Here is a 280,588-nt window from a genome sequence, read left to right as displayed (position 1 = left end):
GGCACCCTTTTGCTATAGCACAACCAAAGCAGGACCACCCGCCCACCCCAGAAGTTGCAGGATTTCAGCAGGAAGCGATGGGGCATGCACCAGCTGGAAATGAAGCAGCATGTCCACCTCTGAACTTTCGCAGGCCCAAACAACACTGAAAGCGGAATCACGTATAGCTGCCCTGATACCATCTTGAGCACAGATCATCATGCTTTTGTGAAAAAAGGAACATTTGGAGGGGTTATCATGCCTTGTGTTCTGGGAGCTGCTCTGCTAAATGCCTCTTGCCGCTCCGTGTTTTGCAAGTGTGTCCCATTCCAAATCCTATCCAGTTTCTGCCTCCCACCTTTAAACGGTTACCTTCTGAGCTTCCTTTCTTAGGTGTTACACTTTACATGTTAGCCTATTGCATTCCATACCTTGTCAGCTCACCAAGGTGCTCCAATTTCTTATCCTACCATTTGGCATTCTGTCTGCTGCATGTTCACCTACCTAGGAACCACTGTGTTGTTGTTTTTTCAAGTAAATTTTTATTATTTTCTTTACATATTCTTTTTCCAACAATCCATATTATTACCATACATTCCCTTTGACTCTGCAGAGTCTTGACTCCCCTCCCTCCCTGCAATTGGTATATTTAACCCCTTTTTATCGTGCACACCTAGGAACCACTGTTGTGTATGAAAATGACGAAGTGTTTGTACTCTTAATCCAGCCTACCATAGCTGTTTGGATATAAACCACAACATGGGAAAGTATGCCCAAATATGTCCTGCCCAGGCTGGGTCCAGTCTATCTCTCTATTAAAATTTCATCACTGCCACTCATGCAAATGCAAAATGATTTAAGTGCTTCACTTCAGAGACTGTCATCGTTCAGCAGTTATGAAACAGCACTGCCACCCAACACATACAGCCCTCCAAAGAGCTGCAGAAGTCCTGATAAACCTAGGAAATCACAGAAAAGGGACTGTTTATTGCACACATGGAATATGAAACCATTAAAAGCACATTGGCTACTGTTGCATGGTTCCCTTTGGTCCCAAATAAATATGCAGGAGGTGGCAAAGACCTATAATTTCAGATGTTTCTTCAATCTATTCTGGTAGGACACAGGACAAGTGGTATGGCTTTGACCAAAGCAGCCAATCTTTCTGTCATCAGAAGAAGTAAACATTGATCAGCCCGGACACTGAGGTCCAGCACGTAGGGCCTTCTGGTGGTTCCCTCACTGCGAGAAGCCAAGTTACAGGGAACCAGGCAGAGGGCCTTCTCGGTAGTGGCACCCACCCTGTGGAACACCCTCCCATCAGATATCAAAGAGAAAAACAACTACCAGACTTTTAGAAGATACCTGAAGGCAGCCCTGTTTAGGGAAGCTTTTAATGTTTAACAGACGATTGTATTTTAATATTTTGTTGGAAGCCGCCCAGAGTGGCTGGGAAACTCAGCCAGGTGGGTGGAGTATAAATAATACATTATTATTATTATTATTGTTGTTGCTGTTGTTGTTGTAAATTGAAAGCTTTGGATGATCCTACAACAAGAAGGAAGACCAAACAACTGGGAAAGGGCACTGTGCCAGGGTGCTGCTGTGCAGTGGCTTTCTACCGCACTCGACTGCAGAAGAGAGTTCTTTCCAAACTCAACTGCTCAGCCCCCCCCCCCCCAATCTGCCATGAAATCCTTCCAAAGAACACACTCAGGTTTCTGCCAGGACTTTGGGGTCTCACCTCTACTCAGTGTGAAGTGCAAGACTGTGCTCCAACATAACATGGCAGAGAACAATCAGCAGCAGTGGGCAGGCCATTTTTCAGGGGAAATTGCCTGCCATTAATGGTCTTCACTGGCTTTCAAAGAACCCCAAGATCCCATGAAGCACAGCTTGAAAACCACTGGTATTGTGGAGAGGAAGTAGAATGAGGATTGGGGAGGTTCCAATCCCCACTCACCCACGAAGCGCTCTGAATGACTTCAGGTCAGCTGCTACCTCCCAGCTGAACCTACCTCCTAGGAATGTTTTGGAGGAAACAGCTATTACCAGCGCAATACATTCAGTAAACATGTATATGGCTCTGTGAGCAATTAAATTCAAAACAGCAAGAGGTGAGGCTGATATATACCTCCAACCGCACTAAATTATCATGCTGTGTTCAAGCAAACTCTCACCACCATTAGTACTGGCGGCATAACATTCAGGAAGGACCAAGAGGCACTTAGGCCTATCCAAACAGAGGGAGGAGCAACAGGGCAGCCAATGAAACAGGACCACTATTGCTTCCAACAAGCTAGCAACGTGGAAGAGGCATCCTTGTATGACCAATCCAAGAAAGGATGGGGAAGAACCTTAGGAGAAGGGGGAATAACAGATACAACCACCCTGCTACCCAATCATGAGTGTCAAGAAGGACGGAAGACCTCATAACATCCCAAACCCAGCATGTGACACCGCTGGAATGTAGTGGACAACGAAACCCAACACTGCTGCAGATAAGAACCTAAGAAGAGCCTGCTGGATCAGGCCAACGCCCATCTAGTCCTGCATCTTGTTCTCACAGTGACCAACCTGATGATGGGAAGCCTGCAAGCAGGATTAGAGCACAAGAGCCCTCTCCCTCCCGTGGGACGAACCAATATTTGCCCGTCTTGGCTTGCAAAGGAACCACCTGGCTTGCCTCCTTGGCTCCCTTTGCACACAGACAACACCACGGCCAGACCCTCCCGGCCGCCCCTTGCCTGTGTTCCTCAATCTGCTCCTCGCGCTCCCGGTAGCGCTTCTCTCGCTCCTCCTGCTCCTGCCTCTCCTGCTCCATGCGCTCTTGCTCAAAACGCAGCCGCTCGTCCAGGGCCTTCTTCCGCTCCTCCTCCTTGCGCAGCTCCTCCTCTTTCTGCAAGGGACAGAAAAGAGGGACAGGATTAGGTGCTGCACCTCACTCAGAAGGGCTGGAACAGGGATGAAGGTAAGGAAAGACGTACGTGTGTGTGTGTGTGTGTGTGTGTGAGGGAGAGAGAGAGAGAGAGAGAGAGAGAGAGAGAGAGAGAGAGATATGATAGATTGGATAGATGATAGATAGATAGATAGATAGATAGATAGATAGATAGATAGATAGATGGATAGATAGACAGATAGACGGATAGATGATAGATTAGATAGATAGATAGATAGATAGATAGATAGATAGATAGATAGATAGAGTCATAGTCATAGCTAATCACAGACTTGACCTGCCCAGGGACAGGGCTTCCTTGGTAAAACCTCTCTACCTTGGCCTGCTCCCAGAACTGCTCCCGGTTGAGTCGCTTCATCTCCACAGCAGCATCAGTCTTCTGGTAGGTGGTGCCCTGGAACAAAGAAATCAAATCAGGAGAGAGAGATGTGTATGTGTGTGAATGAGAACACACAGATAACAAGACAGCTTGCCAGGTTCTCACTGCCCTGGTGTGTTTCATAATGCTTTACAACAGCATGGGGGTAACTGACCAGAATATTCTTCAAGGCAGTTTATAATGTATGATGGAGGATTTGCAGTGCACCCATCGTAGCCAGTGAGGTTAATCTGAGGTGCGATTATTGCTAACTGAAACATCCACTCCACTGTAACCATCTTTCTTACCCTGCGTCAACAGCCTTCCCCAACCTGGTGCCTGCAGATGGTGTTGGACTACAGCTCCCATCTTCCCCTAGTCCCAGGCCATGCTGGCAGGGGCTGATGGGAGCTGGAGTCCAAATCTGGGGAAGGCTGCCCTAAGTAGAAACTGCTTTCAGCAGACCAGCCACACCCAAGCCCAGAAGAGGCTGGCGTTGCTTCTCCCCAGCAAGGGGAAAGGGGGGCATGGCAAAGAAGGAGCATTACCACCGGCTGCGCATTCTCATCCTCGCGCAGGCGGAGACGGTGCAGCACGGGGCTGGCAATGCGGGCGAGGCCGTTGGAGAGCCGCTGCCCAATGGCTCCTGGGTCGATGTCTTCTACACTGCTAGCGTTGACAATGACATCCACACCCTGTTGAGAAATTCAAACCACACTGAAAAATGAGGGTCCAGCCACCAAGCTGGAGAAGATGGACTAGGACCAGGAAATGGCAGGGAACGAGATTTCAGCTCAGCACCAGAGGACACTTCCTATTTATTGGGAAGAGAGCTGCTAGACAGTAGACAAAGACTGTGTTGGGAGGCGGTGGGCTCTCCTCCAATGGAGCTATTTAAGCGGAGTCTGGATGAGCATATTTGTCAGGGATACTGTAGCTTCAAAGGCAGGGAACCCCTTTCAGATAGAGCCTGCATTCCCTCTTGGGTAGTTTTCTGGGGGGCTGCTTGCCAGTGATGGGCAGGGTCAGAGGCAAAAGCAAGCAGGGCAAAGGATGTGTGACGTTTACCTTTGTAGAGCAGGCTCTACTCCAGCCACACAAAAGCCAGGGGATTACACCCACCTGTGCACCCGCTACCTGCCTACCTAAACTGGGCAAGCAGGAGGCATGATCATGGCTCAAGGACATATACCAGGCAGGCAAAAGCACTTTAGAAAGCCACAAACCAGGCTGATGAGAGGCAAGGACTAAGAAGAGTCCCAAGGGATGGGTGGAGAGGCCTGTAGGGCCACATCTGGCCCCTGACCTCAGGTTTACCACCCCACTTGAAGCTGCATTCTGCATTGAGCAGGAAGTCAGATGAGGATTTAAGGCAGCTGCCTTGGAGGACAACAGCGGAGACCCAGCAGCTGGCACAGGTCTCCTGCCAGCAGCTCACGATCAAAACTCCTTGCCAATCCCAGATGTGGATCATGTGCCCTTACAGATGTTATTGGGCTACGCTCTCTGTCCACATCTGGAGGGCCACAGGTCTTTCCACCCCTGCATTGCAGGAGAACCATGCTCCCTCTTCCACAAAGTCCAAATCCCTTTTCCACAAGATGGGAAAGGACTGTTGCATAGGCACTCCCACCTGCGCACCCTTCCCCAAACAGTTTGCCACTGACCTGGAAGAATTCCGCGACCTTGGCCACATGGCTGGCGCAGGCACACTTGCGGGCATCAGCAACATCCTCTCCCACCTGCCAGGCATAAAGGTGCACAGGGATGGGGAAGGTTAGTGTTGGGAGATGCCACTCTTGTGAGACAGCAGCAGACAGCATCTTATTCTACATGCACATAGAGACACAGGCTACTTGGGAGAGCATCTGGAGAGCTCAGAAGGAGGAGGACAAGGGTGGCACCAGCACGCAAGAAAGCAGGACATTTCTCTGGATTTCTGAATGGAAAGCAAGAGCAGCAAGGATTTTCTCTGCAGAAAGGTCTTCCTTAATAATTGTGGATGAGATGTAGACCAGACATATCACTGTGCCAACAAGGCAGGGAAGCAACACTGCCCCACATACCTAAATCTGCAGCTTCTTCTAAGTCCTGGAGCATCAATGCTTGGCAGGAGTTTTTTTGCTGTCTATTTGTTAAGGACTGGGAAATGACACAGAGAGTACATCTTATATTCCTTCACAGTAGATCTCACCCTTGTGAAGGGGATCTTGCTAGGGCTAGTAGCGATATTCAGTGGTTTCCAAATGGCTGGGTATTTGTTGTTAATTTCTGCCCCTGGGCAGCACTTCGTAGTGTGTTTCTTCTTTTAGGTCACTCTTCCCCAACCTGGTTCTCTCTAGATGCTTTTGGACTACAAGTCCCATCAGCCTTAGTCACCATGGCCAATACACAGGGATGCTGGAAATTGTAGTTCTGCCCAGACACTGAGGTCCAGCTCTGAGGGCCTTCTGGAGGTTCCGTTACTGTGAGAAGTGAGGTTACAGGGAAGCAGGCAGAGGGCCTTCTCGGTAGTGGCACCCTCTCTGTGGAACGCCCTCCCATCAGATGTCATGGAAATAAACAACTATCTGACTTTTAGAAGACATCTGAAGTTTTTAATGTCTGATATTTTATCGTGTTTTTAATATTCTGTCGGGAGCCGTCCAGAGTGGCTGGGGAAACCTAGCCAGATGGGTGGGGTATTAATAATAATAATAATAATAATAATAATAATAATAATAATATGCAAAATGTCTGGCGGCATCAGGCCAAAGGCAGCTGGTTCAGACTGTTAAACTCATATTTCTACAAAGACATTTTTTAAAAGGCCTAGTGAAAGGAACTTTCCACAAAAGCAGTATTTAAAGATTGTCACAAGCTGGAATATGTCAGGTAGGATAGGAAGCAAGTCTGGACAGAAAGTGGGAAGGAGAAGGAGTGGTGTGTGAGAGTGGTCAACCCTTTTAGATTCATTAAGGAAAATGGAATTTGTTCCACTAGAGGGCAGTGCAGACAAATCAATGGAAACCCAGCAGTCAGCAAGGGTTCTGCTAGAAAGATCAACCTCCACATTACAGGCCTCCTCAGAGCTAGCCAGCTTTATCTGCCCCTGTATTCACAGCCCAAACAGCACTCGTGCCAGCCTTCACAAATGATGGGCTGGTGCTTTTTCCTACACAGAGATTATCTTTAGGTAAACAAAGACTGTGCACGATTAGGCCCTACAGTTGAGAGACCAGGGACCTACCATCAGCCTTCACCATTCAGGGTTTCTCAAACCTGGGTCTCCAGCTGTTGTTAGACTGCAACTCCCATCATCCCTGACCACTGGTCCTGCTAGCTAGGCATGATGGGAGTTGTAGCCCAACAACAGCTGGAGACCCAGGTTTGAGAAACACTTGGCTGTTTCTGAATTCTCCACCCTAGTTTGTACAGGGCTGCCAGCTCCAGATGCTGAGAGGATTCCTCTGCATAAAGAAGGCTGAATTTCTCCTTGTCTGGCTTTTCTCACCATAGTGGGAGGAAAAGCTGTAACTGGTGGAACTTTCCCTTCCCATGCAGTACCAAGGTCCTCTTTTTGTGTGGCCCAGTCAACTTTAATATTGCTCCCCTTCAGAACAGAGAAAGCTGCCTCCCAGAGTCTTCTTGGACTTACCCAGTTAATGAGGACATATTTAGGGAGGGTGGCCTGAGGGTCTTTGACACTGCAGAATCCGTACATCACTTTCTGGTTCTCAAAATGGCTGGAGAGTTCTTGTAGGCCGCCAGCTGAAGAAGCAAAGAGACAGATTTTATGGGACACAGACCACACTGCTCTTTCCCTTAGGGACATGATAGGGCACTGCCTTTCACAGAGCCAGGGCATTGGGTCATCTATCTCAGTACGGTCTGCGCAGATTGGAGAAGGCTCTCTGGGGTTTCAAGCAGGGACTCTTGGTATCTGGAGATGCCAGGGACTGGACCAAAAACCTCTGCATGCAGAGCAGATGATACAGCACTGAACTTCGGCCCTTCAGGTGGGTAGACAGAGGAACACATGATAAAAGGGAATAATCTCTCAACTTACTGGGTGTGCCCTTGCCACAACTCATGGCCATTTATCTCCCCACCCCTTCAACTCTAGTCTTCAACTCTAACCCTGTTGAAAAATATGGGATTTTTAGTTGTCGTCTATTCATGTATGTGACGACAGCAGCGAGGATACTACTGGCCCAGAGATGGAAGGAAGACAAAGTTCCAACCAGAGAAGAATGGCTGATGAAGATGATGGACTATGCCAAAATGGCAAAACTGACTGGGAAAATCAGAAACCAGCAAGAGAAGAATTTTAAGAAGGAATGGGAAAAAATTACAATGTACTTAAGAGAACACTGTAAACAACTTTGGTGGGATTTGAGTAATGCTTGTAATGTACAAAAAACTATGGAAAAATGAATTACTACTTTTTTAACAAATTAAAGAAAATAAGATAAGCAGAAGGGGGGAAAAGATTGATAATGGTAACCATGGAAGGGTGGAGGGAAGTCAAGGGATTCAGAGAATCCTAATTGAAGAGGTGAATGATGTGTTTGAATTTAAATTTGTTATGTAAAACTTAATAAAAATATATTTTAAAAAGAAAAAAAAGGGGGATTTTTGTTTTTGGAGAGGGAAGTTTGGTGAAGCACTGAGAACTGCCAGGACTGGATCAGCTAAGCAACATAAGGTTGCCCAGCAAGGAGGCAAGGGCAGGGACAGGAATACTCACTTCCCGAAGCAGCCAGTTTCAGGTTATCGGAGTCATCTTCGTAAGTGTACAAAGCCCTGCAAGTCAGAGAATCACACAAACAGGTTAGGAGAAACATGTACAGATAAGGGCAGGGCTGCACAAATCCTTCACTATCCAACTCCTGCACCGAGGAAATGCAGATATAGTGCTAGGTAAAATTGGAGGCTAGGGCTTGGATTAAGCAGATTTGCCCATGTTGGCTTACTTTACTGAACTGGTTCTGCTCCTGTAGCCCTCGAGTAGCAGGGAGAGGAACAGAACCATAAAGCCCAACCATGTAGTCACTGCGGTTGTGGGGCTTCAGAGATCTTGGTGGGATAGATACACACTCTTCTTAGCCCCCAAGGTCTACAAACTTGATTTTAAAAATAAAATGTAGGTTTCCTGGTATGGTCTATGGACCAACACAATAAATACTATTTTAATAAAATGAAAGTTGACCCTCAGGATGATGAATTCTGTATTTATGTGGTGTTTGCACACGATGCAGGGATGCGGGTGGCACTGTGGGTTAAACCACAGAGCCTAGGACTTGCTGATCAGAAGGTCGGTGGTTCAAATCCCCGCGACGGGGTGAGCTCCCCTTGCTTAGTCCCTGCTCCTGCCAACCTAGCAGTTTGAAAGCATGTCAAAGTGCAAGTAGATAAATAGATACCACTCCAGCAGGAAGGTAAACAGTGTTTCCGTGTGCTGCTCTGGTTCGCCAGAAGCGGCTTAGTCATGCTGGCCAATAAAGCGAGGTGAGTGCCGCAACCCCAGAGTCGGTCACGACTGGACCTAATGGTCAGGGGTCCCTTTACCCTTTACCATTACTGCACATGATGCACAATAAACACAGTCCTGAGTAAAGGACAACAATGTCTTGTCCAGAGAATGCCTCTCATTCCAGAGAAAGTCTAGATCTTGCATTACAACATAATATATTTCAACCCCTCTGAAAGCCGTGCCCCAGGAAACAGAAAGAAAGCAACAGATATTTCCAAACTTGCTTCCTTCCAAATCACATTTGGAGTCATGGGGAAGTAATGATGGGGTCACCCACACAAATCCAAGATGATGTTCACTGTCATAGGGTGATACATCTACCAGTGTCTTGGTTAGTGAGGGAAGATCCACAGCGTGTGCCGAAGTCCTATTCTATCACCCCTGAAACTTTGCTCCCCCTTCCACTTGTCCACCAAAGAGGCACATTCCACAAATTTGAGAATTATTTATAGAAAGCACCATGTATATTGGGCAGCAGGCACCCTCAGAGGACCGGGCCTCCTGGAGCATGCCTGGAGCAGATAAATTGAAAATGCCCTTGAGCAACAGCAAACTGCCTGTCTCATGTGCGATTCCCAGATGGGCTATATTTGGTTTGTGTGCATGCACAGACATAGAGTCATTTGAATTAAACTATTTTCAGTAGATTTCCTAAGAAAAGCTCTGCTGAATCAGACCTTTTGTCTGTTCTGAACTTTCTGCCACTAAAGAGCTAAAGAGCCCAAGACCCAAATGTTGTAATCTTTCCTTATTTGGGAGTTTCTCCGTCCTCCTGGTCACTTAGGTTGCCTGTTTCTACACAATCATCCCAGACTAGCAAGAGGCATTCTCAGGCTTCAAGGACTGATTCCAGCCAAGCAAAAGTACTTGGGTGGGAAGGAGGGCCAGTGAAGGCGTAGGGAGAGCTACGAGGGCCACATACAGAAGCCTAGAAGAGCTGCATTTAGCCATGGGGCCTAAAGTTCCTCACCCAAACAGATGCAACCCAGGACTGGCCTGTGCATGCAGGATCCGGCTGGGCTCTCAGTTCCTCCTGTCAACTTGTGTAGGTAAAGCAAGCAGGCTGCCATATTTGATATCACCAAGGCAGGCAAGTTCCCTACACTGGTGGGCTCAGTCTCCACAGACAAGCGGCCCCTAGTGGGTTACTGCAGCATGTGCTGCAATGTCCAGTCCCCTGCAACATGATGTAGACTGCAGGGGTCAGCAAACTGTTTCAGCAAGGGGCCGGCCCACTGTCCCTCAGACCTTGTGGGGGGCCAGACTATATTTTGAAATTTAAAAAATGAACAAATTCCTATGCCCCACAACTAACCTAGAGATGAATTTTAAATAAAAGCACACATTCTACTCATGTAAAAACATGCTGATTCCTGGACTATCCGCAGGCTGGATTTAGAAGGTGATTGGGCCGGATCCGGCCCCCAGGCCTTAGTTTGCCTACCCATGATGTAGAGCAAGCATTTCTAGAACACGGCTGCTCCTCCAGCCTGCCTAGAACAAAGCCCCCATCCCATCCTGCCTGCCCTTTTTGTTTTACATTCTGTCTGGCAATGCTGTGATAAGGAGAGGCACTCCCCAAGGTTTCAGCTGGTACATCTGCCCCAACTTCACTTCTAGAAGAGGAACAGCAGGGAAGAGCGATGAAAAGAGGGTGTTCAACATCGCCTACATTACGGGGGACAGTCTTCTGTTTGAGGGGATCCTCTGCTAGAAAGGTCATTAGGTCTAGGCCTGGTTGAAAGACAAAAGAACCCCAAAATGGCATGTGGGTGGGTGTGGTGCCCATGGGATGGGATGGGGCAGGGCACGCCAGAATCCCAGAGCCCGAGCCATGTTCTGCGCCTGTGTCCAGCAGGCCCGTGTTGCTTTTTCGGGCAGCGCGGACCCTGCAGGTGCCTGAGCCACTGTGTCACTCCCAAGAGAGCTGTGTAGCTCGGGCGCGCTGCAGGCTCCATGGTAAGTGCTACTCCCCGCGGTGTGGTGCCCAGTGTGCCCCACCCCCTGCACTATGCCTCTGGACAGGCACAATCACCGCAAACACAGAAGTGGCACAAAGGGGGCAAAAATAGCCCTAGAGAAGCACAAAAATGGCACAAAACAGTGCTTAGGAACCCCACAAGCCTTTGCATCAAGGCCTGTGGGGAGCTTGAGCAAGGTTTGGAGGGAGCGATTGTGGCGTTCATTTGCAGGCTTTTTCAATTGTGTTCTCATTACACAATTGCACTTAAATGCGTGGTGCCTCAGAACGTCACCCCTGCGTAAATGGGGAGTCGCCTGTATTGTATTTCTATTCAAATTATACTAAATTATTTCTAAATTTGCTTCCCTACAAAACTATTAGAACACGGTTTTTAAAAATGCAAATCAGCGCCTGCCTTTGTCCTCTCTTTCGTTGATGTGCAAGAAAGATGCTTCACTGGTATCAGTTCCAGGTGCTTTGTGCTCAAGTGAGAGAGATCCCCTCCACCCATATCCCCTTGTCTCCTTAATGCTGCATGTGCCCGCAGGCCACATGCAAAAGGCTGAGGGAGGAGCTTCTGCTAAATGGGGAGAAATGAATGCGCTGCAGCAGCAGAGGCCTCACCCCTCCAGGATGGTATAATTGTTGCCCACCTGGGGAGTAAGACCCACTCACGCTTCTGGCAGTGAACTGCCTGCTGCCCAATAAGAATGTGAGGGGTGGAGTGGGGTGGGGTGTTAAGAGGCGGAGAGGGAGAAATAGTGAAATTAAAGCAGCAGTAGCAGCATATCAATGAGCCATCAGGGCTTGTGTGAAGGGGCCTCCATGGAAACCGTCTCCAAGATACCACCCTCTCTTCCATCTCTGGCGGGGTATAGCCATTCCCTCCATCCTTTGCCAATCAGCCAGCAGAAATCAGAACCAAAGGCTTTCACACCCTAGCCGAGAGCACATGGGGGTTGTGTTCTCTTCGCAACCTCATTTCGAGACCTCATGCGAAGGGGGAAGGAAGGAGCACGGAGAATTGGTCCAGGTTGTGTGGGCGAAGAGACCGAAAGGGGGGGAGACTCCCTCAGCTTATCAAAGCAACCAGCATCTCTGTGTCACCATGGCAACCACGCTGCCATCCAGCTGGGACACAGTTCATATGAGGAGGAAGGAGGTGATTTACAGGGGAGGCTGGGTGGTGGGGGTGGGAGGGAGGGGGGAGGTATTCGCTGGCAGCTGGCCCCAAATGCTGCTCCTCCCGTGTGCACCCACCGCCACCCTCTCATGGCAAATTGGGAGGTGCCTTCCCTGCCCGGCCTTTCCACAGCTTACAGTGGGAGTTTGCTGAGTTGTGTCTCTTCCTGGGCATCATGTGCTCCATTTGCTGACCTGCCAAATTCTTTGGCTGTTTGCATTCCAGTAAAGGCCGGGGCGCCATATGACCTCGGTTCCTTGGGCCAGAATCCTGCTAGAGTCAGAAGGGGAACTCCGCCGGCAGGAGGAAGGATGCTGGTTGCCGGGAACTGCAGGTGGGCAGAGGGTTCTTGCACGCAAGTCCCGCTCGCAGGCACGCAAGGACAGGGTGCTGGACTAGATGGGCCTGTTGGCCTCATCCAGCAGGCCTGACACATGTTCTCAACTCCCAACATGAACTGGTTGCCTTTACTCCCTGGCCCCAAACCTTCCACAGCCGCATCTCATCACAATATTGGCTTTAGCAGAAGTTGCTTACACCATCGGTTTATCTCTTTGTTTCTCTGTGATAAGTCTAGTCCTTTGATATCGGAGGAGGGAGCAAGGCTGCCATCAGCACCTGGCATCCTGCCAGGGTCTAGCAGCCTGGTAAGGCCTCTTCCTGATTACTGCTTATGAACCCTTGCCTTAAAGATTATCAGGCTCAGCACCAAGCACCTGAATACAGTCACCTTTTTAGTTTTCCACAACACCCTCAACCTATTAGGAGGTGTGAGGAGGGGAGGGGAACTTCAGGCCTGTGGGCCAAATGCAGCCCTCTAGGCCTCTCCTTCTGGTCCTTCTGCACCCCCAGTGTGTTTTTTGCCTGGCAGAGATGTGTCCTTGTGTGCTGGTAACACCTCCTGCTTGCCTGGACGGAGAATAAAGTCGGATGTGTTTACTTTTGTAGTTTCCACACAATAAACTGCCTACTGCTGGCATGTAGGCCTTGGAGGGGTCCACAGAAAAGAATGCAGCTCTTGGGCTGCCTGTCGCAACCAGGCAAGGCCCCCACCTCTAACCCACTGACAGAAGAGACACCCCACCAGATGACACTTTGTTCACAGAGTATGACTGCCTTCGACTGAGGGGAGTGAACAGTTGCCAAGGGAGGCTGGAGCTCTGCCCCGAACCTCCCCATCTCATGTCCACACGCATTGTCTGTGGACAAACGTCAGCTCCCATAGTCACCTTTGACTGGACTTATCCATCCAAGGGTCCTTTACTTTTTACTGTGACCAAACTGGAAAAAACATGACATCTGTTGTTTGACTGTACCTTCAGCCAAATTGATGGGGGGGGGGGGAAAGAATACTATTCTTAAACTCATACTACATGTATATTAAGGGGGTGTTGGAAAAGAAACCTACAGAAAAAGAAACCCAATTCTTAAGCTTTTTCTACACATCTATGGAGCTGGATGAAAGAGGACACCCATGGATTTCAAAAAACTGGGAGGGAATATTTGCCTATGGGTCTTTTTAGCCTTCCAAAGCCATCAGCATTTCATAGCATTATAAGCAGATTTTTATTACTGGCTATTGCTGCCTTTCGAACAGCAAATGGTTAGACAGTTCATCTGTGTGCTGAAAGCACCCACGTCAGCTAAAAGTAAGCTGCCTGTTGGTTCTTAGAATAGCATATTTTTACCCAAACAACCTGAAGGGACACTCAAATGTTTGCATGAGATTAAATGAGAATGATGTTATAAACAGTATTGCAATTGATTTGCCAAAGGATTTTTTTTTAAGAGGCAAGAGAAGAGACTTGGGGACTGTCGTGCCAATGCTATGCTGTTCAATACAGCTATGATGCTTTGATATAAAGGTCATCTCTTGAAACAAAGGACGTCTGGTAACTATGGCTTATGCAGACATGGAGTCACATGAAGCATACACTGAATTTATTTATCTATCTGTCTCATTCCGACAGGAGGGGGCCATGGCTTTCTGATATAGAGCAGTGTTCTTCAACCTTGGCTGCCTATTTGTTGTTGGACTCCAACTCCCATCCTCCCCAGATAGCTGAGCCAATGGCCAGGGACGATGGGAGTTGTAGTCCAACAACATCTGGGCACCCAAGGTTGAAGGACACTCCTGTAGAGTACATGCTTTTCACACAGATGATCCCAGGTTGAACTCCTGTCTTCTCCAGGAGTTAGATAGCAGGTGATGGAAGAAGTAATCTGCCTGGAGAAGACCCTAGAGAGCCATTGCTAGTCAAAGTAAACACATACTGAGCTGGAAGGACAAGCAGAGAGACCTTATATAGAGGGAGCTTCTTATGCCTGCCCTTCCTCTAAGGCAGGGGTTTTCAACAAGTGTGCCTTGAATGATTGTCAGGGATGCCACAGGAAACATTGGCCTCTGTCCTTCTTTCCTTCTATCCCTCCTCTGATGCCCTCTCACGTCTCTGCCTCCCAAAGGCTTGCAAAGCTGTTCATTACAGCAGCCCTGGCTACAAGCTCAGCAGGCGAATGGTGCCTCTGGGGCTGGCCAGGGGGTGCTGGTTGCAAGGAGCTGAGGTGGCCTTGGAGTTAAGCAAGCAAGCAGATGAGGGAGCCCAGCCAGCCCTTGCTGCTGGAAATGGACAGACTAGTGGCAGGCAGGGTGGGCAGGCACTGGCCTTTCTTGTGCTTGCTGTGTGCAACGCCTGCCTGGGAGCTGAGTGCCCAGTGCTGAAGGGGAGCCTTTCCGCCAGGCAGGCCCAGCAGCGCCCACTGCTGCCTCCCAAGGTACGGTGCTGGTCTCACATTCACCTTTGGCCAGTCTCCGTTGGGCCAGTAAGGCTGGGGCCATCCTCTTCCTAAGCCCCTGTGCGGCAGTGTGAGGAGGGACCTCTCTTTGGGGCAGCAGCTCAGAGACCAGGGGCGGCAGCAGCGGCAGCTGCTCAAAGGACTCCCAAGGAGAGGGGAGGAGTCTGAGGGAACACTCCACAAGGGAGGGTGCTCAAAAAAGAGCAAGAGACCACCAGCTCTGCAGGGGTGACATCACTGGGCTCCTGAGCCCCACAGGGGTGCTGCAGAAAGAAGGTAGTTGGTCAAGGGAGCCGTGGACTCAAAAAGGTTGAAAAGCTCTGCTCTAAGGCAGAGCTGGATAACCTTTTTGGCTCTATGGGGCTGCCCACCTGTCAATTGTATGTCATTGGGTTATTTGGTGCTTTGGAGCATCCAAGTCAGGATTTCACCTTGGAAGCAGCAACATGTAGCTAATTCTCTACCCCTCTTTTTGTTTTAGCAGGGATTTAAAGGCAAACCCCTTCACTTAGCCATGCAGGGGCAACCGCTCAACCACTGCAGAATTAAACCCTATCCTTCTGCTTATCAGTTAGTGTCAATGAGTGGTATCTGCTGATTGACTTGGCATCAAAATGGAACCCTTGGTGTGTCAGGAATGGTCAGAAATTCCACAACTCTGCTCTAAGGAGCTCATGCAGCCTATATGTGAGCTATCTGGTGTTATCCTCATTAATGAATTTGTGGAGACACTGCAGACCAGGTAAGGATGATTGGCTACAGGCCATCCAATGAGCTGCTTGGCTGGATATGGATCTGAACCCAGGTCTCCTTTATCCAAGCCCAGCACTCAACCCCCTATGCTACCACACTGGTTTTCACTTTATATATATATATTTTTAAAATAATATTTATTCAACAATCAAAAGCTTCAAAAATTTAAACATAGAATACAACACTTTATACCCTCATATAACAAGAATTTCAGAAACAGAAGAGACTATACAAGCCTTGCCAACCCTGGCATCCTCCAGATGTTCTGGACTACAACTCCCATCAGTCACTGTGGCTTGAGCTGATGTGAATTATAGTCTAAAACATCTGGAGGGCGCCAGGATTGGCAAGGCTGAACTACACTGTTCTGTTATTTATCACCATATTATCCTAAGCAAGTTGAGGTTGGCTACTGTTGTTTTTTTTTAAAAAAAAAAATTATTGCTTTTCAACCTTCCAAAAAAGAGAAAAGAAAAGAAAAAAGAAAAGAAAAGAAGAAGCAAAAGAAAAAAACAATACAGTACAATATATAAACAATACACAACACATTAACACATTAAACAAAACAAAAACAGTTCAAAAAACACACATCATACCATCTCAATATCCTCTCTTTCATTCCCTTGTTTCATCGACCTCCTCTCACCTCCCTTTTTGTATTCCATTTCTATTAATTATTTCAGCAAATCCTTTCCATCTTTCTCTATTTTCTGTCATATGATTATCTTAACATATTTTAACCTTATTTTCCATTAATACTATAATACTTATTTATGCTTAATTCCTTAAAACATTTCTACTAAAGCCATATAATTCCCTTCCAACATTTTTCTAACACTAATTAATTTTACATTATTTCCATATATAGATTTTAAACTTTTTCCAATATTCTTCCACCGTCTCTTCTCCCTGGTCTCAGATTCTGCCAGTCATTTCCGTCAATTCCATATAGTCCATCAACCTGGTGATCTTCTGTCCGAGGCTCTTAACTCTTTTCCAAGTCCCTTCTGCAGGTCTTCTTCATATTTATACATGCACTTTACTTTGTCTTCTCCTGATCTTGTTCTTACAGTGGTGCCTCGCAAGACGAAATTAATCTGTTCCGCGAGTCTCTTCATCTTGCGGTTTTTTCGCCTTGCAAAGCACGGCTATTAGCGGCTTAGCGGCTATTAGCGGCTATTAACGGCTTAGCGGCTTTAAGAAAATGGAAACAAACTCGCAAGAACTTGCAAGATGTTTCGTCTTGCGAAGCAAGCCCATAGGGAAATTCGTCTTGCGGAACGACTCAAAAAACAGAAAACTCTTTCGTCTTGCGCGTTTTTCGTCTTGCGAGGCATTCGTCTTGCGAGGTACCACTGTATTTTCCTTCCTTTGATGCTGAAAAGTAAATCTCGGGGAAATTCCCACCTAGCGATGTTTTTATTCCTTCTTGACAAGTCAGCCAAATCTCCATAGTTAAAACTAAAATTCAAAAGATATTTCCAATCGTATTTCAAAGTTCCTCCAAGCCCCACAACTCCAGTCTCCTCCTGACCCAAGTCCAAGTCCCAAAGGTCAATAAATCCCTGCATGAAGGGATCTATCCAACTTTCCTTCTCCAGTCCAAGCGGGGCTCCAATCCTCAAAGTCTGACTTTCTCTAAATTCAGTCATAAAAGGCATCAACTTATAGTCATCATGTGAGGCTGGGGCTCTCTCCCTCTCCACTTGTGCTACTTTAGGTTCCACAACAACAACTTTCTCCCCTACCTTCTCCTCAATTTGCCATGTCAAAGTAGATCCCTGTATCGATTCCTGAATAGTTTCTGTATTAATATTCACTTTTTGTCCCAAATTAGTCACTTTTTGTTCCAAGTTATCAATTTTTATAATCATCACATCCGTCTTCTTATGGAGCTGTTCCAGTGAGTCATTAATCTTACATAATGCAACCACTAAGGCTTCTTCTGTCAACATTCTTAATGGTCCAAGGTCAATCCCAGATTCTCACAGTCTTATCTTGCAGCTGGAAATTTCCCCAGCTCAGCTCATGTAACAATTTTAAATGCTTCCTCTAGGGGGAAACAATTTCTATTTGTATCAATCCTTTTAAGCACAGTTCAAGCAATAAAGTTACCTTTACTCCTTTTTAAACGCAAAGGAGCCGATGGAAACAATGTATTTCTCTTCTTTAACTTACTGTCAACAAACGATCTATTCACAGTCAATGAGCATATCCAAAACTTCAGTATTACTAGCAGCCCGTTTCCAGGTTCAGAGCGGTGGTAATTTGACTTTCTTCATTCTCTCCTGCAGGCTTACGCGGTCTAAAATTTCCCCCCTCTTCTCCTGCTTCCAAGGGGGGTTTGATGATTTTAGCCGATGGAAGGTTAATCCTTTATGAAAAGCTTTCCAAGACTTTAGCTTGCAGCCTCTTTGCTTTCAGTCTATTTACAAAAGGGGAAGGCGGACTTCCTGTTTCAAACCTCCCCTGTTCCGGTGCCAAATTAAGACGTTTAAAAATCCAATTTTCCATTCTACTCACGGGTAGTTGTTTTAAGATCAAATTGTCCACAGGAAAAAGTCAGCGCTCTCCGGCAACAGCAATGCGGCTTCACTCCGTGAAAGAAGCAGTCAATTCGAAGCACCGCGCCACTCACCCCACGTCGCTCCGGATCCCCGAAACCGGGTTTCCCTGCGAGTAGGGGAGGCGCAAAAGGTGCCAGCCGAATCCCACATTCACAGGCTTCTCCCGCCTGTGATTTTTTTGTGGGTCCCCGCCTTCGCTGTGGCGGCCAGACCCTAATTTCCACGGAGCAGATTCCTCCCGGTCAGAGGAAATCCGCCATTGTTGGAGGCACCAACCCGGAAGTTCCTGGGGTTGGCTAGTGTTTATCCACCTCAGGGGTTAAATAGGATAACCTTCCATATACCACACTGACAATGGAGGCTGATGCCCATTGAGATGGGTAGGGCAAAGGACAGGTGGTCAACAGTAGATGGAACCAGAGCTTTGGGTCTGGTTGAGACCAGACTGAGATTAGTGGGGCAAAGCCCTATTCACTCTTATGGACCAGCCTCTACTGTACACGAAGTTTCTTGGAAGAAAAGTGGGACACAAAAACTTGATAAATTATACAACTGTCAGCATTTTTTTTTAAAAAAACAAACAACCCCTTTCTGTTTTCTAAACAGAAAGTGCCCTAATTTTGCATGTCTCTTTGACTAGATCCTGTGCCAGAATGTCAATAGTCTGCCTTCTGGAAACTTTACCAGCTTCCTGTGTAGTACAAAGTGTGGAGCATCTGCAATGGGGACATGGAGAGCAGAGACCCAATATGATTTGCCTGCCCAGTGCATTCCTTTAAATCAGAGGTGGGGAACCTTCTTCTGATGAAGGTTCATTGGGTGACATGAAAAGTCAAACAGGGGCCACAGCCAATGGTGGGCAGAGCCATCATCAAGAGCGGGTGGGGTCTGCAGGAAGGCATAGCACCCTTTTTGTACCACCCTATTTCCACTCTACCTTTCCCAAAGCAGAAGCAATGCCAGGGTTTTTATGCCATGGGGGGCGGACAGATGGACGGTGTGCTGGAGAACAGAAGAGGGGCTTCAGGAGGCAGAAGGGCTGGAGGATGCTGAAGGCTGCCTGAAATCAGGGCAAGGACCACACGCCATCCCCAGGAGTCTGGTTCCCTAACCCAGCTTTAAATGGTTTTGTCAGTTTCTCTCCTGCTTGTGATTACCGTTGCAAGTAAGTTCAGACCTGTCGGGGGAAAACCAGGAAATGCACCAGGAGCTATATAGCACTCTGGTTTGCCCTTCAACATTCCTGCATCTATATACCCAAGGCAAACCCTGCTATGCAGAAGGGTGATCAGCTTCTGCCATGGTGGTGATGGCCGATGCAAGCAGGAACTGATGAATGGTTCATTAGCAGGACATTTTAAGATGTTAGACCCAAAACAAAGGCGGCATATGTGTGCACACAGCACTTGGCTCTGCTTCATCTAGCAAAACCACCCCATCACTGGGACACTGGGTTTTGTAAACTCTGGGTACGAGAGCATAATGTGCATTCTGCACATATGCAGAATTTGCCAGCAAGCTGCTTTTTAAGAATAACAAAAGACTCTAGCTCTCATGATTGCAGACACGCGTTTGGAATGACGTCGGCAGAGTCTGATATTCATACTCAGGCTGCACTTCTGCTGATTAGTGGTGTGTGCAGGATATCAAAATGGCGCCACCTACCTCCTTGCGCTCTGCCCACCCGCTCCAAGCCCCCTGTTTCCCCTTCTCTCAGATCCCTTCCCACTTCTGTTTTCTGCCACCCGAGCTCTTGCCAGAGGACTCTAAATCCTTTTCAGAACTTGCTCGTTGCAGAAGGGGAGCTATGCAAAATAGAAGAATGTAAATAGTTTGATTTGCATAATTTATTTTCCAAGCAATATAATTTATACCTCTTTGGTATCAAGCGCACATAGCACCATCCACCGCAAGACGCTGCGAAGCAATTTAGGGCAAAACTACCCACTGCAAGGCAAACACCGTGGTCTCTGCCCTTTAACATTCATTTTCAGGAGGTAAGGGCATTTTCAGGGAAGAATTGGTAGGGGCTGACTACCCCTTCCAGCCAACATCACTGCTCCATTGCAAACTGGTGTTTCAGTGCCAACTCGACGCGAGCCAGTTCTGCCCCTGCCCCCAACAGTCCCCCCCCCGCTTTTCCCTCCACATCAGAGGCTAGAAAATCAGCTGGAAGAAAAACAACCCACCCTGAACCCCATGGTATATATAGGGAGAAATTAGCATCTTCAGTTAGCGTTCGGCACCCCCACCCCCCAGCTGTTTCTCCCTTACAAATACAGTGGTTAAGTACTTAATTCATTCCGGAGGTCCGTTCTTAACCTCAAACTGTTCTTAACCTGAAGCACCACTTTAGCTAATGGGGCCTCCTGCTGCCGCCGGAGCACGATTTCTGTTCTCATCCTGAAGCAAAGTTCTTAACCCGAGGTACTATTTCTGGGTTAGCGGAGTCTGTAACCTGAAGCGTATGTAACCCGAGGTACCACTGTAGCTCCCTCTGTATTACCTTTGCAAATGCACATCTGAGAAGCAGGTTTTTGTTGAAGTAATGTGTGGTGTCCGTAAGCTCCACCTTTGACCAGATTCACAGGGAAATCTCCAGGCGCAACCTATGTAGAGAGGGGGCTATAGAAGACCTACCCCCAAACTGTAGCAACTGAACCATGGGGTGGCACCCTGTGGCTGCCTAGATGTTCCTGGACTCCAACTCTCATCAACCATGACCATTGGTGATTCTGACTGAGGCTGATGGGAGTTGGAGTCCTGGAACATTTGGAAGGCCCTCATGTTCCCCATCCATGATCCAAAGCCTTCAGACTTGGTGGGTCCTTCCCCCCACCCAGGAACAAGCATGTGCTAGTGCTGCTGGAAAAGGCGCAACACCCCATTGCTCTTCTCCCCACCTTCAGTGAATGCACTAGAAGAGCTGCAGCAGCACCAACTGGAATGAGAATGTGCTGGCTAAGCATTTCTGTGTTAGGTGGGCACACTGCACCCAGCCCGAGCCAGGATAGAAGGGAGACAAGCTATGGACAATCCCTTCTCAGCCCCTCATGTATGAAGACAAGAAAATCTAATGAGTTAACCACTGGCAAGAGAACCTAACACACTTATGGCCCTCCTCTGCAAAGCTCATGCCTCCCTGGAAGAACTCTGGGGAGAGAGCTGTGGATGGCACAGCAGGGGCAGGGACTGGCATGGAAAAGGAGCAACAAAGCTGCCCAAGGTGGGAATAGCAGAGGACTGAAGAAGAGGTGTCAACATATAAAGCAGCTTCATAGTGGGATGCTAAGCTTCTGGCTCACACCAAACCCAATTTATCCTGCAGGGGTCGTACAGCCACCATCCCCATAGTGGGAAGGCATGGTGCCATGCAGCACCCTTCCCATGGCTGGCTAGGCAAGGCAACAGCCACACTGCAGGGAGCCGGACACAGATAATGGCACAAATGAGATTGACTCTAATCCAAAAAGCCAAATCCGCTAATTGGCAGCTCAGGACCAGGCTCTTTCCGGGAATGTAGCTGCAGCTGCTTTCGGAGAAGACCTTGTGATCAGGCACACCTCTGGGCCCAGCAAGCGGCAAAGGCAGGATGTGAACTCGAGTCCCCTTGGTGGGCACATGTCTTACTGGCCCAGGCCACGCAGGCGCTGAGGCAGCGCCAGCAAACATGCCAGGATACACAAAGCCAGCTCCAGAAGGTGGCAAGATGGGAAATATGCCAGGGACTGGAGGCCAACAAGGGCTGAGGAAGCTAGGAAAAGGCAACGAGGATGTCCTTGATTTCCTGTATAATAGCTGTCCTGTATAGTTATATCTCACTGGTTAATGAACTATAAGGGTATTCTAATGCTCAGGAACCTCTAGCATCCTAATGGGGGTCCTGCGGATATTCAGCCAGGGTTAATAGCAAGTGAGAAAGTGGCTGAGGGGTTCTTACCTGGATTTATATGGCTTAGGAGCTGGGGACCACATCAATCTGTGCTCAGGGTTTATCGGCATGAATTATTCTGTCCCAGGAAAATTCATTAGCTCGCATGCACATTGCTGATTCCTCTTGGAATCTGGACACACTCCCTGTGAAAGCAGGTTCCTTGGGGAAATTACGTGACTGCGGTTCCAGGGCTCACGGAAGGTCCAGCACTGCGAAAGACAGTCCATGGCAATCTGGGGGGGCAACTCACCTTCCTCACAGCCCATTGAGAAGAGAAAAAAACACCTTCAACCTCAGCCTGGGCCATATTATTTCATGTTGGCTTCCAGCTTACAAATGAGATATATATAGCCTGCAAATTATACTATATATTACACACACAAACATGGAATCAAAAGCCAGAGATTAGTTGGGCGGAATGTCCTCGCAGCCGTGAAGTCGCTGCCGTTTTGAAGGTAACAATGAGGCTGAACCAACATAGGCAGCTAAACACCGACAAAGAGCACGTCGACGCATGTGGCACTGCAGAACGAAGAAACAACGGACGGGGGCTGGCAGGGCAGCTCGGGGTGGGAGCGCATCAGAAAGCAAGAGGATTTAGGGGCTTTCCAGACAATGTGGTTTTCAGAAGGGTAACGAGTTCTGCTTACTAATTTACTGGGCTCCTGCCAGATGATGTCGCCCCAGCGAGAGTATCTCTTACTGAAGGTAGGGAAGAATTGTGGTTCCCCAGAACTCAACCCACTCAGCTCAACTGCTACGAATCTGAGATTCTTTTCCCAGGGAAGCACACCGACTGCACTGGAAAGTACTGTGTGTTTTGGAGTAGCGGGGGAAGTGATTAGTTACCGCCCATGACATGATCTATTACACTCCTCATTATATGCTGGACTCCACATTGTGTACTTGTGTCATCCTCCAAAACACAAACGAGAAAACCCAACCCTGTTATCCAGGCAGTAACCCAGTTTGGAAAGGTGGATTAAATGAGTTATTTCCTTATCCAGGAAATCTCAGTGCCAACAAAGACATCTAGGGGCAGAAGGGCTGGCCTAACAACCCACACACTTTACCTTGGCTGAAATGTGTATTGGAGGAGAAGCAGGAGGAAGACTAGCACACAGTGAGGCAAACAGTTTAGAAACTAAAATTTGATAGAACCATCAAAACTTCAGAAGAATGGACAAAGCAGAAGGGTTGTGCTGGAACAAAGAGAAGGCATTAGCTTTTTAGGACAGAGCCTAGTGTTTGAACTGGGCTTACTTTCTAAAAATGGCATTACTCAGTTCTGCTTTCTAGAAATGGTCTCACCAAGCTGGTATCTGGCCTAGTGTTCTGTCTAGCAACAGTAAACAGTAAACATTCGTTTTTGAAACTTTGGGGGAGGGGGGACTGACATGGGCTTATCAATTTTGGAGGGCCTTACTACCTAGCAGTTCGAAAGCACGTCAAAGTGCAAGTAGATAAATAGGTACCGCTCTGGCGGGAAGGTAAACGGCGTTTCCATGCACTGCTCTGGTTCGCCAGAAACAGCTTAGTCATGCTGGCCACATGACCCGGAAGCTGTAGGCTGGCTCCCTCGGCCAGTAAAGCGAGATGAGCACCGCAGCCCCAGAGTCGGTCACGACTGAACCTAATGGTCAGGGATCCCTTTACCTTTACTACTTACAGAACTGGTGTCCCTTGTTTGCCCCTCTAAGTAAGGGGGTTTTCTTGACACAGGACGCAGGGAAGCAGAAACCAGCTCACAGGAGTTTGAGGACAAGCTGCCAAAGGACCATGAGACATCCTCAGAGCCCAAGCAAGAACACTTGGTATTCTATTTTTTAAAAACAAATTACTTGTTTTATAATTTACTTTTTTATTTTTTTCACTTCTACAGATGCAAAACGCCCTGTGCCAATGCGGCAGGGAGTGCTTGCTATACTTTTACAGTCTGGGAGGAAGGAAACAGGAAACCTGCATCCCTTCTCTCCTCTCCATTGCAGACATTGCCCACCATTTCCAGCTGAATGGTTTTGTCTTTTTATCTAACCCCCACCCCTTCTCACTTTAAGATATGACTACTGCACGCTGCCTCTGCTTAGGGCTGAAATGCATGTGCACCCTTATGTGTGGTGTTTTTTTTTAAAAAAAGCAAATAAAAATAGAAAGAGCCACAAATAGACTTTCTGGAATCTAACGAAGTGTCTATATCCTCGGCAGCGGGGTTTGTCATGCTATAGCAGCAGCAGCAGCATCAAGGATGGCCACAATGCTTCCACTAAGGAGATGGGGGCAGGGGAAGCAGTTAAAAAACAAAACAGTGAGAAAAATGGCCTAAATCAGAAAAGCAAGTGGAGGGGAGGGGAAGAAGGAAGGATGCTTTGATCTCTACATCACGGCATCCAACAAAAAGTGAGTGGAAGTTTAGCTAATGTGTTTTTACGCATCTCTTCCTTTAGCAAGGAGCTTGGGGAATGTGCCCCTTCCTTCCCACTTTGGGCTGATGGCTAGAAGCCGGCCCAAGGTCACCTCGAAACAGTGTTAGAAACTCAGATAGATAAGCTAAGCACCAAATTGCACCTTAAATCTAGGCTATGGTTGCTGCAATGGAATGTCTGTTCGCAAGGGGGCTGGACTAGATGACCCTTGGGATCCCTTCCAACACTACGATTCTATGATCTCGACTACATCTGCTTGACAGTAGCTTCTGCTCTTACAAGAATCTGCTCGTCCTGCTATGCAAGAAGGAGAAACACAAACAGTGGAAATGGAATTGACTATGGACTAAGGCAGAGGATTTTAAACTGGCGCCCAGAAATCTCCACGTACTGCAGTTGCAACTGGACCCGCACCAGTAGCTTGGCGAATTTCGAACGCGGCCTGGAAAGTATCGCAGTCAAGCGAAGATCTGGGTCTCCCAGGTCTCAGTGCAACACTCTAACCTTCCCACCACACTGCAAAATGTTGTGCTCCTGCCTGAGCTGTCCAGCTATGGCCTCTGGTGGGGAAGGGGGGCTGCTTTGCATTGGGCAGAGAAACCGCATAACACAGTTGGTACCTTTGGAATGAATGGAGCGGATAACTGGTTAGCTATCTGCGTGAATCCAGAGCGGCTCTGTGTCCCCTTTTCCCAGGTGACCTTGTGGAGCAGCCAAGCCTAGCACTAAAAGCAGAGTCACCCACACTCACCTCCGTTCGAACAATGGGTAGCTAATTTTAGTAGTCTTTAGCCACTGCTAGTTTGCCCCCCCCACCCACCCCGCAGCATGCCCCAAGCTAGCAGCTGGAGTCAAACATTTCCAAGGGCACCTGCAGGCATCTGAACTTGAGCGGACAGGAAGAGATAGAGCCTTTCACAAATGACAGGGATGTCTGGCAGCCCTATCATGCGAATGGGGCAGAAAAGCTCTGAATTCCCTGTCTCCAAACCGAGCAATTAGGCTGCTAGCAGGGGCTGCATACAACTTCTCCCCGGAATATAATTGCTCCCCACGGGTGGGAATGGAAGGAGATCAGCAGCAGCTGTTTTCCTTTCACTAAACAGAGCCCCACTGAGGCCCTCCCAGCGGCACAACCCACCATTGCCACCAGCAAGCGGCAGGTGAGCCCAGGCTTCCCTTCCCGCTATTTATTATTGTGTTTATACCCCACCTTTGCAAGGAGCCTAAGGTGATGTACATGGCTCTCCCTTATCATCCTTCACAACAACCCTCTGAGGTAGGTTAGGGCTTAAGAGTTGGTGGTTGGCCCTCCTATAAAGCCCCCCAGTGAGCATCGTGGCCAAGTGGGCGATTCGAACCCTTGTCTCCCAGGTCCTAGCCCGACACTCTAACCACTACACCACCTTGGCTGCCTTTTTTCTTGCACTCCCAGCCCAGCTCTGTAGTTTGTAGTGCCAGGATCTTGTCCAATGATCCATGTGTTGATCCTCCCTCCTCCTGCAGAGCTGGTGGGTTGCAGCATGCTTCTTAGTACGAGTGAAGCTGCAAGGCCTAACCCTCTGCTCTGGATCATCCCACCATGGGCTAGTCAAAGGGAGAGGAGTGTGGGGCAATGAGGGGCACCTCTCAGTGAAATGAGAGGTGGCAGCAGCAGAGAAGAACTTCCACCCAAGACCACCTGGATGCTTACTGACTCCAGAGTTTCCTAATGCCTGCAATGTGAAAGGGGGCATGAAATTCTCCTAAAAGGAGATAAATTACACCCACCCACCCACACCCACTTAAGAGGGGGAGCTCACCTATTCCACGGCAGTCATCAATTTTACTTTTCTGTCTCCGAGTAAAAATAAACCACGCGTGCACACAATACTCAAAACATGACCAGCTTGTGTTTAAAGAGACATCCTCGCTACACCTTCTCCCACCAGGCCACAATTCCAAAAGGAAGCCTTCTGTACTTATGGCTTCTGGCTTATCCCAAGTGCCTGCAGTTAAGGGAGGGCTGAATGCATCAGGCAACAAAAATGTTTTCACCACCAACCAAGTATTAGGGCCACTGCAAGCATCTGCTGCGTAGCCCACCAAAAGCACCAGGTTTCTGCAGACAGAGCAGGAACAAGACACCAATCCCTGCTGCCTGCCCCCCACCCCCCAGCCCTAGAGTGGAAAGGGAGAGGAGCAGACCCCCACCCCCAGCGCCACCCCCCTTGTGCAGCCCCTGGCCCATGCACATGTGTTTCTAATGCACCGCGAGCCCCAGGGAACCCGTGTGCAGAAAAACGGCACCAAATTCCTTTCTGATCGAGTAATGGGCCCCAGCAGCCTCCGCATGGGGGAGGGGCAGCTTGGACCACCAGACCCTCCGCAAAGGGGAGGGGGAGGGGGAGGGGGAGGGAGGAAAGCAGCACATGAAACCTCCTCCTTTTGTGGAAGGGGCAAGGCCGGAAAACAAAGCTTGGCCTGAGGATGGGGAGCGCATTTAGGGATTCTCAGAGAAAGCAAAGACTAACTGTCATCAGGCGGATCGCAGCTCTGGGTCTGTCCCACCCCCACCCCCCAAGCGCGCAACCTGCTCTGGATTCCCCAGTATTAGGCCACAGCCTCTGCAGGCCTGCGCTCCAATGCAATCCGCACCTGCGCAACAGGGAGCATGCCTTACAAAGAGCACATGGGCTAATGTAATCCCAAGGCAATGGAAAACCAAAATGCGGGCAGGTACCTCTCATCCAAGGTCCACATCTAAGCACTCCCCCCCACACACACTTCCCCCATTGTAGCCCAGGACCTCCCCCCATCCTGCTAGCTCTCTGGGCACCAGCTTCCAAGCAGGCCCACATGTGCCATCCCTACAGCTGGCGATTGCAGAAAGCACAATTCAGACGGGGCTGCTTCCTCAAGGGCTGCCAGTGGCCTGGCCATTTCGCCACTGCCCTGGTGGGCCAGCCCTGTAGAAGGTCACAGGTGGATGGGAGGCAGCAGCAGCAGCGGCGCCAGAGCCGAGCCAGCACTTTCTACCCCACCCAGCGCAGAGAGGGAGAGAGGCCTTTGTCCTTCCTCCACCAGCTGTTTTTTTTCTGCCATGTTCAGCACTTTTGGTGGCTCTCAATCAGGAGTCGCTCCTGCCAGGTGATTGAATGGATGCCCCACAGCTCAGTAAGCAAGCGCTGCCTGTCTGGGGATTTACTGCTCCCCACAAAGGTAGGCAGGCTGTCTCACCCCAATGACCTTGAGCTACAGGAGCTGGCCAGGTGCCCCCCCTCCTCCACCCCCTACTGGATTTCTCTGGAGCCTGGATTTCTCAGACCACATGCGCTGGTGCATTGACAGCTGCTGGCCCACCAGGGTGGGGCTCCCCACATAAAGAAGTTATTGTTCAGCCCCACCCCTTCACCCCCAGCTGCCTCTCACAGCTCCTGCCAGGGAACATGACCCAGAAGAAGGGATGAGCAGGCTCCTTCACCCAGTTTCCTAGAAGCCCGGGCAGGGTTTCCTTTGTGCCGAAGTTCAAGCCCAGATTTCATTTTTAAGTGCCAGAGCTGAATCCTGGAACATGCCTCTGTGCATATGCCATGTGTCGTCCCTATGCCCTACTCGGCCCAACCACACATTTAGAGTGAAGCAGCATGGCTTTGGATTATTAGAAATTACGTACAGGGCAAACGCAGGGCGGGGCTTTTTCATGCTACGTCTCTGCACGGTCTGATCTTAGTTAGCCACTTTGATGATCTGGAGATTTTTTATTCTCTAAAGCAGCAGAGCTCCCCGCCCCCATAAACTGCACCCTAGACCTACAGAGACCACCCACGTGCCACAGCTCTTGCGAGCTCAAGCCACGCTGGAGCTGGGGAAAACTCTCCCAGAAATGGGGAGGTGACTCACAGGGAGTCAGAAAACAGGGAGCCAGGAATCTCCACTTGCAAGACGGTTTTAAGGACAAGGTACTGGGGGTTCTTTTGCAATGCTTTAGAGAGAAGGAGTGGGACCCTGCACAAGGTTGGCCTTTGATATTTGTTACCTTCAAATCCTGTTCTCCCAACTCTAGGCTCAAATCCCAGTGGTCCCCTCTATACATTTCCTCAGCTGCATGGCTTCCCAAACCCCACCCAGTGACTGGGCCTGCTCCAAAAGGGCAGCCCAACCTTCCCTCTTCCATAGTCTACATCTCTCTGTCCCACTGAATACCCTCCCAACCCTCTCCTGCTGAGAGTTCAGCCTTCTTCTGCTCTGGCCCTCGCTGATGAAGTTGTCCTTTGTCTTTGCCATCAATTATTTTCACACGGAGAGATCTGGGCACAGCTAATGGATCAGAGGCCTGCCCTGGGCCCCCAAAGTGGGGACAGCCTCTAACCACCGAAGAGAGAGATAACACCTTGGAAGAGCACATGGCATGGGAGGGGGCGGGAAGCCCCTTCAACCCCACACCAGATGGAAGGGACTTTCTCTCCCAAGGCCAGCTTGATGCAAGCACTTCTGCTGCTCAGGAAGCAGGAGCAGACACAGCAAGGCCAGCCAGCAGAGACGGGATCCCGGTGGCAGGGTAGTTGAGTTGCAAAAATACACGCACACAGGTGCCAGGAATCTAGATTCAGGTAGGTAGCCGTGCTGGTCTGACGCAGTCAAAATAAATAAATAAAAATGTCCAGTAGCACTTTCGAGACCAACTAAGTTTGTTCTGAATAGAAGTTTTCGTGTGCATGCACACAATTTTAAAATTTATTTCAAGGTGCCAGGAAGGCAGAGAGAGACTCCAGTAGGAGGTAAGAACCAATTCGGTGTAGCGGTCAGAGAAGAAGCTGCCGACGTGGTCCTCCCAGATATTGCTCCAACTCTTGCCAGACTTGGCCAGCACAATCAATGGGCAGGAATGATGGCAGCAGAAGTCCAGCAACATCTGGGGGCCCCACACTGACTCCCTGGGTAAGGACAGGACCAGGGAGCTCAGGATTGGAATCCCTGTCCAGCCACAAAGCTAGGCCATTGGGCCAGTCTGTCTCTCTCTCTCTCCTTCTCCCCACCTTCTCTTTAACCCACCTTATAGGGTTGTCGTGAGGATAAAATGGAGAAGGAAAACCAAGGATGCCACAGAAAGCTTTTTGGAGGAAGCATGGGATAAATAGCCAGAATATGATAAAATAGAGATAGGTCGCACAACAGTGGAGCAGGGGGAAAGTCACAAAAAGGAATGATAATTATAGGAAGGGGGGAATCTGGGATCCATAGTAGGAGAGATTTTAGTAATATTTTCACAAGGGAGGTGTAAAGTTAGCGGGTGCAGTGAGTCTGAACAGTCAAAGCTGGTTAGGAGGCTAGATTCTCTATCCAGTCTCTGGCCAGCCTGCAGCATAGTAATTTATATCCTGCATCTGTGGAGGCGGTGGGGGTGGTTTAGCTTCTTCCTCTTCAGACTGACACAGGGCAGAGCACTAAAATCAGAGTACTGCTATAGAGCTCCCTGGCAGGAATATTTTTTGACTCGGATCCAAGATATGCTGAACCTCTAAACCCTTCTCTGCTCACTTGGAATATCTCTTTCGCAAGCCGCTCAGAAACTGGGGCTAGAGACTAAATAAGACATAAAAGGCTAGTAGACCAATTGCTAAACCGCTGGGGACATTTACTCCGCAGAATCTTACTGGCTGCAAGGCTAGATTCTCATCCTGGCAATTGCCAGACAGGCACCAGCTTTTCAGAAAGGATCAGATTCAGGTGAGTTGAGGGCAGCCCTCTGGTGAGCAGTTCACCAAGGGGGCACTAGGTTCCACTCAGGCTGGATTCCCTTTGTGCTCTCTTCTCCTTAAGACAAGAAAACATTGCCCAGGAGACAAATCCATTAGCACACCCAGAGCACTCAGCCCACTCAGAGCACTAGACACCACTGCAGAAGCGACCCCATTTTCCATTCAAGAGATCCCCCCTCCCCCGTTTGAGGCCCTGCCAGCAGTACTGATTATATTTCCCATCACCTGTGGCCGACATCTGCCGCTCACTGTCTATCATCCCACAATGACAGTCCATTGTCCTGGAGATTCGGGTGCCTCAGCGTGGGTGCTACTAATTTTGCTTGGCTCTTCCTTCTCAATCTTCCCCAATAATCTCCTATGCACCATCATTGATAACCAAACCATTATTGTATTCCTATGGCCCTCCATACATTTTTGGACTCCAGATCCCATCTGCCCCAGCCAGCATTGCCATTATAGCCAGGGGTGATGGGAGTTGTAGTCCAACAACATCTGGAGGGCCAAAAATATATCCCTGACATACTGACAATTTTACAGTGGGGAGGGGGGCAGGAAGGAAAGAAAGGCCCCTGCTTTTAGGCATTTTCAGTAGGTTAAGTCTGAAAGTGGGGAGATTACTTCCTCTTCACTCTCTGCCTTCCTTAGTTTGCCTTTGTCTTGGAGGGTGACCTGTCCTCCCACCTCTCAAATTCATGCCTTTCTGAGCACACAACTGCACCCCCTCCACCCACACTGTCATCTCATTTTTGTGTGTGCGTGTCCCACTTTCTACAACAAACACCACACATACTATGTGCCCGCTAACCAGCCAGACTCCTTTCTGTTTGCATGTGTGTGCGCGTATCATTTGTGGGATACGTCTCCAGCTGAACAGACCAAGAGGCCTGGCTTGCAAGCTGGAAACAAGAGAGGGGTGTCTGAAGTGCCTGGGTTTTGAAAGAGAAGGAAGCAAGCAAAGAGGAGCAGCTGGAGACCTTCTGGTCTAGAAGGAAGAGGAGGAACCGGGTGGGGAAGAGCAAACTACAAAGAAGCAACAGCAAAATAAAGCACTGGGGAGGAGGGGAGGGAAACTGATAGCAGTGCAGAGTTTACTCCATTTGCACTAGCAAAGTTATAAATTGTCAGGCTGCAGCAGGTAAGAGTACTGATGAAGCTTTATCTAAAGAGAACAACCAAGCTCTATGACTCTCCACAAGCTGACATGGAGCTAGTAAGTGGCATACCAGGACCACTGCCTCCTTCCTCTGTCCCCCTGTAATCTATGCGCTGCTGATGTGGGCAGCTCCAGCACCATTGTGAAAGGAGAGGCTGAAAGGAAAGCAGTTGTGATGGGTTTCAGCTTCTGAACCAGAAGGTTCATGCTGCCCAAAGGCCACTAGCGTTTGAAAAGACCTTGCCTCGGAAGGATGCCACACACCTGCACACCCCAGGTTAGCAAGGAAGGGGGTCAGAAATGGCCCTTGGAAGTGAAAGTGGTGGCTCACAGGGAGAAGAGCACTTTCACATCCACAGGGCGCGTTTTCATTTTTTTCATTTTGGCCTTCCGGAGACAAATGAGCTTTCAGCAACCTGAGTGGGAAGAGAAAAACCACAACAGCCGATACAGAGAGCAGAGCTCCTGGCAGACAGAAAGGGCAGGGTGTGGTAGGGATAGTATGAAGTGGACCCAGGAGATGTAAGAAACTATTTGCAGAGAGAGAAAACACTGCATGTCAGTGCAGACTGAGAAAGTGAGGATCAGGGCAGAAGAAATCTCATAGGATTTCAGATTCTGGGTTAGCAACTCTGGGAGGAGAAGGGAAAAACAACAACAATTCTCCAAGCACACTATGGACTTGGTTTCTTTAAGAAGCATAAAGTACTTGTCAGTTAGGTTTTCAAAAAGCAAAAGCATTTCCTAAGAGCTGCTCTGGAACAGACCAGGAAGCCTATAGTGGCTCCAATTATTATCAGTCACACACAAGCACATGTACAGTACAAAGTGATTTCCATTATTCTTTAACCAGCTCATCTGCATAACAAGGTATGGGCGGTCTCCCATTCTCATTTTACACATGGGGAGCCGATGCTGAAAGAAAGTGACGTGTTCAAAAGCATCCCACAGAGGCTATAGGTGGCTACTGTTTTGAACCTAGGTCTAAGCACTTGTAAATAATTAGTCCCCCTTGTGGTGCATATTAAGGACCAGATTAAGTGCTCCATAATTGCAGGGTGAATTAATCTTACAGGAGACTACGTGGCAAGTGCTTCCTGGCAACTGAGTCCTGCTATCTTATGTTTAGGGAGCATCACTCGAGCCCTCTGTGCAATTCTGCTTCAAACAGAAAAAAGAGGTCCAGAAACTGAACTACTGGGGAGAAACCTTCTGTTGCCTGGGCCATTGCTGCAGACATGGGTGGACTGCTTCATCGCTTGCAGGGAAGTCTCAAGGCATGAGGAAGGCAAAGGAAACGTAGCATGAAGTCTCTGAAGAACCTTCTGCCTCTCACAAAGTGTGAACATTCATTGGCTGGGAACGCCAAGTATGCAGGCCTCATTAACAATAACCCCCAACACCCCCAACACACCCACACACAATTGGGTGACTGCAGAAATGGAGCACATGTCTATTGTTTGGGGCTTTGTAGGAGATGGCTCCCATTTCATCTCGGGAGGCAGCCTTCAAATCAAGGCTTCCCCATAGCAGCAGGCCCAGAAAATTGCAAATAAAGGGTTGTGCTGAAAACATCCCCCAAGTCTATTATGGGAAGAGCCCCTGCGAGCAGGGATGGGCCTTCGCTGCCAACACCACCTCCAAAGAGAAAGGAGAGCCCCTTTGCCAAGGAGACAGGCGGCCTGTGGACAGCCAGGCCTCGGCAGCCCAAAAGAAAAGGATGCGGCACTTGGGGGCCCTCGACGCCTCCTCCTTGCGCGGGGATGGCTGCCGGCGGAGGGCCCCCTTGGCTCCTCTCTGCCTCTCTCCTTCTTCTCCCCTCCAACCCCACCTCCTCTTCTCCTCCTCACAGCCCACCAGCCCCGCCCCTCCAGCCTCCAGACCCCCTCCTCCCCCTCCCCCTCGCCAGCCCCACCTTCCTTTGTGTAGCGCGTCTCTATCAGATAACTTTCAACCCAAAACTGGAGGGGAAGAGAGGCTGGTACCCGGAGGCGCGGGATAAGCGCAGATGGGCACCGGGCGCCGAGCTGGACGGCCCGGGCTGGCTCGGGAGGGCGCCGCGGGCGGACGAGCAGGTGGAAGAGGCACCGCGCGGACCCGCCCCCGCCGCATCCGAAGCGATGCGCCCGGGGATGGGGTGCGGGGAAGGATACTGCGGGAGGGTGGGGGGAAGAAAGGGGGCGCGTCCTGGCACCGGGGTGGCTCCCACAGGGCGGGCTGGTGCGCGCCTCCGACCCCCCAATTTTAGGGGTGGAAAACGCCGTCGGGACTTCTCTGAACTGCTCCCCTCCTCAAAAGAGCTCCGTGGGGCTCCAGGGCGGGACGCCGCTCAATATCCCCCCTCCGCCCCGGACTCTGAAAAGGCTGCTGGAGCATCCTCGGGCTGTGCCCTCCTTGCGCCCAACAGAAAAAGGCCTCGCCCCAGGTCCCGGGCCTGGCCGCGCGTTGCCAATGCACCATTTTGGGTTGCTAATGGCTTCTCCCCCCCCCCCGCCCCCCAGTCATGTCCCAGGTCCGGGAGGCGAGGAATCTCCCGGATCGCCTCTATGGGGAGCGGGAGGGTGGCGGGGGGGGGAGCGCTGTTGGCGACTCCCGTTAGAAAAGCGGGCGGGCAGACGCCGCCCACGCCCCCCTGCACAAAGCAGAGACGGCAGCCAGCGCCCCCCTCCCCACCGCGGGGACAAAGAGCCCGCTCCCCCGGGGGGGCTTACCAGTCGGTGGGGCTGTCCTCGCCGATCACCTCCTGGTACGAGGCCAGCAGCTCCAGGCGGTTGGCGCCGAAGCTCACGCCAGCCATGCCGGCGGCGGAGAGAGAGGGATGCTGCTTTCCGGGACGTCGGCGGAGGGGCAGCGAGGGAGCCGCGCTCGGATGGAGACAGGCCGCCTGCCTGCTTGCCTCGGAGACACTGCAGCAGTAGCAGCCGAGGGAGGGAGCCGGGCGGCGCGGAGAGGAGGCTCCGCCTGCTGGCGCACCCGGTCCTAGCGCCGGCCGCGGCTCAGCATCCCCCTCCCGCCCCTCGGCCGCCTCTCCAGCGCCGCCGCCGCCCACCTCCTCTCGATTTGTCCACATGTGGGTTGCCTGGGATCAGCCATCTTGAGCTGGATCACTTCAGGCACCACCACGTATGTGCGACGGCGGCTCCCGCTTACATTCGGCCCGAGGGAACGGGGAGAGCCGAAAGTTAGAACTCGAGGCACCTGCGCCGTCGGGCCCAAGTTTTTGCAACAAAAACCTGAGCTCCACAGAGGAGAAGTTCCCTCACACTTTTTAAAGCTCAGAGTTGCTGCGGCAGCGCAGAGGGTTCTAGAGAAAGGGGCACTCTGCGCACGCTCAGAGGCACTCACATTCATCGCAACTTTACACAGTTGGCAGCTGAGCCTTGCCCGGTTAAGTGTTATAGGTCTGGGAAAGAGGGCCAGACTTCGCGCAGGACACAGCAGAGCAGAAGCTGGCAATTCAAATGACTAAGGTGCCGGCTGAGCTGGGATGCAGCCTCAGGCTCAGCATCAGTGATCTACACCAAACCTCCAGTTGCATTGATATTGTAGCATCAGTCAGAACTGACTCATCCTCATCTCATGCACTTCAATAGAAAGCGAAGTCTCGCTGCCTACTATAGTTCAGATCACATTCTTGTGATCTCAGGGGGGGGGGGACACTTGGTGGCACCGTGTGAAAAATCCCATTTTGTTGCTAGTACACTGTTTGCTATATAGCAATCATGACTAAACTTTGAGTGATTGACAATACCCAGCCAAACAGAACCTCATGGTTTTGTAGTAGTAATCTCAGCACATCTCTCATTCTACCCAGGATGCCTCCACACAAGCCAGTCTGGAACCATCATATATGCTTAGCATCCTCTCAGCAAGCCCACCACCGCCACCACCACTTGTTATAGCCCTACTCAAATGGCTCTTTTGGGAATCCGGAGGAGCTCTTTAAGGATTTCGGGATCCCACTTTGCCTCTTGACTTCAAGGTCTTCTCTGAAAGTGGCCTGGAAAAGCAATCTCACTCCCATTCAGTGTGGGCAGCATCTGGGCCACCATGGCACCTTATGAAGTAGGTGCCAAGATTCTTCAAGTGCGAGGTGTTTTTTCCCTCTTAGCACTGCATTTCTTTTCTCAGTCACCTGGCACTTCAAAGCAAAGCCCACGTGGTTTCTAGCAGAAATGCAGTTCAGACTTGAGCTACTGTGGAGGTGACCTAGTCTAGGTGATAGAGAAGCCTTTCTATAATAACAACAACAGCAACAACAACAACAGAATAAACCCTGTTGCTTTTGTCACTGTCTACCAGTACTTGCCTGGCACTCCCAAAATTCAATGGGAAAGGCTTAAGGCTCTGCAGTCTCTCCCCAAAACAGAAATCCTGGTCATGACATGCCATAAGGCCTCCCTATTTTCAAGAAGCAATTTATGAATGGAGTCAAGCTGGGGTTTCCATCTGTCCTAAAGCTCTGCTTATAGATTATCAGCTAATTACGTTCCTTGTGATTATGGCCTTTAAGAATTCATCCAGCCTGTGGCTTTGATGATGCCTTGCCTCTCTGGAAAAATCTGTTCCATTTAAGAAAAAAAAGGGAAAACACCCACATCCCCGTAAGAAGAAAAACCATTCTCCCTGCATAAAGCAAAGCAAGCGACCCCAAAGACAGTGTGACAGGACAACAGCAGTGCTCGCCCTAACATACGCCCCCTTGCAAGACACGAATCAAAGGTAGCAGGAAGCACAAACCAAGTAGTTCCCTACAACAAGAACTGCAAGCATCAAGGAAGTTTCTCGCCAAATATAGGATCAGTAACCACCAAAGCAGAAGCTGGAATGAAAGCACCAATGCTACAAGCTGCACGGGGGAGGGGGACCCTGAATAGCCGGCCAAACAGAAACAGCCACACAGCAGACTTAAGCTGCATCAAGGCTGCAAATAAGGAAGTGCACGAAATACTTCTCCAAGTTGCCAACTGTGTTTATCTCTGAAAACGAGTCCTTGAAATCAAGCCATTCTCAGTCACCAACAGGTCTCTGGGCAATCTTTATGCTACCCTAAGCAGGTGCCGTGTTCTTTGGGATCAGTCATTAACTTAGACCAATGAAGCTTCATATATATGGTTTTGCCGATGCAGGTGCCTTCCTCTGTTTAGGCCCACTGTGACCATCCTCTCCTTCACTCACATTAACCTGCAAACAGCCACTGCCGCAAAAGGGCTTTGCTTATTTATGCTGGAGGCAGCCTCGCACACCACACCGCCCAATCTGCTCCCAGACTGCCTGATTTTCCATTAAAACATTTACAGTAGCAATACAGGTATGAAATCAAATTCCCGGCCAACAGGATATCACAGGCAGTTCCTGCTAAGTTGGGCAGTGCTAAGCTTTCCCTGCACCACTGTTGCTAGCATTTTCTGAAATGAAAAGTTACCACTTGGCTGAAAGTTGTTCTGCAGCTGTCACTTTTCAACAGAGAGGCCGTATTCAGTTTCAGCAATGCTGAGTTCCTTAGTCGCATGCACAGTATTTCCATGAAACTATTCCCTTTTGCTTTTCCTCTCTGAGCATAAGAGGGAGGGCTCAGGTTGCTTCTTCCCAAGTAGGACTAATATTAGTTTCTAGAGTGTCTGTCACACCATATAACCCACACCTGTATTTTTCACTGACTTTTCACCCGCTTCCAGTAGAACCACACTCTGCCCTTTTAAAGACAAAGAAATCAGCACAGCTCACATATGTGACAAAAGAATTAAAGACATATTTTATTAGGCATTCAAAGCACCACCAAGGTGGCAAAGAATTGAAAACTCCCAGCCGGACAGCACGGTTCTGGGAAACACACTTAGAGCAAATCAGAAATAATAACTCTTTGGTAGGGATGCTCTGGGGCCACATCCAGCCCAGGGCTGTGCGCTACAAGCAAACGCAGCGTTGTATGGCTGGGGAGTGAATCACACGTTCATCTCATGGTGCGAGGAGAAGCAGCTTTTGCTGGTGTGGAGAAGAGGGCTGGATCCTGTGACAACTCTGCTTGAGGTCTGTTGCAACTTTATAGCACAAGGCTCTACACACCTTGGAGGTAGTCTGTTTCCAGCTCTCAGAAAGGAGTGGCTAAGTCTTGGGAGGGGAAAGAAAGCTCTTTCTTTTTCTTTTTTACTTTTGACTTGGCTCTTCCCAATTTCACTAGGGCCACATGTCTACGTGGAGGTGAGTTTCCATCACTGAAAGTGGAAATACATACTAACAGGCAGGACAGAGCCAGGCCTGGATCACAGAAATCATTTGCGATGCCTTCTCAAGGAAGGAAAGGCGGACAGGAGCCAAAGTTGGTAGTTACAACACAAAGGAGGCAAGAAGTCACGAGAACGAGCCCTACCCTGGCATTGGGAAAAGCTGTCGCCCCAAGAGGGCGAGGCAGCAAGCGTTCACATACACCTGAGGCAGTTAACGGACCTCCTAGGTAAGATCAAGTGTCAACTCTGCCTGCTTTGCAACAGCCACTAACGTATGGGATCCTTCAGCTAGGAAGTAACATTTCTAGGGCTCCACCTCTTTGGCTGCAGCTGGCACAAAAGTGACAAGAGGCACGGGCAAATCCTTTGGACATATGGCGACACTATGGCTTCACAGCATGGAGAAGGGTGGTGGTGATTCTGCCCCTGTCACTCAGTGCTGGTGCAGAATGGAATTCTATTTGAAAAAGAGCAGCAGCCTACAGCTCAGACTCTAAATCCATGTACCTGAATCCTTGCAGAGTACTGAAGGGAAATCTGAGCACTGCAGCTCCACCATTGGGAATGATTGTCAAGTGAAGGGTTTGGGGTGGGGGCAGCTCTCAGGACAGGACAGGGCAAAATGTGGGGGAAAGAGGAATGCAGGGCTTGGGCGAGCAGCAGCTTGGGCAGTCAGATCTCCTCTTCCCCACCCGCTTCCTCCTCCTCACACATGCGAGAAAGCATGGCTCTTGCACAGGGGCTTATCCTTTTTAGAGTAGAATGTCTTTCCTTCCAAGTTGATCTGGCAGATCTGTGGGGGGAAGGAAGGGAGGAAGGACTCAGTGAGGCAAGCATCAGTTCCACGCTCACAGGCCCACCACCCACTTCAGCTCATCCACAGGGACAAAAGAGGAAGGGCAAAGCCACAGGAATCACCCAATGCACCGCTGCCCAGCTTCACCCCCAACAGTCGTTGCCCTGCTAGACCTAAGGCATTGCCAGTCAGCAGGAGGCACCCGAGAGTGCTTGCCATGAAGGCAAGCAAGGACGAAAGGTTAAACCAGAGAGCTCCACCCCCAGGGAAAGAGCCAAGCTCAGAAGCCTCATCGGACAAGCTTCATGCTAGCAAATTGATGCCCCTGCCTGCCAGCGATGTCCCTCTATCACAGAATGCTCCTGGAGCAAAGGCTGGAAAGGGTTAGCTAGACCAGTGGTGGGTGGTGGAAAGAGGTGCTCACCGCACAGACGAAGCAAGTGTCATGCCAGCTGAAGCCCAGCGCCTCCAGGAATCGATCGCCAGCGTCTATCTTGAAGTCACAGCCACGGCATTTGGTTCCAAACATCTTCTCATAGTCTTGAGGCAGGGAGAGAAGGGGAAGGAGAGATTAGGCCAAGGTGTTCAGAATCTGGAGGCCGAGCTAGGAAAAAGAGCGCCGCTGCTTACATGAGCCATTGCCACAGCACCACCCGTCCCACTCACCTGCCTGGCAAAGGGAGGCTGCTTGGATTGCAGCACCATGTTCAAAGAGCAGCTAGAATCAAAGGCACTTGCCTTAACACCAAGCCTGTCTGTATATCAACTGGCAAGGAGTCCTGTCCTCCCTGGCCCTACCTGGAGATGCCAGGAATTGAACCAGGGACCTTTCGCATTTAAAGCACGCACTCTACCACAGTGTCTGGATCACTGCCCCAGTGATCTCAGCTACCAGTGCCTTCCCCCTCTGATCCACAGTTCTCTGCTCCTGCTCTAGGTTCCCTTCTGTTTCTGTAGCTCTGCTTCTGTCCCACAATACTGTCCTCTCCCCAGTATTTGCTTTTCTCTGCTCAGAGCCCTTCCTAAGCTAAGCAACAGATGCTCTGATGCTGCCCTGGAGCCTGTTGGGCTGGCTGGAAGACCAAAGACTCTGTGAAGAGATGGCAGACAACCGTCCCAGCCATGTCAAGCAAGGCTGCACATGCTGTTAAGAGCCCTGCACACCCCACCCGGCTTATGATGAAAGGCAGCTGTTCATTCATCTGGGAGAATTCCAGATTCTTTCACAGCATCAGATAATGTGGGGGTGGAGAGGGAAGCCACTCCATTTGTTAAGCCTTTCTCCCCCTAGAAACCTCCTCCCAATGGAATATTCCAAGAGAGGGCTGTGTTTATCAGGACTGGAATGAAAGGAAAAGAACAACACTTCCCAGCATGCTTTGCTGCATGCTTACGTGATGCAGGTACTACTCTACTGATCTCCATAGCAACCTGGCAGAATGGGCGCTGCCCGGCAACCATTACCAAGGGGCAGCCAGACCAGGGTCAGAGGAGGACGCCATTGCAAGTGTTTTGTTGCCCAAGCTCTCCCTGCCACTGAAGGTCAGTACTAGGAACTGTTTCTGTGGGGTATCCCCCCCACCCCTTCCAAGGAAGGCTGCTTTGGTGCTGGCTGCTCCCATTTCAGGGGGAGCTTGGGAAATCCCATATGCTTCCAATTTTATAAATCCAGAATGTTAATTAAAGGCTACCTAAAAGACTTCTAAGAAAGACCCACTACTTTGTGGGCACCACAGCCAAGTATTAGCCATACCTCTCTCACAGTAGGGCTGCCCTTCTTCCATGTAGAAGGCACGATTGCGAATGGGCGTTTTGCAGGCAGCACAGATAAAGCAATGTACATGCCAGGTCATCTTGAGGGCATGCATAATTTCCTAAAGAAACACAAGAACGCGAGTCACTCCACTGTAGGGCTGCCCTTTGCCAACAATGCAGGGTATTTAGACAGCACACTACACATAGGCAATACTGAACTTTCCACATGCCAGCCATACATTATTTCAACCATCCCAACAACCTGGTAGGGAAGACCAGGATTTAGCCTCCACAGATTTGGGGAGGGTGAAGAAGGCCGGAATACAGAGCAGGTTGCTCTAGCCTGCCAAGTGAGTTCATGACTAATATGAGATTTGAAACAGAGTTCCGGCTCGTGCTCATTGCTGTGCTATGTTTGCTCTCTGGAGCAGGCCAGAGTCTGGGAGTCCCCAGCCTCAAATATAGTAGCAAGACAAGTCTATCAGGTTTGTACTATATGGCAAGATCAGGTGTGGGGAACTTTTTTGGCTCAGTTGTCCGGATCCTTACCTGTCCACACCTCCAAGGGTCAGCTGTGACAGGTGAGTAGGACAACACACCTGTCAAAGTCCCTTGAGCAGCATTCCAAAGCACCTAACAGCTAGCTGGTTGTCTGCCACTTGGGAGTCGCAGTTCAGGAACCCCCAGGGCTGGTAAAACTGCTTTGTGCAGAGACCAGACCCACACATGGGGGACCCACAAGCATGGTTGGGGAGAAATGGCCCCACAGGCCAGCCAGAGGTCCCCCACCCCTGCTTTAATGCATCAGCCCTTGAGTTAACATAAGGAACTAGAGAGGATCACCCCTGAGTGGAAAGGGCTAGCAGCAATGGCTGGCTCCTTCTAAGCAAGGGAAATCTCAACATCAGGGATGTGGGACCTGCGACTCTCTAGAGGTTGCCTGACTTCAACTCCCATCAACCTCAGCCAACACAGCCAATGGTGAAGGATGATGGGAGTCGGAGTTCAGAACCACTTGGAGTGCACAGATTCCTCCCCACCCCTTCCTGATTCTCAGCATGCTTGAGAGTAGGCCTGCTTCCCCGAAGGCTGCGCTCCAACCAAACTCACCCCTGTGATCTTCTTCTTGCACTTGGCACAGTTGGGGGCATAGCGTATGTCGTAGCACTTGGGGCAGAAGATGGAGCCCTTCTCCTCAAAAAACCCGCCCTCGTCCAGCACCTTCCTGCACTGCGAGCAAGTGAACTCCTCAGGGTGGTAGTAGCGTCCCAGGGCCACCAGGTAGCGCCCTCTGGTGGAAAAACAAAAAGAGGAAGGGTTAGATTTGAGGTGGGTGATGAGCCTGGCCTCTTGCCTATTGGGGGAAAGGACAGGCAACCAGGGTCTTTCCCCTTCCATTGCCAGAAGACAATTCTACCTGTTGTTATGAAGCATGAGTCTACAGTACTATGGAAGGGAACACTTCCAAGGGCTGGTTTACACAGTGGTGTAGCATGGAGGACGGTTGCCCAGGGTGCAAAATTTCAGCACCCAGTGCTGCCTCAATACAACTTCGCACATCTGTCGCCGCACTCTGTTGAAAAGAGATTTTCCATGCAAACCAGGAAGTGACCTTTCCAGACAACGGAACAGCTCTTCTTTTCTTATTCTGTGGCTGCAAACTCCTGGGTGATGTGGATGCCATTAGGTAGTTGAATGTGCGTGTGTCCTCCATCCATTTCCCTTCCTCCACACAGCCCTGGGCATTGGCAATTCACACTATGCCACTGGGTCCCCACATTATGATTGCAGCATGCCAACATCAAGCAAGGGACTCGCATTTGTGAACAAGCCACTGCAAGTATAGGCACCAAACTTCCAGGTCACCTCTGCACACAGTATCCATTGGTGGAATCGGTGCACCCATCCAGAAGCCAGTATTCCAGGCTGCAACAGACTAAGTGAGGTGCAGGTGTATGTGTGTACAAACCACTTCCAAGAATTGGGGAGGGGGGGAGAACGATCCCTCCGCACTGCTGCAACTCTCACCTGATTATCTTGTTGCACTGGTAGCAGATGGGTGTTTTGTCGGCACTCTCAGGGGCTTGCTGCGCAGCCTGCACAATGGAGTTGCGGTTCTGCATCGGTGTTGGCGTAGCCGGCTGGCTGTGCTTGCTCAGGACCGTGCTGGTTTTATCTGGGGCATACCGCTCAGCAAAGGAAGGATCCACAGCCCAGGGTGGGCGGCTGGCCGGGCCGGAGACAGGTGCAGGCTTCGGAGCAGCAGAGCCTGGAACAGTCACACACAAGGCAATGGCACTTTATCTCTAAACAGCAACCCACTTAAGATCTGAAGCTTGCATGACATATGCATTGGCACTGTATCTAGGGTCTGAGCAATTCACTGGGAATAATCTCTGCCATTGGACTTGGGTGCAGTGGCGTAGCGTGGGGGGTGCAGGGGGGGCCGGCCGCACCGGGCGCAACATCTGGGGGTTAGGGTTAGGGGGCGCAAATCCACGGGTTAGGGGGCGCAAATCCACGGGTTAGGGGGCGCAAATTACTTGCCTTGCCCCGGGTGCTGACAACCCACGCTACGCCACTGCTTGGGTGGACAGACCCTCCTTCCCAAAGGAAGGCCATTGGCCACTGCTCATTTTCAGGCACACATGCATTCAAAAATTTAAAGCTAACACAGCTTCACAGCAAGAAGCTACAACAGGTTTTGCTGTAGACACTGTGGAAGATACCAGGTGCCAGTAGGCCAAGCTTTCCCCAGCAAGCATCCCTGCCCAGAGGTTTCATCGCAAGCACAGCGCTCCCAGCTTACCATATCCAGGCTCCACTTTCAAGGCTGGCGCAGAAGACAGATCCGGTATGGAGACCTGGCTACAGAATAACCAATTAGTTCCAGGCAACCTGGGCCCTTACCCACCCACTCCAGCAGAGGCTGCTACCATGGCCCAGGTACAGCAAGTCAATGGAGTGGGGATAGCTGTTTTTAATATTTTCACAGACCTCAAGGGGCTCACTGGAAGAATGAAGTTGGGGGACACACAAGAGCATCACTGGAGCAGATTGTGTGCAGTCAAAATATGCCCATACCCACAGTGTAGCAGTGACCCCTATTGGCTGGTGGTTTTGCTGCCCAGAGTGACCAGCATTAAGAAGAAACAGGTCCTATTATGCTAAGCCCAGGCTACAAAGCCTGTTGCCGAGGATGCGAGGACAAGCCAACACAAAAGACATTCTCCTCGTTTATGTGCAGAGGGAGCATTCATCTTCCCTTCTCTAAAGGAGGAGTTCAAATAAGACCTGGAGGAGGAGAGGACATGCATCATCCTGCCCTCTCAAGCACAATGACCGCAGCCACCACCTGCATGGATGGAGGATAAAGAACAAAGACTCCTGGGCCTGGTTTGCGCTCCTAAAAAAAAAAAGTAGGACACCAGAGCAAGTTCTGCACAGGAGCACCAAAAGCATTCCTGTTAACTGTACAGTATAGCCAGGTCAGAGGCAGATGGAAAACGGAAGGCAGGATTTATTTAAGGAAGTGTTCCTTTCCTTGTGCACAGCAAGTGCCTGCTTTCCTGGCATACCTGGGGCAGTTCCTATGATCCCAAACTGGGCAGTGGTGTGAGACAAGCACTGTGATAATATCAGCATGAAGGAGCAGCACAGCCTTCAAAGCCTCCCAGCCCCAGGCTGCAGGGCAGCTCTGCATAAGAGGAACAGGCCTTAGCTCAAGGGTACAATATCTGCTTTGCAGACAGCAAGGTCCCAGGCTCAGTTGACCAGCATCTGCAGGCAAGGGGCAGAAAAGATTCCCTGTCTGAAACTCCTGAGCTCAATAGACCAAGAGTTTGACCTCATTATAAGGCAGCTGAGATAGCTCAGTCAGTACAGCATGAGACTCTTAAGCTTGGGGTCATGGGTTGGAGCCCCACGTCGGGCAGCAGAATCTCAGGGTCGTGGACATTGGGCAAAATATCCCTGCATTGCAAAGGGTTGGACTAGGTGAGCCTTGTGCTCCCTTCCACCTCTACAGTTCTATGATCAGCTTCCTATGGCGGGGCAGGTGATGCCGCAGAAAAAGGACATGAGGCGTTATCAACCACGAAATGCACTTGTGGCCAGGGAGTAAGAGTGACAGCAATTCGCCTGTTTTGTAATCAGACACACAGCTCAGCACTGGTAGCTGGCATCTGCAGAAACCTGAGGGGCTGTGTGCTCATCTCTTGGCATAAGATTCACACAAGACAGCAAACTAGAAAGACATGCTGTTCTCTCTCACACATACACCAAATTCCACCACCTGTTCCAATGGGAGTCCAGAGTTTTGAGCTGTCAGAGGCCTGCCCCTACTTTGCTGGAAAGCACAGAAAGGCCAAGGTGCCCCAGTCAGCTCCTTAGCCGTCTTGTGCTGCCTGCTAAATCACTTCCTTAAAGCTTCAGGTAGAAGTTTTTCCACATGTTTAACCCCAACCCTACCTTCTTGCAGTAAACATTTTGCTTCCCATTCTTTCCTCTCAAGGTTACCATGAAGGTCCTCTTCTCTACAAGAGCCTTTTAAATATTTCAAAGGGTTTATGTGGTGTGTCGGGGGGTGCGGTGTAGACAACGTCATATTAGGGGCATGAAGCACACCCACAGACAGGTCATCTCACATAAGGCTCCAACAAATGACACCTCAACTTGGTCCCAGGGAGAGAGCCTATTGCCCCAAGACCATCTAGCTCAGGGCAACAGGACCATGCTACTTTCCCCACATATTCAACGCTTTTCACTTGGGAGAGAACCCTATGGCTTTAAGATGAACCATCAGAAGAAGTGTGGGCTTCAGAATAACTTCCAAGGTCACATGGCCCAAGAATGAGATCCATGGCAGGGAAAGAGTGTGAAGATCTGAGGGGGAACCAGCTGTGTAGGCAGTCATTTGAGGAGACTCAAACACTCCTAGCCCAGAGCAAGAAACTACAGTCTGTTCAGGAGTAGAAGCCTATGTACAAGGAAGGAGGCGGGGAGGAGAATGGGAGGTGTGTGGGGTTTGGGGAGCTGCAAATAAAGGAGAAGGGTGTCTTGAGCTGTTCCAAGTGCAAGCTTGAAAATGGAAGAGAAATAAAGCCTTGTTGAACCCCTTCCTTCCCCCTTCTGAGGTCCCCTTGGGCACCCAGTTGGGAGGCTGGAAGAAGAGACCAAGCAGGGGCACAGGGTACACATATTCTCCCACACCACCTCCTTCCTGTACATAGGAAGCAGCTCTCTTGTCGGGAAAGGGTAGACTAGGCTCTCTCTTCTCATCATGCTCATTTTCTAAGTGTCTGACACAAGGGTAGCAGGGAGAATATTCTAACCTGAGATTCTCCACCTGCAATGAGAAAGGATACAGCTCATCAAGAGCTGAACTATGTGATTATCCAAGACAGGAGCAAACGGATTCTGCACACAAGGCTTGTTGCAGACTAAAGGAGTGTGTGTGTCTGTTCATTAATTCCATTGTGCATGTTACATCTCATCCAACCTATCCAAGGGCTTTTCCTAAGGTGCAATCAACAGAAGAAGAAAAAGAGTATAGTAAATTACTATAACAGCTGTCTCAGTGCATCACGCAGGCAGAGGTGGTGAGATCCTGGCAGTCTTCTGTCTCACCACCCTGATCCTTGCCTGCTATCCTGTGATGTGGGCCTGGGGTGAAGAAGTTCACAGTCCCCCATATTTATCCCAAGGAATTAAAAGTATTGCGAAAAAGGAGAGAGAACTCAGTGCTGGCCTGCCAGTCAGGCTCCTGCTCCCAGAGGAAAACCAGGGCACAAAAGCACCCCAAAGTCGTCGGTGGGCAAAGGCATTGCATCTTTGCTCAGTTTCCCAAACAACCTTACAGAGGACAGCTGGGTTTATGCTCAGCTGGAAAACAAGTCGTCCCTCTAAGAAAGAACACAGCCTACCTACTAAAGGTGTGAAGAGATTAAAAAGGAAAGGAAAGAAAGACAGGAGCCAGTTACGAGAATAGGAGGATTTATTTTACTACAAAATGAAAGGTAGTAAAGCCAGCCTCCAACTAGATTGCAAACTCCTGCCTGGGCATCGGCTCCAGGCAGCTCTGGGGGTGGATATAGCAGCTGAATTAGTGTCATGCCTGCAGTCAAAACAATGATTACACACTCTTTCTAGAGTAAGGGGCACACAGCATTTCCTCCACCGAACAACAGGACATGCCTGCTGTGGAAGCAGGTTACCTGAAGAGCCAGAAGTCCCATCCCCTAGGGTTTTTCCCCCAAGCCCAACACAAGCAGCCATATTAAGTGTTGTCCAAATCAGAGAGCCTTTGGAAAAACTGAGGTATAATGGAGTTAATCAAGTGCAAGGAGGACACGTCTATTACAGCGTTATGGGTGGGCAAGTTCCGCAAGCCTTCACAACCTTACCAGGCATCTAGAAGAGGAATGCTTGCCATTTCCTCAAAGTGGTAGCCACAACCAGCCACTCATAGAACAATGATGGGGAAAGGACCAGGGGCTAAGGGCATGTGCATTCACCATTCAGTGGCAAAATAAAATAAAATGGAGAGGCCTGTTAGGAGAAGAAGTTTCATGGGTTGAGAAACAGCACTCAACAAAGGAGGGAAGGGGAAGATCAGCCACTACCAAGAACAGTTTTTTTTTTAAAAAAAATCCCATGCAGGTTTGAAAAGGAGCCCTTCCAGATATGAATGTCAGGAAATGACTTCCCTCTCTCTGAAATGCTCGGCCAGGAAGAAGAGTATTGGCAGCTCATTCAAGGCGGCAGGTCCCAAAGGAAAGAGGTCTCAGTGCAATGCCATATTGCATTGGGTAGAACCTTCCCCCTGCCTCCTTGGTTCAGTATGAAGGCCAGAAAGGAGCATACAGACGTCTCCACAGCCAATGTCTCTTCAGTCAGGGAAGAGAAAACACAGTTCAGAAACAGCTTCCTGGTAGTACCAGAGCATCTTGCTTAGAGTTGGGAGAGTCAAGCCTCCTGCTCAAAAACATGAACCCTCTTCCATCCCCTCCACAGCTGGAGGTGTGACATGAAGCTCAAAAAGCAGCAGCCACCAATGCAGAAGACTCCTGGAACCTGACTCCAGGTTCCGCCCTGCTCAAGTCGTTCCCCAACACAGTTCAGTTGCTACGTTTCCAGGAGTTGCTGTGGATTTCTAGTGGGGGTGGGGTGGGGGGAGGGGGTTGTTTTGCTTTTTAAAAGTTTTGTTCAACCAGTTAGAAGGAGACAGACAGAAACACGCCCTTCCCATTCACATCGGCATGCAATAGAGAAGAGCGGAGTCGAGAAGAGAAAGGCCGGCCCATCGCAGGCAGCCTAGGAGAGCACGTTCAGAGAGGTAGCCGATCGCTGGTGGTGCCAGTCGCGCAGGCGAGTGTAACGGGGGCTCTGAAGCTCCGAGACAAACTTTTCTCTGGGAGGGGAGAGAGAAAGAGAAAGAGACACAAGGAAGAGATGGGAGGAGAAAGCAGAGACCGAGAAGGAGAAAACCAGAAGAGAATACCAGGCATGCAAGGTCAAGGGAACAAGAGCAAGGTGGGAAGAAGGCTTTCATCCCCTCCGCCCCGGACAGATGGGAATGGGACAGTGGCCCTGGGCATCCGCCAAAGCTTAGGAGCGAGTCTGGACTCTGCACTTTCATTTCCAGCCCCTGGCACTTTGGGAGTGGGGAGAAGTCAGGTAGAAACCCACAGACTCTCCTGGCCCTATCAAAGGGACCTTCTTACCTGGCTTTCCTAACATGCTCATCATCCGGGTCTTGCACTGGCAGCGGGAAAAGGAGAAAGAGAATATCATGGTCTGAGCCAGTCAAGCTGTTTTAGTTTTCTGAGAAGAGAAGTGGAATTTTTTTTTTTGTTTTTGGAGGGGGGTGGGGTGGGCAGGAAGAGACTAGGCACAAAATAAGAACATTCCCTGGAGGATACAGGGCCTGGGCATCAACAATAATGAGAAGGAAGCAGAATGAGGTGCCTGCAGAGCTCTTTGCAGAGCAGAGATAGACTGAATGAGGTCAGCAGAGCATCACAAGTTGGAGAGAGAGAGAGAGAGAGAGAGGATCCTCCTGGGACTTGCTGTAGGACAATCTGCCAGCAGAGCCCTCCCAAACTGGCCCAGGTCCAGAATTGCTTGTGGAAGGTGGCCAGAGCTGTCCCAGAACAAGCTCAGGTGCCTCTGCAACCTTTGCCTTGTCGCCGGTGGCACCAAATGCCTCGTGACTCCCTGCCACTTCCCAGGCTGGAGCCAGCCAGCCAGCTCTCAACACCACCCCCAACCTGGAGTGGCTCCCCCTTGGAGGGAGGCACTTACTGAACTCCGTGCCTGTCAGATGGGCCAGGATACGGAAAGAACGGGACTGGGTTGTGCCTGTCCGCGGTCGCCAGTCCTCTGTGTCCTCAATGAGCCTCTTTTTGCTGGAGTCATTGGGGAGGAAAGCCGGCAGGCTTGCCAGCCGCAGAGAATGCCTACGAATAGACAAGGGCACTCAGCCAGGGCTGCACTGAGATGAGCATCTGCCAGGCATGCATGACACACACAAACACAAGAAACTGCATCAAGCGGCCGGGGGGGGGGGGGGAGATAAACCACCATGAGGCACAAATCAGGACATGGCCATAGTTTCATAATTCTGAAGATCGCAAGTAACCTGCCCTGCAGACACACTGAACGGATCCTGAAGCCCCTTCTGTTCCCTCTCCCCCATCTAGGCCAATTAATTATCCAGGCCTGAGGTAGCTCTGCGGTAGAGCATGAGACTCTTAATCTCAAGGTCGTGGGTTCGAGCCCCACATTGGGCAAAAGATTCCAGCATCTCGGGGCAACGGACTAGATGACCCTTGTGGTCCCTTACAACTCTACAATTCTATGATTTGAATTGTCTGGATAGTTAAAGCCACACACGAGACAGCACTTGGATGAGGATGATGTATGCGTGCTGCAAAAAGCCTGTGCATTTATGAGCAGCACCAAGTCCACAATAAACGGCTGCATGGAAGTGCTCCCTTCCAGAAGGGGCCTGGACTCTGTGTGTGTGATCCTTAAACCTGAAGCCTCCCATGTCAGGCTGCAGCAAAGCCCCCAGTTCCTCAGCACTGCTCTGGTGAAAATCTCAAAGGAGATTTTTCAATGCTGAAAAATGTGAATCCTTGTTGAGGAAAGCCCTGTTACTGCTTCTAGTGCTACTCCAACTTCACCAAAGGGATATTCACACGCTATAAGGGGACGAAAGCAGGAGCACACAACATACGAGGGACACAACAACATCTGTCCGAAAGTTTCTACCCTCCCCTCCCCCACCTCTCCCAGGTCTTACTGGTCCTCCAGGTAATAATCTCCATAATCAGGTGGGGGGTTGCTCTGGGGTGGAGCCTTCACTTCAGGGGGGTGAGCGCTAACCCTGAAGCCACGAAAAGTGAGAGAATAAGAGAAAAGATTGGACAGGTCAGGCAAGACATGCCACCCTAGTACACAACAGCACAAATAAAAGGCCACATCTCCTGAGGGAACAGCAGCTTGACTGTGCAGTGGGAAACACACACACACACACACTGCTCCCTGCCAGTTTTAGCACCACTTCCTTTCCCTTATCTGGGTCAGGCAGTTACTGCTAGCTACAGTTGTCAGCACAGCGTGAAGAGTCACAGCAGGCCATTCCACTCCCTTGGAAGCATCAGGAAGTTTCCCTGACGCCAAACTGCCAACATTTAAAGCCTCAGGGCAGCCACCATGCCCCCAACTGGCAGTTTCACCTCAGATTAGCCCCCAGGCCTGGTTCACATGACACGCTTAGCCAAACCATGGTTTAGTGCGTATGTGAGGGCTCCTGGAAAGAATATCTTGGACTCTTTGGTTTTTTGCTGCTGCGTCCTACTGAGCTAAGCCATCATTTGGTTTAGCATATTGTCTGAATCTAGCTGTCTCCGGGCTAATCACAAGCTGTAACCAAGGTTTGTTGTGTGGGTTACGCTTCATGGTTTGTCCGAGAGAGAGCTGAACTATGAGCATAGGCTTAATGAACACACTATGCCAAAGTGTGGCTTGGCTCAGCAGCAAAACAACCAGGAAGGACCAAAGAGGTTGTGATGTCCTCTCCCAGAGTCCACACAGGCTAAGCCATGATTTAGCTTAGCATGACATGGGATCCAGGCCACCGAGTCCTTCAGACAGGCTCCAACACAAACCCAAGAAGTCAAGAGGACACAAATAATGTTGCCCCACATACTGTAAGAAAGGGGACCTCCGCGTCCCAATTTTTACACTAAAGTCTGTTCTCCCCCTTCCCCGACTCGCAAACATGTCCCTCAAGCATCTCTTTTTATGAGGGGATATAACCCGCCATAACCACACACTCCTGTGGGAGAGTAGGATAGGGGGTAGAAAAGTCAGTGAAGCGGGGGGGACGGGGGACGGACTAAAATACCCAAACTAAAAAACTGGCAAGGAATGAGGAGGGTTTTTAGGTGATGAAAAGGAATTATGTTTAGGTCATGCATATTAGCAATAATACACTTTCAAGTTACAGAACAGGCAAAGGCTTACTGACTTGTCAGGGTTCTGCACCTGCAAGAAAGAGAGAGAGAGAGAGAGATACAGAGAGAAAGAGAGAGAAAAGGGAAAAGAGCAAAAAGACAGTCAGGAAAGTGAAGGACATGTTAGAACCATTAGACAAAGTTTTTTAAAAAACATGCTTCCCTTCCTGCCTCGTGTGGGTGAATAAAGCCGAGATTCCATGCACAGCTAACCTAACTGGGTCATGGATCCTCAACCTTTTGGACCCACTTTGAGCACATAAACACGCATTTGTGGACCCATTTAATATTTCACCATATATTTGTATGGTGGTAGTGCTCCTGTTATGACCCACCTTGGATCAGGTCGCAGCCCCCTAGCAGGTCCTGGCCCACCAGTTGAAGTCCAGTGCTCTAGGTCATAGGATCAGGAATGCAGGAGTATGAAATAAATGAGCAGCAGCACCATTTCTGCCGGCATGTAGACTACGCTCACCATGGTCCCACAACTGGTGTCATCTAAGGCACCTGACTGGCAGGGGACCCCGCACAGGCCAATGAGAGAGACAGGGGCGGTCAGAGGTATACAGGACTGCATCTAGCACAGATGTAAGCTTTTCCGTCTCCACCAACAAAGGTGCCAGGGACACATCAATGCACCAAACGAGAAAGGAATCACCTCAAAAGAAGCAGCATCCAAAACCTAGAGTGTCAGGACACAATTTGCATGCAGCCAGGCACTGTTAAAATCATTTCAGGATGTTTCATGGGAGGTGATTAATAAACAAACAGAATTAATTTAGGGCTGCATTTCTAGACATGGGAAGATAGCAGTCAGAAGATGCCAGTTTCAGGCTTGAAAAAATGAAATAGTCATGACACAAGTATAGATTAATCGGTATACAATTTCACCCAAGTCATTTCCTTAATAAACTGGAAATCTGGATTTACCATAGTGCTGCTCCCTTCCAAAGGATGCCTGAGAACAGCTACACTGGTACGGGAATTTTATGCTGGGATGAGCAGAATTGGAAACTCAGCCCAAAGCCTTGATGTCAGCTACTCAGTATTTTATCTGGGGTGGACAGCTTTATGCATAATTTCTTTTAGTAATTATAAGTTTACATATCATATTATTGTGCCCAGTGCTGAGACCTTATGGTGCAGGGCAGGTAAGAAATCTTATAAATGAAGATACTGGATCTGGGACCTAGTAAATGATGAACAGTTTGGAGACTAACTGTAGCTTAGATTGCTAGGGAGGCGGTGAGGATGGAAAGTTACATTGGGATCCATAAGCGACATTCATTCCTGGCATAGTGAGTCAGCCACAGAAGAAACCACAAGCAGATAGCACCATACCTATAGATACAGATCACTCGCCATAGCACAATGCCGCTCAGACCAAAGAATCTAGCGATTCCTTTGTGTTGGTGAGTCAAGAGAACTACTGGCTGGGGTTCCTGGGATGCAGCCCCATGCTCCTGACTGCCGCCTACGAGAGCATTATTATTATTCTTTGCCCAGGAGATAAGACTGCAGGACTCGAAAGAAGTGAAAGATGATGAAATGCAGGCCGCTAAACGGTCTGGCTTTTTCAATTAGGCATTCCGGAATGAACAATACACAAGAGACCTGGCCAGATCTAGGCATTGTAATATGAGCTCCAGCCACCAGGGGTCACTGCAACACCAGATGTCTTAAGTTCTAGCACAGATTCTGGTACAGAGGGGGGGGAAGCCATTGCCCACCCATAAAAAGGCCACACAGGCAGAGCCCGACATGCACAGTGCGGGCAGACAGGCGAGTGTGTGGGCAGAACAGCACAGGGCAGAACTCCACAGTGAGGCCACTCGACTCCCTCCCCCCCCGACTCCCCAGGGTGTCTAAATAACACAGCGACATACCCATTGTGCTGTGTGGTGCAGACGGACGCAGAGGGAGTGTATGGCACCGATTTCGTCACCAGCCCGGGCTGGGAGTTTGGAGCAGAGCTGACTCCAAAGGGCCGGGCCGTTTTGTTGAGGGCAGAGCTGGGAGTGAAGTTATATTTCGGGCGCTCGGAGGAAGGGAGCGCATCCTGAGCAGAAGACAAAACACACAGATGCCCAAGCTGGCACAGCAGGCAGCATGCAAGTGCACCCCCCCCCCACTGCCAGGCAACGCCAGAGGACACCATGCCCCAGGTGGAAGCCAGGCCAGATTCTGGACACAAGGGCATTCCTCAAGTCCCAGGGCAATAACCACAGCCAGCCAGCCAGCCAGCCACATTCCTGGCTGGCAGTAGCCAAGACACAAGCAAACACAACCTGTATGTGCCCAGTTGCCCACTGCCAGCTGACTTTGTTGAGCACCCTATGTGGGCAAATGTGGCCGCTCTAGAACTGACCCCGGGATGAGCCCTGGAGAGCAGGTGAGGCAGTTCAGTGTGGGCACGTGTCGTAGCAAAACTAAACCATGCATATCCATTTCTACACCCTTCTCGTTCCCTGCCTCCATCTCATTCCCTGCCTCCTCCAACCACAAGGGAAACTGAGGAGGGATACGCCCAAGCAGAGAGGGAAACGAGAAGACAGCCCTGGCCACAATCTTGGAGAAGCTGTTTCCCTCCACAGCCTGACTGCCTGGAAGTCCCCTACCCCCGCCCAGCACTTCTTTTGTGAGGAAAGGCCTCAGATTCCAGAATAAACATTCATACAGGGTTAGACTATACAGGGAACATAGAGGAGGGCAGCAAATGGCTCTGTTTGCTGCTCCAGCCCACTTAAGGCAGGCAGCTCCCGGTTCATCCTCCATCTGACCTCTGATGATCACAAATAAATTCAATACTGTGGCGGCCATTTTGAGTTTCTGGCTTCTGAAGGTTTATGGGTGCAATCAAGAGGAGTTCCATTGAACAGCAAGAAAATAAACTACCATAGATTTGGAGGGCTGGGGAAAAGGCAGCAGTGAGCTCCTTTAGTGCCAGCACACCAAAATTCAGGCTATGGTGCCTGGTTAGCTCCAAGAGTGAGCTGCCAAGGGGGGAAGATTCCACCAAAACCAGGTGTAAAAAGGAAGACGATAGCAATGGATACATACAAAAGTTGCTTGCTTGGAAACTTCAAATAATCAAAATGCCAAGGAGTTGCAAGCTGCACATCACTTATTTGAGGGCATGGTGAATGCAGTAGGAATGTCTGACTTAGAAAAGCCTTATAAGCACATGGCAGACATAGCCATAGAGTTTGGCCCACAGATGTAGAACAATCGGTGTAGCTCAAACAGACCCCTGGAGAAGGGCTGTGCAGCCTAAAACGCATTGGTATTTGTTATTATCCTGAGTTTCAGAATGGATTCTTCACACCCCACTACAGTCTCATTTATTTATTTTGGCTTTTACATCAGGCACCTAACTCAAGGAGTGTCAAACAAGCTAAGGCACTTGTGTTTACCCAACTATCCCACAGCTCCCCCTAGACCAGCGACAGAACTGGTGCCCAGCTAGGTCTGTGAGAGAACAGACCCACCATGGAAGAAGCGGAGGAAGACGTACCTTCTGAGGCTTGCCAAGGAGATTCTGGACTCTGCAAGAGAAAAGCTGCCGTTAACGAGAAGAAAGGCACTGCCTGGCAGGGACTCTCCTGGGACAGCAATAACAGGCAAGAGGGTGGCAGCAGGTGCTTTTGACTTGCAGCAACAGTGCTGCACTTCACAGCAGAGATTGTGCTCAGAGAGCAGGGCCACAGCAACATGAGGAAAGCAGCCTGCTCCCTTTCACACCATGAGGGAAGATAGTGGTGACAGCTCAGCCATGGAAGATCCAGTGACTGGATTGGTCCTGCCTAGGTTGCCTGGGAGAAAACTTTTCTGGGGCATGGCTAAAAGCCCTCTGTCCTAAGAGCACACCCTTGGCCTCTCTCAGTGTTAATATCCACCCATTCACACACTCACTTAAGCATCACTCCGGCTGGCTGCATAAGGACCCCTGGAGAGTTAGAGAGGCTTTCTTCCACTCTCCAGTGATTCAGATGCAGCCAAGATCACTGTGGGTATAAATATCCTATGAAGCGGTGGAAGTTCACCAAAGTGAAAAGCTAGTTAGCCGACTGCTATGTTTATGAGTTAAGACAGTGCTTCTCAAAGGGCGTGGGACGCCACACTGGTGCGGTAGGAGAGAATAGGAAAGCGTGGCACGAAGATTCAAGGAGAAAGAAACTTTTAAATATTTCAGTGTAGTGTAGTATCTGTCTATATTGCGGAATATGGATAGGCATATTTTCAAAAAGAGCAAGAGCATCAAGTGATATTGAGCATCAAGTTGTGATGCAGGATTGCCATTTGAACAGTGTGCTGGAGAGCAGCCTTGGCAATACTGCAGTCCCACCACACATTGTTGTGAATAGAGATATTCAACTCTGACAAATGCAAAAGATCAGAAAAGAGAAAGGCTTCTTTGTGTTGAGATGAGAGTTTGTTTGACTCAAGTTAGACCTAATATAAATGAAGCTACCAGCAAAAGCAAGCTCACACCTCTCATTCAGTTTGTATACATGCTTAAAGTTCATACGTAAGAGGCTCGTTGATCATTATATTTTGGGAATGATACATGTTATTATGTAGCTGCATTGTTCTATACTTTCTGGATCAAGCACTGCTAGTTGTTTCTCTTTTGGCTTTCCAATGTATTTCTTATCAATAAAAAAAATGGTGTGGCGTGAGCAAGTCTTTATTCTGGAAGTGTGACCCAGAGAAAAAAGTTTGAGAACTAGTGAGTTGTCATTCCGAGTGCAAGGAGTACGTCAGCTGTGACCACTTCTCGATCCTATAACGCATGCCATGCTCCTAGTATCTTAACTCACACCAAGAGCCTCTTACCTGCTCAAGCTGAGCGAGAGCTTGTCTCCGCACGCACGGATCTTGTTCTGTGCTTCAATGTGGGTCAAGGAGCTCGTGTTCTCTCCATCAATGCTTAGCACCCAGTCACCTACTCCCACACCTGCTTGGGCTGCCTTGCCCCCGGGGGTGAGCTGCAAGGAGAGGAAGAGGAGGACTCGGTGACACAGAATAGTTACCCACATGAAGAGACAAAGACAGGAAGCAAGCAAGCAATGTGGTTCTCAGCATTACACCATGTCTAGTGGAGCAAGATCTGGAGTAGTGGAATCAGATCCAATCCTGTCTTCCTCTGTTTACCCCATAGCTTCCGCTAAACAAAGTGTGTAAATGTTGCATGCTCCAGAGGGGATAGCACTGTAGAGAACAATGCTCAAAGTGGCTGGAACTGATTTACCGATGGGCCTGAAAGTTGGAAACCAAGATTCAAACCCAGCAGGGAGGGCAACTACAAGGCCACCCAGCTATCTTCCAGTCTAACCTGCCTCCCAGGGATGATGCAAAACTCATAGAGGAAGAGACAGGTACAAATTTATGAATGAGACATATTTCACTGCATAAGACTTTGCTGTCCCATCTCTCCTCCTGCCATTAAAAGGAGATCCCGACTTGCACCAACACCACACCTGCTGGCCTCCAAAGAGGCTCCTCATGCCTAACGCATGGTCTTTGACTTTGATCAGCAATGATCAGTGTTAGAAACTCATATATATAAGCTAGGTAACAAATTGCTCCTTAAACCAGGGTTACAGTTGTCAAAACGAAATGTCTAGTTGCCATGTAGGGGGCCAGGCAGCTCGAAAGTCCTATTTTTCAATACGACCTTTTGGTTCCTGAAATTCATTCTGTTTGCACAAATAAAATATCACGGATACAATTCTACAGGATGTGTTGTTAATGTGTGAAAACAGTAAGATCCAAGGATCCCCAGGCATGCATCTCCAGATGGTGGAGACATCATGTTCGCTTGGTCGCAAGTGGCCTGGAGAATTTCGAACACTGATCAGCATATCGTTTTCTGGCAATATAAAGAGGCCTCTGAAACATGCCTTGGCTGCTTCTCCACAAAACCATATAGTTGCACATCTTAAATTGCCAACAATCGTATGCATGATCGGTCTGGCTTCACACTGTCCCATAGCATTCAACCCCCCCCCCCAAAAAAAAACCCCACAAGCAAACACAGCCATCCAGGGTGCTGGAGAGGAGGAAACTTGATCCCTGATAAAATTCCTCTCGTAGGTCCTGCAGCCATCCTTAACAAAGCTGGACTAGCTTAAATTTGCCGAGCATCATGACACACCCAAAACCTTTCCAAACCCCAGTTCTTAGTCTTAGTGTTGCATTACTGCCATCACTCACTGAGCTCAGTGGTACATTGATCACATCCCAGGTTTTGCATTGGTTATGTCCACACATTGGGGCATGGATGAGTTTGTGGATGAATGGTGCCAGGCGTGTGTCTGTGTGCTGACGTCTGAGTGCTTTCAATGTTATGTCTCCCAAACCTATGCTGATGTTTCCTACCTGCACAAGTGGGCGGTGCCTGATGGGATCTATTTCTGCTGTGTGGTGTTGTTCCCTCCTCTCTACCTGTGTCTGTCAGTAACCCTGAGTCATTGTCATGAGCAAAGCGATTCAGAGACATAAATATAAATAATGATCCCCCAACCCTCTGTGAGGTCTGGCATCCATTCTGGGCATGCATGCAATGGCAAACGGGCACCTTTTAAAAAACGAAAAGAAAAATTAATTATCTGTGGAGTGGTGTTACAACAAACTTCTGCCAAATCCAATGCTTTATAGAAGGACAGATCTGCCAGATTTGCACAAAGTGCAAGTGAAAATATTTTTTATTAAATGATATGTCATGGCCAGAACCACCAGTAGGTCACTGAAGAGCACCGTACAAGGATAAAGAATGGCTGGCAGGTAGATGTACAGGAACCTCCAATCTGTTTCCATTGAGAAAGTGTGTGTGTTTGCAAAGAAAGCAGGGGCCCTGCTTCATCTTCAGATAATAATTTTATTATTCATTCCCGCGCCCATCTGGCTGGGTTTCCCCAGCCACTGTCACCAATCAAGTAATTGGAAATTGGTCACATCTCTGTAAGCTGCATAATCATTGCTGGGAAGATGGCTCATTGCCCACCACCATGGGCACTCCTTTTCAGGCACAAAGCAAATTTCCTTTTTACATTTGATATAGCTGTTCTGCAATTTTTTTTTTTAGCAGTTTTATTATTATTATTTTATGCCCCTTCATCTGAGCTGACAGAAGTAAAATGGGAGTAGAGGGTGTGGTGACAGACAGCAATGAGTGAGATGTAATGACACATGTAAAAATACGCCCCCACACAATGCGCTTCAGTATATCCAGATGTAATTTCATATTGGATATACTTTCATTATCAGATTATCCCCAAGGCTGGAGATATATAATAATGTTACGGTGGAAGGAGCATAATAATAATAGTAACAGCAGTAATTTTATTATTTGAACCCTGCCCATCTGGCTTGTCACTTGAGCGAGGAGGCCATTATGTGGACAATACCAAAAAAATTGAGGCACAAGAAGTTGCAAAACCACATTGAACTCCCATGCAGATGAGCCCACACCTGTGGGCAAGAGGAAGCAAAACTGGAGGAATAATATCTACTCCCAGAAAAAGAAAAAAGCAACTCCTGGGTTAGCTTTACAAATACATTATGGGGGAAAATAGATACCTGCAATACAAAAGCTAGCTCCTAAACAGCATAAAACTAATTCAGTAAGGGGTTAAGAATGAATTTTATGTGCCACGTGGGTGAGGGGAAGAAAAAGCACAGAATGACCAGGCTCCTGTAGCTTTAAGACTTGTAAAGAAGTGGGAATTTCAGGGAGGCGCAGCTTTTCTCACCCATGCATGGCAAGCCGCATCTTGCAGAAATTCCTTCCCTCCTGGCTTGGCGATAGAGGAGCCCTGTCCCGCTTTGCATCCGGTCACCGTATTTGGATCCACTGCAGAGAAGTTGAGCAACGACTGCACATTTATTGTGCAATAAAAACAAATTATCTGGAAGAGCCCAGGGCCTACGGGAGAGTTTAGACTTGCTGATGAATGCAGCAGACCAGACGGAACAGCCCAAACATAACTTTGCAGTTGCCTGGCTGCTGACCCAAAGTGCACTCCTTGGCCCTTTGAGTTGGAATATGGCAGTTCCCACCACGATGCTGTAGCAGCCAGGGAAGCTGCACCTGCCGATACTCTTGTCGTTCAGCTTTTAAAAGCGGGTGGTGAAAAGCCCTGTCTAGCAACACACATTCTCTCCGCCATCCCCTCCACCCTCCAGTGTTTTGGCTTTGTACTTCCCTCCTACTGCTTGTATTGGCGTTCCTCTCATGTTTGCTGCGCTTGTGGACACAGAAGCACACAGTGCTCCCTGGGCAGGCAAGATTAAAAGTCTGATTGAATGAACTCTGCGCCCAGGTTCTCACCATTAGATTATGGCAGTGAATTAACTTCTACAAAAGGGCACCAAACTGTCAGTCTTAACCCGACTGTCTTCTTATTGGGATACCTGTAATATACAGTACACACACAACACAGGATGAGGGGGGTTCAGGGATCCCCAAATGAGTAGGCGGGGGTGTTGAAATTCACCCCTGATGATCAGGCAAAAGGAAAAAGAAAAGAAACAACCTGAGTCAAGGCTAAATGAAGTAAGAGAGAGGCACAGCATTGCAACTGATTGCACCATCTTGCCTGCTGAGCCTTGGGAGAAGAGCATTGCAGTACAAGGAGCCCATTTTTATTTATTTGAATTATACCACGCCCTTCAGCAGTTTCCCAGGGCTGCTTTGCACTAATATGTGGAACAAGAAAGGAAGGGGAGGCTGAGTGGTAGTTAGGAACTGAGGAAGCTGCCTTGCTGGCACTACCTCAGACTTAACTGGTCTGTCTGGCTCAGTCACTGACTACAGTCACTGACTGGTAGCGGTTCTCCAGAGGTTCAGAGAGGGGGCAATGCCCAGCCCTACTCAGAGATGCTGGGGATTAAACCTAGGACAGCATGCACCCTACCAGACAACTACCAGACTTTTAGAAGACATCTGAAGGCAGCCCTGTTTAAGGAAGCTTTTAATGTTTAATAGGTTATTGTATTTTAGTGTTCTGTTGGAAGCCGCCCAAAGTGGCCGGGGAAACCCAGCCAGATGGGCAGGGTATAAATAATAAATTATTATTACTACTACTACTACTACTACCGCTAAGCTACAGCCCTCCACAAGGTTGAGAGTGAAGAGGGGGAATCTGGGACAGTGTGCTCCTAGAATTCCTTTCACATATTGCCCATGCAATTACTGCTGGGCAGGCTCCTGGCATATTAGTTCCCTCTCAGGCATTGCTGAGGGGACTGAGGCCATGCTTTGGGTCCTGCCCTCAGCATGCGCATGCTGGTCGCCCTCACCCACCCCACCCCAGGTTGGTGTGGTTATCTGCAGGGAAGAAGCTTCAGGCATGAACAACTGCTTAATGCCACATGCTGTCTACAGATGCCCAGGCACTAACGGGCTTTGAGCAAACACCCACCCACCCCGACCGCCTGCAGGGAATGGCTTCTCTCTTGCACACAAACCCACTTCTGTCTCTGCCCTATTTGGATATGTTTAGTACTAGTTGGAATCTTCTCAGAAACGCTCAGGACTGCTGGACAGTCATAATCTTCCACAAAGCAAACAGCACCCACACCCACAAAGCCACACCACTTCAAAACTATTTGGGAGCATCTCAGAAAAAGGGAAAGTTATGAACGATGCTTTGAAGAACGATGTTGCTTGCAGCAACGGCAGGCAGTCATAGGTGCTGAAAACTTGACAGAGAGGAAGAAGGGCGCTCCCTTTCCCCAGGGTTGAGAAGCCTCTATGAAAAACTGGAAGTACGGGAGAGGGCCACATTTATTCGTTCAGAAGTAGAGTGTTACCAATGAGTGGTGTGTGTGTTCCCCCTCCACCCGTTGGACTGTGCCTTTAAACAACTGCCAGGCAAACCCAGCAGAAACCCAGCAAATAAACCCATCCTCTGCAACAGGCAGAAGTTCATCTGCAGAGCTCCTTTTTGTTGTGCTGCTAAAAAGCACAGGAGCCTTGCCAGGAAAGAAATATGACAACCCTAATTCAAATGTGAACTTCTAGAAGTCTGCAGCACCCAACAAGGCAATCTTACTGAAACCACCCACTCTCATGCCCAAACTTGGGTCTCCCATCACCCCTAGCTAGCAGTTCCAGTGGTCATGGATCATGGGAACTGAGGTCCAAAAACAGCTGGAGATCCAAGTTTTAGAAACACTGGTATAGTCCATATGGAATGAGCAATCCCACTTGGAAATGGCACACCTCTTCTCCCCCTACCCCAATCGCTGATAAGCAAAGGACACCCAATATACTTAGCCTCAGTGTAGACGTAAATGCTTCAAAGGGGCAGGACCATAGGAGGCTGCCTTATACAGACCATGGTCCACCTACCTCAGTATTACCTACACTAAGGGTAGCCAATGTAGTGTCTTGCAGACGTTGTTGGGACTCCAACTCCCATCAGCCCCCAGTGGCATCTGCAATGGTCAGGGGTGATAGGAGTTACAGTCCAGCAAGATCACATTGGCTATGCCCGGCTTAGGCTGACTGGCAGAGGCTCTCCAGGGTGTCAGGCAGGAGTCTCTCCCAGCCCTGAAGAAACCAGGGATTGATCCTGATATGTAATGGGCTGGAAGAGGGCCATGCGATCAAGGCTGCGGCAGGAATGAGCTTTTAGGATCAGCCAAGTGGCTTTTAAAACAGAGGTAGGAATAGGCAGGTGTAACAATCCACACCGTTGGAAGTGCATGGAGAAGGTAGACATGATCCTGCAGCTTGGCCCTTGACCCCTTAACCCTGCGCAACAACAAGTCTGCACTGAGCCACATTTTTTGTGTGCAGGTGATGATGCAAGCTCCAACTTACTAATAATCATTCTGCTATTAGATAGCATTTTAGATGCCACAGGGCAATTGGTCATCTTAATGAAACAGCTTGTGAAACTTAATAGAAAATGGCACTATTCTTTACTTGGAAAGAAAGGAGAAGGGGGTTGGGGAGAGGAAATGACAAATATGAAACTACCTATGATGAAAGCAGCTGAGACCGAGCCAGCCCTTATCTGAGTAACCTCCACACTGCATTAATGCAAATGTTGTTTGGATAATCAACCCGAGAGCTGGTACATTCAGGAACCTGGGGGGCGGGGGGGGGGGAAGAGGTATGTATTGGATGGTCAAATATTTACAAGTTTAAACACAAAGGAGTCTGTAGATAACACAGAAGTCTTTCTAGTCTGCTTTACACAGTACAGAAGAGTGTGAGACTGTATAGGGAAATCCAATTATTCATAAACTTATCATCAGGCCACTCTGAGCAAAATCGTTCATCACGCTGAGATTTCCAAAGTTCAGCCCAAGGGGCACAATTCTGCCCTGCAACTGAACAGAGTTTTAGGGGATTTTCTGCAGATTCATCTTCTGACACAATGCACAAAAGTCTTGCGGCTTGTAGGTTTTGTTTCTGCCACTCAGTTACGGCTGAGAACCAAACTACATGTTACACTCAATGTGCAGCATGCAGCTACATCTTTTGTTTGTTTGTTTTTTGCATACACCTATCTATTCCCTCACCCCGAAGAAACAAGCAGCAGTATCGCCACCCTCCATATAAGTTCCCTTATCAGTGGACTGGATATTTTGTGATCACGCTGGATGGTTACTTGTGAGTTGCTGTATGCCCTCAAAGATCCTCTGGATATGTCTTCCAGATGCAAAGCATGTTGCCTTCCTGCCTACCACTCACGGAGACAACGTCCCCCACAAATAACGTTGATTTCCCAGGCTCTTTCTCAACTCAGCACGATTCAAAAAGGCATTTTCCGGGTCAAACAACCAAAGGAGGAGCCACGCTACCAAAGCTTTTCCTCTCCTCATACAGCTGAACACATCTATGCGCATGCAGCTTTCACGACATGAGTCTCCTGCACGTGCTGGATCATCTGATCCCCATTTTAACAAGTTTGCGCTGGAGCTAACTGTGGAATAACTACCCATACACACCCACCATCCAGTCATCCTGTTGTGCTTCTGCAAAAGCCCCGTGGCACAGGGCCAGCCTGTTCCCAGCGTTACAAAAGCACCGTTCAGCCTCCCATTCCTTTTCTCTATTCGTAAGCCAACTAAGACACTCAGCAAAGAGGGGAAGAGCCACCATGTGCCCCTCACCCCTGCACTGGGCACCAACAGCATGCAGAGCCCCCAAAGGCAAGAGAAACCTGTCCGGCTTCTGGTGAAAGGACCTAGTGTTGAGCTTTGCTGGAGAGAAGCAGGCAGGTTTTGAGGAATCCAAGGAGCCTGTGCTCTTTTCTCCACCGCTCATCCCAAGCCCATCTCTGGACTGGGGGGACGAGGGAGGGAAGGAGGGAAGAGGTGACTGGCTCCAGCATCCCCAAGGGTTTCTCCAGACTTTACTAGAGAGCAGGGCTCTGAAGGAGGGAGCCTGGAGTGAATCAATGCCTTTCCCATAACGCAATCCATGTGTCACACTCACGGCCCCGTCGGAGCTACAAAGCCACAGAAATTCCTCAAGCCTGTATGTCTGCTTAGAGAGTAGATGGGGGCAGGCAAGCAGCCCACCTCTCTCGGCAGGATCACCTCTCCCAGCCATCTCATTCATCTCCCTCTGTCAGCAGACAGAGACATTAGCTCATCAGCAGCAACGCAATACCCACCCTGGGGGCAGTGAGGCATTAATTAACCCAGAGTCTTCCTGTTCCACAAGTCCCAAGCAGAAAGAAGCAGAGGGGGAACGCGGAGCATGATTGCACCGTTTGGCCAAAAGGGAGCTAGCTGTGTCCAAGAAACTCAAGCCGCAATCATGGCTGCCTGTGGGAGGGGTCAGCAGAAGGCTACGATGTGGCTTCCTTAGGGCAGGGTTGATTTTTAAAACAGAAAAACCACTTGCGCCTGTTGAGAGCATGGAGAATTCAACTAATTTTCCAGAACAGGCCTGGATCATGGGCCCAGCCAGGGTTTTTTTTGGGGGGGGGCAGGACTTTTGTTAGGAGGGGCCAGAACCAACGTGATTGGTCAGTTAGTTAAGCATTTCTATTGTTTACTTGATGGGAGGCAGCTGCCCCCCCCAGGCTACGCCCATGGGCCTGGTGTCAGCACCATCAGATGCATGCTGAAGCCCATGGATCAGCAGAGGGGAAACCACCAGAGGGGCCAAGGATAAGCGTTGGCTAGGCTAGCATGCAAAAGGCAGTGGTTCTCTTTCCTCCTCTGCTGCTGTGGGAGGCCCTCCCACTGGGAAATGGAAGACTGTCCAGGTACAGTGGTATCTTAGGTTACATACGCTTCAGGTTACAGACTCCACTAAGCCAGAAATAGTACCTCGGGTTAAGAACTTTGCTTCAGGATGAGCACAGAAATCGTGCTCCGGCAGCGCGGCGGCAGCTGGAGGCCCCATTAGCTAAAGTGGGGCTTCAGGTTAAGAACAGTTTCAGGTTAAGAAGGGACCTCCGGATCGAATTAAGTATGTAACCAGAGGTACCACTGTATGCAGGACCCCTTGGGTCAATTCTTCGAGTGGGAAGGGGGCCTCCAGAGGAAGCAGAGCGTGGCTCACATGACCCTTTCGGCCCCACCATCATCACCTTCTCACCCCAAAGATGGTCATTGCTGGACAAGCTCAAGCAGGAGAAGCCAGCCTTTCTGCCCCAAGGAATGCATGGGACAGTGGTTGGTGGGTCAGGGGCCAGCATGCAGCTGGTGAGAAAGGCAAGGGCTCCCCCCCCCAACATTCTTCCATTGCCTCTGCTAAGAAACCAGCAGCCTCTGTCCCTCCCTCAGCTACTACCTAATAGCAACCCTTCCATCAGGTGACCTGAACAGCTTCCATCTCAGCTGGTCATTCATTATAAGAGCAAAAGCTGTATGAGAACTGGTTCTGGAGCCTGCTCCCCACACAGTAACGCTTCCTTCCCATTCCGCTCTCTTTTAGATTGTACTTCTAAGGGCAGGGACCCTCTTCCTACAGTGCTTTGGGAGCTGAAAACTGCTTTGGCTGTCCAGTATGATAACCTTTGGTCAACAGAGAGACAGGGGAAGTGCAACCCTCTTGAGTCCCTTTGATCGCCTAGCAGCTTTTGATACCATCAGCCATGGCACTCTTCTAGAGTGGCTGTCCTAGCTGGGAGTGGGTGGTACTCTAGTGGATGCACTAGACCAGTGTCTGGCCTCAGGGATGGTCTGGACGACTGTGGTGGCTCCCTGACTGTGCAATGCTCTCTCCAGAGTTATGTGTCTGGTGCCATCACCACCAGCCTTTAGGCGTGAGGTGAAGATGTTCACCCAATTATTTTGTGCTGATCTGATGTCCATCTTTTAGCTGAATGGAGCAGGATGTGTCCTTTTAGTTTTGCTGTAAGATGAACACTTTTAGTGAATAATTTTTAAAACAAATCATTTTTTTTAATTTGGTATGTTATCTTTTTATTATTTGGTATTTTAAAGTTTGTTTTTTTAAAAAAAAATTGTAAGTCTCTTCGAGATACATTTTTGGAGTAAATGCCAAATGAATAAATAATGTTTTAAAACAATAATTGGACACCATGACCAAATGTGTAGGGAGAAGCTGCACCAAGGGCTTTTCTGCCTGTCTGCCTGCCTGTCTGCCTAACCCCCTAAAGGCTGAAATTGACTTTGTCCAGAACCAAAAAGAAGCCACTTGGAATAGAAGTACTATGTGCTCCCACTTCTGATTTATTGGTTAAATACCAGCTTTCTCAGGGACGCGGGTGGCGCTGTGGGTAAAACCTCAGTGCCTAGGACTTGCCAATTGCATGGTCGGCGGTTCAAATCCCCACGGCGGGGTGAGCTCCCATCTTTCGGTCCCAGCTCCTGCCCACCTAGCAGTTCAAAAGCACCCCTAAGTGCAAGTAGATAAATAGGTACCGCTTTATAGCGGGAAGGTGGGAGCAGCTTCGTCACGCTGGCCACGTGACCCGGAAATGTCTCCGGACAGCGCTGGCCCCCAGCCTCTTAAGTGAGATGGGCGCACAACCCTAGAGTCAGACACGACTGGCCCGTACGGGCAGGGGTACCTTTACCTTTTACCTTCTCAGGGACACGGGTGGTGCTGTGGTCTAAACCACTGAGCCTAGGGCTTGCCAATTGAAAGGTCAGCGGTTCAAATCCCCACGACGGGGTGAGCTCCTGTTGTTCAGTCCCTGCTCCTGCCAACCTAGCAGTTCGAAAGCACGTCAAAGTGCAAGTAGATCAATAGGTACCGCTCCGGTGGGAAGGTAAACGGCGTTTCTGTGTGCTGCTCTGGTTTCGCCAGAAGCGGCTTAGTCATGCTGGCCACATGACCCGGAAGCTGTCTGCGGACAAACGCCGGCTCCCTCGTCCAGTAAAGCAAGATGAGCGCCGGAACCCCAGAGTCATTCGCAACTGGACTTAACTGTCAGGGGTCCTTTACCTTTTTACCAGCTTTCTCTGGGGCAGGGCCAGTTACTCCTGAGGACAGTGCAACCATTTCTCTGGGCAACATCCTCTAGATATTCCCCCCTTAACCATCTGCCTGACTTGAGGATGGTGGCAAATAAACAGTCACGGGTTTAGGTTAAGTCGCTGCACCATAAGGACCAGCCAATTAGGCACATCACTAAAATGTCTCAAGTATCACTCCAGCCAACCTTTCCCTCTTCTTGCCAACTCAGCTAATACATCCTCTTAGTCGTATGAAAGGGCAGGAAACTACTGCATCCGGGGTTAAGAGCATCCAGGGTGATACAGCTTTCAAGCATCCCTGCTCACTTGGGATGAAGATCTGCTGGCACTTGGAGGAAGCCCAAGTATTCTTCCAAGTCCAGCTCAACATGAACATAAAAGGAGAGTCTGCGTCTGCTGCTAGATCTCCAGGCAGCTCAGAGGGCTGGCAAAGCCTCCTGCAAAGCCCAGCAGCAACTTCTCGCTTCCTTGACACAGGGCTCCGTATGAAAAATCTGGGCTTTGTACCAACACCATGACAGCCCATTGCAAGAGACCTGTGTGAAATACTGAGGACATAATGCTCTAGGAGGGCTGGAAAAGAAGCACCTTAAATGGGTGGAACTTGAAAGGAGCTCTGCCAAGGTGTTCCCCCTGGTGAAGCAGGAGTAGAGCGAATCGTTTGCCCCTAGCAGTACAAATTCGCTGTCAGCAACAAAAGATAAATTACTAAGAAAACCACATGCTGCTATATATGGCTCCCATGTTATAAGGGACATTTATGTAGGAACTTGCAGTGGCCAAATGCTCAGGGTGCTAGGGCAATTGCTCCAGGCAGCTCCTGTGTTTTCATTTTTATATGGAAAGAATCCCAGGGACAGAGCCATACACAGGGGGAGAAGTGGAGGAATGTGTGCAACTTTAGGTGGAATGCAAGAGTCCCCCGAGGGATGGAGCAGCCAGATCATAAATTTGTCTGATCTTTCAAATGGGGGGAAATGACAGCTGGAGTCGATGTGCACCAAGATATACTTTCTCCCAACCTGTTCAGTTCACCCCACCAGGCAATTCTGACAGGCCTTGCCCAGCGGGCACAATGCCACCAACTTTATATATGGTGCCAATGTATCCTTTCCCCTGGGAGTCTTTGAGGAAAATGCTTCCCAGGCATAAGGTAGTGGGAAGTCTAGAAATCAGGCCATTTCCCTGTTCAGGGTGAAGGAGGTATCTGGCCCGGCATGCAAATGGCTCCCCCTAAGGAGGATGAAATCAGGAAATCAGCCCCTAAGAAAATCAGCCCTGAGTGCTCACTGGAAGGACAGATCGTGAAGCTGAGGCTCCAATACTTTGGCCACCTCATGAGAAGAGAAGACTCCCTGGAAAAGACCCTGATGTTGGGAAAGATGGAGGGCACAAGGAGAAGGGGACGACAGAGGACGAGATGGTTGGACAGTGTTCTCAAAGCTACCAGCATGAGTTTGATCAAGCTGCGGGAGGCAGTGGAAGACAGGAGTGCCTGGCGTGCTCTGGTCCATGGGGTCACGAAGAGTCAGACACGACTAAACAACAACAACGAGGAGGATAAGAAGCCCAGTCCCCAACCTGCGGCCCTCTGGACATTTTGGACTACAGCTCCCATCATCCCCGGATTGGGACTGATAGGAGTTGGAGTCCAACAACACCCGGGGGCACCGGGTTGGAGAAGGCTGAACAATGCAAGGCCAGGGAAAGGCAAACTGCTATATTCAAACAGAAGGAGGATTTCCTCGTTTCCACACGTACACCGAAACTATTATTGTTTTAAATCTGGTTCACCAATGTAACACTTCATTCCTATTCTTTCTTTCCCCCCCAAAAAATCCTGCATCTTTAATTTGCTTTTTAGCATGGTGGTGTCATGACACAAAGAGCACGTCCAGAGATTAGGAAAAGTTTCAACAACCCCACAATCCCAAAATCTGAAATCACAGGGGATAAAAAGACAGAGGTCATTCCACAGCAGTTATATGGTCAGAAAGAGAGAACACAACACGTCAGGCTGGGCAGTACAGCTAATCCAGAAATGCACTAGATTTCCATCTTCTGGCACAGTCAAATCCACTCCCTCCTTCCTGCTTCCTTCCTGCCTTATTACACATGAGCAGGTCTAAAAACGACCACCCCTTTGGCGCTGTGTGTGCATTTATCCAGGCTGGGCAGGAAGTTCGGGGCTCTGCAGTTCCCTAGCCCCAGAGGACAGCCAGTCTATTCCCAGCCAGCAAGCTTAGCTGGCCTCCTCCACCCCCATTGCCCACCCCACCAGTACAGAAAAAAATGAGGGTGGCTGGTCACTGTGGGAACAGGCATTTCTTCCCCACTTCCTGCTTGTGGTGGGGTTTCAATCCTGGAGCCAACTTGCATCAAAAAGGGTCTGGTTTTCACCAAAGGGGGAAGCAGTTTCCTTCCTTCAATCTCCACCCCTCTGGCCTTTCCTCTTCCCTTGATTTCAATGACCTTCACATTGGGGCGGCCCCACACCTGCTTGCTGCTGCTCAGTTTTAGAAACCTGAGCCAACTCACTCCCAGCAAACATAACCAGCTCTGTTGCTGGGAAGCCACAGACTCCCCCGCTCAGCAATCACAGAGCCACCAGCTCTCAAGCACAGAGAGCTGACAACTTACTTTTGCAAAACAGTTCCGTTGCTTCAAAGTAGTTTGTGTTCTGCAGTCAACACTGCAAGCTGCCTTATTCCGAGTCAGGCCATTGGTCCATCTGGCTCAGTATTGTCTACACTGACTGGCAGCAGCTTTCAAGGGTTCCAATCCAGGCAGGAGTCTTTCCAAACCCAAACTGGAGGTGCTGGGGACTGAACCTGGTCCTGCCACCTTCTGCATGCAAAGGAGAAGCGTTACCATGGAGCTGCAGAGTGGTCAGGAAGGACTTCTTCATGCCCCATCATGACTAACAAAAGCAGCAAAGATAATGCAATATTGCATGATTTGCATGATTTTAGACCTGTGGCCTTCCGAACTCCCATCAGCCACAGCCAACATGGCCAATGGTCAGGGATGATGGGAGCTGTAGACCAACAACATCTGGGCAGCTAGAGTCTCACCATCACTGATTTAGAATTCTGCTTTTTAAGTGAAGGATTTTGCTCTGAGTACAGAATACACACAGCCCTGCTTTGCAGCAGCTATTATGGAAACCTGCATTTTCTTCTTCTCCATACAGCTGTACTGAAATGAAATGCGAGTGCTCAGAATCTATCCTAGCAAACTGGGGCCTTTGGGAAAACGTCAAAATCCCAACGAAATTACAGCCTTGTACTCAGTTCCCTGGCAAGTTAGCACAAGTGCCTCTGAAGGTACAGCTAAGCTGCAGTACATGGGGGAGACACCCCTCTGGGACCAGCCAATGGGCTTCCTTGGACAATGCTCACCTTGCTCCATCCCTCTTTTAACAGCAAGGAGTGTATTTTTATCCTGTTCTCCATCTGACCTCAGCAGCTCTGCTTGGTTTTCAGAACTCAGCCTTGGGACAGCTGAACCAGCCAGGCATCAATCACTGCACCTGCTCTTTTCTATCACCCATCATGGCCTCATCCTTCCACCACGGCAGGCACCTGAAATGTGTGCCCACTGCAATACCCTCCTCCCTAGGTGGCTCTTCAAAGGAACTTACAAAAGTTAAAGACACAGGCGCTCGGTACAGAAGGAACAGGTCATTTCTGGCTGTAATGGACACAGCTAGGAACCTGAGCAAAGGACTGTCATTCTCCCCATCAGTCCTCAGCCACCCCACACTGCTCTCGGCCTGACAGTTTGTCCTGTCCCAAATATGCAGGAATAAAACCAAAATAATGTGGGCTCCTAAGGCTGTACATGAGCTGGAAGACCACTCTGACACATCCGTTTCCCAATTGCATCACCGCCCCAGATATTTCACCTACTCGCCAGTGTGTGACTCACAGAACATCTTTCTTGTATGCAGAAGTCACAAGTTCACAATGAGCTCAAGGAAGTCTGGCAGCACAGAGCAGTCCCACAGCCCATGAACCGTTAATTCGGAGGCATTGAGCTAATGAGCCAGTAGCTTCCTTCCTAACGCAACTAGCCAACGTTTATTTAATACCCACCCTGCGGCGCTAAAGCTGGACAAGTGTTAAGCTCTCTATTCCTGTTCCACAGCTTCCTCCATTGCTTGGATCCAAGGGGGATGTTCCAGATCAGCCTTCCTGATTATTAGACCACAGCTCCCATCAGCCCCAGACAGCAAGGCCAAGTCAGGAATGATGGGAGCTGTGGTCCAGCAACTTCTGGAGGGGCACAGTTTCCCCACCCCAGCTCTAGGTGACCCATTCATGCAAATATGTTCCACATCCTGTTTATTAAGAGGTGCACTGTATGGTATGGGGAAGCCACCCCTGCAGATTATGCCACCAATTCGTTTAACATAGAACCCTGGACAGCAACTAGTTTTGCCAGAGGCCTGCATTGAGCAAGGGGTGCAGTGGGTCAAATGCCCAACCCAAACTCCCTACAGTGGCTTTCTGGCAAGTCCCACTGCTGCAGCTGTGCCTCCTCTTCTACATCCCTCCTTTGCTTCTGGGTTCACAACTGCAGGAGCCAAGTATCGTCCCTCAAGGGAACAGATTTGGCACAGAAGCCAAGCGTTGACAATCCTCGTCACACAGCCCAGGCAGTCTTCAGACAACTCTGGAGGAACAGTGAAGCCATTTTATCCCCTGCACCTTCTGAGATTACCAAGTTGCAAGGAATCTAATGTTTTAACAGGAACGAGAATAAAGGAGCTATGTATTCTGCTGTAAATATTTGATCTTCCATTTTTAGGGGATGAAATCAACTATTCTCTAGATTGTATTAAGAGTTTTCAAAATGCTTATTTAGGTACTACCTTTTATTTAGGTCCTACTAAGGGTCAACCCCACTGGCAGTTTTGAAGATGGCAGTCAGATTCAAGGTGTATTCAGCTCTACAAGGTCTGTTACTAATATTTGCACTGGGGGAGGTCCCAATAAATGCAGGATCTGTTTTCGCCCTACTTCCTGTTTATTTTCCATGCAAGACCTTTCATCTCATGAGATAGAAGCATTTGCATCAGACACCCAGACAGACATTTCACACTGCTGTGCTTCCTATTACTCAACAACCCCCCCCTCCACCACCAGAGCTTCTCTCCTTGCCTCCCCCCCCCATATATCTCATATAGATTGCAACCATATGCTTCACTGTTTTTTATTTTTGGCATAGCAAATTATTTTAGCAGAAGAGAAACCCTTCTACCCAATTCTCACTACTTTTACAAGCCCCTGCCTTCTTCTCTCACACCTGTCTGCTGACATCTGGCATGCAGCATCAAATCAGGAAGCACTTTTGCTAAAGTTTAGCATTTCTTATTAATGGGAATGCTAAATCCCACATCTCTCAACCAGGAAGAGAAAAGTGCATTGCGCGGTAAAAAAATACCGCCACTCCCCCAAGGTCTGGGACAGTGGAGGACAAAAGCAGTGTTTGAAATTAGCCAGGTTATCAGGTGCATTTTGCACCTGGCTATTAGTGACTTGCAACCAAGTGAAGATGCCTGGGTGCCAGGATGATGCCTGACATCTCCACCACCTGGAGGTGCATGCCTGGAGATCACTGGATCTGTACTGTTTTCACATGCTAATACCACATCCTGTAGAATTCTATCAGTTATATTTTATCTGCACAATCAGAATGACTTTCAGGAACCAAAATGTTTTTTCTGTGCCACCTGAGCAGGAGTTGTAACCAATGTTATAGCAAATTGTTGTAGCTTATCTTCACTTATCCTACTGCCCTGTTCACAGTTGTGAAGAATATTCTTACGTTATGAATGGTCTGTGTCCCCATTAAGTAAAAAAGGTGGGAATAGGCCAGTATATATGTGGACTGTCCCTGGATAAAGGGACTTTTATTCCTTAAGTTCTTAAAGTTCTTAACCTAGCTCAAGGTTGTCATCTGATCTAGCAAAGACGTTTAACTGAGAAAATAAGACTTTAGCCACCTTGCCCCCAAATGGCAATACAACATTCCGTTTTGGCAACTGCAACCTTGGTTTAAGGAGCCATTTGGCACCTGGGCAAAAGAAAAACGAGGTTAAATATGACAAGTCAGTGGTGGCTGGAACCTAAAATGCCATCACAACAGCCCAGAACAGCTAAGCTCCAGTTCACTTAGTGGGACAGGGAGCATTGCACAACACTCCCTCTGAAGCTGCTACAGATGCCAGGAGCCTTGCCAAGGGAGGGCCTACAGCCAAACCACAGGAGTACTGGCTGACTGTAGCCACCTGTAGCTGCCTGAGCAGAAGCACAATGGCCTAACAAGTGAGACCCTGGCCATCCTTGGCTGTGACAATAGCCACAGCCAAACACAGCAAGCCCCCCTCCCCAAAGAGCACAGGAAGGAAAGTCTTTCTCAAGGCCTGGCCACAAAGGAGCTCTCATACTTCTTGCAAGAGGGATGGGCTGTGGCATGCTAGCACAGGGGAAAGGAGGGGAAGGGTGCTGCTGCTGCTGCTCTAGCCTCTGGTATGTTTGCGGGAGGCGCTAGCTGGGGTCTCTCTGCAGAGAGGCTCTCCCCTGTCTAGGCAGGGGCTTTGCTAGGGATTGGCCGCGAGCCAGGAGAAACTCTTTTTTTAAAAAAAAGGGAGAGAGTGAGGGAACAAAAACAGCGGAGGCTGCCTCAGCACAAAGCCCTCCAAGCAGGAAAGCAGAGCGTCCCCAGAGATGGGCTGGGAAGAATAGCTAGGAACAGAGCAGCAGAGAAAGTACAAACAAAACCTCCAGCACACAACTGATGGGGAAACCAATAAGGGGGGGGGGGGGAGATGGTGCTGCAAAAGATGTGGAGGACTATAAGCAGCATGTGGGTGGGGAAAGTGCCTGGCTATGGAGCAATGGAGAGGGGGCTTTCTGGTGCCTTTCTCCAGCCCTCGGGGCTTCTCGTTTATAGAGAAACATTCCGCTTTGCCAAGCGGCTGCAAGCGTCAGCAACAGCAGCAGCGGCGGCTGCACTCAGCATTCCAAGGCTTATAAGGCAAAAGGCGAGCAGAGCAGGAGTTGTCTGCAAGCCGCCCAGCATGTGAGCACCCAAGCCAGTCCAAAGGGGAGCTTTCAGGTCAGGAGTGGCTCTCGTGGGTTGGCAGTCCAGGATGAGCAGGGGCTCCTTCAAGCCCAGAAGGAAAGCCTTGGGGTATACCAGTTCCAAGAAGAATGGGGAGCATCAAGAGAGTCCTTATTATTACTACTAAGCGGCAGGGTGTTGCCAATTTCAACAGAAGTAGAATACTTAGTGCTTGGCTACGAGGTGCTCAAGTGCTGGAAGCACTTCACACACATCCTCAGTGCGACCCTGTGAAGGAGGCCCCTATGATTCCTATATCGCAGGTGGGAAGCCCAGGCTCTAATCCACCCGCAAGCCTTTAAACTGTTCTGTGTGTTTATGGCTGTGGCGAGATTCGAACCAGTGTCAACCAGAGAGTGGTCCAGCATGACCTTGAGCCTCATTGACAGCACAGGAAAAAGTAGGGCCTGCTTGGCCGTACTCTGCCCTCCACTATCCAGGGCTAAAGGTCAGCTCTTGACGTTCTGGCAGAAGGCATTTAGAAGATGAAACAAACACTGCTGGCCTCCCCTGGTGCCTGGGCTAGGAGTGTGGGGTTGAATTTCATTTCTGCTCCAGCAGAGAGTGGGTGGAGATCCCAAGAAGCCACACAGAGGGGAGAGACTGTGTGCCTTATTTCTCATCCTAAAGAAGTCAGCCCCACTTCACCCAAACAGGAGATTCATGAATATGCAAAAAAAGAGGGGGAGGAGCCTAAAGAAAGCATCATCTGGACAGAGAGGTTTGATTGATTAGGTACCAACAGAATCAGCTGCCAACTACAAGTCAAAGCCAGATTGCTGCCCCCTAGAAGCTGGCATTAAGATCGGCTAAGTTACACGCCTTGGCATCCCTCTTGGAACAGCCGGAATATCATATTCACATTACCACAAACCCCAAGTTAGCTCCACCCAGCCACAGGCAAGAGCCATTGCCACAGATCCAAAAATAGAGCGCAGGAGCCCCAAGGAGCCCCAGATCAAGTAACAGGCTGAATGCTGAGGACCTTCTCATTACATCATGAGTGCAAAGAAGGCTGGCAGCTCTGGGCGGGGTGGGTGTGGGGAGACCTTTTGCCTTTCCTTTCCTTTGTGATAAAGAGACCAGCACACAACAGAGATGTGAGAGTGCTTGAGCCTAGGAAATGAATGGAAGCAACGGAAGAAAACAACCATGGCTGACCAGCAAGGACTAGCATAGTTCCCTGAGAAAGAGCTTCTTCATGACTTACCCTGGAGATGGAGAGTGGCATATTGAAGTCCTTGCCACCCTGCAGCCTGAAGCCCCATGGCGCCGGCCCATCCAGCAGCACCTTGTATGAGTCCATGTCACTCATTTCTGGGGAGGAGAAGAGATTATTAGCTTTAAAAGTGATGCAGCAAGGGACAGGAGAGCTGGGAGAGGACAACTGAAGAACAGGAAACATCCGCCTCACACAGTAGAGCCTTGGCTGCCCCAAGTGAGGGCAAAGGGAAGTGCAAGCTCCTTCCCTGGAAGCTGGCATCAAGGCCTAAGCACTGCCCTTCATCCTACCCCAGCCCATCCCTGTCTCCTCCCCACAGCAATGCTCTTCAGCTTTTCCTTTAGGGACAAAGGAAGCAGCCTTATACCAAATTAGACTATTGGGTCCATCTAGCTCAGTATTGTTTACACCAGGTGTGGGGAACCTTTGGCCTTCCACACATTGCTAAATAGCAACTCCTCTCAGCCCCAGCAAGGGATGATGGGAGTTGTAATTCAGCAACATCCAGAGGGCCACATCTAGTCTACACTGACTGGAATCAGGTCTCCACTGGGTTTCAGATTCCCAGACCTACCTAGAGATGTCAGATAATACGTTTCACTATCTTTAGTCTAAACTCCCAAAGGCTATCCTAGTGCATCAGGCAATAAATGGCAGAGGCAGAAGCACCACACAAAGATACTCAGGAAGCATTTCCTTTCCAAGGACTCGGCCTACCAATACCACAGAAAAGTTTGTTTTCCTCGTTTTGACAATATATGTGAAACCGAGAACCTCTGTATGCAGGAATCACATATGAAATGCATATTCCGGGCAAATCCCACCTCGTCTTTGTATGGGCTCGTTTTGAGCTTGGTTAGCTCGAATCAATATAAGCATTTGAAGTACTTGTGTAAATGGACTTGCCACGTCCAGCCACTAGAATGGCCATGTGAAACCTATTCACACAACCAGAGTCTAAATGGCTTCCCCACAGGCCAACCCGATTTAAGCCCTCACTCAAAAAACAGATATGAATTAGTTATCATCCCCCCATCCTCAAACAGAGGCCATTAGCACAATTTTAATCTGGAGAAGACAGAGTCTGACCCCGCTCATATCAATCAGTAACAACTCATGAAGTGCTCGTAGGGTCTGCAAGTGCCATTTTTTAAAATTAATGCATCCCCTACAGCTGACACAGGAGATTCCAACTTGATAATATGAACATTCAAGAATGGGGGGGGGGGGATCCAGGGATTAGGATGGAAAGACAGAATAATTGTGCTGTTCCTATGCCTTGTGTTTTAGGAGCTGCTGGCTGATCAAGGCACCAAAAGAAAAGCCTTCAATTTGTTCCTAATTACTTAAGAGATGGCTTTTGTTAGGTGCAGTTATGGCACTTCACTGCTTTTGGCGTTTCCCAGTCAACGCACCCCTACTATATAGCAAAAGCAATCAAAAATTGCCTTCTGGACACAAAATACTCCCTTCACACTCCCCTCCCATTCTCCCCAGGCAGTTTGTTGTCTATATAAGGCATGCAAGACAGCACTGCCATATTCCAGTGGTTGCTCATCAGGACTGGGAGAGATGCAAATGAGTGCTGAAAACATAACTTCCTGGCTGGGTCTAAACAGAGGAAATCAGGACAATCCAGGAGGGGAAAGGAGAAAGGGAAGGGAGAGAGAAAAACAGAAACACAACCCAGGAAGACAGTGTTATTTTGGGCTGGGATCTAGGACACCCCTTCCCATCCAGTACAGAGGAAAGAGCTGCAGCAGGGCCTTCTCAGAGAGCTCCCTCTGCCAGACGGACAAAGGTGGAGCCCCTCACAGGCAGAGTACCAGCTTGTACCATCCCTCCCTGCCAGGCTGGGACACTTCAGCTTGGAGGGATTTCAGCAGCAGCTTAATACCTTCTTCTCCATGGGAATGGCAAAGGAATGCGCTCGGCTAGGAAGAGGCAGGGAGCGTTGATTTCTCCCTCCTCCTCCTCCCAAGGCTGAGTCGGCAAAACATGCCTGGACGGAGCCTTGTGCCACAGGGCTGCAGGAACAGCCCCTCGGGCCTCTGCTCTGCTCGCTCAGGAGTTGTTCTGCCTGCTTTGAAGTTTCCACACAGCATCTACAAACCCTGGCAACCTCAGCCAAGCAGTTCCAGGGAGGACGCAGCAAACAAGGCTTAGACGACATGCTGTGTGGCCTGTAAGCCTGAGTCCCAGGGTCCCGATGCAATCCTGCATGGCTCTCTATCCAGCCCTTGGGACTTTCTACATCCCATGCCTCCCCCCATTGAACCCACACACCCCATTGGTCCTGCTCCACACCCTCCTTGAGCTGTAACGCCTCTTGGCTGCCCAGGAGCAGGACGAAGAGATGGTGTGGGTGGGAATGCAGAAACCGCTCTGTCTTTCGCACGGCTGGAACAGAGCCCAGTGTAGAGAAACATCCATTGGGCTCTGCCCACAGCCCTGCCCATCACTGGCATGTCCCCCTCCTCAGAAGGTGGCCCACAAGAGATTCCCGTTGGGCTGAAAAACAGTGAAATGAATGGGGCATCAAGAGCTAGCTGCTCTTAGGATAAGTAAATGAAGTTTGGAAAAAGCCAAGGCATGGTGGAAAAGAAACAGAAATCAAGCTGAATTAAGAAGATCACTAGTGAGCAGAATCAGGTTGTGTGCCACGCTGCTGCCTAGTTAATGCCCCCTACCCAGCTCAGGTCTAAGGGACCAGACTAGACTGCAAGGAGCCCATCTGGCAGGATAAGAAGTCTATATGCGCTGATAAAGCACTTCCTGGAAGTGCCTGACAGAAGGCAAGAATAACAGGGGAAGGACAGGGTTGAGGTGCATTAAGTTGAAGAACCAAGAAAAGGAGATAGCCCATTACAAGACAACTGAACAGCCAGGGCAGCAAGAATAATTAAATGCATTCTTGAAACGAAGACTACCCTGCAAAATAAAACAGCACAGCAAGAATATCTGCTGCGGTTGTTGTCGTTTTAAATCCGGATACATTTGCCAGCACTAAATTAAAGTTTGCCAAATTCTCATTTTTAACAAGCACCTGCCAATTCTCTTGCAGAATTAAAATACTAAAAGAACGCTTATCCACAAGGAAGCAAGTTTTAAAAGAAAAATACTGGTCCCAGGCACAAAAGGAATCAGAAGCTACACTTCATCACACTGCTGAGAAACACTGAGCGGAAACTTTTTTCACTTTGCATAACAGCTCTTCCTGGACTTTGGGAAAGCAAATTCCACCCTAGGAGGCTGCCATATTAAAACCTCCAGCACCTGGCAAACCTCATGATATTTGTCCTCATCCTCTCTGGATAACGTCACATGGGAATGGAGGATGCACCAGGCTCCATTTCTCCCCTTTTGCCCCTTGTGCGCATATCTCCAGATGATGCCCAAGTTTATTTTTTGTTTTTGTGGATTCAGCTGGCAGCCCTCAAGGAAGGAAAGAGCTGGATGAGCAATAAATAGACCAGCAGGAAAATGCTGCACTCACTCTCTCCCCAACTCCTGGAAAAGTTCTTTTCCCTCAGTCCTCCTGCTCCCCCCCCCAAATCCACCACTTTTTTCTTTCACACAATGAAGAGGGTCATCAAATAAAAGCCTTGAGTGAAATAAAGTCAGGTGCCTGCCTCCTTTGCTTGTGTGAAGAAGCATCCCTTCACATCAGTAACGGGTGCTGCTGGGTCTTTACTCCATGATCCAAAGCAGGCAAGGATTTGTGATAAATATGACAGGTTATGTCTGCCCCCTTCATTATTAAACACATTTGCTCAATATATATGCACAGAAGAAGTCTGGAGGTTAATAGCAAACTCTCACAGAATTTCTAGGTGGTCCTGATAGCAGCCCTGCAGGATCAGGCCAAGGCCAGCATCCTCTTTCTAACAGCAGCCAGCCAAATATACTTGGAAGCCCAAAAAACATGAAAAATCTGCCCCTCCCAGTGAACATTTCTATTGTGGAATGCTTTCCACAAATCTTCACAAACAAGGCCACCAAGCTCAAGGGCCAACTGCACCTCGTGTGGGTTTTTTGAAGTTGCGCTTGATAACACAGGAAAAAAAGTTTATCAGGAACACGACCCATAATTTTAAGAAAGCCTAAGAAAGTCACTGAAGAAACAGCCATACTTGTGCCATCTTGACACTGACCGCCGCAGGCGCAATGCTTGTTCACAGCCCTTCTGGAATTCAGACCTCCTGGACATGCTGCAATATTAAGTTACAGCTCAGAGACACTTTTAGATGAGCGACGAGAATAGACGTCCAGAAGAAGAGCGGGGAGCCAGGAGGGACGTGTGCCGGCGCATGCATGCCCCCCGGTTCAGACCCTTGACGGCGAGGAGCCCCGGGAGAGACTCACTCCTGCGACGGGAGCCTCCAGCACCAGCCCCTTCCCTCGGCTCAAGAGGGGATCCCTACCAGCCATCACACCCACGAAACGGGACGTCCCTGCTCCGAGCCGCCGCAGGAAACCGAGCGTGACGGTTACATCCTGGTGCCATGAGCAACACGCTAGTCTCGCTGAGACACCGCTAACGCACGGCTAGGGGGCACGCCCCAGCCCCACGGCAAGAGGACGTCCCTATGGAAAAAAGAACGGGGGGGGCACCCAGGTCCCAGGAGACTTCCTAAAGTACGCACGGGGAGCCGAGGAGAGAGAGAGAAGCGCGTGGGAAAACACAGAAAGGGAAAGTACGAAGGGGGGGCGAGTGAATAGAGGCACAAACTCTCGTTCACATCTGACCTAAAGCATGACTGGGATGGAGAAGGGGGTGGGGATATGTGTGGAAAGAGGCACTCATGTCACCCCGACGCCCTTCTCTGCCCACACGAGTCCCCAGAAAAGCCACATCACTTTCCCTTTCCTCACCCACCGCCAACTCCAACCAGGGACGCGATGCAATACCTGCAAGGTCCCCGCGCGCGACCTCCTCAGAGAAGGGCGGAGCTACCGAGCAGCCTCCACCGCCCCGTCTCAGCCGCAGCGCCGCCGGCACCCACGGAGCCCTTATATATCTCTCTCCGGTGGGGCTCCGCCTGCTCAGCAGTTCAAGCGCAAGCCCCGCCCCTGCTGCCCCCCCCCGCCTCACCATTCAACAAGCGCGCCGCCTGCTAGGTAGAAGCGCATGCGCGCCGTCGGGGGTGCTTGCTCGGCGTAAGAGCGCCCCCTATTGGAGGTGTGCGGCGCCCGCGTCCCCTGGCTGGAGGAGAAAGGGCGGAGCGCGGCGCCGAAATCGCCGCGCCCTCCGCGCATGTTGCGCCCAGGAGGGCTGTGTCTCCTTGCGCAGCTGCCGCCCAAGCCCCGCCAAATAGCATTGGTACAGCCCCGTCCTTCCTTCTGGAAATCCTAGTTTCGCCTCTGAAAGATCTCCTCGCTGTTGCTTGTGAGGTGGGATGTGCTTGTGGGTCACTCGCAGCATTCTGCACATGCTCAGGAACTGAAGAGGCGCTTTATTAATCGGGTGAGGGCATTCCCTGCAACAGCCCCTAAGTTGTGGAATTCCCAGCCCCCACCTTCACCATCGTCATGGTTATTATTTTTACTGCAGCTGCTTCACACAGCCAAGATGCTTGAAAGCTAGTGGCAGGGCCAGCACCAGGCATAGGTGAACTCGGCCCTCCATATGTTTTGGGAGTACAACTCCCATCATCCCTAGCTAACAGGACCAGTGGTCAGGGATGATGGGAATTGTAGTCCCAAAACATATGGAGGGTCGAGTTTGCCTATGCCTGGTGTACACACAATTTCTCTTTGGAAAAAAGAGAAATGAGTTTTTGTACCTAGTGCAAGTGGATAAATAGGTACCGCTCCGGAGGGAAGGTAAACGGTGTTTTCGTGCACTGCTCTGGTTCGCCAGAAGCAGCTTAGTCATGCTGGCCACATGATCCGGAAGCTGTATGCCGGCTCCCTCGGCCAATAAAGCGAGATGAGCGCCACAATCCCAGAGTCGGTCACGACTGGACCTAATGGTCAGGGATCCCTTTAACTTTACTTTTAGGGGAAGAACAGAGAAAAGCTCCTGTCCAAAACATGGCAAAGGAATCTGAAATGCTTTTTTGCAGGGTGCCCAAACTTTTCCATGGTACAGTATACAGGAATGTGTTTTGTGCAACTGCAACACAACACAAGTATTAACAGACACTGCCAATGTCTCTCTACAGTCATACCTCATTTTATGTTTGCTTCAGGTTGCACGTTTTCAGGTTGTATCCCATGGCGACCCGAAAGTACTGGAAAGGGTTACTTCTGGGTTTTGCCGCTTGTGCATGTGCAGACACGCAAAATGATGTCACACGCATGCGCAGAAGCGGCAAATCGCGACCAGTGCGTGCGCAGACACAGGTTTCATTCTTTTCAGGTTGCGAATGGGCCTCCAGAACAGATCCCATTCGCCACCAGAGGTACCACTGTAGTTCAATATAGCAGGCCAAGCACAAGTATGGAGGCAGGATGAACAACAGAACCTGCAAAGGATGCATAAATTCCCCTTTTAACATTGGTACCATGGGGGAGAAGCGCAATCCTCTCCCCACTGAAAATAAGGCTTCTAGCCGTCAAGCTGACATGAAGCTCCTTTTACTGAGCTAGAAAGGTCGGTGGGCTCAGTCCACATGTGACTCTCCAAGATGTGACTCTCATGGGGAGTCTTTCCCATTTCTGCTACCCAAGGCCCTTTTAACGTAGAGAGATCTCACATTTGAACCTGCATGCAAATGCAGTACATTGCAGTACATTGAGTTATGGCCCCTCTCTGGAGCTCAGCTTTCTTCAGTGACCGTAGTTCTTCATGGGTGACCACTGTGTTCCTATGCCAAAATGTAGGACACCCACAAGCCGGATGTCACACGCTGACCACAGCTAGTCCAAAGTCTATTGGACCATAAATCCACGGTCAATAGCTCTGATGACAGCAAGTCCTTTCGTTTTACTTTCAAATTTGCAGAGCTTTCCCCAGGTGAAGCCAGCCCCTGAAAGCACTCTGTAAAAACAAAGGACCAGGAGCACAGGAAGTTCCTGTTCCAGAATGTGCACAGGCAACAGAACTGACACCATGCTATGTATGTATAGGCAGTGGCGTCCAGAATGGGCAACAAGAAGACAAAAAAAGTCAGATACTGGAGCTAAGGAAAGTGGCCGGAAAGTATGGGATAAAAAGTGCTTGGCATAAGGCCATGTAGCCTATTTGGAAAAAACAAAACTAAAGATGGAGATGGGGGAAAACATTCTGATCATGCAAAATTGCTGCCACATGTTTTGAATATTGTTGTTTGTTGGCACACAAGGCTGTAAATAAAACATCACTATACAGAATGCAGGGAGCCACAGTTCTGTGTGGGGAACGAGTACGCAAGCTCATAGCATCTGAAATCCCTCAGAGGACATCTCACAAGCGTTGTGTGACTTGCCTCTCTAGGATGCCTATTAAAACCCAGCACAGAGCCAGGGGAAGCCGCTGAACCAAAGCAAAATAGCAGCTGAATAAGGCAACTTCTCAGCCCCCTCTCCCTCTCTGGAAATCTCCAGTCACTTTCTCTTCTATTTAAGGCAGAATTCAGTGATTCATACTCAGCGCATGTTAGAAGCGGGCTGACAAATCTCAAAACGGCAGATTCTGTAAGTCATGAAACTTAACGTTTTAACCTGGAAAGAAGCCAGTTCTTTCCCAGTGAGGTCTCCGAAGTACTCATTACTTAGCACTGTCACTGTTAAAAGGTGCTGGGATCAGGAGGGCTCCCTGGTCTTTATGCATCAGCTATGATTTCTACACACAGGATAAAGGATCAAGGCGGAGGAGGTTGAAAGCAATGTTTAGCTTTGCTGCTTCAGCCAGAGGAGGCTGCCAAGTTTCTCTCTGCGGGAGGTAAACAAATAGATTTATTTCATTTTTATCCCACTCCTCTTCCAAGGATCTCAGTGGTTCTTCGTTCCCTGTTTGTCATCGCAACAGCTCTGTGGGGGTAGGACGGGGCGGAGAGAGCGGATCAAGGTTAACCAGTGAGAATAATAGCCAACTGGGGATTTGATCCCACGTCTCCTTGCTCTTAATCTACTGCTCTGACCACTGACCACAGTGCTCTTTCAATAAAACACCTAGTAGTTTCCTTTAAGCCACTTTAATCCCACATACTCTTAAGTTATTGTGCCATCAAAAGCAGAAACATGGTGGGAGTGGGGGAGGAACAAACTGGTGGATGAGGGCAGAGCAAAACAAAACAGGAAGGGTGAAGCTGTGTTCATTTTTAACCTGGTCTTGGTCTTTTTCCTTTAAAGAACAAAGATTTAGGGATGTAATCTGAAATGAATGCAAATAGTTCAGTACCTAGATTTATTTGCTTTTCTTTCAACATAGGTCGGGGGTCAGCCAGCAGGGCCAGAGCGTGTATGGGCTTTTTCAGGTAGGAGTGGAATTTAGAGCTCCCTCTTTTGAAGTTTCAATTGCTGGCAATTATGCACATGGAGGATTTGTCAAGAAGTTATTGGTTTTGCAGTAGCAGGAAAACTGGGCCAATGGTCAGCTGACAACTGTACCGAGTACAGTTCCTACGGATACCCCTACAATTGCAGTCCTGGTCATGGTAACCACACATGTCCCCCCAAGTGATATGTAAAAATTTTCAGAGACACCGTTGATGGTGCTCTAATTGGAGAACAGCCTTTACCAAAGGTGTCGTGGACTTTGAAGACACTCGAACTCAGGACAAAAGGGAGAAACGTGCTAAGAGGAAGGCACGTTTGGCAAACCCTCACCATGATCAACTCCTGCCTGGAAACCTATGTCCCTGCTGTGGAAGGACGTGTGGATCCAGAATTGGCCTCCACAGACACTTATGGACTCACTGTTAAGACCGTGTTCACGGAAGACAATCTTACTCTTCTACAAGCAATTGCCAAAGACGACGATGACATGTTTCTCCAGAACACCATGCATTACCTGATCAAGGCAGCTCGCCTGGCCTCTGCTCATATGTCCAAGTCAGGAGCAGTTGCTTTGATTAATGAAACCACCCTAGACCTTTATTTCCATACTTTATTTCTATGATTCTATGATTACGAGAAAGTGACCTAAACACAGAGCAGAAGAAACCCTCTTTCTGCCCTCTACAGCACCCACTTAGGTGCTGGTCAGCAGACCCATTTTTTAAAAGGATGCTACTGGAAACCTGGATTTATTTACATCCTTGAAAAATGCTACCCCAAAATGCAAGCAGTTAATGGATGCCGCCTACTTTCCTTCTGCTTACAGTCCAATTAAGTACCAGCAGAGGAATCTGATAATCTGACTCCCTCTGCTGGACATAAACTGGCACTACAACAGCCATATGGCCCTGCCTTCATTTTACGCTTCAGAGCTACCCAAATGAAAACCATCCTGCTAATAAAACTTTCTCTCTCCCTGCCCTCCCTCCTCGCACCGCCAGTCTTGGATTGAACTGCTGGATTTGAGTTCAGAGAGCCTAAAGCAACTGGGATCCATTGCTACCTGCCCCAAAGTAATAGATATTTGTGACCCTCACCCTCCTACCTCACACAAATGCATTCATAAGGAGCTTGGCATTGTCTGATCTGTCTTGTGGTGGGTTCTTCAGGCAGAGCTTCCCCTTGAACCACAGGGTTAGGCTACTGCGCTGGCAGAGCAGCGGCTGCCGCCATCCTTTTGATTGAGGCCTGGAGTTGTTTACAGCAAGCTGCCTGCTGCTTCTATTCAGAAGGCCTACATCTGGATTCGCTTAGCAAAGCAGAGCAGGAAGTGGCTCCGTTATTATCCTCAGATGGCGCCAAAGGGAAATCCCTCTTCCACTCTCTGCGTGTGCAACGCAGCCTCTTAACAACAGAGCTGCCTCGCTGTGAGAGAGACACACACACTCCCCTCATCTCCTTATTGGAAAGCTGCTGCCATGCCTTGCATTTTAAGATTTGGCCCGTGTTTCAGAATGCCGCAGTCCCCCCTCTTATTTTACATGAACTTTCCTTCAGACATTACTCACACGCATGGTCCTGTACCATCTCCTCCTCATATGTATTTGGGGCTGCACTCCACACAGAATGTGGTGACAGACCTAATGCTACCCTTTCTGGGTCGTGGCTTTTGGAGCCCACTGATGACAACTGTTGCTCTTCTCAGGACTGGCTCTACCATTAGGTAGAGTGTGACAACTGCCTCAGGCGGCGGGTGCTGAGGGCCCGCAGAGCAGACAGAAAGGAGCGTGCCACCATCTGATCTGCACCACAGCCTCTAAGCTCACCTGCTGCCCTCTGGTGTCTAGCTGACTGCATACACACCATTTAAAGCACTCACACACAAGAGAATCCTGGGAACTGCAGTTTACTCCTCGTAGAGCTGCAATTCCCAGCACCTTTAACAAACTACAGTTCCCAATATCCCTTTTAGGGTGGGGTGAGGCAATGTGCTTTAAATGTGTGGCATACACATAGTGAAAGAAAATGCCAGAACAGTTGTCTTCTGTACTGTTACATGCAATTTGGACTGGTGGGCCAGGGTGGGGATTCTTGTTCCAGACAGCAAAACCTCTTGGGTTGGGCCCTGCCTCTTAAGTACTGCTGAATTCATACTCCGGGCAACTTAATGCCCAGAAACGCCAGAGAAATAAATGAAGAAGAGATTAGAAGGGAAAGGGAGGTTGGAATCTAGAGGTCTGTTGAGGGTCACCCCATCATTCCAACTCAGGAATTTACTCTTTACAATAGGAAATGGCCACTCCACGACATAATTTAAAAGAAAACTCACCTCACAATAGCACACGTTCCATTCACAACTGACTGGTCAGCAGAACATGAAAGCCACGTAGGGTCCACCTTTGTCTCCATGCAGTGACGTAGCGTGGGTTGTCAGCACCCGGGGCAAGGCAAGTAATTTGCGCCCCCTAACCCATGGATTTGCGCCCCCTAACCCGTGGATTTGCGCCCACTAACCCTAACCCCCAGATGTTGCGCTCGGTGCGGCCGGCCCCCCCTGCACCCCCCACGCTACACCACTGTCTCCATGGGGCTGACATGGAGCAAGCTGGAGCTCAGTTACATGCAGAGACGTATTGCCCTCTAGTGCAAGAATAGAGCAATTACTTGAAGCTATACTATAGCATGCAAAAAAGGGTGAAAAGAGGAACCTATGGCCTTTGAAATGTTGTTAGACTACAACAACTTGCCATTGGCTATGCTTGAGTCCAAGAGGGCTAAAGTTTCCCCATCACTTCAATAAAAGGACGGTGCTAGGATACTAAATGGATAAGAACAGAGGAAGGTGCCTTAGGTCAGGCCATTGGCTATCTAGAGAGCCTGATACCATACCCTCCAACGAGTCATGATGAAAATCTAGGGCACCATCTTCCGGGGCTGCACTACTGCATGAGTCATGTGACTCATGCAAGATCACGGCCCCGAAAAAGCACTTTTTTTAGGGTGAGATTGTGACGCCCCAAATGGCTGCCATACTCTTAGGCAGTGGGATGTCCCAGTTTTTTCAGGACAGTTGAGGGCTATGTGATACTGTGCTGACTGGCATGGGTTCTCCAAGATGTCACATGGATGTTTTCCCCAGCCCTGCATCCAGAGATCCCAGGGATTTAGCACTTGCCAAGCAAGAATGCCCTTCACCACCGAGTGAGGCTGGCCCTCATAACACCAGCAAAGTTCCCAGGGGGTTTCCATGTGAAGATCCCTCCCTAGGAAGTGCAGCAGTGACAGGTGGTCTCAAAAGCAAAAGAGCAAAGAGACAAAGAACCAAGCAGAATCCGCATCAACAGAGGGACTTGATAACCCAAGAAACGTTGTTTTATTTATTTATTGAGACACAAAGGAAAAAAGAAAACCCAAAATGTACACCTCACCCACCTGGTCCCTCAGATCCCCTTGTTCCCAAGCTTGACATGCCTCACCTGAGGAACCAAGGCTGACACAATGGAGTTGAGGGCATCTAACCAGCCTTGCCTCCAACGTGCCACTATCTAACGATTTGAGAAGCTGCATCTTGAGGTCACATAGATCCCGCCTGCCAAAGTCTTGATAAGGAGGAGGCAGAGGAGGAATAGGAGATTAAATTGGCAGAAGGGGCTCCCCAAACCCCAGGCAGCTGGAGGGATCCATCATGCTTTGTCCACTGAGCCTGCGTTCTTGCCGGCTGCTTTACTGGCTCCTCCATCCCGGCTCAACATAGTGACCAGCTTGTGCTTGAAGGCCCCAGCCCCTCTGGCCTTGGCCCTGGCCCGGCCCTCACCTCCGCTTTCGGGCCCCTGGCAATCCAGCAAGGGAGGAGGGCACTGGCTGTCTGGGGCAGGGTCAGCCCCCACAGCGCTGGGATTGAAGCCAGGGTTACTGTTGGAGCGCCTTGCCACGACGGGGCTGTTGTCGTAGATGGGCGACCCCCCGTTGCTGCCGCTGCCCTCAGGGGAGTCTCTGTAGCCGAGGCTCAGAGGCTCCGCGCAGAGGGCCTGCTGCTCCAGGCTGCGCAGGTTCTCATAGAGGTGGTCCGAGCCCTGCTCTCTCCCCGCTTTGGGTTCTGCCTCTGCCTTGCCCGAGGCCTGGAATGGGAGAGGGAAGCTCTTGCCAATGGAAGCGTAGATGATGGGCGAGTCAGAAGCCTTGAACTCTGGAGAAATGGAGCGGCTGCTGCCAGGAGGCGCTGCCGAGTACCCCATGTCCACACTTCCCTTTGGCGTTCTTTCATACAGCGGCTGCGCTCCCTCTGGGCTCTCTGGGCTGGTGGGCCAGGACCAGCCCCCTGCTTTCTGCACACAGTCCTGGGCTGGGGAGATGCCAGCTTTCTTGTCTCTCTCCAGAAGAGTGGCTTTCTGGCGGTCTATGGAGGCCGAGACAGCTCGGCAGATCTCCGCAGCCCGTACGGTGTTAAAGATAAAGAGGCCCTCTCCGGAGTCACAGCGGCGCCCGGCCTCAAAGGAGAACACCGTCTGGGGAGAGAGTGGGGGAACACAAAGGTGATTCTCATACTTGGCCATCATTGATATCTCTGCTCAACTTTCCCCTGCAGCATCTAAGGCAAAGCAAATCAGAGCAGCACCAAACATTTAAAGAACACCCAACAAAGATTCAAGGAACTCCAAAGAACCCTGGGAACTGTAGTTCTACAGTGCCCAGCAGCCTCAACAAACTACCGTTTCCCAGGGTTCCTTTTTTGGGAAAGCCATGCGCTTTAAACATTGGATGTGCTTTTCATGTGTCTCAGCCCATAGTTGTCTGCTGATGCTGAGCCTCATTGGAGACAGAGCCAAGAAAAACAGACTAGATAGAAGTTGCTGATTTAATTCAATGGGACCTTTTAGCCCAGGATTATGATGGGCAGTGGCTCTGCAGCATCTCAGCCAGACATTTCCTCTTGCCATCCCACCCAAAATCCTTTTAGCTGGACATGGCAGCGATTTACCCTGGACGAGGCCTTATATTGGGCCAGACTCAAGGGCAGCCCTACCATTAGGGCCAAGCAGGGGGGCAGGTGCTGGGGGAGGGCAGGCGACACAGGCTGGTCCATTCAGGGCAAAGGGAGCCCTGTCCCACCAAACTCAGCCTGCCCTTAGCCAACCCCAACCTGTCTCCTTACAACTCGTCACAGGTGGCTCTGCCTGTCATTGGCTCTGGCGCTACCTGCTATTGGTCTCTCTGCCTTCCTCCCGACCAGTCGCAAAGGGGCACCATTCACCACTGGGGGCAGGGCAGCAATCCACCATCATTCCTCCAAGTCCCTTAAACTAGGCTGCCCTGCACTCGACCCCCTCCTGCCAGGATAGCCTGCTGCCCCCAGGAGTGTTGAAGGGTGCTGTGCCATTGCCAATGCTAAGACTCAGCTGTCAGCCCAGGTAGCTTCTGTGCATGGAATGGAAGGCCGTCATCTTGTCTTTGGCGTCCAGCAGCAAGAGGGCCATCTGTTTGGACTATATTTTCTCCATCTAGCCCAGGATTGCCCAGTTTAACTTCCCACAGCTCTCAGGCAGAGACTCTTCCCCATCGCCTTCTACCTGTTTCTTTTAACTGGAGATGCCAGGGATTGAATCTGGGTCCTTCGGCATGCAAAGGACGTGCAGCACGCTTTCAGCAGCTGATCTATGGTCCCTGCATATGAAATAGCTCTAACTGAGTCTAATCTGGATGGGTTTAAAAAGTCCCAGGAGCAGGCAGCAAACTAAGAAGGTGGGTGGGGCAGCGGGAGGAAATATACCAGCCTCCAGGATTGTCATATCAGAAGAGTGGGTGGACAATTTTTTTGTGTTCAAGTGAATGGTGAAATAATGGGAGGGTGAGCATTTCAACTCCTAGCCCAATGCACCAAGCCAGAAAAGGGTGGGTGTGAATTTACTAAAGATACTACTATTCCCAGAACAGCAGCAACACACTAAAAGAAGCATCACCTGAAGTGTGAGGTAGACTTATCTGCTATCCCTGTAAAGGTAAAGGGACCCCTGACCATTAGGTCCAGTCGTGGCCGACTCTGGGGTTGCGGTGCTCATCTCGCTTTACTGGCCGAGGGAGCCAGCCTACAGCTTCCGCGTCATGTGGCCAGCATGACTAAGGCGCTTCTGGCGAACCAGAGCAGTGCACGGAAACGCCGTTTACCTTCCCGCCGGACTTTGCCGTGCTTTCGAACTGCTAGGTTGGCAGGAGCAGGGACCGAGCAACGGGAGCTCACCCCATCGCGGGGATTCAAACCGCCAACCTTCTGATCAGCAAGTCTTAGGCTCTGTGGTTTAACCCACAGCACCACCCACGTCCCAGGTTCGCTTATTTTGAAATCATTCTGTGGGCTGAAGGTGTGACCAGGGCCTGCTAACACAGCCCACTGGGAGTGAGGGTACTCCCTGTCTTCAAGCTGCAGGACAAGACAGGATGTTCCCTGCCTTTGATGCTATTCCTGAGGGTAGTCAGTAGAGGACAGGTGTTTTCTGGGCCACTGGAGGAGGAAACAGACACAACATACCTTTTCCTGGCCAAATCTTCGGAGGAAGGCATAAGGCCAGGTATAGAGGGCTTGCCCTGAGTGTATGTCCTTCAGCACCAGGTGCTCAGGTAAAGTCGTCATCAGGTAGTTCCCTTTCAAGTGACATCTTGCAGATGCCTCTGTCGGGAAAACTGACACAGGGAACTCGCAGGCTGTTGAGAAGGCATTGCAAAAAGTAAACAAATCCCTCTAAAGCCATGCGTATTCTTAGTTTTAATTCCTCCCAACCCTGCCATGGCTCTGTCTACACTCTGTGAGCGCACTTTTTTTAAAAAAAATAAGCAAACAAAAACTTATCAAAACTGCACACCACCAGAGTACATTCGTACCTTGGAAGTTAAACCCCCTTGAGAGTCAAACGTTTTGGCTCCCGAACGCCGCAAACCCGGAAGTGAGTGTTCAGGTTTGCAAACGTTCTTTGGAACCCAAATGTCCGACAGGTTCCATGGCTTCCGATTGGCTGCAGGAGCTTCCTGCAGCCAATCAGAAGCCATGGCTTCATTTCCAAACATTTTGGAAGTTGAATGGACATGCGGAACGGATTCCGTTCGACTTCCAAGGTACGACTGTAACCAGAACTGCACAAAATGAGTGGAGGTTGCAAAAATAAGATTAAGTAGCTGGGCACATGTGTTAGCTTATTTTGAAAACTGTATTCTCCTCAAGGGGGAGGAGCAAACTGATAGGGGAGGAGCAAGTGGAACTCTGGTGGGAAAGGGACTCAGAAATCTGAAGAGGACCCCATGTTTTTGTTGTGCTTCTATCTAAAGAGCCTGACTCATATTTTTTTTTATGGTTGAAGACATCTTTTGGACTGCTTCCCTTCCCCTCCTCCTCCCATGCTATCCTAACTGCCTTGTGGAGTGCACAACGGCTGGAACAGGTACCTTGTTTCATAACTGCTCTGTTCCCTTCAGACATCTATTCCCCCATCAGAATATCCACTGGTGCTTGTGAATTTACATCCTTCCAAAATGAGACTCCTTTTTTAGCTTGCCCATCTGCCTCAGTAAATATACAGTCACTGGGGCACAGAACAGTGTGGGAACAGCTAAGGAGAAACTCCTATCTAATAATAGGAGCACACAAAGCTGTTTGTTTTACGCTTCTTGTCAAGAAGCCTCTGATTGTCCCTGTTTTAGAGGGTCTTTTGTTTCTAATGCCGAAATCATTGAAAGGGACACATGACACTCTATTATTATTATTATTATTATTATTATTATTATTATTATTATTAAACACTTCACGAATTTGTGTGTCATCCTTGTGAAGGGCCATGCTAATCTCCTCTGTATCGTTCCAATTTTTTAGTATATGTGCTGCCAAAGCGAGCGCTGCACATGACACTCTTGAAGAACAGTGGGGTAAAGCTGTCAGCTCAAAAGAGCTGGGTGACTCCAGTTATTAGAGCGTTGAACTTTGGACCCCTGGTTTCAAATCTTTTCATCTCAGCTATGGATTCACTTTCCGGGTGGGGCTTGGCAGCCATACCTCAGTTGGCAGATTGGGGGGGGGGGGCTATCAGTAAAGGGAGGCACGTTGTCAATGATTCAGCTCTACAGTGAAGAACCTTCAGCTTGTGGGTCTATTCTGCCCCACCAGGCCTGTCCCAACAAGCCCTTCTCATCTCCCGTTCATCTCACGTCATTTTATGGCTGGTTTCATCATTTTCTGGCTTTTACTATTAGTCAACTTAGCATGACTACTGGCTCAGTCAGCACATCTATCACGTTCTAAGGATCAGAATCTAATCATTATGTTTTGTAAGTCAGAGGTATATAGAGTTTGTTAAATAAAATAGATGAACTGAATAGATTGGTGACAAGCGCTTGAAGAGCAGGCAGAGGGATCTCTTTATCTCCCGTGTTAGTGCTGAACACCACCGCACTTAGATGAGAGATAAGAGCAAAAGGCAGCGTTTCCACCTGCTGTGCTGGAGGGGGTGGGTGGGAAGAAATGCAGCCTTATACTCTCATTCTCCCATCCTAGCGCTAAGGAGCTAAGGTCAAGATTGAGAGATCCTATCTAAAGAGCAGGCAGATGGATCTTTCCAGCCACCCTAGTGCTGAGGTAGAGAGCACTGTGTGTGTGCATGTAAACACATGCCTGTGTGCCAGTATGTCTGATGTGGGAAAGTGCATGTATATGTGACCGCATGCATGCATGCATGTATGCATGTGTGGGTGCTGTTTGCCTGCATGTCAGGTGACAAGGTGGGGGTGGGCAGGGGGAGGTGCTAACAGAGGAATTTTTCTTGTGTTGTTTTGCTCCATCCACTTTTGCCCCCACCCACCATTGGAATACAGCCTCCGGATAGTTGATTAAGTTCAAATCTGGCCTTCAGGCTGAAATAGGTTCCTCACCTCCAATTTACCTTATCCCATTTCTGCCAGCATGGGGGTTGGCTGTTTGGGTTTTCACAAATGTCCTAGCCTTTCTCAAACATGGGTTCCCGGATGTTGTTGGACTACAACTTCCATCGACCCTGACCACTTTTCCTGGTAGCTAGGGATGATGGGAGTTGTAGTCCAACAACATCCAGGAACCCAAGTTTGAGAAAGGCTTTAGGTCAACTTTGAGTAGCGGACTGGGGCCTGTGCAGCAGAGATGGGAAATCTGTGGTCCTCCATGCTGAATGGGGTTGATGGGAGTTGGGAGCAAGAAGAGGGTTGCATGTTCCCCACTGCCACCATTTTATAGCACCTGCAGCTGCACCAAAGCTCCTTACAAGCTTGAAATTCCCAGAAAGGCTCTCCTTCCATCAGCTGCCACTTGGGAGTACAAGAAACTGGTGTTTTGTTCCAGGTCCTTCACCCCCCACCCTGCCCCTTAGGCACATACTTTCTTGCCAGGATGAGTAGATGGTGTTCTCCTCCATGAGGGGCTGTGGGCTGGGTGTGTTTCCAACTGAGCCGGACAAGGGGGCAGGCATCCTCTGTGTGCAGCACAGCAAAGGGGAAATGAAGCAAGGAGGACATTTCTCAGATGAAAACCATCACAGAAACAGAGAAAGGCAGGGTGCCTTGTTCCAACATTTGGATTATTCCCTTTGAACCTCAACCTGAACACAAAGACAATTTCAACCATGTGCCCATCAACCCTTGGTCCATTCTTACGGGCCAGAAACATCCCTTTAGCTGTTCCACACCTTACTGTTCTTATGAGCAACTAAAAACATCGATCCTCCCATTCAACTCTAATACTTTCCCTTTTTCTTCTCCTTGTGTCTCACCAAGGATCTGTTTACTTTGCAAAGAGCTTAGTTGCCAGCTCTGCATAAATACTATTTCCCCATGAGCCATTCTTTTTCTCGCTCAATCTCAGTTTCACCATTACTAAAGCCCCACCATCATTAACAGAGCATTCTGCCTGCATCAAGAACATCACAAACTTATTATCTTCCTCATCTAACATCCTTGGAAACCAGGCTGCTATTTTCTTCTTTTTAAGTGGCAACAAACAGGAATGACCAAGAATTTATTGAAAAGCAGAGATTGCGCAAATTATTTGCACATTAAGGCAGCAATTCTGTGTATACCTATGTGGGAGTGAGCGTCACTGAACACTGTATATTCAAGTAAATATAGATAGGAGTGTCCTAGAAGGTTAAATTCTTATGCATTCTTGAATGTATACCCCAATAAAATCACTGAGACAATGTTCTGAATAACATGGGTTGAGAATAGGCTGCAATACACCATGTCAAGGGAGATTTCAGACCCAGAGGCCATGCCCAGAATTTCCAGAGCTTCATCCCCATCTACATTCCCAGAATAAACCTAAGGATTTTTTTTGCAAGAATATATAAACCCTTGTATTCAGAACCTAACCAAAAAAAGACACAATTAAAAGTACTTATCATTAAAGCAAGTGGGTAGGGAACATCTGCCACCATGGCAGTCAAATTTAGGACCTTTTCAGTCAATGGAATACAGGTCAAAAAGGACTTCGGAGGTCATAAAGTCCAACCCTCACTGAGGGCCAGAAACTTGCAGCTGCAAGCCACCTCTAGAGGAAGCTCCCCTCTGAGATTCCGCTCATCTGACTTGTGGCCAGGAGGAATTTCCCAATGGTTCAGCGAGACACAGGGCCTTCCCATTGAAGATATGAAGAGGTCAATACCTGAAAAGCCAGCTGGCAGATACATTCGATCCACTCATCTGCTTGATCCGCTGCCAGCAAGCAGTTGCGCTCCATCATGCTCAGGAAGAAGGCCGTGGTGTCCTTGGGGGAGCTGTGCTCGCCTGCCCGCTCCACCGAGACGCAGTCCGAGAGGCGGATCACCTTCCGCTCGCCCTTCCTCAGGGTGGCCTTCTCCGCTGCGGCCCCTTCACGCCCTTCGAAGTACTCGAGTCGTGCGATGCCAGAGGGGCTGTCGGCGAAGAGCTGGGCCCACACTTTCCGCCAGACCTTCTGTGAGCAGGGGGCAAGGGGTGACAGCACACAATCAGGGACAGGCACCAGTTAACACCAGTAAACTTGACATGAGCCGACAGTGTGACGCGGCAGCTAAAAAAGCCAATGCAATTCTGGGCCTCATCAATAGGAGTATAGCATCTAGATCAAGGGAAGTAATAGTGCCACTGTATTCTGCTCTGGTCAGACCTCACCTGGAGTACTGTGTCCAGTTCTGGGCACCACAATTCAAGAAGGACACTGACAAACTGGAACGTGTCCAGAGGAGGGCAACCAAAATGGTCAAAGGCCTGGAAACGATGCCTTATGAGGAACGGCTAAGGGAGCTGGGCATGTTTAGCCTGGAGAAGAGGAGGTTAAGGGGTGATATGATAGCCGTGTTCAAATATATAAAAGGATGTCACATAGAGGAGGGAGAAAGGTTGTTTTCTGCTGCTCCAGAGAAGCGGACACGGAGCAATGGATCCAAACTACAAGAAAGAAGATTCCACCTAAACATTAGGAAGAACTTCCTGACAGTAAGAGCTGTTCGACAGTGGAATTTGCTGCCAAGGAGTGTGGTGGAGTCTCCTACTTTGGAGGTCTTTAAGCAGAGGCTTGACAACCATATGTCAGGAGTGCTCTGATGGTGTTTCCTGCTTGGCAGGGGGTTGGACTCGATGGCCCTTGTGGTCTCTTCCAACTCTATGATTCTATGATTCTATGATTCTATGATTCTATGATTCTATGATTCTATGATTAACAAGAGTCTCCACTAGGAAATGCACACACAGAGGAAAAGGCCTCTTTAACAGAAGCATTCTCACAGGAAGGTGTGTTACCCAAGCAGAAATGTGATCCTCTCTGGGGATTTATTGTTCCGTAGGGTCCTTGCCAAGAGCAGGTGGAAGTACAGTATATGGAATCAGAGGTTACGAAGAATTCTTTGGCGATTACCTCTCTTAGGCAATTGAATGCATAGAGCCACACATCTGCATGCACTGCAAGCATTAGTGGGATTGCTGTGTAAATACCGCAACCCCTCAATTTACACAGGGGATTGTGCCGAAAGCCAAAGTTGTGTATAGTCAAAACACATTGGTACAATGGGAGGTGAGACTGCCAAAGTCTTTTGTCCCTGGGTGCCCCAACCATTTTTATTTATTTTTGCCAAGTGCGTAAAGCTGAATGTGTACAAGTTAAATGTGTGTAGGTTGTGGGCTTACTGTGCAGGAATTTAGCATCTCCTCCTCCTGCAGCCAGCTGCTGAAATCATACTTTTTTTAAAAAAAGCAAGTTTCTAAACCTCATGGAAATAAAAGAAAGCCTGGAAATGTGTGTGAAGTGTCTGGCGGAAGCCTCAGAAGCCCAAAAGACATGTGTAAAGCTGACAGCCAGTAGTGGTTTTAGGGCTGTCGTCTATAATATTTATTTTTATATTATTTCCTAAAATTTGTGCACTGCTTTGATTGTAAAAACAACAACACCCTCAAAGGAGTTTACAAAAGATAAAAGAGTAAAATCGGGAAAATTCACAATCCTACTTTAAAACATGAAGAAGTGAAAACGCTAAAACAAATGATGTCCACATTCTAAGCATCTGGGCAGGCTTGTCTACTCAGCAATGTTTTTAGCAGGCACTGAAAAGAGCAGTGAAGGCGGCAGGGCAATCTAAAGTGTAGGTGCTCCCACCTGAAATGCTCAAATTCTTACAAATGTGGAACAGGCATTATGTGGCACCTGCCAATTCTGCCACTTAAAGCGGTCACGTGGGCACGTGTGGGGTAAGGGGATCTTGTAGGTAAACAGTAACACTTTGAACCTGGCCCAGCATCAAATCAGCAACCACAGCAGATCTCTGAGCACAGGTGTTATATGGTGCTGCAGCTTCTGGATCAAACGCGAGGGAAGCCCCACATGGAGCACAATCCAGTCTAGAAGTAAGTAATGCATGAACCACTGTGGCAAGGCTTTCCCAGTCCAGGAATAGCCGTAGCTGTCGAATCAGTCACAGTTGGTATAGTGGCCCTTTTCTCTTCCAGCTCACCTAACACCAGACTCCGCTTTCCTCACGCCCCTTTCTCTTCCTTTTCAAAACAGTCCAATTTCTTTCACGATTGGGATTCTATAGCAGGACAAGTGGAAGCACAAATCTTCCCAGTGCACAAATGGCATGCCAGCTTGAGGTCTACCTATGTAGCCACCAAGTTGCTGCTGGAGAACAGATATGTCAACCTGGCTGGCCCATGAGAAAAAAACTCCACTTTGGTCTAACAATAAATAAATAAATCTAAGCCGTGGAGATATGCCAAAACATCTGTTTTTAAAGATGTGTGTCCTAGCACCCGATTGGAGGTGTTACTGGAAGCAGCCAAGCATGGGTGCACACATGCACAGCACTCCTCCTCTGTTAAACCCCCTTACTGGGTAGCAGGTACACTTTGTCTCTGTGCAGCAAGTAGTAAGAAAGTCAATCTAGCAGTGGCTAGAAACAATGGTTGGCTTGGCTCCCAAGCTCAGCCAAAGTTTATGTGCCTCTGGTGATGACATTGCAGGGTTTGGATGGTGGTAGGTTGGGCTTGTTTGTTGTTTAAAGTGGTTGGTTAGTACAGAGTCTTAATAGCCAGGAGAAGAAGGGAGTTTTCACCCGTACACTAGAATACAAGGCAGGCCTGGTATTATCAGCGGGCGAAGCTCTATCTCCCAATCTACTCTTGTGACAAGGAGGACTAAGAAGGATGTCCGCACCAAATATGGAAGACACCCACAGGGCTGTTTCTCTCTTCCCTCTACCCTAGAGTGTTCATTTTAGACAGGGGGAAGGAGGATACCTTCCCAGTGCCCATGGGGAGTAACTATGGCTACTTCCGTAAAGCAAGTTTGCTGAGTAATAAGAACAAGATAGCAGGTCAGCAATGCTGCCTGAACCCTTTAGACCTTAGCATATATCAGCTGCAGACATTTTCAGTCTCGCTTTGCCAGTAGCCATTTGCCAGAAAGCAATATAGCCACTTTTGCGATCTAGGTTTCTTAACAATGTGTGATGGATGTAGAACAGTGATTAAGAGCATAAGCCGAGTGTCAAAAAGGCCTCATTTCAAACCTTGGCTTGTTGTGTGGCCTCAGGAGTTATTTTTGGGGGGTGGGGTGGGGTGGGGGAATATTGACCTACTTACAGAGAAAATGTTAAGGAATACTTTTAAAACACCTCCAAGGAATGCAAAAATATATAATTGTGACTGCCTTTCGGTGTGGGTGGTGTCATTTGCTAGCCCTGGACGTTAAAAAGGCAGGTGACCGAAAATGAGAGAACCACTGAGCCATTTCTTTACAGCCACCTTGCCATATCCGCTGCACATGGGCAGCCACCGAGGGGGCTCTGGCACCACAGCCAGTTCCACCCTAGGGGAGCCTGAGGCTTCAGCTGAGTTCACTAACACCTGCAACTGATAGATACTTGATCAGAAAGAAAGAAAAAAAGAAAGAAAGAAAGAAAGAAAGGAGAGAGAGAGAGAGAGAGAGAGAGAGAGAGAGAGAGGTCAATCTCCAACCCCAAGAGATAGGACACAGCAACATGGCTGCCTTGGTCAAGCAAGTCCCTTGACAACAAACTATAAATGGGCCAAAGTACAAGCGCCCAGTTCTCTAGAAACCTCCTGCAGCAAGAGAAAAACCAGGCACTGGGGGCCCCACTTTTAAAAGGAAGAACCCCATAGGACCACCCCTGCACACTCACGCTCAGTGGTGGTTTCAGGCCAATCCTACTTATTTTATGTGCTCTCTCTGTGTCTCTCTCCCTGCCTCTCTCTCCCACACACCTTGCTTCAGGTACACCCCTTATTTCACATAGCATTTTAATTTGTTAATTATTGAGTTTATTTACATTCAGTTTGGCTGTACATTCACAATATAGTAACATGACGAAGTAGAAGGTAGGAAAGACGCCGAGCAATGGCAGCTCCTGCAGGCACGCTCTTGCACTACAGAGGGTGTAATCTCAGGCCTTAAAGAAGGAAAAGCTAGGAAATATGCTCCCCTGCATTTGACGGGACCCAAAATTCCCACTGAACCCACCCACCCATACAGCAAAGGCTCCCTGGGGCCAGACACTCCACCCACCAAATCAGACACACACACCCATTTACCTTCCCAAATTTGGGGTGCTGGATGTATATGATCCCATCTTTCACAGGACACTCCATGGGGCAGGCTCCGATGGGGCAGCCCAGTGAGGAGCGAGGCAGTCTGCAGGCTCCGCAAGCCGTTGTGGCTGCCACAGGGATGAGTCAGTATGTACGATAGCGCTGGCAACTTCCTCTGCCTGCTAACTTCCTCTTTGGGGCCTGCATGCACATAGGGAGCTGCAACAGGCAGAGCCGTCCCAGGAGACACAGGCTCTCCCAGGGGACTTCTGACTTGATGAGCGTTGGTGGGCTAACAGCTTTCTCTTCCGGCAGCTGCAGGGTAACTGCAGAGTGGGCCAGCCAGAGGCACATGACATGGCTGGGGAGAGACAGGTGGGGTCACACAGAGAAGGCTGAACGTCCCTCTCTGAGAGGGGGCGCAGAGTGTCTCGGAAACCACCACCGGAGCTGGGGAATGGAGCAGCACAGGACTTGCCAAGCACAACAGCGCTTGCCCAACACAGCCTAACCATAGTTACTGACGCAATGGCCTATTGCATCACTGCCCTACTACTTTCAAGAAAAAAAGTGTCGAGCCTGCTTAAAACAGAGAGGACACACCTCCTATCTATTCCCATCCTGCAGTGCCAAAACCAAACTCCTGCACCAAACAAGCACGAGTCATCCTATTATAGGCATCTCCCATTCCATCCCACGGCAGGATCAGCAACTGCCACAGTGACAAAGAAGCACTAGGCTTCCCAAATGCACAAAGTCCACTGTGATGCCCTTTTCCCACTCCAGCTGGCAACAGTATGCTAGAGCGGGATTTGAGCAGAGCTGCCCTTCCAAAGCAGCAGCAGCAGCAGCAGCAGCAGCAAAGTCCATTTCTTTGCTGGGCCCAATGGCAGCATCTCTAGAAGTCCATGGAGCTGTGTGCCAGGTAGTCTTTGCGCCCAATGTTGCTGACTTGTTTGGTCTGCATGGCTTCCAGCTTGGGGCAGTCCGTGATGCGGTGGCCCAAGCCCCCACAGAAAGCACAGCCCCTCTCTCCTGGAAGAGAAAAAAGGACAGCGTCAGCCAGAGCTCAGGCCCTCTGTGGGGGCACAAAAGGGGGAAAGACAGAAAGACCTAAGCAACACTCTCAGGTTCAGTTGCAGCCAAGGCCGGGAAACCTTGGTTCTTCAGGTGCTGTTGGACTCCAACACCCATAAGCCCCAGCCAGCATGGCCAATGGTCAGAGGGAATGGGACCAGGAGTGCAGCACCACCTGCAGAATCACAGGTTGCCTGGAACTCAATTTCGAACCTTTCCCTTTTCGTTACAAACAACGGATAGGCCGGTCCATGGCCTGGTTCTATTGTCCGGTACTTTGATCTTCTTCTTTTTGAGGCTAATGATCAGATAAGGACTTCTTTTGAAGAACCGTGACCTGATTTATATTCAGGAGACCATTGCCCCAATCTGGCTATAGCTGAGCTGTCTCTCCGGTGAAGTCAACCCCGCCTACTCTACAGCCTCAGACAGGATGGTTGCCTCTTGTCCCATTTGCTTACCTCCAATATCCAGCATGGATTCGTCGCCGCAATGCAACACCTGCAGCACAGGTGGCACCTTCTGCTTGGCCTCCAGAAGCAACGCCTTCAGGTCCATGAGCACAGACTCATCTGGGGACAGAGAAGCAAGTTAGAATGGACACAGGCCGGCTTCCCCAGGAAAGCGCAAGAGATTTCAATTCCAGGAAGCCAAAGGAGATTGCCCACGCAGAAGTGACTAGCTGTCTCCATAAGGCAGGCACTCGCAATAGACCCAAACCACCCACCCGTGATGCCGTGGCTCCCTGGAGGATTCTGTTTTCAGCAGTGACTCACAAGGAAGCATGGCTCTGGCTGGCTCTTCAGTAAGTCCTTATGTTACTAGGACTCTGGCCTGCCGGCCCGGCTCCTCAGCTCTCGCCCCTTTACACCCCCATGCTGTCTACCTCCCACCCCTACCAGCCATAGCAGCCCCTCTCAATTCCTCACCGCAGGCTTTGTTGATGAAGGTGGTGGCAATGCCAGTATTCCCCGAGCGACCTGTACGTCCAATTCGATGAACTGGAAAAATACACACATCTATATTAACGTGTGAGTCAGCTAAGGGAGAAGCTTTTAGCCCTTTTTGATTTCTGTTCTCTATGGGGCATCAATCTTGATTTATCCAAGCACATTCAAGGACTCACGCACAGCCTATGTACAGAACAGTCAGCATCTAACCTGTTTATGTTTCGTTCACCTACAAGGGTTTCCCCACATGCCTGAGCTCCTTCTCAGGAGAAGCTCTTCACACAGACTAGGATATGAACAGATGCAACCAGGTAGCCAAAGCCATCCCAAGCCAAGCCTGTCTCCTCGTACCATAGTTTTCTATCTCCTCGGGCATGTCATAGTTGATGACATGCTGGATGGCTGGGAAGTCCAAGCCTTTGGACGCAACGTCAGTGGCGACAAGGACATCCTTCTTGCCATCCCGGAAGGCCTCAATGGCCTTTGTCCGTTCCTCTTGGTCTGCAAGATGAAGCGGAGGGTGTTAAGAGACAGCAATAGTGAGATTTCCATTCACCCATAACCCAAAGACAACAAGAGTTTCCATTCAAATACTCTACCGAGAATTATTCACAGTCCCATGACAAAAGGACCATTGTCCCCACAGACACATCTATGAAGTGCCAGAGTGAACAGCTCCACAAGCCACTCAACTCTCGGAGTGACAGCTGTAGTGTGCAAGAAAGGGACAGGGCGGGAACTTGTGAAGCTGGCTGATATGGGGGTGCTGTTTCCCCAGGAAGGTTTCTCCTTAGTGGGTTTAAAAATCAAAGGGAAGTAGGGGTTTGTCCCAAATTTAACAGTGTTAAAATATGCTTCTGTACCAAGGATGTAGGGCTAAATTGTCCACTGGAAGGGAGAGATGCTCAGCAGCAATGCCCACAGGTTTTCACCAATACATTCAATTCTGTATCTGTTCTCATATTACTCATCCAACGCTGAACTGTCTAGAAGCATCAGCCTCCTAGCTCCAAGGGTAGTTTAATGATTTCTGTGAGTACAGAGGACCTTTAAAGGGCTGATAAGTATCTCTGGCCTTGTTCTGAGTGCCTGTTCTAGATCTTTTGACACTTCACACCCAATGGAAGCAAATTCCACAACAAAAGACAACACTTGCCTTTTGGTCTGTTTGAAATTGGGCACATTTCCACTTAACTGACCAGTTCCATATATTAATGAAAGGGGAAGGCAGACGTAAAAAAGGGTAACCATGGCAAGCCAATAGTTCTGTTATATTCTCAATTCCTTCTACTGTCTTAGCAGATGACTACAAATCTGCAGCCTAGGCGTGCTACGCTTGGATAAAGAGCAAATTGGAATCAAGACGCTTACTGACCTTTCCCACCGTGTATGGCCACAGCCTCTACACCCTTGAGTAGCAAGTATTCGTGGATTGCATCTACATCTGCTTTCTTCTCAGCAAAGATAAGAACCTGCACGCACACAAAAGAGCCAAAGTGCCAAGCTATAAGGGGGGCTCTCAAAGAACATGCTTCACTCCCTCCCGCTAAGCAAGGCTCCCACCCTTGGTTCCAGAACCAGGATGCCCCACAAAATTCTGGAACGGCACTTGGTTGCTTCTCTAGAATTCCCTGCTTCAGAATAAAATCAGATGCTGCCTTTAATGCCACTAGCACTGAGACTCAGACTCAGGACTGAGCATAAGTACTCACAGGCGGTGGTGTCTTCTGTAGACACTCAAGCAGATAGACCATCTTGGCTTCCTCCTTTACATACTCTACTTCCTAGATACAAGAGAAAAATGGCAAAGGTCACACGGTGCCAGTATTTTCAGTGTGAGAAAAGGCAGAAGCTACAGACCAACTGATCAGGGCTCAGATGAACTAGTGTCGTGTTGTGTTTGGACACAGAAAACACACAGGTTAAAATTCATAGGCAGCTGTAAAGCTCAGTGCGTTATTTCGGCCAGGTTATCACCTCTCAGGCTAACCTGCTGAATAACATTGCAAGAAATACACACAAATTAGGTGAGAATGTTAAACACTTCTCTTAAAAGAGCTGTAGTAAAATCATCATTTGTACTCCCTTTACGGTGGGACAGAAAGAGTGATGTGACAGGCTCTTTGAGCCGTACTGCACCTGAATAACATCCAAGCTGGCAGCTCCTGCACGGCCCACGTTGATAGTGATGGGCTTCACAAGGGCACTCTTGGCAAAGTTCTGGATCTTCTTGGGCATGGTGGCGCTGAAGAGAAGGGTCTGTCGCTGGCCCTAAGGCAGGAAAAAGTCATGATAGGGAAATGGGCAACTAGGGACATCCCTTTTTATTATGCTACACCTCCCAGAATTCCACTTCCAAGCAATCTCTGGGATCACTAAAAATGGGTCAATGAAATTGTATGCATAAGGTAAGATGGCGGGCCTATCTTGTTCACATATGTAATTCTCAATATGGGCCTCGCTTTGTACTGGGCAAAAAAATTAGCTAAGAATCTCAGCTTTCATTTCTAAAGGCAAGTTTCTAGCCCTTATGGGCTGCAGAGGCAGACATGAAAGGCAAAAGCAATGGTTGGCAAAGTCTCAGAAGCTAGAGGGAAGGAGGGAAAGAACAGGACAGGAGAATTTCTAGTGGTCAAAAGAGGGGCTTTAGTGTCTTGCATAGCTTCTTGCCCCTTCCCATAATCAGCAGAAGTATAATAAATTATGCAAAAATAATATATGCAAACTCTGCTCCATTTATGTTATGTATAGTGATCACAGGATCCAGCTTTCCTTGACATAGAAGGGGTGTGCCACTTTGCAGCAGAGTACACACAATCCTGAATATAATCAGTCCAACCAATTGCACTGCAACAAGTAACATGCTGAATTTGGATGAGAAAAGAGGGATTCATAAGATAACTTACTGTGAACTCCTACGTGTTTATTTGGGCATATGCTGCTCTCTGCACAGCAGGTAATTTCTACAAAGGAGAAACTTGCCAGGCCTCAAACCTGACTAGAAATCACAAATCTAACCTCAAAGTCTTCCACCCCACCCTCAATTCCAGGTACAAGGCCAAATTGTGGCTAATTTGCAGCAAGGAAGAGGCAAAGGCATGCTCTTCTTTGTTATTCTTTCCAAGCTCCAGGGTAGATTACGGGCTCTGAAAACAAGTTCAAAGGCACAACCCAAACAACCCCCCAGCTCAGTTAAGTCCTGTCCCCAGCAACAGTCTGCATGTTTTCATCTTGACAGGGAGAACACTGCTGTTGCCAGAAGCAGCAGTGCCCAAAGCAAGGAGGAGAGTTCAAGTAAACTAGTGGAGTGCTACCTGAGAGCACACCAACCATGCCTCTGGCTCCAGAAAGCACACGAGTCCACGAGGAGGGTAATACGCAACTGCCCAATTCAATGAGATAAAGGCAGAAGCACAGTCTGTCTCGCCCAGTACCTTGAAGTAGGAAAAGATGGTGCGGATGTCTCCCTCGAAGCCCATGTCAATCATCCTGTCTGCTTCATCCAGTGCCAAGTAGCGGCAGACGTCCAAGCTAACCATCTTCTTCTGCAAGAGATCCATCAGCCGGCCTGGAGTTGCCACCATCATGTGCACACCGCTGTGGGAAGAGAAGGAGTCAGAGCTGCAGAAGGCCCTCTTCTGGTAGCATCCGCATGAACAAAGAGTTCAGGAGTAGGAGTATGGCTATTCCCCTTTCAAGGACCAATGTCCCGTTGCCTCCACACTTTTGAACCCTTCCCTCTGCAAACCCAGCACTTCAAAATGCCTTAAGGACTGGTTAGACTGAGCAGGGCCTGTATGTTGGACTCACTGCTTTCCCAGGAGAAACAGGAAGGCAGTAAAGCAGAGCAAGTCAGATATGTGTATTTGCTGTGCATTCACAGTCAGTTTGGTTGTAAGAGCAATTTTGTTTTTTAAAAGGCATTTTTTTTAGTGTTAGTGACTAAAATAAAGATGGAACAACAAAGTCCTGAAACAAGCAGCAGCAAATACCAAACGGATTGGAATAAACCAGCCTTCCTCAACCTTTTGGCCTCCAGATGTTTTGGACTACAACTCCCATCACCCCCAGCTAATGGTCAGGGATGCTGGAAGTTGTGGTCCAAAACATCTATAGGATACCAGGCTGGCAAAGGCTGACAAGAGCGGGGAGGCCCTGGTTTTTGTTTTTTTTTACAGACACATGCATTAGCTGCAATTCTAGTGCTCCTTTATTTGCCCCCAATGTTGGCCTTACTGTTTGATGGTCTCCATTTGCTCCTTGACAGACATGCCTCCAATGCAAAGGGCACAGCGCAGGGCAGGCATCCCATCCTCATGCAGCAGGCGGCAGTAGTACTCAAGGATACCATGGGTTTGGCGAGCCAATTCCCTCTGCAGAAACAAAAGTCCTATTAGCCAGCAGCTAACAGTCCCCAGGTGCTTCCTATTTGCACCTCTTTCTCTTTTACCACAACCATTACACACTTCTGCTCCCCTCTGCCCCCAATATCCAAACAAGTGAACAAGGCCAGTTAAGTGGATGACAGGAGACTTACTGAGGGGCAGATGATAAGCCCGTATGGCCCTTCTCTCTTGGAAAACGGCAGCCTCTTCTCCTGCTCCAGGCAGAACATGATAACAGGGAGAGTGAACACAAGTGTCTTGCCGGAGCCGGTGAACGCAATGCCAATCATGTCTCTGCCGGAAAGGCTATGGGGGCAGAAAGGAGCAAGTTAATGGGACCTGTTTAGGCTGGAAGGAGTTAGGGCTACAGTAGGAAGGAAATGGGATGGGTGTGGAGGAGACTGTCCATCACTGCAGATAACAAACTGCTGCTTTTTAGGTGCTTAAATAGTGCATCCATCCAGAAGGGAACTCAGTGGCTATGAACTATGACAACACGCAAAGATATACAGCCTTTGTTTGAGAGAAAGCATATTTCTAGCCTTCATGGTAAGAAAGAAAAGGCTGGAACTGTATGAACAGCTATGGTCCTCGGTACCAGCTTTTACTCAGGATGTACATTCCTCAGTATCAGTAGAGTGTCTGTTAGGGCAAATGGGGCATTGCCCCACCAACCCCACTTGCCCACCTTTTTACATATAAGCTGCCCAGAGAGGGGCACCAGCACTCAGCTCCCTCCCTCCTTAGTGTCTGTCAAGGATTGGCAGGCTGCTGACAAGTGTGCACCAGAGCAGAGGAGCTAGAGTCTGACTTGGGAGAGGGGAGCAGTGGTTTGTGGGGACTTGTACCAGCCAGAAGGCAAAAATCAGAAACAGGGAAAGCTTCAGAGCTGGAGAGTGGAGCACTGTCTCCCAGAACCAGGAGGGGATTGAAAAGGGATGAGCAGGGGAAGTTTCCACCCAAGCACAGTCTCAGGCTGTGTGTATGCAGCCTCTGTCGGGGAAAGTTGCATAAACTGGTAGAGGGTGAGTGGCCCCCCGCTGCTGCAACTGCGTGGACCAGGGAATAGTTGCCTAGCTATTAGACTAGTGCGTGTAGATATCCAGAGCTGTAGAAGCGTCTGTAAGTGCTATCTTTGACAATAAAGAGTTAAGTATCTGCTGTGTGGATTCCTTGGCTGGGCAGTGCCTTTGACAGTGTTGACGTTATATATCTGAGAAGGGAGACTGGGGGCAGAAATGTGTTGGCTCTGCCTGTCATTGGCTCTGGTGACACGGACTTCATTTCCTTCCGCCCTGCTAGTCCCAATGGGTATCAGTCACACCTGCTCAGTATATAGTGAATTCCTATAAAACTGAAAATATGCACCCAAAATACCGTGCAAATCTAGAATCATAAAGTTGGTAGGGACCTTGAAGGTCAGCCAATCCAACCGCTGCACCATGAAAGATCTCTACACAGCAGGAGCCAACAAGAGAACCCCTGATGGATGCATATCGAGCTTCTGCTTAAACACCTCCAGCAACACTCACATGGTGGGAATACCCTGTATCTGGATGGGGGTTGGTTGCTGGATCCCCTTCTTCTTCAGACCTCGCAGGATTCCTGTAGAAAGAATTGGACACATGTTAAGCTAAAGAAACATAGAATTGTAGAGTTGGAAGGGACCCTGAGGTTCATCTCGTCTAACCCCTTGCAATGCAGGAATATGCAACAGGAATATGTATGGGAATACAGGGAGAAAACCTGCAACCTTGGCATTATCAGTACCACATTCTAACCAAAAGAGCTATCCAGGATGACGAGAGAACAGAAATATCTCATATCATACCTGTAGAACAAGCATGTGATGTTTACTTTTACAGTGGTGCCTCACAAGACGAATGCTAGACGAAAGGGTTTTCCGTTTTTGAGCTGCTTCGCAAGACAATTTTCCCTATGGGCTTGCTTTGCAAGACGAAAACGTCTTGCAAGTGTTCCGATTTTTTTCCGCCCCCCCTTTTTCTAATCCGCTAATCCGCTAATCCGCTAATAGCCTCTAAGCCTTTAATAGCCGCTAAACCGCTAATAGCGCTAATCCGCTAATAGGGTTGCTTCGCAAGACGAAAAAACCGCTAGACGAAGAGACTCGCGGAACGGATTAATTTCGTCTTGCGAGGCACCACTGTATTACCTATGTATCTCAGAACATACATTCACGCAGATAGTGTCAAATGTAAATTACGTGCACATATTAGTAGATCCTTCTGGCAAAATGCAAGTATATGCATGCCTTTATCATGAATTTTTGAAATGACATGAGCATATTTTGGATTTTGTTTTGTGCATCCAAGAATAAAAGGTAGCATGAGAAGCGGCCCTTAAGAGTAGGGATGGGGAACCTGTGGTACTGCAGAAGTATAAAACTCCCAGCATCCCTCACTACAGACCAAGATAAGTGTTGCTGGTGGGAAACATCAAAAGGGTAACAGGCTCCATATCCTTGCCTTAGAATATCTCAGCTGGGTAAAGAGATCAGCGGGACAGCTCAGAGCCCTGACCACTAAATTCGAAGGACAGTCAATCCCTGTAACTTCCTCATGTGAAACAATGCTCCTCAGAAATGGTTTCCTTGTTTTTTCAATCACCACCTTAGTCACTTACCTGGTGGGAACTTCATCTCTTTGAAGCTTTTGATAGGTGGTGGAATGCCTTCCCCCTCCACGAGGATATGATACTTCTTACGCACACGGTCATGTCGGGCCTCTGACATAGTGAGGATGTACCGAGGAGCCTTCCAGCTGGCGAAAGAACACACTGAAATTTCAGCAGGGAACAAGAATACAAGATGCAGGGCATTCATACTGAAATGGAATAATAAATAAAATATAAATATAAATAAAATAAAGTAATAAATAAAATACAGGCAGAGATAACTATGTCTGTGCTGAACCCTCAACAGGACTTTCCAAAAAGTGATTGTGATTCTGAAAACAGTACTGAGACTGTATGGGCTTTTCACAAAGGAGGAAATTAGTAAGTCCATTAGCACAGCTCAGCTCCAGAGTGAATCCGTCTTCCTGCTTGGCAGTTACAAAATAAAGTACAAGACGTGCTACGCAGAGAAGCAGTGGCATTATTTATTGATTTTTACATTGACAAAAGCATCCAATTTTACTCGAGACTGGACATTGTTTGAATTCTTATCCACGTCAATGTAACAAAATATAGATCAGCTGCTCAAGCAATATGAAAGACTCAAAGCCTTTTAAAAGTAATGATTCTTGTACCTTGTAACTTTCTAATATAAATGCAGATGCTAAGCCCCTTTCCCTTCAGAAAATCTTAGCCACTTCATATTCCCCTTGTAATGGGAAGTACACAAACAAAAGCTTTTACATAAATATATATATATTTGTGTGAGTTGTCATCCAACATCTGCAGGATATTAACGTTGTACACTGCTCTGAAGTCTTTCAATAAAGGGCGGTATATAAATCAAATAAAAATAATAATTAAAAAATACCCTTGGTAGCGCTTCTCAGCAAACAAGTGACTCCACATCTTGATACCTTTTCTTGAGGATCCTAGCAAGATCACATGTTTCCAGAAGGGTCTAATATTACTCACAGCATCATTTAAATTGTACGAATGGCCTGCAAAACCTACCTGGTTTTAATGGGATCATCATATGTAATGCCCTTTGCCATTTCTTTCACAGACATTAGAGCTGCATGAGAGAAAGAAAACAATGAGTGAGCCCAAAGTCAAGGACAGGTGGTCTCATCATCAGAGCAAAACAGAGAGCAAAGCAAAGGATCTATAGGGGATTTCTCTGTCACACTGGCTTTATTTATGACTGCAGCAACTGATGGGAGGCAACGGTATTAACTGTGGATTCCCAGGTGAAACACTTTATCGGTAATCTTCCTCCACATCACATCACTTCTGTCCAGTATCAATGAACTGTAAAGATCAGTGGGAAAATATTCCCTGGCACTCACCTCGTCCTTCTGCCACACTCTCCAGGATCTTCTCTTCCTCCTTCAGTTGCTTCTCTTTAGCCGACTCTTTACGTGCTGGGAAGAAAAACAAAGTTGTCAGTTATATCCCTTTAGTCTAGCATCCCCTCCCTAACTACAGATCCATCAGAACATGCCGACTCTACCTTCCGCTTTCTCTTTGAGGTGTTGGTGCTGGTCAAGGAGGCTGACATTGGACTGTGGACCCAGAGGAATGTCATCTTCATCGCCATGATATTCACTGCCACTGTCCCTTTGTTCCTCCTCCAACGCCCCCTTGCGGCGCATCTGAAGCAATTTTTGCAGCTGAATATATAGAAAAGTGGTAGAGTTAGGAGCTTAGAATGACCCATTGGATTCAAGGCCTTAGCTGCAAGTCCTCAGATATAATTCTCTTACATCCTCTTCAGAACTCTCCTCAAGACTTACAATCCTCAGTAAAGAAATAAATTAAAAAGTGGACCACCCCACCATCTCCATGTACGTAGACACCTCCCACTCATAACCCATTTCCATGCTAATTTTGAGATCCCTGACTTGTGAATGTGGATTTTGAGACTACTGGCCAAATAAATAAGTAAAAGTATTAACAGTAAGATTCCAGCCTTTGCATAGCAAAGATGGTTCCGATCCGTAGCATCCCTCCTTTCTTTCTGGAAACCAGCTGTTAAGAGACCAGTTCGAAGATCGGGGTCAGTCAAAATAGAAAACGGGACAAAGGGAGGAGCTGCTCAACCTGCGATCCTTAAAAGTTACCCGAACAAACTCAAGTGAGACTTTCTTCTCCAGTAAATGACCTGGGTGGGCAGAAGAGCGCAGCGGGCGGGCAATGAGCGGGGGAGGGGGGAAGAGACCAGAAGCCCCCTTCCTCTCTCTCTCTCTCTCCCTCCCTCCCTCCTCCAACCCCGTCCCTCTTTACCATCTGCTGCTTGCGCTGCTTGACGGGCACGTAGGGCACATAGTCGTCGTCTTCGGCGTCCTCCTCTCCTCCGCTGGACTGGCCCGAAGTCTCCGACTCCGCTTCGCGCTGCCTCTGCGGGAATTAAGAGATCCGACTCAGAAGAGCAGAAGCTCCCGTCCCGCCGCGGGGGGGGGGGGTCTGGGATGGCGTAGGGGGTGATTCCCCGCCTTTGGTGTCTGTGTCTGGGGGGGGGGGGAGGCACCTGCCGCAAGTCTTTTTTTCTTTACCTTCCTGCCGCTTCCGGCCTCCATGTTCTCAGCGCAGTCCCCTCTCGCCGACTCTTCCCGCACGACAACACACGCAGAGCCAATGGGAACCGGCGCTAGGGACACGTGCGCGCAAGGGCCTGCGTCGCTAAGCAACCGCGCCCCCGCACGGCATTGGGAAGGACGTGCGCAAGACGGAAGGCGCCGAGGGACAAACTAGGCAAGGGAAAGCGCTCTAGACGCCCGCGCTTCGCAGGGCGGTGCGACGACGGTGTCCCTGATGAAACATAACTGACTCGGGCTTCCTTGCTTTGTTTGGTGGGAGACATGAGCGGGGCAGTTTTTCTGCGTTCCCAAAGCCCACCGCGCCAGCAGCGGACAAGCTCCGTCCGGGGCAACGGAGAGGCTTCCTTCGGAGGAGGCGTGCAGAGCATCGCTAGGGATGCTCACGAGCCTTACGTGCTCCGTACATAACGGGAGGAGGAGGAGGAGGAAGGCGGGGCTGATGCTGATGCTCCTCCTCATTTCGTTTCCGTTTCCTACGGAAGCTGAGCGAGGAGTCTCCCGCCTTTCCTGGAATTGGCCGGGGGCGAGCGGAGGAGCGTGCCGCGAAGCATGTTTGGGGATTGTGATGGGAGGGAGGGACCAGAGTCGAAGCAGCTGGGAAGGGGGGCGAAGGAGGGGTAGACTTGGGTGGGAGTCGCCTTACGAGATCGTTTAATTCTCATCGCATTCATTTCGGGTTACTGGGATCTCTCCCCGCCCCCGTCCCATACAATCGCCCCTCAAATAAATTATTTATTCTGGGTGATTATCGGTGAAATTCCTGCTAAAAGGACTTGGACTTTTACCCTATCCCATAGGTTCGCAGTGCTGTTAGTACACCAAGACCGCGACAGCGTTTTAGGGGAGCCATTGGTGGGGATTACTAGATCGTAGTTTTTGAGACGCAGCTGCCGTTTTCACGTCCTGGTATTGCCTTAGAGAGCTGACGCTGGACCGAGCAACGCGTCTTTCCTGTAAATGTCATTTGCTCTTAAGCGTGTGCAGAGTGCCTGCTCTCTCCAATGAGTATGTACCATCGTATTTATCGCTGTTACTGTGAAGGTGTTTGCGCCGCTGACTTAATACCACTTCCTTATCTCCATGGTGTTTATGTCACATATCTTAACCATTGATTTTTGTAAGCTACTCTGGTGTCCCTTTAGCTAAACAGCAGCATAAAAATGTTTTAATTTAAAAAAATGGCATTCCAGTGCCGGTATCACATCTTCTGATGGTGATTTTTCAAGCACAGATGTAACCATTAGTTGTGCAGTAACAGTGCAAAATGGAACGGATTTTCTAATCTACAACATTAAAATATCAAAAGGATAAGAAGTAAAGTAAAGAAATGGTTCAATTCTGTGTAACTGAGGACTGACTGAATTATCACTGTAGATTTAAACAGGGCAGCAAATAGATCAGTTTCCCCTCTCTCTGGTGTCCAACACCTGATTTTATGAGACTGAAACAAGTGCTTGTATGATATGTTAGCACATAAAAAAAATATTGAGTTGTCTTTCTTGTGACTCCTGAATCTCGGGTTGATTTTATCAGTCTGTATTTGTACATGAAATACATTATTCAGCAATGTTGTATCTTACATAGATTGACTAGAGACAAAAATAGATTCAAGTAGGTGCATGTATTGATATGTCAGCAAAAATCAAAGGCGTGCAAAATTGGCATGGGTTTTCTGAATTACTTTGAGGGAAAATAATTGTGGATGACACTTGGTAAATTACATTAGCCACTAATGTAAAAGATTATTGGGAATGCAGCTCAATTCCATTATTTAACTCATTCTGGCATTGTGCCTTTTTTATTAAAAAAAAGATACACAGCAGATGGTTGTTTGGGGTGTGGGGAGAACCACAGCTTAGCAGTAGAAAACATCGTTTGCACACAGAAGGTCCTGTGTTTAAACTCTGGCACCTACAGTAATGAGGTAGCAGGTAATATGAAGCACTTCTGCCTGAGATACTGGCGAGCCACTGCCATTCCAAATACGACAATACTGAACTAGAAGCACAGATAGCCTGACCTGATATATATCAGCACCTTCTGTACCATCCTGTTTCAGGGTTGTGCCATCAGATCCAGAAATATGCTTGTGACCGGCAAGGAAGTTTTGTAGACCTTGATGTAGGATTTGCAGCTGCCGTTCTAAACAGACTTGCTAGTTAGGGAGCCCCACTTGGTACAAGAGAACCCATTAGTAAACGTGCACTGTAAGTTATTCAGAGTGGCATACTCCCTCGGAGACTGTGACTAGCTCACCAAACTTGCTGAATAGACAACAAAATGGCAGGTGACACTTGACGGGTGGAATTCAATGTCATGCTAATATGGTTCTTCTGTCAGCTCAAGCATTTCCGCTTGCAAGATGGAACACTCTCTCCTTTCCTTCCCTTGTTTTGGGGATTCTCCTGATCCCCCAGAGCCGATTTGTGGGCAAAAGTAGGAAAGCCGTATTGCACTGGCTCCTGCTAGCACTAGTTGAATCTAGCCCCTTGTACAACTGATACGAAAAGTGTTGGAGCACCTTAACAATGTGGTAAGGCAAGGTGACTGTATATTTTTTTAGTTCAGAAAAAAGAACTGGGGTGTGACAATAGCAGCTTAGAAGACTGTGAGTGGCACTGAAAGAGTAGCGATAATTCTCTACCTTCTACAAAACTAGTTGCAGAGGTCACACAGTGAAACTGACTATTCAGGAAAGATGAAAGGAAGTTTCACATCATGTAGAATTAATATAGGATTCTCTTCACCTTGGTTTAGATAGCCTAAAAAAAAATTAGACAAATTAAGAGAGAATAGATCTTCAGGGGCAATAAACTTTCAGAAGACAAACAATGTACAGCTGTTGTTTTCATGCCACACTTGTTGCTTCCCAGAGGCATCTGGCTGCTGTTGGACAAATAATGCTGTTGAACTGATACATGTTTGGCGTAAACTAGCAAATTAATTCTGCCAACTTATCTCTCATTGCTCCAGCTGTGTTTCCTTAACTCACTTCTCTCATCCAGTCCTCACATCACTGGTGGTGGTGGTGGTGGGGAAATCCAAGCATGATAAGCATTTAGATAAAAGGGTTAGACTAAAAGAATGCAAAATATATCAGTACATACTTTCCTCAGAGAAAAGAAGAGCCAGCTGAATCAGGCCAATGGCCCATTAGCATCCTGTTCTCACAGTGGCCAACCAGATACCTGTGAGAAACTCCCAGGTGGACCCAAGCACAACAGCACTCTTCTCCCTTGTGGTTTCTCACAACTGGTATTCAGAAGCATTCTTGCCTCCATCCATAGAGGCAGAGCATAGTCACCATGGCTAGTAGCCATTAGTCAGCTACTGATAATTTCCCCTGTTCAACGCTATGGCATGGTGAACTACTATCACTCAAGCCTAGGCAATCTGAGGTAAATATCAGTTTGTTCAACTACCAATACCATTGCTAGCAGCTACCAGGTCTTATAATAGGGAAGGAGCTAGTAGAGATCATTTACAGCTTGGAAACCAGTAGCCCTCCAAATTATGTTGGGCCACAACTCCCATCAGGCCTAGTCAAAATGGTCAGTAATCAGGGATGATGGGAGTTGAAAGCAACACTATCTGCAGGGCCAGTATCTCCCAATCACCGATATCTTCCATATGGGTAGAGAAGGTAATCCGAGGGGATTTCGGCTTCTGTTGTCATCCGGCATGGTTTAAGGCAGTCAATGTGCTGAGGAATGTGCCTATTTCTTTCCACCCATCACTCCCCACTCAACAGTGTTAACACAGTCTTAGTAGCATTGTACTGGGATACCTGCCCTCCAGCTCAAGCTAGCAATGTACCTAGTAGGTGGCCTTAGACAAGTTAAATCAGTTTGTTCGGTTCTTCAGTAGGACTGATGGGCAGAATGACTTGCTTTACCAAGCATCGTAAGGATGAATGCATTAAGCCTGCCTTCCTGAAAAATGCTACAAATAATTTCCTGTTATACAGCTGGCTGAAGTAAACAAGAATCAAATATGAAAGAGGCCCCTCTGTGCCATGCCTAGAAACCAACAGGATTTAATCCTAATGTGCATTTAGGGTTGGAGTACAGGCTGTAAGGTGCCCACCATGTTTCATGAGCGGAGAAACATGTTCCTGACAAAATGAAGACGGGGTGGAAATTTATGGAGGTGGGCAATTTGGTTCAAGCACCCAGGGGGATTGCAAGGGTTGTGGCCCATGTTGACTTTTGGTACCAGCAGCTACTCTGGATTCAAATGAGTTTCAAGCCAGAGGTGAGACCCCAGTGCTAGCCATAGGCAGCAATTACACAGCACACATAGCCACTCTGTGTCCAAATGTCAGTTTATCTTTCAGCACGAAAGATTTCACAGTATCAAAAAGTAAATAATTTAATAAACCCCCCCAAAAAAGTTGATCTGCCTGTGGTCTGCAGCATGGTATGGCCCGATGCCTCTGAGATGTCGGTTGGGCACCACCCTCCAAAGTAGGGAGAGCCTAGGTAGCACTAGAAATTGGGGTCAGAGACCCACCAGGGCTCAGTTGCTGCTGCAGTTAGGTTTGTTGTGCATGTGACAAATGAACAGGGATGTGTGCAGGCAAGATTTAGCTGAGGCAACAGGAAGCGAAGTGCAAACACTGATTGGCCTGGCAGGATGGTCAGCATCACTTGAGGGAAGATGACCATCCCAACTGGGCTCCTGGGGAGATCAGAATCAATGGCTGACAGAGTAAAATTCAAGGGCACAGCTAAGGCCAGTAGAGTTCAAGCAGCATTCTGACGTTTGCCTTGGTTGTCAGGGGAAAGGTGCAAGTCAGACTCAACGGGCTCAATGGCAATGGGGCAGTTTCTCCTTTAGCGAGGAACAGCCAACCACTGACTACGGCCATAGCTCTGCTCATCCTGAAATGGAATGATGGTTTTCCACAGACAATTTCTTCAGATGGGTTGTGATTATTACGGTCCTTTTACCAGCACCAGAACAGTCCTAGAGCTTTGTTGAGCAACTGTGGGATCGTAAGAGTGCACCTCTACTAGCACAACCTACTTGCTATGAAGTCACATATATTTAGAAATGATGGGGCTGTCACTCCCCACCATCATCAGGGCTGATGGGGCGCATCACTCTAGTGGGGGAAATAAACAGGGCCTTATGGGCAGGGCTTAGGTCTGCTGAGAGGTAATCAGAAACAGGAGCAGTCCAAAGTAGTAGGCTTTTGGTGGTGGAGGACGAATGGAGTCATGCTCCCCACCTGATGCAAGAGCCAATGTGCAGCGTTATTTGCAACAACGGCTGTTTTGCACAAGAGGACTTTCCCATGTGGATATCACTTCCCTGTAGGAAATAACACATCCGTGGCCATGTGTGAGGAGCACAAACATGTTTATTTTGTTGCAGGAGCCTGCAGCCAAACTGGGGGTGTCCTGCTTGGAGCAATCATGGTGAAACAGACAGGAGTGCGCTCGTCATACATGGTCGGTGTCGATGGAGCCACCTACATGGAAGTGATATCTGCACAGGAAAGCTGAAGGGCCATAAGCTCCCACAGAGCACATCTACCATTCTTGGACTTGAACTCAACTGTTATGAAAGCAAAGGAAAACGCTGGCTGTCCCTGTGGCAGAGGCTGCCTGCTTGAGAAGGCATGGCAGCCTTTCCGCTGACAGGAGGCTCCTTAAGACAATGCTGCCGCAGGATGGCATTTCGGCCGAGAGAACATTCCCTGAGAAGTGGGGTGGCACAGCCAAGGATTGAATGACCCATGCAGTTTCCAGGAGACTGAAGAGAGCTGCGTCTTCCACCAATGAGCTCTGCCACTGTAAACCGTGCAAGGAGATGGCAGGGTTATCAGACTGGAGACTGGAGACTGAGACTCCTAGGACTGCTCCATGTGCACTGGGTGCCTTGATCCCAACCAGCCGTGAGTGCAATTTGAGCGCCGAGTGTAGCTGGGTTGCTGCGGTCGCCCACCACCACCAACGGAGCCCTGCCCACCTCCCCTAGGGACCAGAAAAGCTAGAACAAACAACAGAAAAGTTGGGTTTTTTAAATAAAATAAAAAATTAAAAAGTCCTTTATTGGGTGCAGCCTGGTCCCTGTGCCACGCTGGGCCTTGGCCGATCAAGACTGCCCCTGGGCTCGGGGCGGCTCAGTCAGCATCTCCCCGAACGTCGAACACTTACGAGGTGAGGGACGCAAGGGCTGTCCAGGCCTTGCCTATAGGCTAGGAATAGAAGCCCCAGGGGGAGGGGGAGGGGGAAAGAGCAAGGGATGGTGAGGCCAAGTGTCTGTCTATGGGTTTGGGGGAGGGAAGGCGAGGTGTGGGGCCCTGCACCTATACCAGGGGTGCACCGCACACCTCACTGAGCTGCACTCGAAGTGGTTTTCTTCAGGGTGAAATTGGTCCAGTTCACAGCCACTTTCTGCCGGGTCTGCTTAGCTGAGTCCAGGCAAAACCTGCAAGTACAGAAAAAAAACAACTAGTGAGAGGAAATGATGGGGCTGCGGGACCCTTGTTTTATTCACACATATGCCTGTCTCCTGTGAACTTCCCCCTACTCCCTCATGGAGTTGCTCAGATTGTTCAACAAGGAATGTCCACAAACATCCTAATGATTTTAAGGGGCAAAGGGCTAACAGCACAATGGCACCAGGCGGCACCACTTCTGTGATGAAAATACTTTGGAAAGTATGTTGCAGGACAACACAAAGATAGGACAGGTCCTACTGGCAGAGACAGGCAACATAGGCAGGGATGCTGGACAAAGCTGAGGAAGAAGATACGAAGTGTGTGCTGTTTGCAGCATAGAAGCCAAGATTTTTAGGGACTATAGGGCAGGTAGCTCATCAAAAAGGGTATGGGTGAATTTGGTTATTCCTTTTAGCCAAAGAGGAATGAACAACTTGATATAGGAAGCTCAGAGAAGATGTGACTCTGGTCTCCTTGAAGAAAGGAAATGGGAGACCACTCCTGAAGAAATTCTCTCTGGACCTAAGATGCTTTTCCCAGGCAGCAGTCAGTTTTCAATCTCCTCCTTCTGGGCTTGAGCTGGTGGGCAGAACCACATCTTCAGATTTTCCTAGACTATCATGCTTTGATGGCTCTCTCTGACAATAGGTGGTACTTGCAGACTGCTGCTACATGACACTTGTACTGTAGTGCTGTAGGGAACTTGTCCCACATGTGTTAAACCACAGGCGTAGCTTGGAGTGAGGTGACTTCAGCTCTCCTGTTTTTCATCTAATCCAGATGCACTGGATATCCAGAACAGGTTTCTGGAGTCAGTAAGGAGTCCACTGAGGGCCAACAAACTGAAGTTCAATCCAACAAAACCAAACTGCTGTTAGCAGAGGATATGCTAGCTCATGGAGATGGTCTTCAATTTCTCTGGGATGGGGCTGAAATTCCCCCTGAAGAATTAACTTTACAGCTTATGGGTGCTTTTGGATCCAGCTTTACCCACGGACACCCAAATGGCTCAAAATGCCTTTTACCACCATCAGTTGATATGCATGGAATTTCAGTTTAATGGAAATATTAATTAAGCAACAGCTTGACTTATAAAGGTTGCTAGCCCTGCCTAAATAGTAGGTTGAAATGCTGAGGTGGCACATCTCTCAAGACTCTGAAAGAGTGTAGTGGAAATGATGATCCCATTCTCTCACATAGATAAACTTGGCCTTGATCACTGCCATGAGAACAGCCTGCCCAGTACCCTCCTCCCCATAATACACTGAGTCAGGACTCGTCCTCTCTGACATGCTGATGAACGGCACCTCTTCTCACTACAACATCAAATGATGTGACACTGCAGGGCCCATGTTGTATTTACATCAAGACACCTCTGGAAATTTGTGAATGATGGGGAAGAAATAGAAAGACTGCCTGCGCTAGTCTCATCCATATGTGGTTGAAATGGGAAACCATCTTCAGCTCAAGGGCCTCATTCCCTTCTGGGCAACCTTCTGGGCATCACGTACCAAATGTGGGTAGTGCCAGAGGCAAAAGTGGAGAAAGCAACAGAGGTGACATTTGCCCCTGTACGATTTCTACACACATGCACACACCTCTCTCCTTCCTCCATGCAGGCAAGCAAGAGGAACTATCAGTGTTCAAGGCACATTCCAGCAAGGCAAAAACACTCAGGGAGGGAGCAGGGAGGGATGTTGCCCCGGGAGAGGGTGTGTGTCGTCTGGTGAGTACACCAAGGAAGTATCTGCATTTAGTTCCCAGATCCGAGGTTCCACATCCCTGATGTATGGCATTGATTTATTTCTTGTCTGCAAGGCCCTGATCCCAGGACTCCACAGTTTATCGGGACCAAGTCTTACCTCTTGAAGTATTCCACTTCTCTGTCAGTCTCATCCATTTCCACACCATCTAAGTCTTTGGGCAGGAACACATCATCTAACAAATCACAACAGTGAAAAAGAAGAAGAATGAGTTAGCTGGGCCCGAGAGCTGCTCATAGCCTGCGACAGGGATCTCCTCCTTCCCTTCCAAACCAGGCACATGCCTCACACCACTCAAACATCACTAGCTGCCCAAGCCAGGAGACTCCCCTGCAGTGATGCTCAAGGTGCCCAAGTCCACAACCACTGGCCCAAAGCAGAGAAAGCGAGAGGTGTGACAGAGTGTGACTACCCAAAGTTTGTGATGTACAGCAAGCACTGGTGGGATAAAAATAAATTTCAGTGGGAACATAGGAAAGTGCAGTTAAAGGGTATGCAAAATTCCACACTTCTGAGCCTGGCTTTATGAGAATCTCAGTTTCAATCAATGCCAACATGCTCTCATAATTGCAGGGAGAAGTCTGAAAATAAACAGAGTTTTGAGCTGGGCCTTAGGGAGCTGAGCAGGCCACAAAAGCTGTCTCACCTTACCCGCATTAAACCTTAGCCCTACATACAGCTGTTTTAACAGCAATGTCTCTCCTGCACCTTCACATCAACTCTTGCCGCAATATTCCAAATTCTTTTTAAAAATCCAGATTGGTCCAGAAAATGTGCATAGCTCACACTCAGGATACTGTATGGGCCCCCATCTGCACTATTCATTTAAAGCAGTATCACAGCACTTTAAATAGCCGTCGCTTCCCCACAAAAATCCTGAGAACTGTAGCTTGTTATGGGTGTTGAGAGTTGTTAGGAGACCTCTATTCCCTGCACAGACCTACAATCTCCAGAGGCAAGAGGCACTGATTGTTCAGCCTCTCTGGGAAGTGTAATTCTATGAGGAGAATTCTCCTAACAACTGTCAGAACCCTTAAACTACACTTCCCAGAATTATTTGACTGTTTAAAGTGGTGTGATACTACTTTGAATGTATAATGCAGATGGGGTAGTCTCCCTGGCACTTTTGCAGTTTTTTAAAGTGTTCGTCCAAAACATACCCAGATTCTAGGCTGTTATGCATGCCCTCAGGATGTACGCTAGTACCTGCCCTCTCACTAGCCTTCATAACAGGACCGGCAGCTGTCATGCACTTGGTGGGCCTCACCAGTATATAATGGGCCTCAGAAGCGCCAACGTCCCGAGTGCATAAGGGGCCCACCCCAATCTTAATGGGAAGCTGGGATAGCTCAGTCAGTAGAGCAGGAGACTCAATCTCAGGGTTGTGGGTTCAAACCCCACGTTGGGCAAAAGATCCCTGCATTGCAACTGATGGACCCTTGTGGTCCCTTCCAACTCTCTATTTTTGTGAAAAAGCCAGAGAGCAGAAATAAAAGCCCAAATACAGGGAAAGCCTTCCACATACTCACCAATGGAAGGGCTCGCTTTCTCCATTTTGTTCCTACTCTTCTTGCCTTTGCCCTTTGGCTGGGGCAAGTCATCTGGCGCAGTTGTATGGGGCAGATGCCGCTCGCCAGTCCCCAAGGAAACAGGCTCCTGCTCGGCCTGGTCGGTTCTGCCTTCCCCTCTCCGGCTCCTGCCCTCTGCACTCTTCTCTTTGTCCACCTTAGAGCCGCCGCAACCCCAGCCCTGCCCGTGCCGCAGCCCTCTGGCCCCATCGCCATGCTCCACGCTGCTTCCTCTCGGGACTTCGGGAGCCGTACCCTTCAGGGGGTTCTTCTGCCCCACCCCCTTGGAGCCGGAAGCCTCACTGCTCAAAGCGAAAGCCTCCCCTTTCTTGGCTGGGCAGCTCTGCCTCTTGCCCTTCCTCTGCTTCCCGGTGGTGGGCGCTTGCTCCTGCGGCTCCACTCCTCTGCCCGGGGCCGCCTCCTTGGACTCGGGGCCGGCCCCACTCTCCAGGGGAGAGTCTGTTGGCTTGGGGGACTGGACCCAGATCATGCGCGAGAGGTTGGGGACGGCGTTGAGTCGCTTCACCACGCCGTTCTCACAAGCTGGGGGCGGCGGGGGCGGCACCTCGCCTGGGCTCTCTACCCATCGGGAGGCCACCTCGCTCCGCAGCAACGTGTGGTTGTGTGGCGTGCCCAGGCTAAGCGGAGACAGGTCGAGGTCAATCTCCTGCAGCTCCGAGGAGCCGTTGAGGTGGGAGAGCAGGTTCTTCTGCTCCAGCACGGCTGCCTTCTTTGGGAAGTCGTTGACGTCCAGGTTGAGGTCGTAGACATTGAAGCTGGCACGGATGGAGTCCTTGATGGTGTTCTTGATCTCCTGCAGTCGGCTGCTCAGGAAATTGTTCACTCGCTCCAGTTCTAGCTGGGGCCACTCCAGAAGCTTCTCTTCAGCCAGCTCCTGGTCCTGACCCGTAGGCGGGGTCCGGTCCACTCGCTTCTGGGCCTCCGCCTCCAGCTGGGCCTTCTCTTTCTCCTGAAAGTCCAGAAGTTAGCAACATGAACTCGAGTCGTTCTAGTATTCCTACTGGCAACCAAGAAGAGGGACTGTGGTGAGGATGGCAGCCAAACTCCGGCTGGCTGGATGAAGAGGCCCCTGCTTCTCAGCTGCTGACAGTAACTACTTCTATGCAGCTGCATGGGGACTACGGCAAACCACCGTGCACTTGGGAATTGGCACTGGGAACTGGCATACACAAAGCCTGTGCTATGGTAACAAACCTTAAGGAACAGATGCGCTGCCAGCCATTTCCCACAGCCATTTCCCTGTGTGTACAAGCTGCAGAAAGGTTGCTACACCTCAGGCCCTAAACTTAGTTCATGTGGCGCTGGAGCATTTGGGGTGGGTGTGGGGCAGGAAGGTTGCAAGCAGAGAAACACAGTTACACTGTCACGCTGCCTCCCCCAGCTCAGCAGCAACTGAGGAACACAAGAGAGAAAGACTGAAGGGGCCCATTTCACTGACCAGGCATCCTCAGTCAATAACCCAGTGTGAGAGAGCCAGTGTGGCATGATGGTTAGGATCTGGGAGAGACCAGGGTTCAAATCCTGACTCGGCCATGAAGCTCTCGCTGGGTGGTGACCTTGGGCCAGTCATGGGCTTCTCTCAGCCTCACCTACCTCACAGGGTTGTTGTGGGGGTTAAATGAGGAGGTGGGAGGACCATGTACATGCCACCTTGAGCTCCTTGGAGGAAAAGGTGGAATATAATGTGATAGAACAACAACAGTTGTATAAACAACCTTAATTCACTTCAACTTCTGACTAGTTTACACTCGTGTGTGTGTGTGTGAATAAGAATCAGGCATGATAAAAAGTGCATGAGAATCTGAGGAGAGAGAGCTTAAATTCACCTCTTTCATCTCTCTGTGAAAGAGATCACATCTCCTGTTTGCAAAGGTAGTAGGGAAACCGAGTTCCTTGCAGATACATAGCAACTTGTGAATAACGTGAAATGCCAGGCAAAACAGCATTGCTGAAACATACTAAGTAGTCAAGGAGTGTTCGTACAGGTTAACAGCCAAGTCGGCACCCTTCGAGTAAACATCAATGAAGTGTTCTTGTAGCATACACGGCACAGGCTGTGCATGCAGAATGTTCCTGAAATGTCTATTTAAAAAGTTAACAAGGATGGGAAAGACATCAGCATAAAACTTTGGAAAACCATTGCAAGTCAGAGCAGTGACTGCAGGGCTAGGTGGACCAGTGGTCTGATTCTGCATAACACAGTTTCATATGTTCAGGAATCCCCCTATAGCATAGACAAGCTTCAGAATGAATCCCTTCACAAAAGAACCCAAGCTAGCTGCTTGGCATGTTCACGTGTGGATATACTGGAGGGGGAGCCCTGTTTCATATGGCTCAGATCAGGCCCAGAGGTACTCACAACACTCATTAGCAATACTTAGATAAGGGTGAAACTGAAGTATCTATTTGCAAGAAAGAAAGAAAGAAAGAAAGAAAGAAAGAAAGAAAGAAAGAAAGAAAGAAAGAAAGAAAGAAAGAAAGAAAGAAAGAAAGAAAACACCTTGTGATCTTATTATGCCACTATGCATTTTGGCGTCTGTATCAATTATGAAAATATGTCAAAAGTCAACATGGGGAAGCGACAGATATTTGTCAAATAGTTCATCCTCCTTTCTGTTTAACTCTTTTATCTACAGTCATCTGCCCACCCAAACGCATACACAACTGGGGACTGAGGCATAACTGCCCCACTTCTATGAAGAAAGGACATACTATAAAAAAATCAGATTAGTTTCTGAGCAAGTTCCATCCCTAGCTAGGGCCAAGATTTAAACTGTTCCCCCTAATCGATGGACTCATTCTATCAGGATTCTGAAATGATCCTTACCCTCTTCCCCTTCACATTCAATCTCCAAGAAGCTGTGGGCCAGCGTACGCTCTCTTTTGCACACTCATCCACGCACGCACACCCAGCCCACCTTCTTCTTCTGCTTGTGACGTGCACGCTTGGCAGCCTTGGCACTGTTCAGGGGCTTCGGCTCTGTGCTGTTGATGTAGTCCAGGAGCTCATCCACGTCCCGGTGATCGACCGCCGGCTCTCCCGAGCTGCTGCTGTGCCCCAGCTTTTGAGGGAGCTCCTCTTTTCTCTTGGTCAGCCGGGAGCGCAGCTTCTCCCGGATCTCGGCATAGTTCCGGCTCGTGGGGGCGGCCGGAGGCTGCGGACAGAGTTGGGCTATTGGTCTGCTGCGGGTGCAGGAGATGGTTACTGATCTACAACTGCCACTGACAGAAACCATGTGCTTTCCTGCTCTCTCTCCCCTCTGATAGGCCCAAGGCTGAGCTGAGATCCACAGCTAGTTCCATCCACGTAACCACTGACACTACAGAGGCCCCAAAGCTGGAACAGCTGAGTGCAAGATGCAACAGCAGGGCTTTATTTCAGCAGCTCAGGACAGGAACGAGAGGAAATGACAGGGTTGAGAGAACTGTGTGGAAGTCCAAGGCTAGAATACTGGGGTTTGGGGGTGGAGAGAGAAGCTAATCTCAAGGCTACCAAGGCCAAGAGAGATGAGCAATGATGCATGCCATGTGTGTATTGTCAACATGGTGTTTTTCCAAGCCGCCCACATAGAAACAAGTCTGTGAGTGAAGGTCATGGATGCTGCTGACTCTATTCTACTTACCGCGTTGTGGCCGAAGAACTCACAGTAGCAGCAGTCGCAGAACTTTCCATCTTTCTGGGTTGTGGAGGACGAGGTGCAGGAGCTGCGCTCGGAGCTGCTGTCCTCGTCCTCGCCAAGCCCCTCGTCTGCCTCGCAGGACTGTGGTGCGTGGCAGCTTGTACCGTTGGGGAACTTGTGACCTTTGCAGGAAGGATCCCTGCAAGAGGAAGGAAGAACAGGCAGGTGAGAGGCAAGCCAGGCAGATGGGCTGAACTGGCCTCCAAGCTCAATTCAAAGCGCTGGTTTTGATCTACAAAGCCCTAGGTGGTCTGTGAGCAAAATGCCTGACCGAGTTCATCTGTACAGACCCTGTTCTATATGTCACTGCCTTCAAGAGGACCAGGCAGGTAGACTGTTAGAGAATGGGGACTTTCTGTTGTTGGAACACCCCATCTTCAGAGTTCACTCCCCAAAGGGGCTTTCACTTGGCATTGGAATGAAAGCAATCTTCTCTTCCCTGGGCCTCCACTGACAGATTATGAATGTTTCTGCAGTTTGCCTTTTTTTTTGGGGGGGGGAAGGTTTTAAAGCTGTTTACTGAGTCTATACCTATGTAGGTTGTGTATCATACATATATAGTATATGTAAAATTACTCAGCCCTCAGTAATAAGCAGGTTTCATTATTACATAAAAAACAACAACAACACAAAAAACCCCAGAACTATCACTGGGTATATTCTCCTGAAAATGTATAGTTCGGAATTCCAATTATGGAATTCCAAATTTATTGTATTAAGCAACTGTTTTTTTTCCTTCTTGGGATTATACTAGGTGAGTCCATTTAACCATGTACAACGTGTTCTAAACCTTATTCAGCCAATCTTTTATCTATGGGCCTCATGTTCGCTTCCATTTATAAGTAACTTCTATTTTTTGAGGTTTTTTCTTACGATCAAGTGAAATACATTCTGTGAAATAAAAAAAAAAATTCTGGTTGCAATAATGAAATATTTGACACCAGTTCTTGTTTCCGTTTAGATACCAGACTAGTGTTGTTTTTTACTGTTTGCTTATTTTTTTGTTTGATGAGGGCTTATTTATTTATTGTTGTGAGCCATCTTGGACACTTGCATGAAAACATGCAACACAAATGATTGAAGCAAACAAAACAAAATGCTTCATCGTCTCCTCAACCCTGCAGAGGCCTGAAGATTGAACTCGGGGGGTGGGTGGGTGGGTGCTGCGAGGGGGGGGTTAAGCCTGAGAAAGCAGAAGGCTTTGAAAGTGCAGCATCAACACAGAAATTAGACCAGTTCTGATGCTGAAATGCTGCAGGGCTAAGAATTAAAAAGAGGCTATAATATGGCTAAAAAATGGCAAACACAATGGAAAATAGGGATCAAACCCTGCAGCGCTCCAGCACCCCCGTCTTCAGAGAAGGCCAATAATATTACTTTGCAACACTTAACAACAGGTTCTGAAATAACTTTTTCCTTCATGGCAAAATATTCATGAAAAAAGTTTCAATGGAATACAAAAGGTTTGTGGACTCTTTAGGATAGATCCATGAGTGGGAGAGATTCCTGCCCGCTCTCAGCTGTTGTTGACCCCAGCTGTTGTTGGACTACAACTCCCATCATCCCTGGCCAATGGTCCTGCTAGCTAGTGATGATGGGAGTTGTAGACCAACAACAGCCGGGGACCCAAGTTTGAGAAACCTTGGGCTAGACCAACAGAAAGCTTTAATCAACTTTAATTGTGCCATCCTGCAGTTCTGGTATGCACTTAACCCCCCCCCCCAGCAAAATAGTGACACTGTAGAGGTACCCCTAGTCTATCCACCTGCCTGGAGTTTCAAATGGTTCACTCACACTGAGCAGAGATAATCGTCCTTAGGCTGCAATCCTAAAATGAATGCCACATATTCTACAGCCAATGGCAGCAAGCATGACTTCAGCCAAGTGGCCAATTACCCCAGGAAGGTGCTGGGCACATTCCTATCAGCAACCCTATGCCCAGGGCTCCACTCACCTGTTGGTGCTGGGCAGTTGATGCGAGGCAGTTGGAGGACCCAAGGAGCCGCTGCAATGGCCGTTGCATGGATGAGTGCAGCCTACGGGAGGCGGTATCTTCAGCAGTGGCACATTGGCAGTTGGCAGGTGTGGGCTCTTGCAAGATCCAGTGGGAGGGGAGTCTGCTCCTGGCTTGGGCACCGGTGTGTGTGGACTGAGGGCTGGCGCAGGGAAGGGGGCCGCCTGCGGTGAGGAGCTCAGGTGGACGTGAGGAGGGGAGCTGAAGGGCCCAGGGTGGGCAGGCATCTGCTTTGTCGGGAGGAGTGCCGGCGGCTGCGAGGGGAGGCCTGTGGGGCTGTTGGGTGGAGCAGTGAGGTCCACATGCCGGTGGTGCTCCGAGGAGTGGAAGGCCTCTCCTGCAGCCAGATGGAAAAGGGAGAGCTATTAGGTCCAATCCTGGACAGCAGACTTTTCACACACTACTACAAGAGGCAAAACATTCCACGGGTGCTAAGCTTCCCCACCATGGAGACCTCTGCACCACAAGGTTCTTGCCCAGAAGTACTGCCCCTCCCATAATACCTCCAAGGCTCTATGGCCATACACCCAGGCATGCCGCTCAAGCCAACCCAACCTGGTGATCATATTCTCAGCTAGAAGCTTCCCTGTAGCTGTGGTGCTTTCCAACATACCAGGGCTTGCAACATAACATGTTTCCTCAAAACATGATAGGGTGTTTGGCCACACATATGACATGTTTAACATTTTAAACCCACAGCTCTCAGAAGGGGAAAGGGGGGCAACCCTTGCCCTTTGGGGTTGTGCTAAGGTCTCACTCAGCCCAAGGATGGGCCCTAAGGGGCTGGCCCCGAGAGGAGGCAAGATTCCACAGTAGTGAGCCCAGCAATGTGCTGCCACTTTTTGCCCTGCGGATGTGGTCAGCTGGCCTTCCCCAGGCCCCGCCCATACAGACCTGGCGGGGTGGGTCTCCGGCACATGCTCTTGAACTGCTTGGGAAGAGTTTTGCAGAAGTCGAGTGAGGTAGGCAGAGGCGAGCCTGGGGTGCCGCTGGGAGCTGGGGAGAGCGCGTGGCTGTAAGGGCAGGCTTTGAGCCCACCTCCCACAGCAGGGGCCTGGCTGGCACACTCCGGAGGGAGGCCGGGGTGCTTGTCACCTGAAATGGAGTCAGAGATAGAGCTGGCTGCTCTCCAGGCCCCTCACTCACCTCCCCACTTGTGGCACCTCATCTGGGTTGCAAAAGGCCTCTGGTGGGAAGACCTCAGTAAGCAGGGACCTTCATATAAAGAATTACTCTCCCTCAGGAGAAGAGCAAGACAGGCTTGTGCATGGTCATCCCTTCTCTGACAAAATCTATTGATATAGGTTGCCAGATGCTAGCACTTCCTCACACAGTTAAGCAATTGCCACGCCCCCTCCCAATGACTACTGGCATAGCCTCCATAAAGAAGCTGTAGGGAGAACCCTGCATCTAGAAGGGAGAAGAGCATCACTGGCCCAGGGGCAAGATGAACTTACCTGGTACAACAGGTGTTCCGCCCAGGGAGCTCCCTTGAGCTGCCCCATTGGCATGCTGGGAGTTCCAGAGCCCCGAGAGCTTGTGTGCAGACAGGAAGGAGCTGGGGTCCCAGTCTCCCGAGTTCCCGTGGCACGAGGATGAAGATGACGAAGACGAAGAGGAGTGGGAGCCTGCCCCGCAGGACTGTGACTTGCAGGCCGTATGCGACAGCGAGACCTGGGAAGAGAACGGGCGGCTCAGACCACAAATCCAATGCAACACGTCTGCTTGGAAGGGTAAGCTCATGGCTGATCTGTGAGGAATAGTAACATTGGACTAACCTTTGCTCCAACCAATTCTTGTCCTGGACCCACCATGGCACTTGCCCAGGAGGACGCAGACTCTCGGTGAGGAGACAGGCTTGTCTAGTCTTACCTCTACTCTCATTCCCTTTCCCACCACCGCAAATGATGACAGTGACAAGAAAGAAAAGAGTCAAGGCCCCGTTGTTGTAGGCAATGCATTCACTCAAGCCAAAGCTGGCAAGTTCCATACACAGCCTAGAGCTGGGAGCAGTTAGGGTCCCAGAACATAACACAGCCATCCGACAGTGGTCAAGGGTGTGCAGCTTGACCAATCCAGGAAGGCCTTTTATGTAGAGTGCTGGCTTCACAGCAGTTAACCCTCCTTGACCCAATAACATCTGTCCCAGAGTGAGTGATGGCGTGCATTCTGGTGGGGTTAAATGCTTACCGCCAGCGCCTGCTCCTGGACTGCCCTCCTTTCTTCCTCTTCCACGCTCTGCCTGCAGCTCTGGCAGATCCACAGCGGCATCTCTCCCAGCAGGTTCTGCACCAGCGTCGGTACAAAATCCGGAGGCAGCCGCTCCCCCGGAGATATCAGCCCATTGTGGGATGGCCCTCCCCAATCTTTACGCTCCCGGTGGCACAGCAAGCAGCACGTCTGCACCGACTGGTTGGAGGTGGGCAGCACCTGCAGCAGGGCAAACACACAGAAAGTGAGGGTTGCTCACGGGGAACATGAGCCTGGGGAGCACTGGGCCATGCGCTATGACGACAGGATATGCTTAGGAAAATCCCCAAATCTGGATTAGGGCAATACCTTTTGTCATGTCATGGCTTTCCCACAGAGCTCTTGCAAACCTGTGGGCAAACAGGCCATCCAGACAGCCAACAGCTGGATGCTCCCAGAAAAGATTTTCTAGTGCTTCCTGCCTAACTCTGCTATTACTACAATACTGTTCACACTAAGCGACCTCAGAACTAAGCACAACAGCAGAGTGGCAGATCCGGGGCAGCAGGAGAGGGAATGAACAGTCTGTGATGGCAGAAGGGTGTGTGTTTCTGTGTGAAAGCCACAAAGGTGCCTGATCTGTATCTCAGTTCTCTCTGTCCCTTTTATTCTCCCAGCCGCAGTTGTCCCCCAGCTCACAACTCCTGCCTCAGCACAGGACGCTGCTTCCCCCACCCAATGCTTCCAGCACTATCCCAAGGCCCTGTGGGCCCAGAAGACAGGCAGCCTGCTCCCCCTTGCTCCTGTGCAGCTGAAGACGGAGGAACAGCTGCAAACTGTAAGGCAGAAACCTTCTCCTGGCTGCTCCTTTCATTCCCACACAAGGCCTTCAGCTTCCTGTCTGGCTCCGGGGCGGAAGCCAGGCGACAAATCGGCCTCGGCACTGCTTAGAGATGGTGACAGGCATGAAGGGTTAGGGGCAGGGTCGCATTGTTTCCCCACCGACTGAGAAGCCTGGGACAATGGGCCGTGCATCTGACTGCTGCTGCAAAGCAGATGGTCGTTCTCAGACTCAAGGTGAGACAAAGCCCAAAGGGGCAAAGGGTGCAGCATGAGGAGGAGACAGAAGGAGAACCGGCCTTCCCTTCTCACAATCACCGCAGGAACAGGTGTGCTCGGGGGCAGGGGTGACAGAGGAAAGTGACAAAGGAGTAGTTCCACAGCAGGATGTGGGCTGGCAGCCTCAGAGCATGCCCAGAAAATCAGACACACCCCTGAGGGGGAGAGTCCAATCAGCAACAACTTGTCAGCGTATGTGAAAGAATATTAGTTACCAATCCCATGGCTCTATAGTTTAAGGTGAGGTTCTTTTTCTGCATTCTTTCATCATAAAACCAGAAAATGCTATTCATCAGAATGAAGACAAATTATCTTATCAGGAGGAAATCTGGCACTGGAAATCTAAGAATGCCAATGTGTGATAGCAGTTTAATTGTGTCCTGTTTTTGCACACCCCTTTTCTCAAAACATACCTAGAAATTTCCCCTTTCACGTAAGCGAGAAAACCAAATTGCTGTTTTGGTGAAAGTCTGTTAAGTATTCCTAAAGTTATGACAGTTCAAAGTTCCCATTTTAAATAAACAATTTAACTAAGGGCAAGTATGACAAAATGGATCTGTTGGGCAGACTGACGTTCCCCTGGTTGAACCTGCTTCCCCAAGGAAAAGGGTTGCTGCCAGAGGGAACAGGTTGGAGCAGTGTGCATTTCTAGCTGCTCTGAGTGCGACATTGTGCTGCCGTGCATGTTCAAAAGTGGTGTGCTGCTTGTGCAATGGGCTACTGCATCTGTTTGTGCATGCCTGCATATGGCATACCCTTGCACATGCCTACCCATGGCATGCTCCTGCTTATTCCTGTGTGTGGTGTGTTGCTATGAAAGTTTGATTATTACGTGCTCCAGCAGATGTGTGCATGTGTGTGCATATATCAAGAGAAAAGGTGCCACAACTCCATTAGACTGCACTCCTGGGGCTTAGCTCACAGCCCCCACCCCTTCCACTCTGCTGGCAGAAGCCCAGCGGTTCCTTCACCTTTGATCTTCTCTCTCCCACCCACTTTGGATTGCTTTGTAAGTCTTTAGAATTCAGAAGAAGAGCAAAGCAAAAGTGCAAGTCTGATATCCTGATCAGTTTTGATAGCTACTCTGCAGGTTTTTGCTTTCAGTTCAACATGTACAGTTTGTACTTTACAGCTTAAGGTAAGCAAATCAAAAGTTTAGGGTTATATCCAACTAAATCATTACATGCATGGAATGACTTCTGCAAGTGCACTGGAACTTCTCTACTCTCCTCTAAATCTGCGCTGGAGAGTTGGAGGGAAGAACCAGAACAGATTTAGGGAGCTGACAGTCGGGGGGGGGGGGAGGAATTTCATTGTGTTTACCAAATCTGTTCTGCTTGCACATTGATTTCATTGGATACAACCCTTAGAATGTAAAACTATATATCTAACTAAAGACCAGCTTCCCAGCTTCAGAGTTCTCCCAACCGATATAAATAGAGGATTTGGGCTGAAAAACCCAGATAAAATTTGTGTGCACAGACGCTAAGTTGTAAATGGGCACAGCATATAGATCAGACTGTGCCTACCTATGTTTTAGACTGCAGCTCCCATCAACTTCAGCCAGTCACCGTCCAAAACATCTGGAAGGCATTGGGTTGGCAAAGGCTAAGGTAATACATAGGTTTTTACCAATTCCATGGCAGAGAAGCTAAGGCTGTTGCCTTAACTTACTGTTTCCATGCTTTTTGGTGCCTGAGTGAATTCATAAATGCCTTAACTCTTCTCTTAAATGAGTGTTGTTGTTTTTAATCCTAGAATATGCACCTATCACCGGCAATCATCAGATGTTGATTTCACCTCCTAAATTAAACACTGCAAGGCAGGCAAACATCTCCTTAAAACACACTCATCTTTGTTCCCTAGGCAAGCCTCTTCTCACCACACCTTTGTTCCCTGGAAATCCCTATCAAGGAGCGAGGTTCTCAAAAGGAGGACTGACACAGCAAGAGACAGATTCAGAACACAGGACTCCACACCTTGTCATGCCTGTTTGGAAATTCCAAACTTTCTGGAACAAATTTCAATATTGTTGATGGAAGAAATAACTCTTTGGGTATAAGAAGTAGCACTCGTTATTTCCACAACTCCTGATGTCACTTAGAGTAAATGCAACCGAAGGTCTTTACTTTCAGCTATCCAACCCACACCGTAATGAAAAATATATCTACTGCTTAAGCAGTATCTATTACCGGGATCCCTGAAATGTATCCATTTCGCCTGTTGCTGCTGCTCCTGGACTTAGCAAACACGTCCCCGAGTTTGTCATAAGCTCCCTACCACCACCACCTCTACTTCACACACCTACAGCAACCCTCACCAGAGCCAGCCCTGCAATGAGGCAGAGAGAGGCAACTGCCTCAGGCGGCAGATACTGAGGTACAGGGAGTGGGCAGAGCTGTGTGTGCCATGTGGCCCATCCTGCTAGCCTGCTGCCCTCAAGTACAGTGGAAGATCCTGTTCATCATTACTGGAGTAAATTTCAAATGCCAGTCCAATTGGCTTCTGTATGTGCCTTGGAGCTGGGGCATAGTTTAGGGGGTTTTGTTGGTTGTTTTTTTCTGTTGTTGTTGTTACCTTCTTGTATCTTGCATTTTGTATCTTATGATTTATGTGTAAATTGTTCAATTTGGTTGTGAACTTCTTGACAATTTGTTTATTATTTAGGATTACCTGTATTACATTTGTAGTTATGTCATTTTAAAAATAAATTGTAAGCCACCTTGAGCATGGTTTTAACCTTGGAAAGGTGGAATATGAATAAAATGACTGACTGACTGACTGACTGGTTGGTTAGTTGGGGGAGGGCACCAGCTGGTCCTCTGCCTCAGGCAGCAAAATGTCTTGAGCCAGCCCTGACCATCACCTATTCCTGCTCCAGCTTCTAGCCACAAGTGCCACAACCATGATAGTTCTACAAACTTAAGTAGGCCTTCCTAAAGAAGCAAGAGCTTCTCTCTCATCCTATCCAGCCTTCATTTTGAGTGCTGAGGTTGAGTTAGGAGGTATTGCCCTCTCATTCTTTGCTTCCTTCTGATCAGTAGTCTACAGGCAAGTGTGTGAGTGCCCCTCCCTTTTTTCTTTTGCCCACTGACGATACTTTACACCCATCCAGCAGTGTCCTCCACCCACTGGCAGAGGAAGAGGAGTGTGGGGGGAGCGCCCCGCCCCCGGCAGTGCAATCGCGGCAGGGTGCCATCGCGGCTGCCCCCCTGCCCAGGACACATGCCAGCCCCACCCCCATCTGCTCTCCACCCCACCCCCCACCCCGGTGCCAAAGCATGAAGCTCCGCCACTGCCTCCACCCTCATTTTAGTGAGCATGCTGCTCTGTCAAAACACATTGGAGCCTACGTGGCCCTGCCCCATCATGTCAATTTAACTCAGGGATGGGGAACATGTGGCCCTCCAAATAATGTTGCACTCCAACTCTAGAGAGCCACAGATTCCTCACTCCTGAATTCTAAACATTACGCCTCTTCTGAGGTTTCGGATGAGAACATTACCAGCCAAACACTTATCTCTTTGTTTTGTCTTGCGTCTGATCCAGATATGAACTGTCTGGTGCAGATTAATTCTCCTGCAGGGCTATTCCACGTAGGAAGTCACTTGCTTAGAAAGAGTCCCCGCATGAAAATTGCACCCTACGTCAAAAAATGCATCACCTTGAGCAAATAATGACTCCTGAGTTTCCCCATCGTGGTGGCAGAGGTCGCTTGAAATATATGTAGGTAGAAAGTTCTCTTAAGTATGGGGAACCCAGGCTGTGTGCAGACATACTTCAAAATCAGGGCAAGCTGCTCGTTTCCACATGGCTTGAACCAACCCTTTCGACATGCATTTACCAGTGAATTCAGTTCTGATTCACTACTCCATTTTGACCCCTTCCCCATTTCGGGCAGGCAGCCTGCCTTTTAAATATTTTTTTTTTAAAAAAACTATGGCTTAACTATGTCCGGTCACAGAGCCCAATCTGAATAAAAACAATCAATTCCTTATTTATTTATTCTATTCATTTTGATTTTTTTTTAAAAAAAGAAAACTGAAGGGTGAATGAAAGAAATGGCAGTGTTATCCTAGGAATCAGTCAATCAATCTCCATGGCCAGCTTCTGCAGAAACAGGTTAAGCTGGTCTCCCAGAGATGGATCTTGAAGAGAAGTCTGTATGTAAGGCACAACACGTTAAGAGTCATTCAAAAGTAAAACTCTCAAGCTCTGAGGGAGAAAGCAGGGCCCTGTCCACCAGCCTGCAGCCATCACTGGCTGGACAAATGACAAGCATTTAAAGAGTCACTACACATAGTGTGTACACAGGTAGAACTACCTCAGATGAGTGGGAATTCACATGTATAGAAGACTTGAGTAGTGGGGCAGGCCACCTTTTGGACACACCAGCAGGGGAGGGGGAGGTGTAACCCACATAGCCCTGTGACCCCCCTCATGCATTCTTTGTATGAATGAGTTGTTTGACCCCCTCCACAGTGAGTGCTCTTTCCCTGCAAGCTCGCCACAAAGGTCACATACATCTGGACACAACCCCAGAATCAAATCGCTGCTCATCTGACTGGACATGTTCTCCAGCAGCCTTGTGCACCTTAGAGATTTGCTGAGGGCAGAAAGGGATAGTGGCATGTTTAAGAACTATGGTCTATGGATCAGACTTCAGATATTTAATCCATATTTCTTAAGGCATGTGGGAAATGCCACAGTGGTTTGTTGTTGTTTAGTTGTTTAGTCGTGTCCGACTCTTCGTGACCCCATGGACCAGAGCATGCCAGGCACTTCTGTCTTCCACTGCCTCCCACAGTTTGGTCAAACTCATGCTGGTAGCTTCGAAGACACTATCCAACCATCTCATCCTCTGTCGTCCCCTTCTCCTTGTGCCCTCCATCTTTCCCAACATCAGGGTCTTTTCCAGGGAGTCTTCTCTTCTCATGAGGTGGCCAAAGTATTGGAGTCTCAGCTTCACAATCTGTCCTTCCAGTGAGCACTCAGGGCTGATTTCCTTAAGAATGGATAGGTTTGATCTTCTTGCAGTCCATGGGACTCTCAAGAGTCTCCTCCAGCACCATAATTCAAAAGCATCAATTCTTCGGCGATCAGCCTTCTTTATGGTCCAGCTCTCACTTCCATACATCACTACTGGGAAAACCATAGCTTTTACTATACGGACCTTTGTTGGCAAGGTGATGTCTCTACTTTTTAAGATGCTGTCTAGGTTTGCCATTGCCTTTCTCCCAAGAAACAGGCGTCTCTTAATTTCATGACTGCTGTCACCATCTGCAGTGATCATGGAGCCCAAGAAAGTGAAATCTCTCACTGCCTCCATTTCTTCCCCTTCTATTTGCCAGGAGGTGATGGGCCCAGTGGCCATGATCTTCGTTTTTTTGATGTTGAGCTTCAGACCATATTTTGCGCTCTCCTCTTTCACCTTCAATAAAAGGTTCTTTAATTCCTCCTCACTTTCTGCCATCAAGGTTGTGTCATCTGCATATCTGAGGTGGTTGATATTTCTTCCAGCAATCTTAATTCCGGCTAGGGATTCATCCAGCCCAGCCTTTCGCATGATGAATTCTGCATATAAGTTAAATAACCAGGGAGACAATATACAGCCTTGCCGTACTCCTTTCCCAATTTTGCCACAGTGGTAGATCTTCTTTATTGCTAATAGGAGGTTTGAAAGCTGACCTCGCTGTGACTGACACCACACTCCAGGATATGAATCACTAACAAAAGCCCGCTAGATCATGCTCACCCTGCAGATCGTAGGCTAAGCAGCATGTGCCCTGCATTGTCAGCGAAGACAAGTTTCTTGTTCTGTTAAGCAGTCATCTCTGCTCCTATTCCCCTGAAAAGCTGACTTGTCAGTGCCGATGGCTTGGCTACATCAGAACGGGGTACTTGCTTCCACACTAGACCAGTTTAACCTGGCTAAATGAAGTGATGCCGTATATTTAACTACCATGCACAATTTGATCATTTGCTGGTGGAGGGGACCCTATCACTGAAACCCTGGAAAGCTACTGCAAGTCTCTGTAGACAATACTGAGAGATGAACCAATAGGCCAAGTCAGAAAAAGGCAGTTTCTTATGTTACTAATCAAAGAGTAGGGAAGACAAGATTTACTCATGCTGAAAACAATCACAATTTTATTTATTATTTACTAATTAGGTTGATCTACAAGTGTCTCTCTTTCAGACCATGCATTAAATGCTATCGCAGCATGCTACTGTTTCAGTTTGATAATGGTATTACCAGGAATACGAGAGGCTAAAGGTGGGGTTCAACTGAGTCTTGGTAGTGGAAGCCTGTGCAAGGACTTCCACTAGCACAATGCCTTTCTCACTTTCCCAAGCCCCAAAATTGGATGGGGGGGTGTTCAGGAGAACCCCCAGTACAGCACACAAGGGGAGAAGAGGAAGGAATCCAGAGAAGGAACCCAGGAATCTTTCCTGCTCCATACATTTTTGGTCAACAACTACCATGCTGCTGTCCAATATCATATGCAGTACTATATACAAGTATTTAGAAGACCCACTTAGTTCAATGGAGCTTACTCCCATGTACGTGTGCGTAAGATTGTAGCCTCACTAATACTAATCTAGATTTAAAATTTCATCTACAACGTATTAACCTCTAGACCAGCCTTTCTCAACCTTGGGTCGCCATATGTTGTTGGACTACAACTCCCATCATCCCTGACCACTGGTCCTGCTAACCAGGGGTGATGGGAGCTGTAGTCCAACAACATATGGCGACCCAAGGTTGTGAAAGGCTGATCTAGACCAGCAGTGGAGAATCTCTGGTCTGCAAGCACTAATTAGGCCTGACAGGGTTTCTAGTCTGGCTTGTGAGGCAGTTTTCCCCAAACCACACCCACCCAACATCATATATGACATCAGTTGTGGGCCAGGTAAAACCTCAACAGCTAATGAACAATCTGGAACTTAAAGGGTGCTCCCAATTCTGCCTTGGTAAGCAAGGCTTGCTGACAATACTGACCTACGAGTGCCACTGAATTTTTCCATTCGCAGGCATCACTTTGATTCAAACCACACATGGAAACGGACTTCAAAGAGGCTTGCTGTAACAACTGAGCAGCTAATCCGGGCAACGGGGTGAGTTCCCGTTGCTCTGTCCCAGCTCCTGCCAACCTAGCAGCTCGAAAGCACACCTGTGCAAGTAGATAAATAGGTACTGCTGTGGCGGGAAGGTAAACGGTGTTTCTGTGCACTCTGGTTTCCGTCACGGTGTTCCATTGTGCCAGAAGCAGTTTAGTCATGCTGGCCACATGACCCGGAAAGCTGTCTGTGGACAAACACCGACTCCCTCAGCCTAAAAGCGAGATGAGCGCCGCAACCCCAGTCACCTTTGACTGGACTTAACTGTCCAGGGGTCCTTTACCTTTACATATAGGCAGCTATATTCACCTGTCAAAGCTGGGTCACTGGGTGAGGGAGCTAAAGGTGAGGGATCTGCCAGCCAGATCTAATTCCCTGCCCCTACTCCAGATGTTTGAAGCATAATTCCCATCAAACCCCAACCAGAATGACTAATCATCAGGGATGATAGGAGTTGCAGTCCAAAAATCTGGGGGCCACCAGGCTGAGTGAGGCTGCCCAGCAAGATCTTTGACTTAAAGTCCACACACATTACCTCAACCTTTCTGGCAAGAGCTTCTGCAAAGGATTCCAACTCTACCTGCACCATGTGGCACATTAAGGGTTGAGCAACATGATATAGCTACCTTGGAATGACCTGGCCTTCTCTGAGGCAGGCCTCCAATTTACAATGTGACAGCTAGAAAAATAACCAGAGTGCAAAGCTACCCACAAACGTTTTTAACAGGGAATCAAGACCACCCCAAGGGAAGCGTTTTTATCAAAACATCACACACCTACAACAACTACAACATCGAGATACCACCATAAAACTTGTTTGGTTTGGGACTGCTAAGTTTTACCTGAACAACGTATGAAAAGGAGATGCCCACACCTTGACTTAATTTTACCAGCTTTAAAGTTAAAACAGAAAATAAGTATTTCCAAAAATGTTAGGGGAAGGGTAACTACAGCAAGGAAAAGTGTTTAAGAGAAAATAATCCACTCAATCATTACTTAATGCATTTCCCCAGAACATACCAAACTAATTGGACCATATAAAAACCAAAGCCCCAACCAGGAAGTGTTGTATTTATAGTTTCAATTCCACCCACTCCTTGGTCATGCATCCAACCAGCAAACAATTACAGTACTGAGCATGCGTAGTAGATCCTCAGGTGCTTTATAAGGGAAACAGACAGACATCTTTTAGGATAATACTGAAGGGAAAGACAGAATGTGGGTGCTTTCTGATTGGCTGAATGGTAACACCACTACCACCCTCCCCATAGTTTCAAATGTTAGATGTGTCTGTGATTCCCCTCTGTCTACTATGAGGCTTCTTAACTTTGAAAATGGCTCAAACAAATGTAGTTCTGAGCGTCCCCAGTCTATAGCATGTTCCAGCCTATGCTATTCTTCCTGCTAACATTCAGGACTATATTAAGCAGGTGAGTCCCTAGAGAATCCTCTTCCAGGTAATTGGAGAGTGAGAGTGTGCTGAATAACACAGGTAGTTCTGACTTCTGTTTTTAGATATAGATTTCCTATAGGCTTCAAAATTAAATTTTCCTTGTGTGCTCACAGCTAGTAACTGAAATCTTCTTGTATTGTGGTCATCTTGGTTAGTATATTTTTATATTCAGGTGTGCTACCCCAGGGAGCCTTGGTTGGCTAGGAAGGGACTCGTTTTCCCAGAGAGGAGGGCCTTTCTTGTTGGAAGAGTCACTTGTTCAAGATGAGATACATAAGCTGCATCTCATCTTCCCATTTCTTAAAGCTGGAACTAACTGTGATTCCCCTCCTCACCTGTAGATATCCTGTTAGAAGCTCTCTTTTAAAGTCACTTCTGTGAGTCCAGCGCTGCCCTCTAAGATGTATAGATGATTTATTTGCTCTTTGAAAAATGAGGAACTGAAAAGAGGGGTGAGGGCTTATGGTAAACTCCATGATAGAAAGCTATCTGTTTGAATTAGGGCAACAACTTTTAAATCTATAAATCAATTGCCCAAGCCTTTAGCCACTTTAATGAAGGGAAAGTTTTAATTGGTAGTGCTGTGATTTAAAAGCAAGTTTGGCATTTGGGTTCCGATGTATAGCAAGGAAATAAATGGTAGGATATTTTGCATGGCGAGGTCTCAAAAAAGCAGTTCTGTTGCAGTTTTAGTAATATGCAAAGTGGTGTAAATGTAAGTTGTTAAACAGCAGACACACCAAATTCATTTTGGTTTAGCTGACAGCTCTAAACAGAACAGTGAAAGAAGTATGAAGTAACTGTAGAAACAGAAGTTGATACAGCAGATAACCTCCCTACACAATTAATTATTTGATTTTTAAAAAATGTTGTAGCTTTTATTGTGATGTCTTGAACAGCTCTTGCCCGGAAGCAGAGTATACATTTTCAAAAAACAGGAGCAAAGCCTACCTTCTTATACCACGGAACAATATATATATCTGTTTGGATCAGAGCAATAGGCACACAGGCAACTGCTGTTATATAATGCTAAGTATTGGGATGGTGGTGGTTGTGTGTTTTTAAAAATCTGACCAACTGACTCTGAAGCTGGTGGGTGGCTTGCTGCTGAAGTAGGTAAGCTTTTTGCCTTTATTTGAGCATAGTGTATGGAATGCCTAAACAGAGGATAAGAGTTAGATGCAGGAAGAAATCCAGCTTGTATTTAACAAATAATATGTCCCAGTCCTGCTGTGTAATATCCAAGCAGTCCAAACACAGATAACAAATCAGCACTCACTGGTTTGTTCCCAATGCCACTATTCAAGTCTCTCCCTTTTTGGCTCTCTGTCCCTAAACTGCTCTCTTGGTACCCTCTCAAAGCAAGGACTAACTTGGGGGTGGGGAGGAAGGAACATCCTATAAAAGCTCCCTTTTGGGAGAATGTTTGTAACCAGTCCATTTCAGCCTTGCCACTGAAATGATAACTAATAAAGCTTACTAGTATCTTGCTGCACACCTTTTTGCAAAAGGACCTCTGAAAGAAGTGAGCAATCAACAGATTTTTTAAAAAAGAGAAATGAATGGGAGTAATGTAAAGACCAAAAGGCTAAGAGGCATGGCCAAACTTGGCCCTCCAGCTGTTTTGGGACTACAACTCCCATCATCCCTAGCTAACAGGACCAGTGGTCAGGGATGATGGGAACTGTAGTCCCAAAACAGCTGGAGGACCAGGTTTGGCCATGCCTGGGCTAAGACCTTGCTATGGAATGTTTAGTGTAGACAGAGAAGAGATATTTGTACTAATTCTGAAGGCTGGGTCATTTCTTCCAACCTAGGCTTCAATCCAGAAGTGTGAGAGGCTCCCTTTCAGCTGGTATATCAACTGAGGACCTGAGCTGTGCCTTTCAAAACACTCCCACAGCTTTCAGAAGCATCTTGGTATCTGAGCTGCTGATACTTGTACATGCATATCTGAGCTAGTTCCCCTTCTAGGAATTTTTGCACCTGACCTGCTCTTTGAAACTGAATTCAGAAAGTAGTTTAGAAGTTTGGCTCTGCCCCAACTCCCTTCCGGTGCATTAAAAGGCTACTGGCTGTGGCCGTTTAATCTGAGAAGAGAAAATGTTGGGAACAGTCTCTCAATGCTAAAGAGCAAGTGTGTTCTGACGACTGGGCAGAAGGAGAGACGCGCCCATGTATCTTACTCTGCAACTTTGCTACTCGGCTCCTAGGTACACATGGCCTACTGATGTAAGGGAGTTGACCACTTGCATATGGGAAGGGAAAGCAGAGGTGTCTACTCTTCTTAACCCTCAGCCTCCTCACCTCAAACTACAACTTATGGATACAGCAGTTTATTGATGTTGTTCTGCATGCAGCACTGGGAGCACTAACTTTTTCCAGTAGTCAGGAGTGTCAGTAAAGATGGTAGTAAGGATTTTGACTTATCCCTGTCACCGCCTCTTAGTTGCTCAGCAGCTAAGTCAGCAGCATGCCATCATCTCATTGCAGTCTAGACAAGCAGAGGTGGCAGCAGAATGGCCTGGTCCTTCCTCACACACGCTCCCGAGATGAGCATGCATCAAAACCCTTTCTTGTCCTTGCCAAGGGTATCTACTAGTACAGAGGTTTGCAAACTTTCTTCTTTGGGCCACCTTAAATTTTTTACTGATAAGAAATATATAAGAAAACAAAAAGAAACAACTCCTAGCAATGCCTGATTTATAACATAGAACACAACTACTTTATAATATGAAAATAAGAAATCTGGAAAGTATATAAAACAATGCAGCTACATATTCCATGGTTTAAAAATTGTGGGTGTTTTTTTTATGCTATACTACACTGAAATGTTTGAACGTTTCTTTGATTCCTTGAATCTTCCCACCACACTTGCCATCCTCTCCTGCCACACCCTTTGAGAACCACCGGACTAGTACCAAAGTACCAACTATTTTACTAGAAAAAGAGGTGCCTAAACTCACCACAAATGCCTCCCTCATTCTCTTATAATGGCAGTGGCGCTGAGAGGTGCTGAAACTGAGTTCCGGTGAGTTCCAGCTGAAAAAAAGTGCTGTAAACTACCAAGATATCCTTTTCTACTGAGTGGCAGGAAAGGCAGCTAACTATCCTCTTCCCTGAGCCGCAAACGGGGGACCTGGTGAGGGGATATTTTTCCATAGTCACATAAGTGGGTGGCTACACAAAGGTGACTGCTACGGGCAGGGCTTTTTTTCAGCTGGAACTCACCAGAACCGAATTCCGGCACTTCTTTGGTGCGTTCTGGCAACCTGTCACAGGAGGCTGAGTGCCAGAGGCTGTGGGCGACACGGCACTCTGTGGTGAGTGATGATGGAGGCTGCAGGCAACAAGGCGATTGGTGTGAGAAGTTCAACAACTTTTGATGGTTTCTCCCTTAAAAAAAGCTCAACAAGTTCTGGCACCTCTTTTTCCAGAAAAGAAGCCCTGGGGTCTTTCACAGTTTGCTCTGGCTTCCTGTGTCTTCTGCTATTTCTAGAGAATAATAATAATAATAATAATAATAATAATAATATTTTTTGTTATTTATACCCCACCCATCTGGCTGTGTTTCCCCAGCCACTCTGGGCGGTATCACAGCGGCTCCCAACAGAATTTTAAAAACACAATAAAACTTCAAACGTTAAAAACTTCCCTAAACAGGGCTGCCTTCAGATGCCTTCCAATATTCAGATAGTTGTTTATTTCCTTGACATCTGATGGGAGGGCATTCCACAGGGCAGGTGCCACTACTGAGAAGGCGCTCTGCCTGGTTTCCTGTAACCTCACTTCTCGCAGTGAGGGAACTGTCAGAAGGCCCTCGGAGTCCGGGCTGAACGATGGGGGTGGAGACTCTCCTTCAGATATACTGGGCCAAGGCCGTTTAGGGCTTTAAAGGTCAGCACCAACACTTTGAGAAGGATTGTATCTCAGTTGTAGAGCTTCTGTTTACATGCAGAAGGTCCCTGATTCAATCATTGACATTTCCAGGTAGGACTGGAAGTGTCTGCTGTCTGCAACCCTGAAGAACTGAGCCAGTCAGTATGGACAATGGGACAATGGGCTGGGTGGGACAATGGTCTGCTTCTGTATACAGCACCTTCCTGAGCTCCTAGATGTCTAATTGCAAGATCACCTAGAATCCTGTCAAAGCAGAACTGGAGCACCAGCAGCTTCCTAACACTAAGAAGGGAAGAGTAAGTGTGTCGCCTTCATGGCGCAACTTCTGCAAAACAAAATGTCACAATGTGAAGCCTTTGAACGTTATGTGTACTTGCTCTTCTAGTTTTGGAGCCACTGGGTCTGTAATGCTAGAGAGCAGAAGGACACAGCCAGCTCCCAGCAGGTGGCTTTGTGTTAAGCACAGTACTGTGGCGATCTTGTGCAGTATGCTATGGCTAGCGAGCAGTTGGCCATTTGGGTGTTCACCAAGAGGCAGTTGCTAACTACAAGACTGACTTAGTGTGACAGCTGCTGAAAAGAAACATACAAAAATAACTGCAGTTAATGCACCCCCGGATCATGGCCCTGGCTAAACAAGACTGCAACTGGTACTTGAATCTGGGGAGAAGGAAGTTTGTTGGGTAGTTTTGTTAGTTCGCATTCTCAAACTCTGTCTGGCTACTCCAACCTCAGGACGGGCAGGACAGGATCTGGTTTGGCACAATGGGAAATGAAGCCAGGAGATGGATAAAGACACTCCAAAGTTTTCCAGAAATTGCCGTGAGCCTCTAGGTAGTCAACTGCTAATAAAAACCAGCAGCAGAAAGACAACATTAAACAATACACTTGGATTATTGTGGCAATCTTTCGTGGCATCATAGAATCTAACCGCTGACAGTTGTGACTGAGAAGTGCAAAAAGTCAACATCAAAGGCAGGGAAGATCTTAATGCACTCTGTATAGTCAAGCTAAAGAAATCTGGCTGCTGTGCTAAGCAACACCAACTTATGGACAAGTATGTCAGCACGCCTGCCCAGCCTTAAGTGTTTGTGGCAAGTCTAAATTTCACTTTGTGAACCCGAGGCGTTACTACTAGCAGTCTGTCTCGCAAAACTTGTACAATACTAGCTCTGGTGTGCTGCCTGGCAGCATCCCTGTCGCTTTTGCTTGGAGGACTAACTTTCTTTTTAATTACTTTAATTAGACTATTGTAAGTTAGCCTCCATGCAGCTCCCGAACAAGTGCTGTGAAGGTCAGCTCCACTAGTACATTCCTAATTGCTTAGAAATGAGTGGACAAGAGAAACTTGCCTCATTGTATTGAAGTGCGGCTGTTGGTTTAACTGCAGGCTCCAGGCTCCATTGCCTTGAAAAGCTATATAAAAGGGAGATGATCACTAGGTACTGTTTTTCTTAGTGCGGTAGTGGAAGCAGATACACCTGTGGATTCTTCTTGCCACACTGCTTTTTAAGGCATAGCAGATCTGTCCCATTTGGTGTATATGGCAACCATTGCCTTCCAGTTTGCTGCTGGCCAGTTTCCAGCTTGCTGCAGAAGCCTGCAAACTGTAAAGGAGAGTGTGTGCACGTGTACAGCTGCATACGCCCAATTCATATGCACATACTTGAAGTTTAGCTGAGCTGCAGGGACCAACAGAGAGAACAGAAAAGCTATCCTAAAATCTCCCTAGAGCTATCCTGAAAAGTTTACATGTAGCTAGTTGCACTGTCCCTTTTGCAGAACACTTGTAGCATCCTAAAGTAACAGACTGCCTACTGTTTGTCTTCTCCAATTCCCCACATTTCTGCTTTGCTCCAATCATTAGACTCTGATTAGATGAATAAGCACTTGTTAGAGTAAATGAAACAATGTAAAGTCGTTTAAACACCTGAAAGCACAAAATAAAAGCTAGATGATATTCCTAACAAAACTTGCTAGGATAATATCCAATTGGAACGATTTATGTACCCTCATTTAATGCTTGGAACAAAGGCTCTGTGATTCAGGCAGGGCAAGGACAGCATAGGCACAAATCTATGCTAATGCACTCAGCACCTCGGCCTTCTCTTTCTGCAGCTTAGGTTAACCTGCAGTAGAGCTACACATACCAGAAAGCTCTTCTGGAGTTTCCATCAAGGTTTCCCATATCAGCCGACTGAAGCTTCGTGGCTGGATATGTGAGATATAGTTAAGAAACAGAAAGTATGGAACTTGTGATTCAGTGATTCTCTTCTCCCCAACCCATGTCTTAACTAGAGGCAAGTGGCTTTGTGGAACAGTAACTCCTCTCAGAATTCAGGTGCTGCTGCTTCTTGTTCATTTATCAACAATGCTTTCTGTTTTATTTGCAATACATAGGTACTTCAGACACCACATGCAACTAAAAGCGTCTTTTGGTCTTTGTTCGCAGACTACCTCTCCAAACTGGATTTGGAAGCCTGCTCTGTGCTTAAGTTTCCACTGCAGGTTTGCATCACACTTCATTACACTGGGACAGTAAGAGTAACAGCTCTGTCCAAGCCACTGTAGCAACTGCTCTTAAGCCAGCAACAAGCTGGTCTTTCCAGTTACTATTTTGCGTCCCAAATACCAGGAACATAGAAATCACATAATTAGGAAACTGATTACAGTGCATCATAATGGGTTTTAACTAATATTTTTGTATTAGCCTGTACCTGGCTGTTCCAATGCTAAGCCTTTTCCACTGGCTTCTACTTCTGTACTTATCTCCTGAAGATGCTCAAATATCCTCTGCGTGAACCTGTTGATCGTGGAAGCCTTTTCTGCCTTGAAAGTCATAGCTAGCATTAGACCCTTGGAAGTGTAGATAGCAGGGCTGCTTCGAGGTGCATCTTCCACAACTATGGAAGATGAGCAACTACACAGATGAGCAAGTAGTAGATAGGTAGCCGTGTTGGTCTGCCATAGTCAAAATAAAAAAATTCCTTCCAGTAGCACCTTAAAGACCAACTAAGTTAGTTGGTCTTTAAGGTGCTACTGGAAGGAATTTTTTTATTTTGACAGATGAGCAAGTTACTGAGTGTGGGGGTGGGGGTGGATTCAAGGGGTGGAGTGGCTGAGATGCTCAAGGACCAGATCCCAGCCCCCAGTCACGAACTTATTGTCCCTTACTCCAGCATCTTGGCCAGGGGAGCTGTTCTTCTATCTACGAAGTGAAAAGTGAGGCTAGGAAAGTCATGTTCTTTGTTTCAGTGTGACAGGTCCGTCTACCAAAGGAAACCAAGAAGCCGAGAGTGACTCCCTAGCATATTAGCACACCGTATCTTAGAGTTGTGTTTCCCAAACTTGGGTCCCTAGCTGATGTTGGACTATACCTCCAATCAGCCCTGACCACTGGTCCTGTTAGCTAGGGATGTTGGGAGTTGTAGTCCGACAACAGCTAGAGACCAAAGTTTGAGAAACACTGTCTCAGAGGCATGTGAGAGGAGTGCCATGAGGCAAGAGGTTATGCCCTGTGCATCTCATATGGCATGGATGTTGGCCATCCTTGGTATAGACAAGACAGACAAACAGCACTCCTCTCCCCACCCGGCAACTCTCAAAGCTGCTGTGCTGCACCCTGACTTGACTTATCTGTTGCACACTTATGTGCTAGTCTCTTAAACCCAGTTCTCCGTAGAGAATACGTGCTCTAATAAGCAGCAAGGGAAGCACTCCCAACCAATTCCCAACCCTGCTATAGCACATCATAGTCTATTGTGGTCTCATTTATGTGATATTTGTAATCCTCTCATCTCTGAATAATGAAGTTGGCATATTTGCGGGGAGGGGGCAGATCAATGCTTGAATTACAGGCAGTCTAGAGGGGCCCCAGTTCTCTTTATTTGATGCTAACCCCCTCAGCCAGTTTTTACAAAACTAAAAAGGGATTCAAAGTATGATGTAACAGACGAATTGGATGAATTTTGTTAAAACTGTAATGATATAATTTTATCAATTTAAGTTTAAAAACTGAGAGGGGGAAAAGGCTACACTGAGGCGTGGTGTTTAAAAGCAGGGAACGTTGGGGGTGCGGGCTTATGACTTTCACTAGGGACCCTGTACCTTTTTGTCCATAACTTGAGCACTGGGGCAGATGAGACACAAACTTTCATGGAGAGAAACTACCTCTTAATCATTCCCACTGCATGCAAAAGTCTAGGAGACACAATCAGACAAAAAACGTTGACTGCTCTCCTGCGACTGGTGACTTGCTTGCTTACTTGCTAGCAACTCTGTATGATGATAGTTTGGGATTCTTTTATCCTGGGCCAGACACATGCCAGTCTAAGTGCACTGTATCCTATCCAGGGACAAATTTGCCACTGTGCCCGCTTCACCCACCAAATGGCTCGTTAGCCAGGCTAAAAAACAGGTGTGCAAACAAGAAGAGCGCTCTCTCCCTGCCCCGCCCCCTGAAAAAGGCTGAAAATGCCTTGCCGACTGGCACAGTCTGTAGACAAGCCCCCACTTCCACATACTCTGTGTAACTCTGGCTGAGTCTCCTGCAGGTCTGCTGTCTGCCAACAGCAGCCTGGCTTCCCAGAAGGCTAATTCTACAATCCTTAGTTAACACAAAGCTGTCCTGAGGATTTGCCACCTCAGCGTACATGGCTAACAGTACAGAGATAGGAGCAGTTTCCCCAGTGCCCATAAGGGTAGCTGTTGCCTATGCAGACTCAGGACCAAGAGACACACTGGAATGGATTTTGAACATCCTCCTCTGTCCATGCCAGGTTCTAGCTCTTTCCTTGGCTCAAACTGCATTCTGCTTGCAGCACAGCTCCTGTCCAATTGTCCCACAGTAACTCAGCAAAGCTCTGCAAATTCACCCAAATACCAACATCCAGCTGGAGAAACTCAATTCCTCTTGGAGGGCAGAGCATCACTTACACAGTGACCTTCTGTGGTGTACACTGGTCAGTGCTGTCTGCCATTAGTCTCATGTGTTCTCTGTCCACACATCTGCCCCTACCCTTCCAAAGTAGCCTTCTTGCAAGAAACATTGGATAGTGGCCATTTGTTGATTCCTGCATTGCAGGGGGTTGGACTGGATGACCCTCAGGGTCCCTTCCAACTCTACAATTCTATGGTGCTAGTTCATCTGAGCAAGCAACAATAGTTCCCTACTCTGATTTCTTGTTTAGTAGAAATGTAGACTGCACAAAGATTCAGTTGGCTGCCACCCCCTACCTACTGGGAAGGGATGCATGCATATATCTGAAAACAGGCCCAGGCACAATCTGAAGGACAAGATACAGCATGGTCGCAGGGCAAGGCCCCACTCAATTTTCAGCCCCACAAGAGAAGCAAATGAAATGGAAATGCTCAAAATGCAAACAGAAGATAAAGCTGCATATGCTAAGTACTAGTTAGTATTTGGAGGAAGGCCTGTCTTTCTATACCTGAGGAAGATGCAACAAGAAGCCTGAAAAGATGCAGCAAGCACAGAATGTATGGGTGCTCCAGCACCAAAAGCTATAGAATTGGTGGTGCGTGGAACATATGGAATGGGGCTTTCCTAAGTAAAGGAGAAGGGGACCTGGTCTAGCAGCCTCCTGCAGGCTAGGGTGGACTATAAATGCTTGGCGACTGTTGCATGCAAGCAAAAAGGTGGCCACTGCACACTGAAGGGGTATGGGTAAGTAGTGCACATAAGGATTGTGGATGTGGGACTATTTGTGGTTGGACTAGAGTAGATTTGAGTGCTGGATGTAACAAGAGGGTGGGCAGACGAAGCGAGGGCTTGACATGAACAGAGGTGGGGATCTGGGCCTGACGGGCGCTGGATGTGGGGGAAGCAGGTGGCTTCAATGTAGGGGGGGATAGGGAGAGAGCGAGCCACACACCCACCACACACACCCTAGGTCATGATCTAGACAGCTTGGATTCAAGGTGGATCTTGAGGTGACTGCACGGCGCACACTGGGTGCCGCTGCTGGATGTCTGGTGGCACTCGTGCAATGTGCTGCGGGAGCCGCATCCAGGAGGGCGATCCCAGTCGGCGGGGGCGGGGAGTGGGGGGAGGCGAACGGGGGGCACCTCGGGTGGATGGATCGGGGCGATCCGCGTGCAGGCGGACGTGTGCGGTCGGGGTTTCTGGGTGAAGGGTGGATCGCGCGCCGCAAATGGATGCGGGGCGAGCGGTCTAAGGGCAGCAGAGGGGTGTGGATGCAGGGCGGGATGTGGGCGCGCGCTCCCGGTACCTGTGAGGCTCTGCCCTGCTCCGCACTGCTCGCCGCCGCCGTCGCCTCGGGAGTCTCTGGAAGGCCGGGCCCGGCGGGGGGCGCGGGCGGCTCTGGGGGGGCTGCTCCCCCCGCCCGCTCCCGCCGCGCCCCGGCCGCGCCCACCGCCTTATTCCGCCTGCGAGTCATGCCCGTCCCGCGCCCCACGCTGCCGCGCTCTCGCCGCCGCCGCTAACGCCGCTGTTGCTCCCGCCGCCGCCGCTAACGCCGCCGCCGCCGCCGCTGCTGCTTTCAGACAGGACAACAGCCAATATGGCGGCGCGGCCCGTCCGGCCCCTGCCCGCGGGGGGAAGCCTCCGCCGCCATCGCCGGAGCGGGCAGCGCCTGGGCAGCGCGCCCCCCAGCGGCTGGAGGAGGCGCCGTCCCTGGCAGAGAGCGCGTGTTCCCGGCTAGAGGCGCGGAGCTGGCGGAGGGGCCGAAGCGGGCCCGGTCTCTCCGGAGGCGGGAGCGGGGGGTGGCCCGGGGCGGAGCCGGAGTCTGCAACTCCGACGGGAGGCTAAGGTGGTCATTTGGGGTCACCAGGGCCCATTTAAAGGGAATCATGAGGAAAGCCTCAGCCGGAGCCCTCGGCGTTGTTCCACAGCATCTCCGACGAGTGCGGCGGTGCTGCAAACTTGAGCAATTCGCCTTTCTGCTCGCTGCAAGCCTCCCCTATGCAGGCCCGTCTCTGCTTCTCGCTGCCAGCAGTGCAGGGAGGGCACAAGGTGCAGGTGTGTCTGAGCCTTAGCAGGTAACCTTAACTCATCACGTCTACGCGGGGATGTTAAACAACTGACACCGGAGTGTTGTGGTGCTCCGACATAGAATGGTGAAATCTCTGTATAATATATAAACATCTTGTAAATTAAGTTTTCATGTATCTGAAAGTACCTATTGCCAACAATACAATCGAATGGTTTTTTTTGGGGGGGTGTCATATACCTACTGCAGTATAAAATTAATAAGGGAGGGGCATCGTTATAGATCTAAAAGGTGTGTAAAGTTGCATTTTAACAGGAAATAAAAGACTATCTGGAAACGATCAAATTATATATTTAGAAATAACTCTCATTTTGGTAATTTTTCAAATGTTAGTTATCTAGCAGATTAGGTGGGATAATTTTTCTTAACCCCAAAATTAGAAATTTGTATGCTGTGTGTTCTAAATGTGGTTACAACTGCAGTCCAAACTTGGGACTTCTGAATAAGCGGCAAAGCACTGGCCAATCGCAAGAGGAGTCTGTCACTTGCAGCCATGATCTGGTCCTGACTTGCAGCATGGTACTGTAATGTTAACCTCTTCAGGAAGCACCTAGGAGGGAGGGGTGTTTGGAATAGAGATTAAGGCTGGAATGGAGTTTTGAAAGTGTACAGTACTGGTAGCCCTAGTGGTGTGGAGTGGAAGTGCCATTTGGGTAGCAAGTATCTACCCAATTGTGTTTAAAACATGTGCTGCCTTTTTAACATGTACAGTTAAAAAACATAGGTGCCACTGATAACTCTGTTGCATAGCACTTGCTACGTAACAGAACCCTGGGCTATGTGATATCTTGACACCTGAAATTTACTAAGGGTTTGGCTGCCAGATCTGACACTGGAAGGAACTGCATGCATCAGAGCAATAAAGGAGAATTGTAAATCACGCCTATAACATGTGAAGCAGCCCCAAGTGAACTCAAACTAGTGGCAGATGTTTACTAGGAAGAACAATAGCTCCATGTCACACTGATCTTTACAAAATAAAACCATTCTCCCAAACCAGTGCTTCAGGTAACAGAGGTACAATTTAGAAGTATCATGAAACTGCAAAAGAGCAATGATGTCTATTGGGTCTTACAAGATATACTGAGTGAAAGCAGAAAAGTGATCACTAATGACAAAATAGATGCCTATAATGAAGTAGCAATCACCATCCTGAACAGCAGCTCAAAAAAAGAGAGCAGAAGCTAAAGTAATTTTTTCCAGAGTAATAATAACAATGCAATATATATTAACAAGCTGGAAGAAAAGCAAGAGTCTTCCCAGAAAGAGCTGTTGTATATTGTACTCTTGGAATTATGAACGGCCTGGGAGGGCCATGTTTTCATGGGTGTGCTGGCCTTTTGGTATACAGCAGAGGGCACTGTCCCTTCACTTCTGGCAACATTAATACAACTTGCCTTACTAGCGTATCTTTCAGCCTTCATTAATTTTATGGACATTGGCCAAATGCAGACTGAAGTATTAGAGTCCTGTCCCTTCCATTTTGGGAAGCAGCTGGCTATTTTGAAATGCACTATTTCGTACAAAATGAGCAGAAATTAGCTATTTTGTACGAAAGGTGTTTCAAAAGACATTTTTGGATCTACACATGCCTCCTAATGGCCCAATTGATTTTATTTCAATATCTGCTTTTTGCCAGTGCCTTCAAATTCTTTCAGGCTATGTGATCTTCATCACCAGCTTCTCTTCAGTGCTTCCTGCTAGCCCAGCCATCCACCTTCTCCTGAAAGAGCAACTCTAGGGACTCATCCGCATGGGAATTTAATGTGGATTTGAAACTGCATGTGCCTTGGTTTTGGGGCGTTGTCCACATGACGTTCTCCCCATTCAACTGACAGCCTATGGTTCTTCAATGCTAAACTTGGATTTTCATGATCAAGGTGAAATCTAAAATGGGAGAGTAATTTCAATATAAAATTGTTTGTTTCCTGATTGTGAATGCACGTGGAGCACATTTTGTGGGTGGGCCTTCGACATGTTTCTCTGGTGCCATCGATTGCCACCATCCACCCACTTCCATTTTGCTTCCATCAGCTGATAGGGAAGGATGCATGTTCCCAGTATCATTGTTTTTGAAATTTTAAAACAACTGTTTTGCACAGAAGAGATCTTGCACAAAACAGCTGTATTAAAAATAAAAATTGCCCTTGCAAGTAGAGGAGGCGGTGAAGGAGTAGGGGAGGAAAGGAAGCAGCAGCCTTTCATGTGAGTGACTCCAAATCCTTGCTGGGCTTGGAGCAACAGAGGTCTTAAAAAATATTTTTACAGTTTTGTGCAAATCTGGAATATTAGGAAACTTGTATTTCAAATATACATCCCAGGAAGCATCAAGATAGATTTTGAAAGTACCTACTCCTGTGTGGACAAAGGCACACAAACCTGCACACAGAAACAGTGACCCAAATACGCAGGAATGTGTGGACATAGTCTGCTTCTTTTTGTTCTGAATATGATAACCAACTTGATAGAACAACAGTTTTTCAGAGGCCCTAGTTTGAAAAATGTTTGTGCAGTGACTTGTCTCCAACTTCTCTGTAGCAATGCTTCCCAATAGACCTCTGGGCTTTCATAGCTTCTTTCCTCCAAACAAAAACAAAGCTTTTATTTTTCATCCCTAAGTGTTTATCTGAAACTGTCCCATAATGATTACACCCCGGTCATATTACCAATTGGCTATATACCTATTGCATTTCTCTGTAGTAACAACTACATGAAGACATCTTTAATGCTTCAATAAAGCAATGTCCAATAGGCTGCCTTTAAACTCTGAGTTGCCATCACCTTGTGACAAGCTGTATCCTACCCAACTGTAGGATTCTTCCCGCACTCACAATTAGCTTAGAAGGGTACAGTAAGTGTCATTGACAATAGGATTGACTCCCAAGCAGACTAAGGCATAGAATCTTAGAGTAGGAAGGGACCCAAGGGACATCTAGTCCAGCCCCCTGCAATGCAGGAATCTCGGCTAAAGTATCCGTGACAGATGGTCATCCAATCTCTGCTTTAAAACTTCTAAGGAAGGAGAGTCCACCACCTCTCGTGTGAGTCTGTTCCACTGTCAAACAGCTCTTACTGTCAGAAAGTTTTTTTGAATGTTTAGTCAGAATCTCTTTGCTTGTCACTTGAAGCCATTGCCTCAAGTTCTACCCTCCAGAGCAAGAGAATACAAGCATGCTCCCTTTACCATATGACAGAACTTCAGATATTTGAAGATGGCTATCATATCTCCTCTCGGTCTCCTCCAGGCTAAACATACCCAAGCGTTCCTCATAAGACTTAGTTTCCAGACACTTGGTCATCTTGGTTGCCCTCTTCTGCACACATTCCAGCTTGTCAACAGCCTTCTTAAATTGTGGTGCCCAGAACTGGACACAGTACTCCAGGTGTGGTTTGACCAAGGCAGAGTAGAGTAGTACTATTATTTCCTTTGATCTGGACACTCAACTTCTGTTGAGGCAGCCTAGAATAGTGTTATCTTTTTTTGATGCTGCATCACACTATTGTCATGTCTTAAGAGCTGCTTCAGGCTCCCTCTGCTGAATGAACAAAGCAAATATTTGTTGTTTTTAAAAGTGATTGGTAGCTATTTTGAAAGAGGGGGCTGTCAGTAAGCAAGGACAGGCCTACCCCTCTAGACGTGTGAGGATAGTATTGCTGACCAGGATGGCTGTAGATAATTGAAGATGCATCACAGCAGTTTCAGCTGGATGCCAAAGGTGGCAATAAGCAGAATTGTTGCAGGAAATGTTGCAGGCATATTTTAACCACCAGAGGGCTTACCTTGCAGGAAATGGGAAAAAAGAGAGTGGAAGAACACCATACGAACATAATAAACTCATACCTCATGTTACATCCAGTTTATGTTACGTTCTTTCAGGTTACGTCCCGTGGTGATCCGCGGTTTCGCTGCTCGCGCATGCACAGATGACGACATGCGCAGAAGTGGCAAATTGCAACCCGCGCATGCGCAGACGCGCCACTGCAGGTTGCATTCCTTTCATGTTGTGAATGGGCCTCTGGAATGGATCCCATTCACAATCAGAGGTACCACTGTAGCCCTTCTGATCAGACCAAAGGCCCATCTAGTCCATCTCAACCAGATGCAGGACATGAGCACAACAGCCCTCTCCCACTTGTTCTCTCCAGCAGCTGGCATTCAGAGACCTGCTGCCTCTGACAATGGAGGTAGAACATAGCCCTCATGCCTAGTAGCAATGAGAGATTGAAGTCTGTTGTGTTACCTTGCTGTACCACATGTCGTTTATCCACAAGCAGGGATGTGGATGTTCTAGAAAACGTTGCGTCAGTAAAATTTTCGTGAAAGTTTTCTGCTGCCTTAAATTGATAAGGATCTGAACTACCATATATTTATTTCACACTTTAAAATAATTATAATAATTGTATGCCACATTTGTACACTATATGGATTGGATTTTCCCCCCCAGTACCCAAAAGTTTTTACTGAAATAATTGAATAGGAAATAAAATCAATAAAGTGCACTACATGTTGTTTCAATGATATATTCAAACAGATTTAAAGTGTTGGTTGGATTTTCACTGGAGCACTTGGAAAATCATTAGGGTTTTTTTTATTCTTTATTGAAAAATAAAAATTACAAAATAACAAGTGCACAGAGCAAAGTAAGACACAAAAAAGAAGAAATAAGCAATAGTACCCATGAAGAAAACAACAACAAAGATATTGTGTTCATTACAAAAAAAGGGGGGGGGTTCTTATTGTAGTTAACCAGATCATTGTAAGACTTGCTAATGTCATATATTTCCTTTATATTATTTAGATTTTGAGGGGGGAAACGAAGGCACTGAAAACTCTGCAGCCAGCTTTGAAAACTTTTGATTAGTACTACAGTGGTAGCTCAAGTTACAAACGCCTCAGGTTACAAACACTTAAGGTTACAAACTCCGCTAACCTGGAAGAGTTACCTTGAGTTGAGAACTTTGCCCCAGGTTGAGAATGGAAATCATGTGCCGGTGGCACAGTGACAGCAAGAGGCCCTATTAGCGAAAGCACGTCTCTAGTTAAGAACAGTTTCAGGTTAAGAACAGACCTCCGGAACTAATTAAGTTCATAACTAGAGGCACCACTGTGTATCCACTGCAGTTGTTTACTCATCGTGAGATCAATCCAAGGGTGGTTGAGTCCATGGGAGAGCAATTGCCACATCCGGAACCCTTCTTGCTGGCCAGCTGTGGCCAGAGCGGGAGGGTGATCCTTTTCCTTCTCCTCCCTGACCTTATGTTGAATCCAGTGGGAGAGAAATTACTTTCCCAGCCTTAGGGCTTCTGTTGTTTCTGGCCCTCCCTGGAGGTGTGAGACAATGGTGACTGATGCCCACTGAGACTGGTAGGGCAGAAGGCCAACAGCAGGTGGAGCCCAAGTCAATGACAGGCAGAGCCAACTAATTCCAGTTTTGTCCCCCTTCTTCCTCCTCAGCTGAGATCTACAAGGGAAACACTGAGACTAAGGAGGAGAAAGCTGATAAGGCAGTGCTACACCCTGCATTGGTTATAAGTAACAAAGGCAGGTGGGTGGAGGCTGACTGAAGGGGGGCTGAGGTTGGTGGGACTGTCCGAATGGACCAGCCTCCACTGGGGTGGGAGCAACAAGGGTGCTGGAGATCTTCCAGATCCATAGCCAGATCCACACACACATCACGGGTGGAACATCAACAGCAGGATGTCACTGCCTACAGCTTAACTGGACAACCTTGAAATAATTGTGAAAATATGTGTTTGTTTTAAAAAATTTCAAAAAGCTTTGTATGGTTTTGTTAATATTCTGTTGGGTGGCTGGGGAAACCCAGCCAGATGAATGGGGTATAAATAAATTGTTGTTGTTGTTTACCTCCACCTTTTGAAGGAATGGATGAAAAATCTAAACAACAACAACATAATTATGAGTGCTGGCCCACTGGCAGCCGCCTTCATCAACAGGGGAGTAGCACATGGTAACATTGAATAGCCTTTAACCTGCCTGGGGAGTGCTTGGCCCATTACTAATGAATTTTATGAAAATTCATTTCTAAAAATGGAAAACTTTCCAAACCTCCATCGCCATGCACAAATGATTAAAGAATTCCTGCCCTGAGTAGCCTGATTCTTATAATCATGTGATGAGCTTCTGGAGATGATTCTTTGCTCATCTTAGATGCGTCTAGAGAGACAGGCTGATTTAAATACTATGCTTTTTATAAAATTGCAGTAAGAGAAATACAGGTAATCATGCTCAAAGCATATAATATGTGTGTGTACTCATATTTTTTAGTTAACAATATTGAAACTGAAAACAAAAGTACTATCCAGTCTAGTAGTGTTTACATAAACCTCTAAAATGGTGAATAGCAACCACCTTATCAATAATATCTTACCAGTTACAGCAGCTGCTCACCTCTTAACACAATTCCTTGGGTTATTTTAAATTGGTAGTGAGAAACCTCTAGTCCACCAGGCCTCCCACTTTGGCCCACAGCATAGTTTGGGCTAAACCACATACACCTGTGCATCACCTAACCTCACTGAACCTGCAGAGGAAATCTGAAAAGGAAGGACCAGCAGTGCCCTCTTAAATGTGCTCCCAAATCCTCCTTTCCAGCTGCTGTTACAATTGCAGAGAAAGAGAAATGTGCCAAATTACTGCACACTTCCTATTCTTCTTTCACAGGTGTGGTTTGTTCAAAGGAAGATTCTGCTTTTGCAGTCAAACTTGAATTCAAACTGGGCTGGCTAGGAAGGATTGGGAGCATGCTTCAGAATGCGCTCCCATTCTTCCTTTGAAACCACATTGCCTGTTTTAAATTGAGACAGGATTTTGATAACTGACACCTGAGATTAAGGGGTGGGGCAAGTCAACCCAGGCTCCTGTCACGTTTCAGTGGTGTTCAAAGTTGATCAATTAACCGCATTCCTTAAAAGAATAGCTGCAGCCCAATGGAATGATGTGCACTGATAGAACATAATGGGACTTAAAAGCCGTTGGAGGGTGGGATTAGTAGAGAAAAGATACTTCCAAGATCCTATCAGGAAGCTGAAACCAGCTACTAGAGAACTAATTCCTGCTTCCCTGCACTGCTGTTGAGTTGTATTTCTGGACAAGTACAAGTACCTGTGTCACCATTTCCCATAAACCACGCTGACTTCCTGTCAAGCACACCCTCAGGATATGAGAAGCAGAGACAAATACTGCTTTCCTTGGAATTCAGCTTCTAGTCAAAAGAGCCACACACGCCCACAGTGTGCTGGACACGTGCTGGTATTTTATTGTTATTTATATCCCACTCCCCCCCCCCAGGAAAAACACAGCGATGTTGGGGGTTGGGGGTTACTGTAGCTCTGCCCCACCACCGGCTTTTCCTGCAGGAATCTAAATGAGCATGAACTGAAACTAGTTTCGGTAGACTTCTCATTTTCACAGCAGAGATGATACCCAATATTTTAATTTTCTCCATTTTAAACCCACTCCCCCTTGGGTTTCCAGCTGTAATGTTTTAAGAGAGATGGAAAAAAAAGAGGTTTTACAAATGGGTAAAAGTTTAATGGTAAGGATTTGCTGAACTAACAAATTGAACAGGAATACAAAGAAGGGAGGTATGAGGAGGTCGGAGGAAATACGGTAAGTGTATGGAAGTTATGTTATTGAAAATTAATGTGTGGTTTTTTATTTTGTATGTTTATTTTTCTTTTTTCTTGTCATATCTTAAAAACTTTTAATAAATATCTTTAAAAAATAAAAATAAACCCACTCCCCCTTGATGTGCCCAATAGAGGGACAAACAATGTTTATGGCCAGCTTTTATCTCACAGGCCTTTTCCTCCAGCTGGTGCTCAATGACCTGGGGTTTTTGCTTATAGCACCTTACCATCTTAGATACCATGGCAAGCAAGCAGGATCATCTTAATACCAAGCTACTCCAGATATACTTAATGGAATTGTGGTATTCAAATATCTTACATAAAAATATCAAGTGACATCTTCAGTAACATTCATACTTGCGCTGTGGCATCAATGCATTGTAGATCCAGCCTCTGGTCATGGAGGGCAGGAACCCCCCAAGAGCAGCTGTCTGGCAATTTAGATAGGAAGTGAAAGTGGTGAGGTTTATAACACCACACAGTAGTGGCAGCAGCTCTTCCTTCCACCTGTCTTATCTGCAAAACATCCAATTGGTCAATAAACTCCCATTGCCAGCAAAGCCCCCAGAGCAGAACTTGCGTAACTACTTCAGGAAATGCTACATAATTACCTATGGGACAGTGAATACAGGTAAAGAGAAAAATCCATTTTAGTGTTTAATAGCAGCAGGTAGTTTGAAACCACATAACCCTAACGGGCATTGTTCAAATACGTATTTTATAGCTGCTTACCTCACCAAAAGCCATAATTCCATGTACAATTTTTTCTCTCTCTCTGTATATGTGTATATCTTCCTATACAGTTGTACCTCGGGTTAAGTACTTAATTCGTTCCGGTGGTCCATTCTTAATCTGAAACCATTCTTAACCTGAAGCACCACTTTAGCTAATGGGGCCTCCTGCTGCCGCTGCGCCGCTGGAGCACAATTTCTGTTCTCATGCTGAAGCAAAGTTCTTAACCCAAGGTACTATTTCTGGATTAGCAGAGTCTGTAAACTGAAGCGTTTGTAACCCTAGGTACCACTGTATACATAAAAATGTAATGCTGTCATCACTATCAGCCCTCTTTGGAAGATTTGTTGTGCCACATTGCAATCCTGGAATTGCATGAAGTCAGGGGAGGGGAGGGAGAAAAGAGAAGACAGGTTTAAAAACAGGTTTTAAACATCAACAGAAGCTTGAATAAAGGAAACAGAGATAAAATGTGATAATAAACAATGGCTGAGGCATCAGGAGAGTATATTCATCTTAAAGATACAGTAACGACTCACTGAATGGGGTGGGGAATCTTCTGCAATGTGTGTTTGTTAAACAAGGTCTCTAGAGTCTGTTTTAAAGGCCAAGGCACAGCATGTGGATTAATAATACAGTGTTTTAGAAGATGCCCCCCCCCCCCAGCACCCACCTGAATATCCACAGCTTGTCCCCATAGAGCTAGCATTAGGAGGCAAGCATTTCCAGGGAAACATAAGCCCTGGCAAACCTGTAGGCTCTCCCTCCCGCCTGCATATCTTCCTCTGATGCTGGTTTAGGGAGCCAACAAGGCATCAGATATCTAACCTCATCTGTTCCTGCCTTTTCACTGGCAGTACTCTGTAAGAGAAGCTGAAATCCAACTGGGGCAGCTTTTCCTGTTGCTGCATCTCCAGTTAAGAAAGAAGGTAATTGGGGGTACGGTTCTTATATCCAGTTCCTATACAGTGGTACCTCAGGTTACATACGCTTCAGGTTACAGACTCCGCTAACATAGAAATAGTACCTCGGGTTAAGAACTTTGCTTCAGGATGAGAACAGAAATTGTGCTCCGGCAGCGGCGCGGCGACAGTGGGAGGCCCCATTAGCTAAAGTGGTGTATCATGTTAAGAACAGTTTCATGTTAAGAACAGACCTCCAGAACGAATTAAGTTCTTAACCCGAGGTACCACTGTACAGTATTAAAAAACACACTTGTTTCTGGCTGCTTCCCTCTAATTTATATGGCAAATATTGGCAAAATGAAGTGAAATGAAATGGTGACTGTGTGTGCGCTCACATTCTCTGTGTATGTATGCCTGGTTGTTTATTCTGTGTTGATAAGGTGGTTGTAGCCATCATAAAGGACAATAAAGAAAGAACAAAGGATCAGAAAGCTAGGAAATAACAAATCCTGTTTTTAAAACATACAACTGAAGTTTGAAGCTGGAATCAGACCTCAGGGCATGTTCTGAAGGGACAAGATGCAGTAAAGTGAAAACTCGGCAGGTCTAGATTGAGTCTGTCGGTGCCTGGATGGGAGCCCGCTTGGGAAAGCCCTCCATAGGCGCCGACTCCATGGGGCTTGAGGGGGCCCGAGCCCCCTCAAAAATTCGTTTGGGGGGGCTCAGCCCCCCCAATAATCTCGGGCGGCGGTGGGCGCGTCCGCGGCTTTTATAGGGCGCCCGGCGCGCACCAGCTCGATAACGGCCACCGGCGCGGCGGGGGGCGCCGGGCCGGGGGAGGGGGGCGGCCGGCCTGTCTCCTTGGCAACCCCATTGAGCAGCGCCGGCTCCCCCGGGAGGGCCATCCCCCCACGCCGCCGATCGCCAACACCGCCGACGCTGTGGCTGCCCGAGCCTGAGCCTGAGCCCGAGCCCTACCCGAAGCCCGAGCCCGAGCCTGAGCCCGAGCCCAAGCCCGTCAGTCAGTCAGTCAGTCAGTCAGTCAGGAAGGAAGGAAGGAAGGAGAAATGGGGAGGGAGACGAGGGAGGAAAATTGCGCGCAGGGTGAAGAAAGGAGAAGGGCGAACGAGACGAGCTTCCAACCCAAAAAAGGGCTGGAAGACTGGGAGGATGCAGGATCGGGAAAGAAAGCGACGCCTTCCCCGCCCGCGATGTCGCCCGCTTGTCACTGGCAGCGCAGCGGGCGCCCAGAGGGGCTGGGCACCGGCGCAGGGCCGCTCCGCAGCCGCGGAGGACAGCTGCGCGGCTAGCAAGGTGTGCCGCGTAGAGCGCGGCCCTTGTGTGGCCCGGTGGCCAGGCAACGGGAGAAGAGGGCAGAGCAAAGGGGGTCCCTTCCCCAACCTCCGGCTCTGAGACTTCCCTTTTCTTACTTAAAATATAATTTCCTGTTTCCCAAATCTAATTGCTGAAGCTATAGTTTCCGAATCGTGTAAATTTTTAACATTCATACAACTTATATTGTTTTTGTAAATAGTCCTTAAATTTTTTCCAGTCCTCTTCCGTTGTTTCTTCTCCCAAATCTCGGATTCTGCCAGTCATTTCAGCCAGTTCCATGTAGTCCATCAATTGCGTCTGCCACTCTTCCAGTGTGGGCAAATCTTGTGTCTTCCAATATTTTGCGATAAGTATTCTTGCTGCTGTAGTTGCATACATAAAGAAAGTTCTATCCTTCTTTAACACTTTCTGGCCAACAATGCCCAAGAGGAAGGCCTCTGGTTTCTTGGGAAAGGTATACTTAAATACCTTTTTTAACTCATTATAGATCATTTCCCAGAAGGCCTTCACTTTTGGACAAGTCCACCAGAAGTGAAAGAATGTCCCTTCAGCCTCCTTACATTTCCAACATTTATTATCAGACAGGTGATATATTTTTGCAAGCTTGACTGGGGTCATGTACCACCTATAAATCATTTTCGCAATATTTTCCTTCAAGGCATTACATGCCATGAATTTCATTCCGGTGGTCCATAACCTTTCCCAGTCCTCAAACATGATGTTATACCCAATATCCTGAGCCCATTTTATCATGGCTGATTTGACTGTCTCATCCTGAGTGATTTTCTCTTCAACCTGCCCTCCATCCTCTTGCAGAAAACTCTTTGCCTGCCCTGCCCGTATCTCGTTTTTGCTTTTTAATTCCACACACGCACCCTTCGGACTTCGTGGCAATCGGGCGCGCGGGTGCGTTTCCTAAGAGAGTGAGGACCCCCGCCTCCTCCCCACCTGCTCCCTCGCCAGCCAGCCAGCCGCGCGCCCTAGCCGGAGAGCCCCGGCCGTCCCCGTCGCGCAATCGGCTGGATCTCCCTTCAGCAGGCCGTGCTCACAACTCGGCCCAGGGACCCCCCAGCAGCGGATCTCCGGCCCAGCTGAAGAATCCGGCAACAAGCCCCCTCCTCCCCAATCGCTCCGCCGAAATACGCTCTAAAACCCCCCAGATAGGCCGCCGGCCGCCAAGTCTAGTGGCGCCCTGAGCGAGGGTCTCTCCCCAACACCGCCACCTCGAACTGCGTTCTCCCGGCTACCCGAGCGAACCAGCGGCAGGACCCCGGTATGGGCCCCCCCAATATTTTTTATAAGTCGGCGCCCCTGAAGCCCTCTGGAGTGGAGGAAAAAGCAGGGCACAGAAAGGTAGCAAAAGGAATAATATATCGTGCCCCCCTTCCGAAATGGCGCCCCTAAGCCGGGCACATCGGCGCGTCCTCTCGTATCTACCTACCACAGGTGCCCGGCACCCAGCTAGGATACCAGCCCCGCCAAACAACACCCCTGAAAAGGCAGCCCCGCGAGGGCGGACAGACAGAAAGGACTTTGGAGCTCGAGCATCATCGCAATAAGATCTCTTTTTCCAAACTCTGAGGGCCCTCTCCAGGGATGCCAACTTGAATAAAATAGAGGGGGGCAGGTAAGCCCCGCCCCGCACAATCGATCACATGATGAGGTGCAAGCACACTATTTGAATGGCAATGCCCATAAACTTTGGGGTGGTCCGGCCCCCTCAAATATGTTTATGGGGGGTTGGCTCCTATGGCCCTCTCGGAAGGCGGAAAGTTATTCCTGACCCCCTCCCCGCTCGCTCGCCCCCCCTCTCGGAGACTAGTGTTGTTCCGCACGTTTCGCAGGGAGCCGCTGGTGTCCTCCTGCTCTGCGAGGTGGGCGGAGACCCCACGCCGCCCCTTCGAGGCCGCTAAGTCGCGCGCACTAGGGGGCGTCGGCCTCGTCCGCCAAGCGAGCGCCGGAGCAGGGCGGGGATAAAGGCGTGCGGGTGCTCCCACGTCCCGCTCCTGGAGCCCGAAGCCCCGCCTCGACCCGCCCCGGGGAGGCGCCAAAGGGCAGCCCCAGGCGGAGGCGGCGGAGCGCAGGCGGCTCAGGTGTGTCTGCGGGAGCCAGAGCGCTTTCTCCCACCGACGCCGCCGCGCACCGAGCTCGAGCCATGCTGCCCGCCGCCGTCCGCAGATGGCTGCATAGACCCAAGGTGAGAAGGGGGGCTCCGAGAAGGGGCTCTTCCCAGCCCGGGACGGGCTCCCCGACGGGCTCTCGCGCTCGGTTTCTTTCTCGCTGTCTCTGGGCTAGGCCCGGTGAGGGCTCCTTTTTCTCTTCTCGGCATGTTTCGGGGGGGGGGGGGCTTCTCGCGCCTCGGTCTTCGCTCCCCGCGTCCCGTCCGCGACCCACCTCGCTTTTCGCTCTAAGGCTCTGAAGGGAATCCGGACTTGAATTCGGACTTCTCGGGAGTTGCTTCTCTTTCGCGGCAGCGATCCTGATCACGCGGAGGCTGCCAAATCAGGGTCGAGGATTACAGCTGAGTTAGCCTCCAACTTCTTAAAACGCCCCTCTCCCAGCTGCCTTCACAATCCGGGTGGTAAAATGGTGTCAAGAATGAGCTCCCCCCTTCCAATGCCCGCTTGGGGGGTGAAATGAGAGTTTCAATGCGTGGTAGTGATTTGCCGAGTATATTTGATGCTGTAGCTCTTCGGGAATGACATAAGTGTACACAGGTGTGTCTTTGTGTACGCCTTTGTATTTGTTTCTTCATTCGTCTACCGCCACTTTGTCCTCTCGCCTGCTGGTAAACCTGGAGCCTTAAGACCTTAGAGGTGTGGAGACCTTGCTCCCTTCAGTGGCTTCAAGAGCTCTGTGGTGCGGGGTGGCTTCTTTCTCAACTTTCCTAGAATCCCAGTCTTGCAAGAGGGGATCTCTGATATCTAGTCCAACCCCTTCCCAAGCAGGAAATCCAGTTCAATAGCACCCTTCATTCAGCCTCTGCTTAAACACCTCATTAGGAAAGCCCACCACCTTTTAAAGCAGCCTGTTCTGCTAGAGTACTGCTCATACCATCAAGCACTTCTTCCTAATGTTTAGTTGAGAAATCCCCTTCCTTGTAACTTGAACCCATTGCTTTGGGTCCTCCCCGAACCAAGCAACAAATCAAATTTGCTTCACCTGTGTGTCAGCTCTTCAAATAATTCACCTTCTTCTGTACCGTAGATGGCATGCTGTTTCTAAGCTCCAGGGTAAGCATGTGGGTTTGTGATGTTCTACTTTTTTCCTGTCTGTCACCTTCTGCCAGTAGTGGCACTAGAAGATCCCCACAGCAAAAAGCATCTCTGTATTGGTTAGGTTTGCTCTAAGGATTTCTTCTAGAGTTTCCACCCAGGTCCGTGACTACCATAATGGAGCCATACATTTCATATGGGTAAAGGAAAGGGTGTATGTGACAGATCAAGGTATGTATTGTTGAAAACACTCATCTCCTGCCTTTCTAACACATTAAAAAGCTGCTCAAAACAGCCAGCAACAGGAGAGATTAAAGCCAAAACAGACCAATAAGTGCAGTGAAAAACCAGCTGTGTGGTAACTGATAGCAGGTTTTAGGAGTCAGCAAAACCCTATGCTAAAATGAAAGTATTTTAGTCTCACTTTATTTTAGTCCATGGGGGAGGGGGCTTTTAGGCCAGACCTTGTGGCCAAAAACAGCTGCCCCATACCACTTGTTTAGGAGAGGGAGATCTGGGCCAGTTGTGGATGGAACTGAAAGCCTGAAGTTTGTGTGTAAATAGGTGTTGTGCCATCACTTCTTTGCAAGGGTGAAACTGAAGTTTGTGGGTGGATGCAACTGGCTCTACAGGGATCGGTGTCATCTATTGGCTGGCAGGGGGTTGACTTCCTGCTGACTTGTTTATGACTCATATTTCACTCAGCCAAGCATATACCAAGGTGTAATTAGTAAACAGAACCGGGGTTGCTAGCTCTACTCTAGCGAAGAAACCTAGGTTTATGTTGTGTGCTAGATAGCTCAGCTGAAATTGCTGGTTGACACTAAACTTACTGTTCTGGATGAGCTTTAATTTTCTAAACCACCTTGTATTCTAGGAAGGAAAAAGTCACTGTTTCTCCATCAAGGTTTTAGGGGCAGAGTTAAAAAACCCACTTTATGATTGAGAGAGTTATTATTTTATATAAGCAAAACAATAATTGGCAATAGGAGCAAAGGGGTACGGATTACAACCTACAATTTGCTGATAAAAGTAAAAATGTGTTGTGGAATTCTCTGCCTCAGAACTTGAGGCCTAAAGCAGAGCAGCATTCAAATGGATTTTGACAGTTATGTGTGAGACTAGATTACTTGGACCTGGAATAATAAAATGCTAGCAGATTTGGGGAATAGGTGTGAAGGCTACTTTGGGAATTAATCCATCCTCTAATGTGGGGGTCAAGTAACTGGCATGTTTCAGGGAGAAAGGAAGAGACTATTTTATATACTTCATGGGTTTATTTTTTTAATTTTTTGACACTTAAAAGTCAGAGATTGCATACTAAACTAGGTAGGTGAAAGGACTATCTGATCCATTCGTCATACTCTATGAACAGTACAGTGTGTTGTAAATCGCTTTGAGGTTTTATTACAGTCAAGTGGGATATAAATATTGTGAAATAAACAAATGTTGCAACAATGGTGACGTACAAAAAATATAGTGCATATGGGTTCAAATCTAAGCATTGAGAAGAGAAAACCTGTAGGTCTTGCTTTTAGTAGAAGGTGCTTAGTTTTCTCTTATGCTACTACAGTGGTACCTCGGGTTACATACGCTTCAGGTTACAGACTCCGCTAACCCAGAAATATTACCTCGGGTTAATAACTTTGCTTCAGGATGAGAACAGAAATTGTGCTCCAGCGGCATGGCAGCAGCAGGAGGCCCCATTAGCTAAAGTGGTGCTTCAGGTTAAGAGCAGTTTCAGGTTAAGAATGGACCTCCAGAATGAATTAAGTTCTTAACCCGAGATACCATTGTAATATGAAGCTGGTTTTAAGGCCATGCTGTTCAATTGCTGAGGCTGAGATTGAAGGACATATTTATTTTTAAAAAGCCATTTTGCCCTTACTATATTCCTGTGTACACCCTTACCTGGGAGTAAGTCCCATTGAATTCAGTGAGACTTACACCTGAGTAGATATGCATAGAATTATGCCGTGAATGTTCCTCAACTTGGGGAAAAAACCACACACATTTCACATAGAAAACTAGCCATCACACTGAATTCTTAGTTTTCTATATGCAGGGATTTTTATTTTTGGTGAGGAACATTCAGTCATGATGTGTTCCAGTCCAGATGCATGTTAACACATTGGTAAGAACTAAGCCATAGTTAAAACAAACAAACAAACAAACAAACAAACAAACATTTTTGTGATCCAACTGCTCATGTATGAAAAAACTGATTGTTTGGAAAAAAAATTTGAAAGAGAACATTCCTGTGGCTGGCAAGACTCATACATCCAGTAGCTATGAACTCTTGAAAATCCAGTTCTTGTTTTTTTATTGTTGGTTGTTTATCCAGAAGGAACCAAAAATAGCAGTTAGCTGCTTACCAGTGACAATAGTTGCTCATGAATCCTATTATTGCTTTTCTGTTCCTTTTCAGATATTTCATAATCACATTAGGTAACTTTTTATTATTGGCCAACTTTTTTTTTCCTAAACAGCAATGAATCACCCCCTCTTGCTTGCCCTTATCCACATTCTAAATAGTGAATGAAAAATGTATCATAAAGAATTGATGAAAAGGCAAATCGGTATAAAGACTTTGTGTGTGTGGTCATTTGTTGACTTCATTGTAGCATTACAGAGAAGCTTCAGTTCACCTGCTTGTCAGCTGTGGGAGAGCCAAGAGAACTCTGATTCTCTTGTGGCGGGGTCATATTTATTTGTTCAACTCTGCGGACAGTGAATGTGAAGGCCACAGGCCAGTTTATTCAACATCTGTTACGTACGTCTATCCTTGACCAATCTGTCTTAATAGAATTTAGGGAATAGCGTATTTCTGGCATTTTGAAAAGGAGCGTGTTTCCTTGCATTAATTTGTCACATTGCAAAACGGGGTGTGTGAGGGGGAATAACAAGTGGGGCATAATTGTCACTTGTGAGTGACAGTTGAACTCCCCTGGTTCGAAAGATAAAGCTTGCATCTTGTTGATCCTTGCGCAGCTCTGTAGTTCAGGGATAGGCAACATTTTTTGTCCTGAACAGCCACATAGAGTTGCTGGGGGACGGGAGCTATGGGCTATCTACCTGTGCTCTAAGAGAGCAGTTCTAATAGTCTACCTGGATATGCCATGATAGCTAGCCAAGTACACAACTGCAGACATGTTGTTGAAAACTAACTCTGCGTTTAAGCATCCCTGGAGAGAGAGCCCAGGTGGCTCACCATGGCCCATTGCATGCTAATGCAAAATGTACTTTTAGTATAGGAGCCCCAGAAGGAGCAGATGACTCAAACATGCTATCAACAATGTAAATAAATATCACAACTTTATTTTAGGGTGGCCTAAAAAGCAGCGTCTCCTTTTGTAGCCACTTGGATTTGGTTGTTGATAGCAGATAGCTCAGTCCATAGAGCACGAAATTCTTAATCTTAGGGTCCCTTCCAACTCTACAATTCTATGTGTTGGATTTCTTGCCCTTATATTGTAGAAGAAGCCCAGTCAGTTACATACTCAGAATATTCATTATTTGCTAAGGTTTCCTTGCATTAACTTGCCACATTGCTGCAAATCTGTAACGCTATACTCACTCACCTGGGATCAAGTCCTGTTGAACATAATGAGACTTCTGAATCTGCATACAATCAGCCTGTGATTACTGTATTTTTTCGCTCCATAACACACACCTGACCATAACACACACGTAGTTTTTAGAGGAGGAAAACAAGAAAAAAAATATTCTAAACGAAACAGTGGATGTATGATTTTTGTGGTTCATGCTGTGGCCACAGACATGTGATCTGATGGTGAGTTTGGGGTAGCCGAATGCAAAAATCCTGAGGATCCATGTGGATCCGTGCTTTATAACCAAGTTTTTGCGCCATTGCGGCCCCATGAAACAGTGGGGGGGGGGTTGGTGCAGGCGTAGCCATGGACATGCTATGTGATCTGATGGTGAATTTGGGGTGACCCAGTGCAAAAATCCTGAGGATCCATGTGGATCCGTGCTTTGTAAACACATTTTAAGTGTGGAGGGAAGGAAAAGCACTCGAGGGACAAGGAGCACGTGTGGGGTGTGTGGAGAAGGATGCTGCTAATAATACAGAAGAGGGGTATAAGGGAAGAAGGCTCCTCTCCTCTCCCGCTTTGCTCCTTTAAAACAAGCAGGCTCTGCTTCTCTCCCTCCTCCCCAGCTAAAAATGAAAATGCTGAAAAGCTTTGCTGCTATTTAGTGAGCTGAGTGGGGAGGAGAGAGGGACAAAGAGCACGGTTGATTTAAAGCAGCCAACCAGACAGGAGCCGCTTACACCTGTGTAAGCGGCTCCTCTCCCACTTTGCTGTTTCAAAGCGAGCCATGGAGGAGGGCTCACGACTGCAGCAGATCCCCCCGCCATCTGTAGGCATTCACTCCGTAACACACACAGACATTTCCCCTTACTTTCTAGGACAAAAAAAGTGAGTGTTATGGAGAGAAAAATATGGTACTTTTTAAAAATTAGGTTTTATTAAAGCTTTTCTTGGGAAAAGAATGGGAAAAGTATGGAAGGAATTTATTTGAAAAAAATAGGACAGAAAATCGCTGCAAATACAACAGGAAATGGGATCGGAAGATATGGAGCTGGGTGTGAATTAATGAATACATAATAAGTAAACAACTATGGAATATTATTTTAACATATGATCACAGCGGAGAGAATCAGGCTGTAATTAGTGTAGTCTGAAGACTTCCTCACTAATGATTTTTATGCTGCATTTGGTATGTCTTTTAAAATTAACAGGAAGCTGGACCCTGAACTGATGATTTTTCTAGGAACACTATCTTTTGATAGTGATTTCCTCCTTAAAGCTGTCAGCCACCTTTATTGGTTAGCCACAAATTCTTTCTTGCCCCACATAACTCTTTGCTTCTCCTCGATTTGCACACAGAAGGTCCCAGGTTCAATCCCTGGTGTTTCCATGTTGGGCTGGAAATGCCTCCCGCCTGAAACCTTGGAGAACCACTGCCAATCAGTGTAGACAACATGGACAGGTGTTCTGGCTTAATACAAGGCAACTTCCTATGTACTTTTAAGTCAAATGTCTTAAGCATACATATCTCTCTCTCTCTCTCTCTCTCTCTCTCTCTCTCTCTCTCTCTCTCTTTTAATAGTGGATCAACACCACTTTCTGCTATCCTGACTGCATACTCTGTGGGTTGCACAGATCTTGTGGAGCTGATTGCCTGTCTGTTACTAGTCAGTATGACGGTGTATCACAATGTCCTGTTTACAGGGTCCCACAAGTATTTGCTTGTTACTTGTGGTCACTGCAAGGCCTTCTCTAAATATTGTGCTCATACAAAACACTTTAAGGAGAGGTATAAGGGGGTGTTGTCTCATAGCAAGTTGGTTTCCGGAGCAGGTTGAAGTAGTGTTACGATTCGTGTGGCTTCTGCCTACTCCAAAGCTGAACATGAAACAAGAGAACCACCTCCAGCCCTCTCAAGTTTTCTGCCCATACCAGAGGACTTGAGGGCGGAGAGTAGAGAAAGGTTTTGTGTTGAAACCACAGACGAGTGTGTTGATCTTGTGATTGTGATGAGCTGCAGCTAGACAGATCAGTGGTCAGAGAAGGTTCTCTCTGTTCCAAAGCTCAGGGCAACATAAGAGGTGGCGTCAGAGTCCAATGCTGTTTACAGAGAACTTGGGGGAGGGAGTTTGGGTGTTGTGGAGCATCATTACCCAGAAGCTCGCAGCTTCACTTCTAGGTTGGAGCTATAAGCCCATTCCAAAGAGACAGCATTTCATTAGCTTGGGCTTCAGTAAAAACCTCGGGAGCCAATATCTTCCAGATGTTCTAGCAAGGCCATTTAACTTGGTATCATTTTACAATTAAACCTGTAATATCAGCAAAAGGTTAAAATAGGGTTTGTTTAACAAGAACCCTTTCCCTGCAAAACATTGATCTGATCTTTTTGCTCTTTGAAATCATTTGGCTCCCTTGATTGCTTTTTCATTGGATTGGCACTGGGCTAAATAATTACGTTATAGTAATCCTTGCCCTTTCTCTTGTCCTCTTCAAACATTGGCACGAATGTCTCTTGGCTTTTCTCCAGTATTTCAAGATTTGGTAATAATTATCTGTAGGTGTTGTCTGAACAGACTACTTGGATACAACTTATTTTGAATAAAACAAGCCTGTATATTTATGTCTAGTATAAATCCATCAGGAAGAGAAAACAGGTTGTCATTGTGATGTTTGCATGGAAGAAAGATTACTCACATATTGCTAAGCAAGTCTGCCTTCACACTGGTTTTTAAGTCTTCCGCCATGTCTTCCAGTAATGTGCTTGGTGTTTGCAAACACAATATGGTCCAGTTGCTACTGTGGAATAAACATGTAATTTATAATGCAATCCTAACCAAGTCTATTTAGAAGTGAGTCCTATTGAATTTGGGGTGTGTGCTGGATTTTCACCCTAATTACTCTGGTAATGAATTGCCCATGGTACTGCTGTTATCCATATGAGTCTTGCTGATCCATAGGTATGTAGGAACTGCTTTACGCTGTGACTCAGACCATTGGTTCTCTATTCAGCCCTGGTGTAGACAATCCTGGGCCAAACTGTGGCCCTCCAGATGTTGTTGGATCTACTTGCCATCAGCTCCAGCCAGCATGACCAATGGTTAGGGGTAGTAAGAGTTGTAGACCAACAACATTGGGAGGGCCATAGGATTAGCCCCACCCTGCACATGGCCTACGTACTGACTTCCCAAGGTTTTAAGCACAGGTCTTTCTCAACCCTGACTGGAGATGCCAGAGATTGGAATCTGGGACTTTTTGTATGCAGAGTATGTGCTATACCATTGAGCCATGTTGGCACATAATACAATTTTCAGCATTTTGCATATTACATAAGGTTTGATTCATTATCTCATTCCCATAGTTTTCCTTTGTTGTTGAACTCAAGTAATTCTTGTTACTCGGAACCTGCTGATCACGCATTTGAATTCTGTCTCTTGGTGGTTCAGTATTGGAGGTGGCGAGAGAAAGAGATGATTAATGCTGCTGGGTTTTCTCCAAGCTTTCATAGCCAGGACAACCAACTTTCCTTGTGTCATGCCCTCACCCATTTCTGTGACTGGCACAGGAAGTAGGACGATGTATGAAGAAGAAGAGATTCTGTGGGTGACTGGGAAGAGACTGTGTTGGCTAAAATTGATGATCTGGTTGTACAGGTCACTGCAAGTCCAGTGCTTGGCGAAACAGACTATGGGTGTGTCTGTCCTGCAGTTGAGATGAGCTCCAACTAGAGGGATTGGTGGTCAAAGAGAGAAGCAGAGCTGACCACCAGACAGTAGTAATCTCTGGAGAAGTCCTAAACTGCTGCATTATTCTGTGACTTACATTTTGATGGTAAAAAGGCAGTGGATTTGGAGTAAGTGTTGGCCAAGAGAGATCCAGAAAGATCAGGGGAGGGGAAGAAATCCTCTTTATTTGCCTTTCTTATTTATTTATTTATTTATTTATTTATTCATTCATTCACTTTAAATATGCTCTCCAACCTCCCACAGTTTCATGGAGGAACTCACAGTAAAAGTAATAGTTTTAACATATTATGTTTAAAATGAGCAAACAACAAATAGTTATTAAATCAAGATACATCCATAACTGAGCTGGGAAGAAACAGGCTATTAATACAAGGTCATCTCTGCATGCATGCATGTATGTTCATGTGGGAGCAAGCAGTCCTTGAAGAACACTGCTGTATAGCAGGGGTGAGGATTTGCTTTCAGCCTAGGGGCCACTTTACCTCCGGGGTGACTTCTGGCTGCAGTGAATGAGGCCAAACCTGCATGACATTCCCCATTCACATGCACAAGGGCTCACCTCTCTCAGTATGAAAACCCAGCAAGCTGTCAGCAGTAGGATCCTGCAGCCATCCCTCCTCTTCTCTGCTCCTCAGCTGTTTTCCACAGACCAGATCAGCAGCTGGGGAGAGAGTTCACAAGGAGCAGAGGTTGAAACCTAGCACACGCATCGCCCTCAGTCCCCCCTGTGCTGCTCATCCATGCAGCCAGAAGCAGCGGAGGCAGTGGGGAAAACAGGCCTATAGGGAGCAAGGTCTCTTCCTGTCCTCCTGGTATAGGTCACCCATCAGGGTCACCAAAGCACTTTCCTTTCCAAAACCAGACTGGAAACCAAACAGTAATTAAACTGGAAAACTGAGGTCATCCGAGAGTGTTTGGGGTTGCATAACAACCACCTACTCGTGTGTATGTGACCAGCTTAATTGTCAAGAGTTCAGAGAGACCTTTTCAGAAGCAACCACCACCTCTCACAAAGAGGCACTTCCCCTGAACCCAGTCAGTCAGCCCACTCCTGCCTGATCTAATGAGGTAGAGGAGGGGCAAGAATGGAACAAACGGCAGGTAGAGCAAGTCCTGCCAAGTACCTGAATTGACAGTGCTCTGAACATAGTCATGGGCCCTGTGGTCAACGCAGCATCTAAGTTGATGCCGATCAGAGGTATTTTAATAACGCTTTGCAAACAAGTTTTTGCAGGCCTCCAAAGGTTTTCAACATATGCATTGCTGGCCTGGCTGGATGCCACACACCACTCAGAGAAGCTCTGCTGGGCAGTATTGTGAAGGTGTCATTCCTCTTGGGGCATGGCAGCTGCTTCTGCCTTCCATTGTTCCTCAACTGGAGGATTTGGCCCAGAAAATTATTCCTTCCAATGACAGAAACAGTAGTTTTTGGAGCTCAGTTTCTGATCACCAAAACCTTGCAGCTTTTGAGGAACTGAGGCACCAAGTGAGCTAATGACAGGCCTAGCTAGGGGCTCAGGAAGAAAAATCTGTGTAAGAATCCTAATGGGAGCCCAGTCAGGGCTGGCTCATGTCTCCCCCACCCGCTTCAGAACGTGCTGATTTTTTGGTTCTTGGTGCAAACTGCTATGCCTTAGCTGCTTCACCAGCAAATTATGGCTTGACTTGGGTGGAGGCAGCTGACGGTGTGATTGGTGGAGGTGCAGCATAGCGATGTTTGTGCTCCTGAGATTAACGTCTTCTTTGTGAGAGCTTCCTGCCCTCCCAGCATACCTGAGAGAGGTGTGTGTATATGACTTCATGCCGCAAGGCTGTGCACATCCTGAGATGGCTGCATGATTTCATCTTATGTTAACTCTGCACAAAAGCCACTGCACAGAGTCAGCTGTTTGGGAGCGTTTCCACGTCACACCTGTTTATGAGAATCTCTGACCCAGCTTGAAATTGGTTTCTTATGGCCTTTCCCATCTGGCCGTGCAGTATTTGTTTGTGTCAAATGCCAACCACCACCACAACAACAGATTGGAGACACAAAAGGAGATTTGTGGTGAACAAGTTTGCTAATATACCTGCATGGCAACCTCTGAAGACCTTTCCAGAGAAAAAAGAACTTTAAAAAAAATCCAGTGGTTTTAATGTTATCTCTAGAACAGCCTTTCCCAACTAGAGTCCCTCCAAGATGTTTGGGATGACAACTCCAAGTAGCCCTAGCTGGCATGGTGAATGGTAAGGAATGGTGGCCATTCTGAAGGATGCCATAATGAAGAATGCCTTCATCCTTTGTCAGTTGTACAGCATTGCACTGTGGGGCAGAAGATAGCCTTTCTGTGGTGGGTGTGCAACAGCTAATGTTTCACTATTGGTTTTGCACAGGAGGGTGGGGCTGGAGGAAAGTGGCATACAACTTGCAAGAAAGTGTAATTAAAACAAAAAAAAAATTCAGCAGGTGTGGGTAACCTATCGCCCTCCAGCTGTTGCTGAACTGCAACTCCCATCATCCCTGGCTATCAAGCATACTTGACAAAGCTGATGGGAGCAACTTCTGGAGGTCCAAAGGTCTTCCCCACCCCCTGATTGGCAGGGTTTTTATACCACCCATCAACACAAAGTTCTCTTTGTGGTTTACAATATTCCAAACCCATAAAATATAACAATGTAATATGAACATAAAATCGGAAATAGCATCCAAATAAAACCAGCAACAAGGTCTAGAAAGTGCTCAACCATGTTTTAAAAACTGAAAAGCCAGGGTGGGGGGAGAAGGTCCTTACTTGGTGTTTAAAAGACCACATGTTAAGGACCAGGCAAAATTCTCTAGACGAGGAGTTACTGCAGAAAAGGTTCTGTTGTTAAATGCCACTGAACTGGCTTGTTGTACTCTGAGGATGTGAGCTTTATTCTTTTAACTGTTGCTGGGTGAGACCCTCTCTCCAAGTGCCCACATAGCTCTTTCATGAGCAAAGGAGTTGGTTGGCTGGCCTGTTGGCTGTGATTGCCTGGTTCTGGTGATGTGTTTGCACCAAGTGGGGGAAAAACAGCCTGTCCGCTAGAGATTCTGACAGATAATCTACTCCTACAGTCCTTTGCCCCCCCCCCCCCATCCTAGCTTTTGTGTCCTGGCATGGCTTTTGTTTCCACTGGGGGTGAAGATCCTTACAGAGAACTCCGTCACTTGGTAATCCGTGAGCCCAGCTCTGTATATGCATAGGTGTGTGCTGCCTCATTTACAGAGCGGAAAATTTAACCACAGCATCATGCCAGTTTCTGACTGTCAATAAATGGTCTGTCCTTGGCATTCTGTCTCCCCCTTGATCAGTCTGAAGGCCTGAGCTGGGTTCAGTTCATGAACTAGTTTCTGTACATGCTTAAAGGGTGGCAGTTCCAGAGTAGTTGGGTTAGTCAAAAGCAGCCAAGTGGCAGTGCCGTGACACTTCTCTAAATCAGTGGTTTCCAATTGATAACCCGCAGATCCCAGGGGATCTGTGGCACCATTCACATAACAAAAACTACCATAGAGATATCAACATTTTCAAAAGTAGGGGGTTCACGGCTCGACTTTTGAAAAACGGGGGGTCTGCAGTACTTAGGTAATTGGGAACCACTTCTCTAGATGACTTATCTATTTTTATTTATTTATGTATCATATTTAGAGGCCTGAGGATCCCAAGACAGAAGTGCATAAACTGAAAGCCAACATTAGAAAATAATCTTAGAACAGGCCAATGTATTTTCTATAGGAATATAACAGCAGCAGCAATAAGCAATTGATCCACCGTACCTCACCCTTCCCCGAAGGTTCATTTGTGACATGGACTAGCTCAGGCACAAGCCTCTGTCATTATATGCCGGAAGTAGACAGAGAAAGATGCTTGCTCGTGACTTGAGGGGCTTTGGGAAACCTTTCCAAACTCTGTCATTATCCTGTTTGTCACAAAGGTGGAGATCATGAGCCTTTGAATGTGACCCGTTAGTAATCCTCCCACTCAGCGGAGCCAGGGGTGGACAGTTAGGACAGCCTGCACAGTGATTCAGTCATAGAAGGAGGATTTTTTATTTCAGAAAAGGGCAACCATAATGATCGGGGTGGGGGTGGGGGTGGAGCAACTCCTTAAGAGGAAAGGTTGCCACATTTGGGTTAGAGAAAAGGTGAGAGAGAGAGAGAGAGAGAGAGAGACAACATAATAAAAGCTTATAAATTTGCGCATGGGGATAGCAGAGAACCTGCACAAGCGATGCTGACACAAAGCCCCACATATATTAAGTAAAATAGAAACCTCGCCACCCAACCCCAACCCCACTCATCTCCCCCTCCCCGCCACCTCTTTCCCCCTTTTCTTCCTAATGTCTCAGCAAATGAAACTGATCTGTAAAAAATGTTACTTGGGGGGCGGGGAAGAGAGACAGAGACATTGCACATACTTTTGTAAACCAAGAAAATCTTTAATAAAAATACATAAATAAATAAATAATTTTGCACATGGCATGGAGCTAGAACAGCATAAAAGTACGTATACATACAATGACAATGCATAATTAAAAAATGGCATTTACTCTGGCAGGAGGTGTTGATGGCCACCAACTTTGGGTGGCTTTGAAGGAAGATTGGACAAATTCATGGAGGACAAGGCTGTCAAGGGCTACTAGCCATGATGGCTATACTCTGCCTCCCTAGTCAGAATCAGCAGTGCTTCTGAAGATCAGTTGCTGGAAACCGCAGGAGGGAAGAGTGCTCTTGTACTTGGGTCCTGATTGCATCTTCCCCACAGACATCTGGCTGGCCAGTGTGGGAACAGGATGCTGGACTAGGTGGGCCACTGGCTCACTGACTGGATGAGCCAGCAGGCTCTTCTGATGTTCTGATGAGTTGAAAGGGAGCTTTGAAGTCAAGTAATCCAGCCCCCTGCTCAATGCAGGGTGCAGCTGAAGCATCCCTGTCCAGCCTCTGCTGAAAGGCCTTTAGCCAAAGTCTCCCTCTCCCTTTCTAAATTGTCAAAAAGGGGGAGGCACTTCTGTTTAGCACAAGTTGCTTGTCTCTAGCAGCTTCAAAGCAATAGCTTGAGACTTCTGGCTTGGTCCCAAGGTTAATTTACTCAAATGTGCTGACTAGGCTGCATTTGAGTGGGGATAATCCTGGGCATGTTACTGTTGCCTTTGCCGGTTTCTGTTTGGCAGAGTATGCAATTGCATGGCCTTGATCTGAAGGACAGTCCTGCAAATAAGTTTCCTGGACTTCAGTAATTAGCCTACACAGATTTCCACTCTGCCTAGCTTAGCCTTTCACATGCCGTCTGAAAGAACATAAGGGATTGAGAAGCTTCAGCACCCCCTTTAGAACCACAGTTTCATCAGAAGCAGCCAAGATGGGTGATCCCATTTAAAATTGGTTTGGATTTATAGTACAGTGCAGACATCCCTTGTTTTTTCCAAGGTCATCTGGTGCTTTCTTCACACTGAAAGGGGCAGGTCTATGCCATGTTACTCTCAGAGTCCCAGGGCATGCTTGAGGGGTTTAAAACAGTTTGAGAGGAGGATACAGAGGGTCCCATTGCAAAGGACCTGTGGACCATGTTGTGGATTTAGGGCTCATACACACCTACCGCATTTTCCCGTGTATAACACTCCCCCGTGTATAAGACGACCTCTATTTTTTGGGACTCCAAATTAAGGAAATGGGGGGAGATTGCCCAGAGTTGTTAAGCTTTTTTTGGGGGGGATTGTCTACAGTTGTTGGGCTTTTTTTGGTGGGATTGCCGACAATCACTCACCCGACTGACTGCCGCTCACAATATCCTGCTTGTGGCTGCCACCAAATCGCTCGTCCCCCCCTCTGCACTATCTGTGTATAAGACAACCCCCAATTTTTATCATTTTTTAATAATAAAATTCTTATGCACGGAAAACTATAGTACCTTTTGCCCCACTCTTTCCAGACACAGGTCCATGTCTGAGCGTGGTGGTGGTGATTGTTGCCCCATAGCTTTCCCCGCTCTTTAGTGCCCATTCAGAACTGCAGATTGCCATTTGCTCAAATGTAGCTTTAAAGAGCAGGTTTCTGTAGATAAAGATCCAGAGGGGGTGGAGGGAAAGGGTGCTCATACACAGAGTTTTAAAGCGTGGACCATGCCTGGAAAGAGCAGAGGAAAGTTTAGTGTGGATAAGTCCTAAGGCTGCAATCCTAATCTGGGAGTAAACCATATTGAATTCAGTAGAAGTTACCTATGAATAGACAAAGTTACAATTGTGGGAACCCTGTGAACTCTCCTTAGTTTTTCTTGTCTTGCCCCCACCCTCCCATCTTTTAGATACCATTTTTCTCATTTGTTATTTGCCACAATTAGGCTTAGAATCCACCTGTCAGGAATTGGCATCTTAAACCTAGAGGGTCATTCCTCTTTCATAAGATTTATCATTGTTCCCAAAAACAAATAGCATAGAACAGGCCTGGGGTGTGTGCCTGAGCGCTTTGGTGAACTGGAAGGCCCTCTGTTTGTTTGTTTGTTTTATTCTTGACCTAAATCCTTGCAATCTGGCTGGATACAACAATTCAAGGGCTGCCTTTTGTGCCCAAACTCTGCAAAAGATGTTACTTAATGGCATATGGTTGTATGTATGTAATGACTGGGTGCAAAGTTGCTTCCCCCCAGGTGCCTGAAATGTGATTCTGGTGGTGTCTAGGAACTTGAAATAGATGGCTTCACGTAACACAACATATAATTAACTTATGGAACATGCTGCCACAAGGTGTGGTGATGGCTGCAGGCTTAGATGGCTTTAAAGCGGATTAGGTAAACGTGTGGAGGACGAGTTTGTAAATGGGTGTTAACTACGACTGGTAAGTTAAACCAGAGGCACTATGCCTGGGCTTCTCAGAAGCGTCGGTTGAAAACTGGCAGGCTACTGGGTGATGGGCCCTTGGTCTGATCTAGCGTTGCTCTTTTAAGTTCAAATCTTTCCATCTAAATCTTGTAGAGAATAGGGACTTAATCCTTGCCATGTCTTCTGCCAATAGATACTCATCTTCAAAATCTCTATGTATTTATTTCCTTAGAGCTATTCAAAGCAGTTTCTGAAAGGGATCACAAGAAGTTGCATCAAAGCCAAGGCCTAATTTTCATACACGGAAGATGTAGTAGTAAACCTGTTTCTGGACTGTTCCATTTCGGAATGCAAGTAGCACCTCACATGACTGAATGTTCCTCCATTGCAAAAATAACCTTGCGTTTACTGTTTATTTAAAACATACATCAGGGAAAAAGCTAGACTAAACCCAGAGTGGCTGTAGCAACCCAGTCAGATGGTAGGGGTATCATCATCATCATCATCATCATCTAGTTTTCTGCACAGAGGGAACTCTCCACCTCCCCTCGCAGTAAAGCACATTCAGTCATGTAATTTCCCCCACCTGCAGTCTGAAATGGTATCGTTCAGAAACCAGTTTACTACCACAACTTCTGTTCATGAGTACCAGCATTGCCTCATAGGGATGAGCTGTGAATAAACCATGCTTTCTTATCTCTATTCAGCGCTCCGATCCGAGATTACTGTCACAGTTTTTCTATGCCGATGAGCGAGTGACCCAAGTGGTGACGGAGATCAACTGTCTGGATGTAGAGACAGATCCTCAGCAATACCTGGTTCTATTAAATCAGCTGCACCTTAGTCAGGTAAGGCATTCTCTTTAAGGGCCAAACTAGACATGATGATCAGAAGGGGAGGGAGGGTGGCACTTCAAAGCACAGTATTGATAGGTGGCAGTAGCTGACACACACACAGACAGACACATTTCTAGCTGTTTGCTTGGAGTAACTCCATGACCAAAATCAACCTTGGCTAGGGGGAAAGCCAGCACACAACTCAAAATAAGAGATTTCCAATGGGGAAGTTCAGCGAGGGATTTTGCTTCCCCTTCCTATTCATCTTCTCACTTTAAATGCAAATATACTCCCCAGTTAGGAGATGGCAAGACCCGCATTGATCTCATTGCACCCTCCTTTGGAGATTATTTCCAAAGTACATGGTCTACAGTCCCTGGCTGCTTCAGTGGAGCAGTGCGAATGGCATGCCTCTGACTGGCAAGGATCAAGATGGAGATTATACACTGCAATCATCCAGAGTGTAGTGCTCCCTCAGTGCTTGTGTGCATTTGGGGTTGGCTATTGTTGTTTTTTAACAGAAAATGATTTCCTCCTCTTATTTTAAGAGTAAATTTCCTGTGGCAGGAACAAAAAATGTGGGACACTCTTGGAATATGGAGCGGATGCAGTCTGAGGTCCCCCTCTCCCCCAATTTTCACCTCTTCCGATCAACACAGAATACAGAACAGTGTGTTTTGTCTTGCTAAATCCTCACCGCTGAGTTCCATTTCTGGCTGAGATGTTTGGCAATGGAAATGCCAAAATCTACCCTGGCCCATCAGTAATTTTCTGGGAAGACCTGGCTTCCTGCCTTGTCAGCTCATTTGGTGTCTCCAGAATGTCCTTGTGTTGAAGGTAACAACCACTCTACCCATTCTCCTAGACCGAACTGCTGTCCATCATAGAGCGAATTATGGATGAGTGTATCCCCAAGGAGCGTCATGGCCGTGACTATGTCATCAAATTCCCCGAAGACCTCCTCGTGGACAATCTCCGAAACCACATGCTGTTTGCTGCTGAGGTGAGCCGTGTGGGAGGGATTTCATGCAATCATTGAGCTGTAGAGTTGTACGGGACCATGGGGGGCCATTTGGTTCAACCCTATGCAATGCAGGAATCCAGCCCCTAGCCATCCTTGGGTGGGCTCAAACCACCAAACGTCTGGTTATCAGCCGCAACCACTGTCCCACCTGATTTGGTGGACTAGAACATTCAACCACTCTTTGTATGTTCTGTTCTTGAGTACAGCTCCATTTTAGGCTACAAACACGAACAGCTGGAATAGTGGAAACTCCTAACGCCTTGTGCATCTAGTGTCATCATCTTCTCCTTTTCCTCTTTCGTTACTCACAGCCTGGATTCCTTTAGCTGTGATTTCTCTGGCTCACCTGAGTAGATGATTGCTGTGCGCTTGGGAATTTTGCTTGCTTCATTGGGATGTAATGTGGTTCCGTTCCTGGAGTTAGGCTTTGGCAGTTGCTGGGGGGCTCATCCCAGCCCTGAAATAGCTTGTGTGATATGGCGGGAGAGGCAGTCAAAGGACACGGAGTGTTCCTGAGCTGTCACTATTCCTTCCTGTGTGGTGTAGTGGTTAAGAGTGGTAGACTCATAATCTGGTGAACCAGGTTCGCTTCCCCGCTCCTCCACCTGCAACTGCTGGGTGACCTTGGGCTAGTCACACTTCTCTGAAGTCTCTCAGCCTCACTCACCTCACAGAGTGTTTGTTGTGGGGGAGGAAGGGAAAGGAGAATGTTAGCCGCTTTGAGACTCCTACGGGTAGAAGAAGAAGAAGAAGAAGAAGAGTTTGGATTTGATATCCCGCCTTTCACTCCTTTTAAGGAGTCTCAAAGCGGCTAACATTCTCCTTTCCCTTCCTCCCCCACAACAAACACTCTGTGAGGTGAGTGGGGCTGAGAGACTTCAGAGAAGTGTGACTGGCCCAAGGTCACCCAGCAGCTGCAGGTGGAGGAGCGGAGACGCGAACCCGGTTCCCCAGATTACGAGACTACCGCTCTTAACCACTACACCACACTGGCTCTCCACTGGGTAGTGATAAAGCGGGATATCAAATCCAAATTCAAACGCTTCTTCCCTCCAGTGTTTGATGGCACGCACCTACATTGATGTGGACGAAGCAGATGGGATACGGCTGCGACCTCTGGCCAAGGATCTGCTGTGCAGCTTGGAGTTGGTGCGGACTGTACTCCGGGAACAAAGCCTGAACCAACCTGGACCCTATTCAGAGCCTATCCGCAGGGCATTGATTCGTTTTGATATGCTCTTTGCTGAGTTTGAGCTGAGGTGGGTGCTGAGCAAACCTGCTTCTCAGAGGCATCTGATTGGCAGCTGTATAACTAGATAGGTCTCCAGGCTGATCCAGTAAGGTTCTTACATTCTGACTATTTTTCTCTTTATAACTAATATTTATATACCATTCTATCATGCAAAGGTTCAAGGCAGTGTACAATAATATTGATACATAAGAAAAACTCATAAAAAAATTAAAATCAGAGAGCATCAACTGACCGTTACGGAAATATGTATTCTGAATTGTCTGCATAAGCCTGGTGGAATAAAAGTTTTCAGCAGGCATTTAAAGGTTGAAACAGAAGGTGCTGGCAGAGCATTCCACAGGACTAGGCAGATCACACTAAAGTCTCTCTTTTGTGTTGATGTCAAATGTGTGTCACCAACATGGGGGAACAACCAGCAATATTCCTGCAGGTGATCTCAGTGATCAAGTTGGGATATAAGGGTTTAGGTGGTCCCAAATGTGCCCTGGACCTAAGTTGTTTGGGGCTTTGTGAGTTATCACAAGGACCTTAAGCTTGTTTCAGTAATAGATGGGCAGCCATTGCAGATATTTCAACAATGGTGTTCATGTTATGTGTACATTATTTCGCTTTAAGGAATTGGGCATGTCCATAGGCTGACCTTTTGAGGCAATGCAGTGGATTAAGCTAAGGAGCAGAAAATGGTTCAATGTGGGCAGAAGAGGAGGAAACGTCTAACAGCTACTTTTTAAATATGAAAACGAAAAGATGCTAAAAACAACCTGGCCAGAACCAATAAAAGTAGTGACTGGGCAGCAAGGGGAATCTCTGGAAAGGACCACTGCTGCCTTCTGAAGTTTATGCTGCCAAATTGTGAGTTGCAGAGGGAGACCAGAAAATTAGGGCTATGTCTTGGGCTTGTGTGCAAGGTAGGTGCTGAGAGTGGTGGCTAAGCTGGGTTTCAAAGCTTGTTTCTCTTTTCCAGTTACGTGTCATCTTTAGTCTCGGTGAAGTCGCCCGAAGAAATCTATAGGCAGCAGGAGATTGTTGTGCTCTTCTGTGAAACTGTGGCTAGGTGAGGATTTTGCGCTCTGTGGCTTGGAAAGATCCTTGGGCAAGCACTATCTACCTCTCCAATAGAATGAACGTTCATCTTATTTTATTGTTTTTATTTTATTTGTTTAGATGTATTTATAATCTGCTTCAAACAGCATAAAATACAAACAGTATCATTTTTTTAAAAATACAATCATTTTCCAGAACCAACAAAGCAGTAGAATAAAAACATGTTTTTAAAAATCAAGAGATTAAAGCATAATAAGCAGGGTCTTGTTTTATGGATCAGAGAAAACCTGGGCACAAAGATGGGTCTTTACAAAATCTTATGACGCAGACCAGCCAATGCTCCTTTTTGATGTGGGAAGCTTGGCTCAAGTGAGGTCTAGGATAATTATCTACTTGGACTGGGGATTTTGACTTCTGCCCACGCCTTCCTTCCTCATTTCCTGCCCCTTCTCTCCCTCACTCATCTAGAGCTCTGAAACTTGGCTACTTGACTCAGGAGACGATTGATGGGTATGAACCGCAGCTGATGTTCACCATTCCCCGCCTGGCCATTATCAGGTATGTGGTTTTACCTGTCATATTTTGGTTGAGTATAGAGCCTGGTAGCTCGATAAACTCGAGACATGTGGAATGTTCAATCTGGCAATTATAGCTGTCAAAGCTGGCAAGACAGGTGTGCATTCTTAACCGAAGAAACTGGGGCAAGTCACATGTGTCTAAAAGGAGGTCTCTCATTTTATCTCTTCCTTCATGGTACATAAATCAGCTACACATCTATAAGTTCCTCGGCTCTTGCCAATCTTCTGGGCAGCAGGAAGGTGTGCAATGGCATCTTGGCAGTCCAAACATGTTCCTCTCCCCGTCTCTCATGTGTGTCTTCGTGGTGGTAGGGAGGATGTGACACCCCCAAAAGTTGCCCACCACTGCTCTGGCTCATGCAGTTGGGAAGATTGCTTGCTTGTGCTGTATTTAAAACTTTCGGACTGTCCCTCTCTCCAAATGGCCATCCTCCCTGCCTATTCTTAGTGTGTGTGACTACTTTAGAGGTGGGATGACTTTCCCAAAGCCAGCTGTTGCTCCTTTAGATCCTGATTGGGGCAGCTACTGCCTGAGGTACCAGCACACAGTTATTTGCAAGTGGCCCTTTCCCACCAGTTTTTGCCTTGTCAAATTCCACTCATGGTGGTTCTTCAAAGTACAGCACTATGTTCCCATCTCAGCAGTAAGTGGCTGTGCTACTTTTGAGTGGGTAACACACTGAAAGCTCCTTGGGAAACATAGCTGCTAGTAGGAATTTAGAGAGTGGTGGGCACAAAATATAGGCAGAGCAGTGGCATCAGAGCTGAATAATGCACATCTGCTAACTAACCAAAAAAGTAATTTAAAGTTAGGGAAATTTTGCTATCTTGGAAAAGAAATTAAAAGAGGAAACCTGGACAAGGTTTACTGCAGTGTCCCAGCTTTCATTTTGAGAATTCTCTGCCCAAACGATATGAGGAAAAAGCAATTCCCATTAATCTTTCCCCATTATTATTTTGAAAGTTCTCGCATTTTGGGAAAGACCCCCCACCTCCAATAATAATTAATGTATTAGGAAAAACATACATAGCAGCAGTAGATCAGGAAATCCAATCCTCCCTGTGTGTTTTGTTTTATTTCTTTGCCCCGTACACAGTGGTCTTCTGATCTACCCAGATGGACCCCTCAATTTGGAGCGGAGGCCTGAGGAGATATCCAGAGTCTTTAGCCCCTTTTACGTCTTGCTTAGAAAAATCAGGTGAGTGTCTATAAAAGCAGCTGTTGCACAGGAACTCAACTGGAACTTCACCAGGTTAAGAAGAGTCTGGGTCTTTGTGGAGGGGTTTGTGTTAAGAACCCAAGCTACGTGTTCAGCAAAATCACCTGACTGCGGTGCTTTAGTGCAGTCACGGGAAGGGCTAATATAGCTCATTTGAAAAATGCAATCCCTGCCACCCTGAAGTCTGAAGCTGCGCAATCCAAGAAGTATTCTACCACATAACTTTGCTGATCTTTGATCAACCCTCAGTTAAATGGAAATTATTGCATAAATGTTACTGGTGTCCTTCTCCTGCAAGCAGACATGCAGTTAACAGAGGATGAAGCAAGATGTTCTGGATACATGATCAGAGTTTGTGTGCATGCTGGGGGAGAGATGCAGCAGCAGGTTTCCTCATCAGGGGGTACAAATTATATGCATTTGCACATGGTGTGTCGGGCTTGAGCTCCTTTTTGCGAGCTTGGTTTCCACATTGCACTGAAGCCATACCATAACGAGAGTAGATCTGACCTTCCTTCCAGGGTACTATGTGAGAGCTGGGTTATCCAGTCTGTTCCTTTAGGGCAATTTCAGTGTCTTGTTTTCCTAGATGCCTCCTTTATGAGCCTTCTCCCTTATAGGGATTTGCTGCGTGTGTTGTCCAAGGAAGAACTTTACATGTTGGAGAAGCGTGTACTGAATGAGAGCACTACAGATTCACAGCCCTTCAAGGATATAGATTCTCCTGACTTCCGAGGTGCTGCGACACCACGTGTCTCGGCTGTCCCAAGGTATGACCAAGAACCACTTCTCTTCACCCACCCGCCCTCAGCCCAAAATATTGGAATCTGAGATTGTATGCTGATTTCATTGGGCCCACTGTCCGTGTGGAAAAGATTAATTGCTGTGTTCCGCTTTACTGCGCACCAGATCATGATTGTGCACCACCACCCTGGATCACAATTTAGGTGTGGTGTGGGGAGACTGATATAATGACAATAATATTTTTGGAAAGAGGAGGGTTAAAGTGATGGAGCTGATTCCTAGAGAGAGAGACATACCGTAGAGAAGGAAATGCTAGAACACAATCTAGGAAATGCCTAGAGCAATCCAATCAGAATAGCAGCGCGATAGGCCATCTATACTATACACCTGAGGAAATTTTGTAGCTTTTCTGCCAAGTAAAAATAAAATTGGATTTCTGTTTTTTTTAAAGTTCTGGGGGAAACAAAGCTAAACAGGGAAAGCATAAGAAGGGTTTGTTTTGTTGACAGTGTCATGTAGGTGCTCTGTAAAAGTGAGCTAACAAGGCATGGCTCTTCCACAGTAAAACCTTAATGTGGGAGCCACTAAAAGTGTTATCCATGACAGCATCAAGACCATGGAAAGGGTTCATCAGTACTTCTGCAGGAATCAGGAGTGCTTGTAGGTTTTGAGCAGAGTGTGGACGACATGAGAGGTAAAGGAGTAATTGAAACTTTGCAGCTAGGTGGCAGTACAGTCGTACCTTGGTTAACACCTTGTGATTTGAATGTTTTGGCTCCTGAAGGCTTCAAATCCGGAAGTAAGTGTTCCGGTTTGAGAACGTTTTTTGGAATCCGAACGTCCGACACAACTTCCCATTGAGTGCAGGGAGCTCCTGTAGCCAATCAGAAGCCACACCTTGGTTTTCAAATGTTTTCGGAGAGAACCAAGGTAGTTGACAAACCCTGTCAGAGCACTACCTCTTTCAGCGTTTGAGGAGTCAGTGGCTATTGTCTCTTGGAAACGGAAAGAAGGGGTGCAAAAATCTTAGCTGACCCAAAGCTCATGTGGGAACATTTACTGTATATATTGCTTATCCTTCCCTTGGCATTTGCTTACCTGGCATTCATATATTATGGGAAGATGATGCCTTTGGGTGGTGGTTGTTTTTTGAGGGGGGGGGGAGGGAGAACTTTGAAAGAACAGGAGTGCAGAAGGTGAGAGAGTAACCCCGTAATACCCATTCTAATGCTGCTTGTTCTCTTCTTAACAGGCAGCGTGGGCAGGGGTCTGGTAGCACCAAGGCAGGAGTGACCACACAAGCTCCGCAGACGGCTCGCTGGGCAGAACTGCGAGCCCGTTATACCACTACAGAGGACATGATCCACACACTGTTTGTCTGCATCTCTGGTGAGTACCCTGTTTTTGCTGGATAAGGGAGGTCTCCATCAGCCAATATCCCATAATGCAACTGGGGCATTGGCTGGCAGGTGTATGGTTGGCAGCAGAAGGGAGTTTTTTAAATATATATATATATAAGCAGACAAGCCTCTGTAGATTCCCTGATTTGGACAAACTGGACAAGTGAACAGGTGTTCCTTATGTTTGGAATGTATTCCTACCATTCCTGCTGGTCAAGATTTTGGAAAGGAACAGATATGTCCAAGTGGAAGAACAGCGAACCTGATCATACCTCCAAACAAGCTTCTTGTTGCCCTGTTGTGGAAGAGATCTTGGCAGGAAGCAGTTGGCTTTCTAGAATCAAATAAGCTTTTAGGAGGAGCAGGGCTTGAGATAAAAGTCCCCACCAATATTGCTTATGCTACATGCAAAATGTCTCGGTAAAGCATCCCTTCAAAAATCCACAACTGACAAGAGATTGTTTGCTTTTCCTGCCCAGTTCCTCTTCAACACTCCCCCTTTAACATGCCGACATTTCCTTGGAAGCCAACAGTGGAGGCCCATACTCCCATCTGTTCTGAACAGAGGAGAGGTGCAAAGACCTTCTCTGCCCGAGCAGTAGCTAATGTTAAGTGCCTTCCTCCTGTGACACTGATAGGATGGCTGATGGAGGGGCTTGCCCACACCACTTTGAACTCCCGCCTCTCCTTATCTTTTAGCTGTGACAGCTATTTTGCGGCATACCCCTCCGCTCACAACAGCCATTTTGTGACCGCTGCTCGTGGCAGAATTCTCAAAATTCCAAATGTACCGCCTAGCACACAAAAGGTTGGCGACTCCTTAGTTAAGCATCACAGTGACTACAAGCTGTAATATCCCGATCTGGATATGATGGCAAGTTAGAACAAGTTGTTCTACATGCCATTAAAAATAGCTCAGAAGATGGCAGCTATTGTATTACATGATTAGGGAATAGCATCCATTTTAATAAAATATATATTCATTGGGGCAAGTACTTAAATTTTGCATGACTCAGCTGAAAGTGCTTCACACACATTAGCTAAGAAGCCCAAGAACTTGCCTGTAAAGCAGGCAAGTATTGCCCCCATGTTGCCTAAGGATTTTGAACTGTAAGTTTTGGTTCAGTTCAGATACTGCATGAACTCTCTTGCCTAGCCTTAATCCTGAAGGTTTAGCACCTAAATTGAGAATTAGTCTCTTCGGCAGAAGAGAGTAGTGAAAAAATAGTATCCCGTTGGTTCAGAATTGAGATGGAAAGACTTGCTTGGTTAGAAGCTTGTTGACTACTGTTTCCCTCTAAGGAAGGACTTTTGTGTTAGTTGGCTAAAATCTACATGTTTATCTCTTGCCCTTGTGTCATTGTGCAATGGATATTACTCAAATTGCTGTGTTGTGTTTGGGTAGGAGTGGCAGACCAGCTCCAAACCAACTTTGCAAGTGATCTGCGTGCCATCCTGAAGACTGTATTTAAAATTGTGACATCCCGGGCAGAGGAACAGGAGGTGACAGACACTGGCCGTGAGTGACACTCCTTGACTCGTGCATGGTTTCATAGCATTTCCTTAGTGTTTGCATGTGCAGAAGCTAGGTATGGCATGGGCATGTAATGCTGCTCCACTAAAAGTGCTGGGCAGTCATGTTAGTGACACATACTGAGTCATTTATACTGTCATGCAGCCTTCCCCAACCTAAGGTCTTCCAAATTAGTATGACTAATGGTCACAGATGGGAATTGTATTCCAAAACATATTGGACCAGCAGGCACCAGATTGGGGCTAGCTGTTTGTAATACTTAAATCAACCCTACTTAAATTTCAAGGACTCTGGGGCTGTTTCATTATTTTCTATTTATTTATCTCAACATACATATCTTATCTCTCTCTCCTAAAATCAGACTTGAGGTGGCTTACAAAAAAATAATCACAGAATTCACAAACAAAATAAAAGCAAAATAATAACAGCAGCAAAAACTGCGTAGTGGAAACCGTATCAGCAACCACAAAGAAAAAACTTCATCAGAGGCTGCACTGGGGGGAAAGTCTACCATAATCAATAGAACACTCTTTGGTTGCCTCTTTGGGGGCAAAGAGGCAACCAAATGAATGTCTGTTGAGAAGTAATTTCATTTTCGGCACCACAACTGAAAAGAATATTTTATCTTGTGCTAATTACTTCTGTTGGCTAATGGACCTCAGAATGAGAGCAGGGCTCCTTTAGCTACATGTTGGTACTGTGTCTCTGGAACTGAGTTTGTTAATGACACCCTTGCTCCAGTGGCGTAGCGTGGGTTGTCAGCACCCGGGGCAAGGCAAGTAATTTGTGCCCCCTAACCTGTGGATTTGCGCCCCTAACCCGTGGATTTGCGCCCCCTAACCCTAACCCCCAGATGTTGCGCCCAGTGCGGCCGGCCCCCCTGCACCCCCCACGCTACGCCACTGCCTTGTTCTAAGCCCAATAAAACATTCTCTTTCCTCAAAGGATTGCTGCTAATTGCAGTGTGACTTTGCTCAATCCAGGTTCCTGCCCCTTCGTCTTTCAGTTGTGCATTAGACCAGTGAGCATGGGGGTGCAAATTGAGGTGAAGAACATGGAGTACTTTTTAGTTCTTCATATAAGCATAGAAAACACACACTCCAAGCACCACATTGTGGCTGGTGCTTAGGCATCATCATCCCTCTTTCTCCCTCCCCACTTTAAAACAAAGTTGGGTATGTCTGATTATGTGTCTCCCTCGTAACATGTAGTTGGACCCCTTTTTTAAGGCTAATGAATGGAACATTTATGGGAACATACAGCTGAGGTGTCTATGCCAGTTGTATCTTTGCCCTAGCACAGATGCCTTTTCCCTGGAGCAGTAGCAACTTGCATGCTTATAGCTTTTCTTTTTTCCTTTTCAGAGGTGGAGGTCCATGTGCTACCAACAGCTTCTCAGCTGGCAGACTGTGCTCTCTGCTCCAGAAGCCGGGGAGGCACTGGGAGAGAAGGTGAGAGCCCAGAATGTGAAACAGGCCTCTTCCTGAGCATCTCTATTGTCCTGGGGAATTTGGTCTGAGCTTCTCTCTCTCACTCTGCCAAGCCTTCAAGAAAGGTTTATCCCATGTTCAAGGATTTATTATGCACAGGCAGGGACCCTGGGCTGGCCTTGCTGACAAAAGGAATTTTGCTCTTTGATTTGCAGTAAGCAAAAGATCCTGCACAGTCCCCCTCTTGCCTTACATTTTAGGGGCTGTGTTGTCCAAACCGTGCCCCACTCTAGAGCCCCATGGCTTTTCCTGAGGCTTTGTGCCTGGGGAGATAACTCATGACTCCTTGTGAACTACTTTCTGCTTTGTCACTGAATAAACATATATCTCTCTGTAATTGGAGTTCTCTTAACACATTTTAGCTGGGGGAAGTTTTATGGCTCTGACAGACTTTAGAAGACATGTGGCCATGTCCCCAACTCCCCTTCTTTTCTTTTCCAGATGCCTTAGCACCACCAGACTGGGTGCCAGACAGCACTTGCAGCCACTGCATGGCTTGCCGTGTGCCTTTCACCTTTCTTCGCCGACGGCACCACTGCCGAAGTTGTGGCAAGGTAGGCGATGGGGCTAAATAAGGACCTCCTGGGACTTTCATTCTAGTGGAAGCAGCAGCAGCTGCAAAAGCACCAGGCAGACCATGCCTGTGAACACTTTAACTATAGCGTATCTTGTCATGGGCCAGGGCTTGGGCTTGGTGTCCTCCATATCTTTTGGGCTGCAACCCCATAAGCCCCAGACAGCATGGCCCAGTAGTCAGGAATGAGGGAAGTTGTAGTTTAAAGCATATAGGGGGTCCCTGGTTGGGCAAGACTGGCTTACATTCTCCCCTGGAAAGATGCCTTAAAAGAAATATTGTGAGTAAAGGTTGTCCCTGAAAGGATGGCCTCTCCAGATGGGAGGAATGGGGAGAGGTTGCAGTAATTGAACAAGCCTGCAATCCAAGGCCCTGTTGGGACCTCTGTTGGGTCAATCATGTTTTTTATTGTTTCTTGGCCAAAGGATTAGAGCAACCACATCTCTTCCATGTGAAGTGGGGCTTGCAGTACCACATGGCCCTCAGCTCTATTTGACGCACAATCTTATTTCCTCCCCAGATCTTCTGCTCTCGCTGCTCGTCACACTTGGCACCTCTGCCCCACTTCAAGCAGCTGAAGCCAGTCCGCATTTGTACACACTGCTACACCACCCACTTGCCTTCCACTAGCAAAAATACCAGTTGATTGGAGCTGCCTCAAACACCTTCTGTGCCTGTGGAGACACCAAAGACTTTGGAAGTGGCAACAGCCTGTACTGTCAGCAAAGGACTGTGGGCACAACCACACTTTGCTGTTTAATATAAATAACTCCCAGTGGGATTCCTTGGGCTGGAGCTAGAGCTTGCTGCAGAAGATGTTTCGGCAAGCTCTTGTAAATGACAGTAAAAGCATCTTTCCCCCCATTAATCTTTCCTTAGAGTAAATTGTGGCCCATGGAGGGATTGCCTGGTGCTGGTTGCCTGGCTTTTGGGAGAGCCCCATGATAGTCACCAGTCCTGTGGATTTATTTTTGACAAATCTCTGAGGTTGCATTACAAGATTTGGGTGTATGTGCAATAAGGGCTTTATGGAGCCTTTCACTGGAACTGAAAGGCAGGATCTCTAGTTCAGCAGCAACCTTGTGGAGGATAGCCATGACGTTTTGCCCACCAGCTTCTGATACAGCTAAGGGCTTCAACAGTCTTCATATGCAATGTATTTTCTTGTAAAACTCTCCTGCCACACTGTTGTGTGGAAGACGCTTTTGAAGCTTCTCCAGGAGATTTATAGCTCCTTTTTGAAACCAGGCAGAGCTGGTTCTTCTCCTGAATACTTGAATAAATGCTATCTGTTACTGTTGCCAATTTGTCTTCTCTGGGCTAAAAAATAAACACTTTTGCTGAATTAACTGTTGGATACTGAGAGGCAGAATCTGCTGCTATACTTCTTTCCCCAGGAAAATGCAAATACAAATTCTAAACCTTCCGTGTGTGTGTGTGTGTGTGTGTGTGTGTGTGTGTAGTTTCCCCCCCTCCTTCAGCTCACACTCCGGCCATCCCCACTCCTCTCTGTGCAGGTTTGATGAGCTACATCACCTGCCTTCCAGCATCAGATAACCTCTTTGATATACAGTCATACATCGGGTTAAATATGCTTCAGGTTGAGCATTTTCAGGTTACGCTCCACGGGGACCCGGAAGTAACAGAACGCGTTACTTCCGGGTTTTGCGGCTCGCGCATGTGCAGACGCTCAAAATGATTTCACACGCATGCGCAGACGCAGGTTGCATTCGCTTCAGGATGCGAATGGGGCTCGGAACGGACCCCGTTCGCATCCAGAGGTGTCACTGTAAATGGAATGGTAGGTTACATTGAAAGTGTTTACAGGGATTCATTTGTTCATTCAGCCTTTCACATGGGTGTCCACCTTCAGCAATTAATGCTGCCAACACTTTGGCTGTAATTCCGCCTCTACCAAACCCCTTGATTTTCATCCCAGAAACCCAGTGCAGAACTTCCCTCTGTCCTTCATATGACCATCTCCCCAGCTGCATTTGGAGTGGTGACTATTTTAAAAGCATAGCCAGCTCCACTAGTAAGATTTATTATGAATTTTCATTATAATGCAATTGTCAGCTTCCTCTCACATTTGCTTTAGGAGGTAGTGTAGGAACAGGGCTGACAACAGTTTCCATCAGTGAGGGTGAGGGCAGCAGAGGATTAGGCCTTGGCATAACTTAAGGTATATGGTAGACCTACAGTTCTGTACACCCCTGCCTAGGAAAAAGCCCTTTTGAACTTGGCAGGGCTTACTTGCAGCCGGCACCAATAGGATTACAGGCCTTCTGTTTTACTCTGCAAAATAGCAGAGGATATAATTGTGTTTCCATTTCTCCTTTTCCATTACTGCAATGTTTCCCTGCAGCTACCCATGAATCAACCCCACCATGTCAGTTGTGTTAATATTTTTGCAGCAAAGACCTGGGAGGCCCCCTTTTCCATAGAAAAACCTTTGGTAGATCTTTGGGCATTTGCAATAGTATTATTAACCTGATAATGCCACGAGCCCTTTTCCTGGAAGGTTATACCCAGGTATTTAAAAGATGATACCTGTTCAATAGGTCGATTGTCAATTCTCCATTTGTGTCTCATTCTTTTTTTAGAGAACACCATAACTTTGGATTTGCTATTGTTAATTGTTAGGCATTACAATAAACAGTGAGAGATCTTAGAAGTTTTCTTAGGTATACACAGGAGAAGGAAATTAGAACTGCATCATCCGCATATAAGAGAACTGGGAGGGGTGTAGTAGCCAATTTAGGGGGGTGGGCATTTTTTTTCTCCATGTTTCCTATTAAGGAGTTAATATAGAAGTTGAATAAAGTAGGCGCAAGGACACAGCCTTGTTTGACACCATGGTAGGTTTGGATTTCCTTGGGTAAATGGCCCTGTCGGTCACACCTAACCCAGACCCGAATGTTTCCATATAAACTGCAGATGAGACACAGTAGACGTCTATGTTTGAGGAGCTTCCCCACCGTGTCTGTCAAAATTATAACCGTGTGGATGTGGTGAAGCGTATACATTCACAAGCCCAACTCTATAAGGAAAATATGACTACCTTATGTGACTGGAAATCAGTCAGGATATGCAAGTTAAACACACACACACTTACTTTAAATTATGCATGTTCATGTAAACTATTGTATTAAATAACAGCAGTATGTGACAGGTAAATTTGGTTTTCCCTATGAGAAATTATCTTGTTGCACTATAATAGTGAGCCCAGGTTGCTTCTCTCACAGAGCACTCTTCTTACCCTCCCCAACCACATGAGTTGTGGTGACAAGAGGAGGCCTTAAATTCTCTTGCACCTTTCCCATCCATGCATATAGGAAGCTGCCCCAAGGGAGGGCACTGGATGGGCCATCTGCCTCAGTGTTGCCCACTGACTGGCAGCTACTCCATAGCTGTCAACCTTCCCTTTTTTTGAGGGAAATTCCCTTATTTCAGCGCCGTTTCCCGCTGCTATCCCAGATTGTTAGATATCCCATAGACTGTCTCTGGGACAGGTGAGGCTGCTGATCCCTTATTTTCAAATCCGAAAGTTGACAGTTATGCTGCTGATCCCTTATTTTCAAATCTGAAAGTTGACAGCTATGAGCTACTCTCTGCAACAAGGAGTCTTTGCTAGTCCTACCTGGAGATTGCACCTGAGACCTTCTGCATGCAAAGCACCTCCTCTACTACTGAGCGACACATGAACCGAGGGGTTCTAGTCTAAATTGTCGAACGAAGGAACTACTCTGAATTCTGAGGTGTTAAAAGCCTGACCTCCTCCTAGAAGCCTTATTTTAAAAAATCCCTCACGTCAATATACAGTACTGTATTCCCGCTGGAGAGCGATGGCCCCGCCTCCAATTCAAATTTGAAGCCCCGTCCTTTTCCCGCCCGAATTTGTTTTGAAACTGCAGTGACGTAGCCACGCCTGGTCAAGCCTTTCAGCCAATGAGAGCGCTAGTTTCCCAGGCCACGTCCGCCGCAGGGTGAGATTCAAAACAAGTCAGCTGGGTGGGCTCGCGGAGCTTCAGAGGGTCGCGGGTCTTGGAAGTTCCGGGCAGTTCAAGAAGCAGCTCTGGGCTCCTGGAGCGAAGCTTGTGGCCCGCGCCAAAACTGGAGCCGGTTCCGAGGCCTGCCGCGGCTGCCGCCAGGGTTCGAAAAGGCGGGGTTAGAACCTCGGAGCGTTCGAAGGGGCGGAGCCGGAGCCGAAGGCAGTGGGTCGGTTACGGTGTAACAAAGTCTTCGCTCGGTCCGAGTCTGTTGTCATGGAGCTCATGGCCAGCAACATTCAGGTGCTGCTGCAAGCGGCGGAGTACCTGGAGCGCAGGGAGAGAGGTACCACCTGCCTATCTCAGGGTCGGGGGCGGTGGCTTGGCTATGCGGGGTATGAGGGCCATACTGTGGCTCCTCGATCGGAGGCAGGCAGGACCGGCTGTCCTCCGTGGGAGTGGGGCGGAGGACTGGGGTGGTGGGTTATTTCCTTAGAAAAGAAGTGGGCTGGGGGTTATTAAATGGTGCGGAGGGGAAATCGTTCCGAGACTCGGATTTTGTCTCGCAGAAGCCGAACATGGCTACGCTTCGCTGTCCCCTTACTCCGGGAAAGACTCGTTGCAGCCCCGGAAGAGGTCCAAGCCTCGGAATGCCCTGCAAAACCTCAGGTAAGAGTCCGGGTTTTGTTCTACTATTGCCATTGGAACTGCAGTGGAACATTTCAGTGTGTCTACTCTGAATTAAATTAGTTGGATACAAGCCGTAGCCACCAGCGGAGTTGTTTCTCTCTCCTGGACATCAGTTTTTGGCTTTGTGGTTTAAGAAAATCAAAACCTCCTCTTTCATTGGTTTTACCTTGCTCAGGAATTGGACTAGGTATTTTGTTTTGCTTTTACATTTTCCACTGGAGCAAGGCTCACATTTCAATACATGGACCCCAAGGTTCCTATACTCTACTGCGTTACTATCCAATAGGAGACAGAAGTCCTAATTGCAGGAAACAAAATGCTTTAATTGATGGTTGCATATTTCCTGTGACATTGTGCAAGCTCCGAGGAGCTGCATTCCTGGCATAGAGGTTAGCAGTTATGACTATTCCTGACATCTGGTTCTTTAAAACCAGTTGTGCCACTGTCACGCAACTACAAGCATGAGAACATAGGAAACGGCCTTATCCTGAGTCAGAGCATTAGTCCACCTAGCTCTATTGCTGTCTATATGCCAGGCGTAGCCAATGTGATGTCGGACTGCATCTCCCATCATCCTTGCAAATTAGCCATGCAGCTATGTTGCCATCCAACAACATTTTGAGAGCACAACATTGCCTGCCTGGTCTATACTGGCTGGCAGTGGTCTTTTGTAGCCCTACCTAGAGATGTTAAGGATTGAAACTGGAACCTTCTACATGCAAACCATATGCTCCATCCCTGAGCTATGTACCACCTCTCGGCTTTCTTACTGCAGAAATAGTTACACCCACCTCTTGCAGTGTGCTGTTGCACTTGTCATTTTCTCTGTGAAATCTGACTCTTCTCAAATAGGCATTTAGTTTTACATTACCTCAAGCTTGTACCTGCCACCCCAGACTTAGGGATTTGTGCTATTTATTACATGTTTCCTGGGCCCTTGGATGTGTGGGTTTCTGATGATGTAGCAAACAGGACCTTGACTGGTCCAGTCCAGTGCCAGTTACTGGGCTTCTTCATAAACTACTTTAGAGAATGAAATGGATCTTCTTCCTCTCCTGTCCTTCATATTCGCTATGTGGATAGTAGACATTGAGCTTTGGGAAGGTAGGATTTTACTGGGATTGAATGAGAACTTGCTGTCTCGGTGGACAATGTGAACAAAACCAGTTATCATTTTTCTACAAATCTAAATGTGATCCATTAATCTTATTTCCTATTCTTCTTTCGTTTCAGAACTGTGCACAATGAGCTGGAGAAGCACAGGTAAATTTTCATATAGGAAGGGCTGGGGTTGCAGGGAGAAGAGGGGTAATTTCTCATTTATCATGTTCAGTAAGAAGTGGGAGTTGACAGCACTGAACATACCAGCTCCTCTTTATAAGAGCACTTCCTGTCTAAGTAGAGAGATGGAATTCATGAAGTAGCAAAAGCATTTTACAGCTGAGTAAGAAGGCTGCCCCAGGCCACTTCTACCTTGCCAAACTTAGGAGATGTACACCGAATTTTTGTATAAGGAGTTAGCACGCTGTTGACCACTAGTTTTCAATAGGATTTTATTTTTAAATGGAGATGCACATAGGAGAATGTCCATGGAGGGAGATGTAAGTGAAGAAGTATGTGAAATATTTGGAGGACTATACATACTTTCCAATCAAATGGTGATAAAGTTAACATGTACTTACCACAGCTAAGTAAATAAAGTGTCTTGACCATGAGTAGGCAAACTAAGGCCCGGGGGCTGGATCTAGCCCAATCACCTTCTAAATCTGGTCCGCAGAGAGTCCGGGAATCAGTGTGTTTTTACAAGAGTAGAATGTGTGCTTTTATTTAAAATGCATCTCTAGGTTATTTGTGGGGCATAAGAATTCGTTCATTTAAAAAAAAAAAAGTCCGGCCCCCAACAAGGTTTGAGGGACATTGGATCGGCCCCCTGCTGAAAAAGTTTGCTGACCCCTGGTCTTGACTCTCCAGCATTGAAATCCTGTCACCTCCTGCAATGAAGGTGCCAAGTGATAAATTTGTCACTCCTGATTAACCTTGCAAAATTGTCAATCCCTGTATATCATATCTTGCCAAAATGCCTTTTTTTGAGTTCCTGGTTTAATTTAAAATGCTCACATGTGGTTTCCATTGGGGTAGAGGATCACAAGATGTTCAACTTAGACCATAAAACTCAATACCTACAGTAAATAGATGAGGTGTCAGGAAAGCCATGATTGGAACTCCTGTGTTTTTTAAAAGAAGTTAAAAGACGTCTGAAGGAGTTAACTGCCTCTACACACAAATCACTTTGATCTTATATACACGCAAACACACACACACACACACACTTCTGATAACTAGATGAAGATCGTGTTATGGATCTTCTGATACAACTCGTTTGGGCCAGTTTTTAGTTCTGTGTTCTTATGGTAGGGCTTTCCAACTGTTAAGATCCTGCGTGCAGTAGCCATGGATCACTCTACCACGATTCCTGTACAATGAGAGATAGGAAGAAAGCCATGTTGGTTGGGTCTGGGTGTCTGTAATTCTGCTCAAGCTACTTATTATAACCATCCCAATTTGTATTTATCTGCTACCTTTATCCATCTACCCATATCAGCTTGCTTGGATTCAGGAACACAGGCATGTAAGAGTTGCGGCAGATGATGAGATCTGGTTCCGTTTCCCCCTCTGTACATAAAGTTAATTAATTACAATGAAGTCTGAGACCTGGCCTACATGGATGACTATAGCTCTCTAGCTAGAGGAGACTTAGGCACACATTTTCCAATTTTGTAAGGGCCTGGAAGTTGCCTCAAGGCCTTACCCAGAGACACGGCGAGCTCCCGTGCTGTCTCATGCATTGAACCCACATTGTGATATCTTTTTCTCTGGCAGGAGGGCTCAGCTGCGTCATTGTTTGGATCAGCTAAAGCAACAGGTCCCCATGAACACGGAGTGCTCTCGTTATACAACCCTTAGTCTTTTGCACAGAGCCAGGCTGCATATTAAGGTAAGCGACAAACCACCCTGCTTACTGGCTGTCTTTCAAGGTTGCCTTGCCAGCCTTGTACTTTAAACTTGGAACACATGAGACAGAAGGTGTATGAGCAGGATCCAACAGATTTACTGAGTAGGGCTGGAAATGGATCAAACAGCTTCCAACCTCCAGAGGGGTGAAAAACCACATGAGTGTGACTAAACCTCTTATTTTAGCAGTGTGTTGCGTTGCTAAGGGGTGTACCTTTTTATTTTACCGCATACGAACTAATTCACATTGGGTGCTTCATTTGGCCCTGCTGGATCATACCCGTGTGATCTCTCATCTTGCCAGCAGCTGTGGCCACCCAAATGTTTCCAGGGAATTTACAAGCCAGACATCAAAGTCCTCCTGAACAGCTGTGATGGAAGTGCAGTGTTGCTTCCCAAAAACTCACAAAAGCTGGTAAACCTGGAAGGAGCTGAAGCATTTGCTATAGTTATTGGATATTGTCCTTGACCCCTTTTCCCCTTCCAGAAGCTGGAAGAGCAGGAGCAGAGAGCACAGCAACTGAAGGAGAGGCTACGCTGTGAGCAGCAGAACCTGCACCAGCGGCTGGAAGAGTTGCTGGCTCATTCCAGCGTGGAGAGGCTGCGAACCGATAGCCTGGACTCTTCTCGGTTCTCCTCCGAACGCTCAGATTCAGGTGGGTGTTGCCGTAGAATTGGATGGGCTGTGCTGCGGTCCCCATAAGCTGGATGTGTTCTATTGAAGGCATAAGTGTAAGAGCAGGGTACACTGGACATTTCCTACTACAGCCTTCCTCAACCTGGTGCCTTCCAGACATTTTGTGCTGGCTCAGGTTGATGGGAGCTATAGTCCAAAACATGGAGAGTACCAGGTTGTGGAAGGCAGGGGTGGGGAACCTGTGACAGCTCCAAATGTTGTCAGACTACAACTCCTATCAGCCCTCTGCAAGGATGACCAAGGATGACAGGGGTTGCAGTTCAGCAGCATCTGGAGGTGTCCCAGTTCCTGTGCCTCTAGTGACCTTCTGGAGTGTCTGTAAAAGATACTAGATCCTGTATGGGTAAAGAACTCTGATGTATTTTTTTTTCTGCTACAGAAGATGCAGAAGTGGACGTGGAAGGTCTGGCATTCAGCAGCGTTGAAGAGGATGTTGTGGCTGCCTTCAGCACTGGGCAGGAACACAGTTATTCCAGTGCCAGCAACTTTTGGTTATGATGGACAGAAGCCTAGTTATAAGGGCAGCTCTCACCCAGATGGATTTCCAGCAGCAAAGCCAGGATTTCATGAATGGAATTTGGCTCTGGACAAAACTCTGCATGGTGCAAAGGACAGTGCTACCCACGTTGTACCTCTACCTTTCTGCTAGACTAAGCCGGAACATTTTCTAGAGACTTGGATAAAAGACTTGGATTACTCAATTATGGGGCAGGGCTGAAAGAAGGGTGAGATCCCCACAGCACTTAATGTGTACCAGACAGATTACGCTGTGCATGGGGTAGCTATATGGTTTTCTGTGCCCCACCCACTGTGAAAGCTTGTGCGTCTCTTCCAGTCAGAAAGAGGAGGTAGGCTTGGCCTGTTAAGGACTGGAAGCAAGTCTCAACAAGGGCAACAGTAGACCATGACATACTGAATCATTCCAACTTTATAGCAGAGATGCACTTAGTTCCAGGAATGCAGGATGAACAAGCTAGCAAAACCAGGTTGCTCTTATCTCCAATTCCTCAACATGGAATGGGTTGCGTCAAGGGGAGCTGGGAACAGCTAGGACAATGCCTAGTGGGCTCTCATTCCATGGCACATTCCACCCAATTGAAGTATCTGATTTTCCCCGAAACAAACATTGCTTCCGTTTTGTGACCCATCCGCTTATGTACTCAGCAGTATTCTAGTAAAGGTTTTTAATTTCTTGCATCCTATTCATCTGGTTTTCTCCTAAGAATGCAAAACATGGGTGAGGCTGTTTATAGCATACTTGCTAACCAGCAACCACCCACACCCACATCTTAATATACAGAGACCTCCAAGTTGCATAGAAGGTAAATGTAAACAGGAAGACTTCTATTGGCTTAGTCACAGCTTTGAAAATTGGTGCCCACCTGAGGAACAGGCCCTGGCACTGGATTAACTTGAAGTCTATTCTTTTAATGATAATTACACCTTTTAGAAAGAAGATGATTGTCAGATTTGTATAGTTTCAATTTTAAAAAAACACAAAAGCTAGAGACATGCTTCCCAAGGGAAGAGACGCTTAGTTACGGACAGGTAAGCCTTCCAGTATTATTTTGTTGCATTCTATTCCCCACAGCAGGAAAACTGAGTTTTTTTCAAACATATTGCTGCTTCTTTTTAGTAGCTGCCTTGCTAGCCAAGTCCTTTGCTTTCTCAGTTGCTGCCAAGGCAGTCTCCTTGGCCTTCTCGGTTGCCTCCTTTGCAGTTTCCACCAAGGTTTTGGATGGTGCTTCACCTGTAATAAAGCCAAAAGCTCTTAAGTATGTCCACTGAACTGCCTGAAGGTCTGAACAAAAAATCAATGTAAGGGTTTTAGTTTGCTGCCTCTGTTTGTTTAGGTATCACTCTCTACAGTGGGCATCTCCTTCCACATAGTTAAGGAAGTGTTATTTTATCTAGCCTTAATGTTCACGAGAAACACCAATTGGAAGAGAAACGGGGAGCCAAAGGGGAACTCTCCTGCTGTTTTCTCAATAGTCCATATTGCCACTAGCTAAAAGTCTGAAGTCTACAGGTTTACCTAGAACAAGCACAGAAGACGCCTGCCCCCCAAAAGGTAGCTCCAGACATTCTAAAGCTGCATTTTCTGTCTTCACCCCACTCCTTGGTTTTGAATGCTGAAACTACTCTGGAGCAGGACTGGTGAAATTAGCAACCCAAAACTCTCTTGGAACTTCCTGCAGAAAATGGAACAAGCTCTACCCTATTCGGTGCTAGCCTAAGGTCTGGTTGATGCAGCAAATTTGCTCCTCTCCCAACAAAATTTACATGCTTTCATGGGTGCAGTAAACTAAAGGGGGGAAATCTTGGCACTGGTAAAGGGGAGCTGTGCTTTTTATAACCTGAATGTGCTAACAATGCTGGAGGCTTAGGAACTCCATCCCACTGTTTGCTCGTGGCATATTCTCAGACGCTTTCCTTTACCACCACAGTACTCACCTTGCATTTTGGCCAGCACGTACTCAAACCCTTTGGTACTCTTGGTCACATTGCTTTTGAACCTGGCCAAGCCAAACTCCTAAAACAAGAATACAGGGGGAGTGAGCAGAGAAAAGAATAATGAATGCCACCGCCGGAGTCCACTCATTTACACAACCTGAACTCAGAGGAATCTGCCTGGCTCATCAGCTATGTTCCTAGTAGACCTGGGTGATATATTAATATATCGGCCAGGAGCTATATGAGGAACAGGCCGTGATGTCAGTTTTCACTGGTGAAACTGCCACCACTCCTGAGTTCCTCCCTGCAGCAAGCGGTCAAAGGAGCCCCAATGCTGCGCCTGAGCCAAGAGCAGGGGCAGTTTCACCTTGTGTCTCGTGGGCAGAGGCCAATGCATCTTGTTTTTTCGACACTGCGGTATATCACCAAACTGTGATGTTTGGCTGGTGATACACTGCAGTGTTGAAAAGCTGATATCGCCCAGCCCTAGTTCCCAGTTACAAAACTATCCAAAGGTACCCGTCATGTTGAGCTCTTCTAAGACTGCCTCTTTGCAGCTGAAGTATATCAAGAGACACGGGTCACTGACCACTCACCTGGACAGCACGCGAGACACCAAACAGAGTGGAGGAAACCCAAGCTTCCCGCTGGACTTCTGTCCAGCCGCTGTTTTCAGGGTTCTCTCTGTAAACACACCGCTCCTCCACCACCTGCAAGGCACAAGAGATGGCAGAACAAAATGACCATCAACTCCCCCCATAGGATGAAACACAGTAGGAGTTTATGCTGCTAGCCCTGCTCAAAGCCTGCTCACCATAAGACGTGCATGATTAATGTTCCAGGTGAATGTGGTCATGGTTCGGTTCTGTGGGTCCACAATGGAATCTTCGAGGATGTAGACAGAGTGGGCGACATTGGATGGAAAGAAGCGCTCTGCCCAGCGAGGCATCCTGTTGGTCTTGGTGAGGAGCCGCCTGGAAAGCAGCTTCTGGTCTTCTGTCACCTCTCGGTGTAAAATGTCTTCTGTCAGGACATGTTTGCTGGGGAGGAGAGAAGAGCGTCTGACAAATTCATTTTAAGCTGTGCTTCCTCAACTGGTTCCCTCCAGTTGTTTTTTTGGAGTACAACTCTGATCGTCCCTGGCTGATGTCCATGTTGGTTGGGGCTGATAGGAGTTGGTAGTCCCAGAGGGCACCAGATTGGGGGAAGGCTGTTCTAAGCTTTCCTATGTGTATAATCATGTGACAAGAGTACATTGCCTCCTATCCAGTCACTCAGCAGAGCGGAATGCCATTCCTAGCTGGACTGCTTCCCTCTGTCCCACTTAGGCCCCAGTTTAGCTGTTTTTCCCAAGCCACCTCCACTAGATGGCATGTACGATGTTAACATGTTGCTTAGGGAGCTGCAGAGCTCCCAAGTGTAGCTGACCCTAGCCAAAATTGAGGCTTAATGACAGTGCCACTCAGCTAATCAGTGCTGACTTCAAGCCCTGCTTAGATTGGCTGGGATCTTCCTTTGTAGCTCAGCTTGAGCTCAAGTCACTCTGCAAAGAAAAAAAGGATTACCTGAGGTCCCGTTTACAGGCGAGTCAATCACCACCAGAAGCTAGTCGTTGGTTTTAATCAACTGATCCCTAATGAAAACACAAATCTGTGCATGTGCACTTTTACAGCAGTGTTAAGAGCTCAAACTTGGCCCTCCAGATGTTTTGAGACTACAATTCCCATCATCCCTGACCACTGGTCCTGCTAGCTGGGGATCATGGGAGTTGTAGGCCAAAACCATCTGGAGGGCCGAGTTTGAGGAAGCCTGGTTAAGAGGATGGTTTCCTCAAGAGTCAAGGCAGCAGGCAAAGAGAAAAGGTTGCCTGTGGCATTTGAAAATGGCTCTTCCAGAGCAAACTTCGATATTTTCTACACACAGATATACCTCCAGCATATCTGCCTATGCTAATCTATCATCTAGCAAATCTTTTTGATCTTAATTACTCCTGTTTATAGAAATCCCTGCCCTGCCCCACCTCCCACAATCCAAATGATCGGTAAACAGTAAGCTCCGACGGCTTAGCCTCAAAGAAGAGGCTATCAAAGATTACACCCTGATGGCCACAAAGCCTCTCCCGGCGCACTAGGTGAAAGGTTCATGCAGCGGCCTTGGCCAAGGCAGAGAAGAAAGGCAACTGCTTCACCAGCACGTACGTCTCCCGCCAGACTTTCCCCCACTGCATTACCCCGTCTTGAGACCGCCGCTGGGGGCAGCACAGATCGCCAGGTTGAGCCCACCAAGTCGGGGCTGCGAGCACCCCGACGCGCGCTCCCCTAGCGGCAAGCCTCAGCCAACCGAGCAGCCTGTATGTACGTGAACAGGCTCGGGCTGGGAATGCCGCATCTGCCCCGAGTGCGGGGCCACCCGAAATGTATGGGGCTTGCTCCGGAGCCAATGACGGGAGCAGGGATCACGGGAGGGAGAAAGTATCGCTCAGTCAGGCTGTCGCCCGGCATCTCCTACGAGGAAAACACTGTGCGCCCCCCCCCAGCCCAGCCCTTTTCACTTCCTACTGGGGAGGGGGAGGGAGAGAGGAGACCCCACGGCCCGCGCTCACCTGTAGGGGTTCGGATAGCGCTGCCAGAAGGCGGCGAAGACTTGGTCCCAGGGCCCCTTGAGGACGCTCAGGGTCAGGAAGTATTTCCCCATCACCTCCGCGGTCACCGATCCTGCAGGAGACGGAGAGGAAACGGCGGCGGTCGCCCGGCGGCCTGGCCCGCCTTACGCCTCCCGGGCCTCTCGCTCGCCGAGGCCTCTCTCCGGCGTCACGGCCAGTCCCGAAGATCGCGGCCAGCGGCGCCCAGCGGCCGCCATGCGAGGGCAGGGCAGCGGCAGCGACTTCCGCGACGAGCAGCCCAGGCGCTTCCGCCGCCTCAGCTCCGCCAGCCTCCTGCTTCCTCCCTCCTCGTGCACTGGGGGACTCAAGCCCCGCCCCGCCGCGGCCGCGCGCTTCCGGCCCCGCCGCGAAGCCCCGCCCCCTTCCGCGGGCTGCTCCGCCGCAGCAGCAGCGCTGGCTGGGATCTGGTCCGTCGACGGCTCGTTCCCCCGCCGCCGCCGCGTCCCGACTCCCTCCCGCCTCCGCCAGCGGCGACCGGCTCCAGCGCCATGAGACCGGGGTGAGCGCCGCCGCCCTCTCCCTACCCAGCCCGGCCCTGCAGAAGCCGCCAGTCCCTGCCGCCCGGGCAACCGGGGCTGGGCGCTGAGCGCTGTCCCGAAGCCTCCGGGGAGCCTCCTGTTAGGATCACCCTTGCCGCGTCATCGGATCCAGGGTCCTGCCAGACCTGGGGCCAGTCCCTCAGCCCCTGTGCGCCCACATGGGGGGAGTTCGTGGAGGCCAAGGGAAGCCCATGCGCCCCTCCCCTGGGGACAGAGCAGCGTAGAATCGCGGAATGGTAGAGTCGGAGGGGACCCCGAGGATCATCTAGTCCAGCCCCTTAGAGCGTAGGGCAGCACCCCGGTGGGCAGCTGCCGCAGAAATGTGTAGCGCTGGAGAAATACGTTTCTTGTTGTCGTTGTGAATAGTATTGCCCTTTTTGCCTCCCTCTCCGCATTTTTTTGAAGTGCTGCTACTGCCTGCCAGTATAGTGGTACCTCGGGTTAAGTACTTAATTCGTTCTGGAGGTCTGTTCTTAACCTGAAGCACCACTTTAGCTAATGGGGCCTCCTGCTGCTGCCAGCCGCCAGAGCCCGATTTCTGTTCTTATCCTGAAGTAAAGTTCTTAACCTGAAGCACTATTTCTCAGTTAGCGGAGTGTGTAACCTGAAGCATATGTAACCTGAAGCGTATGTAACCTGAAGCGTATGTAACCTGAAGCGTATGTAACCCGAGGTACCACTGTAGCTTCATGCAACTGCTGTGGAGGATGCAGGGCACACCTGCATTCCAGGCAGTGCCAGGCCTTCTGGCTTATGCCTACTGGAGCCCTCTTAGCTTTCGAGGTGACGTGGGAATGGGGAGGTGCTGCTCCTGAGTCACTTGATGTACTTCCTCCTCTGCTTACTGCAGGTGAGCCTCTCCACCTGAGCTGCATCTGTCTTAGGCTGCGCCAGCCGACTCAGGTGGGGGCGTTGGGGATCCCTCTGGACCACCTGGAGGGGAACACACGGCTGCCAGGGCAAGAGGATGAGCGGGCAGCGTGTGGATGCCAAAGTTGTGATGCTGGGCAAAGAGTACGTGGGCAAGACCAGCTTGGTGGAGCGATACGTTCACAACCGCTTCCTTGTGGGACCTTACCAGAACGTGAGTGTGTCCTTTGGGGGGCAGATGTGGAGAGCCTTTCAAGTGGCAACTGGGTTGAGCAATCTGTAGTCCTCTTCCGCTCCCACCCCTCCACTTCTTAAATCTTTATCAGTGAATCTTGTATGTTGTGAAATGGACATTTGGTGAGCGGTTTGTAACCACAAAGGAACTTTGAAGCCTAAAAGAAAGTGAAACTAAGAAGGCCCGTAAGACAACGTGCCATATCAGAAGGGGCCATGTTGGCTAGGAAAAAGAAAGAAACTGCTAGTATCTGCTATCTGTTAAAGGTAGCCTCTATTAAAGGTAGCCTTGCAAAGAGATTCACTGATGTCACTAATCCACAGAAATATTTACTAGCTTGTCTGTCAGTATGTACTTGTGTTAGTCATTTGTTTGTGATGCTCTGACAGCCTAAAAAGGAGTGGGGGGGGGGGTGCAGCAATTCTTTTCCTATTTGTAAAAACTTCCTGGTTTGGACGTCTGGAAGAAATACTTGTTTGCCACTAGTGGCTACTTTCCAAGAGCTGATGAGGTGGTGCAGCTGCATTCATATGTATTCTTCTTATTTTAGACAATAGGTGCTGCGTTTGTAGCCAAAGTGATGCCAGTGGGAGGTCGGACCGTAACCTTGGGAATCTGGGTAAGTCTTAAGATGGGAATGACACTGGCTGTGTGTGGCAAACATAAAGTACCAGAGAACTAATGGGACATGAATCATAGAATCATAGAGTTGGAAAAGACCACAAGGGCCATCAAGTCCAACCCCCTGCCAAGCAGGAAACACCATCAGAGCACTCCTGACATATGGTTGTCAAGCCTCTGCTTAAAGACCTCCAAAGAAGGAGACTCCACCACACTCCTTGGCAGCAAACTCCACTGTCGAACATGCTTTGGTTTTACAGGGGAGGGGGGACAAGTGTGAGGAGGCTTCTAGAACAGTGGTTCCCAAACATTTCCCCCATGAACAACTTGAAAATTGCTAAGGGTCTTGGTGCACTACTTAACTAATTTTCTTTCTGTTGTAATGCACTATGCTAGATGCTACATGATTTTCGTAATACAATATCAATTCCAATTGTAATACAAATGGTAATACAATAAAAGACAATATGTTTCTGGCTCCTGGTCTTCACTCCTTTCAAGTCACTTCCTCCTGCCTGTCGCTTCTGGTCTGTCCCAGAGTAGCCACTGCTCCTGTTGTTCACAGACATGCTACAGACCACCCGAGTTAGGTTTGTGGGGCACCGTTTGGGAACTTTAGAGCTTTCTCGGTGGTGGCACCCCAACTGTGGCCTCCCCAGAGATGCTTGCTTGGCACCTTTCTGGCACGAGGTGAAGACATCTCTATTTAGTCGGGCCTTTGAAACAATTTGTGGTCTTCAAATCCCGGCTCGTAATGTCAGGTGTTTATTGTTGTACACTGGTTTTCTCTCTGTGTGTTTAATGCTGCTATTTAATTATTTCGCACTTGTAGCTGAATCATTGTATTTATTCTTTTATTTCTTTTGAGCTGCCCGGCAAACGTTCTATTTACTTCACACGCTGACAGTATTTCTTTTCGTTCCTTCACTTTGATCAGCCTGTTTTGGGTTTAATTGAAAGAGGGCTATATGCCAGGCTCTAGGGGCTGGATTTCACTGCCCAGTTCTGTTAGCAGACGCCAGCGCAAGGCCTCCCACTAGTGCGGTTGGGCTTTCCCCGTTGCTGTGTGTTTCCCCTAAAGCTGCTCTGGAGGGTTGGGTGAATCCCCAGAACAATATACAGTGGTACCTCAGTTTTCAAACGTAATCTGCTCCAGAAGACTGTTTGAGTTCTGAAACTTTTGAAAACTGAAAACTCAATAGCCGACAGCCAGGCCTCAGGATCCTGCACTCAGCAGAAGCCACATGGCATGTTCGACTTCCAAGGCGTGTTCGAAAACCGAAGCATTTACCTCCGGGTTTATAGCGTTCGAAAACTGAAATGCTCGTCAGTGGAGACGTTCGAAAACCGAGGTACCACTGTCCAGGGAAGTGAAATCATTTTGACAGACAAGCAGACTGGCTCCTTAGTGCTGTGTTGAATTCCACTGGGATACTAAGCTGCTGGGTACAAAATCTTACTGTTTCTCCCTTTTCTAGGATACAGCTGGCTCAGAGCGTTATGAGGCCATGAGCCGGATATACTACCGTGGGGCAAAAGCTGCCATTGTATGTTATGGTAAGAGTTCACTTGCATGCCAACTCAGGTACCCTTGTAGCTCTGGACTAGGAGAACATTCTTACAAACTTGGAAAGGGCGGTGCTAGCCAATCCATTGTTCTGAAGGAGATTTGTGTGCAAATATTTGGGAACAGAATCAAACAAATACAGAGGGAGTATAATTGGGATGTTGTTTGGGGATTATTGTTTGCTACATACTCAGGCCCTCCTTCCATTGGGATGTTAGTTGAGGGTCCCTTGATCTCTCCATTGTCATCGCTTTCTTACAGTGACAGACTGCCCTCTAGTTGCACAGGGTTGGTTCCTCTGCAGATGTGCAGGTGTCCAGTTAAGAACACCATGGAAATTCCAATTCCTCAGGATGTGGTCACTTAGCCGCTGCTTTACTTGCCAGCTTTACTGCCTCTTTTCTTGTTTCCTAAGCTGTGTCTATTAGCAGTTTCACTTCCACAATAGAGAGGGCAGTTTGCTCTGCCTCAGAACTAGCAGCAGTGAGAGATTCTCACGCGGTGCTTTGGGGGTTGTATCATTGTGCTTGTGTTTGTGGAAAGAGCTAGCGCCTGCCAAATGCATTTTATGCCCTCAAATAGAGCCCACATGGCAGCCTGCTTCTTCTGTCAGGGGCAACACTTACCATGCACCATTCAGACACCAGTTCCTGTCTTCATTTGTGTCCATCCCTCTTCCCTCTCCATGGTGCCACTTTAAGAGTGCCCTGTAAAGGCCAGAAGGGAGGCAAGGAGCTGCCTCTATAGTGCTCCTGTCTTTAAGAGGACAACTCTGTGAAAGCTGCACATGTAGTTCTATCTCCTCCTCAATAGCTATTATGATGGCAGCAGAGTTGCTGAAATCGTTAGTCTACCACTAGTCTGGGATAAATTACATGATTTGTGTTGGCCATGGGAGATTCCCTATCACTGGAGGTTTCCTGGAGTTTCTTTGCCTAAACACAAAACTGCATGGCTGTTACCTTAATAGGAGGGAAAACGTCTCTACCCAGTGATACTAGGCTGTGGTTTGGCATACCAAGGCAGTCAAACTATGGCTGCTCAACAGGACTGGCTCTACAGTTAGGTGAAATGAGACAGGCGCCTCAGGCAGTTGAAGGCTGATGGTGGTAAGAGAGACACAGTGAGATGTTGGAGGGCAGAGCTGTGTGTGCCACATGGCCTGTCTTGTGTCCTCTAAGCTAGAATGACACTGTCCTCTTGCCACTGTTGAGACGAGATTCAACTACCAGTCCAGTCAACTTTTGTACATGGAAAGAGGGTGCCATTTTGCCCTTTGTCTCAGGCAAAAAAATGTATTGCTCCAGCCCTGGTCTCTTAAGTCAAGAAGGCTGGGCATATCCCATTAGCTTTCCTTTAACTCTTCGTGGAAGGGGATTTGTGTGTGTGGCGCTGTGGGTTAAACCACAGAGCCTAGGGCTTGCCGATCAGAAGGTCGGTGGTTTGAATCCCTGCAACGGCGTGAGCTCCTGTTGTTCAGTCCCTGCTCCTGCCAACCTAGCAGTTCGAAAGCATGAAGTGCAAGTAGATAAATAGGTACTGCTCCAGTGGGAAGGTAAATGGTGTTTCTGTGCGCTGCTCTGCTTCACCAGAAGTGACTTAGTCATGCTGGCCACATGACCCAGCTCCCTCAGCCTATAGAGCGAGATGAGCGCCGCAACCCCAGAGTCGTCTGCGACTGGATCTAACAGTCAGGGGTCCCTTTACCTTATCTTATTATACCCATTTCAGTTGTGTGCCGCAAAAGAACTCAAGATGCGTGGACAGAGGCTCTATTATGAGCTGTTCAGGGAAAGAGAGCAATTCTTTCCTAGCCAACCTATTCATTTCAGTACCTCAGTTACTCTGCCTATATATACAGGGGTCAGTGAATCTGCTTTATGAACTTTTTGGGTGGGATCTAGTCTTGACACCTCCCCACTTCCACAGATCTTACTGATAGCAGCAGTTTCCAGAGAGCAAAATTCTGGGTGAATGAACTGCAGAACTTTGAGGAGGTAAGTAGATCTCCATTTCCAGGCAGGGAGAAAAGAAATATTCGCCTCACTGGGAGAGCCACAGGGAATATTGGTCCTACAGAGGAGCATCATTCTATAATTTGTATACTGGGACACTGGAGGGCAGTTCCTCAGTGGGATGGAGGGAGGTAGGGTGGCCAGTTGTTGATAAGTTACATGATTGCTTGACTTGTATCTCATGTTTTTGGGAAGGTCAGAAGTATGAGGCTTCCAGACCGTCTCCCAGGTGGATTTAGCAGTGCAACAGCATTGTGTGTAACCATTCCCTGAGCTCTGTTAATTGTGTGCACCTTAGGATTGCATTTTGGGCATGTCAAATTTTTACTGTTACTACTACTACATTTTAATTATTATCTGCCCTTCACCTTAAGGTTCCAGGGCAGGTTACAACAATTTAAAGTACAGTATGAAACAGTTTTAAAACATACAATTAAAAAAAAACACAGTCACACAAAAATAGGGTGGGTCCTGTTGGTTTGGCTACATGGATTCTTGGCAATACCTGCTTGCTAGACTGACCTTGTATGGAAGTACTTGCCTTGTTCTCTTTCTCTGCAGAACTGCAGGATCTATTTGTGTGGCACCAAGTGTGATTTGTTGGACGAGGACAGGAGAAGGCGAGGAATTGACTTCCATGATGTGCAGGACTATGCGGATGGTTAGGCTTTTCTTCTTCACTTGTTGGGAGGAGAGAAAGGGAATCTCAGTGCACCAGCAGCTCTTAACATTGGTGCATCTACAATGGCGGTCCCCATTGTAGAGTAAAACGACTAAAACTTTCCGTCTGACATACTGTCATTTCAGAGATCAAAGCCGAGCTGTTTGAAACCTCCAGTAAGACTGGGCAGAATGTGGGTGAGTATTGCTTCCAGGGTGCGTTGCAAGGCTTTATGGTGCTTAAGTGTGGCTAATGCCTCTGGACAGTCACGCCCAGAGTGAGAAGACTGCTGTTCTCCTTTTGGTTGGGGGCAGTTTGCATATGGCGTCACTGTGGCTCCTGATAAATAAGGGTGAGGCCGAGTACCTTGCCCATGCTTTCTCGCCAGGTAGAACTGCACCACAATTCCAAATTCCAATAAGTTCAAGATTATGGCTGCAATCTGATGAGAGTGGACAAGTGGGGCAGGGCAGTAGGTCTCAAGGTATCACCGTGTTTACCAAAGGATATCCAGGATGCTTATTTCTGAGCTTTGTTCCCTTTTATCATTCAGTCATAATTTTGTAGCCAGTGGCCATTTGCTGCCTCCCAAGTTCAGGTCAGTTCAGGTGTTCCTACTGAAGCCAGCTGTGGGCGAGACACCAATCCTGTGTTGCTGTGTTTTGTTTACAGATGAGCTCTTCATGAAGGTGGCTGAGGATTATGCGCAGCTTACTGCCTTTCAGGAGATGACAGGTGAGTTTCTGAACAAGATACTTCCACTGTGTGTGTGTGCTCACATGTTCTTCTGAACATGCATAGAACCTCTGGTGCAATTATATTTCCTGGACATGAAAGTGGCACTTGGGGACACGCTGAGTAAGAAAAAAAAGTGTTTTAAGAATGCCCATAATTTTTTACATTTGTAGAAAGCAGAGACTCCATGAACTGCATTTCCAAATGAACTCTATTGCCTCTGCGAAGAGAGGAGCTGGGGAAAGCAGGGGAGGGGGACCTAACTGCAGTGGTTCAGGGTAGGGGGAGGTATAGTGTGGAAGGTGGGGCAGACTGTAAGGGGCACACAGCACAGGCAGTTAGCGACTGTGCAGTGTGCCAGCCCCCCCCTCCACCTGGGGAATTGCAGTTGTCCTGTCAGCCAGCTCTTGGACTTGCTGCTGCTGCTGTTGCTGAATGCCAGGTTTGCTCTTGAGTAAGACCTCCCTCATCCATGATCTGATTGTGGATGAGGAGGCTGTTCTGGTCTGTATCATTGAGACCTGGCTGGGTGAGCAGGGTGGAGTTGGTCTGTGCCCACCTGGGTACTTGGTGTGGCATCAGGACAGACTTGAGGGTCAGGGAGGGGGAGTTGCGATAGTCTGTAGACTCTCCCCGTATGAACCAGCCTGGGCCCTGCGATCATCTGTGGCCCTTATTTGTGCCTCCTCTGTGAGAGGTCTAGGGTGGCAACACAATAAAGGGCCTTTTCTGTGGAGACTCCATCTGGGGAACGTTCTCCCCAGGAAGGCACACCTGGCACCTTTGTTACATATCTTTAGGCAAAAGGTGAAAACCAGGCATTTCAACCAGGCATTTGGTCCATGGCTTTTTAGATGTGGGAGGGGGAGGTTATTGGTTTGCTTTTATTATATATTTTGTATTTTTCTGTTGTGAACCACACTAGGCTCTTTAGATGAAGGACTGTATACACATTTAATTAATAAAAGTAATAGTAATAATTGTTGATAACATGGGAGGGTTGGGAGTGGGGGATAATCTGTTGTGTGTTGGTCTTTACCCCCTGTATGCAAACTTGATCTGGACAGGGCAGGACTTTTCCCTGGGAGAAAGAAATCCTCTTAACAGAGCCATTAAATATTCTGCTGCTACAGATCTGCCCCCCCCCTTTCCTAACCCTTGTATATGTTCTGCTTTCAGAGGAGAAAGGAGTTGATCTGAGCCAAAAGAACACTACCACCTACTTTTATAGCTGTTGCCATCACTGAGTTCTTTCCTTGTTTTGCCAAAGCAGCAGTGCTCCCCTCCTGGGATAGCAGTTCATGCTGTCTTTGGATAGTTCACACTGTTTCGCTGCTGTATGGAATGTCTTGCCCTTTCGGACCTGTGGAGCATCACTTGCTGGCACTTCTCCTTGGAATGGGGGGAGGGGGGAGAACATGGCACACGCTGCGAGATTTTCTGCTGTCTTGTTGACCAGAGACCTTGACTGCCTTGTGCTCCCATCCCTTCCAGAGGCTGACTTAAAATTCTTGACGCGCTTCAGGAATTGCTTTTTCACAACTGGCTCTCCAACGCTGAAGACACCTTGTTCTGGCAGTGGTTGGTTCTGCTGTTTTGATGGTGTTGCACCTGATTTTTTGCTTTATTATTTAAATGGCTTCTAATAAGCTATGTATATGTAAATAAAAGCGCATTGTGGTCCTGTGTTGTTGAGAAACACAGCTAGGTTTGTTTTCTTATTGAAGTTACTCAAACTTGTTTCCAGGCTAAACTCCTAGAGGAGATGGGAAGAAACATGGGTGCCTCTCCTACTACAGGGGCTGACCACCAGTTTCTAATGGTTGACGTTTCTCTGCGACGTTCCAGCAGTTGAAACATGCATTGGTACAGGGAGAAAAAACAAGCATCTGAGGAGGCTTAGGAATTTGCTGCGTTTTTTTTAACCGGCCAATTTGATAGATGTGTACGTGTGTGATAAACAGGCCCAGTTGCTCCAGTACTGTAAATGCATCAATCAGCATCACAGAACAGTTGTAGATACAAGCAGTGATGGGCTTTGCAGCAGTTATAAGGCGGCTGGAAAATGAAGGGGAACCTGGGCTAGGCTATAGTTGGCTGGATCACCAGGGTTGCTGATCTGCACAAGCAGGCCACCCTCTTTCCAGAGAAAGCAGAAGGCAGATGCAGCTGGGGATCCCTGTGCCAAGGACGGTGCTGGCCTGTACTGTGGAAGTTGAAGCACGGCATGGCAGCTGAATGGAAAAGGTTACAGAGCTGCACAATACTCTGCCATTTGACGGAGTGGGCTGTTTCTATCCGTTTTCCTTTACATGATCATCTCTGTGGAATGGAACATACCGATGGTTTTTCTCCAACAGATGCTCTCTTCCCTTAGATGTTTTGGAGTGTGTTTTATGCTTTAAATATATATACCTGGATATCTTTTTACTATATTGTTACAGGTAACTACCATAGTTCAACTCTGGTCTTGGCTAACCTAGTGGCCTGTGGCTGGGGGAGAAGCAATTGGTAGGCACAAGGTAGGGCCCCTCACTCGGTGCACTAAAAATTGGGGCAAAAGTATTGAAAGTGATCTTTGGGCTGTAGTTCCATTGACATCTACCTCTGTGTCAAATTTCAAAGGCTTTACACAAGCAGCAAGAGCCCCAAAGCTTCCTAAGAGTTATTTGCTACATTGGTAATAAAGGTCCATTCTCAGGTTGATTTACCAAACCTTTAAGTCTCTATGGAAGTTGAGTTTTCAGAAGTAGTTGCTAAATGGTTAGATGCACCTCACAAGTTATAATTGAGAGCAATATCTCAGACTTTGTATCATTCTGAAAAACCACTTATCTCTAAGCTATAAATTACTGTTTTGATCTGGTACAAGCTGAGCAGCCCCCTCTCCATTCCCCCAGCTGTGACCCACAGAAGACCACAAATTCAAGGTCCCTACTTATTCCAAGCGGCTGTATCTCTATACAGACTTACAGAGATTCCAATTTGTTTTTTAGATTAAAAAGCAGATTAGAATCTGCCATATCTAGGCTCAATAAAATAGCACACACAGTCAAGAGCAAAGTTAAACTTTACTTTACAGTAATTGCTTTCTTTTATATACAAAGAATTACAGTACATAATTTGGGAACATTTGGGTAGGACAACTTTGTTTTTCATTGTCATAGTTTTTACACACACACAGTTAAATGAGTCGGGAGGAAAAATAAGAATCCACGAGCCAAAACTCTTCCTCTTCTTCTAATGTAGATACTGTAAAGCATTTCCCTTGCCGGCCATTTGTAGAGAACGTAGATGAGAATAGGACAGCTCTGTAAAAAGACATTATGCTTGACTGTTGGTAACCACAATATATGCACTGAAAAGAATTCCTTCCCCATTATTCATGCAGAAATACTGCAATTATGCACTGGAGTGTCATTGCAGAACAGGACTTTCCCCAGAGGCCTTCTCCTGCAATTGCTCTGTTCAGCCACAGCTCCCAGCAGAGAGTCTGGGAGAGTCAGCATGCAGCATACTGCCTGAGGGCAAAGCAATACAGCTTGGAGAAATGCAATATTTCATCTCCAGCTCATGTTAGCACTACACGCTACTCCATTTCTGTACCAGCAGCTAAATGAGTGGGGAGAGCTCTCCAGTCTTAGCCCTGCCCAAACCCCTTTGGAACAAATATGGGGGGGGGGGGAAATGGGACTGTCAAGCGATTAGAGAAGAGTTTCTCTCTCCCAACGTATTACAGACCTGAACAATTCAAAAGCACCACACCATACATTACTGAAATAAGCTGCTACAGCAAAGGAATATGCCCTGTGATGCTGCTGAGGAGAAATGGAAGGAATGGCACTTAGCTTCCCCTTGCCACATCTGCTCAGCACCCACTCAAGGGAATAGGGTTAGTGAAATTCCAGATGTTTCCAAGATGATGCTCTGCGTAGGCTGAGAAGTGGTCTCCTATGCACAAATACCCTTGTAAGCATTCACTTTCAAGAGAAGACACTGCCTCAGTAGGGAGAATAGGAACTAAGTGTCGTTTGTACACACTGATCCCATCTTCCAGAAAATCAGAGAGTCTGGGAGCATGGGAGGCAAAAATGTGGCTATTTTAAAATATAACTTCCTATTCCTGCCTGCCGTCAGTACTTGAGAAATGTGCTCTGACATCTCTTGCTTTCAGACCTGAAACCCAATACTTGTTAAAATCATCACATTCCCAGCATCCCTAGCCCTCTGACTCCCACGGAAGGGAATCCATCAATACTGCAAAATGTCACACACTCAATGCATTTGTTAACAAATTCTTGTATCTTACCAGTCATGCAGATTTGACGGAAAGGGGAAAGGCTTTATTCCATTTCAGCACAATTACGTAGGCTGCAGAATGTTTAAAATCTATTCCAAATGTTGTCACCATTATTATTATTATTATTATTATTATTATTATTATTATTATTATTATTATTATTATTAAAAAAGCCTACAGCTCAGCTCCTCCATTCCAAAGTATTCATCCTAAACCAGGAGTGGGGATCCCGTGTCCCCTCTAGACACTGGCATACAATTCCTATCAGCCCAAGCTAACAAGGTCAGGGTGAGGGGGTTGGAGTTCAACATCTGCTCTTCACCCCTGCCCTAAACCAATCAAATAACCACCTTAGTAGCCACAGGATAATGCAAAAGGTGATGCATTCTAGGAAAATCCCATCACAGGTGCTCTAAGCCGCATGTTAGTCAATTGCACAGACGGGGAGTTTCCAAATATTTTAACATAATGAGAACACTCTTCAGGCAACGACCCTGGGGTCGGAAAAGGGAAGTAATTCTTGCAACATTAAAGTGAGAGGGGCAGAGGGGAGCACTGAATAGAGGTATACCCTGTTGAGCTGCTATAAATACCCCGATTGCTCAAAAATAAACATGAACATCTTTTTAACAGATCTAGGCACTTTCAGCTGATCTAATCCCAGTCCTGTTGGCACCCTAACTTTTGGAGAAACATCCAATGGGGAAAAGCACAGAGACAGAACACCTGACTTCTGGAGAATGATCTGCACCATTCTGTACAGCGACTACTTATTTTTCATGTGGCAAAATTTTAATTACCTGTGAATATTTCATAAATGGGGTGGAAATTGTATTTTGTTAGCTTCATTGTAAACAATGCCAGTCAAGGGTGTAAATACAACTACCTGACTCCACTATAGTCTATTATTCCATGAAACTATGGAGCTAGTGTAGGATCTGGCACTTGAGAAGCTCAGGATGCTGCTGAATCATATTTTCAATTGTTTTGTGTAAAAAAAAAGGTGGGGTGGGGGATTCCTGGTTTAATTTCAGATACTCATGGGTGGAGGAGAGTTGCTGGGCAAAATTTGTTGTCATACCTAGTTCTTTGCCCCTTCCCATGATTAACAGAAACAGAGTAAGTTATGAAATAAGCAAACATACACAAATCTGTTTTTCTGCATGATCCAAATGTCACAGTATTCAATTCAGCTTTTCTTGCCACAGATCTGGCCTCTTGGCACAGATTTTCAAGCACAAAATGTGCAAAGCTCTATGTCCCACTAGACCCCAGCATTATAGCACCTTATTTTCTGCATGAAATATAGAAAAATGATGGGGAGTGTGTAAGATCTGCGCACCAGAAGCCGCTTGCCATGCTCACACCCCTAGCAAAGTACCACATAAGCAGCAGCAGAATAGAACATGCCTGGACCATTTTAAGAAGCAGGATCAAGTTTTGTTTCTGGCAGCCCAGCTCTTGGAAAGGTAGCTGATTCACACTAGGTAAGAGGGGACACAACAGGGGAAGCATTCAGGTCAAATATCTCTCCCAGCACTCTCCTAGCCTGTGTCTGTTTGCATTCTGGATCCCTCAGAGTCAAACAGCACTTGGCTTCTGCTTGGCCAGTGTCCCTTCCCAATTGAATGTTGTGTCTTATGGGAGTGACTGGCTCTTCCCATTTCACATAGGAAACCAGCCCTGCTTTGGGTTGAAGGTGCCGATTGGGTGAGGTTCCTGCGTAGCATTTCTCTTAATCTGCACCTTGGGATTTTCTCCTTACTTACCATAACAAACCAGACACCAGCCTCCAGACTTGGAGAGATGCTATCAGTATAAAGTTGTGCTACAGGCATGCAGGTACACACACTCCACACATACATCCGTGACACTTTCTACTTCAGATGCCCAGTTTAATTGATCAGCTTCTTGTTTCTACAAAACAAGTCCTTCAGGGAGGGAGGCGGCGGCAAAACTGAATCTGTACAGAGAGGCTCTTGAGGGAAAAGGAGAAAGCAGGGTGGCAGCAGACAACAGGGGCTGAAATGCCATGCAAAAATCCAACTGACTTTAAGCAGGAGTTCCTAGATAAAGATTCTGAATGTGCTGCTGCACAGATCCCCTACCGTGTCACGTATTCTTGACCCCTAGAACCTACACTCAGGAGAATTAATGCAAAATGGACTTTTCTCTGTTTTAAAGATTTAAAACAGCCTCCACCAAAAATATTCACAGTTTATTGTTGTTGTTTTTCCATGAAACAAATAGCTAGTTAAAAACACATGACATTGCAAGAACAGAGTTGGACAAAGCAGTGCAGGCATCTTTCTTGTTACAGGTACAGCTGGCTTGGGGTGGGGTCTGGCACAAAGGAAGCCCTAAACACACAATCTACACGACAAAGTCCAGCTCACGGGAAGGCCTAAATATGTAAAATTTAGAGCTTTATTATTATTATTTTCCACACATGAGAAATATGTAACATACTGAACCTCGTGATTGGTTTGGCTTGCTTGTTTAAAAAGGTGATCTTTTTGTTTTAAAAAAGTAAAATGCCCTTGGCTTCTTGTTTCTGTCTCGTTCAGAAGTGTTGTCCTGTTTCCCTTTGTGCAGGAGTCACGCAGAAACAAAAATGTACTTGCATTTCCCCATTTTCAGCAATAAGCAACCGCTGAGCCTGCAGGTCTTCGAGGAAAACCAATGTTAAGAACTAAGATTCCATTAGCCATAACGCTTTGCAAAGTCACTAGCTTTGGAGAGAGAGGGGAATGATTCAGGGGAGAGGATGAGATGCACAGTGGTGGTGGTGGTGGTGGGGGAATGTTTTGTAGTGCCCAGCAGGTACCATCATTGTGGAAAGCCAGCATTGAAAAAAGTATTGGGTCAGAATTTGAACTGCCACTGTATAGGATCAACTGTAGTACTATTGCAATTCTACAGAGGATCTGAATACCCCAATGATATATGCTTCAAAGTAAGAGGATCAGGGTTTACATAGAAACCAGAACTTCTGCTTTGTGCAAAAAAACAACACCTGGAAATCTAAAAAGGGCAAATTAGGAGCTGGCCAAATTTGCTACTTGAAGCTGAAGCATGACAGACTGTGCGACTTCAGCTATCCAGGCCAACAGAACATGAAAAGGAAGCAAAAGTTAGCAGGAAAGGTGTGTGTGTGTGTGTGTGTGTGTGTGAGAGAGAGAGAGAGAGAGAGAGAGATTGTTAAGCTGCTTCCAGACATCAGTGTGTCTAATTGAAACCACCAAGTGAAATATTGGCATGGTATGCTTGCTTGTCTCTCCTACAGCCAAGATATGAAGAAACCTAGACATATTCAGGGCCAAGTAAGCAGTAACTTCTCTGATCCTCAATATAGTTCATCAACAATATCTAACCAGCACCACAGCAAGCTGCATTTATGTCTGGTTGGGTAACAATAACCGCTTCCACCAGAGTTATGCATAATACCAGCCTGGTTACGCACCAGGCATAAAGCGCTGCACTGACTGGGAAAGAGAGATGAAGAAAAGAAGAGAGATCTAAGCCAGCTGCTGCAGCCCTTAGTGTTCCAGTGTGAGAACTATGACCTCAGCTACCTCTGTTTCTGACATGCAGATATTCTTCAGTGTAGCCCAGTTAAATTCAAGTTTTTGTTTCAGTATTTTTTGGTAAGATGGGAAATACTTTAAGCTGGAGACTAATCAAGGTAAGATTAATAAAACACGCTTTCTATCCTGGAAACATTTATTCTCAAATGGGCTATTAGTTCTGTTCTGCCCTCTGAGGTGATATACTTTAGCCAGAGGAATGCACCCCAAATAATTAGGACTACTGTAAACAATGCAAACATGATTCCTAAGCGAACTGCTTGTAGTGGAGGGGGGATTAGTTTCATTTGTCCAAAAACACTAATAATTCTTGTTGCAAAGACTGAAAAAAGTTAGGTAACAGCAATGATGCACCACAAAAATCCAGAAGAGAGATTGACTCATTTGTCTAACCTGCTGATGCCTTTAGTGGTCAAAATTCTGCCTATGTGGGGGCTCTGACTTTACTGTGCTAGAGATCCAAGTCCCAGGATAAGAATGCTAGAAGATGGTATCTCTGAATTTCTTTTTCCCCCACCTCCAATTATAAGGTCTGTGAAGGAGCTTCAGCTGTTCACAGAGGAGCAGACAGTTCCACCTAGTGGAACTGGGCTTCTCAGCTAACTTCAAGTAACGTTTCTTCAAAAAGCACCTGTATTTGTTGTGCCCTGGCAGCATATTCTCAAGCAAAACACTCTCCTAAAAGAACTTTGAGAAATGAAAACTAGGGAGGAAACTGTCAGGTCCCTTCGCTTCGCTTCTCCAGTGACGGGATTCCATCAGTTGAATTGTTTAGGAAATGCAAGGTGCCAGTAGAGAATGGCTGGCTTGCAACTAGTGAGATGGAATGAAGCTACTTCTTTGGAACGGTGTAGGAGCTAATCTAGGAGACACACCATTAATGCACGCCTGTCACTCAGACATGCAAGGTTAGTAATTTTGATTATTTCAATGGAATTAGAGATTATTATCCACAGTGGATTCCTTTATTTCAGCTTTATTGTTTCCAAAATGAAGACGGAACAGGCCATCTACATTCTTGCTGCTTGACTGGGCATCGTTCGGATTTAGGTAAATGTAGGTGGGTAGTTTGGGTGGGATGTTGGAAGGTCAAGGATCTGGGGAAGTGATTTTTTTTTTAAAAAAAAACAACCCAAGAAACAAAATACCCTTCCCCATACAATAAAAAAACAAACAAAACAAAAATAGTGACCCGTCTGGCCTCGAACTGGCTTCACTAAGGTTTAGACTCAGTAGGTTCATGGCCAGGGGAATCCTGGTTCAGTACTAGCACCACGTTTTGTTCAGACAAAGGCAAAATGTCCTGCCCCACAGGCGTTTGTGCTTTCCCAGAGAGCCAAGAGATCTGCTCCAACGTTTGAATGTTTCTGGGCAGCCACGATGCCTGTCCAGAAGGCAGTGGGGCTTCTCTCGCAGGCCAAAGGGGTTGTTCAAATGCACACAATCTATCTGTGGGCCAAAATGGCTGCTCCGTGGAAGGTGCAGATGCGGCTTCTTGGCCTGAGCAAAGACTGTGCTCAGGAGACTGCAGTTTCTCAGCTGTCCAAAGCGATTGCTCCACCGATTGCAGTCCTTTCGCACTATGCCAAGGGGTCTGTTCGTGTATTTGAAAATTCTCTAGAGGGCGGGCTGCTTGCCCAACATAGCCCGAAAATTTCCCTGTAGGCCTGCAAGGCTGCTCCTCGGATACAGATGTCCGCTCTTTCTGCTGAGGAGTCTGCTCCACGGTCACAGAGCCTCTTTCTTTTGGCTGAGCGTTCTGGTCAACAGGCCTCAGTGCTTTCTCTGAAAGCAAAGGCCTCAGGCTTAGTGGGGAAGGAAGCTGAGGCCTCAGACCTGTGGTAGTGGAAGGCTTGTCTGATGGCATGGGCCAAGCATCTGCTGGGGTAGAAACCCTGTTGGGCGGCTGTGGCTGTGGGACCACAGGAGTGGCTGGCTTTTCTGATGGTTTAGACCTCAGGGCTATGGGGGTGACTGGTCTGACCACTGGCTGAGATCGTAGGCTCAGTGGAGCAACAGACTTGCCCGAGGGCTTGGGTGTTGGGCCAAGAGAAATGGGCCTGTCCAGTGGCTGAGGCCTTGGAGATTCAGGATCAGCAGGCTTGTCCAACGCCTGGAGCTTTGGTATCTCTGCAGCAGGAGGTTCCTCCAAATTCTGAGACCTGGGTATGCCTGCAGTAGGTGACAGTTCTGACTTCTTGGATCCTGGTGGTTTCACTGTGGAGTTTTTGTCTGTTGTCTGAGGTCCCAATGCTTCCGGAGCAGGTGGCTTGTCCTGAGGTCCTGGTGCCTCTCCAGTGACCGGCTTGTCTGATAGCTGTGACTCATTAGCTACTGTGGAGGATAGCTTTTCTGACGGTTGTGACTTCTGGGCAACAGCAGAAGCCTGTTTTTCAGAGGGCTGTAACCTCAGGGCTACTGTGGAGGGCGATTTTTCTGAGGGATGTAGCCTGAGCGCCACGGCAGAGAGCGGCTTATCTGACGACTGCAACCTAAGGGCAAGGGCTGAGGATAACTTGTCTGAGGGCTTTAACCTCAGGGACAGGGTGGAGGGCAATTTGTCTGAGGGTTTTAAACTCAGGGACAGGGTGGAGGGCAGCTTGTCTGATGGTTGTAGCCTCAGTGCCACGGTGGAGGGTGCTTTATCTGAGGACTGCAGCTTCAGCGCGACAGAGGAAGGCTGCTTGTCTGAGGACTTTAGCCTCAGAGCCATTGAAGAGGAAGGTGGCTTATCTGAGGGTTGCAGCCTCAGGGCCACAGTCAGAGGTAGCCTCTCTGACGGCTGAGATTTCGGGCCTGTAGCCGCAGGCTGCTCGTCTGATGGCTGAGTGTTTTGGCAGCCAGCTGCCGATTCTGTGGAAGGCGCATACTCACGAATCTCTCCTGGCTCTAGAGGGTTAGGTCCGCATGGATCATGTTCTGTGCAGGACAGGCGTCCGTCCAGCTTAGAGATGAAGAGCATGCCCTCTCGGTGCTGCTTGCAAAAGGACCTGGGGCACATCTCGCAGAAGGAAGCTGCCTCTTTGCTGCACACGTCACACTGGTGCCAAGGGCATTCCCATTTCCCTGCAGCACAGAAAAATAAGGCGCAGCTTAAGAGGAGGTGAGAAAGTCAGATTGGCGAATGGCTGAAATCAACAAGAAAGCAACCCTGGACTAACCCTGGAGGTTGCTAAGGGAATATCATCCAAAACAGCTCTAGTTTACCAGGCATCCATTTGCCATCATAAACTATTTTGCAGTTATGTAAAATGCAGGAACCCCACTCAGCACACTGGTTTGTTCATTCAGTTCTAACCACTGTGTTTCAAGTTAGTTCTGGTTCAAGCAACAACAACAACAAAAGTAATGATTTAAATCAAGTTTTCAAACTTAGCAAACTAAGCTGGTGGAACTTCCTTTTCTTTGGTCTTTTGTCCACACCAAACAAGCACTCCACTCAGAGATGGTATGCTTCTGAATGCCAGTTGCTGGGGAACATGAATGAGGAGAGTGTTGTTGCACTCAGGTGCTGCCTCTGGGCTTCCACTGTGAGAACAAGATGCTGGACTAGACAGGCCTTTGTTCTGATGCGGCTGGGCTCTCCTCCTGTTTTTATTATATGAACTGTCACCAGCTGCTAAGTTTGGGAGGCATCATTTTCGCTCGAGGCTAGTGCTATTGATGCAGCTGTTATACTTAAGTTTCTATGAATAATAGTGAGAATACATGACTGACCTGCAGGACGCCTGGTCAGATTGAGGCAGTCAGCATGGTACACCTTTGGGCAGCCTGGCCTCTTACAGGAAACCAGCTGCCCTCCATCCCCGCAGCTGAAACATTCATCCTCACGCTCCTTCATAATCTCTGCTTGGGATTTGCGCTTCCCATGCCGCCTCTTGAACTTCTTGGACTTCTCTTCAGAGGCAGGTGGCTGGTTCTGGAGACAAAACAATGCCACTGAGTAAATGCTCAAAGGGAACAAATCCCTGTCCTCATACCTCTTTCTGTTAAACTTCTTTAGCTGACTTGATGAAAGACCACAAGGAAAACAGCTGCAATCACAATTCTTGAGGGGTAAGTAAACGGTTCAATCCTGAATAGGCCGTATGATAAGATTATGTTTTCCTAGTATGAATAAACCCAGAGTTTCCCCAGCTATGAAAGTTCCTAACAAAAGTATATTCATTTTGGACACATTGGAAGTTTTACATTCATCCTGACCACTGTGTCAGGAAAAGAACAACAACAATAACAACAACAACAACAATAATGTATTATTCATATGCTGCCCATCTAACAGGGTTGCCTCTGTCACTCTGGGTGCCTTCCAACAAATTAAAACATCCAACAAAGTAAAACGTCAAACATTAAAAACTTCCCTATACAGTGATTAATGTTATTAGCACAGATCCCTCCTGGCGTTAGCTTTTTTCCAGTCCCTGCCCCGCCATTTTCGTCTGATTTAAGCAATGCAGAGTGGGTCCTAAAGGGGTGTCATTTTTATCAACAGCAATAGCAATCACACAGTAACTTGGAGAGGAGTATACTGAAGAGAAAAAGATTCCTTTAAATTAAGTAAAAAATGAACCCCAAGCAATTCAAAGGGCAGCTGAAGGAAGAAATCTAAATAAGGGTTTGAAATACCTTTGGTCTTACTCCAAGGAAACCACTGCAGTTTGGAGCACCACATTTGCAGACTGTCTTCCCATTCCCCAAACACTCCAGGTTGTAGTTGAAAGTCAGCTCAGTCCCTGGGAATCAGAGAAATCAATGAGACCCATTTGGATTGTAATAGGCTTTGCTGAACCCGAAGTTCTAGAACTGGAATGAAAGATTAAAAACAAACAAGAAAAACCAACCCCCCCCCCCAAAAAGATGTGCAAATGCTGAGGAGAATCTGCTGCTTCTACTTTCCCTTGCATGTGCTGAAATTCCAGTGCACACTTGCAACAAAGGTCTATGACTTAGTATAATTGCATTACCTTACCTCCCGAGGGCCATGCAGAATGAAATTTCAACAAGCAGGATGAAATTTCCTACATTGTGAATATAGTACAAATACACAGATAGAAGAACATACCTTCCACCAAATAGCCACCTGTCAGGGACGCTGTATTGTATCTTGCACTGAGTAGGGGTTTGGGAAATGACTTCAAAATACTACTCCCAACTCTTTGATTCTATGACAGCCGCTACCTATTAAAGCTTTCTGTTATATGTAATGTATGGTGAACACAGAGATACGTGTCACTTACTAGGAAGAAGTATCTCAACTTCTTACATGCAAACACTCAGGGAGGAATCCAACATAGTGCTATGGCAATCATTCCATCAGCTCAAGCTTTTCAGATTGTGAGACAAAAATGACCCCCCCTCTGCTCCCCCCACATGCAGTTCTAGGGGTTTTCTTGACCCCCCACCACAAAGCCAATTTCAGTGAGAGGATGGGGAAAGAAGGGAAGTGCCACTGAATCAGCAGAAGTCCTTGAACACAGTTCCATTAGTGGGACTCATTAGTTAAACCTGCCCTCAGGCTGCAGACTTTCATTTCTTGATACATACGCCAAAATATCAGAAACAAGGCTACTAATCATTAGGGCTCCTTACCAGCTTTGATATTTATGAGCGCAAAAAGGCCAACCCGAGTATCTCCATTCACTGACCACTTCTGTGTCTCACAATTTGGCTGGCAGCAATGGTTCATAAATCGAGCATAATTGCCTTTTGGTCCAGCATCAATTATTCGATCCTAAAAAGCACAGGGAAAAACTCAGCCTTTCAAAACACAGCCAGAACTTTATTCTTAGCTATAAGCAGTGCAATACAGATATGGAATGCTCTAAGAAACTTGAGGGTTGGGGGAGATGTCTTTCCAAGAAAGCACACACACACAAATCAGGTGGTCTTGCAATCTAAAACCAATGCCAACAGAAGGCACAGTATCTTAATTTATTGTTTCAAACGTACATGAACTAGCAGTATTTTACTTCAGATATAGAAAACAGGAATGTTTTCACACACCTTGTCCAAAGTTAGCATATAAAAGTTGGTGATATCATGCTCTTGGGCATAGCGGATTCTGGCCCGGCATTCCTCCTCATCTATCAGCTCTCCCACATATTCGTTGACAAACTCACCCTGAAAGTGTGGAAGTGGGAAGAGATGAAGAGAGCAACAAATAGTACTCTGAATACAAAGCCAAGACCAACCAAACTCAGGGGGTTGGGGATGGGAAGAGATATGCATAGGAAACAAATGAACAAAACACACACCCATTAAAACTAAAGTTACTAATTCATAGCTTTTCATGGAAACCAAAATCTTTAGTGCTTTTTGGAAGGTGAGCCTAAGGAGGCACCATCTCTATTTTAGGTACAGAACTGCATTCCTTAATAAAACATACTAGAGCATCATAACTATCAGTTTTATTACAAACTGGTTTCTTTCGACCTAGACCACTGCTCTTTGTAGTCTGGTACGCCTGTCACACTATGTGAACCCATGGCCTCCAAAAAAGAAAACTGTTGAGTGCTTAGTGCCTCCCTAACCCTCCTACTGCTGTGCTGAGCTAAATCATAATTAACCACGAGAAGTAGCCAAGATTTAGGGCTCATGGTTTGCCTAGGAGAGCTGAAATTCAGCAATTCAAGCATTTACAGTAGTTACTTTTTACAACAGTAAAAACTGCAAATGCAGACATCGCCTTGATAGAACTTTTGTTTAGTAATCCACTCAGTTTAAATATGGGGTTTAAGATCCCTTTACTTAGATGGGTATTAATTAAGGATGGTTTTGGTGTAAGAAAATGTGGGGGTTAGAAACAGACTAATGAGCAGTCCTTTCCATCTGTTTCGTAAAACACAGAAGTGTGATGAAAAGCTGGGCACTCAAGAATTTGTGGTGTAGGATGAAAAGCAGAGAGGTAAGCAATACTACTTATCTGGGGAAATCCTGACATATATTGATTTCTGCTAAATCTAGTTCAGATTGTTTCAAGGTTCCATTAGCACAGAACCCAACTTATATATGGGAAGGCAAAGACTGACTATATATTTAGGTAACCATGGGAAACAAACTCCTACCACATGTGTATGTATGTCTCAGACAGGAATAATGACTCATTTCTTGTCTTTGTAAATTTTATGCTTTAAGAAAGGAAAACTAAATTCAGTTATAGAAAGTGTGGGATGTTGAAACTAAACTTGGGGAAGAATTAAGACAGCAAAAAACAAACATACCTTTTTAATGTCTCTTTTGGCTTGCAAGCCCCAGCCTCTTGCCAGTGTGCGGAATATTTCCACTTCAGGATACTGCCTTTTGGTAAAACACTGGTTTTGGCAACGTTCCCCAGCAGGGCAGACAGCAGGGTGACACTCATAGAGCAGCATGCGATTAATACACTCAGAGTCTAGGCCACAGGGGTTTTCATCAGCCGGCTTGCAGTTGCAACGTGGGATCTCAGACAAGTCTGCAGTGAAGATCTGCACTTTGCCTACAGGCCGGTTCACCTTTAAATACAGATATAAGCCACCAAGTAAATCGGCTGGCCTAGCTAAATTGTACATCATTGGAATGCAGAAATGTAGACTACATACATGGAAATCAGAAACAACTTTTGCTACAGCGATACTTGTTGAAATGGGTCAATACTGCACTTTCATGTATATTGTTAATCTTTATTATTGTTTCAGCTGCAACTCTTCTAACAGCATAGAAAATGCACCACTTTAATCAGCTATTGTAATGGTGTTCAATAGTGTGAAGTGATGCTTTACCAGGGTGGGACAGAAAGAACAAACAAGTTCACACAGCAAGGAGACTCCCTTCCTTTCAACAGGATTTTATACACCAAAGATTTACTGCAGGTCAGCAAAGAGTTGAAGTTCATGTGGCCAACAGCTGACCTCATAGTTTACACTGGGATTAAAACATAGGTAAAACTCAATGTTGCACTACAGTGAACACCCCGTCAACACAAGCATTGCACCTTGCCAGACAGAATGATCCCCCCAGCACTTCTGGGGGTTCTCCCAATCCCCTTAGACTCAATTCAGTGGGTGTGGAGGGGGAGGAGAGGAGAGGAGGGAAAAGTCCCCTTGTGCAAGTGGAAATCCTCACGCAGGGCTTGCACTGACGTGACTTGTTAGGTGAATCTTGCCATGTGAATCTGTGGTACCACAAAAAACAGCTTGTGTGCTTCCTTTAAAGTCTAAAGGAAATGTTTCACAGTGGACAGATTGTACAGGTTTCAGCTTTTGCAGTGTAGTGGCAGGTGGCAAGAGGAGTGTATAGTTAAGAGCACGTCCTGGTCAGCATTAACAATGGTTAAGACTTGTGCCTTCATTATGTCTAAGGATGGAGCACATAGTGCCATAGCCAAACCACCTTCAAGGGATTGGGGGCAACTCATGTGCACAAGGCCCGCCATCTGCTATCATGTCCTGCACCCTCACCTTGATATGTTTGTAAGGAGGGGGCTTCTTATCATTCTTTTTGTCTTCCTGTAGCTGCCTCAGTTCCTTCTGTGTTTTTAGCTCTTCAAACCTCACAGCAGCTTCCTGCAGAGCTAAATTAAGAAAACTTCCTCATTATATATGAACAGACATTCAGCCACTTTTATATATGCACTTACATGAAAATATGCTGAAGTGAGGCACCAGTAACAGACGGGAAAGGAAACAGCAGCCACAAAGAGGATTCTCTAGGATTCACAGTCTGTAGCAAAACTGAGAACAGTACTGAGATTTCCATACTCCCAGGCAGTAGCCAGAAAACTTCAGCATGCCTTTGTTTCAGGATTGCAAAAAGTAAAGACATTGTTTTGTGTAACTCAAGCTTCTTGAAATAATTTGTTTTATCCCTACATCTTAAAGCTAGATAGACACCAATCCCCATCTACTCCTTGCTGAGTTCTTACATCAAGAAATTTCACTTCAGGAAAGATTAAAAACAACAACAGAGACTCAGTTCCGACCGCTCAACACACTTTAGCTGAATTTGTATGTCACAGTAAACCACAGTTAATAGTTCACCAGGAATATGGAAATCTCTCCCACTTTATTCCATCCAGTAGCAACTGGAACAACAAACTATAACCCCTGATTTAGTGTTATGTTTCAACCATGTACGCCAAGAGTTGTGGTTTGTTGCTCCTGCTCACTAGCAGAAGGGGGGAAATGGGGAGCAAGCTGCACTCATGGTAAAGAATTAAACACTGTTTACAATGACATGCAAATGCACCCACAGTTTCGAGGTTCTGGATGGACAAAGTAGAGTTTAGAACTACTTGTCTGCTTAGTGCTTCTGTGTCTTGGCCCAGTGGCCTTTGGAGGCAAAGCAATAGTTATAACTATAGTTAGTTTGCTTAGCAGAAACTATGGTTTGAAAACCTATTTCAAACCACAGCTTCTAATTCTGGTGTGCCGACCACTCACAAACCACTGCTCATCAATTCAGACATCATGACAAACCAAAGTTGCTCAATCTATAATTCTAGCCAGGGCTATTTCTGAAGCATAACGATGCCAGAATCTATTCTTCTTTTCCTAATGCAGCATCTTATTTCCCTGAGAACACAGAAAAAGATGGGATTCATTGCTAACTTTCATGGTTACATTAGAGTAAAAAAAAAGTGGGTTACCCTTCTTGTAAATGCCATCAACTCCCTTTGCCATCTTGTCCTTGCTGCTCACATCTCCTTCCATATAGGGAAATACTCGAGCTTGGTGGGTCCAAAGGTAATCATTTGATCCAAAAAAAAGCACAGGAAATTCACCGATGACATGCTTCATTTTCTGGATGTTGACAGGGATGGTCCTAGGGTGGCAAATCTCAGCTGGCCACCACCTGGAAATGAACAAAGGCAAGAAAAACAGATGAGCCCATGGATAAATTTCTGGAATGTCTGTTTCCTAGATCCACTCCTTTTAAGATGCATCATTTGTTTTGTGTGTGTGTGTTTGCTAACCTAACCATGGAATAACAGGAACCCACATTAGTAGAAGACTTTACGTATTCTATTAACATTGTGGAAACAACTGTAAGGGCAGCAGCAGCCATGCTGGTAAGAATACACATAAAGCTGAGGGGAGGTCCCCTCCTGACATTGTGAATACAGTGGTACCTTGGGTTACAGACACTTCAGGTTACAGATGCTTCAGGTTACAGATTCCGCTAACCCAGAAATAGTACCTCAGGTTCAGGATGAGAACAGAAATTGCGCGGCGGCAGTGGGAGGCCCCATTAGCTAAAGTGGTACCTCAGGTTAAGAACAGTTTCAGGTTAAGAACAGACCTCCAGAACGAATTAAGTTCTTAACCCGAGGTACCACTGTACAGTATTAATAACATTAGCAAAGCAAAAATGAGCAGTAGCAACAAGCTTTCACAAGAGACAACTGAAATCTTTTAAATATAACAGAATTTGCCTTCATTCACTCTCACCTGTAACGTCCCACTTTAACCCAGACCACCTCCTTGTAGTGTGGCTTCTTGCCAGCTTTGCAGTCGTTACAGTACCAGCTCCCCTCTGGCATGTCAATGTTCAGACACTCCCTGTGGAATGCGGCAGGGCAGGATTCACAGCACAGAAGGCTTCCACCTGTGAGAAAGAAAGGCAGGTATGTCAGGGACAGAACCACAGGAACACCCATGGACAGCATCACATTAAAAGGGGAGTTCATCCTATCCAGACCTCAAATCCCACTTCAGTTCTTTAAATGGAAAATGGGTCAAAAGAGGGTGGTGCTGGTCTCCAGAATAAGGTTAACTTCACCCCCAGGTATCAATTTTATTGTAAAGGTCTCAACTGTGTCAAAGCCAATACAATATGCCAGTGCTAAACCCAATCGTATCTATTTGCCACAACATTTACTTTTTTCCACTGCTTCGTCTGAGGTGTTATATATGACAAGGAGGCAGTTAGGCCAGTCTTCGCTCACAGAAAGGGGGATGGTGAAAAGGGGGAAGTCAATCATGTATACTGCCCTAAGCTCTATGGAAGAAGGGCTTAAGCCCCATATTCAATGTCTCATTTGCTGTCCCTGCTATGTCAGCAAGCTTAGCAAACATATATATTACATTTTGTTTTAGTGGCTTTATCACTGTGGCCCATCCCACTAACATGACCATTGCCTTTAGAGGGCCTTTAGATACAGAGGTACCTCGGGTTGCAGACACTTCAGGTTGCAGACTCTGCTAACCCAGAAATAGTACCTCGGGTTAAGAACTTTGCTTCGGGATGAGAACAGAAATCACGTGGTGGTGGTGCGGCAGCAACGGGAGGCCCCATTAGCTAAAGTGGTACCTCAGGTTAAGAACAGTTTCAGGCTACGAACGGACCTCCAGAACGAATTAAGTTCTTAACCCGAGGTACCACTGTACTGCATTCTATGGAAGGCCCATTGCCTTCTTTTGGCTGCTTCCCTTTCCCTTAGGCCCAAAGTAGGGACCCCCAGAGATGATCCTAACTGTATACCTCAGTCCGGAAATATGTTTCACTTAGACAAAGGACAACATCGTGGCCATTTGTATCACGTTGTGGTAAAGAGCTGATAGATTAGGCTGCCCCCTCACTTCCTCAACAACATCCTCCTATGCTTGTACTCATTCAAAACATGGCAACACTCATAACGCACCAGGCCCAGCACAAGGTGCCTTACCTTCTGAACAAACAAAGCACCAGCTGACATTTACATGCTCATGGTTTCTGCAGCCCCTTCGAGGGCTAAAATGATTTGGGCAAATCATGCTGTTGGAAGCAAGGATCACAGTCCCAGCTGCGAGGCAGAAATCATTCGAGTGGTATGCAACAGGACATCGGACACAGCGCATCAAGCGACCTAGCAGAGAAATATATTGGAATTACATTTTCTTAATAATAATAAAATCTGGAAAAAATCATTTTTTTAAGATTCAAGTTTTAGACACCAACCCCCCCTTTAAAATATCCAAGAACAGGGGGGGGGGGGACACACCAATGAATTGTAAACACAGTTAAAATGAATGTAGAAATGCACTTCCATTCTGGGCACAAGAAAAGGTTACTGTACCTTTAGATGCGGAGACATTTGCTGGGTTGGCTGCATGGCAAGTCATGCAGATGTGTAGTGAGCAGCGAAAGCCCTTGTTCTGCATGACTGTGGGAGGGTACTTCTGTATGCACTCTTCATGATAGTACTTCCCACATAAGGGAAGCAAGCACCGCTTGACGTTCTCTCCACTGTTCTTGCATACAAAACACGTGTGGACCCCTAACAGGAGAGGGCAGCAAAGTAGAAGAAACACAATCAAAGAACAGAAGGTGCAAGACTCCTGAACAGCAGCGGGGGGGGGGGGGGGGAGTTACAAGCAGTCACCATGGCTGGAGGCAACAACATACAAAACCAGGATTGCTCCAGCCTGGTAGACAGCAGAGCCATTCTGCTCCATGCTGCAAAGCCATTTGTTTTCAACAAGCTCCAACATTTGAAAGCAACCCGAGAGCTCGCCACACCATCAGTGAGTACAGTTTCGTACCTGTGGAACACTCAGTGCAGATAAACTTGCCCTTCGGCATTTCTGAGAGCCCGAGGCACTGCAGGTGGAAAGCTCCACAGCACTGGGCTTCACAGAGCAACAATTCACCTGGCTTTTCACAGATCTGCAAAGGAATTAAACAATGCGTGGTCAAGGGCTGAAATTAAAGAGGTGGGAGTAGGGAATCCTAGTTTATGCGTACCTACTAAACCACAGCTAACACATTTTCGGAAATACTTTTCAGCAACAGCTGCTGTGGTCCAATTGTTTGGCTCAAACATTAGAACTTCGAGTGATTTACACTACTTCAGAAGCCCCTTACAAGGCACACTTTAAGCACACTTTTGCAATCCTGTACCCCCCACACTTCCTGTCTACCCAAAATGGTTCTGGGACTGCACACAAAATAAGGGTTGTAGACAGAAAGCCTTCATGTCAAAATTAAAAAAACAACCACCTCAAGAGTTTAAAAAAGCATTGGATGCAAGCTCTGCAAAGATCTGGTTCCTACTAACATGGCCTGTCCCCAAGTAGTCTGGCTGCTTCAAGTCATTTTCACAATTACCAGCATTCAAGCAAAGCACTTCAGACTTTTACCTGACACACGTTCTCCTTGAGAGCAGCTCCTCCTCCTCGCTCCCCCTGCATCCGTTTGGATGAAGGCACTCCATGGTCATTTTCAGACCCTTCCTCAATAGTCTCCTTGGGGCTTCCAGCTGTTCCATGATTAGTCCTATCTCCCTTTAAAAAAAAGGAAAGACTGTGATCAGTCAGATTCTCCCTTTCATTTACCCCCTCCTCTGGGCTGCTCTTATAGTTTGGGTACAATACATAGGGGTGTTCTGCCAACCTGCTTGCTGAGCTGCATGCAACGCCTCTAGCCCTAATCACTCTGCCTGCAGAAGGTGCCTCATGCTGTGGCGCTAACTCTCCTCACACTTCTCCACTTTTAAGGTTTCACTGAGGGAAAGAAACATTCTGAACTTTAACAAAACACATGACTATGACTATTTTGCTGCCCCGTGGCAGTATACTTCCTAAACACCTTTGTTGGGAATCTCCACAACCATTATTTATTCATTACATTTATATCCTGCCTTTCCTCCAAGTTGCTCAAGAGCAATACATGGTTTTCCCCATCTCCATTTAATCCTCACAACAACCCTGAGAGGTTGGGTGGATTTGAGAGACAGCGACTTGTCCGAAGTCACCCAGTGAGCTTCATGGGTGGGGACTAGAACCCCCGTCTCCCAGGTCTTGCTCCAACACGCTAACCACTACACCACACTGTCTCCAGGGCGCAACCTCAGTATCTGACACACAATGCTATTGATTTATTAGATTTCATACCCCCCCCCTTCACAAGATCCCATGACAGGTTGCAAGCATAAAATCATACAATATCAAAATCAAATAAAGCAACTCAAAACAAACCAAAGAATAATAGGGATGGTCTCACAAATATCACACAAATGTTCAGCTGTCAAAGGGCAGGGTACAGAAGTGTGTCTTCAGCAAACAGTGTAGACTATATAATGAGATGCAAATGGACAATTGCAAATGACTGTGTTAAGAGAAGCAGGTGCAACTCTTCTGCTCATATGAACACGTTGCTCACTGTGAGAAAAGGATGGGTTATAAATGTAACCACTGAATAAATATATAAAACCTTGATGTAAAGAAACCCTCCTGTCAGTGCTAAACCAAGAAAAAGTTGTGGGCGTATACTTTCAAACAACTGGTGGATGTTCAAGAAGAATGTAGTATAGTGGTTTCAGAGAAAAAGAGCATATATTTCTATTCCATGAAAGTGTCACAGAGCAGAAAAGCAATTTCATACTAGGTCTTGTGGAAAGAACACAGTATGTGAAATACAAAACGTGTAGCTTTCATTTCCACATCCTGTATGTGCATGGAAATATAGTATTGTAAAATTGGAAGCCTATGGCAGAAACATGCTTTAGAATATACTGTTTCAAATGTTAAAGCCGAATGTCCAGTGAATTTCAGTATACGGTAATCTAAAACTGACTCCCAACCATGTAAGTATCACAACAATATCCCTAAAACCTGGTTTTATGTGCTTCTGAACTTTGCCTTTTTATGTTTTTACTTTTGATTTTATATACACCACTTTCTGAATAGGGGAGGGTTTTTTTTGAAGGGTTTCAGGGCAGTTGGTGTGACATTCAGCTTGTAGCTGCGGCGAGTTTTTCCAGGCCTTATATACATTGTGAGAACAAGTTCCTGGAATTGTTGTTTGTATGTATAATTCAAAATGAATACATTTTTCTTGGTTTAGCGGCACAGAAATGTATGTGTGTATGAATACTTAGGTTAATGCAAATCTTTTAAACATGAGCTACTAGTTTATACACAATACTCTTGTGAAGTCCGGCCTTTGTTTACTGCTAAGTCTTTTATACCTTCTTTTGCAACACAGTCAATAGTTTTATGCATTTTAAAAAATATAATGTTACTTCAAAAAGACGTCATACATGTATCCTTTTACAGAATCCAAAGCCCAGAAGTACCTCAGAGTTTGCATTTTCTCCCAGTACATCTTCACCCTTTTCTTTCTTGTATGGCGCTGAAGCAAAAGTACGTCGTTGCCGCTTACGCCTTCTCTGTTTGCCTGGAACCTTTTCAGGAGCTGCAGCAAGGAAGATGTTTCAAGACTGTAAGCAAATAACTGCACCTAAGGTAATTCTGACAACTATGGCCCTCAAATTTTAAACCCCAAAATCCACCACTGATGAGTAGGACACACCATACCCATTCTTAACCCGTAATTCAATTCCAGATAAATGTCTGCAAACCCCTGAGGACTACACAGTTTAGAATGAAAATTCATATTGTGTTGTTAAGTATATTTTCACAAAAATAAGACAAAGTCACCCTTGTTCCGTATTACCCAAATGCCACAAGTTGGAAGAAAGTACCAGCGAGTTGATAACCAGGGTGGTTCCAGGTATCCCTTTGAACACCATACAGCAGAGTTACTGGCGTCTAAGAAGCCACCTTGGTTAACAGCTAGTTTCTCATCCTCATTATCATGAAGAAAAATGTGGTTGGTGAGCACTGAAAATTCAGAAAGGCAAGCCGAAGGACACCTCTGAGTCTCACGTTGTTTCTTATCACTCTGCTATTGTCTGAACAGATTTCTGGCCAGATCCACCCCACACACCTTTTTCATCCTTGGAGTAATCCTGAGTCCATCACTACACTCACTACTACCACAAATTCCACTATGTTTTCCTTTTTAAATTGACTCTGACTAATAAAGCCCTAAATGGCATCGGTCCTGTATACCTGAAGGAGTGTCTTCACCCCCATCGTCCAGCCCGGACACTGAAGTCCAGCGCCAATAGCCTTCTGGCGGTTCCCTCACTGCAAGAAGTGAGGTTACAGGGAAGCAGGCTGAGGGCCTTCTTGGTAGTGGCGCCTGCCCTGTGGAATGCCCTCCCAGCAGATGTCAAGACAATAAACAACTATTTTACTTTTAAAAGACAACTGTTTAGGGAAGTTTTTAATGTTTGATGCTCTATTGTTTTTAATATTTGGTTGGAAGCCGCCCAGAGTGGCTGGGGAATCCCAGCCAGATGGGCAGGGTATAAATAATATATTATTATTATTATTATTATTATTATTATTATTATTATTAGTCATCAAAGATGCAATTCCTTCTTTTTGATCTGGACCCAGTTCATTTATGACTTGGTCTCTATGTGGAAATATCTGCTTACACTGCAGTGGGCTGATGATTATGTAACGTGATGGAAGAACCTTGCTTAGCTTATTATTAATGTTCACTCACAAGAAACTGCCAGCTTCATGCTACAGAACAGGAACACCACCTACCTTCACCAGTGTCCAGAAGCTGAGATGTGGCGTACAACTCAGACATTTCAGTATCCAAAGGACCAGCCTCAGAACACTGCGAACAAGCAACAGGGACAATTTACCAAGCAAATTCGCACACCTACAACGAGATGTGTTTCCCTGCCACATCTCAATGGCAATTCTACCTTCAACATATTGACAAACAAGAAGAAGAAGAAGCATCTCAAATTTCCATAATCAGAAGGATGGGGAGGCGATTGCCCAGTGTCTGAACCCCTGGGTAGCAAGAATCATATTTACTTAGTTATAATTGTTGAATAATCTTTCTGCACAGCTGAAGCAGAAGAAAAATCGTAACTTTCGCAAAAACAGTAAGAGACTAACAAATCTAAAGGGGCCTCCACTAAATGCAGCATATTATACTATTTTCACAGTTCAAAATATTTAGACCCTTCTTTTGAATTTTTACAATTCACAAGGCAGCTTACAGCAATATAATCATATATTTAATGAATTATCATGAAGGCAGCAGCAAAAGAAAATAAATTGAAACCACAGGCATATGGCATTACTATTACTATAATTAATTATAGTAATAGTAATGCCAAATGCCTGTGGCTTCACTTTATTTATTTATTTATTTATTTATTTATTTATTTATTTTTATTTTATTTTTTCTACTACACTTCATCCGTAGATCTCAGGGCAGTTCACAAAAATAGATTTAACTAAATGGTTTGGAACCGGAATATACCAAGGACCACCTATTTTAGTATCAGCCTTTTCAGGAGTTTTTCTCAACACCTGAGGCCCCACAGATTGCTGAGTACATCATTCTTTGCTTCCTGCATGCAGACAAGCATTGGAGGATTTTAAAACAAAGGTTGAATGGCAATCTGTCAGGGATTCTTTAGCCATGATTCCTGTGTTGCAAGCATTTGGACTAGGAACTGTTGGAGTTTCTTCCAAATCAACACTTCTGTGATTTTTTGCAGTCAAAATTTGGCTTTTTCTTTTAACAAACGGGTTTTGCTCTTAATGTCTGCTCTGCTGCAAAATTCTTCTTTTGTGTGTGTGTGGCTGGTTTTATTGTTTAATAGTTACTGTTTAATTTTTATCAACAGATGGATTAACTTTTGTTATTGTGAGCTGCCCTGACAGAAAGATAGGACATAAATGCTTCAATACATAAACAAATGATTATTGCATTTTCATATTGGATGTGGTTGTTTTCACAGTTTTACAAAAAGAAAAGCAAGTTGAATTCAATTTTCATAAAATGTAGAATAAACATTCTATTGTTGTCCATATCACAACAGGTTTTACAGAACAAACTGAAATTAAGTCCTGAATTACAAACACTGCAAACCCGGAAGTGATTGTTCCGGTTTGCAAACATTCTTTTGGAATGCGAACATCCAAAGGGGCTTCTGCGGCTTCTGATTGGCTACAGGAGCTTCCTACAGCCAATCAAAAACTGTGGTTTGGTTTTCGAATATTTTGGAAGTTGAACGGATTCCAGTCGACTTCCAAGGTACGACTGTAAATTAAAAAATCTTCTAAGGACTCTGTTTGGATACATTTTAGCAAAGGGGTTCAAAACAATAATTTCCTATAGAAAAGGCCTGATATCTAGCACAGGAAGAGTCTTTGGAGAAGAGTCCTGGTTTGGAGTTCCAGCAGGTGCTTACGTTACTTTAAAACACATGCGTGCTCACACAGAGAGATATTTTGTACATCAGAGAATTTCTTCTCTTCACAGCCAGCCAATCCACTATCAATTTGTTGAAAGAGTGCACTCTCTAGTGAAAAGACTCCCAACTGAAAATAATGAGATATGTGCATATGTTTGACAGCATGACTCTGGTCATTGTAAAAGAGCCATAGATTCAAAGGCTTATGGGCCTAATGTTCTCTCAGTTTGGACAATGACAGCTTTTTGAAAAGAAAGTGCAACAAGAACTTTATAGGCTAAGCTCTGATTATCACCACTATTTTTTACTGAGTGCTTCTATTAGGTACCCTTAACCAAATGAAGGCTGATCAAAAACTCTGCAGATGAAATAATTTTACATTCAGGAGAATAGCAGATCTTTGGTAACATTTGAAGCAGAAGGAAGGAACTTACCTTCTTTATGGAAGTCCACTCTCTCTTTGGTATGAATGCAGTATCCAAATCATTGGATTCCAACAGCTTTTTTGTTGGTTTCCTCTGGCGCTTACTCTCAAAACTCCCTACAATAAAAATGAATTTTCCTCACTAGAAACAAACTAGTTTTATCAGCACCAAGTAAGAATCAGTATAATAACACCAGTACTGTTTGTTGTACCTCATCTGCCCCAAACCAAGAAATAACAAAACTGGGAGGGGTAGCTAATGCCACAGAAGACAGAATCAGAATTCAAAATTACCTTAACAGATCAGAGAACTGTTCGCAAGCTAACAAAATGATTTTCAGTAGGGACAAATGTAAGGTTCTGCAAGAAGAACTGATGCACAAATATAGGATGGAGGACACCTGGCTTACTAGCAGTACATGTGAAAAGAATATAGGGGTCTCGGTGGATCACAAGCTTTACATGAGTCAACAGTGTGATGCAGCAGCAAAAAAAACAAACGCTAATGCTATTATAGGCTGCATCAACAGAAGTATAGTGTCCGGGTCAAGGGAAGTAATAGTACCACTCTATTCTGTCTTGGTCAGACCACACCTGGAATACTGTGTCCAATTCTGGGCACCACAATTTAAGAAGGATGTAAAACCCTGCAAGCCCCAACTATAGCTAACTCATTTTACCGTATTTTTTGCCCCACAGGGCACACCAGCCCACAGGACGCACCTAGTTTTTTTTGGGGGGGGAAATAAAGGGGAAAATTTATTTTTCCCCCAGGTGCGGGGCTGGGGAGGGGGATGCCCGAGCTTCCCCCGACCCCAGAACAGGCTGCTCTCCGCAAGCCTAGGGAGCCCGGCGGGAAGTCGCCCCGGTCTCCCCAGGCTTGCGGATATCTGTCCCCCGAGCTTGTGGGGCTGGCAGCCTCCAAACCAGGTTGGGGAACAGCGGGATGGCGGCGCTCCGCCTCCCCGCTGTCCCCCGAGCTTGTAGGGCTGGCGATGGGGAGAAGCAAGCGAGAGCCCTCTCGCTCTCCAGGTTTCAGCGAAAGCCTGCATTCACCCCATAGGACGAACACACATTTCCCCTTCATTTTTGGAGGGGAAAAAGTGCGTCCTATAGGGCGAAAAATACGGTAATTTTTTGAGGTTGAAAATTCTTGTGGCTTAAAATTTTAAGTTTTGAGATTTAAAATTTTGCAGTTTTGTCTTGGCTTTGTATATTTTTAGTGTAATAAGCCACATTGAGATCCAAGACATCAGGAGCTTGGAAGCCTAAAGACCTGTAGTTTATTTATTTAATAACAAAAAAATCCTCCTTTTTGCTATTTAGATCTCACGGGGAACAAAAACTTCAGTATCATTTATTATCCCCCACCCCCATCCTTGTGAGAGACAGCGCTAAAAGCTTCAGGTCCAGACCAAAGAGCAATGGCATATTGTGTGTGGTTCTCAAAGTGTGTGGCAGGAGAGGATAACAAGTATGGTGGCAAGATTCAAGGACAATCAAAGAAACGTTTAAACATTTCAGTATAGTATAGTATAGTACAGTATAGTATAAAGTTAATTGGGACTAGAATCAGGAAATAGGAATCAAGGGCCAAGGAACAAGACACCTGTTTTGTTTCCAGTAACTAGAGCTTATTTCTGGTGAAGATGCTAATGATACATGTCTTACCTGACTTCATTAACTGTCTCTCTCCCTGCAAAGGAGAAGCAGCAGCAGCAACTTCCAAAACATTTGGTGATGACAATGTCAAAACTGGCATTTCTGATCTTGGTTCCATGGCATGGGAGTCGGGCTCATCTGACAAAGACCGCTCAGCTTCAAGAACAGGAGGAGACTCTTTAGACGAAGAAGCAGACGAAACTGAATCCAGGGGCTTCTTTTCTAGATGTTTGTTACGAGCTTGCTTGCCAGTGCTGCAATCCTGTTTGATTTCAGACTTCTCTAGAGAACTTGCCTATCAGCAGCCAGACATAAACAGAAAATACTCAAGATCCTGGTCCAACCAATATGTGAAGAAAAGGCTAATGGGGAGCATACAGATACTTGGAAATATGGCTACATTTCTGCAGCAGGTGAAAAACAAGGGAAAGAAAACTGGTCATCTTTGGCTGTGCTAGAAATCATTTTACGCAAGCACACACAAGCAAGTTTTTATTTTACAAAATACACACTGTGTAAGTAATGGCGCTGCTGCTGAAAATGGCTTGCCTTTGTCTAGCTTCCCTCCCCGCAAGTAACACCAGCCCACGCCATCAGTTGCAGTGTTTGCCCGACAGACCATCACTGGGTACAGTTTGACAAGGTTGGGAAAATGAATAGTCTGATGACTTCATGCCACTGAGTGAGAATCACTAGACATCACTGGGGAGTGAGGGACAACTAGCCTATGGAGATGCTGTTTTCATTGGCAGCTGTATAACCCATATTTAAGTTATGTATGTGCACTGATGAAATACGATGTTTCTAATATTGAAAATGCACTATGGTTATTTATTTATTGAGCCTTCATTTAAAAAAGAAACCTATTCAAGGTATAGCCCTTCTCACAACTGAAGTAAGAAACATTGATGAATTGAAATCATAAAGCAAAACCTGCTTATTTCAGTCATGACCAGGAATATATATATCTTTTTAAATTATATGCTTTGTAATTCAAAGTACTACAGGAATCTGTAGCATGAAGGTTAAGCATGATGTTCTTGAGGCAGATCACCAAGGTCCACTACAACACTTGCAACAACAATCCTGGCTGATGTGTGTGTTTCAAAGCCAACCCATCTGGAGCAAAAAAGAAAGTCAAAGAAAAGCAAGAGCCAAAGCCATAGTCCAAGGCTCAGCCAGGCACTTCTGTTTTTCCTTCAATCACTTTGCTCATTCCGAGACAACATGAAGGTATATAAAAGTGGGGTGGAATTGTTGAGATGTCTGTACTTTTTGTTTCAAAAAACTTGGCTCATAATGGCTAGGATCCTTGGGAAGGAACATAGGAAGCTGCTCTCTGTATGGAACTGGACAATAGGTTCATCTAGCGCAATTTGGTCTACACTGACTGGCAGTAGCTCTCCAGGGTTTCAGACAGGGGACATTCTCAGATGCCAGGGACTGAACATGGGACCTTCTGCATGGAAAGCAAGAGTCTCTAACACTAAGCTTCTGCCCTGTCTTAGAGTCACCTGCAGCATTCCAAAAAAGCACCAGAGTTCTTTGGGGTTCCTTTGTTTAATCACCCACCTGCCCTCTGATAAGCTACTCCTAAAGTTTGAGGCAATTTCTCAGGTGGCATTTGCATGTGATGGAAGGGGCCTCAGCCAGAAGTGGAATTCCACTACCCTGCCCCCAAAGCATACACACATGTTGGATCCCAGTTCTAGTTTTAAAAACCCTATTTAAAAAAAAAGAAAACTACCAAGATGACAGTTTCCTAATTTCTGGCGGGTGCCTATACCCGTTTCTTTGTTTCATACCCACCTTCCGAAATGGCTCCTGGCTCCTCTTCTTTTTCTTAGGTGCAAATATGTGATCATATTCTTCTGCATATTCCAGAAGCCGCTTACTTGGCTTCCTAAGGCGTTTCTTCTCTGAATGAGCTACTGAGAAGATAAAAAAAAGAGAAAGAGCCTCAGGATTAGTCTTCTGAGAAGATCAGAAGGGCTGGGATAGAACCCTTCATTATGGCCAGGGTCTGCTGAAGCTCCTGTGCCATTTTCCAGTGCCCTCAACAAAGTGATGATCACATGAATCTGAGGTGCATAGCTCAGATGCTTGAGACTCCTTGACTATGTCACTTAAGTTTTTAAGCAATCCTCTTCTGCCATAATAGTTCAAAAGCAGCCCTTTCCTTCAGGTTTTCATAAAAAAGCTTCTTCCCTGACCATCGTGCCACCTCTCATTATTCAGTAGGAATCCACACAATGATCCTAATCCATGCAAACCCCACAACCGTCACCCCACAAAGGGAAAGGACCCGGTTCCTGCCCAATTATGGAAAGCAAGTGAGCTGCAACGACTGCCATCAACATCTTGTCCCCAGTGTCAGCAGGCTATTCTTGCCTGGGTCTCAGTGCAGTAAATTGTGCCCAGTCTGGCCTAGCAGTGCCATGTGCAAGTCAAGCAGGGAAAACTGCATTACCCCTTTTGAGGGTGAGAAGCTAGGACTGAAATATTGTGGTTGAAGCAGGAATTAAGTCATATCTGTAAAACTGTAGTATGACTTTCTTCTAGGATACTCTCCTAAACCTCTGAGTTTTGTCTTTTTTATATAAAAAAAATTCAACATTTTTTTAACCTACTCTCAAACCGGATTGTACAAATGAGTCCATTATAAGTCTTAGGAACTCTTTTTCTCTCTACTCTTTTAAAAGTTTTAGTTGTTAAAAAAAAACCACGAGGAAATCCTATGTTGAAAAACAATAAACATCAATATTGCAAACAAGCAAAACAGGTGGCTCCTCCTAACACAGTATGAAAGCAGTTCTGAAATAAAGCTGGTCCTGAAACAAGAGTGGCTACATATCCAGAGAAAAAACTCAGAAGTCCCCTTTCCTGTTCAGCAAATGTGAATTACAGTATTTACAACGTACATTTCTATATTATTATTAATTATTATTATTATTATTATTACTACTACTACTATTTCTACAACATGTTGAATCCAGTGTGTCCTTTCCATTAATAGATAAGCTTTTCCATTTGTGGAGGGACTACTGAGATCCTGCAAAGTCTCACTGGAAGAAGTTGGGTAAATGCTATTTCCTGATTTCCCCTTCCCCTTGCAGTCCCCATACTGTCCTGGAGGTTCAGCTTTTCAGGAGGTTGAGGAAGGAAGGTGGAACTGGAAAAAATGGGCTCCTCCTCTAGCAGTAGCATTCCATGAATGGAGTTCTGCTCATGAGAATGCTGGGTCCAAATCAGTATGTGGAACACAGTATTATACTCTATGTCTTCGAAGACACTCAAACTCAGGATGCAAGGGAGAAACATGCTAAGAGGAAGGCATGCTTGGCAAACCCTCAATGTGATCAACTCCTGCCCGGAAACCAATGTCCCCACTGTGGAAGGACGTGTGGATCCAGAATTGGCCTCCACAGTCACTTACGGACTCACTGTTAAAACTGTGTTTATCGAAGAAAATCTTACTCGGCTATGAGTGATCTCCAAAGAAGACTCTACAGTGGTGCCTCGCAAGACGAAAAAAATCCGTTCTGTGATTCTCTTCGTCTAGCGGTTTTTTCGTCTTGCGAAGCAAGCCCATTGACGGATTAGCGGATTAGCGCTATTAGCGGCTTTTAGTGGCTTATCTGCTGATCAGATCAGCTGATAAGCGGCTTAGCGGCTTAGAAAAAGGGGGGGGGGAGGAGAAAAAACCAGCAGGAACTCACAAGACATTGTCGTCTTGCGAAGCAAGCCCATAGGAGATTCGTTTTGCGAAGCACCTCCAAAACGGAAAACTCTTTCATCTAGCGAGTTTTCCGTCTTGCGAGGCATTCGTCTTGCGGGGCACCACTGTATGTCTAATCTGATATATCATCTTCACAGTGAAGCACTGCAGCTAGTGCTTATAAGTGGAACTCAGAAAAGCAGAGTTCCCTGCTTAGCCATAGACACTGGGTAGGATTAAAGCAGCACTGGGGAAAAATAGGAATCCTGCAGGCACAGACAAATTTATAAGAATGAATCTCAACCCAGCTATACAGTGGTGCCCCGCAAGACGAATGCCTCGCAAGACGAAAAACCCGCTAGACGAAAGGGTTTTCCGTTTTTCAATGCACTTCGCAAGACGAATTTCCCTATGGGCTTGCTTCGCAAGACGAAAATGTCTTGCGAGTCTTGCGATTTTTTTCGCTCCCCCCCTTTTTCTAATCCGCTAAGCCGCTAATAGGGTTGCTTCGCAAGACGAAAAAACTGCTAGACGAAGAGAATTGCGGAACGGATTATTTTCGTCTTGCGAGGCACCACTGTAGTTTAAGCAGGGGGTAATAATAGAGCTAACTTTAGCTCCAATTTCCATAAGGGTAGCTAATTTTTATAGAGGCAAACTATAAAGTGCCTGAAATATTTGCAGATTGAGGTTTATGCATTCATTCTAACAAATTTGTCTGCTACACCTGTTGACTTCCCACTTTTTCCTTTTTTAACTGAATAGCATTGTGCAAAGTTCTCATTTTAAGCTTTGATTACTCTGTTGTAAACGAAGAGTAAACATCTCTGAGCTGGGCAACTGGTAGTCCATAAGCAACAGAGTGGTGTCTGGTTCTCTCGATTCCTTATAATAGCAGTACTCTCCCTTCTGTAGAAGGAAAGATGTAAGGGCTAAAATGCCTCTGCTGCTTCTTCCAAACTGCCTTCTGTCTTTACCCTAAACATGCATGAGAGTCATCAGGCTGAAAGTAGAGGAAAGGAGGACCTGTAGAGGCACCTCCCAAACCCTGATGAAGTCATTGAGCAGCTATGGACATTTCCTCTAGCATCAACCTCCTCTGGCCACGACAAGAACAGAGCGCATCAATCTCTTGGGTGAAGGAAGCTGGCTATCCCTTATCTATCTCAGTAAGGTTCACGGCATAACACAAATAGTACCCATCCTCGTTCTGGCTGTAGCTATTGAGTAAAAATTATTTTGATACCAATGTGAGAGACTGTAACTTGGATTACTGAATTTTACTGTACAATCTCATGGTTTCTGTGGTGGAGTGCCACATAGTGAATCATCGTGAATCAAAGCATTTCCTAACACCGGAGTTACTGTGGTTGCTTACAATAATACGTAAAGATGATTAAGAAAAAAAGGAGGAGGTGCATAGGGAAAAACAGAAGCAATGTCAGTAAGAAAGTCTGGATTACTGCAATGTGCTCTATTTGGGGGGGGGGGTTCCCTTGCACTTGATCTGGAAGCTGCAGTTAGTGCAGAATGCTGCAATACAATTACTGACAGAAGTGAGACTCCGTCAACATATAACACCTGTTCTCAGAGGGTTTGCTACTGGGCCATGTTCAATGTGCTATTAGTATATAGAACCCTTAACAACTCAGAACCACAGTTTACTTGTGAAACCGCTTTCCTCCATATGTGCCCACTCAGCTGCTTCAATCTGTGGAACGGACACCGCTACAAGGGCAAAACAATACTCATTCTGCATTTCTAAGATTATTTTTTAGTGCAGCAGCACCCACAATTTGGAACTCCCTGCCTACTGACATACATTCGCTGTACTCCTTTAGGCATCTGCTAAAAAACATGTTTGTTTGGACATGCTTACTAGAATGTTTACAGGTGTTGTAATCTCTTTTTAACTTTTTAAATAAGCTAAACACAGACTATTTCCCCCCTCTTTATTCTTTTTATAAACTGCTTTGAGTTTTTTTAGTGTCAGATTGGCTGTCCCTGGATTTATGGGTGGGTTGGAATGCAGCTATCAGATTGCCCACTTAGCGATGCAGTTTTGGTTTTCAAAAAGTGCATGCAAAAATGCATGTTTCATGGGGGAAATGTTTACAAAAATGCATATTGCCGGGGGGGGGATACATTGTAAAATCATATTGAAATGTGTTTTATAGGAAAGATGCATAGAAAATGCATATCACAGGGAAGTGCATATTATTAAAATGCAATCAATTCCCCCTCCTAAAAATAGAACAGAATGGACCTGTGAGTGAGTACATGGAAACTGAAACAGAATGATCTTACCTATTTTTACTCTAAAGTGCTGCCACTGCCCAACCCCTGGAAATCTTTGGGAATAGCTGCCTCTGGAAGGGGGAAGCTGAAATGCTCTGAACAGGTGTGTGGAGAAGCTAAACTGAATGCAGCGTATTTGGCTCTTGGCCAGAATAAAAATAATTACAATTGTGTATTTGCCAAATTAACCTTTTGTCTTCTGCAGAAGGCAAGATCTGGATACTTTCCTCATAAAAGTTAGTTAAGAATACTTTATTGCTCATCTTGCAACATTCCCTGCGTTATACTGCAATCCACAAACATTACTGAAATCCTTTATCAAAAACACCTATTCTTCACAGCATGTTGCAAAATCTGTTTTCAAAATATGGTGGGGCCATTACCATTCAAGAGTATGTGTCTCAGATCTAGCAGAAAGTTAAATGGGAGTGCAGTTAATTTATGCTATGTAAGTGTACACAGAGATAAGTCATGAACTAGGACTGCCATCCTTGGCTCACACATTTTGCTTTATCTTGTATTTCACATAGCATGCAATTTGCATTTCGCAAACAGGGTTGGCCAGCCCTCTACATTTTGAAATTTAGTTCATGTTGCCACCCAATGCACAATCACTGATCAAAAACTGCTAATGGGGAATAGCAAAACAAGATTGAAAAGTTTATAGAATGTAAGATTCAAGTTTAAATTGCTGCCATTTATGGTGGTGACAGTTAGAACTGGATATGGAACAACTGATTGGTTCAAAATTGGGAAAGGAGTACAACAAGGCTGTATATTGTCCCCCTGCTTATTTAACTTATATGCAGAATTCATCATGCGAAAGGCTGGGCTGGATGAACCCCAAGCCGGAATTAAGATTGCTGGAAGAAATATCAACAACCTCAGATATGCAGATGACACAACCTTGATGGCAGAAAGTGAGGAGGAATTAAAGAACCTTTTAATGAGGGTGAAAGAGGAGAGCGCAAAATATGGTCTGAAGCTCCACATCAAAAAAACGAAGATCATGGCCACTGGTCCCATCACCTCCTGGCAAATAGAAGGGGAAGAAATGGAGGAAGTGAGAGATTTTACTTTCTTGGGCTCCATGATCACTGCAGATGGTGACAGCAGTCACAAAATTAAAAGACGCCTCCTCCTTGGGAGAAAGGCAATGGCAAACCTAGACAGCATCTTAAAAAGCAGAGACATCACCTTACCAACAAAGGTCCGTATAGTTAAAGCCATGGTTTTCCCAGTAGTGATATATGGAAGTGAGAGCTGGACCATAAAGAAGGCTGATCGCCGAAGAATTGATGCTTTTGAATTATGGTGCTGGGGGAGACTCTTGAGAGTCCCATGGACTGCAAGAAGATCAAACGTATCCATTCTTAAGGAAATCAGCCCTGAGTGCTCACTGGAAGGACAGATCGTGAAGCTGAGGCTCCAGTACTTTGGCCACCTCATGAGAAGAGAAGACTCCCTGGAAAAGACCCTGATGTTGGGAAAGATGGAGGGCACAAGGAGAAGGGGATGACAGAGGACGAGATGGTTGGACAGTGTTCTCGAAGCTACAAACATGAGTCTGACCAAACTGCGGGAGGCAGTGGAAGACAGGAGTGCCTGGCGTGCTCTGGTCCATGGGGTCATGAAGAGTCGGACACGACTAAACGACTAAACAACAACAACATGGTGGTGACTTCTTGAGTCCTAACCCAACATGCAGCACTACCGTAGACATGCTTACTTGCAAGTTAGTCCTACTGGGCTTACTCTCAGGTAAAGTTGTGTTAGACTGCAATTCTGAACCTATTTAGCTATGAGTAAGCCAACAGACTTACTTCTGAGTTAGTCATGTATAGGATTGTGTTGTTGGCAATACACTCAGTTTAGCAGACCACTTGCTTTCCACAGGGAGAAATAAACACACATTATTCAGTACTACTAAACTTTTATCTACCTTTTGGGCTGCAATTTTTCCTTCTCATGAGTCTCCTGTAATACTGTAATATTATACTTTCCTGTAATATTATACTTTCATGCTAGAATTGGGTCCATCATGTTTTAATTTATAAATAAAGCTTCTGCACAAGGTAAGAGAAACCATATATATATTTATTTCCAAATCACACTATGCCTTCTTAAGCGCTGCTTCTAGTTTTAAAAGATTAAAGTGAACCTGTATTAAAATTTGAGGAAGAGAAAAGCTAGAGTAACAACCAGCATTTCAATTGCATAACCTTAAGATTTTTATGCACTGCAGCTTGTGGCACAAAACCTCTTAAGAGCTAGTTCTCACAACCAGCAGATGCAGACAGCTGAAGAGTTTATGAGGGGTACCACTTACAGACTTCAGGTAGGATCTTGCATATTACTGAGTAATACTCCATATATATTTATTTATTTATTTATTTATCTATTTATTTATTTATAGGGTGGAAGATTTCACCATGTGGTTCCAGCTCCCCCAATCTGCAGTGGTGCAGCACAAGGAATCCTTACCTTGTACAGAGAACTCAAACTAGGATCTCAAAACTGTAAAACTCTCAATTCTGTAAGAACTGTATTTTTGTTTCATCCCTCTTATTCTGCAAAATGTTGCCCAACTAACTAAGCGATTCTCACAGTTCTTGCCTATAATGCCTCCCTTTTTAAAGAGTGAGGAGGAGCCTACAATCTGAAGCTTGCTTTCATTCTGTAGAGGCCAAAGGCACGTAACTGTTCTGCTTCCCTAGATCTACTGATGTGCTTACCAGCTTTAGCACTGCTTTGGTTAAAACGCTGCCATCGCTTTTTGGGCGCTACGTGGCATACATCTCTAGGCTCATCACCCAAGGAGCCTTCTCTATCCAGTCCTGAATCCAACTCCCCATTTTCAAAGGAGTTGCAGATCTCTCTCTTTTTATCATATTCTGACTTCATTCTTATACGAACTAAACTGTCATCAGAGGAACTTGCAGAGTCTTCGTCAGGGGAGTGTCCCATCAACTCCCAAGACACTTTCCTCGCAACATCTTCCTTTGCATTGTCTAGAGCACTAGCAACTGAGCCTTGGGCAGCTCTATCCTGGCGGGGCACTCTCTCAGCTGAATTAGACAACCGCTTTAGTGTTTTGCTCTTTGATGTTGCATTAGCTACTAGTTTAGATAGCTGCTTAGATTTTGGACAGCTGCGCCTTGCGGTGCAGTTTGTACCAGAAACAGAAGCGTTTGTGAGTTCCCTTTTGTTAGCACCGGGATCGATCAACTTGGTTGCGATACCATGTGAAAAAGAGGACTGACCTTCTTTGGGTTTCTGACACTCTGGTTCTCGAACACTATCTTGGCTTTTTTCTAATTTATGAGTGGTTCCCATTGTAGGCAAAGATGTCAAATCACTTGGAGTGTTACTTCCAGAACTATCATCGCTGTGAGAACTCCTATAAGAGACTATGTTCTGAGTAGTCATGATCTGCTTCTCTTTCGTCTTACTATCATGCATATCTTTCAACAACATTAATAAGGTGCTGAATTTATAATCGGGCTCAATAGGCAAATGGTTCTGCCCAGAGACAGATGAAAAGAGTAAGGGCACTGTGGTCTGAGGCGGCCCACAGTCTTTCGCTTCAACATTCATGGACCTATACGACAGCTCCTTCAGTTCTGAAAGCACGTGTTTCACAACTGCCGTTTCTATTTCAGCAGAATCACCGGGTTTCTCATTTGTGCTGTTCAGCAGTTTGGGGCCATCAGCCTTCCCACTTTTGTTAGGCATATCTAACTGAGACCCAGGAGAACCTTTGGTAGCAGAAAAGCAGCAGTCGGGGCTACATTCATCTTCCTTAAGAGAGGAGTCTGTCCCAGCAGCAGCTTCTTTATGCTTGCATTTTATACTTCTGAACTGAGGCTGTTTTGCATCCATTTGACTTATAAACCCCTTACTTTGGAGTGTAGTGTGCTTATCTACATTGATAAGATTGTCATTCCTGTAAACTGCAGCCACCTCAGCTGCAAGGGATGGCTCACGGAATTCCTCACCTCCTGTTTCAACATTGATATTCCTGTCTAGAGAACCTTCTGGAGGTTTGCGGCTTCGATTGCTGCTTTTTGAGACAGGTGCAGAATGTTTAATATCTCTTTGCCCGGAACACAGTTCTTTTCCACTTTTATTTACAGAGTCACTATTCTTCAAGACACTATAAGCTGCTGCTGCTGCTAAACTTTGGTCAAGGGAGTCTAGATCACAGGTACCGTTATCCGATGAATCAGAGTCTATTTGTTTCCTCTCTGCTCCAGCATCAGTTCTGGAATAGTGCTGCTGTAGCTTTGAACTGCCCGTGAAGCCTGCTGGATTTCTCTTTTTCTTCACGTCCGCTTTGGATGTTTCCTGCTGGCAGCTGCTATTAGAGATATCAAACCCTGGTTTCTTATATTTGTTTTCGAATTGTCTTTCTCCAAAAGAAGAGAGCAAGTAGTTTTCCATGCTGCCTTTGGATCCCATTAGGCTCTTTGCTATTCTGCAAAGTTCATGAGAAGCCTGCTTCTCTGGCATATCTGCAGCAACCATATTTTTAGCTTTGCTTACTGGCCCTTTCCCCCCACTTTCTCTCTTGGATGCCTCCAGTTTGGTGCTACTTTTTCTTACTCTAGTTCTCCTCCGGGTGTCGGAGCTCTTCTTGTTTCGGGATTTGGTGAACACTTTGCCCTTATCATGGGTCAAATGTTTGGAGTCCAATGTTAGTGATTTCAAACATCCATTCAGTTGTCTGCTCTGTTCATTTAAGGAGTCCTTTGTACAAGATCCCATTAAATGCACATCCTTCTCACTGTCCGGTTTGCTGGAAGTCGGGATGTATTTTTGAGCACTGTTCTGCTTTAGATAATCATTTGTAAGGCCAACACTGATCTCCCATTTTGCCAGAAACCTCTTAGGAACCTGGAAAGTATAGGAAGGGACAAAAACAAGTTACAAAAAAATTATAATACACAAAAAGATGAAATTACACACAGATATGAACATTATCTTCTTTCACAAAATGTAACTGCAGCACATAACTAATTAAAGTACGCAGATCAAAGCTAGATTCATGGAGAACATGAATGTGACTTGTCATTTTTTATTTTGTCAACAAGGCCTAGAACATCATCTCTTGTCACAATGGACCCAGTTCCTCAGAATCCCTTCCTGTGAAAGTTAGATCAGGCACAGAGATCTGCTATATATAATCCCCTGTCATCTGAAGGTACAAGCGCCTAAATGATGTTCTGCTACTTCAATTGTTTTATAGCATCCCCTATTGCCTGCTTACATTTCTTTTGCCAAAATTTGTGCTCCTTTTTGTTTTCCTCATTGGACAAGACTTTCATTTGCTAAGCAGGCAATAAGGGATGCTATAAAACAATCGAACAGCACATTGCTTAAACATAAATACTAACAATAGAATATTATTTAAATACATTAGTAGCAGAACATCATTTAGGCGCTTGTACCTTCAGGTGACGGGATTCAAAGGTATGCTAAAGAAGGATAAAGAGACTGCAGAGAAGCTGAATAAATTATTTGCATCTGTTTCCTTGGTGGATTATATATAGCAGATCTCGGTGCCTGAACTAACTTTCACAGGAAGGGAGTCTGAGGAACTGAGTCAGTTGTGACAAGAGATGATGTTCTAGGCCTTGCTGATAAAATAAAAAATGACAAAAGAAACCTTTTTGGCTCTAATAGCTCTTTGCCTCTGCTCATTAACCACTCTGGTATCCTCCTGGCCCTCGTGGCACCTTTCCTGACCTAGAGAGATTTGGCTCTCTTGATTATGCCTTTCAGCTTCCTTTTCCTTTTCCCCAATCCCTTCATTTCAGGAAAGTTTCATCTTTTGAAGTCAAATGTGACTGTGATGGATTTTCTTGGCAACTGTCCATTTACAAATGTATGTAATTAGATAACACTATGGTCACTGCTCCCAGTAGGTACTATAATATTTACATCTCACACCAGGTCTTGCATGCCACTTAAGTCCAGGAAAAGTCTGCTCCTTTGGGGATTTCTAGCTTGTCGGACTCTATGTTTTCTTTCACACACAGTGGCATTGCCTCCAATATGCCCTTCTTGGTCCTTCTTATAGAGTTTGTACCCAGAGGTAACTGTGCTCTATTGGTTCTCTCCATTATAGCAGGCTTCCATTATGTCCACTATATCAATGCTCTCATCTAAGGCCAAGCACTCCAGCTCACTCATCTTGACACAGAGGCTTCACACACACACACACACACACACACACACACACACGCCTTCCAAAGGAGTCTAAAGTGGCAAACAACAAGGAATAAAACACTCCACGTTTTAAAAACAATTCAAATACATATGCACAGTGGGAAATATATCAACTCAAAAGGCTTTTTACTCCATCTCCATAGATCTCTGACACCTGCTTCCCTCTCAGTTGCTATCATGTGCCCCTGCACTCTCAGTGACACATTCTACCCTCTCCCCAATTTAAATTATAATAATAATCCCCCCCTTCCTCTCAGGGCCATGATTTGTTCTGAACAGGACTCTGCAGCTGCTTTCAGCTTCCCCCACACAATCAATTTAAAAGCTGCTCTGTCACCTTTTTTTATTTTAAGCGCCAACAATCTGGTTCCATTCTGGCTCTCCGAGAGCTTAACAAGTTCCAAAACTGGAATATAGCTGAATCCTTCTGATCCTAGTCTCAAGAAAATGGTTGCCTGGATGTTTTATGCCAGAATCTCAGTTTTGGAAATATTAACACAGAGCTGGCTCCAGAAGGAATTCAAGCTGTAGACTAAGATTTTGAAATACAGCAGGTTTTCCTTCCTGCCCATATTACTCCACATTTGCCCTTCAGATACAATGTTTTCTCTATTAATAACATTGAAACATGTTGTCAAAAGTTCTCTTTATATACCTGTATCTAACATAATGGCCCGATTTACACGATTATATTTCCAGTCTATTCTCAGGTAGCTATATGGACAAGTCAACGCAAAAGACATTCCTTTATCAGCAGCCTCCAAGTTTCAAATCATATCAGTCATTTTTAAAGCAGCTTCAAAGTATAAGAAACGCAATCCCAAAAAATGGAGCAACTTTGTAAGCTGATGGAGTTCAATGAGAGAGTTGAGCATGAGTTTAAATTTTTCCAACTGTGATCCATGGTCTTTAAGAAGTACTTCACTTCCACCTAGGTTTTGCACTCAGATGAGAACACTCAAGAACAAACCAAATGAGAACATGAGATTTACCTTGTGCTTGTAACCTTTCTCTTTTTGCTTCCCTCTTCTCCGAAGGACAGGCAGTTCTTCAAACTGATGTCTTCCTTCAAAGACTACAATAGCTTTCCCCACAACCCAAGCTCTTTCAGATGGGTCTCCCAAGGCTTCCACATAGTATTCTCGATGTGGTCTGCGATTGGACACTATTAAGACAAAATTGGCAAGATTAGCATTTTGTGTCAAGGTGTAGGAATGCCCCCAAAATATTTTCTAAAACATATCTAACAAATGGGACCTGGAATAAATGATGCAACATGGGGGGGGGGGGAGGAGTTGCACCCTTGTTTTGTATTTCACTCAGGATTCCCCAAAGCACACTGGTTCCTGCCCTCTTGTTTGTCATATGCATTAATTTGGCTCTATTTCTATTGGCACTCACCACCTGAGTTCACCATTAGAGGGTGATAGTCAAGTCCCTTTTGGACTTATTTTCTGGGTTCCAGGGTGCCGTACGGAAGGAGCAGATCCACATATTGTATGCACCAAATTTTGGTTTCAGGAAGCCATGACGATCGCTATGCCTAGGTCGATGGCTGCAGGAACAGAAAAGATGCTGGCTAAGCATCCTTGAATAAAGGGAGCATTCTTCCTACGACAAAAGCTTTGTGATAAATACGGCAGTGGAACCTATGAAGATGGGTTAACCTCTCTCTGATAGCAACACCAAAGGTGCCCCTAGATGACCGAATTCTGGTTACCTGCTATTCTAATTAAAAGCAAGGAGGAGGGCAAAGTGTATTCCTGTAATCTATTCAAGTCTGAGCTGGAAGAACACAGCACTTTTGTTGAATTAAGAAAGAAGTATCTTATTACTTCAATACACTAATAACTCTAGGTACCTTTTGATGTGAAATGTGGTGTGTTTTTTTGTTCAGGTTTTACAGTTATGTCTCTGTATGATTAGACTGGGAAGCAGCTGTTCAATGGAAAATACCCCAATTATAAACCATGGGGTGGAAGAGGGAGAGGAGTGTAGGATAAGAAGTGGGCATTTTAATGAGAGTGAAGTTTCCCCCTGTCATCTGGTAATTGTCTGCATATGTGCCTTTATTCTATATGTGTGTCACATTAGAAGATAATTCTTTTTTCAACCAACATTTTATTTCCTTTTCAAAGACTGAAGTCTTTGTTTCGGACAATTAGCTTAAGAAAGCAGGGCAGAACCAAGTACTTTCAAGGTTCTTCTTCCTGGCTTGGCAGAAATGACTTCTAGTTTGGATAAAGAAAGCTGAGAGATTCAGGGTTGCAATTAAGGAAGAGTAATGAAGAAGTCTGAGAATTTTGGTGTAAGTCATAATTTAATGGACTGATTTTTAATGGGTAAACTTATTTAAAGGGGTTACCAGAGAAAACCAGAGTATGGCTAGGGATTTGAAATGGGAGGTGTTTAAAATTAGGAAAACTGAAAAGTAAGACCTGGATGGTGCTCTTCTCTTTTTCTCTCAGTGTTTCCTTACAGCTTTTAGTTTATATTGTTTTTTCTCCCTCCCCCAACAGCACATTCCCTGAAATGCATGCTGGCTTGATGGTGTTGGGAGATGCAGAACAGGTCTGTGAATTTTGCATTTCTTGGGGCAAGCTTGTATGTTTGCTGAGATTTGTACTTCCAGTTTTTGCTCAGGAATCTTCCATCTGGAACCAACAGACCTCACCACAGCAAGTCTGGTAGATACGGAGCTTTTGGTAAAATCATTTATGTACTCATTATTCCTCCCAAGTTCTCAAGTCTTTTTGAATATCCCTACATCTCACTTACTCTCTTTCAAATCTTGAGTAATTTTCATATATTGCTTAAGCAGACCTTTATAATATAATGAAACATTCTTACTGCATTTGCTTTTAAGTTAGCTGGACTTAAAGGGAGGGTGTTAGAAGGATAACTGGTATTTTACCTATAGTAACTTATGTACTATATAAGCAGTCAGTGCAAGTTGTTTCATATTCCCATATAGTGCATGTAGTTATCCCATTATAATCATTTCATCTGTAGTGTAATTATTTTTTTATATATAATTTACTGTTCATTTTGTATTATGCTTTCGCTGTCTTAAATAAATATACACAATTTTTCATGATATGTCGGTTATTTATTTTTTTGGTGTGGCTCTTGCTTTTGGTCCTATCCACATGCTCACTGAAGCAAACTAATACAGATTTAATTTAGAACCCATTTTTCAGGGAGAATTATATTAAACCAGTCTTTTTTTGGAAATCCTGGAGGAAACTCCAAAGTTCCAAATTTTGCTAGAGGTTGCTGGCCCTCTGCTTTCACTGCTCCCTGTGTTTTACTTTTTGAATGAGTCAGGAGTTAAAAGGAGTTCAGAAGCTGTCATCATTGGATAGATAAGCAACTGTTTCCCCAAAGAGAAACATCTTATGAATGAGTAAACAGCACAAGTTTTAATTGCTTTTTCTTCCCTGCTTCAGCATACATATTTCAGATACTGTTGGGGCGCTATTTGGACACTATGTGGACAAGAGTCTGGGAGAGGAGGTCAATGCTTCTTTGGGGACCATTCTCTCAACCACTGCCTATTCTACTTCAAATTTTCAATTTTAGAAGAACAGTTTTACTCTTCAAATTGGTTCCTGGGTGAAGTTCTCAGGGATGCAAGCACACTGTTGGGGGAGGGGATATGGGGTTCTGAAGGACAGTGGATTTAATTCAAAATACCAGAGACTTTGCAATGGTGGCACACATGTTTTAAATTTCAATAAGAGGCAATAATTTACCTGTTGTGAAGAAATGAGCATAAATTTCCGCCCTTGATCCCAGCAATTCATAACACCGCCACTTGCTCACTCCTTGCACTTGGTCCACTCTCCCTACTCCTGTCTTCTTGGTTGATTTCTAACATTTTCACATTTTTCTCTCACCACTGAAGATTTCACTTCATGACATACTCCTTCAGCGAACCCACCCACTGAACTATATTCTCTTTCCACCAAAGCCTTCCTCTTGCACCTCCTAAACTCCAGAACTTTGAGAACTCCCTTCTTCACAATCTCCCAGTATTGAATACTTGAACAGTATTATGCACGTCTACTTAAAAATAAGCCCTTTGAGTTTAACTGGGCTTACTCCGAGGAAAGTGGGCACAGGATGAGACCAAGTGCAATTCTATATACCTTTACCTAGCAGTAAGTCCAACTTAACTCAATAGGCTTGCTTCTAAGTGGAGAGCCATAGGCTTCCACTACCTACCTGTAATCCTAAACAAACCATTAAGCAAACAAGTTCCACTGATTTCCATGAAACATTCTAATTATCCCAGGTTAGGGCTGGGCCTTATTATCATCATTAGCATTCATGTAATGCCATCAATGCACATGGTTATGTATGCAATTAAAATAAGAAACGAAGGGCTTGCAATCTAAAACAGTGATGCCTGTTACTACCCTTTCACTTTTTCATGGCAGGGTGACCAAGCCAAAAATATATAGAGAGAGTGAGTACAGGACTCCAGAACTTTTGACAGAGGAAGCTGCAGCAGGTGCAGCTTGCCTGACAAGCTATACAAACATTAAAGATACACAGCCCACCCCCCTCAACATCATCATCTTCACCCAGGCAGCTTATTTGACAGCCACCCTGGTCAATACACACTTATGGAGGCTAATCTGCAAAGTGAGCTGTGTATGGATAATACAAATCACTAAAACTCTGATCATGTAATGCAAATAAAATATTATTACCTTTCATTTTTGAATGTGTGTCTAGCACAGGATCATGGGAAATTTTACAGGGCCACCACGGACGCCTGTTGAACTTTGCCCATACAAGATCTCCAGTTTCATACTTCACCGGAGCAGGTTTCTTCTTATTTCGACCCTATGGAGAAAAAACAATAAACTGCATTGATATATAATTCACTCTAGTAGAAGCTGCTTGAGCCACCAGGACTGTAAACTGCAGTTGGCTTAAATCAGTTGATTAATTGCAAGAGGGTAAGAGTGGAAGGGCACACTTGTTTATTTTTGGTTTTGAGGTATTGCTGAAATAAGGATTGAGAAAGAAAATATCACAAATCTTCTCTTCTTCTACCAAGGCTCTTGTGTACTGAACTGCCAACAGCAACGTTATAATGTGAAGATTTATAAACAAGTTATTTTACACTTCCTTTGGAAAAGAAACAAAGGCAACAATATTGAGATTACGGTAGCTTGTATCTAAACAAAAAAAGTTAAATCAACTAACTGGTTAAAAGACAGATCAGCTTAACATTCTTCCAATCAGTTAACAGATCTACAACCTACACATTGTGCAGGCCCAGCAGCCAATCCTGACTCTTTTCCTCATCAAACCAAACATTTGCCAAGGGCAAACTTATATCTCTAATAAATAAGCAGTTTTTAGAACTCTAAATGTGGATGAGTTGAACACAATAGTCATCTCTCCTAATGGAAAAACAGAATGGCTGCCCTTTCCTGTCAAGGAAACAGCTAAAGCTCTAAACTGGTACTAGGCAAAAAAAAAGGGGGGGTGGGGAGGGGAAGGGAGGAAATGAGATGTTATTGCTAAAATTGAGGATTTGGATACCCTTGCCATTAGGAGGAACGTTTTCAGTTCTAATGTTTCTTAGTGACTGCAAAATGTGATCAAAGAATCAAGCTCTAGCCTTGCTTTTAAGGTGGAACACATGGGGCTAACGTCTCCTTCCACTCTCTGAAAGGCCACCTCCCTCTCAAAGGCTGGAGGACCTTCCAGAGAAGTATTCTGTGAAGGAATCCTTCCAAACAGAAATATCAACACCCAAAAATGTGTGTTCCTCTTTGCATTCTAGCCATGATTCTACATGTAAAATTATGGAAGGAGGAAATTTATAATTTTAAAACTAAGTGCTACACAAAAATTATTACGCGTTTGAAGCCACGATTGAAAATTAGTTCCTCAAACTAAATACAGCTTTATTAAATACAGCATCAACTTTTCTAGGTAAGACACAGAGATCGTTGCAAACTATATATCCAGACACACCCACTTTCTTTGATGGATTAAAAATCTCCCCATATCAACACTAAATTGATTCATTTCAGCTCGCTCCAAAATCAAAGACAGAATGAATGGGTGAGCCTTTATTGCATCTTGCAGTCCCCAGAACAGTGCAAAGATGTAGGTATGAGAAAGCAATAGAAAACGGGAAACTGAATTTGTAAACATATTAAAAACAATGCTTGTTGTGATGCAGGGATGGCCAAGCCATGATTTGCAATCAACCAGGAATGCAGAATCGGAAACCATGGTTTGAAAACAATGGTGGTGTAGCATGATGACTGAATCAAGAAACCATAATTACAGACTTACATTTGTGCTTCTTAATGTCCAGTTAAAACTGCTGCATGCTGATTTTAACTAAATTTTAATATGTGAGGATGAACAGCTGAAAAGCAGAAGGAAGAGGCAGTGATTTGATGGAGATGTGGAAGGTTCTGTAGGGTGCTTAATTCTTGACCTGTTTCTCTAGCACACAGGAAAACCACACACCTGGAAACCCAAGGTGGGGGGGGGAAATAAACTGGGGAAAGTAGGTTCAGAAGAAAAGCACCTCCTTCTCCCCTTCCAAATTGTGCCCCCCCCCATAGCAAGGTGGTAGAACACATATTTAGAACAATTGCTTTGCATACTAAATGTCCCCCGTTCAATCCATGGCCTTTCCAGGTAGGCCTTAGAAGGACAACTCTGGACCTCTGATGCTAGTCAGAGTAGCAAAACACTGAACTAGGTGGACCTTTAAGGTATAAAGCTGCTTCCTATGTTGCTTTCAACTCTTTAGCAGAAACCCAAGTCCTCAGATAAAGATCTGTCACAGAAATTTAGCTCTCATGTAATTTGTCATCAGTTCTGAAGTGAAAAGTTGTGAGTTCAACATTAAATTATTGGAGCCAGAGCACAACTGTACTAGTCATCTACTTCAATTTTCCACTACATAGAATACAGAGAAAGAGGAAGTGCCAAGGGCAGTTATCTGCAGTTAGGAAGACTTCATGCTCGCAAAGTTAATTAAGAATTAAAGTGTGATTCAAAATGAAAGATACGCCTTGTTTTTTAAACAGACCAATGTTTTTAAAATTGTTATAAAACCATAATCTAAGTCCCCCAAATGTTGACCTTTTCTAGTCCAACAAGCAATATTTAACTTTTTTATTTTAAAAAACCCCATGATGCATTATGAGTCGCAGTATTAGACTAATACAACATTAGGAAAGACACTACACATAAGAGAACATTCTTATGCTTGAGTTATACTGGCTGAGGGGCTACGTGGAAGGAGAGACACTGGTGCCATAACAGATATGGCAGCACAGCACCATGGAATTGCAGCTGTTCCACTGGCACAGAAATGGCAGAGGGAAGAAGCACTTCTCCACAGACCACTACCACATCCTCAGTGACAACGTGGCTTGACAACAGCCCCAGACCACGTGCAAGAAATTGCTTCCCATTTACAGCAGTGGGAGGAAAACAAATTAAAAAATAGCCACCGCTCCGCCTCAGTGAGCACCTCTCTCACATAGGCTATGGTGTAGTCTCAATGCCCAAATGCAGCCCGCCACCACAAGTATATAAACCACATACAGGGAGGTCATAACTCAAGATGACAAGTCATGCAGCGTGGGGCTTTTATTTCTCTTGTCTCTGGCGACACAGGGCTCACAAGAAGGGACTCCAGCAATACAAAAGAGGAAGAAACGGTGCTCTGCACACAAAGGGAACTCTTTGCACAAACAACTTGTGTCCCCAGAACCCTGCCAGAAACTGGAGCACAGTGTGAACATTTGTTTTCCTTGAACCCTCACAGGAACCTTGCAGCAACTCCCTCACAACACTCTTAACAGCTGGGGGTGCCAGGACAAAACACCCCACACAAACAAGTAAGGGGACAGGGCGAGCGTGCTACAAAATACATCCATTTTTCACTGTCTCCCACATCTCACCACCTCATCGCCACATACTATCCAAACTGTATTACTCTAACGCTATGCTTCAGCATAGCGATTTATGGTGCTGGAGGAGACTCTCGAGAGTCCCATGGACTGCAAGAAGAACAAACCTATCCATTCTGAAGGAAATCAGCCCTGAGGACAGATCGTGAAGCTGAGGCTCCAATACTTTGGCCACCTCATGAGAAGAGAAGACTCCCTGGAAAAGACCCTGGTGTTGGGAAAGATGGAGGGCACAAGGAGAAGGGGACGACAGAGGACAAGATGGTTGGACAGTGTTCTCGAAGCTGCTGAAGCATTGTTGTTGTTTAGTCGTTTAATGGTGTCCGACTCTTCGTGACCCCATGGACCAGAGATGCCAGGCACTCCTGTCTTCCACTACCTCCTGCAGTTTGGTCAAACTCATGTTAGATACTTTGACCTCTTTCTTTGGAACACACATTCACTTCCTACATTTCAAAACCCAACACATAAACACAGATGCCATTCTAATTTTCAGTTCTCCTTGTAAGGTAGCTTATAGAGATGATCACACTAAGTGAATAAATTGCTAAACAAATTATATTAAACTCACAAGCACTCAGTCATGGCAGAGACGTATCAAGCTCAGCCAAAAGCTCCCTTTTGAAACAGTCATACTATTAATAGTCTTAATTATTGCACATACCCAATAACTATCTTTTTCATAAAGCCACTTTAAAGCGGTTTTCAGCTCCACCGGTCTCATTGGAAGCAGCAGAATAAATCACATGCTTGCACAAATTAACACTAGGGTTCTGTCTCCAGCGAATATCATTTCTGTAGCTTTTCTCCATCTCATTAACAACTGTGATGCTCCTTGCTCATTAAGAAAGTGATGGGAAGATTACAGGCACTTTCTAGTTCCCTAGCAATCCAAAGAATGGCTTCAAATGGCCTTGGCACCTCCCCACCCTCTTCTGCGAGTGTTTTGCTTTGGTGTTTTTGGCTGAGGGGGAGATTAGTTCTACTGTACTTGAAACAGAACTGTAGCTATGATTCAGGTGTTCTCCAGGTCTCTCAAGAACAACAACATTTGCACAGTGTCTTAATTGTTAAAGTGCTTAATCCACATTATTTCATCAATCTTCACTACTACCTTATAAAAATAGTTAAGCCCAGTCCTATTTCCCCCTGCATATTTCAGGCGGAGGGGCTGAACCATGGCTGTGCTAGGTCAAGAGGACTGCATCCTGCCCTTCAAAACAAATCTTGGTATTACAGAACCAAGAAGTGACAGTGAATATAACACTACCACTTCAGTTACTCAGCAGGGAAGGTCTCCTAGGCACAAACAGCACTGACTTGTGATTTTAAAACAAAAAAAATTAAAGGGGGAGGGCAAATGCCAAGAGCTCTCTGTGAGCCACTGAAAATGTCTGTGGGAGGGATATATATATGGCCTGCAGGTTTGCCAGCCCTGCTTCATAGGGCATGCAACTCTGTTCTGTTCACACCTAGTAGTATGTTTGTGAAATACTGTACAGTCGTACCCTGGTTGTCGAACTCAATCCATTCCGTGAATCCATTTGACTCCCGTAACAGTTTGAAAACCAAGGCGCGGCTTCCGATTGGCTGCAGGAGCTTCCTGCACTCATTCGGAAGCCGCAGAAGTCACATCAGACGTTCAGCTTCCAAAAAACATTTGCAAACTCACTTCTGGGTTTGCGGCGTTTGGGAGCCAAAACGTCCAAGTACTGAGGTGTTCGACAACCAAGGTATGACTGTAGTTGTATTTAATTAATGTTGTGGTCATATAAAATAAATTAAAAGTATATATTTTAGCTCATTATGGCTCTGAACCATAAGGATGTTTCACAGGCAATGGTGAGATACCAAGTGCTCAGGGTATGGAGACAGCAGAAGGGAAAAACCAGAGTGCAAACCACAGATTGAAAACAGAGCACTCAGTTTAGGCAGAAAGGCTGTGTAAACTGGAATGTTTCACATGGGATGATCCAGAAAAAGGGCTGCTTGCATTTCACAAGTCCATTTATTAATTTAGTTCCCCCAGAACTAACATGCCTGTTTCCTTACAGCAAATGGAAGTCAATATGGAAAATGCTGACAGGGTGAAGGCAGGAAGAAAGTGGGAAACGAAGGACACAACAAAACGGTGGGGAAATAGGCAAAGTCAATAAAACCCATAGCAAAGGTAAAGGAATAAGCCTGGGAGATGAAGGATGGGAATAAGATTTATTGACTGCAACCTTCACACATATGCCTGGGTGTAAGGTCCATTCGACACACTATCTTTGGCCTTTAAAAAGTGGGTGAGAAGTTTTTGTTGTATTTCTCTTTCCTCTTGGTGTTAATGTATCCATGTGTGATTTACTGTCCGTTTGTTGGGTTGTAAGACACTTTGGGTTGTCCTGGGCCAGATAAAGCAACTGATAAATTTAATAAACAAAAGGAAATAATAATAATCCCTATGGGTGGTAGTCAACCACGATGTCCCATCAGTACAAGGATTTCCTTGTATGCTACAGGGGTTTCCCCCTTTCCTCTCCAAATCTGCTTTGTGTAACAGATACAATGACTCTTACACCTTTACTCAATAGGCTACATTCCAGCCAAGTAAGAATTGTGGATTTCTACACATCCACAACCACCTCTCCATCCAAGCAAGCGAGCAAATTACATTATCTAGAACATATTCCAGTAAGGCAATTGTGGGGCAGGGCCAGTGACAGGTGGGGCCTCAAGGGTGGGGCATGGCCTGGGAAGAGTCTCAAAGGCCAGACAGAGATCAGGAAGGCTGTATTGAGGCCCTGGGCCTGAGGTTCCTCACTCCTGGTTTTGCAAGATGTTTCCTTTCTCTTCAAAGGCATAGATTCCTGCCACCTAATTGTACTATGAAATCAATCACATTTCTGAACAGTGAGGCACACAGACACTCAAGAGCCAATTTAAAGGATGCAGCAACTCACTGATAATATCTCCCTTTACACAACTGCAAGATAAGAGCATTGTGAAGAAACTTAAAACACTAATGAATACTGTGTGGTAGTGTTAGTAATACAGTGGTGCCCCGCAAGACGAATGCCTCGCTAGACGGAAAACTCGCTAGACGAAAGAGTTTTCCGTTTTGGAGGTGCTTCGCAAAACTAATCTCCTATGGGCTTGCTTCGCAAGACGAAAATGTCTTGCGAGTTCCTGCGGGTTTTTTTTCCCTTCCCCCCCCTTTTTCTAAGCCGCTAAGCCGCTTATCAGCTGATCCGATAAGCTGATAAACCGCTAAAAGCCGCTAATAGCGCTAATCCTCTAATCCGTCAATGGGCTTGCTTCGCAAGACAAAAAAACCGCTAGACGAAGAGAATCACAGAACGGATTCTTTTCGTCTTGCGAGGCACCACTGTAACTAATCTATTGGAAAAGGAGCCTTCTCTGAATAAGCTATGAAAGCAAGCGCAGGCATGATGCGATACTTCACTACTGCTTGTTTACTTCTTATAATTACCACTTACGAAAGTTCTGTCATAAGGTAAGTTGTTTTTTGAAAAAACATGGTCATCCTTAGAAGTGTTCATCCCAACTGAGCATGATGTACCCTATTGCTTCTTGACAAGCAAGGGATCTTCCTATACAAAGATACCAGCATCACCTCCAAGAGCCAAGCTTATTTCTCCCTGAAAAGAAATATCCCTAAAAGGAAAGTAATTGGCCTCTAGCAAGGACTGCATCTGTCAAGTACATCCCAGGACTTGTTCACAAATTATGCTACAGTTCATGGTTATATGTGACATAGAAGTTTAATGTAAAACTCACCCATCAGCAGCATCAGGGATTGCCTGTTGTAAATAATTTCAAATAGTTTCCCCCCCTAAATTAATGGCTTTAACAACACCATTTTTAAAATCCTAATCAGCAACTAGCCATTGTTTGGTCAGGGCACTGAAACTGCCCTGGCTGATGTCATTTGTCGGGAGAGAGATTGGGAGAATGCAACCCTGCTCATTCTTTGTGACCTTCTGGTGACTTTTGATACCATTTACCATAGCATCCTTCTGGAATAGCTCAAGGAAGTAGTTGTTGGGCCACTATACTTCTTGTCACCCATGCAATTTAACATCTATATGAAGCCACTAGGACCAGTCATCAGCTGTATGGGAGTGATGTGTCACCAATATATGAATGACACCCAGCTCTCTCTCTCTCTCTCTCTCTCTCTCTCTCTCTCTCTCTCTCTCTCTCCTGTACCAGTAGAGCTGGCTGAGGCATCAAGACAGGTGTTTGGAGGCAGTGATGTGGGCCAACAAAGTGAAACTAAACCATGAAACAAAAGTGCTATGTGTTCTCAAATCCAGGAGGTAGAAAGCCCACCTTTTCTGATGGGTTTGCACTTCCTTAGAAAGAGCAGGTTTGTAGCTTGGGTGTACTCCTGGATCCAGCATTGTCACTTGACATGCTGAAAACCCATCTCTTTATCCTGGCCATTGACACCTGAAGAATATCTTTTCAGGACTCATCCTATTCTTCTGACCATAGTTCATGTTACAACCTTCCATGGGACCTCCTGGTAAAGGGAGGGTAATAAATTTTGTAATAATGATATAGTTTGGATGTAGTGACAGAGGGTAAATCCTACTTCACCCCCACAGCCACAACTGCAATTTTCTCCATACATCTTCTATAGCTTCCAAGTTGGCAACTTGAGTGGGGGGTCAAGGCTGGGACCAGAGAGTATTCCGTAGGGGGATGAATTTGGCTCTGGGAGTATTTGTTGCTGATCTGGGATTCTAAAGGGTATGAACTAAGATTATCCACTGACTGAATTTCAGTCATTTAAAATTCTGTAGATGTTTACATCTGAGTGTAAGCAAAACCTCTAGATAGATACAATTTGAGCTTTTGAAGGAAATGTGAGGCAACTTATAAGTTAGCAAAAGCTACTATTCATTGTTAGAAAGAAACAAGGAAACAAATATAGTATTTCCTATGAACAGTAACACATTGGAACCTCCAAAAAATAAATAAAGATAAACTCTCTGATCTACTGGTCATCATTTGTCTACATAAATTAAAATTGCCTCCCAGCAATAAATCAACTGCTATCCTAGATGCAGCTAGACGGCCTAAGCCCATTGAAATAAATTAAATTAAGGCTGCAATGCTAAAATCAATTACCAGGAAGAAAATCCCACTGAATTTAAATGATACTTCTGAGGAAACATGCCTGTGACTGTACTGCAAAATGTCCTCCTGCATGTGGCAGACTATTTTGGTTAAAGCTTTTGGGTGAAATTAGGACCATTAATTCTGCTACAAATGAACACTACTGAGAAGACTGCCAGTTTCACTGTGGGAGGGGGGGAATAAGGTAATATATAGCACCCTTGATAGAGATTAGCAAATCTCTAAAAAGTAAAATGGGCTTAGCAGAACTTCCATATGTCACTACAGACTAAATGCTGCAGTATATATCTGACATGTGCATGTTGCCTATGCATGCGGCTGAAGGATCTCAGAAAAAGAAAAGTTAAAATTAAATCTCTTGCTTCATGCACAAAACTTAAATTTATGATTTTGGGTTTTAAACATTTAAAAGTACAAGCAGTGTTCACACAAGCCAATGAGGCTTCTGAATGCAACTGAGTGGCTGATTTGACTGGAAGGAAGCCTAAGGGGGCAATTTAATGCATCAACCTGCACTGCAACCAGAGAGGTATAGGGGACTTTTGACTGGGAATCCAAACAAGCTTCAGCTTCACTTCTGACCTTCAATATTAACAGCAGGCTACATTGCAGAGCTGCTGTAAGCTTTTCTCTCTCAGCATAGCATTCCAACTTGCAACCAGTGTTAGAAACTCAGATATATAATCGCCAAATGGCACCTTAAACCTAGGTGACGGTCACCACAATGGAATGTCTAGGTGCCTTTTTTCTCCTTTTTTGCAATGCAGTTTATCATCACCATTATTATTATTATTATTATTATTATTATTATTATTATTATTATTATTATTATTATTATCTTCATTTATATATCACTTTATAGTTTAAAAAACAAACATCAAAGTGGTTTACAACATATTAAACAAATCCAAGCTTCAAGGAAAATATTTCAGATCTTTCTCTAAGTGATGTTTTGTTTTCCTCAGTCTCCAGCCTGGCATCCAGAAATCTCCAAGTGGTTGCAATTGGACCCACATCAGTTGCAAAACGTGTTTGACGCCTAGCTAATTTCTATGACTGCTTGCAACAGAGGTATACCTTACTGCATGGTTGTTGTAAGCTAGTCTTTCAGATTTCGCTGAGGTGTTAGGGGTCTAATACCTCAGGACTACAGTGGTGCCCCGCAAGACGAATGCCTCGCAAGACGGAAAACTCGCTAGACGAAAGAGTTTTCCATTTTGGAGGTGCTTCGCAAAACGAATTTCCTATGGGCTTGCTTCGCAAGACGACAGTGTCTTGCGAGTTCCTGCTGGTTCCCCCCCCCTTTTCTAAGCCGCTAAGCCGCTTATCAGCTGATCCGATAAGCTGATAAGCCGCTAAAAGCCGCTAATAGCGCTAATCCTCTAATCCGTCAATGGGCTTGCTTCGCAAGACGAAAAAACCGCTAGACGAAGAGAATCACAGAACGGATTCTTTTCGTCTTGCGAGGCACCACTGTACACTGCAAGTTGATGTAAATGGCTCAGAGCCTAGCCTTCAGTATTCAGTCTGAACCACACTACCGGGCTGTCATAAACTACTCTCTCGCAGCCTTTCCAATGAATTGCACTTGCTTTGGAACTTCAATTAGCAGGGCAATTTAAAAAAGTGTTTCACACTAAAAAAATAACAGTAAGAAAGAACAAGAACTCTTCCTTTTGCTGCTACCTTTTGTGGTTTTAGTCCAGTTGGGGTTGATACACTGGTGCCCGATCTGGCCAGCATTCCTCCAGCTATTTCATTACATCAAAGGTGGACTAATTTAAATAAATGTGATTTAAATCACAAAAAGGCCAGTTTAAATTTCTGATTGAAGTTTCTCATTGGTGATTCATATATTTTTAAAAATAATGTATAATAATTTGTCCATGTTGGCTTACAACTAGGATCAACACTCTAATTATATACTTTGTATAATTATATATACACTTGATATTTTTCATAATTTTATAGAATGATACATGGTGCACCACTTATTTGATCTCCCCCCCCCCCCCATTTCATATGTCAGAAGTGCTGGTACTTATGGGAAGAGCATTTCATTTTCATAAGATGAAATGTCCTTGTTTATAAATATTCATAATTTGGTATGGGGGAAAATACAGATATCAGATAATTACAGGATACAGAAGTATCTTAGCCATATACAGGGTGGCATCTTCAGGTGTCAAAGGTTGGCAATCATCACCTGTGATGACCTGCTAGTTCTTTGCCCCTAGCATCAAGGCCATTAACAGCAGTTTTCCATGTGATTCTTTATTTGCATTTGTGTTGCTTTCCTAACTCAATGTCTTTCATAAAGCCCTATCAATTTTGAGGCAGTTTCCCATTCAGACCCCCTTGGGTATTACGATTGACAGAGGAGGCCCTCTTGGTAGTTCTGTCACCCTCACAAGTTTGGAGATTGACAGCTCAGAAGAGGGCATTATCTGTGGAAGGCTCTCCCCAAAGAAGTGCACCTGACACCTTACTTTTGTGGTTATCATCATATGCGGAAGATGCCTGGCCTTTGACACCTGAGAAATTTTACAATATATTCCACTGACTGTAATTTGTTTTAAATTATTTCAATATTGTATTTTTAAAATTGTTGTAATGCACCATGGGACCTCATGGTGAAAAAACAGGGAAGAAATCTAATAAATAATAATAACTGCAACAAACCAGTGTTGTTGGAAATGCAGACGCACCATTTCAAGCCTCCCTTTCCCCATGTGTCTAATGGAAGCTTTCTTGCTTTTTGAAGCAAGCAAGTTCCCAGTTTTTGAAGCACATGGGAGAGTGTGGTTTGCACAAATAGCAAACCGGAGTTCAATTGTGCGATATTATACAAACCTATATATGAAATGAGAAGCTAAAGTTTGTTTCAAAATGCAATGGAAGCCTTAATCCTCCATACACCCCAAAGGAAGGAAGGAAGAAGAGAAATGTATGAGAGTCGCCATAGGATGCCCATGTCACAACAAACTATGGTATGATTTGATAGCTGGATGGAGCCAACAATTGTAGGATTAATATGCTTTTTTTAGTCTGATTATACTAAAGGTAAAGGGACCCCTGACCATTAGGTCCAGTCGTGACCGACTCTGGGGTTGCGGCGCTCATCTCGCTTTATTGGCCGAGGGAGCCGGCGTACAGCTTCAGGGTCATGTGACCAGCATGACTAAGCCGCTTCTGGTGAACCAGAGCAGCGCACAGAAACGCCGTTTACCTTCCCGCCAGAGCGGTACCTATTTATCTACTTGCACTTGACGTGTTTTCAAACTGCTAGGTTGGCAGGAGCTGGGACCGAGCAATGGGAGCTCACCCCATCGCGGGGATTCGAACTGCCGACCTTCTGATCGACAAGTCCTAGGCTCTGTGGTTTAACCCACAGCGCCACCCGCATCCCCCTGATTATACTAGGCTACTTCTAAAAAGAGAAACTTACAGGGAGCAATTCAAAATCCCACACTTCTGATCATTCCATCAGCACAAGTATCTTTACTTGTCAGATGAGACAATACCCCTCTTCTCCCATGTGGTGTTCTGAGGGTTCTCCTGACTCTCTAGAACGGATCTGGGGGAGGTGGAGAGGGAGCGTTGGGGGAGGAGAGGGAAAGCCCAACTGTGCTAGTGGGAGCCCTTGCAAAAATATTTAATTATTACTATTCTTAACTCATTAATTTTTATCCATTTTAACTACATCACATGCAAGCAGCACCAACTGATGGGCATAGAAGCTCATACATAGCTCTTATCTTGCAATAATCACACCATGAATTGTCATGTGCTCTCACCCCTAGAAGAAGAGTGCTTGAGAACACAAGAGATACTGATTCATGCTGTTGGGACTTGAAGATCTATTCAACTGTGGTGGGAGAGAAACCTAACCCCCAAAATGCATACAGGTTTTAGCAGCTTGCAAAGATGCAATGGTCATCGATGAGAACTTCACATGAATGTTATGGCTACAATAACGAAATAACATGCGATAATAGGATCACTGGATTACAGTGGTGCCTCGCAAGATGAAAAGAATCCGTTCCGTGATTCTCTTCGTCTAGCGGTTTTTTCGTCTTGCAAAGCAAGCCCATTGAATCATAGAATCATAGAGTTGGAAGAGACCACAAGGGCCATCGAGTCCAACCCCCTGCCAAGCAGGAAACATTGATGGATTAGAGGATTAGCGCTATTAGCGGCTTTTAACAGCTTATCAGTTTATCGGATCAGCTGATAAGCGGCTTAGCGGCTTAGAAAAAGGGGGGGAAAAGAAAAAAACCCTGCAGGAACTCGCAAGACATTTTTGTCTTGCGAAGCAAGCCCATAGGATATTCGTTTTGCGAAGCACCTCCAAAACTGAAAACTCTTTCGTCTAGCGAGTTTTCCGTCTTGCGAGGCATTCGTCTTGCGGGGCACCACTGTACTTGAGCTAACTTCAAAGAACAATAATTTCAAACGTAACCAAAATTAGTCATAGAATTATTGCTTAAGGTATTTCTGTAATAATAGCTCCCTTGGCTTAAACCATCCCTGACACATGAGCCTCAGACACCAGAGTAGCCAACAGCATTTTCTTGCTTGCTTTTAAACCTTGAATGGACCCATTGCTCAAAGACAACTGCAAGACCAGAATTATGAGACAACCACAAACAAAATTATTTTCTGAGATTTTCTGATGTCATTCTTTCGGTAAGCTCTCTTCCATCTTTACACGCCTTACAAAAAAAGGTCTGATTTCCAAATACCCCCTTTCAAGAAAGGCATTTCTCATCAATATTTATGCACCAGCATTCTATTTTTTAAATATTTGCATTAAAAAGCCATTATACAATGAGACAATCAAAAGAATTCTGCACAACTAAAAAAAAAAAAAAACTCCTAACAGAAACTAGATGCCATACACTTTGAAAATGTTTTATAATGGTTTTCTATTTCAACTGTAACTCAATGTAATAATGAATTTTGGAAGTAAAACTGATTCTGTTATTAAGTAGAACTATCTGCAAAGTGCTGTGATATCACTTATGGCCTCACTGGGGCCCCAATCAATCATGCAGATTTTTTTTTTAATAGCACCACTTAAAAGGTATTCTCACTTTAGTGCCACAGAGAAGGGGATGCTTCTTCTAAGATGATGCTTGCTACGACACATGCATGCAATATCCAAAACCAAAAGGGGGTATCCAACATTAGATCATACTTAGATCAGTCCATTGATTTCCATGAGACTGCTCATCGAGTATGACTTAGTTGGATATCACCCAATGCCTACATTGCTAGCCTCAGAACCATTCGTTTTACATATATGCAAATTTAATTGCTAGAGGAATAGGCTTAAACTCAGATCATATTAAGATTTCTTTAATGGGACAATATCCTTAATAAAAAAACATTGGGTTGCATTTAGCTAAATCACTGCACATGCAGAATGACTCCTGTGAGTGCAACATACCATAATTTCCCCTCCATCTCCTCCCCCTGCACCGCCCCCAAATCTACTCCAGAGTGTTGGGGAAAACTCAGGGTTGAGTATGCAGTAAGGGAGAAGAAAGAAGTAAAAGTTCTGTTGCACTTCTGGAAGCTGTTCCATGCATTCAGATATTAAGTTGGATACAACCCATTTCTTCTCTGTACAGTATTCAGGTGCACATGTGTGTTAACACCTGCACAATGCTATCTGCTCCACAAACATTTAGGCAATACTTTACGCAATACTCTGGAATTAGTAACTACCAGTAGAAATAATATCAGATGTGAGCCATTTGGCAGTGACATTATTTTGGAAAGAGGTCTCTCAGTAACTGAAATACCAAAGCCAGGTAAATTCTAATGTAACTGCACAAAACACTTAAGTTCTACAATACCATATATATATTTGCCATGGTACACAATATTCTAGTAGACTTTTCCAACATGTTGTTTCACAAATGTTGTGAAAATAATTTCACAACACTATCCTATGCACATTTACTTAGAAGTCAGTTCCACTGTGTGCATTCCTAGGACTGCAACTTTATGCACTATGTACACAGGACTGCAACTTTATGCACTATTTGCAAAGTTACACCTGAATGTAAGTCTTTTGACTTGAAGTATTCTCAAACTACAGTAGGCCCAGTTCACATGTAACTCTAAGCCAAATCATTGCTAAGTGTGAATGTGCAAGCACTCACAATAATAATTATGGCCTGGTCTTCTTACTGCCACACTACCTGGAGATTAAGGTACAGATTAATTTACCGTTATTTCCAAATTCAGACTCACAGTTTTTCCTCCTCAGACAAACCACAAGCCCAGATTAAGATATAATGCTGAGCTAAACCATGGCTTAATTTCAGTAGCACACCATCAGGAAGATCAAGGGAGCATTTTTTTTACTGAACATATTAACATACTGAAATTTCACCATGGCTTTGTTTAGCTTTATGTACAAACCAGGCCATTATCACCACCATTAAAAGTCAACAAACACACCTCAGTTCTCCTCTTAAAAGAATTCAAGACCATAAAAAATTACTCTGCATGCGCCAGTTCATTCTGCAAAACAGAAAACAATGCAAGTCTTCACACTTTTCACTTAAACTATTAAATGAAATCTCATTTTAGTAATGGAGTGTTTTGTTTTAACTGAGGCCACTTCACACATGCTATTTTAACTGCAAATGTATACCAGGACATAAGATGTAAACACTTGCTTGCATTATCATATGCATTCCACACCACATGTAAAATGCAATTCATGTGCATTTTAAGGGCTGCTATCTCTCATTCATATATTCATATATATATATATATATATATATGGGTGTAATACTGATGCACTGAAAAGCCACAACTGATAGCAAGTTTCTAAAGAGTGCACATGCATCAAGAAAAATCTATGCACAAGAGTATACACATTTTCTTACTATTACCTTGTGGGAAACAGCCCTATTACCCTTACAAAGACAGCCAGAAATCAAAGACTAAACCTTTTTAGCATATGCAACTATAATATAATTTTTTAAAAAAGAAAGCACTAAGAATCTGCTGAAAAAGAAAACTGAAGAGCAGGTTTTCTGTCTGAATAATGTTTTGGCTTTCCAGCTATCATAGTTGTTGGGTTTTTTTAAACACAGTACCTCATTTCAGCTAACAGTGCAAAAAGTAAGTATAAGGAGCAGGAGTTTGTGAGGGGTGCATGTTTTCAAACACTTTTATAAAGTTACCAAATCTTAATTCTTGTTACAACCAGCAGAGAAAGATGACAAGTCATGTGTGGAGGGGAATTATATTCAAATGTGTGGAGGGGAATTATATTCAATTCAGCTTCTGTGATAAGGAATTTTTTTCACTGTGTCAACTTCTAGGATTGTATGCCAGGCAGAAGGACCACAAAACAAGTTGTTTTCAAAGCTCTTGTTCAAACTACCTTCCTTGAATTATCTGCACTTTGCTTTGCAAATGAAACAAAACACATGGAAACTCTACAACCTGTTAACTCCACCCACCTCCAACTCTCGCTCTCTCTGTAACAGCAACAGACCAGAAGAACACCATGTAGAACATTTCCCCATAAATAAATTTGCAGAGAACTTAACGGGTACCCCAAGACTGCTTACAGGTGGCAATGCTGCTGCTGCTGCTGCTGAGGTTGATGATTTTGCAGTAATTGAAGTTTCAAGCCTTTCTATCAAGTTTCCTAGAGTGATGGGACCGTGGCCTGGATTTTCTTTTTCAGATACCTTCTTCGTAATGCTGCACTGTTTTTCTGTTTTTAAATTTGTATCTCCAGGAAAATAAGACACTGGGCGCAGGTCTAGTTTTTCAGTTCTATTTCCTACTGCAGCCTCTTTGCAAGTGTTACTTTGTATTTGCTCTCGAGGAAAGCCGATTGGGAACAAGGTAGACATTGTCTCATTGTGTCTAATTTCTATGGAGCGGTGTCCTCCTTGGATCTCCTCAATCAGTTCCATCCCATCCTCGGGCTCTCCCTCCTCACTGTAGGTGCCGGGGTCTCTGTCCTCCATCATAAACTCACTTTCCTCTTCTGGGCTTTCATCTGCTTTTAGGAATGATGTTTCGGAATCCACCTCCGGGTCGTCCTCCAAGCAAGGAGAGATGGAATCAAAATCCAGGAGTCTTGCCGAGTCATGCCGGGTGAAGTCTTCTGAGTCGGTTAAGACTGAAGAATCGCAGAGCTCCGCGCTGGAGTCGCTCCTTTCAACTTCCTGCAAACAATCAGAGCCATCTTTTGAGCCATTTAAATATTCGGCACTGAACATGGAGGCCAAATCCTGCAGCCTGCGCAGCGGGATGTAGCAGGGGGAAGGGTTTGGGCCATAGGCAGCAGCAGCAGCAGCCTTTGACTGCATGGTGCACCCATTAGGTGGCTCGGGGGTTCGGCTCTGACCCTCCCCCCCGTAAGGGCCGTCCCCGTTCTCCGGGACATCTAACGCCAAAGGGCTGGCGAAGGGGGGCAGGTAGCCCCTCCTGCTCACTTCGCAGGCCTGATCCATCCTGTGCGGCGGGCATCAACCTGTGAAGCAAACACAGCAACAATGGGGTCAGGCAAACCCTCCAGGGCCTTGTTCTCCAAAATGGCAGCCACTTCTACTGCTGCTGCTGCTGCTCCTCCTCCTCCGCGGCGGCGGCGGCAGAGGCCCAGCAAACGCCTCCCGCTCCTGGTTCTGGGGCCGCAGAGAGCCTGCACCGAGCCGGCTGCATGCCTCTTCCACCGACCCGCAGCTACCCAGGCAACATTGCCTCCTGATCGGCGCAGCCAAATGTCGCCTTTCACAATAGCGCAGCATCCATCCTGCCGCTGCTGGTTGCAGGGAGCGCAACAGAGCAGGCCTGGCCTGGCCTGGCTCCTCGCACTCTCCCCCTACCTCCTCGCCCCCGCCTCTCAGAGATCTGCAGCTGCTGAGCAGGGATCGCTTCAGCAAAGGCTTCTGGATCTTTCATCCTCTTCCGCCCCCGCCCCCACCCGGGCCGCCTTTTGCCACCACCCGGCTTCTGCACTAGGCCCGAGACACCGGCTGGCGTGCCTTGCCCCACCCCCACCCCGTTTCCAAAGGCCCTCCGGGTGAGGGTTGCGGCGCCCTTGCAATGTCCGGGTGGAATCTGCCCGCAGACACCAGTTTCCGCCTTGGGGGAGAACAGGAAAGTCTTTCCTGCAGTTTACCTGTCGGACTCTGTTTCCCCCACCCTTGCACAGGGCCAAAGTGAAGAGCCGACTTGGCTCCTCCGGTCCCTACCAGCTCCGTCTCCAGCCCAGCTGCCTGCCAGCTTCTTTTCGCTTGCAAGCTCCTTTCCTCGCCCGCGCGCGCCCGCGCGACGCTGCTGAACGCGCGCCCCCGCGGCTGTCCCCTGTGCGCGCTCGCGCGCGCCCCCTCACTGACTCTTGGGGTTCAGCAGCAGCAGCAGCGCCAGCGAAGGCTGCGCTGTCCAATCAGCGCGCGCGTGCGCGTCTGCCCGTCGCTGCGCATGGCCTCCCCCCTTCCTTGGGGCACTTACGCGGCCCCTGCGCCTTCGGACGCCCCCTAGCGCTCAGGGCGGCCGCCCTTCCCTTGCCCCACCTATTGCTCCTTGCCCTGGGCTCCTCAGCCTGTTCCAAAGGGCTGGCGTCGCTTTGCCGTCCTGCCCGGCCTGGCCTCGGCCTCCCTCCCTTCCCACTGCACATGGCGCCGCAGCTCCCTTCTCTGCCCGCGCTGGACAAGCCCTGCCTCTCTCGCTGCCAGCGCCCAGCACCATCCTTCCCCTCAGCCTTGCTTCGTACCAAGCCACCCCGGCAGGGCGCCGCCTGCGAGGCCAGGCCTCTGCTAGCTCCCCCGCCAAGCGCTGCAAGCAGAGAGCAGGAGCGAGCAAAGATGGTGGATGTGGAGCTCGCCCACCCACCCGCTGGGCAGCCGCCGCCGCCGCTCTCTTTGCCAGCCCAAAGGAGGGGAGGGGGAGCCCCTCAGACGCCCCGTGACCAGCAGCCAACCGGGCTTAGTCCTGCCTCGGTGTCCTCTCCCAGGCACATGGTGCGCCTGGGGCTAAGCTGCTTTTCACCTCAGGCACGGTGGGGTCCTGGGAGCCTAAGCGACCTCGCAAACCTTGTCCCCCTCTCTAACGGGGGAGAGGGAAACGGGGAGGGTTCCTCGGCCACTGAAGTTGGGAGCCCGAAGGACGAAGCCAGGCCAGCCCCATATTCCCGCCCAAACAACAGGGGAGACTGGACGGGTCAGCTTGTTCCCTTATCTCCAGCAACAATGGGGGTGACGAAGGAAGAAAAGCTCCGTCCGCTCTTTCTTCCGCCGCCACCCCCGCTCGCACCGCCAATTAAGGGGAGGGGGGGGGCCGAACTCCTAAAACAAACGGCTGGGCTGGGAAGGGAGAAATGGCTGCTGTGTGGCCCCCGCAGTGAAAGGGGGCCAAACTCGTGTGTGTGTGTGTGTGTGTGTGTGAGCGCGTGAGGGGCGACGGCAGGGCCGACCCGCGTCCCGGGCGCAACCGGGGAGGCCGATTCCCATCGACGCCGAGGGAAACCAGGCCGCTCCCCCGGATCCTGCAAGAGCGGGGAAGGCTGGGGTGCAGCCCCTGGCCACTGACTAGCTCAGCAGCGAGCTTGGAAGGAGCCTCCCACACGCTCCTCTTCCTCCCGCGTCGGGCAGGGTGCAGCTGCTCTCGCCCCGGGAGGGAAGAAGCCCACTGTTCCCTTTCCCCCCGGCACTGCGAGGCCGGCCCTCCACACGCCCCCACCTCCTGGCTCCCTTAGCCGGTCTTCAGGGCCAGCTAGAACGCGGCGTCCACGCTCTTCCCTAGAGCAAGCTTTGGGCTGCTGCCGCCGCCGCCGCCGCACCGTCTTTTGCGTGGCAACGCGGCCGGGAGCGTAACGAGATCAGCCATAGAAGGCTAGCCGAGCCCGGGGGTCCCGAGCGCCCTAGCTTCCCCCGTGCGCGCCCCGTTGCCAGCTCCTCTACAGGAGGCTCGGTGCCTTGACATCGGTCTGAAGCGGCGGGCCTCAGCCGTGCGGCGCACCCTCCCGCTTCCTGCTGCAGCCCCTGCTCGGCTTGTGAGAGCAGAATGCAGTTGTGTCACCCCACCACCACCCGCACCCCCCCCCCGCGCCTCCGTGCAACCTGCCTCGCCAAGCGGCCATTAGACCCGCCAGGCAAACCGAACCTTTCGCGGGGCAAGCCCCCGCCACGCACCCACCCTCCCCGGTGCAGCGGGAGCCCCCACCAGAAGGGCTGAAGACGGGAGTGGTTGATTGGTTCATTCATTCTACCTTGCAATCCTCGCCACAGATCTGTCCTCAAGGAGCCTGTGCTGAGGGAACCGAGATCGCCAGTTTATTATTATTTTCTTTTTCTTTCCCTTTTCTAGAAAAAAAACAACACGTCCTCGGCTTCAGTAAAACTCTCCTCCGTCAGAATCTAGTCAGGCAGAGGTGGGGGGAGAGAGAAAGGGCGCTGTGGGGCCCAAGGCCATCGCCGTTTTCCGTTTGTTTAGGATAGCGCTACTAATGTGTAGGATGTTTTGCAGGGAGAAAACTGTCCTGATGAGTCTTGTGTGTGTGTGTGTGTGTGTGTGTGTTGAGAAGTTCGCCATCCAGGAACAGGCAGGCACAGTGGAAATGAGGGGAGGGGGTGTACAGGAAACTGGCCAACTTGCTGCATAGCAACGTCTTGGACCAAGCAGGCTAAAATATTAACAGCAAATCTGCAACTAGGAAAAGGTGCACTTGCAGGCTTCCTTCGCCACAGTCTTTTCGAACAAGCCTGGGCAGGTCACTTAAACATCACTTCTGAAACTACTGTGGGATAGTGTGGTCCAAATCAGAGACAGAAAGTGCTGCATTGAGCCCTTACACAATTAGGTGCTCAAATTTGATCATCACTGAGTGCCCCTAAGTTAAGGGGAACAGCTGCTGGAGTTTTTGAGTCAGAGTATTTTTTATCTATTTATTGAATTTCTATCTTGCCCTTCCAAAAGTGTTCAGGGTGGCAATACTGGGCTGTAATTGGACCAGTGGTCTGGTGCAGTTAGGTAGCTTCTTAGAAGCACAAGCAATTACAATGATTTGCTGGGCAGCATTCCCTGGTGACCTTAGGCAGGGTTAAAATGTGGCTAACCAAAAAAGGAGAAATGGGAGGTGTTGGAAAACTCGGAACAGACAAAAGAAAGCACTTTTTCACACAACACATAGTTAAACTATGGAATCCACTCCTAGGGGATTTGGTGATGGCCAACAATTTGGACTATGTTCTACCTTCTCAGAGGCATCATGCCTCTGAATGCCAGGTGCCAGGAATCACAGGTGGGCAGAATGGATTTGTGCTGATGTCCAGCTGGCAGGCTTCCCACAGTCAACTACTGAGAACAGGATATTGAACTAGATGGGTCATGATCCAGTAGGGCTCTTCTTATGTTCTCAGGAGCTACATGGATCTTATGTCAGTCTTCCTCACCCTGCAACTTTTTTTTGCAGGAAATGAAAATCTGCTCCATTGTTTTCAGGGACAGATAGCAGACACAACAGGAATAAGGAGGAACACTCCTTGTTTTTGAACTGCTGGATGTGTGTGTGTGTGTGTGTGTGTGTGTGTGTGTGTGTTTTCACACTGCTTCCTGACACACTGGATAATGATAATCATACATAATATTTTTAGAGTGCTTTTACATGCTCATACTGCTTCACATCACCACCTCAGTAACACACACACCCTTCCATTGGAAGGAAAAGGGGAGTCACAGCTCTCCAGCAACAGCCTATTCATCCCTAAAGAAGTATCTTTGAGAACTTTTGCTGTAAAGCAGAGCAACTCTGCACGGGACCACTCTGCCCACTTCAGTTCATATTAAGTGCTCATGAGAAACACAACCAACAATGAAGCTGGCTATTTCTAATCAAGGAGCCTGATCAGGCCAAGCGGTGTTGTCTTGTGGCTTCACAAAAAGGAGTTGGGCCTGCTCAGGCTCCCTTGGCCATGGGCCATAGTTTCATAACCACTGCTGAAGCTAATTGGCATTTGTCCTTGCCCAGATGCATACCTACTTCTTTCGTTCTTCATGGAGGATGTCAGGAACATGGCCAATACTTTCCTCCTATTCAGTGTCCCTGCCTATCCGCCTCAGCTCTATGCTTGGAATTTGCACGGCCTCCTTCTCCTTTTGTTGACCTTTTCTTCCCTCAGCTCCGTCCTAACTTAATCCCTTTTTCTTTCTCCCTCATTTGCCCATTCTTCCCTCAGGTCTTTACTCCCTCCTTCAGCCAGCCTGCCTCCTGTCCTCCACTGCCTGGGCCCCACATACATTAGGGTTGCCATATTTCAAAAAGTAAACCAGGACATGTATGGCAGCCCTAACATACATTAATTCTTCCAGTTGGGCCCACTTTTACCTCAGTTTCTCCACCTGCAGCAACTTTTGTCTCTTCATGTTCTTTCCCTATTTAGGCCACATCCAGGCCTCCTGTTTCTGAGCCCTGTGAGGTCTTCCCTTCAGCCCAAAATGCCTTTTCACTTTCCTCACAGAAACTTCCCCTGAATAAGTTTGAATATTTGTGGACATCCATCCCATGAATATCAGGCTCCGCTGAGAGCTGGGAACTGGCAAACACACTGCGATAAATTATACGGGGAACACAAAACACCTTGTAATTGAGAAACAGTACAGAAATTATTGTTTCTAAAACCCTCAGTAATCCTTAGATAATGAAGTGAGGCAACTGTGCTCAGTAGCAGCTCCCCTGTCTCTGACCTCATTTCCTCTTTGTTTCGGTTTTCTATCTGTAAGATGAGTAAACTAGTTGTGCCTTATTTTGTACAGGTCAAGGATCCAGGAACTGATCCAGCTGAGCCATCATGCTTCTTGTGCTCAGGCCCAGCCCAGGGCTTATATTAAAATGCCAGGAAAAGGGCCGGGTAAAACCAGCTTTCACCCATGCACCTCTCTCAAGAGCCAGGGCTTCTGAATGATTCGAAACAAACACTTGATATGAGTCTGTCACACGTTCCAGTTCCCAGCTCCTACTAGTTTCTGATGCAGTACTTCAGAGGGATCTATGCACAGCAAAAGCCTGTCATGATTAAGAGAAGGAAGGCTACTATGCCAGAACCTGCCACTGCCACCATCCAAAGCAAGGCCATAAGTCTCCATCTCTCTTTGTGCCAACCTTGTCTCCCAGGCTGCACTGGGGCCAGAGATAGGCCAGGTTGCTGCAAGAGCTCCCATGGTGCCACCAACATGAGCCTTGTGGCCTGGACTTGTGTCTTCTCAGGGAAGATGAGAGTGCCAGAGCACAGAATATAGCTTTGGTGAGATGGCAGGTTCTTCTTTAGGAATTGAAGGAAACATTAACATGTGTCCCAACTTAGCTGCAGTGAGTTGGGGAAATGTCCAAATCAAAACTGATGTTGAAGTTAGAAGAAATCAGAATATCACCTGCCCATGTTTGTGTCATAGTAAGACTCCTAGAGGCTCTATGCAAAAAATAAAAATAAAATAGATCCAGAGGTATGGCCTTTTTAACAGAATAAGGCCTGTTGAGATTTAAGGTATGATATTTAGAATGACATCGCAAGCTATATGATTTAGAATCAGTCAAAGACATTCCGGTAAAGTTAACTAAGGAGAAAGGTTTAGGGATGAGTTGTTGTGAAAGAAAAATATGGTTGATTTAACACATACTAGGATTTTCTTGGAGAGAGTCTGACCTAATGGCAGACTTGAAAAGGTGCAGAAGTTATCCAATATACAAACAGGAAAATGTGAGATGGTCTGGGCAGCAAGCTCAGTGTTCTTGTGGACAAGCTGGGCTTTTGTTACAGAGAGCATAGCTACTTTGCAGCAAACAGATACAACCAGTAGTTTACAGAATAGGCACTGGCCTGTTTTCCCCATAGTGCACCCAGGTCCGTGTGAAAGGCCCAGTCCAGTAAGGGGATGTGCTCAAGCTGTTGGGAGTCTGAACGCGAGGCCCGGCAGTTGCACTGAGCTGTAGTCAAGTTGGGTCAAAACTCTCCTGTGTGATGTGCTTGTACGAGCCTGGTCAAAGAGTGATTAACTACCCTCAGTCCTTCCAATAAACTTCCTTTGACCTCCACCACTTAAATAAACAAAAACAACTCGGCCCTCCAGATGTTTTGGGATGACAACTCCCATCATCCCTAGCTAACAGGACCAGTGACCAGGGATGATGGGAGTTGTAGTCCCAAAACATCTGGAGGGCCGAGTTTGCCTATGCATGTATTGCATTATGGAGGTACAGTGGTACCTCAGGTTAAGAACTTAATTAATTATGGAGGTCCATTCTTAACCTGAAACTGTTCTTAACCTGAGGTACCACTTTAGCTAATGGGGCTTCTTGCTGCTGCTGCACAGCCACTGTGCAATTTCTGTTCTCATCCTGAAGCAAAGTTCTTAACCCAAGGTACTATTTCTGGGTTGGTGGAGTCTGTAACCTGAAGCGTCTGTAACCTGAAGTGTCTGTAACCCGAGGTACCACTGTATTTGGATGGGACCTTTCTTTTAGGACTATAGATGTTTTGTTTCCCTAGATGAGGAGAACAAACCTTTAAGAAAAGTAGAATTTATATTTCAGTGTATCCCACAAGAATATGCAAGGAGTATGGCCTTTTAAGTTTCTAGTGCAAACAGTGCAGGCCTAACACACTCTGCTGCCCAAAGTAGCTGCATTATTGTGCCTTCTGGGAGAGGTGCCTCTGGGTGTCTCTGCAATCCCAAATTATGCAATTTTACCCTCTGCAATACTGCAATAAATGCTAGGGTATGCCTCCACATAAGCACCCTGCTTCATTGAAATCCCCAAAAGGCACTGCTGGCTCTAGCAACCAATGGGGTTGCTTGTGCGGTCTGATGTCTATTTATTTGTTTATGATGGCAAGTGCACGGTGTTTTATAGCAGGGGTGACTGACCTTTGGGCGCTCTGGATGTTATTGAACTCCTTGCAGCATGACCAGTGGTCAGGGTTGATGGGAGTTGTAGGCCAGAAATGTCTTGGATGGTCACGGAATATTCACCCTTGATTTATAGAGTGCCAGCAAAAACATAGGTCCCTGCCCTCAAGAGCCTGCAATCTGAAATTGGTCATTGGCAACAGCAGAGGGGAGAAATGTGGAAATGAGGGTAAATTAGGGAACAATGTGAGTCCCATTCTGTCTCATGTATTTAGCCTTAGTTTTAGTAGGTGATGAATAATAAGTGTATTACAGTATTACACTTGCATTGACCAAGATGCCACTGCAAAATAGTTTAATATATAAGCCCTTCTAGGGTTCTGAGGCTTATTAGTCTTTCACAACATAACAGAATGCAGAATAGGGCATTTGTGAGCTCCTGTGCAAATGAAGTTCTCAGTGTTTAAATCTCTTCTTTACAAAATAAGGAACCTGTGAGTTATACTAACGTATATTGCAGATATAAATTTCCTTGGAAGAAAAGCAATGACAAACCTAGACAGCATCTTAAAAAGTAGAGACATTACCTTGCCAACAAGGGTCCGTATAGTTAAAGCTATGGTTTTCCCAGTAGTGATGTATGGAAGTGAGAGCTGGACCATAAAGAAGGCTGATCGCTGAAGAATTGATGCTTTTGAATTATGGTGCTGGAGGAGACTCTTGAGAGTCCCATGGACTGCAAGAAGAACAAACCTATCCATTCTTAAGGAAATCAGCCCTGAGTGCTCACTGGAAGGACGGATCCTGAAGCTGAGGTTCCAATACTTTGGCCACCTCATGAGAAGAGAAGACTCCCTGGAAAAGACCCTGATGTTGGGAAAGATGGAGGGCACAAGGAGAAGGGGACGACAGAGGACGAGATGGTTGGACAGTGTTCTCAAAGCTACCAGCATGAGTTTGACCAAACTGCGGGAGGCAGCGGAAGACAGGAATGCCTGGCGTGCTCTGGTCCATGGGGTCACGAAGAGTCGGACATGACTAAACAACAACAAAATACTGCAGATTCATTATTAAAGGGCACAAACCTAGTGTATGCCCAGGAAATACATGCCTTCATGATTTAGGGCAGCTTTCTCCAACCTGGTGTGTTCCAGATGTTTTGGACTATAACTTGCTGACCATTACCCATGCTAGCTGTGGCTGATGGGAATTGTAGTCCAAAACAAACTAGGTTGAGGAAGGCTGTCTTAGAAGCAAAGTGATATATTTGGTCTGATAACTCTGGTGGTGGAATTAGGCAGGTTCCTAACTATCCTTGGAATTTTTGCTACAAAACATTCTCTTGAGCAAGTTGGAAATCTACTAAAAATGGACAAATGGTTCCAGTCTGTGCATGGGTGTGTTCTCTTCATCTCTTCTCATAGCAGGGTACCATCATAAATCAGAGCCTGCAAGGAGCTAAAGGAAGCCTGCATTGCCTCTGAATTGTGTTACATTTAAATGGCCCCAGCTGATTAATAAGAGGTGTATATATTTAACCTTGTGCTGATCAAGTTCATATCAGTCATATGCTAAGCATGTCATTGTAACGATGTGGCATCACAAATTTCTGTAAGATAGAGATGATTAAATTATAGCCTCCTACCCTGGCCAGGAGTATTGTGGCAAAGGCTATCCCAGACTTGGCCAGAATGCTATCATTAAGCAACAAGAACAAGCTATGCAGCAACAGGTCAAAGATGAGGAATGCAAGGAAGGTGTTGAGACCAAACTGCAAGCCTGTATTACAAGGCCACATATCTGTAATCTGAAATGGTTTATGACACTGGCCTAGAAACCAACTAAGGGGGGGGTGTGTTTGTGAACAATCATTCAGCTTTGAGCTACTTGTTAACTATATGTGACACTTTTTGGGTTTTGTAACTATGAAACAATAGTGTACATGCTACACAGACACCACCTCCCAACCAATTTATACAATAAATATTTTTCAAATGACACCCTGTCTCCCCAGTGCAGTTTTATTTAAAACATTTACATACTGCCATCCATCCTCTTTGGATAGTAGTATTGTGTGCAAAAAACAAACAAACAAAAAAATGTTAATAAGGCAGCACATAAAAGCAGAACTGGAAATTACAGCAGATTAGAGTGTCTGGGTAAATGAAAATGCTTTTGTATGGTACTAGAAAAATTATATAATTGGGAATCATTGATGATAAATCCCTCTCCCTTGAAACTGAATAGCATGCTTCTGATACAGGAGGGTTTTGGAGAGGGACCTCCACATAAAATTGTGAAGCATGTGACAAACTTGGATAACTAGGTCAGAACCCCAGGATTTTAGGACAGCCATAAACTCAGTAAGAGTTGGGCACATCTAGTACCACTAGGAATGGCGTCCTCAGAGACAAAAACAGGAAGACCCCATCAGCAGAACTGGAACACATGATGCCAGAATGGAAAATTAAATTTCCCTTGAAAATGGCTTCTTGTGTGACAAATTATATCTGCAAAACCATAAGGAGTCCCATTGTGTTGTGAATCTTTGTTGCAAACAATGTTACCTGTGCAATAACGTTATTTTTCACTTCAGACTGTGACCACTGCATTACATCCAGCAGTAATGAACATGAGAAGCAGTAGAAGTATGAGATGATCAGATCCCCTCCGACCTCAGAGCATGGTGAAGTCTCCCCGAAAAATTTATAATTTGGCATAATATTTGGATTGTTTAATTACTGAATAATTTGTATAATTCGGAATACACAGTATGATGTGATTTGATTGGAATGTTAAAAGAAAAAGAAGGTACTTTGTATCATATGTGGTGGGAATGTAGAGAAGTTTTAAAAAATTGGGAGATGATATATAAAGAATTGAAGAAAATGTTCGAAATGACATTTGTAAAAAAAGAAACAGAAGCATTTTTGTTAGGGATTTTAGGACAAGACCTGCCAAGAAAAGCAAATAATTTATTTATGTACGCTACAACAGCGGCAAGAATCTTGTTGGCACAACGATGGAAGAATGAGGAAGTCCCAACGAAAGAACAATGGCAAGAAAAACTGATG

General features: G+C 46.9%; 10 protein-coding genes and 5 long non-coding RNA genes across 41 annotated transcripts in view; 6 read left to right on the top strand and 9 right to left on the bottom strand.

Annotated features, from left to right (window-relative positions):
- DBN1 (drebrin 1) overlaps positions 1 to 34,267 on the bottom strand; it is a 42,230-nt gene extending 7,963 nt beyond the window's left edge. Inside the window, exons 1-7 of one of the 2 annotated variants that reach the window (XM_083488358.1) lie at positions 34,036 to 34,267; positions 8,026 to 8,081; positions 6,934 to 7,046; positions 4,964 to 5,038; positions 3,845 to 3,991; positions 3,255 to 3,332; positions 2,654 to 2,878 (exon numbers count right to left, since the gene is read on the bottom strand). In XM_083488358.1, the coding sequence (XP_083344484.1) occupies positions 2,654 to 2,878; positions 3,255 to 3,332; positions 3,845 to 3,991; positions 4,964 to 5,038; positions 6,934 to 7,046; positions 8,026 to 8,081; positions 34,036 to 34,121 (780 nt within the window). In that variant the 5' untranslated portion in view covers positions 34,122 to 34,267. The remainder of the gene's footprint in view (positions 1 to 2,653; positions 2,879 to 3,254; positions 3,333 to 3,844; positions 3,992 to 4,963; positions 5,039 to 6,933; positions 7,047 to 8,025; positions 8,082 to 34,035) is intronic. The other variant, XM_083488359.1, reaches the window with a different exon arrangement.
- On the top strand, positions 15,800 to 18,636 carry LOC310699931. The gene is made up of 2 exons (XR_014522316.1): positions 15,800 to 15,917; positions 18,371 to 18,636. It is a non-coding gene; the product is annotated as an uncharacterized lncRNA (long non-coding RNA).
- A 2,789-nt stretch (positions 34,268 to 37,056) lies between the features above and the next one.
- On the bottom strand, positions 37,057 to 79,446 carry PDLIM7 (PDZ and LIM domain 7). 4 transcript variants are annotated; one of them, XM_083488449.1, is made up of 14 exons: positions 79,313 to 79,446; positions 74,390 to 74,496; positions 55,462 to 55,613; positions 54,140 to 54,170; positions 50,640 to 50,656; positions 49,410 to 49,493; positions 48,407 to 48,561; positions 47,827 to 47,863; positions 42,912 to 42,970; positions 42,131 to 42,371; positions 41,213 to 41,393; positions 40,101 to 40,221; positions 38,772 to 38,887; positions 37,057 to 38,344 (listed from the first exon to the last, which is right to left on the bottom strand). In XM_083488449.1, exons 2-14 carry the CDS (start codon positions 74,492 to 74,494, stop codon positions 38,258 to 38,260), a joined length of 1,386 nt encoding a protein of 461 aa, XP_083344575.1. In that variant the 5' UTR covers positions 74,495 to 74,496; positions 79,313 to 79,446; the 3' UTR covers positions 37,057 to 38,257. The 4 variants fall into 4 exon arrangements, with proteins under 4 accessions (XP_083344575.1, XP_083344576.1, XP_083344577.1 ...); XM_083488450.1 differs by having other exon boundaries at positions 79,294 to 79,379; XM_083488451.1 differs by lacking the exons at positions 47,827 to 47,863; positions 48,407 to 48,561; positions 49,410 to 49,493; positions 50,640 to 50,656 and adding an exon at positions 52,512 to 52,684.
- Positions 67,883 to 74,362, bottom strand: LOC310699930. The gene is made up of 3 exons (XR_014522315.1): positions 72,176 to 74,362; positions 70,349 to 72,104; positions 67,883 to 70,262 (listed from the first exon to the last, which is right to left on the bottom strand). It is a non-coding gene; the product is annotated as an uncharacterized lncRNA (long non-coding RNA).
- A 6,745-nt stretch (positions 79,447 to 86,191) lies between the features above and the next one.
- DOK3 (docking protein 3) lies at positions 86,192 to 98,044 on the bottom strand. Its single transcript, XM_083488441.1, has 5 exons — positions 97,910 to 98,044; positions 93,492 to 93,782; positions 92,211 to 92,304; positions 89,349 to 89,521; positions 86,192 to 87,330 (listed from the first exon to the last, which is right to left on the bottom strand). Exons 1-5 carry the CDS (start codon positions 97,964 to 97,966, stop codon positions 86,509 to 86,511), a joined length of 1,437 nt encoding a protein of 478 aa, XP_083344567.1. The 5' UTR covers positions 97,967 to 98,044; the 3' UTR covers positions 86,192 to 86,508.
- On the bottom strand, positions 97,605 to 110,009 carry DDX41 (DEAD-box helicase 41). The gene is made up of 17 exons (XM_083488390.1): positions 109,508 to 110,009; positions 109,239 to 109,352; positions 108,466 to 108,625; positions 108,302 to 108,376; positions 107,967 to 108,027; positions 106,962 to 107,098; positions 105,851 to 105,923; positions 104,471 to 104,624; positions 104,170 to 104,306; positions 103,368 to 103,530; positions 102,073 to 102,204; positions 101,646 to 101,717; positions 101,309 to 101,405; positions 100,285 to 100,434; positions 99,913 to 99,984; positions 99,445 to 99,555; positions 97,605 to 98,941 (listed from the first exon to the last, which is right to left on the bottom strand). Exons 1-17 carry the CDS (start codon positions 109,529 to 109,531, stop codon positions 98,805 to 98,807), a joined length of 1,869 nt encoding a protein of 622 aa, XP_083344516.1. The 5' UTR covers positions 109,532 to 110,009; the 3' UTR covers positions 97,605 to 98,804.
- A 128-nt stretch (positions 110,010 to 110,137) lies between these two features.
- Positions 110,138 to 115,606, top strand: LOC310699912. Its single transcript, XR_014522291.1, has 2 exons — positions 110,138 to 111,710; positions 114,932 to 115,606. It is a non-coding gene; the product is annotated as an uncharacterized lncRNA (long non-coding RNA).
- Positions 115,571 to 147,295, bottom strand: FAM193B (family with sequence similarity 193 member B). 3 transcript variants are annotated; one of them, XM_083488333.1, is made up of 10 exons: positions 147,082 to 147,295; positions 127,240 to 127,479; positions 126,507 to 126,723; positions 125,944 to 126,144; positions 124,990 to 125,386; positions 122,979 to 123,174; positions 122,274 to 122,510; positions 119,296 to 120,304; positions 117,866 to 117,941; positions 115,571 to 115,990 (listed from the first exon to the last, which is right to left on the bottom strand). In XM_083488333.1, exons 1-10 carry the CDS (start codon positions 147,247 to 147,249, stop codon positions 115,894 to 115,896), a joined length of 2,838 nt encoding a protein of 945 aa, XP_083344459.1. In that variant the 5' UTR covers positions 147,250 to 147,295; the 3' UTR covers positions 115,571 to 115,893. The 3 variants fall into 3 exon arrangements, with proteins under 3 accessions (XP_083344459.1, XP_083344461.1, XP_083344460.1); XM_083488335.1 differs by lacking the exon at positions 147,082 to 147,295 and adding an exon at positions 126,828 to 126,936 and having other exon boundaries at positions 127,240 to 127,365; XM_083488334.1 differs by lacking the exon at positions 125,944 to 126,144 and having other exon boundaries at positions 147,082 to 147,292.
- Positions 147,296 to 155,687: 8,392 nt separating this feature from the next.
- On the bottom strand, positions 155,688 to 157,799 carry LOC310696000. The gene is made up of 3 exons (XR_014520382.1): positions 157,702 to 157,799; positions 156,536 to 156,608; positions 155,688 to 156,302 (listed from the first exon to the last, which is right to left on the bottom strand). It is a non-coding gene; the product is annotated as an uncharacterized lncRNA (long non-coding RNA).
- Positions 157,800 to 160,444: 2,645 nt separating this feature from the next.
- On the top strand, positions 160,445 to 188,852 carry ZFYVE28 (zinc finger FYVE-type containing 28). Its single transcript, XM_083488489.1, has 13 exons — positions 160,445 to 160,680; positions 176,519 to 176,659; positions 177,513 to 177,650; positions 178,728 to 178,930; positions 179,888 to 179,977; positions 180,436 to 180,525; positions 181,643 to 181,744; positions 182,386 to 182,535; positions 183,762 to 183,898; positions 185,315 to 185,428; positions 186,808 to 186,894; positions 187,375 to 187,487; positions 188,028 to 188,852. The coding sequence occupies exons 1-13, from the start codon at positions 160,639 to 160,641 to the stop codon at positions 188,151 to 188,153; spliced, it is 1,533 nt and encodes a 510-aa protein (XP_083344615.1). The 5' UTR covers positions 160,445 to 160,638; the 3' UTR covers positions 188,154 to 188,852.
- A 2,654-nt stretch (positions 188,853 to 191,506) lies between these two features.
- MXD3 (MAX dimerization protein 3) lies at positions 191,507 to 197,092 on the top strand. Its single transcript, XM_083488551.1, has 6 exons — positions 191,507 to 191,842; positions 192,066 to 192,165; positions 193,420 to 193,449; positions 195,067 to 195,181; positions 195,686 to 195,854; positions 196,275 to 197,092. Exons 1-6 carry the CDS (start codon positions 191,773 to 191,775, stop codon positions 196,391 to 196,393), a joined length of 603 nt encoding a protein of 200 aa, XP_083344677.1. The 5' UTR covers positions 191,507 to 191,772; the 3' UTR covers positions 196,394 to 197,092.
- PRELID1 (PRELI domain containing 1) lies at positions 196,806 to 201,332 on the bottom strand. The gene is made up of 5 exons (XM_083488545.1): positions 200,952 to 201,332; positions 199,164 to 199,389; positions 198,946 to 199,059; positions 198,350 to 198,428; positions 196,806 to 197,645 (listed from the first exon to the last, which is right to left on the bottom strand). The coding sequence occupies exons 1-5, from the start codon at positions 201,041 to 201,043 to the stop codon at positions 197,506 to 197,508; spliced, it is 651 nt and encodes a 216-aa protein (XP_083344671.1). The 5' UTR covers positions 201,044 to 201,332; the 3' UTR covers positions 196,806 to 197,505.
- RAB24 (RAB24, member RAS oncogene family) lies at positions 201,333 to 209,953 on the top strand. The gene is made up of 9 exons (XM_083488550.1): positions 201,333 to 201,510; positions 202,401 to 202,634; positions 203,206 to 203,274; positions 204,755 to 204,833; positions 206,773 to 206,840; positions 207,420 to 207,519; positions 207,666 to 207,716; positions 208,192 to 208,254; positions 209,434 to 209,953. Exons 2-9 carry the CDS (start codon positions 202,518 to 202,520, stop codon positions 209,499 to 209,501), a joined length of 615 nt encoding a protein of 204 aa, XP_083344676.1. The 5' UTR covers positions 201,333 to 201,510; positions 202,401 to 202,517; the 3' UTR covers positions 209,502 to 209,953.
- A 1,353-nt stretch (positions 209,954 to 211,306) lies between these two features.
- NSD1 (nuclear receptor binding SET domain protein 1) lies at positions 211,307 to 271,539 on the bottom strand. 21 transcript variants are annotated; one of them, XM_083488303.1, is made up of 24 exons: positions 271,387 to 271,539; positions 270,107 to 270,144; positions 269,228 to 269,836; positions 253,227 to 253,362; positions 249,501 to 249,673; positions 245,013 to 247,173; positions 238,071 to 238,192; positions 236,271 to 236,556; positions 234,610 to 234,716; positions 232,500 to 232,575; positions 231,173 to 231,291; positions 229,236 to 229,379; positions 228,639 to 228,762; positions 228,173 to 228,373; positions 227,783 to 227,962; positions 226,566 to 226,722; positions 225,764 to 225,969; positions 224,577 to 224,689; positions 223,362 to 223,631; positions 222,145 to 222,261; positions 221,731 to 221,872; positions 220,768 to 220,874; positions 219,859 to 220,060; positions 211,307 to 219,207 (listed from the first exon to the last, which is right to left on the bottom strand). In XM_083488303.1, the coding sequence occupies exons 2-24, from the start codon at positions 270,122 to 270,124 to the stop codon at positions 217,358 to 217,360; spliced, it is 7,620 nt and encodes a 2,539-aa protein (XP_083344429.1). In that variant the 5' UTR covers positions 270,125 to 270,144; positions 271,387 to 271,539; the 3' UTR covers positions 211,307 to 217,357. The 21 variants fall into 21 exon arrangements, with proteins under 21 accessions (XP_083344429.1, XP_083344428.1, XP_083344426.1 ...); XM_083488302.1 differs by lacking the exon at positions 271,387 to 271,539 and adding an exon at positions 270,866 to 271,013; XM_083488300.1 differs by lacking the exon at positions 271,387 to 271,539 and adding an exon at positions 270,793 to 270,932.
- LOC310699921 lies at positions 220,073 to 224,085 on the top strand. The gene is made up of 3 exons (XR_014522305.1): positions 220,073 to 220,197; positions 222,988 to 223,045; positions 223,815 to 224,085. It is a non-coding gene; the product is annotated as an uncharacterized lncRNA (long non-coding RNA).
- Positions 271,540 to 280,588: the final 9,049 nt, after the last annotated feature.

Source organism: Podarcis liolepis (genome assembly GCF_965112155.1).
Source record: "Podarcis liolepis genome assembly, chromosome: 2".
Lineage (NCBI taxonomy): Eukaryota > Metazoa > Chordata > Lepidosauria > Squamata > Lacertidae > Podarcis > Podarcis liolepis.
Note: the sequence above shows the minus strand (reverse complement) of the source record. Positions and strands in the feature narration are given on the sequence as shown.

What these genes read in the sequence shown, in the direction of transcription:
- PDLIM7 (XM_083488449.1), bottom strand. Translation starts at nt 74,494, where the DNA reads ATGAGTGACATGGACTCATACAAGGTGCTGCTGGATGGGCCGGCGCCA. An exon ending in CTCTCGCTCAGCTTGAGCAG is followed by an intron (nt 54,171 to 55,461) that starts GTAAGAGGCTCT and finishes TTTCTCTTGCAG; the next exon opens with AGTCCAGAATCTCCTTGGCA. An exon ending in ACACTTGCTTCGTCTGTGCG is followed by an intron (nt 38,345 to 38,771) that starts GTGAGCACCTCT and finishes TTCCCCCCACAG; the next exon opens with ATCTGCCAGATCAACTTGGA.
- DOK3 (XM_083488441.1), bottom strand. Translation starts at nt 97,966, where the DNA reads ATGGAGTGTCCTGTGAAAGATGGGATCATATACATCCAGCACCCCAAA. An exon ending in AGCACCCCAAATTTGGGAAG is followed by an intron (nt 93,783 to 97,909) that starts GTAAATGGGTGT and finishes CCCTGCTCACAG; the next exon opens with AAGGTCTGGCGGAAAGTGTG. An exon ending in GAAGATTTGGCCAGGAAAAG is followed by an intron (nt 87,331 to 89,348) that starts GTATGTTGTGTC and finishes CTCTCTCCCCAG; the next exon opens with ACGGTGTTCTCCTTTGAGGC.
- DDX41 (XM_083488390.1), bottom strand. Translation starts at nt 109,531, where the DNA reads ATGGAGGCCGGAAGCGGCAGGAAG. An exon ending in CCTCAAAGAGAAAGCGGAAG is followed by an intron (nt 108,377 to 108,465) that starts GTAGAGTCGGCA and finishes TTTTCTTCCCAG; the next exon opens with CACGTAAAGAGTCGGCTAAA. An exon ending in GATGATCCCATTAAAACCAG is followed by an intron (nt 107,099 to 107,966) that starts GTAGGTTTTGCA and finishes TTCTTTCGCCAG; the next exon opens with CTGGAAGGCTCCTCGGTACA.
- FAM193B (XM_083488333.1), bottom strand. Translation starts at nt 147,249, where the DNA reads ATGACTCGCAGGCGGAATAAGGCGGTGGGCGCGGCCGGGGCGCGGCGG. An exon ending in AGCAGGGCAGAGCCTCACAG is followed by an intron (nt 127,480 to 147,081) that starts GTACCGGGAGCG and finishes GCCCTGCTGCAG; the next exon opens with GTGCTGCCCACCTCCAACCA. An exon ending in GTCACAAGCAGAAGAAGAAG is followed by an intron (nt 120,305 to 122,273) that starts GTGGGCTGGGTG and finishes CTGGACTTTCAG; the next exon opens with GAGAAAGAGAAGGCCCAGCT.
- ZFYVE28 (XM_083488489.1), top strand. Translation starts at nt 160,639, where the DNA reads ATGCTGCCCGCCGCCGTCCGCAGATGGCTGCATAGACCCAAG. An exon ending in TTCTGTGAAACTGTGGCTAG is followed by an intron (nt 179,978 to 180,435) that starts GTGAGGATTTTG and finishes TCACTCATCTAG; the next exon opens with AGCTCTGAAACTTGGCTACT. An exon ending in GGGAGGCACTGGGAGAGAAG is followed by an intron (nt 186,895 to 187,374) that starts GTGAGAGCCCAG and finishes TTTCTTTTCCAG; the next exon opens with ATGCCTTAGCACCACCAGAC.
- MXD3 (XM_083488551.1), top strand. Translation starts at nt 191,773, where the DNA reads ATGGAGCTCATGGCCAGCAACATTCAGGTGCTGCTGCAAGCGGCGGAG. An exon ending in CCTGGAGCGCAGGGAGAGAG is followed by an intron (nt 191,843 to 192,065) that starts GTACCACCTGCC and finishes TTTGTCTCGCAG; the next exon opens with AAGCCGAACATGGCTACGCT. An exon ending in AATGAGCTGGAGAAGCACAG is followed by an intron (nt 193,450 to 195,066) that starts GTAAATTTTCAT and finishes TTTCTCTGGCAG; the next exon opens with GAGGGCTCAGCTGCGTCATT.
- PRELID1 (XM_083488545.1), bottom strand. Translation starts at nt 201,043, where the DNA reads ATGGGGAAATACTTCCTGACCCTGAGCGTCCTCAAGGGGCCCTGGGAC. An exon ending in TTAATCATGCACGTCTTATG is followed by an intron (nt 199,060 to 199,163) that starts GTGAGCAGGCTT and finishes TGTGCCTTGCAG; the next exon opens with GTGGTGGAGGAGCGGTGTGT. An exon ending in CGTGCTGGCCAAAATGCAAG is followed by an intron (nt 197,646 to 198,349) that starts GTGAGTACTGTG and finishes GCTTTATTACAG; the next exon opens with GTGAAGCACCATCCAAAACC.
- RAB24 (XM_083488550.1), top strand. Translation starts at nt 202,518, where the DNA reads ATGAGCGGGCAGCGTGTGGATGCCAAAGTTGTGATGCTGGGCAAAGAG. An exon ending in AGCTGCCATTGTATGTTATG is followed by an intron (nt 204,834 to 206,772) that starts GTAAGAGTTCAC and finishes CCACTTCCACAG; the next exon opens with ATCTTACTGATAGCAGCAGT. An exon ending in TAAGACTGGGCAGAATGTGG is followed by an intron (nt 207,717 to 208,191) that starts GTGAGTATTGCT and finishes TTTTGTTTACAG; the next exon opens with ATGAGCTCTTCATGAAGGTG.
- NSD1 (XM_083488298.1), bottom strand. Translation starts at nt 270,124, where the DNA reads ATGGATCAGGCCTGCGAAGTGAGCAGGAGGGGCTACCTGCCCCCCTTC. An exon ending in ATATGCTAACTTTGGACAAG is followed by an intron (nt 221,873 to 222,144) that starts GTGTGTGAAAAC and finishes TGTGCTTTTTAG; the next exon opens with GATCGAATAATTGATGCTGG. An exon ending in TCCTTGGAGTAAGACCAAAG is followed by an intron (nt 220,061 to 220,767) that starts GTATTTCAAACC and finishes TTTTGTCTCCAG; the next exon opens with AACCAGCCACCTGCCTCTGA.